Genomic DNA, 281,880 nt, shown 5'->3' with positions numbered 1-281,880 from the left:
ATTTGCTCCATAAAATATTGGTAGCATAGGGAATGTTGTTTTCAGAACCAGGCTAAACTTATGATGATCACTGTTCACTGTTGGGATAAGAGGACCACAAGATTTGTATCCAAGGCTAAATCACTAATACAAGAACAGAGAACTGATATCCATCAATTTGGAGAAATATTTCAATTGGTTTTGTGCTCTGAGTAATAACCAGACCAAGATAACAACCTTATAAATTAAGAATAAAGGATCTAATTCCTAATTGACTCTCTCAGTATAAATTCCAACACAAGCACCTACTATTAATAGGGCACATAACCTAACCTTACCAGAAACAGAGAAAGAAGTATAGAGGAGTTTTGAACTCAGCCCAAAACGACCAATTCTCTTAATATAAGTCTGAAAATAAATGGAAAAAAATAGATGTTCAATAAACAAGAGACATTCTAAATACTTAAAAAAAAAAAAATCAAGATCAAGACAATGTTGTGCTAAATAAAACATCCCTGAAAATAAAACAAGAAGACAGAAACAAAGCCAAAGTAATAAAGAAATCATGATGGAGAAACAACCCTGCATTAAAACTCATCACAACATAATTATAATAAATTCACTGTTTTTTTTTCAACTAGTCAAAAATAATCAATTATAGATTTTTATTTACAAAGTATATGGAAAGATGGTTTTCAACATTCAACATTGCAAATGTCATGTTCCAAGTTTTTCTTCCTCCCTTCTCCTGACCCCTCTCCCCTAGATAAGTAATCTAATATTGGTTAAACATGTGCAATTCTTCTAAGCATATTTCCACAATTATTCTTCTGCACAAGAAAAATAAAAGATCAAAAAGGAGAAAAATAATGAAGAAAAAAAAGCAAGAATACAACAGTAAAAAAAAAAAAAAAAAAAAAAAAAAAAAGTGAAAATAGTATGTTGTGATCCACATTCAGTACCAGTGCTTTTTCTGGATCACCTCATTGTTGAAAAGAACCAAGTCCATCACAGTTGGCCATCACATAATCTTGTTGCTATGAACAATGTTCTCTTAGTTCTACTCACTCCACTTAGCATCAGTTTATACAAGTCTCTCCAGGTCTTTCTGAAATCAGTCTGCTAATTATTTGTTATAAAAAAGTAATATTCCTAACAATCATGTATCCTAACTTATTCAATCATTTTCCAACTAATGGACACCCACTCAGTTTCTAGTTCCTTGCTACTACAAAAAAGGCTGCTACAAACATTTTTGCACATGTAGGTCCTTTTTCCTTTTATATGATCTCTTTAGAATACAGGCCCAATAAAAATACTGCTGAATCAAAGAGTATGCACAGTTTGATAGAACCTTTTGTTCTAATTTTTCCCCTCCTTCCCCCCACCCTACAGATGGCAGGTTGACCAATATATGTTAAAGTCTAAATTGAATACAAACAGTCGTTTTGCTATACAAAAAGAATCGGACTTTGAGATAGTATACAATTAGCCTGTGAAGGAAATCCAAAATGCAGGTGGACAAAAATAGAGGGATTGGGAATTCTATGTAGTGGTTCATAGTCTCCCAGAGTTCTTTTGCTGGTATAGCTGGTTCAGTTCATTACTGCTCTATTGGAACTGATTTGGTTTATCTCATTATTGGAGAGGGCCACGTCCATCAGAATTGACCATCTATAGTATTGTTGTTAAAGTATATAATGATCTCCTGGTTCTGCTCATTTCACTCAGCATCAGTTCATGTAAGTCTCTCCAGGCCTTTCTGAAATCATCCTGTTTGTCATTTCTTACAGAACAATAATATTCCATAAAATTCATATATCACAATTTATTCAGCCAATCTCCAGTTAATGGGCATCCACGTAGTTTCCATTTTCTGGCCACTACAAAGAGGGCTGCCACAAACACTTTTGCACATGTGGGTCCCTTTCCCTTCTTTAAAATCTCTTTGGGATATAAGCCCAGTAGTAGCACTGATGAGTCAAAGGGTATGCACAGTTTGATAATTCTTTGGGCATAGTTCCAAACTGCTCTCCAGAATGGCTGGATCCATTCACAGTTCCACCAAGACTGTATTAGTGTCCCAGTTCTCCCGCATTCATTGTTATCTTTCCCTGTCATCTTAGCCAATCTGACAGGTGTGTAGTGACATCTCAGAGTTGTCTTACTTTGCACTTCTCTGATCAATAGTGATTTGGAACACTCTTTCATATGAGTGGAAATAGTTTCATTTTCTTCATCTGAAAATTGTCTAATCATATCTTTTGACCATTTATCAATTGAAGAATGGCTTGAATTCTTTTAAATTTGAGTCATTCTCTATGTTTTAGAAATAAGGCCTTTATCAGAAATGTAAATGTAAAAATGTTTTCCCAGTTTATTGCTTCCCTTCTAATCTTGTCTATATTAGTTTTGTTTGTACAAAACCTTTTTAACTTAATATAATCAAAATGATCTATTTTGTGTTTAATAACAATCTCTTGTTCTTCTTAGGTCACAAATTCCTTCCTCCTCCACAGATCTGAGAGGTAAACTATCCTATGTTCTTCTAATTTGTTTATATTATTATTCTTTATGTCTAGATCATGATCCCATTTTGATCTCATTTTGGCATGCAGTGTTAAGTATGGATCAATGCCTAATTTCTGCCATACTAGTTTTCAATTTTCCCAGCACTTTTTGTCTAATAGTGAATTCTTATCCCAAAAGCTGGGGTCTTTGGGTTTGTCAAGCACTAGATTACTATAGTCATTGACTATTTTGTCCTATGAACCTAACCTATTCCACTGATCAACTACTCTGTTCCTTAGTCTGTACCAAGTGGTTTTGGTGACTGCTGCTTTATAATATAGTTTAGATCTGGTACATCTAGGCCACCTTCATCTGCTTTTTTCCCCATTAATTTCATTGAAATTCTTGACCTTTTTTTTCTTCCAGATGAATTTGGTTATTTTTTCTAGGTCAGTAAAATAGTTTTTAAGGGTTAGAAGAGGAAGTTCGTGCAGTGCAATCAGGAAGTACAAAGACCATGAAGCCTGAGATCCCCGGATGTGGCTTTCTGTAAATAGTGCAGACCGCCTCCTGAGCAGAAGCTCTGGTTGCATTGAGATTGCATCATTAATGCCATATATGTGACTTCATAGACTCTATATAAGCAGTGGGAACCAGGAAGTAGGTGGAGTTCATTAGGAGTCAGCAGAAGGTCAGTAATAAGGCAGGATGTGAACATGTGGAATAAAGACCTTAAGCTTGCATGTAGCTGCCCTCAGGTGCTCTGTTGAACATGAGAACCACCACTGGGTGAGGCAGTGGCCAGAGATCTCTGAAGAACTCTGACTGAGGTAAGATTGGTAAAGAACCACTGTGAAAGACAGGGGCCAGAGATTTTTTGAAGGCCTGGGAATTAGGTGTGACTGGTAATCATAGCATCTGAGTGGGAGGAACTTCAAGTGGCGCCCAACAAGCGCCATAAGTTACCAGGCCCCATAATCGGGAAGGTTTAGCAGAAAGGCCTTATGGGTTTAGGTATAAGTCTACCTATGAACAAGTCCGAGACACAGCTGTGCATGCAGCTCAAATAAATAAGTTAAAGAGCCAGACAGATGATTCTCTAACAGAGAGCACTCCTGATAAGGGCCAGGGTGCTTGCCCCCAAACTCTGAGGTGTTTACTCCCATACCCAGTAAGTACAGTTCAGCAAGAAAAAAATCAAGAAATGATCAAGGTGATTGAGAGTATAGAGCAAAAAATACAAGAGTTACAGGTGAGTTAGAGAAAAAATGAAAAATCACATTACAGAAACTAGAACAAGAAATGCAAACATTACAGGTTGAGTTAGAGAAAAGACAAAAAAAGTTAAGTTACAGCAGCTAGAACAGAAAGAACAAGAGTTCACCCTACTGGCTGAGGCAGAGAAGGAAAAAGAAGCAACTATACAGCAGTTAATAATGGATGAACCAAGTGAATACAGTGGGTTAAAGAATCCCACAAATTTTAAAACAAGGGAAGATTTTATCTTGACAATTTAAAACAATTTCCAAACAAGGAAATATTAGGAAAAAAGCAAGCAGAAAGTTGGTGACTGCAACCCCAGAGAACATAGCTTGTGGAACATGGCTAAAGAAATCACTTTTAGCATTTTACTAATTTATCTCATCGGCTACAGCTTTAGGAGATCTACAGAGCGTAGTCATTTAACAGAGAAAAGAGCTAACTATCTTGCTAAAGGGAAGGGGTTTGGTCCTTTTCACATTCAAAACTCGGCTTTGTTTCCAATTTTGCCTACCACCAAGCAAACACCTTTGAAGAATTTCCCATTTCCTGACTCTCTGCCTTCATGGGCAGGAAGGGGAGGAGGAATGGGAAGGGCAATGATATCATCAGTACTCCTCATTAACCAGGTCAGCCAACCCCCCCAAGTCACCATTACAAAAGGCAGGACTAGACTTCATGGCCTGAGGCAAAATATACTTGTTGGCTTAATGACTTGTTATTAAACTCAGAGAGTCTTTGAAAATGCAGTACTCCAACCTGATCAGTCAGTCTTTAAACAAGCCTGTGGGGGAAGAGGATTGCAGTTAGAGAGAGTAGAACTTTATGCTGATAGGACTACAGAGAGGTCCCCTGGAGAGCTGAAACTTGTTTTTGTTCAGTTTATAGGTCTTTTGTTTCCAAAAACAATTAGCTTGATCTTGTCACCTCTGGAGAGTACTTATAAGACAATGTCTATCTATATACTGATTTGGGAAACTGAGGAATGTGTAACTATTATTCCAGTCACTAATATATGCAGACAATGTATGATCTATGCCAGGAGGAGGAGTAATATCAGATTTATTGATTCACACTCTTGAAATGCAATTTGGTTATATTTACTCAAACTTTGACTTCCAGAATTCAGGAATATTATGGACTGTAGCTGTTATAGATGAACGTCCTTTGCTCATTATCCATATGAATGGCATACCATTGAAAAGGTTGGTAGACACAGGTGTAGACTGTACAGCTATTAGAGGTACCAGTTGGCCTTGCCATTGGCTAAAGATTATAACAAACACTTAAGTGTCTGGCATAAAAGGATCAATAGTAGCTAGAATTAGAGCTACCCCTTTCAGATCTGAAGATAAGACAGAAGTTTTTATTTCTTTTATAGTTGAAAGGATCCCTATCAATCTGTGAGGAAGAGACATCTCACAAAGTGAAAAAAATTCAAGCCTTATTAAATATAAGACAGGAGCAACTTGACCAAGGACATTTACAAGTGTCTCTAACTCTTTGGAATTCCCCTGTATTTGCTATTAAAAAAAAAAATTTGGAAAATGGAAGATGTTTACTGATTTTAGACATGTAAATTAACAGGTGGAGAAAATGCAAGCTCTTCAGCTTGAGCTTCCATCTCCTCAGTTGTCTAGGGAATGGTCTTTTGGGATCAAGGATTATTTCTATTCTATCCCTCTAGATAAGGAGGATATGAAAGAATTTGTCTTTTCAGTGCCCAATTTAATTTAGCTGAGCCTTATAAAAGATTTAAATGGACAGTTTTGCCACAGGGAATGAAAAACAGCCCTACTATGTGTTAAATGCATGTGGCAGCTGATCTTACTCCTGTAAGAAAACCATCTCCAAAAGTTATGTTGTTACCACCATTATATGACATTTTAAGAGAAGACAGTGCTTTAGACTCACCACGCCAACTTACAAAAGAAGATCAAGAGGTTCCAAAGGAGATTGAATTGACTTTATCCAATATGGTTGAAAGAGTTACTCAAAAAGTATTGGAAATATCAGTTTTTGCTACAAAAGAGGCACCCTCAGCAGTCTTTCATCAAGGAGATGGGTGGGTGAATTTCCTAGCACAACCAGATCAAAGTCTTGTTCCTTACCCACGGCTTGTGGCTAGAATTACATTAAAGGACATTAAGAGAGTAGTACAATTACCTGGGATAAGACCTGACAAAATATACACTTTTTGTACCAATGCACAAATTGTGTGCTGTGAAACCATCCCAGAGTGGAAAAATTTATTAGCCACAGCTTCAAGCCTTGCATGTGGGTCTCCATTAAAAATAACCTGGCTATTACATGATTAGCAATGGATTTTTGATGTAAATATAATATTTTATTTGGCTTATTCAGTAATATATATATATATATATATATGTACATATATATATATATATATATATATATATATATATATATATATATATATATAATCAGCTCCTTAAAGACTTGAATACCTCCTCACTTGCTCTCGAAGTTAAGTATTATATTTTGCAAGTCCATTTTCATAGTGAACTTTCAAATCCTACTTTTTATCATCAGGCTGCTGAAGCTTTACATTTGCAATTTGGGATAACTAAAGAGGAAGCTAGGAGCATAGTAAAATGCTATACAGCTTGCCTTCCTTTCCACACTCCTACATTCCCTCCAGGAAAAAACCTTGGTGGTTTGAGATCTAATGCTTTATAGCAAATGGATATCACCTGCGTTAAGAGGCAGAGCATCCATATACATTCTCAAATCATTATGGCTTCATTCCAATCTGAAGAAGCAGTTAGGCATGTGATTAGTCATCTTTACCATTGTTTTTTTTTTTTTTTTTTTTTCTATTATAGGAGTCTCACATGCACTTAAGACAGGTAATGGGCCAGCTTATACATATTTTGCCTTTAGGTCCTTTTGCATTGAATTTGGCATTACCCATTTCATTGGCATCCCATATAATCCTACTGGCCAAGTCATTATTGGACAGACTATTCATACCCCCAAGATGCTCCTGTTTAAACAAGAGAAAGGAATGTTGGGATTTGCACAAGATGTGGCAATACATACATGTAATTGTCTGCAATTTTTATATTCTTTAAATTTCACCCCAGCAATGCGCTTTTAGCACATGCAGAAAGCACAGCTAACAGACTGGCTGACAAGGACAAGATACCTCTTTCCACAATGATGTGGAAGAGCTTTGATGGCATCTGGAAGGACCCAGGTTGGGTCAAGGTTTGGGATCCTGGGTATGCTCTTGTCATTCCAGATGCAGACCCATTCCAGAAGCAGCAAAGGAGTGGATCCCAACCAGAAACATCTGTGACCTGGGGAATCAAAAAAGAGAAGGACCAAACGATGAAGGCATTGCTGACAATGGCCCAGAAAGAGGGTTAGCAGTCATTAAGATGCTGATGGCAGTCATGTCCCTTCTGACCGTGACACCAAAGACAGCAGACACAGCAACAGTGTAGCAGTTGAATTGGATTGTCCTGGGTGATGTGCAACACCTAGAGATTGACAGAACTGGACAATGGGACTGTGTGCTTCTCCCATGGCTACCTGATTCATATGATGGCCTAGGAAGAGGCTTTACCCTGTTTCCCACTTACAGACAATGCCTTTAAGTTAATGGTGAAAAATCAACACATCCACCTGCCAAAGTCAGAGAGACAGTGCTATGGGATATGTCTTTTCTCGTATACACCCTTTCTTTTTCTGTGCCTTTCTTTACTAGAAACTAAAGGGTATATACAATTGAAACCACAGGCTTATGTTATCCTACCTCCTTAAATATAACTTTCTTGAGTGGGTTGAATATCATATTAGCCTTGCTTGGTTCTGGCCCCTGTTGGGCCTAGACAGTTTTACTTTTGTTTGCATTTGTTCTGTTATATACACTCTGCAATCTCATTGATCAAGTGAGCTATTGTTGATGTTAAAGTTAGCTTGATATGATGAGCAATACCGCTTTATAGGGGAAGGGAATTGTAAGGATCAGGGAAGGAACCATGCATGGCACAATCAGGAAGTATAAAGCCCTTGAAGACTGAGATCCATAGATGTGGTTTTCTGTGAACAGTGTGGACCGTTTAGTTAGTGGAAGCTCTGGTCCCATTGAGATCACATTGTCAATGGGTGGTATCTTCTTCTCTAATTGGCTGTGTGTGACCTCATGCACCCTAAATAAGCAGTGGGGACCAGGAAATAGGTGGAATTCATTAGGAGTTTAAGGGAGTTCACTAGGAACGAGCAGGAGGTCAGCTAGGGCAGGATGTGAACACATGGAATAGACCTTGAGCTTGCATGCAGCTGCTCTCTGGTGTTCTGCTGAATGTGAGAATGGCTTGGTGAGGCAGTGGCCAGAGATCTCTGAAAAAAGTCTGATTGAGGCAAGATTGGTAAAGAACCACTGTGAGAGACAGTGGCCAAAGATTTGTCTGAAGGCCTGGGAATTAGCCATAACTGGTAACCAAAGCATCTGAGTGGGATGAGCTACAAGTTTCTTGGGAATTTGATTTGTATAGCACCATATAAATAGATTAGTTTAGGTAGTATTGTCAGCTTTATTATATTCACTCAACCTATCCAAGAGCACTTGATATTTTTCCAATTGATTAGATCTTTTATTTGTACGGAAAGTATTTTGTAATTTTGCTCATATAGTTCCTGATTTTCCCTTGGCAGATAGATTCCCAAATATTTTATACTATCGGTAGTTACTTTAAATAGAACTTTTTGTATCTCTTGTTATTGGATTTTGTTAGTGATGTATAAAAATGTTGATGATTTGTATGGATTTATTTTGTATCCTGCAACTTTGCTAAAGTTGTGGATTATTTCTAATAACTTTTTAGTAGAATCTGGGTTTTCTAAGTATACCATCATGTCATCTGCAAAGAGTGATAGTTTGGTTTCCTCATTACCTACTCTTTAATATCTTTACCTACTTTATATAATTACCTACTTTAATATCTTTTTCATCTCTTATTGCCAGTTTTTACTCATTACACATGATGATGATTTTTTTTTATTTATTTATTTATTTTTTTTTAATTTTATTTTATAATTATAACATTTTTTGACAGTACATATGCATGGGTAATTTTTTACAACATTATCCCTTGCACTTACTTCTATTCAGATTTTTTCCCTTCCTCCCCCAACCCCCTCCCCCAGATGGCAAGCAGTCTTATATATGTTAAATATATTACAGTATAATTTAGATACAATATATGTGTGTAGAACCGAATTTTTTGTTGCACAGGAAGAATTGGATTCAGAAGGTAGAAATAACAGTTTACATTCATTTCCCAGTGTTCCTTTTCTGGATGTAGCTGGTTCTGTCCATCATTAATCAATTGGAATTGGATTAGCTCTTCTCTATGTTGAAGAAATCCACTTCCATCAGCATACATCCTTGTACAGTATCATTGTTGAAGTGTATAATGATCTTCTGGTTCTGCTCGTTTCACTCAGCATCAGTTGATTTAAGTCTCTCCAAGCCTCTCTGTATTTCTCCTGTTGGTCATTTCTTATAGAACAGTAATATTCCATAACATTCATATACCATAGTTTACGCAACCATTCTCCAATTGATGGACATCCATTCATCTTCCAGCTTCTAGCCACTATGAAAAGGGCTGCCACAAACATTTTGGCACATACAGGACCCTTTCCCTTCTCTAGTAGTTCCTTGGGGTATAAGCCCAGTAGTAGTATGGCTGGGTCAAAGGGTATGCACATTTTGATAACTTTTTGGGCATAATTCCAGATTGCTCTCCAGAATGGTTGGATTCTTTCACAACTCCACCAACAATGCATCAATGTCCCAGTTTTCCCACAGCCCCTCCAACATTCATCGTTATTTGTTCCTGTCATTTTAGCCAATCTGACAGGTGTGTAATGATACCTCAGAGTTGTCTTAATTTGCATTTCTCTGATCAATAGTGATTTGGAACACTCTTTCATATGAGTGGAAATAGTTTTAATTTCATCACACATGATGATGATTTTAAATAGATGCTACTGACTATTTTAAGGAAAAGTCCATTTATTCCTATACTCTCTAGTGTTTTTAATAGGAATGAATGTTGGACTTAATCATATGGTTTTTGTTAACTTGGTTATTGATATATTCAATTATGCTAATAGTTTTCCTACTATTGAATGAGCGTTGCACTGCTAGAATAAATTCTAGCTAGTCATGGTATATTATCGTGAGGATGACTTTCTCTAATCTCTTTGCTAATATTTTGTTTAAGATTTTTGCATCAATATTCCTTAAAGAAATTGGTCTATAATCTTTTTTTGTTTTCGTACCTACCTGGTACATGACTATGTAATAAAAGGAATTTGGGAAGACTCCTTCTTTCCCTATTTTTTCTTTTTTTTTTAATTAATTTTATAATTATAACATTTTTTTGGACAGTACATATGCATAGGTAATTTTGTTTTTTACAACATTATCCCTTGTACTCCCTTCTGTTCTGAATTTTTTCCCCTCCTTTCCTCCACCCCTTCCCCTAGATGGCAGGCATTCCCATACATATTAAATATCTTATAGTATATCCTAGGTACAATATATATGTGCAGAACCGAATTTTGTTGTTGTTGCAAAGGAAGAATTGTATTCGGAAGGTAAAAATAATCTGGGGAGAAAAACAAAAAAATGCTAACAGTTTATACTCATTTGCCAGTGTTCCTTCTCTGGGTGTAGCTGATTCTGACCATCATTGATCAATTGGAACTGGATTAGATCTTCTCTATGTTGAAGATATCCACTTCCATCAGAATATATCCTCATACGCTATCATTGTTGAAGTGTATAATGATCTCCCAGTTCTGCTCGTTTCACTCAGATCAGTTGATGTAAGTCTCTCCAAGCCTCTCTGTATTCATCCTGTTGGTCATTTCTTGCAGAACAATACTATTCCATAACATCCATATACCATAATTTACCCAACCATTCTCCAATTGATGGGCATCCGTTCATTTTCCATTTTCTAGCCACTACAAAAAGGGCTACCACAAACATTTTGGCACATACAGGTCCCTTTCTCTTCTTTAGTATTTCCTTGGGATATATAAGCCCAGTAGTAGCACTGCTGAATCAAAGGATATACACAGTTTGATAACTTTTTGGGCATAATTCCAGATGGCTCTCCAGAATGGTTGGATTCTTTCACAACTCCACCAACAATGCATCAGTGTCCAAGTTTTTCCACATCCCCTCCAACATTCATCATTATTTGTTCCTGTCATCTTAGCCAATCTGACAGGTGGGTAGTGGTATCCAAGAGTTGTATTAATTTGCATTTCTCTGATCAATAGTAATTTGGAACACTCTTTCATATGAGTGGAAATAGTTTCAATTTCATCATCTGAAAATTGTCTGTTCATATCCTTTGACCATTTTTCAATTGGAGAATGGCTTGATTTCTTATAAATTAAAGTCAATTCTCTGTATATTTTGGAGATGAGGCCTTTATCAGAACCTTTAACTGTAAAAATGTTTTCCCAATTTGTTACTTCCCTTCTAATCTTGTTTGCATTAGTTTTGTTTGTGTAAAAGCTTTTTAATTTGATTTAATTTTCTATTTTGTGATCAATAATGATATCTAGTTCTCCTTTGGTCACAAATTCCTTCCTCCTCCAAAAGTCTGAGAGGTAAACTATCCTATGTTCCTCTAATTTATTTTTGATCTCATTCTTTATGCCTAAATCTTGGACCCATTTTGATCTAATCTTAGTATGTGGTGTTAAATGTGGGTCCATGCCTAGTTTCTGCCATACTAATTTCCAGTTTTCCCAGCAGTTTCTCTCAAATAATGAATTCTTATCCCAAAATTTGGGATCTTGGGTTTGTCAAACACTAGATTGCTATTTTTATTCACTATCTTGCCCTGTGAACCTAACCTATTACACTGATCAACTAGTCTATTTCTTAGCCAATACCAAATGGTTTTGGTGACTGCTGCTTTATAATATAGTTCTAGATCAGGTACAGCTAGACCACCTTCATTTGATTTTTTTCTCATTACTTCCCTTGAAATTCTCGACCTTTTGTTCTTCCATATGAATTTTGTTGTTATTTTTTCTAGGTCATTAAAATAGTTTGTTGGGAGTCTGATTGGTATAGCACTAAACAAATAGATTAGTTTAGGGAGTATTGTCATCTTGATTATATTCGCTCAGCCTATCCAAGAGCATTTAATGTCTTTCCAATTATTTAAATCTGACTTTATTTTTGTGGCAAGTGTTTTGTAATTTTGCTCATATAATTCCTGACTTTCCTTTGGTAGATATATTCCCAAATATTTTATACTATCGACCATTATTTTGAATGGAATTTCTCTTTATATCTCTTGCTGTTGGATTGTGTTGGTAATGTATAAAAATGCTGAGGATTTATGTGGATTTATTTGTATCCTGCAACTTTGCTAAAGTTCTGAATTATTTCTAATAGCTTTTTAGCAGAGTCTTTGGGGTTCTCCAAGTATACCATCACGTCATCTGCAAAGAGTGATAGTTTGATTTCCTCATTACCTACTCTAATTCCTTGAATCTCTTTCTCGGCTCTTCTTGCCAAGGTTAGCATCTCTAGTACAATATTGAATAGTAATGGTGATAGTGGGCAACCTTGTTTCACTCCTGATCTTACTGGTAAAGGTTCCAGTTTATCGTCATTGCATATGATGTTTACTGATGGTTTTAAATATATGCTCCTTATTATTTTAAGGAATAGTCCATTTATTCCTATACTCTCAAGTGTTTTTTGTAGGAATGGATGTTGGATTTCATCAAATGCTTTTTATGCATCTATTGAGATGATCATATGTTTTTTGTTAATTTGGTTATTGATATGGTTGATTATGCTAATAATTTTCCTAATATTGAACCAGCCCTGCATTCTTGGTATAAATCCCACTTGGTCATATGTATTATCCTGGGGATGATTTGCTAACATTTTATTTTAAGATTTTAGCATCAATATTCATTAGGGAGATTGGTCTATAATTTTCTTTCTCTGTTTTCAGCCTACCTGGTTTAGGTATCAGTACCATGTCTGTGTCATAAAAGGAATTTGGTAGGACTCCTTCAATCCCTATTTTTTCAAATAGTTTATATAGCATTGGAGTTAGTTGTTCTTTAAATGTTTGGTAGAATTCACATGTAAATCCATCTGGTCTTGGGGATTTTTTCATAGGAAGTTGATTAATAGCATGTTCTATTTCTTTTTCTAAAATGGAACTGTTTAAGTAATTTATTTCCTCTTCTGATAATCTGTGTAATCTATACTTTTATAGGTATTCCTCCAATTCACTTAGATTATCAAATTTATTGGCATAAAGTTGGGCAAAATAACTCCTAATTATTGCTTTAATTTCCTCTTAGTGGAAAGTTCTCCCTTTTAATTCCCCCCCCCCCCCAGGCAACTGGGGTTAAGTGACTTGCCCAGGGTCACACATCTGGAAAGTGTTAAATGTCTGAGACCAGATTTGAACTCAGGTCCTCCTGACTTCAGGGCTAGTGTTCTATCCACTGTGCCACCTATCTGCCCCCATCCCTTTTCATTTTTGAGACTAAATTTGATTTTCTTCTTTCCTTTTTCTAATCAAATTGACTAAAGGTTTATCTATTTTGTTTTTTTTTTTTTCATAAAACCAATTCTTAGTTTTATTTATTAATTCAATAGGTTTTTTTCTTTTAATTTTATTAATCTCACCATTTATTTTTAGAATTTCAAGTTTGGCATTTGATTGGAGGTTTTAAATTTGTTCTTTTTCTAGCTTTTTTAGTTGCAAACCCAATTCATTGATCTTCTCTTTATCTATTTTATGCAAGTAAGTATCTAGAAATATGAAATTCCCTCATTACCATTTTGGCTGCATCCCACAAATTTTGGTATATTGTCATTATTGCCATTCTCTTGGATTAAATTATTAATTGTGCCTATGATTTGCTATATCACCCATTCATTTCTTAGGATGAGATTATTTAGTTTCCAATTACTTTTTGGTCTATTTTCTCTTGACCTTTTATTCAATGTAACTTTTTATTGCACTGTGGTCTGAAAAAAATGCATTTACTATTTCTGCCTTTCTGCATTTGATTTTGAGGTCCTTATGTCCTAATAGATGGTCAGTTTTTGTATAAGTTCCATGAACTGCTGATAAGAAACTGCCTTTCTATCTCCATTCAATTTTCTCCAAAGATCTATCATACCTAACATTTCTAGTATTCTATTTACCTCCTTGATTTACTTATTTTGTGGATTGATTTATCTAGTTCTGAGAGAGCAAGGTTGAAATCTCCCACTATTATACTTTTGCTTCATTTCTTCTTGCAATGCTCTTAACTTCTCCTTTAGGAATTTCCATGTTATACCACTTGGTGCATATATATTTAGTGCATATATTTTGATATTGCTTCATTATCTATGATTCTCTTTAGTAAGATATAGTTTCCTTCTTTCTCTCTTTTAATTAGATCAATTTTTGCTTTGGCTTGATCTGCAATTAGGATGGCTACCTCTGCTGTTTTTACTTCACCTGAAGCATAAGATTCTGCTTCAGCCTTTCACCTTTACTCTGTATGCATCCCTCTGCTTTAATTGTTTGTTATAAACAACGTATTGTAGGATTATATCTCCCTCCCTTTTTCCCCCTCAAATATAATAGGTTTCCTTTGTTTCTTTGTGAGATGTAATTTACCTCATTTTACTTCCACTTTCCCCTTTTTCTGGTACAATCTCCTTTCCACCTCTAGTTTCTATTTAATAACAGTAAAAATCAAATTATATATGCACTCTGTATGCATATCCATAACAGAAAAATAGTTCTCAAGAGTTCCTTATACTTTTTTATGCTTTTCTTGAGTTCTATATTTGGAGTGAATTTTTTTTGTTTAGCTCTTTGTCTTTTCATCAGAAAAAATGGAATTCATATATTATAATGAATGTTCATCTTCATCTTTCCTGGAAGAAAATGCTCACTTTAGGGGGATAGTTTATTCTTGGTTGCATTCCAAGTTCCTTTGCCTTTCAGAATATCAGATTCCAGGCTCTTCAATCCTGTAAGGTGAAAGCTGCTAGGTCCTGGGTAATCATTATTGTAGCTCTTCAGTATTTGAATTGTTTTTTTCTGGCTACTCGTAATATTTTTTCCTTGATCTGATAGTTCTGAAATTCAGCCACAATATTCTTGGAATTTTAACTTTGGGGTCTCTTTCAGGAGGTGTTTGGTGAATTCTTTCAATGACTATTTTACCTTCTGATTCTATAATATTTGGGGCAGTTCTCTGATGACTTCCTGAAAAATAGTATTTAGGCTCCTTTTTTTTCCTCATGGATTCCATGGAGTCCAATAATCCTTAGATTGTCTCAACTAGATCTATTTTCCAGGTCACTTTTTTTCCCAATTAGGTATTTTACATTTTCTTCTATTATTTTTGTTTGTTTGTTTTGCTTGACTGATTCTTGATATCTCCTTGAGTCATTCATTTCCATTTGTTCAGTTTTGATTTTTAATGAACTAATTTTTTTCATTTACTTTTTTTTATTTCTTTTTGTGTTTGTCCATTTGAATTTTTAAATGAGTTTTGTTCTATGGATTTTTTTTTTTTCCATTTCACAAATTCTGTTTTTCAGAGAGTTGTTTTCTTTTTCCATTTTGTCAGATCTACTTTTTAATGAGTTATATGCTTTTTCCATTTCACTAAGTCTATTTTGTAGTGCATTTTCTTCAGATAATTTGTATTGCCTTTTCCAAACCCTCTTGCAAAAATTTTCTTTTTCTTTTCCCATTTTTCTTCTAGATCTCCTTTAAGATCTTTTTAAATTTCTTCTAGGAGAACCTTATGTGATGGGGATTAATTTATGTCACTCTTTAGGGCTTCAGCTGGAGACGATCTGCTTTTAGTCTTCTCTTTCACCATAAAAACTATGTGTTGTCAGGGTTCTTTTGCTTTTTTACTTATATATTTTTTTAACCTTGAGATCTGCTTTTAGGGCAAGGGACATTGTCAAGCTTCCTATACAAGTGGCAGTGGCTATGCTGGGTCAGTCCAGTATTGGGTGGGTGTAAAGGGCAGCAACTCTGTATGATTGATTTAATCCTACAACAAGATGTTAATTCAGTGGAACTGATAAGACAATGGCTATCTAGTTTAGCAGGTGAGTTCTCTAGTTCAGTATGATTGATTTAATCCTAAAACAAGATATTAACTCAGCAGAATTAAGATAATGATTCTCTAGTACTTAGTATAGTTTTACAAGTTGGCAGCTATTCAACAAGATTGACACCTATGATGATGTACTTAAGAGTATATAAGAGCTAAGGGTTCTGGAAGGGGAGACAGGCTTCAAGATATAGAGACCATCCTGGTGGCTTTTCCTGTCTCCTGTACTTCTCCACTGAAACCAAGACCCATTCCAGAGGGCCCCAGCGAAGCAGACAGACTATGAAAGAGATAATAAAGACTTTGGACTTTATTCCCGACCATTCTCGTGGTTATTATTCTGCTGAGACCAACGCTAGTTCTGAGACCTCCAGAAAGCTAAACCAGAACATTACAGGTGGGTGTGGCCAGGTCCTGTGAAATTCTGGCATTGGAATTCATTCTATCTTTTGTGTTTGTGTTCAATGCTTTATAACTTCTCTGCTGATCTACTGGCTTGCAACCAGGACAGAGTAAGCAACATTATTGTAGATTCCTCCCCATGGATTCTCCATCATGTGGAGCTCCCATCACCCCAAGTCTGTGCTGCTTGCACCTGTGTCTGCTTGCTCTTGGTTTGCCTCCCTCTGTGTCTGATTGAAACAGACTTTTTCTGGAGGGCTATGAAATTATCTTCTGCTGGTAATTTGTTACATTCCCAAAATTTGTGGGTTCTGTCAGTCCAGAACTAATTCAGAGGCTGTATTTGCTAATTAATAATTTGAGGAACATTGGACAAGATCAGAAAGAAACGTGTGTCCTCTCCACAATCTTGGCTCCACCCCATTTTGTTTTTGTTTTTCATGAAACTAAAAGACAGAAATGAAGGGATTAAAAAAGAAAAATGGGAATATATTCATCTTAAAGCAAAAATAACTCTTCCAGGCAGAAAAGAAGAGAAATAGATTTTTTAAATGGCTAGAAAAGGACAGAAAGAAAGAGGATAATATATTTTCAGTAGTGTCATAGGGCATCACTGTTGGAGGGTCCTGTAAGAGAAGAAAACTATTCTCTGAAACAAGATAAGAGATTTCATAACTGGTAAGATCTGCAGGGGCTTTATGCTGAGGTAAACCACTCAACCTCACTTAGGAAAAGGGTAATCAAGGCCCCTCAGGGCAACTCATATACACAGAACTGAGACAAGATGCTTCTAGGCAAAATAATTGGGAGCAGTGAGGAAAGGGAGAGCCCAGGAAAATGATCAAAGAGAGAGCAAAGACTATGATAAACTGCAGAATTAGAGAAACGGGAAAAATTCTACTTGGAACAATATCTTATTATCATTTGGAGAAAATGTCATTTCTACAAATAAGAAATAATTATAGAAGGTTTGGTAAAGAGATGAGAAGACATAAAGGGTGGATAATTGCTCCATAACAGAGAGTACACATGCAAGGAACCCAAAGCATCTATGTAACAATAAACAGCTCACTTTCATATGACACTTTTTGTTCACAAACCACTTTCACAAAATTTCTCTCATTCATTTGGTTCTAGCATTCCTTTGGCTGAGGAAATGAAAAGATTGTTGTGTTTATTTTACAGAGAAGGAAGCTGAGACCAAAGGATTGATATAATAATTTAGACAGGATTATTTTTTTTTTTCCTAGGCAATCCCATGTACCTCTCAAAGGGTCATACTTAAACAAATATTGTCCTTTGTCCTTCCTTTTCAAAGAAAACCAATAATACCATGGGATGATGTCTTCATTTGCACATGTTTGTATTTAAGTAAGGCAGAATCTCACTCTCTGTTCTAGCGTCATCCAAGTCCAGGGGCAAGGCAAAATTTAAAATGAATAGCAGTAGCCCAGGATACCAGAGGACCGTGTCATCTTCAGTGTCTAAACAAGCTCTAAACACTACACAGCACCAGTTTCCACCATCTTCATGGCCTTTACAACATGTTGTTCTCATCTACCAGAAGTCTTCATGTGTTGAGACAGACATTTATCTACTTTATCCACCATGTGAAGCCTAGATTTTGAATTCAAAGCACAGAATGAAATTCTTGGCTCTGAAATTCTCAACTTCCTTATCCCTAAAATTAGAGGGTTGGACCAGATGGTCTCCAAGATATTTCATACTTTTAATTATCTATGTCCTAAAGCCTTTAGAGCTTTATGTGAAGACATTCCACAGGTAGATACTTCTTTCGCAGATATTATGAAGCATCAAGTTTCTACCTTATAGAATTGGTAGAGACTCATTACTTACTCATATTGTGCTGCAGTTAGTAGGAACAGTTGTCAGAACGAACTCATCTACATGGCAAAATAGTGAGATAATTTTACAATACAGGTGAAAAGCCTATCAAACTTAATGATAACTGGTTGGACAACAGCTTTCAAAAAAATCATTAAGCAAAACTACCCTGACATCCTAGAAACAGAGGGTAAAATAGTAATTGAAAGAATCCACTGATCACTTCCTTAAAAAGAAATTTCTGAAAAAGACTCTAAAATGAAAACTCCAAAGAATATTGTAGTTAAGTCCTAGAATTATCCGATCAAAGAGAAAATTCTAGTATTCCGAAATAAATAATTCAAATATCAAGGAGTCACAATCAGGACTACCCATGCCCTATAAACTTCCATATTAAATGATCAGAGAGCCTAGAATACAATATTCTGAAAGGCAAAGAAGATTGGACTACAACTAAGAATCAATTACTCAGCAAAATTATATATTATCTTTCAGGGGAAAAGATGATCATTCAACAAAGTGGAGGATTTTTTAATCATTTCTAATGAAAACACCACACCTAAACTGAAAGTATGATCTCCAAAAACACAAGAGTCAAGGAAAGCAAAAAAGGTAAACAGAAAAGAAAAATAAATTGTTTTGGTTGTAGTTGTGATGATGGTTATTCTTGATTGTTCTTGGTTGTTGTTGTTATTTGTTGTTATTTGAACTCAAATCCTCCTAATTCCAGGGATAGTGCCATCTAGCTATCCCTAAAACTATGTTTTTTTAAAGGTTAAAATATTTACATCTCTACGTGGAAAGATGATATGTGTAACTCCTGAGAACTGTATGTTTGTCAGAGAAGTTAGAAAAGTTATAATTAGAGGGTGTAGATATAAGTTGATTTTATTACTGTGATTACATAAGAAAGAAATTAGAGGTGGAAAATATATTGTACTGGAAGAAGAGGAAAGAGGAGGCAAAAGGAGGTAAATTGTGCTACATGAAGAGATACAAAAGACCTAACTTTTGAGGAGAAGAACAAACTGAGATGGGCATTTTTGGAACCTTAATCTTGTTAGATTTGGCTTAAAGAGGGAATATCATACTCATTTAGTTTGATATGGAAATTTGTCTCACCCTCTTCCCTATAAGGAAGTAGGAGAAAAAAGGGGAAAGAACAGAGAGAGGCTAATAGAAGGGAGAAGAGACGTAGAAGGAGAAAGGGATAAGAAAGGGGAGGATGAAAAAAAGGAAGACAGATTGAGGGAGATGGTGGTCAGAATCAAAACAATGGTGACAAGGGAAAGGATAAAAAATAGAGAAAAATATAGGTGAGAAAAATAGGATGGCAGGAAATATAAAGTTAATAATCTTACCTATGAATGTGAATAGACAAACATTCCCATAAAATGGAAGCATATAACAGACTGGATTAAAAGTCAGAATCCTAGAATACGTTGTTTACAAGAAACATATTTGAACTAAAGAGATACATACAAAGTAAAGATAAAAGGAGCAGAATCTATTATTCTTCAGCTGAAGTAAAATAAAAACTCAGGGATAATGATCCTTATCTCACATCAAGCAAAAACAAAAATAGATTTAATTCAAAGAGATAAGGAAAGAAACTACATTTTGCTAAAGAGTACCATAGGTAATGAAGTAATTTTTAAACTAAACACATATGCACCAAATGGTATAGCATCCAAATTCTTACAGAAGTTAAGTGAGTTCTAAGAAGAAATAGACAGAAAACTATACCAGTGGGAGATCTCAAACTCCTGCTATCAGAACTAAATAAATCTAAGGACAAAATAAACAAGAAAGAAGATAAAGTGAATAAATTTTAGACAAGTTAGGATGGTATACCTTTGGAGAAATGGAGAAGGAAAGGGAATATACCTTTTTTCTAGCAGTATATAGCACCTACACAAAAATTGCCCATTTATTGGAAAATCTCACAATCAAATGCAAAAGGAGAGAAATAGTAAATACATCATAGCTCTTTATTTTATAGCATTTTTGTTGTTGTTACATGCCTAATTCATTGATCTTCTCTCTCTTTTTTTTTTTATTCAAGTAAGTATCTAGAAATATAAAATTTCCCCTAAGAATAGCTCAATTACTTCTATAATTCACTTGTTTAGGATTAGATTTTTTAGGTTCCAATTAATTTCCCCCTCCCCCCCCCCCGAGGCTGGGGTTAAGTGACTTGCCTAGGGTCACACAGCTAGGAAGTGTTAAGTGTCTGAGACCAGATTTGAACTCAGGTCCTCCTGAATTCAGGGCTGGTGCTCTATCCACTGTGCCACCTAGCTGTCCCCCAATTAATTTTTGGTCTAATTTCCCATGATCTTTTATTATATGTACTTTTTATTGCACCATGCTCTGAAAATGATGTATTTACTATTTCTCTCCTTTTGCATTTGATTGTGAGATTTTCCAATAAATGGGCAATTTTTGTGTAGGTGCTATGTACTGCTAACAAACACTGATGCAAAAATCTTAAATAAAATATTAGCAAAGAGATTATAGCAATTTATCACCAAGGTAATACACTTCAACTAAGTGGGATTTATACCAGGAATGCAGGGCTGGTTTAATATTAGGAAAACTATTAGTATAATTGACTATATCAATAAGCAAACTAACAGAAATCATGACTATCTCAATAAATGCAGATAATACACCTGACAAAATGCAATACCATTCCTACTAAAAACACTAGAGGGCCTAGGAATAAATGAAGTTTTCCTTAAAATGATAAGTGGCATCTATCTAAAACCACCAGCAAGCATTAGATAGGATAAACTAGAAATATTCCCAGCAAGATAAAGGGTGAAACAAGATTTTTCAGTATCATTACTATTTTTCAGTATTGAAATAGAAATGTTAGCTTTGGCAAAAAGAGAAGAAAAACCTGAAATAATTAGAGTAGATAATAAGGAAACAAAACTATCACTCTTTGCAGATGATTTGATGATATTTATAGAATCCTAGAAAATCAACAACAAAAATCTACTAGAAGCAATTAACTGAGATATAAAATAAACCCTCATTGCTCATTAGTGTTTCTGTGTATTACCAACAAAACCTAGCAATAAAATATAGAAAGAGAAATCCCAGTTAAATTAAATGTAGAAACATAAAATATTAGGTAGTCTACCTGAAAAGACAAATCCAGAAATTGTATGAACACAATTACAAAACACTTTTCACACAAATAAAATTAGATCTACACAAATGAAAGAATATCAAGTGCTCATGGGTAGGCCAAGCTAATATCATAAAATGAAAATTCTACCTAAATTAATTTATTCAGTGTTATACCATTCAAACTTCCAAGAAATTAATTTATATAGCTAGAAAAATATAATAACAAAATTTATCTGGAATAACAAAAGGTCAAGAATTTCAAAGGGAATTAATGAAAAAAATTATGCAAAGGAAGATGGCCTTCTTGTATCACATCTGAAGCAATATTATAAAGTGGCAGTCATCAAAACCATTTGGTTATTGGATAAGAAATTGAGTAATTGATCAGTGGAATAGGTTAGGTTCACAAGACACAACAGTTAATGACTGCAGTAATCTAGTATTTGATATACCCAAAGACCCCAGCTTCTAAGATAAAAACTCATTATTTGACAGAAATTGTTGGAGAAATTGAAAAATAGTGTGGCAAAAACTAGGCATTGACTAACACTAATAACCTATACCAGGATAAAATTGAAATGAGGTCATGATTTTGACATAAAGGGTGATAAAATAACCAAATCAGGACAATAAAGGATAATCTACCTCTCAGATCTATGGAGGAGGGAATTTATGACCAAAGAAGAACTAGAGTATGTTATGAAATGCAAAATGGATAATTTTTATTATATTAAATTAATTTTAAAAAACAAACAAAACCAATGCAAACAAGATTAGAACAGAAACAGAAAACTAGAAAAAAAAAAATTATACCCAAGGGCTCTGATAAAAGCATCATTTCTAAAATATATAGACAATTGACTCAAATTTAAAAGAATATAAGTCATTCTTCAGTTGATATGTGGTCAAAATATATGAACAATTTTCAGATGAAGAGATTAAAACCATTTCTAGTCATATGAAAAAAATGCAACTCTGAGGTACCATTATACAACTCTCAGACTGGCTAAAATGACAGAAAAAGATAATGATGAATGTTGGTGGGGATGTGGATAAACTGGGACACTAATACTTTGCTGGTGGAGTTGCAAAATAATCTAACCATTCTAGAGAGTTATTTGGAATTATGCCCAAAGGGCTATCAAACTGTGCATATCTTGAGATCCAGCAGTGTCTCTCTGGGCTTCTATCCCAGAGATCATAAAAAATGCAAAAGGACCCACATGTGCAAAAATGTTTGTAGCAGCCCTTTTTATACTGACAATGAACTAGAAACTGAGTGGATGCCCATCAATTGGGAAATGACTGAATAAGTTATGGTGCAAGAATGCTATGGAATATTATTGTTCTATAAGAAATAATGAACAAAATGTAATTTCTATAAGAAATAATGAACAAAATTATTTCAGAAAGGCTTGAAGATACCTCCATGAATTGTTGCTAAGTGAAGTGAGTAGAAACAAGAGAACATTGTTCAGAGCAACAAGAAGATTATGCCATGATCAATTCTGAAGGATGTAACTTTTCAACAATAAGGTGAGTCAGGCTAATTCTAATGGACTTGTGATGAATAAAGTCATCTGCATCCAAAGGGAAGACTGTGGGGACTGAGTATGGATCATAGCATTGTATTTTCTTTTTTTTTTTTCTTGTTTGCTTGCTTTTTGTTTTCTTTCTCATTTTTCCCCCTTTTTCATCTAATTTTTCTTGTGCAGCATGATGGAGGTGGAAATATGTATAGAAGAATTGCATAAGTTCAATATATTGGATTACTTGCCATCTCTGGGAGAGGGAAAAAGGAAAGGAAAAAAAATTGGAACAAAAAGTCTTACAAAGGTTATTTACATTTTAAAAATAAGTTTTAATTTAAAAATAAAATAAGATAAAATAATGTGAAATGTTGCATTAGGAAAGAATACTGGAGCTGAGGACAGAAGATCTGAGTCTGAATCTTAGCTCTTATAGCCACTACCAGCATGGCTTTGAAGAAATCATTTAAAATCTTTGGTTCCCACTTGGACTACATTATCTTTGAAGTCCCATCTAGTTCCATCTTAGATTCTTTGTGTACTTATATTTCCCAAACAGTCTAACTTTTCTTTTTCCACCAGTTCCATAAAAGCCAGCACCTCTTTTTATACATTCCCTTGCAACATCTTTCCCCTTTACTACAAACTATTTTACTGTACTATTTCATTAAAAGCATTTGCCTTTTGTACTAATCGTGTCTCTTGCTACGTGTAAAAATTAACATATCAAATGTGTAATTACTAAAATTATGGCATATAGGTAAAATAGATGATGTTCTGGATCACTTCCGAGTCTGGACAGTCTGGTGATTCAAAAACACCCATTGACATCCAGGATTGTATGAATGGGCCTCATTTCCTTCTCTAAAATGTCCAAAGGTGAGCTAGATAGTTTCTGAGGTGCCTTCTACAGTCAGATTTATTATTCCTATGATGAGTGTGTGATTATTGTCATTAGACATTTGAAGGGCTGTCAAAAGTTCTGATTTAAATGAAATACTTATAGACATTCTAACATTTAGAAAATAAAGTTTACTAAAATGTAACATGGAAAAGATATTCAGCAAGGAAATAGCACTGGTTCTGACAAACAAAACCCAATTGTTTCCATATAGAAACACATTTTATCAAAAGATTGTGTTAAACAGTGGGACCATTGTTCAAGTGTTACAGGATGCCAGCTTCTTATTTGTTGTTTTAAGTTTTAGACAACCTTGAAGCTGGGTCAATAGTTCAAGCCTTAATTGCCTGGATCAATTAGATATCAAGACCAATATATATTTATTTTATTTTATTATTATTATTATTTTACTGAAGCAATTGGGGTTAAGTGACTTGCCCAAGATCACACAGCTAGCAAATGTTAAGTGTCTGAGGCCAGATTTGAACTCAGATCCTCCTGACTTCAGGGTTGGTGCTCTATCTACTGTGCCACCTAGCTGCCCATAGGTCAGCATTTTTAAGGGGTTTATCTGAATTAGTTTATTCCTACCACAGACAAATTGGGTAGAGAAAACAATATGATTGGTTAAAGGACTGACATGATAGAGGCCAGGATAATATAATGGGTTGAAAGTCTGAAATGTGGGCTGGTAACAACTCATTCTATCTTGACAATGTTGATTAGTATTGTTCACCTGGATCTTGCAGGAATAATTAATAATAAATAACAAATGTTATCTAATTGGATGAAAACAACTAGAGACAATATATTTCCTAAAATGGCACCATGCTGGCTGACGTAAGAGCAAATGTCCTAGAAATGAGCCAGGATAATTAATGGTATAAAAGATAACAAGTTCCCATCTTAATTCTTAGTTCTTAACTCCAAATCCAAGCAGAAAAAGTTTGATTTCTTATCAATATAGCTACATTTCAAATAGATGAAGATAGCTATCACATACTTTCCCAAGGTAACATACATAATTCCTTCAACTAATCTTCATAATGTTCTCCAGACCTTTCATTTCTAGTTCCCATTTTCTAGGCATGCTCCAGACAAAGTGTATTTTCCTAGTCTTATTCTCCATGCAATATCTTGTGACTTCTGACTCCCCAGGTTCATTCAGACACTGGCTTACCCAAAAGTACAGTCAGGGACTCAAAAAGTACTGTCAAAGATGTTGTTGTTTACATTGTGATAAAGCTGTCATTACTGAGTCTTTGATGTAATATATACTCAAGGCCTCAAGCAGCTTATACAATGGCCTCTTGCACAATATTTTTCCCACTACACAGTAGAACATAAATATTTCCTCAAGAGATAATTAATTTCCTTGGCAATCAGTCTGCACTTATGTCTGATCTAACACTTTTAATTTCTTCCAGCACAGAAAATTTTTACCAACGTTTTCCCTGTTTTTATTTTCAATCAATCACAAAATAGGATCATTTGTTACTTCAAAGTAATTAGCAGCAGTTTCTTCCTTTCTTTACATGACTAAGATGTTTTACTTCACTATTTGTTAAATTTCCCCATGTCAAAGAAAAAAACTTTCAATAAAACCAATAAACTAAAAACTACATGAAAAATAATCTTTGAGGGAATTGAAATTTGACACATTAACTTAAAAAAAAAAAAGATTCATGTGATATTTTCATACAAGAGCAAGGAAAAGGATTTATGTTTCCTAAAGGTCCATCTATCATGTGCCACTAATAATTTCATATATTCTAGCTTCTGCATGTTCTGCTATATGAATGTGCAAGTAGAACAAAAAATATTCTGATTGATTCAGGGCATACATTTGGCTGATGGTGGTTTCTGTTATAAAGAAAAATATAATCTGGATGTTTTATTTGTGTAACAGAAATAAATCAGATTGAAAAGTTTTCCTAACTTGAAAACATAATAGCTGTGGGTCACTTTAAAAGTCTTTCATTCAGTTTGAAAAGATGATTGGATACTGGCCTTTGGATGAAGGAAACTGATGAGATACAAGCAATTCTAATAATTAGCCAAAAGGATCAGTCAAGTCTTCTTGTGGGCCTGAGTAAAAAGCAATCATGACACCATCAAGAGATGATGTCTCTTAGCCTCATCCAGAGTTTGAGAGCAGAGAGAATAATAGAATTTCTTTTCTTGCCCCCTCACAACTAAAAATAGTAATGGCAATTTGTAGCAGAAGCCACTAATCATGAGAACTATGTGTTTGCAAATGTCTTTAAAAGAATTAAATGATGTTTTCTGAACCCTAAACTTATTCATAGAGGAACTGGGATTCTAAATTCCCTAAACAGCACAATCTAAGAACATGGTTTTCTAGAAGAGCATGGAGACAGCAACAACTTCAAAAAGTACTCAACAGATATTAACAATGTAAAGAGTTCCTAAAGGAGTCTAAGAGTTCTACATACTGGACCTTCTAAAGGGCTCCTTGGAGAAGTATAAAGTCCACTTGCGTCCTATACAGAATCCTCCTCTTCCTCCTCCTCCTCCTCCTCCTCTTCCTCTTCCTCCTCCTCAAAACCACTAAAGATTTTATTTGCATTGTAACTTGAAAGCAGTGGATACAATATTTGGAATCAACCAATATATCAATAATTGTCAGACACTAGAATCATAGTTCCACATTTTGGTTCCTGCTTGTAACTTCTATGTGTATCTTCTGTCTGCTAATGCAGAGTATCTTTGTGAAAGCATATACATAGGTTTATTTGGGAGATTTTTTTTTACTACTTTACTTACTACACTATTGCAATAAATACTTTTGCTTTTATATCACTGAAGCAAACAATAAATGCAATAACAATTATTAGCATTATATAACATTTATCAACAACTGTTAAAATCTATCCAGAAACTATTACTAAAATATATCTATTGCTATATTGAGGCACCCATATGAATAGACATATATGAATATTTAACAAATCTGAAAGAAATTAAGTAGTTTCCTATGACCTCTAGGATAAAATTAAAAATATATTATTAAGAACTATTCTCATTACAAGGTCTTTTCTATGGTTTTTCACTAGCACACCAGCAAAAATTTTAAGGCTACTACTACAATTACAGATATCACAAAAAGCTTTAAGCATATTCCTTTACCAATGAAATTTGAAAGCTAATCACATATATTCTAGCTATTGAATGGAAGCAATCTAATTTTGCTGCTTTCCCCAAAGTGAAATATATGTATATGTGTGTGTGTGTGTATAATATATATATATATATATATAAAATGTGTGTGTATAATATATATATATATAATTGTGTGGAATAGAGAGATAAGGTGAAGAACTTACAGGAATGTGTGAATTCTTTTTCTGTATTTTATTTTCATTATTTCTGTGTTTCCTCTATGACTAGTATAATATATGCAGGCCCATATTTACTAGAGCCTTGGCCAGCTATAAACATATTTACTTAACCTGAGCTGATGACATTTATCAGTATTTGACATTTGTCCATATTTAGTCTATTAGCTTGATCACTATCTGCCTAATTATCTGAAGCCTGAAGGCCTGATTTTCTGTTTCCTAGAAATCAGGTGATTTTGGAGAAACAGAAACTTTCCATTCCAATTTCTCCAAATAGCAACAACCAATTAGGTACCTCCCCCTCCCTTTCTCAATGTTCTCTTACTTGTGATGTAATCATTCTCTCTCTCTTTTTTTTTTTTTTTTTTTTTGAGGCTAGGGTTAAGTGACTTGCCCAGGATCACACAGCTAGGAAGTGTTAAGTATCTGTGACCAGATTTGAACTGGGGTCCTCCTGGTACTCTATCCACTGCGCCACCTAGCCGTCCCAGTGATGTAATCTCTTGTATAAAAGCTGTGTATCTTTACTACTTCTTTAGCCCTCCTACTACTAGCTTTCTCTTTCCCTTATCTTGTGATGGGATGCTCATCCTCTGGAAGTTTAATAAACAACCTTTCTGCTTTCTACTTTGAGTGATCTCATCCCACACAAAATGTATGTATTTGTGTATATATGTACATACATTTATTTGCAAATATAAATTCAGATATATCTACAAATATGCCTTTGGGTTGTATATATTAAATTCATCCAAAAAATGCTGTAGAGCCCTAATCATATACATGAATATATAACTATTAAACTTATGAGCTAAGAGATAGCAAGTCAAAGAACTGATTTTTCCTAAATCATACAGATTAGGATGTTGAGAAAAGTAATAATTACAAATTCAGAACAGCAAAATGAAAGCAATGGGGTCTCTAATAATATACTCCTTTGCAGAAAAATTAAGAAACACTTATTGTGACAAAAGATCCATTATAAAATGAGAGAAAATTTCTATGAAAGAACGGATATAACTGCAACAAAATCATGACTGTTTCTTTACACTAAGCATAATAAACAGACTTACTGATCTATCATAGATAAACTACAAGAAAAACCTCCCAAGATTCTGTTTTATTTCTGGTGAAAATCATAGACACATTTTGAAACAGCTAATCAGAAAACAGAATTTCACATTATTCACAGAGTATCATATTCAGGCTTAGAATTAGCCAGATAGAAGATAATCTTTTTTTTTTTTTTTTGTCCCTGAGGCAACTGGGGTTAAGTGACTTGCCCAGGATCACAAAGGTAGGAAGTATTAAGGTCAGATTTGAACTCAAGTCCTCCTGACTTCAGGCTGGTGCTCTATCCACTGCACCACTTAGCTGCCTCAAAAATAGTATTGTTGAGGGGAAAAAAAAATAGCACATAGGGAAGCAGAATCAAGAAGCTCTTACTATTACCTGTATAAGGCTATCTTCTCAACTTTTCCAGATATTAACATTCATGGCAATTCTTTCATTCATTGTACAATTTCCAGAAAGCATCTTTTCTGAGCAGTTTTTAACTTTCTCTCGAATGGTGGAAAATGAATGGGGGAAAAAAGTTTTAATGAAATATAAAACTCAGAACAAATAGTCATATTTGTAAATCACATAGCAAGTTCCACTGATTACAATTTAGAGAAAGCTACAATTATTTTTTGAGTTGCAATAATAGTTGGTTAACAGTAAATAACAATTAATTTTTAACATTCATAAACTGGTACTTACAGAGCAAATACAAGGCTTCTATAAAAACAGTGAATCAATATTTTATACCCATCCTGATTTTGACACATTCTGATTTAAAAATCAAATAAGAAGAAATGAGAATTGAATACATAATAAATAACTTATATAATTTGGAAAAATACTGATCAGTAGTTATCCTAGATATATTAAGGTATTTATATAAAAATAAGTTGACTCAATGACTATGTCAAGAAGGACTTATAATACTCTTGGTGGGTTTTCTGGAAAGTCTAAATCCTTTATTATCTCCTTCAGAATCTAGTTTCCTTGCCTGAAGCCCAGCCTAGCTTTCTTAGAGGCCTTCCTGAGTCTTGATTCCAGTGGAGAAGAGAAGGAGGAAAGGCTTGCCATCATGGTGGTGCGAGATGGAGTGAATGAATCTAGTTCTCCTTGGCTTCGAAAGCTTGAGCTCCCACCTCCAATCCTCTTGTCTTCTCTGGCTCTGACTCTGGCTGAGTTTGTCTAAGCTTATATGCTTTCTCTTAAAATAACATTATCATAGGTGTGAATCTTGTGGAACTATATTAAGTGCTAAGATTCATGTACTGAATAAGAGAACTATTAATCACCATGCTAAACTAGAAAACCATTGTCTTTATCAATTCCACTGTCTTAACACCTTGTAAGAATCCTTGTTCCAGAGTTCTGGACCATAACACTTACTGACATATATCTAGTGGTATATCTATAATAAGTCAGATAATGACTCAAATTTTAAGTCATACCCAAATTTCTTGGGTAAATTTTACAAAAGCCTTTATTTCTATGAGATTTACACTGAAGTGATACAGTAAAATTTTAGTAAGCATGGTAAAGCTTATCACACACAATGAGATTCTCAATAAATCAGAAAATCCTAACTACTATAACCCATTTTTAATCAAAAGTACAGTCACTAAAATAAATTTGTGAAAATCAACAGTTCTTTCCAATTAACCCTGAGTAAACACCCATTACACATTTTAAATAATGGCTTTTTATTTTCAAAATATATGCAAAGATAATTTTCAACATTTATCCTTACAAAACCTTGTGTTCCAAATTTTTCTCCCTCCCTTACCCATCTCTTCCCCTAGACAGCAAGTAATCCAATATATGTTAAACATGTGCAATTCTGCTATACATATTTCCACATTTCTCATGGGGCAAAAGAAAAAATCAGATCAAAAAAGGAAAAAAAGAAAGAAAACAAAAAGCAAGCAAACAACAACAAAAAAGTGAATATACTATGTTGTGATCACAAGTCTATAGGAATTGGTCTGAATCACCTCATTGCTGAAAAATGCCACATTCATCAGAATTGATCATCACATAATCTTCTTATTGCTATGTACAATGTTTTCCTGGTTCTACTCATTTAGCATCAGTTTACATAAGTCTCTCCAAGCCTTTCTGAAATCATTCTGTTAATTTTTTCTTACAGAATAATAATATTCCTTAACATTCATATACTTATTCAGCCATTCCCCAACTGATAGGTATCTACTCAGTTCCAGTTCTTTGCCACTACAAATAGAGCTGCTATGAACATTTTGCACATGTAAGTAATGACTGTATTCTTATAAATTCAAGTCAATTCTCTATACATCTTAGGAATGAGGCCTTTATCAGGACCCTTAGACATAAAAATTGTTCGTCAATTTTCTGCTTCCCTTTTAATCTTGGCTGTATTGTTTTTGTACAATCTTTTTGATTTAATATAATCAAAATTATCAATTTTGCATTTCATAATGCTCTGTAGTTCTTCTTTGGCTATAAATTTCTTTCTTGTCCACAGGTCTGAGAGGTAGACATAAAGGATCACCCTTTATGTCTAAATCATGAACCTATTTTGACCTTATCTTGGTATATACCCTTTAAACATTAATGTTTAATTATTATTATAAATAATTACAACTAAATCTTTTTAATTACAATAATAATATATAATGATAATAATTGTTTTAATTATAGTTATAAATTAATTATTCAATTAATATTAACTATGAGAGTAAAATCATATTCAGATCAAATAAATGATCTCCAATAAAAATGTACTACACCCTATGTGTCATTATATTAATTTAAGAGAATTCCCTATGAGGGTATACTAAAAATACAAAAAATAAATTAAACATAATAATATATCACCAATTTAAAGCATAAATCTTAAACAAAACTTATTGCTAGACAAATGACATTAATCCAGATGAATGTAATTTTGAATTCTCTTACAGAAAAAAACAATTAACTAGTCCATTGTTAAGTATACTATATCAGATAGATTTAAAGACCAGCATATAGTAATTAAAATCCAGTTGCAATTATAATTATAAAAGTGGCATTTATGCTTATAGTACATAAACATTTTACCTCAAAGCCAAATTTCAAATTTATATCCAAACACAATTTATTTTACTTAAAAATAAAATTAGGGCAGCTAGGTGGCGCAGTGGATAGAGCACCAGCCCTGAATTCAGGAAGACCCCCAGTTCAAATCTGGTCTTAGACACTTAACACTTCCTAGCTGTGTGACCCTGGGCAAGTCACTTAACCCCAGCCTCAGAAAAAAAAAAATAATAATAAATAAATAACTTAAAAATAAAATTGAGAGACATATAGCAAATCATTTTAAGGGGGGAGGGGAATCTTATTTTAAATGATACTGCCTTACAATAATGTTGCCAAAGTTCTTGCTAGAAGCCTACACAATATACAAAGAGATAAATTCATTTATTTACTCAATGTAACATACCCCATTAGTAAGTGATGGAAATGTAGGTAAATTTCCCAGTTAAAACACTATAATTTCTCTTCTGGAACTGCCTTGGTTTCTTACAAAGCAGGTATTCACATTAGGTCAAAGAGGACAAATTGGCCAAAGAGTAAACTTTTTAAAAGTTTAAAGTTTTACAAAGAAAAAAAAAAAGGTGTTGCTTAATGTTGGAATACACAGGAGCTATTGGCATATGGCTTCTGGAGATCCAACCCAGACTTGCAGAATGGATTTCCTCTTTCAAGAGGATGATACAAGGACACTGAGAGGCAGTTGCTGCTCTCTGACTGAGAGACTGTTGCATTGTCTGACCTCTCCCCTCTTCCCTCTGCCTCCAATTTATCTTGTTCCCAGTCCACAACACCTGTGTCAGCAAAGGCTGCCGTGCAGCTCCTTCAGATGATATGATCTACAGCTGTGGAAGCTCTTGGAGAATTGATCTGCCCCTTAACAGTTAATCTAGACCAGAGGAAATAATACCTTCTTCATCTATCAGACTATTTTTAGTCAGCCAACAAAACCAAATTTGTCTACCAACAAGACAAATTTAATCAAATCAAATCTGGATTTACAGTAATGAGTAGTACTATCCAAAACTTCATTGCACCCAAAGATCATTTGTTGCTAGCACCGTTTTTTCTTAGTTTTGGTTACATTTTTATCTATTGTGAAATAGGGAATCACAAACATAACCTCTGTAACACAATAATGAAATTGACAATGTCTATTTCCTTATCTCACTACCTTCATTATAAGAACCTAGAAATACACAAATTAAAATTCATTTATAAATTCAAAAGAGAGTTACTGGAGTAATTCAGTGAAATAAAGACAGTGTGGTCATTTGTACTACAGGAAAAAAAACAAACAATGGAATTGAAAATAATGGGTCTGAGTTCAAATTTTAGTTTTGTTAATCACTATTTAGACTTTACTCAAGTCACTTCACCCTTAAATAGTGAGCATTGATTTCCTATTAACATTACTATATTAATTGCCCATTATGTGTTATATACAAAGGGTATTAAAAGAAAGAATAGAAAAATCACTATTCATAAGTTTATTTATTCTCCAAGGAGGGAAGGGGACACCAAATGAAATCTAAGGCTCCTCCCAGGCATAGATTCTATGGAAATTTCACAGAATTGAGGGAGGAAGGGGAGTATTTGATTGCCATATTTCAAAATAGATTATTATATACAAAGGTTAGTCAAGAAAATATATGTATAAACCCTAGGAAAGTGAGAAAAGTTTTAGAGGGAACATGAGGTCAAATATTTGAAGGGCTGTCAGGTGAAAGAGGGATTGAGCTTGAATTTTTCTTCTTGGGAGCAAAAGTAGAAGCAATGGTGACCACAGCTGAGAGGCAACATAAAGAAAACCTTTTAAGCAATTTAAACTTCTCCCAAGTCCAATGACTTGCTTTATATGAGAGAATGAATTTAGAAACCCAAGGATTTAGAAGGAAAATAACCTTGGTGATCATGTAGACCAATTCTCTCATTTTATAGATGGGGAAATCGAGACCCAGGGTAGAGAAAGCACTTGTCTGAGTTAGAAATGGGCACATCTGAGATCCCTCCTTATTCTGAAATTTCAAGTGTGCTGAGCCTTCCATAAAGAACCTTGTGGCAGTTCTGATAAAGGTCTCATTTCTATAAATATATAGAGAATTGATTCAGATTTGTAAGAATACAAGCCATTCTCCAATTGATAAATGGTCAAAAGACATGAACAGATGATTTTCAGGTGAAGAAATTAAAATCATTTCTAGTAATGAAAAAATGCTCTAAATCACTATTGATCAGAGAAATGCAAATTAAGACACCTCTGAGATAGCACTACACACCTGTCAGATTGGCTAGAATGACAGGGAAAGATAATGACAAATGTTGGAGGGGATGTGGGAAAACTGGGACACAGATACATTGTTGGTGGAATTGTGAACTGATTCAGCTGTTCTGGAGAGTGATTTGGAACTATGCCCAAAGGGCTGTCAAAGTGTGTATACTCTCTGATCCACAGTATCTGTCAGGTCTGTATCCCAAAGAGATCATAAAAAAGGGAAAGGGACTCACATCTTCAAGAATGTTCCTGGCAGCCCTTTTCGTAGTGACCAGAAACTGGAACCTGAGTGGGTGCCCATCAGTTGGAGAATGGCTGAATAAATTGTGACATATGTCATGGAATATTATTGTTCTATAAGAAATGACCAAGAGGATGATTTGAGAGAAGTTTGGAGAGACTTACGTGAACTGATGCTGAGTGAAATGAGCAGAACCAGGAGATTATCATACACGGCAACAAGATTATGTGATGATCAGCTCTGATGGATGTGGCTCTTTTCAAAAATGAGCTGATTCAGGTCAGTTCCAATAAACTTGTGATGGAGAGAGGACTGTGGGGACCGAGTGTGGATCACAACATAGCATTTTCACCTTTTTTTGTGGTTTGTTTGCTTGCATTTTGTTTTCTTCCTTATGTTTTTCCTTTTGGATCTAATTTTTCTGGTGCAGCATAAGAGTTGTGGGAATTATGTGCAGAAGAATTGCACATGTTTAACATATATTGGATTACTTGCTGGGGGCAGCTAGGTGGCGCAGTGGATAGAGCACCAGCCTTGAATTCAGGAGGACCAGAGTTCAAATCTGGTCTCAGACACTTAACACCTCCTAGCTGTGACCCTGGGCAAGTCATTTAACCCCAGCCTCAGGGGAAAAAAATTTACTTACTGCCTAAGGGAGAGGGTGGGGGAAAAGGAGATAAACACAAGGTTTTGCAAGGGTGAATGTTGACAATATCTTTGCGTGTATATAAATATGCAGCAATATATACCATATATGTTCATTAAAAAGAATCTTGTGGCATTAACAAAATCCTGCACTTCCCTCAATACCTGGCACATAGTAGGAGCTTAATAAATGTTGATTGATTGATTGACTGAAGAAACCATGGGACACAGCAGGATGGGTCCTCATAGTCCCGGAAGTCCAACCCTCTCGTTTTCAAAAGGAGAAAAAAGAAATGATGGGACGCTCGAGCCCTCACACCTCCAGAGTTCTTGTCAAGGTTCTACACTAACGTTCCATATTTTACAATTCCGGAAGTAGTCCTGGTCGGGAGCGGAAAAGGAAGTGGCGTGGCACGGGAGTCGGAAGTGTTTGCCGGGGTTCTCTCTCCCTCCGCTTTATCGAGTCACAATGACAGGCCGGTGATGCACGGGCAAAGTCTGGGGAGACTCCAGGTCCAGGTGCAGAGGAGCGGCCGCACTGCTGAGCCGTCTCCTCTTGTGTCTCCCTTAGAGACGCAGCTGCAGTCTCAGAGTCAGATCGTGGTCCTGCAGCAGGCCTTCCACCCCCGCAGCGCAGGCCCCGGGCGCCTGGCAAAGGGGGAGGGAGAGCCCTGCTGTCACTCCGGGAGGAGGTGGAGGTGGAGAGGGGATGCGCCGGGAGAACCTGGCCCTCGGGGCAGCGGTGCGGGGACTGGAGACCCATGTCCTGGGTACCCAGGTGGGGGCGGGGCAAAGCAGGTTGGAGGTCAGGCTGGGGAGGAGGCAGCGGACCCCTGAGGGCGAGGAGAGAGGATGGGGAGCTGTGAAAAGTACCAATTGGGGTAGGACGCAGATTTGGGGTGGAAGGGCTCTGTGTCTGGGATAGATAGGGAGGGGAATGAATGAAACCCAGACAGTTAAAGTGTGATCCTCATGAATCAACGTGTGGAGGAAACCTTGGAGCAAAATTATAATATATATATATATATATAATCTTAAAAATTAAAAAAATATAAAAATGTTATTATAAGTGAGATTTTTTTAAAATAACGTCATTTCATCATTATGAAAAATATCACAAACTTTGAAATTTTGCCAAGAACTCTCCCTCACCTTGCATGAAATAGTTTGGGAAATGGGTTTCTGTGTTACCCTGACAGTTCCATTAGTTGAAATGTTAACCTCCCTTCAAGGTTCAGACACCACCTTCTGGTAGTTTTTCATGAGTTTCATTATGAGACAGAAGCTTATATCTCCTTATCCTTTGTATGCCTTAGGTAATTTGGGTGTATCCCTCGCTCTAATCATCACTATATTTTGTATATTTTTTCTGTCTTTACCTCATCCATTAAAATGTGAGGGACTACTTTATGGTTTTCTTTATTTTCCAAAAGGTGTTTTATAAGATATTAATCGTTATCACTTTTATATAACACTTGACTATTTACAGCTCTAAGCTATGAGCTCTTAAATTGCAGTTACAATTCCAAATGATCTCAGTTATCCTTTTCCATTTAAAAAAAATTACAGACTGTCCTTGTTCCTTTAAATTGTAAAATTTAGGTTTGGCAGTTGTCAGTGTTGTAAAATTACCCATGCACATATCTGGTAAATAAAAACTATTTTTAAAAATTGTAAAATTTAGAGGGGTATGAGAGGGGTGCAGAATGAATCCAGCAGCCAATTTTTGGCTGATTGACATTGTAATAAATTGGATGATAAACAAGATTTTTAACTAGGTCTTTTTCAGAGAATTTATTAAAGAGATCAGGAAAATAAATGGGGAATCTTAGGATCATAAATTACTTTCAAAAACTGAACAAACCCCTTGACAAAGGACAAATTTTTATAAACCTCCAGGGGTGATTAATCCAGTCTTTTTTTTTTTAATAGCTTTTATTTACCATATATATGCATGGATAATTTTACAACATTGACAATTGCCAAACCATTTGTAACAATTTTTTCCCTTCTTCCCCCACCCCAGATGGCAGGTCGACCAATACATGTTAAATATGTTAGAGTATAAGTTAAATACAATATATGTATACATGTCCAAACAGTTGTTTTGCTGTACAAAAAGAATCGGACTTTGAAATAGTGTACAATTAACCTGTGAAGGAAATCAAACATGGAGACAGACAAAAATAGAGGGATTGGGAATTCTGTATAGTAAACCCAGTCTTTTCTAAGACAGGTCAGTCTACTTTAACATTCTAATTGTTAGGAGACACATATTGACCTCTAGTCTATCTTCATGTAATCTTTACTCATTAGTTGGAATTCTGTCCTTTATGGCCCTAAAATATTTTTCTAATCCCTTTTTCAGTTGAAGAACACCAGAAGAATATAGGAACCTCATCAGTCAGCTGATACTGGAAAAAGACAAAAAAATAGGCATTAGACAATCCAAAAGTTGCAAGTTCACTAGTTTTAGGAAATGTTTGGTTGGTTCTAAATTTAGAAATATTTGTCCTAAGAAAAGGCAATCAAACCTAGGACATAGTTGTGATTTGAGGGGGGAAGTAATGAATTAAAAGATTGGAAATGGAAAAAGTTAAGAAGGTTTGCCTATTACTGAACTGGGAGTATTGTAGATATCTCAAGATGACTAAAAAGTTAAAAAGGAAGGAGGAAGCAGTTGGTACCAGAAAAGTTGAGAGTGGAACTGATGGAGTGGAAAAAGAAATACATTTTAAATCACAGGAGCTGGGCTTGAATCCTTACCTCTAATAAGATACATTAAGTCGCCTATCTTCTCCATGCTTCATACTCCAAAAGTTAATCTTTTAGTTATAAGTGCTATTACATTATGAGCTGTTCCCAGAATGAAGAAAAAAGAAAAATTAGGAGAAATGCCAGAAAGAACCGCTGTTGGGGGAAGTGTTTTTGTAAGCAGTCAGGAGCTATGTGAATGTGACCACTTACCATTATCAATTGTAAAACTAGGATGTGCGAGTCCATCCCAGACACTGTCCAAGTTGTTAATTATTCAACAATAAGGTTTATGCAGACTTTAAAAGAATAGAATTTTTTAAAAAACTTTTAACTAGCAAGGGAAAAAAGTGGATTTTTTGGGTTTTTTCCTCAAGTGCAAGAGAATGGGAAGATAACTTTAACATTCAAAGAGAGTAAGAAGAAAAATTGTGTTTGAAAAGAGTCTTATTTCAGGGATAATGAGGAGCAAGGCAGGTTCCCATGAGAAGAATTTTTAAATGAAGTTATTCCATTATCACAGAAGTAATATTTCTACAGCCAAATCATTTTATCTTTGGTTGCCTCAGTTTCCTCCCTTGTAAAATGGAATTAATAATAGCACCTACCTCCCTAGGAGTTTGTGAGGATCAAATGATATAAAAATTTTAAAGGACTTAGCATAGTATTTGACAAATTTTAAGTACTCTATAAATTTTAGGCATAATTATCCAATTATATCTGATAAAGTAGTTATCTAGCCTCTGATTCTCCTATTTCTCAATCCTGTTTTGTAATGCCTAGACTTATTTTGGATTACCAAAGGAATAAGTGAACAGAAAAGTATGTTCTGCACATAGTAGCCAATTAATAAATATTTGTGCAATTCAGATGCTCATTTGAGGGGACTTTATAAATTGAAGATAAAAATATAGTTAAGATTTACATATGCATTTTTTTCTAATTTTAATCTTTTTTAAGAAATCCTGGCTCATTTTCTTAAACTGCCTATTTTGACAGGTATAGTCTTATTATAGATTATTTAACTGTGTGAATTTGCTGTAATATGAATTCCCATATTTTCCATGATAAAGCTCCCTCTGTGATATGTCTGTGACAGTCATTTTAGATTTACAGACTCAACTTGTATTCCAATTGCCCTGTAGAATAACATTGGACTAATTTATGTAGTGAAAGAGCACTGAATGTGGTGTCAGGAAACCTAATTGTTACCTCAGAAATGTCTCTAGTTCTAAAATTCTTTGATACTTGAGTTTTTCCATTTATTTGATGATTTATAAACAACTTCACCTCTTTTAACAAGTGATAAAGTTTATATAAGCTGAATTGATCTACCATATGATCCACTACTCCCAGTTTTAGGTATTTTTGATCATCTGTTAATCACTCCTGTAGATAATACTTATCAAAAATCCATAGTGCTACTTAGTTAGATGTTGTTTCCTTCCTTTTTGTTCTTCATGTTCTTCCATTATGATTCTTATATTCCAAAAGATATGAAATATTCTTGTTAAATGATCTTTTCATGTAGATATTCTCTTTTTCTTGTCATCAACATCCTGAGTGTTGTCTTTTTTTTTTTTTCTGATTGTTGTCTTTAATGCTGTTTCTAATGATAGACTATCAAAATTAAAGTGATTTGCCTCTTGCAGCTTCTGATCATTGGAGAAAGATTTTGTACTTATACTATTAAAAGCCAAATTAAAATTAAGATAGTCTAAAAATTTGATTCCTATGACATTCTGCCCTCTTTTCAATAATTCTGTATTACTGCCAAAACAAAAGGAAGATAAATAGGTCTGAGAATTAGGCTTTTTTTTTGTTGTTTTTTTTTTTTTTTTTTCATAATTTCACAGGTTGCCAAGTGTGATTAACCTCTCCATACTTGGGTACAATGGTGCTTAGAAAGATACTTATTTGTGTTACTAGGACACATTTTTTTTTTTTTTTTATCCTCACTTTACAAATTAGGAAACTGAGATGTAAGATTTTAAGTAACTTTTTGAGGGGTCCCAGGACTTGTCACTGTCAGAATTATGTCTCCTGCTTCACAAGGGTAGTACTTTTCCTATTTTGTATCTTCATTTGTAATTTTACTTCTTGTGAAAGGGTCATTAGGCCTGAAAATTCTCAGATCTCTCCCAAAGTACTGAATAATTATGACTTCAAAAGACTAGTGATGCAGGTTAATTGTACACTATTTCAAAGTCCGATTCTTTTTGTACAGCAAAATAACTGTTTGGACATGTATACATATATTGTATTTAACTTATACTTTAACATATTTAACATGTATTGGTCTACCTGTCATCTGGGGGAGGGGTTGGGGGAAGGAGGGAAAAAATTGGAACAAAAGGTTTTGCAACTGTCAATCCTGAAAAATTATCCATGCATATATCTTATAAATAAAAAGCTATTTAAAAAAAAAAAAAAAAAAAGACCAGTGATGAAATAGTCCTTCTTTCTCCTGGTAAAGAGATAATATTCTAGAGATAAAGAATTGAACCTACATTCTCAGACAGGGCTACTGTGATCATTAGTCTTATGTGCCAACATAGGTTTGTTATATAGATTGCCATTTACTAGAAGTCCAATGAACTCAATATTAAAAATTACCATCTACTAGAATTTTAAAATCATACTCTAAAGAGAATGGAGTAGAGATAGCAATTCACAAGAGTACACAAATATAGTAGTCTGTTATAAAAGTTGTTATACATATATTATTTTATACATATTTATGTCTTTTTAAAAAAAATAACCTCATATTACAGAAATTTTCCTGTTATTTGACAATCATCTTCACTCTTTTTCATCTCAAAATGCTTATAATTGTTGGTTTAAAAAAGTAAGATTGTAAATGTCCAATATTTTTTAATTTCTATATTGTCTCAAGTTCTGTAGAGAAAATATGGGATATTATAAGGATTCTTTTCAGAAGTTGTTTCCCTTAATTGTCTTTATTTAAAAAAAAATGCTTTTCACCCAATATTTTACTGCCTAAATATTAAAGATTGAAGTAATAATCTTTTTTTTTTTTTTAATAAGCTTGGATTTGAGGGTTTCATAATTAGCATTACAACTAGGAATTCTTTGATCTGGAGCAAAAATGGCTTTAGAGATGGATCCAGGGAAGAGAGCACCAGTATAAAAGATAGTTTGCCATAGGCTATTAAATATCATCAGAACAGAAGACATTCTGATAATGGGTACAATTGCTATTGGAATTGGTGTCTTGTGACTTGGCAGAGGAATCATAAGGTTTCAGTTTAATGGCTCTATTCATCAAAGAAAGAAAAGCAAATATCCCAGATATCAGCAATCTGAGGTGAATCCTTATGATGACATGTTTGAGATTCTGCTCATGACGAATAAGCCAAGCTCATAAGGTAAAGAATAAGGAAGGGATCAGAAGACATTGTCAAGGCTGTTAAGCTTGTGACAAATATTCATCACCACTCAAAAGTTTTTCAAGTTCTCAATGCCTAAAAATTCCAACAGCTCACAAACCAACCCTATGAAATTTTCTTGAGAGTGACAGAACATGACACATAGGCTTACATATATAGGGAAAGCTATCTACATAACCAGAGCCACATAGCTCTGTCACAATGAAATCCTTTTTCCCCCATTTTTAAAATATTTTTTTTCTCAATTACAAAGACAATTTTTAACAATTTTTTTAAAAAAAGTGTTGAGTTGCAAATAGTTCTTTCCTTTTTTCCCCCCTCCCCTCCCTAACACAATAAGCAATTTATGTTATTTATGTGCCTTTCAGCACTAATACTTATTCTATTTATGATTTTATGAACTAGTTGATAAATTTAGACAAGTCACTCAGACATTGGCATTGGATTTCATCTGTAAAAACAAATGTAATTTTTGAGCTCCAACATGCTGTACCTTCTCCTTGTTCAGGTATTCTCTACTATAAAACCACCAGAATCACAGGTTCCTCTTATTCATCCTTTTTGTCCATTCAAAATGAACGTGTGTGTGTACATACACACACACATGACACATGTACACACACACACAAAAGTTCCATTTATATTTCATTTTAAGCCAGTAACTTTGTTTTTAAATTCTAGTATGACTTCATACTTACACTAATATGCTCCTCTAATGCCTCATTATGACAGGAAGGTGGCCCTGGATTTTCAGTTTATGTTCCAACTAGAACTAGTTAGTTAAGTAAAAACTTACCAGTGTAGAAAATTTTCAAGTATGATCCAGTGACAGACTGTCTTCTGGAGACTTGACTGCTAAAGTTGAGAAAGACTTATTACCAGAAGGTTGGCTATTTGGTGATGAATTTTTTTTGAACACAGCAATTCACTACTTGGAAAAGTTATGTGACCTGCTTCAGTGCAGGGAGTTCCTATATTTACAAAACTACAGATTTTTGAAAAAATAATTCTTGTAACTCCTGATAAAAACAAGAGTGTAGAAGAGCAAACAAATTCCATTGACTAAACTGATAAATTCCCATTAATCACTTTATAAAAGGACTAAGATTTTCTGCAGAGGACTTATGATGATGTATGTGAAGGACGCTGTGAAGGATGCTATATCAATCCACAATTAAAAGGAACTGGCATCCAACAAAAGTAGAACAATTTTTGTAAAGTTATTCGGACCAAGGACTGAGATTGGTGTTAAGTGAATTCCACAATTTAGAAGGGGTCTGAAACACCTTTGAGGTTTAAATCCTGTTGCATCTACCATAAAATAGGAGTAGGAAAATGAGCAAAATCTGAAATTGCCAAAGATCTTAAAGAGAAGTAAATTAAGCTCAAAACACAAATACAAAACAATTTTAAAAAAAATATTTTAAATGGATATAATGTCTAGCTTTCTGGAGGGCCTCATAATCTGTAAGAGTCAGGATTAATCTAAGTTTTTGATCTTTAGAGGGAGAAGTGAAGGAGGCAGGCAAGCTTCCACTAGGCTTGCCAAAGATGTATCCTGGATTCTGGAGTCCGGATTCTCCAATCTTTCTCCTCATTCTGCAGCCAAGTGAGACTGACCTCTCTCCTTCAGCCCTCCAATCCTTATCTACAATTTCTTCACTACCACCCATTCAGCAGGCGCCATTCATAAGGAGAGCCATAACATTACCATAGCTAAGTATATGCTTATAGAGCCATTATCTCACATTCAATAGATAATTATCCTTAAGTGCTCTGCTGTCTGATTCAAGCACACTTTTTCAGAGTTTCAGCTCTCTACAAATGAAAGTGAAAATGGTCACAAATATCCAAACAAGTGCAAACAACTTTAAATGTTGTAAGACAAAGGAAATTGAACCAACATTCATTAGAACTTTTTGCATTCCCAAGAAAACATGGAAATATAACAAGATGTTCCAATGTAAGTCAAAAGAAAAATAATCTTAAGAGAATATGAAAAAAATTGCTTATACAAAAGTAATTAGAATTTAAATCTGGTTCCAGAAGACTCAGGATGAAACCTATCATAGAAAACTGACTCAAGTGCAGTTGGATATTTATGTGTTTTTCTTTTTTGGGCATGGCCAATGCAGAAATTTGTTTGATTTAGATTTATTTTTTCTTTTTTTTCTCATAGAGGCTAGTTGTGGAAAGAAATAAGAGGGAAAGAATTAGAACCTGAAAGTAAAATGAAATTAAACTTTTAAAATAAAAATGGATTTTTTAAAATCATGTAATAAAATTGTATTCCCTTGTGAAAAGTTAGGTTTCCATAAATATTGTCAAGGGGGGGAGGGGTTGAAATATCTTAATAAATCTCCAACCAATCACCTTGTGAATCAGGAAACTGGCTAAATAACAAAGTTCCTGATAAAGGATCCAGGTCTAAACTGCCCAAAAACAGTCAATAACAGGACATAAGCTTTTTGAAAGAATCCATGATTAATGAACCTCACCCCTTGGGGGAAGGAGACAGCCAAATTTGTAAATTGTAAATTTACAGATTTCCAATTGTAAATTCTATCAGTTGTAAACTCGGATTGTAAATTCAACCAATCTGAAGCTTGAAAGGAGAGGTAAGGAATTGAATTAACAATATAAAGCTTGCTCTCATTTTGGTATATGTCCCACTTGGGAGCACACCTACTTCTCATGAATTTTCTCACTCTAAAAACATTTCTTGTAACTATTCCTGGACTAGCTTGCAACTAAGGAAGCAATGGACAATGGCAGTTCCAGGCTTACTCCCCAAACTTGTTGGGTTCCACAGCATCTTTTCTTGGGGGCTTATCCAGGATCCTCTGACATCCCCAGGTGGCTGCCTGAGGCATGAGTAGAGGAGGATGCACTCAACAACCTTTTGGCAGTCCTCAGCTCTCTTCTCTGACTCCCTTGGGACCCAAGATATTAGTATTGGCCAAGTTGAGTGAATAAATCTGGGGACTATGCAAGTCAATATATTGAACAAAGTAGGAAAATTTGTGGCTCAAGTACTGCCTTGTTTGTTCAAGTTCCTAACTTAGACTAGACCAGCCCAGTTAAGGGCCCTCAAAGGAAGAATATTAGGATGGGAGAGAAAACTGAAGACAGAGACACCGGGGAAGATAAGGATCCCCTCCCTGAAATTCCCCAAAATAGTCCACTAAGGAGGATGTTAGCTAACCGGGGTAGTAGAGCTACTCAGAGAAAGGATTTATAAAAAAAAAAAATTAAATATTGCTATTATGAATAGCCAAAGGTACCTATTGTGAATGCGTGCTTTGGCCAGACTTTAAGGCAAATGACTAGATTTACCTATTCCTAAATCTATATTTAAATAAGATTCCAGTAACTAGGGAAGAAGTAGGCTGTGCAGCTTATTGAGTAGAAGGTCCAGTGGTAGTGGTAAATAATTCTATGTGTAGAACAGTATTGACCACAAAAACAGAAAGGGATTTATCTCACAAAAAAAGGACATCTCCCATCTGACTAGTTTGTCAGTAAAGGAGTGTAAAGCAAAAACTGCAAAATACAAGATTAAATAGCCTAAAAGCAGAAGCACCTTCCCCTCCCACCCCACCCCACACACACACAGCGCCTGATCTTTTCTCCCGTTGTTTGGGGAAGTCTAGGCTTACATTCTAATAGAGGAAATCTAACCCAGAAACAAAAGAATAAATTGCCTTTTAAAAAAAAAAAAATACTTAATACCTCTTAAATTAACAAGTGGTGGGAAACAGGAGGGAATAAACACCTGCAACTTTTTTATTTTTTTAAGCTATAGTTCTACAATACAATCACAAGGTACATTTTAAGTTATATTCCCATAAGAGTGCCTTCACAAGTAGGTGAAGTAGGTAGCCTCCCAAATAAAAATGTCTATCAGCAGCAACAAAATACTAAAAGAGACATATATGCCTCTAACAACAGATAGTTAACTAGGCCAAATACTTAATGGACACATATTTTCAGATAGAAAACTGCAAGATCTTAAATCTACTGAGCACTTGCCCTGATTACAGAAATTTGCTATAAGAGGAAAAAGAAGGGGCATGACTATAATTAAAAACTGGTCATTTAGACCTCAGGCTCAGAGCACATTCCACCTTCTAACCAGACTCAGGAATAATCAGGCAGTTTCTTACATCAATAGGAAACTGAATCAGAAGAATCACACCTTAATCAGCGATCAAAATTGTCCTCCCAACTTGTGCCCAGCATACTGACCTCCACCTGTAACGATTCAGGATCACATTCCTTTGAGTAACAGGTGGCATATTCCTTTCTGAATTCAAAACTCCAAATATCAGTTACAATCCCAAGATTTTATCTCAAATAGCAAGTCTCATTAATCAAAGCTTCAGGTGAATTTAGCTCTCAAAGATCATATATCCTAATTAAGTACTAACTATACCTTCTTACATTGATAATAGTAATAGATTCATGCTAGAAAGTTCACAGCTTTTCATATCTAAGTAGATGGGTTTTAAATTCAACATTAGACAAATCCTTTTACTTTAAGGTACTCAGTAACCAATCTATATCAAAACATGTTCAGGTATTAACCATGTTCAAAGGTACAAAAACAGAACACTGTTCTCTGAATCTCCCAACAATAGGAACAGATTTAAAATGACCCAATACAACCACAACTTCCTAACTTCACATTAAAGAACCTTATCAAAATCAATAATTATTTCTTTATCCTAAAAATGTTACACAACATTAATATTGTTCTAAGCACAAACATTCCCACCTCCCATCAAAACGTTCCTAATTGCTAAGTCAATTTTAGAGGTTATAAATTGTCCTTAACAGTCCCTTGTTGAAGTTCATCCACAGGTCCTTTAAATCTGGTGTTCTCAGCCTCCAGATTGCACTCATTCATCTGTAACATCTGACAAAGTACTTCCTACTCTGCTTCTTCCAGGATTCCTGGAATTGCAAGCTCCAAAGGTGGTGTCTGGGCTAGCAATCCTTCCTAAGAGCTAAAAGTGATGAGGACACTGCCAATATAGAATTCCTTAAAAACTTATCCTTTCCCACCTGGGTAAGGGATTCCATACAACATTTCAAAGGGTGATAATCCTATTTGTAGCCTAGGAACTGTTCTGACTGAGAAGTGCTAAACACCCACACCTCCAAAATATAAGATGGCAGAAAACTGTCTTTTCAAGAGCCTCCACAGGGCTTTAAGAAATTGGTGGACTTTAGGATCCTGGGGGAAGAGAAAGAAATTTGGCGTCTAGCTATGGATCTGTAGTCCAATGATTACCCCACCCTCTATGTCAGAAATACCAGGATAAGGTGTGGACCCATGTCAAAGATATTGAGTCACCAATGCAAATCCCAGAATTCAAGCCACCCTAGCCAAAATAAACTCCACAAACCTGAGAAGCTTGGAAAAATACCAGAGGAGGAAGGGTTTTCCCCCTCTCCCCTCCCTTGACAGTTTTGGCCCATAAGGCTTTTAATCACGTGAATTAAGGCTACTTAAAAATACAACAGATCAGGGCAGCTAGGTGGAGCAGTGGATAGGGCACTAGTCCTGAAGTCAGGAGGGCTTGAGTTCAAATATGACTAAGGATATTTAAAACTTCCTAACTGTGTGACCCTGGGGGCAAATCACTTAATCCCAATTGCCTTGGCAAAAAAAAAAAAAAAATAGATCAGCTTAATTTAGCTGATAGTGCCAAGCAACTTAAAATTTAAATCTCAAAAACCCCAGAATCTACTAAAATGTTTTAACAATTCTGCAACTTTTAACTTTCTACAGACCCAAATTGGCCAGTCCTAGTTCCACAGAAACGTCAGGTGGTTTTGTTTTTTTCCTTTTTGGTGTGGCAATTAAAAACTTTTATCTATTTCAGAACTAGTTCTTCCTCTCTCTAGCTAAAAGCTATTTGCATAATTCCAATTGTGTACAAAACAAGCACTTTTAAAATTCCAAATAGCCAGATTTTTTTCTTTGTTAATTTGGCTGATTTACAGAAATATAGAAAACAAACAGACACACTACACAAACACAAACTTTGTTTCTAAATCAGTCAAGCTCCCATTCTGATGAGGTCTAGATTTAAGGTGGTCAGAGAACCAAATGACGAAATTAGATTCAGGGAACTAAAATGAGATTAGGGTTTCTGGTGGTCAGGGAGTTAAATGTTGAGGTTAGTGGTAGGTTCGGGCTTCAGGGAACCAAATGAAGAGGTTTGGCTCCTCTAAACCCCCTTAGAGATTCAGCACATGGGTAGGGAGTTTTGGGAACCCCCTTCTGGTGGCACAGAGATCCTTCATAAAGGAATTTACTAACCTGAAAACCTAGATTGATAAAAGATGTTTATTATTGGCACTGATAAGTCAGTTCTAGGATACAAGAATACAAATCAATAATAAACTCATAATGTAATTTCCCTAGAGAATTCCTATACAAGCAGATATCCTCCAAAGAGAGAATCCAAAGCCATCATTACCTTTAAAAGAAGTACTTACATACTAATTAAGAATTGGCTGGAAATAGGATGGGAATGTTCAAGACCTGCAGTTTTTCAGCTATAACTCTACTTGTTATTATAAAGTCTGGAATCAGAATTAGATCATATTCCCATGAGAAGCTCTTCACTCAGTTAATCCCACACAAGTGGGATCCTCTGTCAAGTTTACTCCCCTTTTATCAACTTCTCCCTCCCACTGTTCCTCAACACCTTCCTGCACTCCCACTATCCTGGGTGTAACAGCAGCACCCAGAATACAGGGCACCTGAGGAGGAGAAGGGAACCCACTTTAGCTTAAGAAAAGAATTGGGGGGCCAGCTAGGTGGCACATTGGATAGAGCTCCTAAAGTCAGGAGGACCTGAGTTCAAATCTGGTCTCAGACACTTAACACTTCTTAGCTGTGTGACCCTGGGCAAGTCACTTAACCCCAATTGCCTCAGCAAAAATAAATAAATAAATAAATGCATTAATTAATTTTAAAAATAAAGAAAGAAAGAAAGAAAAAAAAAAAGAATTGGTTCAATGTTAAAAAGACTTAGAAAATCTTTTCTTACACCACTCATGCCCTCATGAACCCTCCTCATGAGGTTCCCATGGTGTTGAGGTTGGAAAGAGACGCCAAAAGGTTGGGAGTCACAGACCAGTGTTGGGAAGTGTCTCAAAAGAATTTGCAGACTTGAATCTGTATCCAAGTCAAGGGGCAATTGTAATGCCACTTGAAGCAGTCTAAATTCCAAGAGAATTTAGCAAACAAACAAGTAAGGAGATACATTTATCTAGTTCTTCTTGTTATAGATATGCTAATTTTATGACCTGGGGTAGGACCACGGAGTGGTTTCAAGAATTGATTATCACTGACCAACAGACAGTAATGTTTGTTGACAGATTGTTAGAATAATAGGTTTAGGGTGGGGGACTTCTGGGTCACAGATTCCAAAGCCAGACACAGATTGGTTGGAATAGAATCCCCCTAAGGTCAGGGGACATTAAAATTATCGCTGACTCCTCTAGACACTATATTACATCAATGGGAGTGGCTAGAGGAGGACTTGGATGAGGTACAGATGTTTAAGAAGTAAATGAAACCCCATAGAGGAGGGTTATCAGAACAATTAGGGCAATTTTAGTGCTGAATTATTTATTCCTGTAAATTAGTTTATTCTAAATGTTCTCTTCACCAGGGAACAGCAGGTTATGATCAGGAGGGCAGCTATGGAAGAGAAGAAAAGGAGACATCCTGCTGTAATGCTGGAGAAACTGAGGCAAGATTGAGATTAGAGAGTTTTAATATTTTATTTATTGGAGGGCTTAACTGACTGACTGGACAGGACTCTTGTCTTAAAGTATCCAATGGTGAATGTAAGACTCTCAGGTATTTTTATAGGACTCTAGTAAGAAGAGAAACAAAGGCAGGAAGCAAAGAGCGGGAAGTTTCAGGACCATAAATTTGGTTCTAGCAGGATGGGAGGGAGAAACGATAAATTCTTACTAGGAAGCCAGAGTCAGAATGTCTGAACAAACAGAAGTAAAGATGTCAATTAGGTATCTGAGATAGTCTTATCTTTTGGAATGTTTAGCCTGGGTAGTACAGCCCTAATGGACAGGAAAAAGGTGGGGGTTGCATAGTAACTCAGGACAATGGAGATATAATTCAGGGAAACGAATGCAGGGCAACTGAGGTATAACAGTTCAAGGAGACTGGCATAACACTGCCGAGGGCATTCTGTCTGGTGAAGGTAATATAGATATTGAATAGGATAACAATGTGGCCCATAGAACCCACATGCAAGATTTTAAGAGAATAAATTATAGCTAGATGTAAGGAGGCAGTACCAAAATCTGAATAGGGCCTTTCATACCAGAAAAAGGATGGAAACTTCCTCTGAATCCTTAGAATGAGGGAAAATATGAACAAGTATTCTGGACCAGATTCCCAAGATCCAATAGCTGAAGGAATACTTAGGGTTAATTTTGTAGCAAAATTTTGGCCAGACATTAACAAGAACCTCTAGATAGCAGATTAGAAACCCGGACATTAGAGGAACTGTTGGGGCAAGCACAGAAAATGTATATAAGGCTAGAGGAGCAGAAGCAGAAGGTTAGATTTAAGGTACGGGGATTTAAGGTAAGGGAAGTTGTGAAGAAGGAACCCCCTAGAATAGGGGGGAAAGAAAAGGCAAGTTGAGTTATTGGAAATCTGGAAACAGATGGAAAAGTTAGTGAAACAGGACACAAAGTGAGGTGAGAGAGGAAGAAGTGTTTTCATTGTGGAAAGTCGGGATGTTTCAAGAGAGAATGCCCCAACTCAAAAAGGAGGAGCAGATAGCGCTTCTCATCTTTTTACAAGGACGAAGAATAGGATGTTCTGGGATCCTAAAGTCTGACCAATATCCCCTGGTAAATTTAAGTTGGGGACTCCAGGGAAGAAGTTGTTTTCCTTGTTGACACAGGAGCTGAAAGGTCATCCATCCATGGCTCTCTTGCCAAAAGGAATGAAATTAAGTGAAGACACTGGAGTTAGGGGAGAAAATTTGGGTACCATTGTTTGAAGAAGTAGAAATATAATGGGAAGGTAAAAGAGACAAGGCCATATTTTTGCATATACCTGAAGCAGGTATCAAATTATTAGGGAGGGATTTGATAATTAGGCTTAATTTGAAAATGAATTAAATAACACAGTTGAGAGTTCAATTGTGAATTTTGACAACTAAAGAAAAGAAAATTAATCCTGGAGTTTGGGCTGGGAATGGTATTCAAAGAGAAATAAAAATAAAGCCTTTAAAAATCACTCAGATGGTGGCATGTGCCAAATGATACCTCATCCTTTTGGAGGGAAAGAAATAACCACAGTCTGTAACTACACATATACTTACTGCTCATATGTGTGCATTGTATGCCCTAAATCATGTACTCACAGACTTGAAAAAGGAGGTTGAGACTATTTATACAGACTCTAAATATGCTTGTGGTGTGGTGCATACTTTTGGGGAAATTTGGGAAGAGAGGGGATTGATTAACAGCAAGGGAAGGAACTAGCCCATTGAAACCTGATTAAGCAAGTGTTAGGAGATCTATTACTTCCCTTTGAAACTGCAGCAGTGCATATATTAGAAGGGAGGCTCCCCTTAAATAACTGGGAATAGATTGGCAGATGAAGAGGCCCAGAAAACCTTCCAAGTTTTTTTCCAAGGCTGAAACTAAAATGTTGATCCTTATCCCTAACATTCCCTGTATTGCCACTAATGGGGAGGCTAAAGTACTTACTAGTGATAATTCACTTGACAGGGTGGATTTAAGCTTATCCCTTAAATTCTTCAGAGCTGAGCAAGGTAATTTTAGAATAAATAATTCCTAGATTTGGATTGGTAGAAAAAAATGACATAATGAGACTCTTTACATCCTGAGGTCTTCAGGCTGGACATTCATTGGGAATTTCATACCTCATAGCACCCTCTATCCTCTGGAAACATAGAAAGAATGAATCAGACCTTAAAAAGGCAATCATCAAATCTAGGTTTGGAAACTCCATTGTCTTGGACCAAATGTCTGGCTGTGGTATGTTCTATAATCCCCTGTATTAGAGAATTAATACAAAGATTAATAAAGGCATCCCTAACAAAGGTAACATTAGTAGGTCCATCCACTAATATGCAAAAGATGGAATCAGGTCATATAAGGATAATGGTCAAAAGAATACATGGCCAATCTCCCAGTGATGAGCAATGTGAACTGATGCTAAAAAGGTTTGAAGAAGAGGTGACAGAAAAGATGAGGAAATCAAATCCTTTTTAAAAGAGAAATGGGCAAATTATGAGTTAGGTTTTCACAGATAATGTTAAAATAGGAAAAACACCCTGTGGGCCATGTTAAAAAAAAAAAAAAAAAAAAAAAAAAAAAAAAAAAGAATTCCTTTAGAACCCAAGAGACTAAAGAATAAATGGAGAGCAATGACCTTTCCACCTAAACCACTTGAGAGGAAATAGTGTCTTGATTTCTGTGTATTTTTAGTAGTTTGCACACAATAAGATTTTAATACATGTTTTATCATTCCCTTTCATTAATTCAAAATGAAACAAGCAGAACCAAGGAAACACTACACAGTATAACAATGTAAATGGAAAGAACAAAAATAATAAAATAACATTAAAATAATAATAATAATCAAGTTTGGCCAAAGAGAAGAGTTGAGGAAAAAGTACTTTCCTCCTTTGCCTGCAGAAATGGGAAACTACAATTATGGGATTTGAATGTATTGTCAACAGTAACAATTCAAGTGTTAATAATAATAACAGACAAGTGAGTTTTTTATTTGTTTTTTTTTCTGAACCATTTTTCTCTTTCTTTAAATTTATGCTACAAGAAATGACTTGATGGTGTGGATTGGAAAGAAGAGAATATATTTAGAAAAGATACATTGTTAAAACAAAAGGCATCTATTAAAAATGATTAAGCCCTAGCCTTGTAAGAACATGGCTCAATCAATTTATCAGTCATAAACTCTAGACTAAGAATGAAATTTTCCAAGTTGATAAAATTGTGTTTCTTTTAATAAGTAGTAAATATACATTTATAACAATAATTGTTTTTGGTATTGTTTTGTTTAGTTTTAGTTCTTGTTTGTTATGTTGGCTTTATTCTTACCTTTTAATACTTTTCAGCTATTTGACAATTTATGTTGGTTGTTAGAAATTAAAACTTTAAAAAAAAAATAAAATGCAGTTGTCCTGAGCAGTACTTAAGATATCTTCTAGCTTTATAATTTGTGATTCCTAGAATAAAACTTTGCTTTCCAAATCATTTTTTCTTGTGCCTTTTAATATGAGCCTCACTTGCCATCTCCCAAGCCCAGAAAACATTTCATCTATCCTTATCCCCCCCCAGAATCCTTCTCTTTAAAAGGACTAGACCAAGTATCACCTTATATATGATTTCTTTCTTGATCTCCTTAACTACTAATACCCTTCCTAACATTTGTATAATTACCTTAAAATTATTTTGTATTCTGCATATATTTATTCTTTATACATATATGTTTTGGTGCATGCTCAGATAATCTTAGAAGAAGTAGATCATGTGGGAGACCCCAGGAACCTAACTATACAAGAAGCTCAGTGCTTTGACCTATTACAGTAGACAGAAACAGCATCTTTCCATTAGTTGTGTAGGCAGAACTACTTGCATCTTTAAAACTACCAGATGGAACAGGCTTTCTCATTTTGGTAGCAATCACCCACATCATGGATACTTTGTGGTAAGCCAAGTGAGAAAGCCAAGAGAGAGTGCTTTTTGACCTTGAAAAGTTGGCTTTAGTATTACTTGTTGATCCTTATCAGTTTCAGATGGAAGAGATGGAGTCCCCAAAGGACTCCAAAAGCTTTAGACATGGAGACTGTGGCTAAGATCTGATTACGATGTATTGGCTGTAATTGGGTCGTGATGTTTTTATACTTAGTAAACAAGACCTTCAGTCCAATGTTCCTAGAAAGAGAAAGAGACATTCTCAGTCTGGTAGTTTTACTTTGCAAGTGGAGGAGCAGCTAGATAGTCTCCTTTACGATGAGCTTCACGAGTCATCTCCCTTGCCCAGAATATACTACATCTTTCCTTACCTTTCAAACACAGAATCCTTGTCTTTAAAAGGACTAGACTTCAAGCACCACCTTATAGATGATTCCTTTCCTTATTTCCTTAACTAATGCCCTTCCTAACTTTTGTATAATTACCTTAACATTATTCTGTTTCTACATATATTTATTTCATAGTTTTATCTATCTATATATTTAGAGCATCAGATCTTTAGTCAGGAGGACCTGAGTTCAAATTCGGCCTCAGAAACTTAATACTTCCTAGTGTGTGATCCTGGGCAAGTCACTTAACCCCAATTTTCTTGCTAAATGAATAAATAATAAGCAAGTGGTTCTGATTATGCAACCAATGGAAAGAGGCTACTCCCTCCCATGTGGTAGAACAGTGCAAGATATCTTCACTCAAAAGTGGGCCCCTTATGTGTTCTATTTATATACCTCAATCTTAAGTTTTCTGGGCAGACATCAAAGTCTTATTAGCACTTATATATGTAGATGTCTCCCCCAACAGAATAAGTACCTAGCTAAGTATCTTGAAAGCAGAAATTGTTCATTTTGTCTTTTATCCAGTGCTTATTGTATATTTATGTATTATGTATACATATTATATAAGTATTATTACATAAATTGAAATGTAGTATACCTTTTATAAACGCTGACTGTAATTGAACCTCTCAACAGCCTTGCAAGGAAGGCTGGCTAGGAATTATTAGTTCCCTTTTACATAAGAGGAAACTAAGACCCTGTGAAATAAAGTGATTTACCCAGAACTCAAAGGAAATCCACTGGTTCAGCATTGGAGGACAAAGATAGTGAAAATTACTCAAGTAAAACAGACTGACTGTGCTGGATTTCAAATAATCAGTGACGTAAATTCTTAGCTCTGAAAGGGCTTCAGATTACCCTACCAACCTTCTTGATACCTGCCCTTTCAGGCTCCTCAGCATTTCCACCTCAGAACTGAGCTGCACAAGGTTTGCCCTATCCTAGATTCATAGAATGAAAGTGTTTAGAGGACTTTGAAGCTCAAGTCCAGTATCTTTTTTTAAGGCAGAAACTGAAGCCCAAGGAGAAAAAAGGATTTGCCCAGAGTCACACAGACAATAATAAAGTTCACAATCAAGCTTGACACAAGTGTTTATCCCAGTACAAAGAGAGGTCGTTGGTCCTCTCAGATCACTGGGGATAGGGAGGAGCGAGAGGGGGAGGTTGCTCCATGCATGGCCTTGGACATCACAGATGGAGATCCTTGAATGTGAGCTCATCTTCTACAGATGAAGAAATTTGTTCAAATATAATCCAGTCTGCATGGGAATATTTCTAGTCAGCTGGAAGCACAGTGAATTCCATTTTTGTTCAGGTCTGATCATTTGATACTTCTTCCTTATGTTGAGCCAGAACCTTCTGTCCTCTAGTTTAAGACTCAATGTCCCTCAAAGATCATCTAATCAATTTTACAGATAAGGAAGCTGAAGCTCAGAAAGATGAATTACCTTTGCCAGAGTCACATAGCTACTTAAATTGCTCTCTACTCCAAAATTCTTACTGTTACCCTCTGGTACCACACAGAATAATCTCTGTTTTATGATAAATTTTTAAGTGTCTAAAGATAGCAATCACAACGTGTGTCTCCTCGAGGCACATCATCACCAGTTTCCTCACTTTATAGAATATTAAGTCAAAAGCTAGAAGGGACTTCAAAAGCTCTCTAACTCTCATCCCATTGTACAGAGGTTAATGATCTTCACATCCCAGGGGTTTTAACTCTCATATTATCCTAGATTCTATCCACTGAATGCATGAAAATTCATCAGTTTCTTTTCTAAAATGTGGCTTCCAGAAAAAATATTTTATACCTATATGTCAATTTCCAATTTGTGTAAATTTCCTGGTGGCAGATCTTGAAGGTAAATAATGCAAATATTTTACAAGTGAAGATAAGGAATTTCAGGTGAGATGATTTGTACACAGCCATACAAGCTGATAAATGTCAGCGCCTTTATCAAAAACTCTTCATTACAAGCGAGGGGTCTTTTATTGAACTATTTTACCTCCATATGTGGCCTGATCAAGGCACAGAGCAGTGGTACCATCATGTTCCATGCAATGAACATACAGTTCATACATCCTAAAGTCATATAGCTTTTTTCAGGACATTATTACACTGTTAATATTGTTCTTGTGAGCAGTGAAAACCTTCAGAAACTTTTTTGTTTGAATTGATATTATACCTAAGCCTCTCATATATCCTATTCCTATGATTTTGAACTCAAAGAGTATTTTTTAAAAATTTCACCTCCCCATAAAGCAAAGTGAAAAGAAAATATGCTGAAATAGGAGAGACTACTGGGGTGGGAGACAGAAGACCTAGGCTTGAATTTTGGCTCTTATGCCAACTACTAGCATGGCTTTAGGCAAGTTATTTAAAGTGTCTGATCCTCAGTTTCCATATCTATATAATGAGGGAGTTGTTTTTTTGTGTGTTTTTTTTTAATCCTATCTTGAAAGTTCCTTTATTAGATTTTTGGGTACTCATGTTTCCCAAGTACTCTGGTTCTCCATTCCCCCAAATTCCATGAAAATCACTCCCTCTTTGTACTTTCCTTACAATCTGCTTCTCCATAACTACAACCTATTTGCTATTTCATTGAAGGACTTTTAACTTGTACTAATTCTGTCTTCTGATAACAGAAATGAATATATTAACTGAATAAACGCCAAATAAGTTGGTAATGCATGGATGAAGTCCTGGACCTGGCACATTCCACTTTTGACTAGTTACTTTGGCTGGGAGGATTTTTTCATATATCCAATTTTTAAAAATGCATTCCCATAATTTCTGACCAGCTATGTTGGTTGGGAAGATTTTTCATGCATTAAACTAAAAATATGCATTCCCATAACTAGTATCAATTACTTCTAGTTTTGCCCAAACAGAACAAATATAATCTCCCTTCCACAGGACAGCTACTTATCTTCCCTCTAAGCCTCTCGAGGTCATTTTTAATACTAATGTAACACTCTTGATATCTTCTTCTGAGTGCATTTCAGTTTCTCAAATATTTATAGAAATATTTACCCAAAACAATGTAGAAGATTACAGAGAATCTGAACAGGGCAAGCTATTTTGGTACTAGTATGTTCCTCTTCTTCTTTAATGGATCTAGGAGCAATCATGTTCTTTAAGCCCAGCTTCTTAAATTGTGATTCGTGATCCTTTATGGAGTCTCATAATGGAAAGTGGGGCTCATCTAATTACAATTTATTATCAGTAAATGTTTGATTTGTATACCTACATACCTGGAATAGTGTAAAAATTTCTTGGAAAAAAAAGGGTCATAAGTGGAAAAAGCTTAAGAAATTCTGCTCTATAACAGATTCCATCTTCCTTAGCCTGGATTGTTTTTTTGTTTGTTTGTTTGTTTTTTCATGAATTCTCTTATTTTGTGTTTTCCAGGGCAGCATTCAATCAATCCATCTTTATCTCTTTACATGATTAGCTCCCTCTTGCCATACCTGCCCTTGATGTCATTTATAGCACTTATTAATGGCAATCCCATAGTAATGTCACCTCCTTACACATACGATTGGTCTTTCAGAGAGAAGCCACGGGGTCAGGGTGCTTAGAAGCCTATGCTGGGGGTCTGGTCCTGGGCTGGAGTTTCCTTCTGTCACTATTGTTCAGTCATTCAAATGTGACTTGATGGGTTCTCTTGGCAAAGAAACTGAAGGTTTGCCACTTCCTTCTTCAACCGGATTAAGGCAAACAGGTGTGAGTTGCCCAGGATCACATAGCTAGTAGTCTGAGGCCAAATTTGAATTCAAGCCTTTCTGACTCCAGGTCTAGCAACTCCATTACTTAGTAGTTGTATAATCATGAGCAAGTCACTTCTCTGAGCCTGTCTCTATCTACAAAATGAGAATTTCTGGAGTATCTATCTCACAGCTGTTATGAGACTTACATATAATGTATTTCAGCATTCTATAAACATCAGTTGTTTCCATTGCTCTATAATTTAGATTTTCCTCAGATCATGGGTACCATGATCTATTGGAGGGAAATTTTTTCCTAAGCTGAGTCTGTGATTTTAATGCTTTGGGGAACTCTTAGTGAGAAATTTCTATCTGTATACATTGGCCCCTACTCTACAATTTAGTTTTAAAGTTTTCCTGGGGAAACAAGAAGTTGTAACTCTTCCAATAATGTGTCAGAGAGAGAATTTGAATTCAGCTTTTCCCGACTCCAAGGCTAGTTCTACTCATTGTCCTAATTTTCCAGAAGAAACATTAAAATAAGAAGCATTTGTAGTAAGAGCGAGTTAGATTCAATATAAGTGCTAGACAGTTCCAATCCAATCTGCCTGTCCACTTCCTATTCCATTCAGTCCTCCATTGTATCTTTTAATATATTTGTATTATTAGATTAACAACAGGTTGTCTGGCACATGTGTCTTATAATCTGGGCAATATATATTCTTCAAAGGCTTGACTTTTTTTTTTCCTTGTGTGTGATTAAGATGATTTTTTTCAGTAATTATTTTATTGCTCTCTGGTGTTGCAGAATTTAATTCAATTAGCACAGTGTCATCTGCAGACAGAATCATTTGCAAACCTCACTATCCCTAAAGAATCCCACTTCAATTTAGACTTTGTATAGAATATTGCCTATGATACTATGACCACCTTTGTCAAATGTACCTGGTTGTCTCGGTTTTACTTTTACTTGATCAAAGACTGTCGAAGTGATGTGTTTGGTTACCTTTATCAGAGAACTGTGTGTAATCAATATATCATATTCTTTGCTTTGCTTGGTTATGAGGGAAATTATTTTTTAAAACATGAAGTTCCACGAAATGGGAATTATTCGTTATTTCCCTATGCTGAATAAAGCATTGCTTCAAGAAGAGCATGTGCTTAGTAAATGTTTTTCATTGGTAGCTGAATCAAGCCCTCTACCGAAATGGTCAAAAGATTTCATTTTTCATTAAAACAACCAGAAAGGATTTTATGATCAGCAGGTGGTGCCATTTCATTGTTTTGGTTGAACAAAGATACAGCTAAGTGACATGAATTCAATATGCTGCTTGAAGCATAGTGCTTTAAGATCACATAGCACTTTCTTCACAACAAACCAGTAAGATATACTCATTTTACAGATGAAAAAAAAAACTGAGGTTCAGAAAGGAGATATGAAATTGTCTGGGACATCCAACTAGGAACTGTAAACAAGGTCTTCTGACTCAAGGTGGTTTTGAAAAAATAATTTGGAATAAGATATCCTAACTTTGAATCATAATTGTACTGTATGATATTGGGCAACTAGTTTCCCTTTTAGGTCCAAGTTTTTTTCTCTCATTGCCTAGATAATCTGAAAAAGTCCTTCTAGCTGTGAATTCCATGATTTTAGAATCCAAGTCTAATACTTTCTAGTGAATCATGTTATCAAGATTCTCATCCTTAAGTCAGAATTTAGGGAGAACCTACAGGAGTACAACTCATCATGCAGTTAAGTTGAAAAGAAAGAATATGATGATTTTTTTTTCTCTGCCCCTGAAGAGTTCTTTTTTCATTATATATTATTTATCTTTTTTTTCCTGAGGCAATTGGGATTAAGTGACTTACCCAAGGTAAGTTTAAGGTAAGATTAAGGGATTTACTCAGGTCCTCCTGACTTCAGGACTGGTACTCTGTCCACTGTGCCACCTAGCTGCCCCTTATATATTATTTAGCAAGAGTGACTATGTGAATGTTTTTTGTTTCACACCAGATTTTTCAGTAAACACATAGCAATTGTTTTGTTCAACAACATGATCAGCTACGTTTGAATAAATACCTACTGTGTGCAAGGCTTCATGCTGATTACTAAAAAGAATAGAAAATGTAGCTAAAATATAGTCCTATCCCTCATAGATAATAATACATTTGACTCTAGTGAAAACATAGATGCATAATCCTACTAAGGACCTAGCAAGGACCATCTGATATTCTGTCAAACAAGTACTTAGTCCTGTACTAATTTATTTCCACCTACAATATTATATAAAATACCAATAAACACATGAAAATGCACCCCATGTAGATATTTTCTTGCTCATGAAGCTTCTCCATACTGGGAACTCAAGTGCTATGTCTTACTACCAAGGTTATTCCACTCTTGGCCTGAAGTCACTTGGCATATCCTTTGAGTTAAGGATACTCTAGCTGATCTCTGTCTCTCTCAAGGGCAATACTGTTTGAACTAGCAAGGACAACCTGAAGCAGGCTTAATCAGGCTTAATTAAATGCCTCACGTCATATAGGTAGCAAGTAACAGAGACAAGATTTGGATCCATATGTTCTGATTCCATGACAAGCGTTCTTTATACTGCATCATATTGCTACTTAATAGAAAATAGTCCCAAGGAATTTTGCTTATTCTCTCTGCCATTAAAAGTTTAGTTGTTGTTAGGCTCTTTCCTTTCTGTCTACAACTCATTGTCCTGTAACTTAAAATCATTGCTCCATAGAGTTTAGAATTAGAAGGATCTTTGGCCATCACCTGAACTAGTCACTTAATTATACAGGTAAAGAAACAACAAACAGAAAGAAAATAAGCCTGTGCCAAAATTTCATAGGTAATCTATTATTCTGGATTCTAAAATTACTACTTTTGCCCTCTGTTATCACACAGATTGCATCTGATTGCTTTGTGACAGCATTTTAAATATTCTAAACTCAGAAATCATACAGCCTCTAAATCTCAGCACAACTTCCCCAGTTTCTTCAATTCATATGACAAAATGTTTAATCTTTATACCATTCTGATCTCCATCCATTTGATTCATGAAAGTTCATCAATAGCCTTTCTAAGAACTAGCCAGAAAGAGAAATTATTTACACTTCACTAACACTATAGTTTATGTGGCTTGAAGCAGCTCTGGAAAGTAAATAATGCAAATATTTTAAACTCCATTTTATAAATAAACTAAAACTGAGAGAGGTGAACTAATTTGTCAAAGTTCACAAATGTGTCAGAGGCTGCATCAAAATCAAGGTCTCTTTAATTAATTATACATCAAGGATTTTATTTTGTTGTTTTATTTTTTGTTGTTTTTATGTGATCTAATCTAACAAAGAAGAGTGATATCATATTTACTTATCTGAATACTAGGGCACAAATCAAGCAGTCTAAGGTCATAGTATTTTTTTTTTTTCAGGGCATCATGACACTAACATTTCTTGTTGTTGTGATCTATCAAGGCGCCCAGGATCTTTTCACTTGAACTGCTAATTACACAAGATTCCCAGATTTCCTATTTGTGTACTTGATTTTGAACTCAAGAGTAAAATATTTCTTTTAAATTTCTACTCCCAAACAATGCAAATTTAAAATCTTTGATATTCAGTTTTCAAACATATTATGAAAGACTATATTGTCTTTTAAGTGCCATCTAGGCTTCCAAATGGTCTTGCTTTCTTTTACCCCCAAATCCATTAAAAACACCATCCTTTTCCATTATTATAACTGATTTATAGTAGTTTTTCATTAAAAGCCTTTGACTTGTACTAATTTCATTTTCCAGCTCACTAATAAATATTACCACATTAGGAAACTAAACAAATCATGGTAATGGATGCTATTCTGAAGCAGCCCCAATTGGCCAGTCTGGTTGTTCTGCTGAAGATTAGAATCAGTTGAAAAACTCAGACTGTAACATTTAGTAAGAAGAAAGTTTACTTAACTATTGCATGAAAAGGATATTGAGTAAGGAAATAGCAGTGGTTCGAAAGACAGTTCCTTTGTTTCCATATAGAAATACATTTAATCAAAAGGTTTTAAACATAGCATAGTAATATGGCTTCCTTCAAGTCTAAGGGATAGGAACTCAAGGGGTTAGGCTTTTTAATGTCTTAGGCATCTAGCAAGCTGCATAAATGGTTCAAATTTATTGGCCTGGATCATATAATTATCAAGTTTTTCTTGCTTTTTACAAATAAATTAGCCTAACCTTCCTCAGATTGAATTTTATTCCACTACAGATGAGTGTATTATCATACTGAAAGAAAACATAGAGAAACATAGTAAGACATTTGCAAATCAATTAAAGAAAAGTTTTGTTAATATTTTGTTTTTGAAAAAGACCAACGACATCACAGGGTGATGTCTTGCACTTCAATTGGATTAAGTGAGAGTTGTACAAAGTTTTTAGACTCACTCTCCCAGAGTTAGGTGGATAAGAACAATTTGTTCCAACTGCCTTCATGAAGATAGCCATTACAGATGCTGTGGAACATAAAGTAAAGTAAACGGAGCAGGGAAAACTATAATTACAAAAAATATAAATGGACAATTAAACAAACTCAGAACTGAGATCAGTGGAAATAACAAGCTTCATCCCAAAGAATCATAGATCATAGTTTTAGAAAGGAAAAGGAACATGGAAATCAACAAGTCCAATCCCTTTATTTTGTAGATAAGGAGACTAAGACTAGGACTACTGGTCAAATACCCAGTAAACATCTGTGGTAGTGTTTAAATTCAGGTTTTCCCGAGTCCCAAGTCCAGTACACTATGTACTGTTTAAATGATGGGGGTTGAGGTTCCTTTAAGACATCCGGGCTTTCCCCAGCCCCCACCGGATCTGAGCTGGCTTGGGTTTTCCCAGACACCCACTATCTGCTCAGGTTTGCCCAACCCCCACAAAGAGTTTCTTCCTTATCTAAAAACCCACTAGGAGCCTGGGACTCCATCCACCTTCAAGATCACCAAGAGCCCCCATTATAAAAGGGGCTACTTTGGAGTCCACACTTTGCAGAAGTCCTAAGCATGGCATCCTTATGTCAGTCATGTCAAGGGTTTCTGCCCACCGGACCTATTCCAGTGCCCTTTTATCTCTGCCCTCAACTTTACTAACTAAGCTTTACTTCCAAATCCCTACTACAATAAACCTTTTTATCAATGTAGATTTTCGGACCTGGAAATTCCTTTACAGGGGACTCTGCGCCATCATGGGACTATTCTTGCGCCGACCCAAAAAGGGTTTCCCCTTTCCTAACTCTCATCACTACCTATTTAGGAAGTTATCTTTTTCTACTCCCCCACTCCACCCCCACCCTAACATCCTCAACTACTATCTCAATGCATAAAATGTCGGACTTTTTGGATGTTTGGGCTCCTATTCCTTGGATTTTACCTCCTTTCATTCTATTATTCACAATAATTCTCTAGGAGGGAGAGAAGGGTTACGGTAAAATGGGAAATATAGATAATATAAAAGCAAAAGGTAACAATTTAAAAAAAATAAACATCTGAAGCACAAAAATTAGCACCTTATTTATAAAGTCTTTAAGTCATTTGTTGACCTTCTATTTTCTGGCATGTCATTATCAATTCAAGCACAAAGTCATGTTTTTTGGGGAAAAAAGAGTGGTGGGATCTTATTTTTGTTTCCCCAAATACCCCCAATATTTCCCCAAATGTTGGCTCTTAATTGTATTGTGTTCTCAATTGCTACTTATCCCAGTTACTACTAGAGATCAGTAGTCTGGGCCTGTATGAAATTATAAGAAAAGGCATTTCTATAGAGCCTAAATCTTACATAAATGTTATCCAGACCATTAAGTGCTATCATTTACCTTGAGACTTATAGACCACTAGGCTTTGTCATTGAACCACAATTAATGGAAATATAGCTAAATATAGGATATATGATATATCTCCTAATTAGAATGTAAATTCCTTGAAGGCAAGGAGTCATGCTTTTATATTTGTATATCAGACAATAGTGTGCTTGGCACATAGTAAGTAATAAATACTTTTTCCTTTAAAAAATAAAAATAAATAAATAAATAAATAAATAAACATCAATGAGGGCCTACAATCTGGTTTTGAGTAAATGAGGAACCACAAGAGTACCTTGGACCTGGTACAGTTTTTCTGTAAGATGGATTAAGAGGGAGTATCTCTGGTGCTATACATAGATATGGAAACTGAGGCTAAAAGAGGTTAATTGACTCATTCAGGGCCAAAAAATTTGACTCCAGATTAAATGTTCTGATAAATCAAGTTTTCAGCTCTTCTATGCAAATAAACAAGTTGTTTCCTCCTTTGATGAATTTGGGGTTTTTCCACAGAGCAGCAAAAAAAAAAAAAAGGTAAGGCCTTCTATTATACACCACATGGTACTGGCCTCTTTCTCAACTTATTCAAGGGAACAGTTTTTCTCTTTTTAGAATTACCCAACACTTCTTCAACAGATGGACAAGTTCTGTAATGGACCATGACAAGATGTAAAAAATCCTGTTGTTTCTTAGTTTTTAAATTGACTTTTTTGATTCTTGCTATTATAGCTGCAAAGAATTCTAGTTTATTATTCTTTTTGGGATTTTTTTTACATCATTATATTTATTATCTGTATTATTTACTTGGCTTTGCTTATTTTATTTTCAATCAATTCATAGGAGTACTTAGGGGCCTCATCATACCTCTGCTTTATAGTTAGATGTATCAATGGATATATATACACAAATAGGGCTACACTATGAATTCCCTGAGGACAGGAAGACTAGCTTATTTACTGGTGTAAAATTGGGTCTGGGATTTTAAGACCACCATGAGAGTCTCCCTTTTAAGAAGGCTATAGTTTATATAATCTCCACATGGAAATCATTGCCATAAAATTAGGCCTGATAGGCTTATAGAACATACTCATAGGAAAAAAAATAGACAATTATATTTTTCCAAGGTTCATATAGCTATGTGCCCCAAATAATATTTTGCCTATCATCAGCTTATTTTTCTCCTCGATAACAAACACACCAAATAATATTCAGCCCTGACCATTGATATGCAAATTGCTCAGCTCTAGAGAAGCCATTTCCAAATCAGAATAACCCCAAACTGTGAAGGGCACTTTGGAGCACACGACTTCTCCAGCAGAAGCACACCTTTTCTCTGGTATTTCTGCTAAATGGACTTGTGTCAATGTGCTCCCCAATGCAGCATCACTCTAAAGGGAATTATACTTTTATGTTGCATTCACCTTTTTTCAGGTGGGTGGGATCTTGGCCACGATGAGATAGCTTCATAATGGGTGACTCTCTCGCTGATTGGCTGTGTGTGTGACCTCACAGCTCCTTTATAAGCCCACTGCAGGCAGCAGTCGCTCTCTTTAACCTGGTGCTCTTCACCCTGGCTCCCTAGCCTGGGTGGCCAAGCCAAGATGGGTAGCCAAAAGAGGTAAGGATTTTGGTAGTGAACACGTGGGTCTTCTGTCCAGGTGTTCACTCAGGAACCAATAAGTCAGGGCATCAGTCAGGACATTATGTGAGTAGGTATAATAAAGGCTTTAAGATTACACGTGGCTGTTCTTGAGTGCGCTACCGGTTATTAAGCTATAGATTCAAGAGATCGTGGCCAGAAACCTTTGAAGGCCTCAGAGGAGGCGAGCCGGGTAGAGTTCACACTGCAAAGGTCAGTGGTCAAAAGTGCTCTGTTGGGCCTACAGCAGACTAGTAATTGTAACTGCCAGGAGGGCACATTACACAGGAGAAATAATTTAACAATTTTTGGATTATGTGAAAGCCATGATAAAAAAATGTATATATCATCTTTTCAGAAATTATCAAGTAAAATTGCTCTGATTTTCTAGAATCAAAGAGTAAAATAGAAATTGAAAGAACATTCCAATCACTTCCTGCAAGAGATCCCAAAAGGAAAATTTCCAGGAATATTGTAGTCAAATTTCAGAGTGCCCAGGTCAAGCAGAAAATATAGCAAGCAGCCAAAAAGAAACAATTCAAATATCATTGTGTCACAGTCATCCTAAGATTTAGTAATTTTTATTTTAAAGGATCAGAGATCTTGGAATACGACATTCTGGAGGGCAGAGAACTAAGATTATAACCAAAAATTACCTACCCAGGAAAATTGAGTATAACCTTTCATGCAATAAAATTGAGGATTTTTCAGTATTTCTTATGAAAAGAACAGGGCTGAATAGATATTTTAACTTTAAAATACAAGACTCAAAAGAAGAATAAAAAGGTAAACAATAAAGAGAAATCATAAAGGATTCAATAAGTTTAAACTGCTTACATTTCTATATGGGAGAATATGTGTTAACTCCAAAAAGCCTCATTATTAGAGCAATTATAAGGAGTATATCTAGACAGAAAACAGTGGTGTGAGTGAATATTATGAAATAATTATCTTTTAAAAATAAAATTAAGGGATGAGAAGGAAGAATACACTGGGAGAAGGGGAAAGGGAGAACTAAAATGGAGTAAATAATGATTAAAAAAAAAAAAAGCCTAAAAGAGCTTTTTCAGTAGAAAGGAAATAGGGGAAGGTGGAAATAAAGCATAGTAACTTTATTTTCATCAAAATTGGCTGACAAAGGGAATAACACTCAGTTTGGTGTAGAAGTCTATCTTACTATACAGGAAGGTAGGAGGGGAAGGGGATAAAAGAAGAGGGTGGGCTGATAGAGGAAAGGGCAGATTGGGAGAAGGTAAAAGTCAGAAGCAAAACATTTTAAAGAAAAGATAGGGTAAAAGGAGAGAGAGAATAGAATAAATGAGAGAAATAGGATGAAGGAAAATATATAATAAACAATACTGTGAGAAAAAAATTACAACACATTTCCCTGATAAAGACCTCATTTTTCAAATATATAAAAAACTTGAGGCAAATTTATAGAAATAAGAGTCATTCCTCAATTAATATAAGATGAAAGGATATGAATAGGTAATTTTTAGACAAAGTAATCAAATCTAACCATAGTCATATAAAAAAAAAAAAAAAAGCTCTAGATCACTATTGATTGGAGAAATACAAATTAAAACAATTCTGAGATACTACCACATACCAATCAGATTAACTAATATGACATAAAAGGAAAATAGTAAATGTGGGAAAGGGTGTGGGAAAATTAACACATTAATGCACTGTGGTAAAGTTGTATGCTAATTCCAGTATTCTGGAGAGCAATTTGGAACTGTGCTCAAAGACCTAGAAAATCATATTCACCCTTTGATCCAACAAACGTCACAAATGTAGAAAAAAATTAATGAACCTTTAACAAAATAACTTGATCCCAAAGAATTAATGAGTCAAAGAACTAATCACAGAAACAAGAGTTTCATTAAAAATAACGACAACAATGAAATGACATACAAAAATTTAAGGAATATAGCCAAACCAGTACTTAAAGGAAGATTTTGTCTCTAAATGCTTATAACAATAAGAGAGAGAAAGAACAAATCCTCAAATTTGTTATGCAATTTTTAAAAATCCTAAAAGAAATTTCAAAATTTTCAACTGGACAACAAAATAGAAATAATGTAAATCAAAGGAGAGATGAATAAAATTGAAAGTTTGAAAAAATATTGAGCTGGTTTATTGAAAATCCAGCAAAATAAGTATTAGCTAAGTAGATTTTCTAAAATGAATAAAGAAAAACAAATTATCAGTGCAAAAAAATGAAAAAGGTGAATTAACAAATAAGGAATAAAAGCAATATTAAGAGCTACTTTATCCAATTATATACTACTAAAAATCTAAGTGATATTTACAAAAATATAAATTGCTCACATTAACAGAAGAGAAAATCCCAGGATCAGATGGACTTGCAATTGAATTCTATAAAGCATTTTTAAAAATTAAATTCCAATTCTACATAAACTGTTTGAAAAAAAAAAATTAGGAAAAACTACTTGCCAAATTCCATGATACAACTATTGTCTTATATCTAAACCAAGCAGAGTGAAAACAGAGAAAGAAAACTATAGACCAATTTCCTTAATGAATATTGATGCAGAGATTTTTAAAAATTTTTAAATAGTTTTTTATTTTCAAAATACATGCAAAAATAATTTTCAACATTCACTCTTGAAAAGTCTTGTGTTCCAAAATTTTCTTCCTTCCTTCTTCCCAATGCCTTCCCCTAGACAGCAAGCAATCCAATATAGGTTAAACATGCGCAATTCTTCTATAATGCACATTTACTATGCTACACAAGAAAAATCAAATCAAAAAGAAAGAAAATAAGAAAGAAAAACAGGCAAACAACAACAAAAAAAGGTGAAAATGCTATTTTGTGATCCACATTCAGTTCCCACAGTCCTCTTTCTGGGTGCAGATGGCTCTCCCCATCACAAGTCTATTGGAATTGGCCCCAATCACCTCATTGTTGAAAAGAGATAAGTCCATCAGAGTTAAATATCACAATCTTGTTATTGCTATGTACAATGTTTTCTTGGTTCTACTCACTCAGCATCAGTTCATATAAGTCTCTCCAGGCCTGTCTAAAATCATCCTCCTGATCATTTCTTGTAGAATAATAATATTCTATAACATTCATATACCGTACACCATTTATATACCAGCCATTCTCCAACTGATGGGCATCCACTCAGTTTCTAGTTTCTTGTCATCACAAAAAGGGCCGCTACAGCACTTTTACACATGTGGGTTCCTTTCCTTTCTTTAAGATCTCTTTGGGATATGGGCCCAATAGAGATACTGCTGGATCAAAGGTATGCACAGCTGATGCAGAAATTTTAAATATTATAATGGCAAGAAGATTACAACAATATATCACAAGATTACATATTTGGATCCGGCTGGATTTTATATATATATATATGCTGGACTGATTCAAAATTAGAAAAATTACAAATATTATTGTCTGAATAGTAAAAATAACAAAATTCATGTGATTATGTCAATAGACATAAAAAATCTTTTGACAAAGACAAAACACATTTTTGTTAAACCCATATGATAAAGCACAGAATAAATGCAGCTTTCTTAAAATGATAAGTAGTATCTAAAACCAAAAGTAAGCAGTATCAATATTAGAGAAAAACTGGAAAACTTTTCAGCAAAATCAAAGGCAAAGCAAGGATGAACTTTGTTATTATTTTTTCTAGATTTGTAAAATAATTTCTTGGGAATTTGATTGGTATGGCACTGAATAGGTAGTATTGCCATTTTTATCATATTAGCTTGGCCTGTCCATGAGCACTTGATATTTTTTCAGTTGATTAGATCTGATTTCATTTTGTGGAAAATGATTTGTAGTTGTGTTCATATAGTTCTTGACTTTGCCTTGGCAGATAGACTCCCAAACATTGAAATGACAGGCAACAATTATTTTAAATGGAATTTCTCTTTATATTTCTTGTTGTTGGTCTTTGTTGGTAAAAAGCTGATGATTTATGTGTATTTATTTTGTATCTTGCAACTAAAGTTGTGAATTGTTCCTAGCAATTTTTTAGTTTATTCTCTAGGGTTCTAAGAAAACAATTTATAGCATAACAGCAATCTTATGAAAATAATCAGCCTTGAAGTACTTAGTAATTGTGATTAAAACAATGGCCAACCATAATTTCAAAAAACTCATGATGAAATAAATTCCAGATAGAGATGATAGATCCATAATCCAGACTGAAGGATACTTTTTTCTCGTTCTCTTTCTTACTATTTTTGAAATAGGGGCAGCTAGGTGGCGCAGTTGTATAGAGCACCAGCCCTAAATTCAGGGGGACCAGAGTTCAAATTTGGTCTCAGATACTTAACACTTCCTAGCTGGGTGACCCTGGGCAAGTCACTTAACCCCAGCCTCAGGAAAAAAAAAAAAAAAAGAAATAGCTAATATGGAAATTTATTTTACATGACTATATATTAGTAAGGAATTATCTTTTTCTTGCCTTCTCAATGGGTGGCAATATAGGGTGAAGAGAATTCAAAATTAAAAATAAAATAGAATTAAGTTATTGAGGAGAAAATTAAATGATATATAAAGAGGCAAAGAATGCATTGATTAAAATGGTTATCCCTTTCACTCAGAGATTGAATTAATAATCATATAACAAGGAGGTTACTCAATAAGAGAAAATCCCCTCATATGTCAAAATATTTATAGAAGCATATCTTGTTGCTGAGAAACAAAGTAGATGCCCATTGATTAAGGAATGGCTAAAGAAACTATAATAGATGAATACAATGAAATATCAATGTATTATTAAAAAAAAAAAAAAGACAAACTTGATGAATATAAAGTATGAACTTACATGACTTTACATGAGCTGTTTTAGTGGGAAGCATAAAATGCATAAAAGTTAGATCATAACCCTAGAAATATTTACCATAAAGCAATCCAAAGTAAATATTGTAAAATGACAAAGAAAAAAAAATGCAATTCCAGTAAAGTTTGAAGAAGATAACTCCTCCCACAATTTTACAAAGATGGGAATTCCACAGGTATGGAACATCACATAATATTCAGATTCTTTCCATCAATCAGTTTTGTTGAGGTTTTTTTTTTCCCCTCTTTATTCCTTAAAAATTTTTTTTTTTATATGAAATGATTCTCTGGGAATGGAAAAGGGGAAATGCAAATTAATGTTTAGTAAGAGGAGGAAGATCAATATGAACTGATTCATCAAAAAAATAAGCAGAACCAGAATAATTTGCATAATGACCAAAAGCCAAAGGGAAAAAACCCAACATGGAAAGATTTCATGATTTAAAGCACAGATGCAAGTATGTCATACTCTTACTCAGTAAACTTCAATAGCTCCCTATGTCTTCCAGGATCAAATATAAAATATTTGTTCAAGATTCTTCAGGATTTAGCCCCCTCCTAACTTTCCAGGTTTCTTATATCTTATTCCCTGACATGTATTCTTTGATTCAATGACACTGGCTTCCTTACTGTTCTACTAACAAAACACTTTACTTTTAGGCTCTAGGCAATTTCTCTGGCTGTCCTTCATGCATGGAATGTTCTCCTTTCTCATCTATACCTTTTGTCTTCCCTGGCTTTCTTTAAGTCTCAGCTAAAATCATCTTCTACAGTAAGCCTTTCTGACCCTCTATGAATTCCAGTGCTTTCTCTCTCAATTAATTCCTAATTATCCTGTATGTAGATTATATATATATATATATATATATATATATATATATATATATATATATATATGTATATATATAGATTATATGCATATATAATCTATATATATACATAATAATATATAATATATATTATAATATAATATATTATGTAATATATACATAATTATATAATATATATAATATATATATTATATGATATATATAATATATATACATATATAGAGAGAGATTTTATATATATATATATATATATGTATATATATATTTATGTTTGCTTATTCTTCTCCTTGAGGATAAGGATTGTGTTTTGTTTCTTTTTGTATCTTCAGCTCTTAGTACAGTGGTTGGCACATAGTAGGCACTTAATGTTTAAAAGCTGATTGCTTTTGATCAATGCAATAGCCAATGACAACTTCAGTAAAATGATTATAAAACAAGGCAGAAATACTTTAAAGGGAGAAAAAATGAAAAATAGGTACAGAGGGGGATAGTGCTGCAAAAACAAATTAAAATTTACAAAGACAAGATGAATTAGTTAAGTTGATTTAATAAATATTTGTTAAATACATACTGGGATAAAAACAGTGTTCAAAAACGTAACCTGACTGGGGAAGTGAGGATTTTGGTATAATGATGATGACACATATTTTAGAAGCACTGAAATAATTGAGATTAGAACCTAGTTAGCAAGAAAAATTAGTTAAATTAGAAAACTATCAAATGATCTACCAGCAGGTACATACCAGGTAAAATCTTCAGTAATATGCCTACTCTTCCAGAGAACTTAAAAGCTTGTTAGCATAAAATGTACTGAGGACAAATTGCCCCAGGTGCAAAAATTGCTAATTACCTACAGAACTAAGTTTGACAAGAGTCAAGCACTGAAGGAAACTAAAAGCAGGAAAGATTACTTCGATTTCACAATGTTAAATTGTCATTCCCGACTAGTTTAAATTAGAAATATAAACCAGCAGTATTTGTGCAGTGTTGTTGATTGAAACAGCTTTCATGAAGATAAGACTTGAACTTGTGAATTATTGAATTGTAAATTTTCTTTTAAATCTAATATAATTTCTCTGTTTTGAGTAGAACAAGTCCTTCTAAAAATAAGATATGTGTGACTGAGTTCCTAATGACTTTTTTTTTTTTATCATCCCATGGAACTGGTCATTCTGAAAATGACTTCATAATAAGGGAAGGAAATGTTCTATCCACCAGTTTCATCAACATGAACTGAATCTTCATGTGTCTGCATACAAATCAGTCACTAAGGACCTTTCAGGTGGATAAAATCACTTTTTGTCTCAGGAAAATGAAAATTCTGTTGCTGTTCTTCATCTTGGCATATTATGATTTCTCAGGTAATTTTATTAAACTTAAATTCTAACAACTTAACAATACTAGAACAGAGTAACTAAGACGTAATTATTTCTTGGATTGAATGTTGAGACATTGGGCTCTCCCACAGATTACAAGGTTCCTTCCCAGGATTAAAACTTTGTGTTTACTTGGTATATATTTTCTACTGTCTCTTCACAACAAGGACTATTTCATTTTTGTCTTTGTATCTTTAGCAACTAGCTTAACACATGCTAGGTGATGTGATATAGACACCAGATGATTAAAGGCACCAAAAGTTGGGATTTTATCATGTGAAGAATTCAGAAAGGCCATTCTCTTTGGCAAAAGGTAGATTTATTTAGGGAAGAGGTTACAGACAAAATGAAGGGATACAATAGAAACCAGGAATGGTAAATATGAAAGAGTGGGAGAGCATGTGAAAGACAAGTTCTTCAGTGGAACTCACAACTACCCAGGAGAAAGGAAACATCCCATGAGGTTGGAGCATGCCCTTAGCTGGCAGGCTAAATCCTGAAAGAGACTTAGCACCCTAAAATAGTTAGTTAACTATATGGAAGCATATGCAGTTAGGAGATATCATGTGGCATGGGTGAGGGGAAGAGACACTACGAGTCAGTGCCATAGAGGACTGACCCAAAAGAAGGCAGCAGCCATGGGATGGCCCATAAGATTTTACAGGGAAAATGTAATCTCAGGGACAGAACTTGATTTCTGACAGAACTTGGCAAAATGAGGCTGCTGGAGACCCTTTAAAGGGTGGGTCTCAGGGGTTTGACATAACTCAAATTTCTGACTGGACAACTTCACCAGACAGTAGGACCATGGAGCTTAACTGATCTCTCTCAGTGCCTTCTCCCTGCTTGCCTCAGGGATCAATGCTTTAGTTTCTCTTGGTCCAGTATATCATTCTGGACCTCATTACTACATGCTAATAAATGCTGATTTATTCCAGGATTTCCTGAAATCATCCGGCTTGTTTTTCTTTTTTTGTTGTTGTTGTTGTTTTGTTTTCTTTAATAAACAATAATATTTCATTATAATCATATAACATAGCTTGTTTGGCCATTCCTCAATTGATGGGCATCTTTTTGATTTTCAATTCTTAATCATCACAGAAAGAATGTCTATGGATATTTTCGGACAAAGACTCTTTTTCCTTTTTTTTTTTTTTTTTTTTTTTTTTTTTTTGGATATTTTTGAGATATAGCCCTGGTAATAGTATTACTGGATCAAAAGATATGTACAGTTCTATGGTTCTTTGGATATAATTACTATTTGTTCTCCAGAATGGTTGGAACAGTTCATAACTCTACCAGCAGTACATTATGTCCTAATTTTCCCCAAAACCCTTCAACATTCCATATTTTCCTTTTTTTGTTACTTTAAGCCAATGTTAAGTATGAAGCAGTACCTCTGAATTGTTTTAATTTGCATTTGTGATTTAAAGCATACTTTTTCATATAGATAGCTTTGACTTTATCTGAAAACTGCTTGTTCATATGAATTTATGAATTGGGGAATTACGTATTTTTATATTTTGAATGTTCTCTATATATTTGAGAAATGAAGACTTTATTATAGATACTTGATGCAAAAAATTTCCCCCACTTTTCTGCTTTCCTTATAGTTTTGGTTACCTTGGTTTTCTTTGCTCAAAAACATTTTAATTTTGTAAAATTAAAATTATCTATATTTTGTTATGCTCTGTTTCCTTTGGTTCTATATTTTTCTCTTATCCATAAATCTGACATAAATTAATTTCATGCTCTCTTAATTTTCTTATGGTATCACTCTTTAGGAATAAATTGTATTCATTTTGACCTTATCTTGGTATACAGTGTGAGATGTTGCTCTATACCATTTTCCAGTTTTCTAGAAATTTTTATCAGTTCCCTCTTTTTTTCTGTTGTCTATATCCCTTTTCACATTCTTATAGAATAAGATAGATTTTTGTATCCAATTGGATGTTTGTTATTTCTTCTTTGAGCCTATTTTGATGAGAGTGAAGTTTAAGTTTTGCCTTCTGCCCCCTCCATTATAATAGCTCTTTCAAACCTCTTTCATGTAGGATAATTTTTCTTATTCAATCTTCCTTCTCCTTCTGACAGTGCAATTTTCTGTCTCCCCTTTTTATTTTTTTTTGGGGGGGGGGTATCATTCCATCAAACTCACCATATATCCACATTCTCTGTCTATACATTATTATTCTCCTATACTCTTATAGTAATAATAAAGTGCTACAAATATTGTCTTGCCATATAAAAAACAGTTTAACCTTATTGATTTTTTTTATATTTTCCATTTCTTGTTTCTTTTTTATGTTACCTTTGAGTCTTGTATTTGGAGATCAGAATTTTTATTCACTTCTGTTCTTTTAATTAGGAACGCTTAAAAGTCCTCCTTATTGTTAGATATTCATCCAACAATCCTCCTCCCCCTGAAAGATTATATTCATTTTTCTTGAGTAGGTGATTTTGGGTTGGAATCTTAAATTCTTTGCCTTCTGGCATATCATATTCCAAGTTCTCTGGTTCATCGGTGGAAGCTGCTACATTCTGTGCAATCCCGACTATAGCTCAATGATATTTGAATTGTCTCTTTTTGGCTGCTTGCAATACTTTCTCCCTGACCTGTGGCTGTATAATTTGATTATGATATTCCTGGAAGTTTTCATTCTGAGATCTCTTTCAGGTGGTGATTGGGAGATCCTTTCAATTTCCATTTTGCCCTCTGATTTTTAGAATATAACATCAGTTTTCTTTGATAATTTCTTGAAAACAATATTTTCAGGCTTTTTTTTTTTTAATCATGGCTTTTAGGTAGTTCAATAATTCTTAAATTAATTCTCCTGAATCTATTATCTAGGTCAGTTGTTTTTCATTAAAATTTTTCACATTTTCTTCTCCACTTTCTTCTCTCCCTACCCATCCCTGTCCCCCCTTTTTTTTTTCCCCCTTTTAATCATATGGGGAAACTAACTGTTCAGAAAGGAACTAGTATGATGAACATGAACAGAGTCAAAATCAAAAGGAACCCATCTTAGACAATGCCAGTGTCATCCACTCAACTTTTCCCAGGATTGGAATCTATATATAGGATTTCTCAAACTGAAACACATGTCATTTTTAATCATTGGCTTCAATTCAATTCAGATGACCACCCCTGTAATTAAAATTCAAAATAATAGTAAATTATAGTTACAAGAGTTTTTAAACTCAAACTTTCACTAACCACATCTTAGAATATATTTATACACATATATGTATATGTGTATGTGTACATATATTTGTAGGTTTCCAAATGTATCAAATATGGACATTCAGGCTTTGAATTTCTTTTCGTAATGAGTTTCCAAAATTGGATTGATGATTTTATGTATAAAATTATATTGATAACTGGAAAGAAAATGAAATTATTTTTTTCATTTTAAAGTATTTCTCTGGTAATTTTAAAAGAAAAAAGAGCTTTTTTCTTTTTACAAGTTAGACCTTATATTAATTTTACAAGTTAGACCCTATATTAATGTATTAAGTAACATCTTTAAACTGTCATATACATTTTCAGAATTTTTATAAATGATGACTAAAGAATTTTAAATCAAAACTCATTCTTTTACAATAAACTTATTATCTGTTTTAAGATAAAATATGCCACATTAAATACTTAACAGTTTTCAAATATCTATTTTTATCACATCTTAGTCTTTTGAAAAGTTGTTGGAGTAGAGATTTTGTATATAAAATTGTATTAATAAATGAAAAGAAAGTGAAATTATTTTTCTATTATAAAGTATTTGTCTTAAAAGAAAAAGGAGCTCATTTTACAAGTTAGTCCCTATCTTTTATTTATGAATTAAAACTAACTTTATCCTAGGATCTCAAACACATAGCAACTACCTGATAATTGATTCATATTAATGTATTAAGTTACAGTTTTCAAATATCTATTTTTATCTCATCCCATTCTTTTAAAAAGTTTTTTTCTAACAGCATTTCTGATGCATAGATTCCCCAATTTCAGTATAAGAAAAATTTAGAAATACAAAAATAATGTCTATAATATCATATATTTAAAATATGAAAGAAACTGCTCTCTTTTAGTCTACATTCTGAATTTTATCCAAGAAAAATCTTTGTTTTCCTGAAACTGTAACTGCTAGCCTTTGGCCCTAAAATTGTACCGGATTCCTTATTCTTCTGCATCCACAAGTGCTTGGTAAGACTTTCTGCCTTAGAACTGCAACCAGGGTACTTGCTCCCTTGTGACCCAACCACATGTATTTTTCTCTACCTTAGAATTGATACCCAGAGCTGCATGTGCAACAGAGTTGCAATATAGGCAAAAAATATATAGATATGCCTGGTACCAGCCAAGAACCATTTTAAATCTTTTTCTCACTAGTTATCAAACCGCTTCAGAACTCCCAAAGTTGCTGCTGCTGCTGCTGCTACCCACCAAATGGATACACTTCCAACAGGTTTCCACTCCAGTATCACAGGCCTCTCCTGCTAACCTCCCAAGTTATCTTACATTGGAAAAATACTCCACCCCTATGTTTTAATGGTTGTGTCATGCCAAAATTTGATTTGAAGTATTATTTAAAGTTGTTTGAAGAGAAATGTTGGGCTATTTCAGCAGGTTGCTGCCTATACTCTGCCATTTGGCCTCACTCCTCTCATTTCCTTTCTCAAATTTTCCTTTAATGTTTTTATTTGACTTTCAAAATCTTTTTTTTCCAGTTTCTTGCAACAATTCCTGTCTTTACAGGCTAAATGTATACTACTTCAAAGTCTGATTCTTTTTGTTCAGCAAAACAACTGTTTGGACATGTATACATATATTGTATTTAATTTATACTCTAATATATTTAACATGTATTGGTCGACCTGCCATCTTGGGGGAGGGGAGAAGGAGGGGAAAAATTGGAACAAATGGTTTGGCAATTGTCAATGTTGTAAAATTATCCATGCAAATATCTGGTAAATAAAAACTATTAATAAAAAAAAATTCCTGTCTTTAGCTCCTCTAGGAATTATTGTAGGACATGAGTCCAATCTGCATTTTTCTTTAAGGCTTTGGCTGTTGACGTTTTATTATTGTCTTCAAGTTTGTCTTGAGCTTCAGTTCAGATTCTCTTTTTGTTGTTTTTTGCTCCTTTCCCCAATCCATTTCTTGATTTTGAATTTTATGCTAAAGTTGGTTCTGCTCATCTCTAGTGGGGTAGGGCTAGCTATCCCAAGCTTCAAGCTTTTTTTAATTCCTTCTGATTTTACCACTACCTCTTGGAGTCTATACATTTTTACTGTGGTCAAGATAGTGTAATCCAAGAAAAGGCATCATTACTGCTTCTGATCTGCATTTTTGTCCTTATCCAGGAGGGGCCTCTATTCCCCTTTTGACTACAAGCATCAGTACTCCTCTCTCCAACTTGGAATTTCAATCAGGAACTATAGTTCTTTGCTCACTTTCTGTTCTGGAATTGTAATCAGTACTTCTGTTTCCTTGTGGTCACAAGAATTTTTTGCCTGTTTTGGAACTGGGGCTTAGAACTATATAATGAACATTGGAGTTGCTAAGCAGCACCTGGTCCTGCACCCTATGCTCCTTCAGGGGTCCCCTTTAATGCCTATCTGAGCAGATGTCCAATCCAGTCTCCATCTCTGATGGTAAAAGCTCACAGAACTGTCATTGCTTCTATTTTTGCATCTAGTCCCATTGCTAGCATTTGTCACACTATGTTTCCCCATCTCAGTGTCACAGACCTTTCATTCTGACTTTGTTTTCTTGGGCTCAAAATGCCCACCTTTTATGTGCTGTTCCAGAATTCAATTTGACACATTATTTTTACAATTGTTTGGTGGAGAATGTTGGGAGAATTCAGCCGGAATGTTCCCTCTAGTATGCTATCTTCACATCCAAGTCTTATGACTATGGTAGAGATAATATAAACGTTGTGTCATTAAGTCTGGGCCTCGATGTGATCTGGGATGTACATCTGGAATAGGATGTGGGGCTGGCTTTCTATTTTCCCTCACAGGTGCCCCTTCACTGACACCCTCTGCTAGCAGTCTTTTCTCCCTACTATTACTCCCTAGCAGAGTCCATGGAAAATGGGGCAGCCTTGACATTGTAGGAAGGACAGAAGCCAAAAACTTTCAGCAGAGTTTTAATTCTGGGTAAAAAAATCAGATATTTGTCATGCCATGGAGAGGAGCCAGTGACTTGCTAGAGAATTTCTAGATGACAGCTGACCAATGATATGACATTGTTATTGGTTACAGAAGAACCACTTCCAGTGTAATGGTTTTGTCTACCATGTATAATTCTTCACAGCAACATGTGTGTACAAATGCGTAATGACTAGCTATTATTAGGTTCAGAATAGAGACTAGTGACCCCTCAGAGTTGTACTTCTATGTATCATAGTTCAAATGCCTGGCTTCCCTAATTGTGGTTTCACAAGGCCTCATTTGGTAGAACTATACATAGTCTCCACTCTCAGAAAATAGAGGTTAGATCAATCCCCCCCCCCAAAAAAAAATATACATTCCATGGGATTGGTTTATAGTCTTAGCAAATGTGCTATTTCTAGGTAGAGGTATAAGTGGTAACCTATCTCTAAAGGTGGCTTCAGCCGGGCCATGGGCCTATTTTACACTTTAATACAACTGTATCCTAGAAACCCAAATGTTTCTTTGCTACAGATGTTTATTAAGTTATATGTCAATTAACTTAGATTAATAAACAGGTGTTTATTAAGTGTTTACTAAATACAAATCACTTTGCTACCTACCAGAGATACAGACTTAAAAAAGAAAAGAATTCCTGCTCTTAAGTTGCTGAGCTTTAAAACAACCATAAGTTATAAAAGACCTAATATTGATTGTGTTTATTAGTAATATGAAAAATACTAGAAATTAGGATATACAAATATCAAAATCACTTGAATTTTGTTTTACCTAATCTATAATCTAAATATTCTATGTGTGAAGATTGTTTTTACCAGATTGTGATTCATACGAAATATGAGGTACTATATATATTCCACTAAATACCTGGTATAGAAGGTGACACAGGTTACTCCAAAAGGGACTTATTTTCCATTCATTAAACAGTTTCTACCCTCCCAGTCTCCTTGTTCATGGTAGCCACAGTTTTTTACTTATAAACTCTTCTAGCAATGCCCCAGATTTCCTTCATCTGCCAATTCTTATCTCTTCTGCACATAAAATTTCAACCTTCACCCCATCCCTCAACTTATTGTTGCAGGAAGTTACTGAATTGACTCTTGGAAATTTGAGAAGGAGTTTACAATAATTTTTAGGAATCCTTTAAAAAATTTTCAATGAACTAAATACAAAACAAGAAAGAACAGAATAGAAAAAAGAAAAACAGAAGAGGAAAATAAAACAAAACATTATCATGTTCCCAGCAGAACATCAGGGAGGATTCAAAATATATAACAGTAAATTTCCATATTACTGTTCTGTAAGAAATGACCAACAGGATGATTTCAGAACAGCCTGGAGAGACTTACATGAACTGATGCTGAGTGAAATGAGCAGAACCAGGAGGTCGTTGTATACTTTAACAAACAATACTATACAATGATTAATTCTGATGGACGTGGCCATTTTCAACAATGAGATGAAACAAATCAGCTCCAATAGAGCAGTGATGAACTGAACCAGCTACACCCAGCAAAAGAACTCTGGGAGATGACTATGAACCACCACATAGAATTCCCAGTCCCTCTATTTTTGTCCACCTGCATTTTTTATTTCCTTTATAGGTTAATTGTACACTATTTCAAAGTCTGATTCTTTTTGTGCAGCAAAATAATTATATGGACATGTATACATATATTGTATTTAATTTATACTTTAACATATTTAACATGTATTGTTTTACCTGCCATCTGGAGGGGGGAGTGGAGGGAAGGAGGGGAAAAATTGGAACAAAAGGTTTTGCAACTGTCAATGCTGAAAAATTACCCATGCAGATATCTTGTAAATAAAAAGCTATTAAAAAAATTCCATTTCAAGAAAACCTATATAATAATAGAAAAGATTATATTCATGAATACCCATCTTTTCTTTGCTTCTCTCTATTGTTCTCTGCTATGTACTTTCTACTTTATTTTTTTCATTTCCACCCCCCCCACCTCTTCCAAATCCTTCTATACCCTACCTTATCCTATTGTGTCCCCCATATTTCCCCTTTTATTTCTTTATAGAGATTTTGGAGGATGCTAATCCCCCTCATAGTATATATATCATGATGTCTTTTTAACTCATTCCCAATGTGAGTAGGTTTTCAGAAATATAAATCCTCCCTTTTTTTTTTTTTTTTTTTTTTTTTTTTTTTTGAGGCTGGGGTTAAGTGACTTGCCCAGGGTCACACAGCTAGGAGGTGTTATGTGTCTGAGACCAGATTTGAACTCAGGTCCTCCTGAATTCAAGGCTGGTGCTCTATCCACTGCACCACCTAGCTGCCCCCTTATAAATCCTTTTAAAAATGGAATCATATGCCCTAATTCACTAAGACAATTTATTCTTTTTTTTCCCCCAAATTTGAATTTATTTTTGTTTGTTACAGATATATTCTGTCATGGGCTGAGTCAAACTCCAACAATGGCACTGATGGCTACAGACTATAAGCAAGGAAAAACATCTGATTTTTATGAATTTCATATTGACAAGGAGGTCAGTCTTAATTAGCAATAGAGGCATCACTGTGCAAGGATCCTGAAAAGGAATAGACCAAAATAATCAGAATTGTGGTCCAAAAGACACTTGGTTTCATTGGTAGGTTGGAACAGAATCTTCAGCAGTTTGCAATGATCATGGAACTGTTTATTTACACATCATCTTTCCACAACTCATATACTTTTGTATATCTACCCATCTACCCATGTAAGACCATGTTGTTTAATGAGACAAAGTACAAGAGAACAGATATAATTCACCTGCATCCTCAGAGGATATCTTAAACCTGAAAGATATGATAGTAAAAAATATGCAATAGTTTTGGTATATGGAAAATCCGGAGTAGAGGGTCCAGTTATCAGATCCACTAGCCTCCCAGTCTACTAAGTACTATAGGTGCCCACACTATTGGCAATATTTAAGAAAATTCCAGACACATACATTCTTTCAAACCATCATTTCAGTACTGGAGGTGGCTAAGGAGTAGTTCACGATGAAGAAAGTCCTTATGTGCTTTTCACAGAACAAGGTAGAACAGTGTTAAAATAAATCTTGGTTTGGAACTCATCCTGGTCAGTAAGGCAAACTCAGGAAAAGAAAGTTAAAAGAACTTTATATATCAGAACAAGGCAACAAGGCTTTATTCACTTTTATTATCAATTTTGATTGATACAAATAATTATGAGGAAATGGAATTAGTGCCACCTTAGTTCTTTCTTCATTCCAATATAATTGGGAGATAGGATCCCTTCTCTCCTTCAGTCTAGTTGCTTTTATGCTCAAAATCTAGAGGTTTAAAGTAGATTCACTCAGACCGAACTCAGCACAAATAGATGACTTTACTACATCATGGTTTTGCACCACTATTGAATCTATATTAATCTTCTATCCTCAACTGCATCATCCTAATCTCTGCTGTCTGCAATTTGAAAATTGGCTTGGAAACCGGTTCTTTCTGCCAATGAAAGCATTGTAAACACTAACAATACACAGTCACTATGAGCACAATGAGAAAACCAGTAAACAGACTCTTTAGCCATGAGAGATTTGGGGGCCAAAAGGTTGGCCGTTCCCATGGGGACCAGGGTCCTTTTCCATCCTCCTGGAACTTGTTTCAACCTGAAGTCCATATGAGTATGAATGTCATTGAAATTGCCAAGAATCCAGATGCATCTCTCCTGATCTCTGGGGATGCATAACTATCCCTTTCCTGTTAGGGGGAAATCTGGAACCAGCCTATTTTGTAATATCACATTCCCAAATGTATGGACTTTAATATTAAAGATCCTTCATTGCATCTATGTTTTTATTAATATATACTTGTAAAAACGTGTTCATTTTATTCAATAGTGCTAAACTGCATCCCCTCCCATATATGGGCAATATGATGAAAAAAGAGGCTCTCCCACTATTGAGGGAAGGATTGTAGAAATCTGGATATCTACATGCTTGCTTTGTAAATAGTTCTAGGAGGCAAGGATAGATGTGAGCTGTTGGCCAAAAAGCACTGGCTCTAACCCTTACCTACCTTTCTAGTTTGAGGGGAATCAGTGATACTTTTTTTTGTTACATAGGAAACAAAATCTGAGAGGCTAAGAAATCTGCTTCCAATTTTAAGATTTTATTTTACATTCTTGCAAGAATGGGTGCCTAGGTGAGTAGACACACCTTTGAAACTCCAAAGGCAGCATTTTATTTTTTATCCTGAAGCACAATTCCCTCCCCTGATTCCTCATTAATTGGATGTTTCCGAAGTTACAGGATAGGAATCTCCACCCCTCATTAGATAGCCAGTCCCTGCCCCAAAGGAGCTTCCATTCTAGAAGGGGGAAAGGTAACGGAGGAGAGCTAAGGGCAAAGGACAAAAGATACTTTTCAAATCTCAGGCCACCACCCCTGATTACCAAAGTAAGTCCCTGTCCTCAAAGAGCTTACATTCTTTTGGGGGAAGATAACCTCCACCTTTGATTATTCCTTGATGTCCCCTTGGGTTTCAGTTTTCTAATTTGTTTCATTCTTCAATTTAATTTTTTAAAAATTTTCTTAACTATAGAAACCAAAATGTCCATCCATTTCTCACAATATCAAAAAGAAAAAAATGAGAAAGAAAACAAAAAGCAAGTAAACATTTAAAAAAAAAAAAAAAAAAGATGAACATACTATGTTGTGATCTATATTAAGTCTCCATGGTTTCTTCTCTCAATTCAGATGGCTCTCTCCATCACAAGTCTATTGGAATTGGTCTAAATCACCTCACTGCTGAAAAGAGCCAAGTCTATCAGAGGGCAAATTAATGTTGTACACGACTACTACTTTCTATTGCTCCCCTTTCTTTTGCCTGACACCATTCTTTTGCTTCATGCACAAACGATAATCAATTTTGCATTTGGAATCTATTTTTCCTTAGCCTTCATGAGTTTGGAGATTTTCATTTTGTGATCTTTTCATAACTGACTGACTGCTGGGGAAGTCCACTCTTCATCATGATTGGACAAAGTTCAAAGTACCAGCTCACCTACTAATAGTTACATAAACATCTACATACTTATGGTGTGCTCATGATTTCTACTGACCTCTTGCTCTGATTATAGAAATCTGCTAATAAGATGAAAAAGCAAGGACATGATTACAATAGTTCAAAAGAAATCCTTCAGACTTCAGCCTGAGACCACATACATAGGAGATTTTGTTAAAATTCATCTCAGGATGAGGACCAATCATTAAATAAGCTTATAGATTCTTAGTAAACACATTGCTTGTTTAGGAACTATATATCCTAAACATGCTCATTTCTCAGGGCTGATGATCTTGCTTACTCTGGTGGTTTCAAGAAAACTATCAAACTTATAAATTCAGGGGAGTTGACAGAGACCTCAGGGAAGGGGTTTGTTGTTGCCCACCCCAACCATTCTTAATTTTTCCATGGGCTGTGCTGTTTGATACCTCCCCCCAGTCTGTGAAGGAGAAAAAGATGCTGCATATCCTCACTTGAAGGTGAGCTGATAAGGCTTTCATCTCATCCCTCTTGTTTCACATGAAGTAATTACCAATTTTAGGTTTAACAAGATGACAATGACTCCAAATAACTTAGTTAACAATTTCAGAATTTTCCTAATAGGCAAATAGTATCAGCTGTAATTTCCTTTTAATTTTCTAACAAAGGTGAAAATACTTAATTTCCTAAATTATATTTACAAAATATTGTAAAATGGAATTATCAAGGCAAAATAAACTTTCCACCTTCTTTTAGTTCAGTTTATTCTGACCTCAAGCTGTTGCAACTTTGGAAGTTTTCAGGGTGGAGTTCTATTCTTGTAAATAAGTTTTCCTTTTGTTTTAGGGAGAAAACAAAACCATCTCAATTAAATATAATTAAAAATTGAGATGGAACAGATTTAAAAATTGACTTAACTTTAGTTCACAAGATTCCCTAAATTGTAATTAAATGTTCCAGACAAACTGAATTGCCATTTGGTTATTTTCCAATTTACACAAATCATTTCTCTTTTGTGAACCAGGAAAGGGTTAAGGTGCCAGTTTTTACTGACAGGGCCTCAGAAGTCTGACTCTAGGTAACCCAAAAGCAATTGTTGCCACAGTTTTTAAAGTAGCAATGAACTGCTTTTCTATTTTCCTAAAGTTTCCAAACTCTTAAATATTCTATTAACTCTTTCAGTAAAAATAGATTACCATTTACATAATCCTTTAGTGGACTTTGATTAGAGTTTCTTTAAAACTTCAATTACTGTCATATCTCAAATAACAAATTTCACTGAACTAAATATATTTTTTCTCTCTCCCTCTCACCACTTCATTTATATATTCCTGCTGCAGTCAGGGAAGGAGGGAAAAGAGAAGAGGAAGATGCCTTTCCTTTATGCACTATCCTCATAGTCATAAGGAGGACTTAATTTAGTTGAATTTTCTTCCAAATGACTTTCATACACCCACAGAAGTCACTTATTTCAACAGTAATATAGTACATTGGTCACATCTAAAAACCCATGTAAAGTTATCAAATATGAAGTAATGATAAACAATACAGCAGTTAACATTCATATAGTATTTGTTTTATGCTAAGCATTTTTGCTGTCGTGTGATCTTCACAACGATCCTTATTATTTCTCTTTACAAATCAGAAAATTGGTCAGGGATAAAATAATTTGCCACAAATTACATAGCTAATATATATTTCCAATTCAAACATAAAATAGTGGGCTTACCAAATGCAGAATGTGACCGTTTTTCACCTCACACTGCCAAGCTTGGTGCTGCCAGGGGCACCCCGATTCTTCCCAAGCAATTGCTGGACCAAACCTGCAAAAGGCTAGGGTGACTTTCCAGGATTTCCCTTTAATGGTAGTTTCAGGTGCCAGGGCTTGGAGCATGAATCTTACTCCCCCACACTAGATTGGGGGAAGTGTTTGGGCAAGGTTGTGTAGGATCCTCACAGCTGTTGTTGCTTTCCCCATTTCTACAGGAGAGGAATTTGAGTTTCTCTACAATTTTTTATTTATTTATTTATTTTTTTAGCATTTTCTTTTCTTAATCTGATTTGAGATGAGAGGGGTTAGCAAAGAGAGGGACTTGGGCTATATAAATCTTGTTAGCAATCCCTACCACTAAGACACACTCAGAACTCCAGAGACTGGAGCATGCTAAGTGATCAGGGTTGTGGAGAGGATCCCTTATAACCTTCTGGGGTGCTTTCTCAAACTCCTTAATCATTGCTCTCAAAACTTTTAAGAACATACTAAGATGTTATTTTAGCAGTTCTGTGAATTTTAATTAGCCAGCTTTATTGTGAACAGAACAGAGGTCCATAGAAAAAAGTCAGGCTTTTTCCCATTTTAAGATGGGAGTCAAAGATGTTAAATCTTCCCCAGTGTTCTAACTATAGCATAGAAATTTTTTCTTGCTGGCTGCATTTTAAATCTTTTTCAGATAACAATCTAGCTCACAGAACAAATATGACATACACATTCTGCACAGAGACACACAAAAATGACATGGAAGAGGACTATCCCATCTTTTCCAAAAGCCATAAAATTTCTCTTCCTACATGAAAAATATAGCAAAGGTTAGTTCTTTGCAAAAAGTTATCTTATAACACATTGCCTCCTCTGGTGTCCCAGAAAGAAGAAAAAAAGTGGCAAAGATTAGTTTGCCAAGCATTGCAAGAATTTCCAAGTCTGGGCTTCCCTAGGCAAGGAAAATCTGCTGATATTGTAACTCAAGACCATCCAGACAAGCTTTCTCCCAGTTGCTTGGAGTGTCCTCTAGCTGTAGGATTAAGGGAAAAAAAGAATGGGGTGGGGCTTACCTTGACAACAAGGGGATGAATTAAGTACATAGAATTATAATAGAAAAAGGAAAGTTAATTAAAATAAAGATGAAATTATTTTCTTCATCTGAATTTACTGAAATCTGTCTTCAGATCACCAAAAGGTTTGTGAATCTCCAATGAAACTAAGTTCCCCTGCATGTAAGATTCAAGATCCCTCCTGAGACTGCCTGGAATCAGAAGTCTGGCCTGAATTTAGCATTTCTAGACTCTTGACATTCTATGCACTAACACTGATATTTTTAATTTCCTTCATTCCTAACTTTCCAGCTTCCCAGTGTCTTCCCCTATGTTTCCATGAGGATCTGGTAGCATTAGGAAGAGAAGGAAGGTTGACTAGTGACCTGGTTGTCCTATACTGAGGCCCTGTAACAACTCTCTTACAGAAGCCCTTGTAGAGCTTCCTGGTGGTCCTGCTGCTTAAGGACACCCAGGTGCTACTGGAATCAGGTTTCCCTTCTCAGGAGAATGCAAAGCAGCTGCTGGGGAAACAAAGGTAATTATATATTTATGCACCTTTGACTCCTCTCATCACTTTGCTTTCTATGGTTCAGCCCCATTCTTTGTGGTCCTGTGACTTTGGCTGAAATAGGCAAGAAAAGTAGAAAAGAATTTTTTTTTTTTCAGGAGAAATAAAACTATTTGCCAAAAACAAGATAAATTAACAAGATTCCATTTTCTTTTTTACAGAGATTTTAAGATTTAAAATTATCTTAAGTCTTTAAACTCCCCCAGAAAACATATAGCAGCATGTGGAATGAAAGACAACAGATTCCAGTTGGGGAAAAAATTATTTTTAAAGAATCAAGTAGAAAAAATTATTCTTTATTTTAGGAGAAGAAAGGTTTTAACAGAAAGCAATCCTTTGAAAATTTTGTGCTTTTAAGTTTCATTATTATTTTAAAATTATGTTTACTTAAATTTTGGCTTCTTTGGTAAACAAAAATGCCTTATGGTTAAGCATTCAAAAAATGCTCAACTTTAAAAAAAGGCAATTTCTTGACTACATACCCTAATAAAACTTGTTTGTGAACAGATGTGTAGGCATTGGGGAAGATAGAAAAAAATATTCCACTTAGAGCTTGACCCAATAGGCAAAAGAAAACAATTTGAAGTATTTTGAGTAGAGGTAACCTGGTCAAACATTTTAGATTAGTTTAATAGCTATGTGAAAACTACACTGAAATGGGAAGATAGACCCTACTCTTAGGATATTATTGTAATAATCCAGGCACAAAATGATGAAGTCAAGGGAATGTATATCCAAAATTGTAGTGAGAAATCTGCTAGCACTTGAAAAATAATTCTATGTGGTATGTGAGGAAAAAGGCATTGGGGTAGTCACCATGCTTAATAGGATCCCAAAACTGTGCCTGTAAACTTGAAATAGTGTGGTTTAAACAATAATAGGGAAAACATTGCCATAGAATTAAAGTCACAGAATCACAATCCAGCCTAAACCTAACTGATAAATCCTTTCATCCCCAACAACCTATCACTCATCCTCGGCCAGAAGACCTCAAATGAGAGAGAATCTATTACCTTCTAAAGCAACCCATCATATTTATGGTTGATAAAATAAAGACACATCAAATGCTACTATGTGTTAGACACTGTGATAAGTGTTAGATTATTGAGAAAGGTAGAAACTATGCCTTTCCCCACCTTCCAAGAGCTCATAATCTATTAGGGGAAGATAACCTACAAGTAACAGTGTACCAAGAAAGATATAGAATAACTTAGAAGTAATCTTGGCAGAAAGACATACACAAAAGTCAAAGGGAAAAGCTACATGCTTGAGGTGGTAGTTTTTTGTTTGGGGGCTCTTTTTTTTAAACATTGGGATCTTAGCTGAGACTTGGAACAAGTCAGGGAAAGAGTAGGTTGTTTCCAAGTTTCTCCTCACAACAAGAAAAATGAAGCTGTCACTCTAAAGTTCTAAACTTCATTCTTAGCTCTTAACTCTAAAACCAAGCAGAAAAAGTCTGATTATTTTTAATTTATTAGCTGCATTTTAAATAAATGAAGACAGATAGCAGATACTTCCCCAAAATATCTAGTATCTTTAACAGATCCTCATAAATCATGTTCTCTATACCTTTTGCCTTCTAGCACCCATTTTCTGAACATGATGCAGGCAAAGAAATGATCTCCCAGATTTCTCCAGGAGAACCTGGAAGAGTTCAAAAGGTGTTATCAGTTGTTATTACTATTTACCTTGTGATAAAGCCATATTGTTGAGCTCTTTGATGAGTTTGTGATATAATTTATGGGCAAGATGTCACCTTACAGATAACAGGACATCTGTTTTGCATAACTTTTCCCAGAACACAATAGAACACAAATGTACTAACCTGGCAACAAATCTCCCCTATTGTCAGGAAGAAGTCTGACCTGACTCTCTTGATTCTTTCCAACACAAAAAGCTCTATCATGACAATAAAATGAGCCATTTTAAATGTAAACTTCTCCCTATTTTTATCTGCAGTCAACCACAAAATGGAAGCATCTGTTGCCTTATCAGAGTAATTAGAAACATTTTTTGCCTTTCTCTAGCCAAAGCTAAGCTGTCCTACTTTTCTGTTAAGTCTGTTAAACTTCTTCAAGCAAAGGATGAAAATGCCTAATGATTATACACTTCAACAATGATACTGTATGAGGATGTATTCTGATGGAAGTGGATATCTTCAACATAGAGAAGAGCTAATCCAATTCCAATTGATCAATGATGGATAGAATCAGCTACACCCAGAGAAGAAACACTGGGAAATGAGTGTAAACTGTTTGTATTTTTTGTTTTTCTCCCCAGGTTATTTTTTCCTTCCGAATCCAATTCTTCCTTTGCAACAACAACAACCAAATTCAGTTCTGTGCATATATGTTATACTTAGGATATACTATAACATATTTAATATGTATGGGAATGCCTGCCATCTAGGGGAAGGGGTGGAGGGAAGGAGGGGAAGAATTCAGAACAGAAGGGAGTACAAGGGATAATGTTGTAAAAAATTACCTATACATTTGTACTGTAAAAAAAAAATGTTATAATTATAAAATTAATAAAAAAAAAGAAAATGCCTAATGATTGAGATGAATTTTTTTTAAATAATAAAAACTTTTATGAGAGTTGAAATTTGACATTTTTATTTTTCTTAAAGGAATATACATGTGATATTTTCCAGTCAAGACGAAAGAAAAGATTTCGGTTTTGCTCCTTAAAGATCCATCTACTTTGTGCCACTAATAATGTCACTTATCCTAGCCTCTGTGTGTTCTGCTATGTGAATATGTAAGTAAAACAAAACAAACAAAGCAATTCTGATTCATGGTATTCATTTGGCTGATAGTAGTTTCTGTTATAGGAGAGAATGTTTTCTCTTTAGTTATCTGGAAACAGTCCTTGATCAGACTGAAAACTTTTCCTAAATAAACTGAAAAAACATAGGTTGTGGGCTATTGTTTTTTTTTTTTCTTTTATTAAAGCTTTTTATTTACAAAGCATATGCATGAGTAATTTTTCCAACATTGACTCTTGCATAACCTTTTGTTCCAAATTTTCCCTTCCTTCCCCCCCACCTCCTCCCCTAGCTGGCAGATACTCCAATACATGTTAAATATGTTGAAATACATATTAGATCCTCTCTCTCTCTCTCTATATATATATATATATATAGATATAGATATAGATATAGATATAGATATAGATAGATATATATGTATACACACACATCTTTATACAGTTATCTTGTTGCACAAGAAAAAGCAGATCAAGAAGGAAGAAAAAGAAAAACTGAGAAAGAAAACAAAATGCAAGCAAACAACAGAGAGAGTGAGAATGCTGTGTTGTGGAACACAATTCTGTTCCTATGGTTCTCTCTCTGGGTATAGATGGCTCTCTTCCTCACTGCACAAATGGAACTAGTTTGAATCATCTCATTATTGAAGAGCCATGTCCATCAGAATTGATTATTGTATAATCTTGTTGTTACTGTGTACAATGATCTCCTGGTCCTGCTCATTTCACTCAGCATCAGTTCATGTAAGTCTCTCCAGGACTTTCTGAAACCATCCTGCTTGTCATTTCTTACAGAACAATAATATTCCATAATATTCATATACCACAATTTATTCAGCCATTCTCCAATTGATGGGCATCCACTCAGTTTCCAGTTTCTGGCCACTCCAAAGAGGGCTGCTGGTTGTGGGCTATTGTTAATCACTGACCAAATGGAAGAAGTTTCTTAGTCAATTTGAGGAATTATAGAACATTGACATTTGAATAAAAAAAAACAAACAGGACATATGGAACTTTTAATAATTGGTTAAGAAGACCCGGTGGCTTAAGCAAAAAACAATCTGGCCCTGTTATGATCTTCAGCACTATCTTTCCCCTTGAGATTCTTCTTGAGTTTTATGGATGAGGAAGAATATGAGAATTTCATCCCTTCTAATTTCCCCCACCCCTATCCCCACCCCTAATCTCTCTACCCCATTCTCATCTCCCCCAGTAACCAGAAGCAGTAATGGCAATTTGTAGAAGAAGCCTGTAGAAGAAGGGAAACATGTTGTTTGCACATGGTATGAGAGGAATTCAGGGATGTTACTTTCTGAATCCCAAATTTCTGTGTAGAGAAGCTGAGATTCAGCAATGATCTCAGAATCTGATATTCTAAGAGAGCATGGAGATCGCTAAAGTAGCAACAACTTTGAAGTGCCTAATAGGTAGCTAGTCTCAAGTTGGAGTTTCTAAGGGAGTTTCTAGGTAATCTTGAAAAGGAAGATTTCCTTGTGTTTTCTGATGCTTGGAAAAGGATAAGGAAAGTCCATATGCATCCTAAGCAGAGTTCTGCTTTGAACTCAAAGTTACCAAAGATTTCAATCATATAACATGAAAAGAGTAGAAACAACAGCTAAGCAACATCCAGAATCAACCAATAGATAAGCAATTGCAGAAAACTAGAAACAAAAATCATCCATCTGGAGCAGTTAAATAGCCTGCAACATCAGAGACATTCCTCTGGTATTCCTCTCAAAGTTCCTGGTACCAGAAGGTCCCCATTCTCTACATGTGATCACGATGTCTGTTCCATTTCCCTGATGATGTTCACTATATTTCTGGGAGAATGATCCCTAACTTTATTTGGGAGGTATTTTGTTGCTATTTTTCTTATTACATAATTTCAGTAAATGCTTTTGATTCAAGCCAATTGTGTCAACTTGCTGATCATTAAATTGCATACACATTGGGGGAGCTATTGAGCTACATACAGTTTTAGAAGAAGAGCTCCAAAAAGAATTGGAAATTGAGGGGTTGCCTATAAATTAGGGAATGGTTAAATAAAGTGTGGTGTATGATTTTCATGGAGCATTGTTGTTTTATGGGAAGTGATGAGCAAAATGCTCATGGAAAAAACCTGGAAGTCCTCCCTGAACTCAAGCAAGTGAAATGTACTGTATACAAAGTAGAAAATAGTAGCAGTGTTCTAGGATGACCAGCTGTGAACGACTTTGCTATTTGCAGCAATACAATGATCCATAATTACTATGAAGGACTATGATAAAAAAATTCTATCCATACCCAGAGAAGAAATTGATTTTGTCTGAATACAGATTGAATCATACTCTCTCTTTTTTTCTCTATTTTTCTTGAGGTTTTTTTTTTTTTTTAATTAGGTGAGAGATCTACATTTTTTCACAACATGACTTTTATGAAAATATTTTTGCATAACTTTCCATGTGGTTTCTTAATGGAGGCTGGGGGTGGGGAAAAGATAGAGAATCTGGAACTCAATATGTCCCAGAGAGACAATGAACTCATCAAGAAACTGGCCTGATGCTGCCAGGAATAGCCTAGGCCTCAGATACTCACTTGGCCTGTGACCTCATGCAAGTCATTTAACTTCTATCTGCCTCAGTTTTTTCACCTGTAAAATGCTGAAAATAATAGCACCTACCTGCCTGGCTGGATTGTTGTGAAAATCAAATATGATAATAATTGCAAACACAATGCTTGGCACATAGCACTATAAATGTTAGTTACTACTGCAACAACTATTATAATCATTATCATAATGATTATTGTTATTGTTATCCTGGCTATAGAGGAAAAATAAGGCCATTGGATGATTGATTGTGTATTATAACTTTTAGTAGATATTAGAGTCACAAAGAACTTTGAACTTGGACAGCATTGTGTGAGCAGCAGATGCCCAGGATACTATTGTCTATTAATAAGACTTTTTCTATTTTACATGTTAAGATACTTTTATATTGGGAATTTCCAAACACAAGTTTAGGATAATAAGGATAGACTCTTAGAACAACAGAGGTATTAAAAATGCATCCTGGATTGCACCTGAATAGTTTTATTAACACATACTCAAGCCTTATCAGAAAACTGATCTTTTATCCACCAGGGACAATACAAAATGTCTTCCATGGCATAGAAGATATCCAGGGAAAAGGAACCTAGCACAGTATTCTTTCAGTTTCCTCTTGGCCTGTTAATACAAAGGAAAAGAGAAAAAATGGCAGTGGGTGCCATTTTCACTTCTCAGGATGCTGTACCCTTCTTTGATGGTACAGTGGAAATAGTACTGGAAGATAGCAATGTCTGGGGCATCCAGCTGTACCCTTTACTACCTGTATCTCCTTAGGCAAATACATTAATTTCAGTCTCTTCATATATAAAATGAGAGGAATGAACCTAAGATCACTAAATTCTATAATTCTAAAATTCTCCCTCAAACAATTCAATCTGCTTAGAAGCAACAAGGTTCTCGTCAAGCTGAAGCTATCCCCAAGTGATCACGTAATGTTGCCTCTAAATCTGCCATATTAGCAAAGCAGTTGCCCACCCTGTATTCCACCAGGTTTCAATTACAGCACTAACAATCCTTTCTGGGGAATGATAATCCATATTCTGATATTCCTTCCCGGTCTGCATTCTACTGCATGACTTTCTGCTATAGTGGAAAGATTTGAAGATGGAAAAGTTGACGTTACATTGCAGTTTTGTCACTTACTTATGTAATATAGATGTGTAGTTGCCTCCATCTAATAAGCCAATAGCTTGTCCACTTGTGGTATGAATGGATAGATATCTAATCTGAGATTTGGGCTACCCCATTTCCCAAAAAGAGTATAGTCTTTGCAGTGAGTAGGAATAAGTCACCACCAGCAGTCTAATGAGAGGGGCAGGCAGGTCCAGAGTCACCATATCTGAACAGCCTTTACTCTTTCATCTCTTAAGAGGAGTATTGAGTGATAATTATATCTACCACATATTATATTTAATTTAGGGTTGCAATAAGGGGAGTTCAGGATCATGGCCTTCTGATCTCTGACACCAATTCCCTGTCCACCACTGCATATTGCCTGTCAATTGTATTTAAATCTATAAAAAGGTAAATATTAGTATATTTATGTATGGGGCTTTAGATTCTATAAAGTGTCTCCTATTATCAAAGATGGAATAGAAGCTAAATGATCATTGATCATTGTAGATGAGTATCTGACACCATTTGGAATAGAGAAGTTTTAACTTTTTGCATATGGATTTCCTGCTTCTAATATCTGTCTCAATTTCCCTTAGTGAATCCCAAGGCAGCATTCAACTGAAAACTATTGGAAAATGCTGAAATATTTTTACTTTAATTCTCTACTGTTCACCTGCTTTAAGGATTCATCTCTGTCAACTTATACATGAGAATTTACTACGTCATCCCATTTTAACATTCTTGTTCAATAAACTATTTTTTCATGAGAATCCTTACTTTTTATTCAGAAATTGATACTTCTAGATATTTGTAAAATATTTAGATAATGGACCGAAAATGATGCTTGTATAACATAATAAAGAACAGAATACAGCTGTTATCATATATAATTGAAAATTCTTTACAACTTTGTCACAAAATTCATGTAAATTTATGAATTTAGAGCAAGAGGCTCAGAATGCATCAAACTTTAATTCCCTTATTTTATGGCTGGTTAGAAAGGAAAATTCAATGACTTATCTAAAATCATACGGTAGTAAATAATCAGGGAAAAAGTCAGTTACTCTGACTCAAAACTTAGTTTCTAGTTATCATCAACTTCACAACTATGAACTGATTATTATAAGGCTCAGAGTGGTTCTAGTTGAAAAAGGAACAGAAAAGAAATATAAATTGTCAATCAAGCTTCTTGCTCTGAAGAGAGGGAGACCTTGAAGAAAAGATTCAGAAGACACTATCAAAAACTCAACTTCCTAACTCTTTACAAATGAGTTCTCTTAATGATTTGTCATGTGTTTAATAATTTGTAAATAGAAAATTGTTTCAGGAAAACCCAGGAAAAAATTAAAGGCAGGAGTAAAACTTTAGGGGAGAAGTTAGAGTTCAACACTAAGTTCTCATCTTAAACAAATAAGGAAGAGAAGTTAAGTTTTAAATATACTTAAAATTTTAAGAGTATAAAAAATAAGAATATTAAATAGTATTAATTCAGTAGTTACTTCTCTGATACTGTTTATTTGTAAAATAAAAATACTTATACTAGCTGTCTCAAAGGTTATGTGAGAAAAGTATCCCATAAACATGATATTATTATTTGTTGGAACTCTGTCTTCCCAGAAATCAGCTGGAGTCAGGATCACTAAATGTCTTTATTCTAGATCTTTTGAGGTCAAGGTCAGGGGATTAGGTCTATCAATCTCACACACAGCTTCCTCCCTCAAACGCCAGGAGAGACTGAGTCAGCTTCTTCGTCTCACTTCCTCTTCCTCCTCCTACTCCTCCCACACACGTCACTTCCCCCTCTTTGTCCCACCAATCAAGTCAGCACAGAACAGCTGGGGAGGGTCAACCTTCAAACAAGTTAATAGGGAAGTGTCCAATTGGCAATTCGTCTCACATGCTTCATTATCCAAGTGCATTGCTCAGTTCTAGCCCTTTACAATTACTATTAAAGAAATAACATCAAAGTTTGTATTTACTTCTAGTAAAATTAGAATAACAAAGAATTGTAAATAAATCAAACCTAACAACTCTAATATTACATGTAAATAAATTACATTTCCTCAAATAAGAAAAAAGGGTTATAAAATCTGTTCATAATTTTATAGTTATAAATCTCTTAAAATGGAATCAAAACTTTTTTTTCAAAAAACGTGTAAAGTATACATTTAAATGAAAAATCTATATAAAAATTTATCATACTGAAGTGTATGAGTTAGAATTCATATTTAGTTTGAAAGAATTCAAAGAGATTTTCTTATAGTCATGAAAGAATTTATTAATGTCATAGCTGGCACAAAAGTCTCTAAAAGAAAGTAGCAATTAGAAGTTTTGGGAGAGTTTTATATACTGAAAATTGAGGTTTAAGTTTGCAGGCTAACAGCCTACGAGGGTATAAATTGAGAAAAAAGATAAAGATAATTTAGGGAAGGAGATGAGTAAGAGCTTTAGAGAAAGGCAAATAAGAAGTTAGGAAGACAAATAAGGAATAACAGATAAGACATTTTATTGCTCCCCATTCCTTAGCTAGATAAGCAGTTTTGAGTAGAGCCTGGACTCTGACACATCAGAGGAAGCTCAAGGAAATCTGGAATTTCCTTGAAGTTACCTAAAAAAGATTAACTTAAAAAGAATACAAAAAGAGAAATATTATACTTAAGGCTTGGTAGATAATAAAATAGCATCCATTTCCAAACATGTCCATCAAAGCACTTTAAAGATAGGTAGATGACACAGTAAACAGAGTGCTGAACCTAATACTAAGTGAAAAGACATACATGATTTCATAGTTCATATCTTTTGATCAATTGGGAAATGGTTCTTTATATAAATTTGAGAATTTATGAGAAAAAATATATTTGAGAAGCAAGGCTTTCAACAGAGAAACTTGCAAATAAGCCAGGAACACTTATTTTTCTAAATTCAAAACTGATCTCAGATATTTGCTATCTCTGAGCAAATCACTTAATCCTGTCTCCCTCAATTTCTTTATCTATGAAATGAACTGGAGAAGGAAATGGTACATCATTCCGTTATTTTTGCTAAGAAAAAAACCAAATGGGACCAACAAAGAGTTGGACACAACTAAAATGACAAAACAATATTTTAAATATGTATAATTTCATCACTGTTGCTACTTCCTCATTGGGAATTCAATTCAATAAATATTAATTAAGCACCTACTAATATGAAGTACTGTACTAGACATTAGGTATACAAAGACAAAAATAAAACAGCCTCTTCCTCAATGAGCTTACAGTCTCCAGGAGTATACAACATCCATACAAGTAATTACAAACTATCCAGGAAACAATTTTAAGAGAGTAAATTTAACAAAGGGTAGAAGTAAAATCCGAAAAGGCCTCATGCAGGCCACTTACACCACATTTTAATAAAAATTGAGATTTTTTTTTCATATTATTTAATATTTTTATTTTCTCCAGTTACATGTAAAACAATTTTTTGCATTTTTAAAAAATTTCGAGTTCCAAATTCTCTTCCTTCCTCCCCATTTCCCCCCACCTTCATTAAGAAGGAACATGTAGGGGCAGTTAGGTGGTGCAGTGGTTAGAGCACTAGCCTTGAAGTCAGGAGGACCTGAGTTCAAATCTGATCTCAGACATTTAACACTTCCTAGCTGTGTGACCCTGGGAAACTCATTTAACCCCAATTGCTTCAGAAAAAAAAGGGGTGACAAGATATACTGTAGAAAAAAAAAAACTCTCCCTCTTCCAAAAAAAATCTTTAAAGAAAAATAAAGTTAAAAAAAAAGTATGCTGCAATCTATATGCAGACACAATTAGTTTTTTCTCTGGTTAAGTAGAGCATTTTTCATCATAAGTCCTTAAGAGTTGTCATGAATCATTGAGTTGATGAGAAGGGCAAAGTCATTCCCATAATGTTGCTATTACTATTATTTTGTATACAGTATATTTCACTTTGCATCACCTAATGAAGGACTTTCCAAATTTTTTTTTTTCTGAGAGCATTCCACTCATCATTTCCCACAGAACAGTAACATCTTATCACAATCACATACCACAATTGATTCAGTTATTCTCCAGTTGATGAACATCCCTTTACTTTCCAAATCTTTCCCTGAAAAGAGACCTGCTATAAATATTTTTGTACATGTCCTTTCCCCTTTTTTTCTTTTGGGATTTAAGCCTAATAGTAGTATGATTAGGATAAAGGAGATGCATGATTTTATAACCCTTTGGGTATAGTTTATCTCTTTTGATTGTTTATCATTTGGGGAATGACTCTTTTTATATAAATTTGAGTCAATTTCCTATACATTTGAGAAATGAGATCTTCATCAGAGAACTTGCTTGCAAATTCTTTTCCAAATTACTATTGCTAACTGTTATTTCCCCCATTTATCCTATTCTCTCTCTCCTTTCACCCTAACCCACCTCAAAAGTGTTTGGCTACTATTTCCTCATTATGTCCTCTCTTCTCCCACCGTCTCCTGTTCCCATATTCCCTTCCTCTACTAATTTTCTGCAGAATAAGATAGATTTTTATACAAGAAATGGATTTTTAAAAGTGGGAGGTAGTAGGTAATCAGATGGCTTCTTATGATAAGGAAACTCCGAGAGCCATCCTGGAATGGCATCAAGTGGTTGGGGGCATTTTAAGAGGTGCAAGCCACAATCTATTAAAAGTAGATAATGAAGTGCATATAAATATATGCTATCTAAGAATAAAGCTCTCTTTCACTTCACCCATACCTCCTGGTGGTCTGTCTCTATGGGATCCGGGTTGGTGCCTGAAGATGGGTAAGTGTGGCCTAGCCGTGCCGTCGACGAACGGGCATCAAGAGTAGCTCTAAGGGGAGCTACCAGGTTAGAGTAGTCCATAGGGGTGTAACAAGTGGTGCCCGAACAGGGACATTTTTGGCTAGGACCTCACCTTGTAGCAGGCCTACAGGGGGAAGAGAGACAGAACTCTGCTCTAAAGTAAGTAGAAAGTTAGGAAAATTGGACAGGTTATTGTAAGGGTCCCAGACCAGAAGGTACCAAGGAAAGAAGCTTCTAGAATAGCAAAGCAAGTAGAATTAGAAATGGATTTTTAAAAGTGGGAGGTAGATGGCTTCCTATGATAAGGAAACTCTGGGAGTCATCCTGGAATGGTATCAAATGATTAGAGGTCCTTTAAGAGGTGCAAGCCACAATCTATTAAAAGTAGATAATGAAGTGCAAAGGGAGAGTCATAAAACAAATGAGGGTTGTAAACCGGCACTCACTGGGACCAGCCGTGCCCATAAAATGGAGCCGGTGGAAGTTAGCTGTGGAAAAGAATCAGGAAATAAACAGGAAGACGAAGGAAGTGGATGTGACGTGAAAGAAGGAAGAGGTAGTAAGGAAGAAGCAGGAAGTGGATATGATGGAACAGGACGAGGCAGGGATAAGGTGAGTAATGAGAAAATAAACAGAGAGACATATGACCTTGAAGTAAAGGAGGGCGATAAGACGAGGGAGGAGAAAGCAAACAGAGGGAAGGTCCCTTCCGTCTCTGAGCAGTGAAAAAGATCTGTCTGCCCTCCTTAAGGAGACTATGAGCCTTCTTGCTCCACACGGACTGGTGGTAGCCCCAGAAAAGATCCCACGTAAGTATCCCATCATTTACTTGGGACTCCCCATTGGGACTTCTGCAGTTATTAATCAGATACCTAACTTACAATTAGACCAAGGTGAATACTCTGAACCTATTTCGAAACTGGTTGGACAAATTCAGTGGTTAAGGGCTCATGTCCTTATTCCTATTTCTTTTATATGACATCTTGAATGGATGTAAGAGAAACCCAGTGCCCAATAACATCATATCAGACAGCTTATGTGCTGTCCAAGTGCTCAGAGGCATTGAAGATACAGTCCTACAGCCTCAAAATCCTTCAATTGCTGACCTTCTTGATGAATTGCAGCTGATTTTACAGATTAGGAAACATCCCATTTACATCCTGCATGTATATTCTCACCAATGCTGTGCAGGAGACATATTTGTTGGCAATGAGGTGGTGGACCATGCTTTACAATACTCCCTTCTCATGGTCACCACACCTCCTAAATGTGCCCATGATTTTCTCCACTTAATAGCTTTCTCTATTAGCCTTTATGGCCTCACCTGGGAACAAGCCCAACAGATAGGGAAGCAGCGTGCTCAGTTTCTCCCTCCTCCACCTAATAGAGGAGTTAATCCCAGGAGTTTATTCCCCAATGATGTGTGGCAAATGGATGTGACACATGTGGACCATGTGACCATCCACATAAGTATTGACACTTATTCTAGATTCCCTTGGGCCACAGAGGCCTCCCATGAGAACACTCCTTCAGTCATTAAACATTTATATAGTTGCTTCTCCTCTCACGGAGTTCCTAAACCACAAAGACTAACAATGGGCCAGCTTATACCTCTAGGCAGATGGCCATCTTCTTTGCCACATTCGCCATTAAGCATTTTACAGGGATTCCCTATAATCCACAGGGTCAGGCCCTGGTGGAACAGGCCCATCATACTCTGAAGGCCACCCTTGTTAAACAGAAAGGGGTAGTAAATAGACAGAATATACGATGGCCCACACAGGTGGATGTGGATAAGACTTTATATACTTACAATTTTTTGTGCCTGGATAGGGATATCAGCCTCTCTCCAGGAATGATACATTTGACACAATCTTATAGACAGGACAGAAAACTAAGCTCCATAAAAAATGTGCTTCAAGTGCTAGAGAACATTCAAAACGTCCTTTGGAAGGATGAGGAAGGATGTTGGCAAGGTCCACCCTTAGTACTTTGGAGAGGGCCAGGATATTTATGTCTTGCAGGTCCTGATGGGGAAGGCTGCTGGATTCCAGAAAGAAGGACAAGGAGAGTTGCCCCTATTGAAACAGGAGCTGAAGAAGAAGAGAAGGAGATGACCCAGGAAATGCCCAAAACAGCACCATAGCAGAGAGATGACTACTCTTGCCGGACCAACTTAGTGATTGGATCCAACATACTTCCCTTCCTAACCCCTTCTATTGTATCCCATGGATTCTATGTAGCCATTTTTGAATTGTTGCTTCTTTTGCTTTTGCCTACTTTGCTAGAATGCTTTATACATATTCTTTAAAAAATTCTTTAGAAGTGCTTATGGAAGAGCTTCTCATTTGTCAACATGAGAATACACTGTCTTATTAATAAAAGAGGGGGAGATGTAAGGGTTAAAAGCCTCTAGAAGCAAGGAATGCAGTTCAAGGCATGTGGGAGGACCTGAGGGATGAGAGGCTCTGAGGTGCAGGCGAGTCCTACATGGAGGTGGGGCACAGAGCCAAGAGGCAGTGTCTGATTCCAAGTACCATGCCTTCCTCCTTAGTGCTCTCAAAGCCTAGTATGCCTCCCTCCTTCTTCTTGGGCCAATCCCATTATGCCAGGTTCCTAGAGGACCTACCCCTTCCCCCAGATCCTCAGGGAGGTATAAATATATGCTATCTAAGAATAAAGTTTTCTTTTGCTTCACCCCTACCTCTTGGTGGTCTGTCTCTGTGGGATCCAGGTTGGTGCCCGAAGATGGGTAAGTGTAGCCTAGCTGTGCCATCGACAGACGGGCATTAAGAGTATCTCTTAGGGGAGCTACCAGGTTAGAGTAGTCCATAGGGGTGTAACAATACCCATATTAAGTATGTATGTTATTTCCTCTTTGAACCAATTCTGATTATACTAAGATTCATTCACTCCCCTTCTCTTCTCCCTCTTCCCCTCCACTATAAAAGCTTCTTCTTCTTCTTTTATGGCAGATAATTTGTCATTCCACCTCTCCCTTTCCCATTTTCCCACTACATTCTTCTCTCATATCTTAATTTTAATTTTTAGATATTATCCCTTCATATTCAACTCATACCAGTGTACTCTATGTAACTACTAAATAATGACGAAGTTCTTATGAGTTAAAAGTATCATCCTACATCCTACATTCATGTGGGGATGTAAACAGATAAACCTTATTAAGTCCCTTATAATATCACTTTACTGATTACCTCCTTATGCTTCTTTTTAGTCCTGTATTTGAAAATCAAATTCTCTTTAGTTCTAATCTTTTCATATTGAGTGGGTTTGATTCTATTTCATTGAATGTCTACCTTCTCCCCTGAAGGATTACATTGTTTTGCTGGAAAGATGATTTTTGGTTATAATCCTAGCCCCATTATTCTCTAGAATATCATTTTCCAAGACCTCTAATCCCTTCATATAAAAGCTGCTAAATCTTGTGTGAACCTGACTGTGACTCCATTATACTTAAATTGGCCTGTGCCAGGACTGTATCCTGGATTGTCGCCCTGGTGCCATGTTGACCTTCTAAGGTGAAATTTGAAATTTTTTTCACTCGATTTTTTGGTGTGTTCTAATGCTCTGGAATTTGTTTAGTCATTATTTAAAGGAATATGGAACAAATTTAAATTTTTTCTTTCTGGATGCTTGTAATATCTTTTTCATTGAGCTGGGAGTTCTAGAATTTGGCTATAATATTTCTGGGAATTTTCATTTTGGGATTTCTTTCAGGAGTGATTGGTAGATTCTTTCCATTTCTCTTTTACCTTCTGGTTCTAGAATATCAAAACAGTTTTCTTGGAGAATTTCTTGAAAGATGATGACTAGGCTCTTTTTTAAATCATAGTATTCAGATAGACCACTAATTTTTAAATTATTTCTCCTGAATCTATTTTTCCAAGTCAGTTGTTTTTCCAATGAGATACTTCACATTGTTTTCTATTTTTTTCATTCTTTTGGTTTTGTTTTATTGTTTCTCAATTTCTCCTAAAATCATTACCTTCCATTTGGTCAATTCTAATTTTCAAGAAATTATTTTCCTCAGTGAACTTTTGTATCTCTTTTCCCATTTGGACAAATTTGCTTTTTAAGGCATTCTTCTTTTTAGGTTTTTTTTTTTGTTTGTTTTTTTTGTATTTCCTTTTGTATCACCCTTAATATTCTTCCCAATTTTTCTTTATCTCTTAATTGATTTTTGGAATCCCTTTTGAGCTCTTCCATGGCCTGAGAACAAATCTTATTTATCTTGGAGTCTTTGAGCTTTGACTTTATCTTCTTCTTTTGATTGTGTATTTTGATCTTCCTTGTTCCATAGTAACTTTCTATGGTCAGAATTTTTTTCTGTTGTTTGCTTATTTTCCAAGTCTATTACTTGGCTTTTAACTTTTTGCTAAAATAGGGGTCCATTTCTTTTTTTATTATTATTTTTCTTTTTATTATTTTTTTTTATTCATTTTTCCAAATTATCCCCTCCCTCTCTCCACTCCCTCCCCCCGATGACAGGTAATCCCATAAATTTTACATGTGTTACAATATAACCTAGATACAATATATGTGGGTAAATACCATTTTCTTGTTGCACATTAAGTATTAGCTTCCGAAGGTATAAGTAACCTGGGTAGATAGACAGTAGTGCTAACAATTTACATTCACTTCCCAGTGTTCCTTCTCTGGGTGTAGTTATTTCTGTCCATCATTGATCAACTGGGAGTGAGTTGGATCTTCTTTATGTTGAAGATATCCACTTCCATCAGAATACCTCTTCATACAGCATTGAAGTGTACAGCGATCTTCTGGTTCTGTTCTTTTCACTCAGCATCAGTTGATGTAAGTCTCTCCAAGGCTCTCTGTATTCCTCCTGCTGGTTATTTCTTACAGAGCAATAATATTCCATAACCTCCATATACCATAATTTACCCAACCATTCTCCAATTGATGGACATCCATTCAACTTCCAGTTTCTAGCTACAACAAAAAGAGCTGCCACAAACATTTTGGCACATACAGGTCCCTTTCCACTCTTTAGTATTTCTTTGGGATATAATCCCAATAACAGCAATGATGGGTCAAAGGGTATGCACAGTTTGATAACTTTTTGGGCATAGTTCCAAATTGCTCTCCAGAATGGCTAGATTCTTTCACAACTCCACCAACAATGTATCAGTGTCCCAGTTTTCCCACATCCCCTCCAACATTCATCATTATTTGTTCCTGTCATCTTAGCCAATCTGACAGGTGTGTAGTGGTATCTCAGAGTTGTCTTAATTTGCATTTCTCTGATCAGTAGTGATTTGGAACACTCTTTCATATGAGTGGAAATAGTTTCAATTTCATCATCTGAGAATTGTCTGTTCATATCCCTTGACCATTTATCAATTGGAGAATGGTTTGGTTTCCTATAAATTAGGGTCAGTTCTCTATATATTTTGGAAATGAGACCTTTGTCAGAACCTTTACTTTTAAAAATATTTTCCCAATTTGTTACTTCCCTTCTAATCTTGTTTGCATTAGTTTTGTTTGTACAGAAACTTTTTAGTTTGATGTAATCAAAATCTTCTATTTTGTGATCAATAATGATCTCTAGTTCTCTTCTGGTCATAAATTCCTTCCTCCTCCACAGGTCTGAGAGGTAGACTATTCTCTGTTCCTCTAATCTATTTATTATCTCATTCTTTATGCCTAAATCATGGACCCATTTTGATCTTATCTTGGTATATGGTGTTAAGTGTGGATCCATATCTAATTTCTGCCATACTAATTTCCAGTTTTCCCAACAGTTTTTTCCGAATAATGAATTTTTGTCAATAGGGGTCCATTTCTAGGATGGAGGATGCATTGTCCCAAGCTTCAATGGTTTTGTGCAGCTGTTTTCAAAGATCCTTCTAGGTACATGACTTAAGAACTCTTTTCTACCCCAGAACCATGAGGAGTTGTCCCCATTCCACTGTGGCCGAAAGTTCTAGTGTGCTAAAGCCACAGAGTCCTTCTTTAGCGCTAATAAAGAGATCTCCTGTAAGGACTCCAGAACCTGCAAGCTTCCATTGCTGCCCATACCCACTTCTGGTTTGCTGGTTTTCCAAGGCCTTCTCACTCTCCTGACAAACCTTTCTTGCTAACCTTCTAAAGTTGTCTTTGGTATCTCTGGGGTGAGAGGTTTGGAAACTGCCAGAACTGCCATTGATTCAGAAGCCCCAAGGCCTGTTCCTGTTTTGCTGGTGCCTGGGCATGGCTGGGGCTTGCTGGCACAGCCTGCATCAGGACTGTATACTGGTGCCATGGTGCCAGGCTGACCTTCTAAGATGAAATTTGAAAATTGTTCCACTCCATTTTTTGTGTGTGTTCTGATGCTCTGGAATGTGTTTAGTCATTATTTAAAGGAATATAGAACAATTTGGGGGAGCGTTCCCTGATTTTACTCCTTCTTTTTGGCTTTGCCTCCAAAGCTAGCTATTTTAGATGGCTGGAGTCAGTTAGATAGTGGACATCTGAAATGTCAAATAGAGTTTTGCATTTTATCCTAGGAAACCATTGCAGGTTTTTTAATAGTGGAGTGACACAGTCAAATTTGTTTCTCTAATAATGAATTTGACTTCTTTGGCAGAGAATAAATTGGAGAAGGGAGTATCTTCTCAGGATTAATCTAAATTAATATTTTTAAAATAATATCAAGGTCAATCCAACTGGCCTTTCTACAGTTCTTCACAGGTGGCATTCCATCTCCCATTCTTATGCCTTTGCACTCTTCCTGAAATACTTCCATATCTCCACTTCTTAAAATCCCTATCTTTCTTCAAACCCAGATCAGATTTCATTTCCTACATGGGACCTTTCTTGATCCCTCTATCTTCAGGAGCCTTCTTGAAAAGATTTTGTATGTACTTTGTACTGTTGAGTTTCTTTTTTTTTTTTTAATACTTTTAAGTTTATTATAGGAATTGACTTATTAATTAAAAGGCTGGTGTCAAATTGTTATATTGTGCAAGTTATGAGGTTTTTTTAACATGTTATAGAGAAAAGGGAGATTTTTTTCTATTTATCATAGAGTTGATTTAAGCTTCAGTGAACTATAAGTATTTAAAATTCATTAATTTCCAGCTGATCATGTTTAGACAGTCCAATCTTTTCTTGAAAAGAAACTGGCATGTTCTCTTAATCCTGTATCTGGATTAGTTCTGAATTGCTTAGTTATTGTACCATTATGAACAATTTTTTGCCTTAAATTCCTTCACTATTTATTTTTTTATTATAGCTTTTTATTCCTAGGACATATACATAGGTAATTTTTCAACATTGTCCCTTGCATTCATTTCTTTTCTATGTTTTCCTTTCCCTCCCTCTACCCCCACCTCTAGATGGCAGGCGGTCTCATACATGCTAAACATGTTAAAGTATATCTTAGATATAATATATGTATATATATTTGTACAGTCTCTTGTTGCACAAGAAAAATTGGATTCAGAAAGTAAAAATAGCCTGGGAAGAAAAACAAAAATGCAAGTAGTACACATTCATTTCCCAGTGTTCCTTCTTTGGGTGTAGCTGGTTCTGTTCATCATTGATCAATTGGAACTGAATTAGATCCTCTCTTTGTCAAAGATATCCACTTCCATCAGAATACATCCTCATTCAGTATTGTTGTTGAAGTGTATAATGATTCCTGGTTCTGCTCATTTCACTCAGCATCAGTTCATATAAGTCTCTCCAGGCCTCTCTGAAATCATCCTGCTGGTCATTTCTTACAGAACAATAATAACATTCATATACCACAATTTATTCAGCCATTCTCCAATTGATGGGCATCCATTTTATTTCCAAAAAGGATTGCCACAAACATTTTGGCACATACAGTCCCTTTCCCTTCTTTAAGATCTCTTTGGGATATAAGCCCAGTAATAACACTGCTGGATCAAAGGGTATACAGAGTTTGATAAGTTTTGGGGCATAGTTCCAGATTGCTCTCCAGAATGGTTGGATTCGTTCATAACTCCACCAACAATGCATCAATGTCTCAGTTTTCCCACATCCCCTCCAACATTCATCATTATTTGTTCCTGTCATCTTAGTCAATCCTACAGGGGTGTAGTGGTATCTCAGAGTTGTCTTAATTTGCGTTTCTCTGATCAATAGTGATTTGGAATATTCTTTCATATGAGTAGAAATAGTTTTAATTTCATCATCTAAAAATTGTCTGTTCATATCCTTTGACCATTTATCAATTAGAGAATGGCTTAATTTCTTATAAATTAGAGTCAATTCTCTATATATTTTGGAAATGAGGTCTTTATCAGGACCTTTAACTAATAAAAACATTTTCCTAGTTCATTGCTTCCCTTCTAGTCTTGTTTGCATTAGTTTTGTTTGTATAACAGCTTTTTAACTTGATATAACCAAAATTTTCTATTTTATGATCAATAATGATCTCTAGTTCTACTTTGGACACAAATTCCTTCTTCCTCCACAAGTCTGAGAGGTAAACTATGCTATGTTTTTCTAATTTATTTGTAATCTTGTCCTTTATACCTAAATCATGAATCCATTTTGATCTTATCTTGGTGTACAGTGTTAAGTGTGGATCTATGCCTAATTTCTGCCATACTAATTTCCAGTTTTCCCAGCAGTTTTTGTCAAATTCTTATCCCAAAAGTTGGGATCTTTGGGTTTGTCAAATACTAGACTGCTATAGTTATTGACTATTTTGTCCTGTGAACCTAACCTATTCCACTGATCAACTAGACTATTTCTTAGCCAACACCAAACTGGTAACCACTGCTTTATAATATAGTTTTAGATCAGGTACAGCTAGGCCACCTTCATTTGATTTTTTTTTTCATTAGTTCCCTTGATTCTTCACCTTTTTTTCTTCCATATGAATTTTGTCATTTTTTCTAGGTCATTAAAATAGTTTCTTGGGAGTCTCATTGGTAGAGCACTAAACAAATAGATTAGTTTAAGTAGTATTGCCATCTTTATTATAGTCCCTCGCCTATCCAAGAACACTTAATATTTTTTCAATTGTTTAGATCTGATTTTATTTGTGTGGAAATTGTTTTGTAATTTTGCTCATATAGTTTCTGACTTTCCCTTGGCAGATAGATTCCCAAATGTTTTATACTATTGACAGTTATTTTAAATGGAATTTCTTTTTGTAGCTCTTGCTGTTGGATTTTGTTGGTGATGTATAAAAATGCTGAGGATTTATGTGGATTTATTTTGTATCCTATAACTTTGCTAAAGTTGTGGATTATTTCTAATAGCTTTTTAGTAGAATCTCTGGGGTTCTCTAAGTATACCATCATATCATCTGCAAAAAGTGATAATTTGGTTTCCTCATTACTTACTCTAATTCCTTTAATCTCTTTCTCAACTCTTATTGCTGAAGCTAGCATTTCTAATACAATATTGAATAGTAATGGTGATAGTGGACAACCTTGTTTAACTCCTGATCTTATTGGAAATGATTCCAGATTATGATGCTTACTGAATGTTTTAAATAGATGTTCCTGACTATTTTAAGGAAAAGTCCATTTATTCATATACTCTGAAGTTTTTAATAGGAATGAATGTTGAATTTTATCAAATACTTTTTCTGCATCTATTGAGATGATCATATGGTTTTTGCTAATTTGGTTATTGATATAGTCAATTATGCTAATAGTTTTCCTAATATTGAGCAAGCCCTGCATTCCTAGTATAAATCCTACTTGGTCATGGTGTATTATTCTTGGGATGGTTTTCTGTAATCTTTTTGCTAATATTTTATTTAAGATTTTTGCATCAATATTCATTAGGGAGATTGGTCTATAATTTTCTTTCTCTGTTTTCATCCTACCTGGTTTAGGTATAAGTACCATGTCTATGTCATAAAAAGGAATTTGAATACCTTCAGTATTTAAAAAAAACAAAACTAATCATATTGATTAGTATTGAATAGTAAAGAGGGTGTTCCTCCTATTCATCTGCTGAAGTTTGATATTGCTATAATCTTAAGTCCCAGCAGGAAAGAGGTGGTTATCATCTTTAACATGAATCAGCAAAGGAGTCAAACAAATGGAGGTTCTGGATAATGAGTATGGTTACAATTTCTTTTAACTTGTAGTGGTGGAGTTTGTTGAGAAGACAAGAGCATTGAGAAGTGAAAGGGATCAAGGGGAAGACTGCTGAGTGGCAGCATCTCAGTTATTTCACCAGATGGAGAATTTCTTCAATGGGTCCTTGACAATGCAAAGGTTACTATAAAACAAATTTCCCAGAATAGAAGCATCTACAAATATAGAATATAGAGAGGACAATTTCAAATTAGCTTGCACTCTGTGAAATATACATTTAAAATACAGAAAGTTCTCTCTTTGAAAATGGACCATTCTGTAGACCTTTACATAAAGCAATTTTTATTTAATGTGAATTTACCTGTGGGGATAGAGAAGGAGGGATAAGTAGAAATGGTGGGCCCAGGACAGGCATGCAGTACTTGAGCTGCTGTTATTACTGTGTACCCTTCATTCTAGTTTTTTTTTTTTTTAGTTTGCCTTCAGAAAAAAATCTGGGAGGTGAAGTGTTTATGAATTTACATCCACAGAGTAGAAGCTCACACCTGTTTCATGACTGGGTTGACACTTTTCATTTTTTGAGCTACCTTGCTTGATCCAAAGAAAGTCTAAGTTTCCATAAAAGAATACGAGGATATAGCTAAGTTCTCTCAGATTCTCCTGTTGAAAGGGAACAGGGAACATGACATACAAATACTATATACATATAAATTACATTGCAGATAATCTCAGAGGGAAAACACTAACATTGAATAGGATAAGGAAAGGTTTCTCACAGATGTTGGGATTGAAAGAGGCTAGAATGCTGAGATGAGGAAGGAGAGAGTTCCACAGGTAAAGAACAATCAGTGAAAATGTATGGAGTCCAGAAATAGTGTGTGACAAACATCAAAGAATTCAGTGTCACTGGAACCTAGGTATATGGAGAGAAATAAAGTATAAGAAGACTGGAAATGCAGCAAGGGATCAGAATGTTAAAGACTTTAAAACTAAACAAAGGATTTTATATTTTATCCTGGAGGTAATATTGTGGAGGACAGGAGGACCACATCATTACTTTAGGAAGATCACTTTGGTAGCTGAGTATGGATTAAAGGGGGAGAAATTTGATTCAAGGAAACCAACCAAAAGATGTTACATTATAAAAATATCATTAATGACTCCATTTTGCCTTTATCCATCATTTTGTGAAGTGAAGTTTCAGCTACTTGTAAATGACCTAATTTTTGGAGTAGTCATATTGGTTTAAAGAATGTCACAAAACTGACCTTCTCCCTCTCACCTGATTGTTTCTTAATCCCCTCCATTAACCAGAAGCCTCACCAGGTATTTCAATCCCTATAATGCTGTATTTCCTGTTTTTCACTCTCTCCAAATTGTATATTAACTATGTAGAAATCAATAGTCAGTGTCCTTGTCTATTGAAAGCCTTAAACTCAGTTTGTTTCTGCAACCACATGAATTGCTAAATAAATTATTGTCTGAATGTTACTAGTCAAGTTTCTTTATTACACCATAATAAAGTCTATTATAATACTCAAGGCATGAAGTGATAAGAGCTTTAAGATATGTTGTAAACAGATTGGATATGGAATGGGGTAAGAGAAAATGAAGCATTGATGACATCATCTAGCTTCAAGCCTAAGAGAATGGAAAGATAGTGTTGCCTAGGACAGCAATAGAAACATTTCAGAGAGAGTAGGATTTAAGGTGAGAAAATAGGGAGTTCAGTTTTAGATATGTTGAATGTCCATAGGACACCCAGTTTAAGATGTAGAATAGGCAGTTTGAAATGTGAGACTGGAGGTCAAGATAAGGCTATATAAAGATATCTTAGGGGCAGCTAGATGGTACAGTGGATACCCTTTGTCAGCCCTGGAGTCAGGAGAATCTTGAGTTCAAAATGGGTCTTAGTAGCTTGTGTGCCTCTGGCCAAGTCATTTAATCCTTAAAATAAATAAAAACTAAATTAATGAATAAATACAGCTAAGAATCATTTTCACTAAGATGATAATTAAATTTGAGGACATGTTATTATTGTTCAATAACAAGCAATAACCTTAAAAACCAAGAATTTCCAAGCCCAATGAATCTGTTCTGGGTTTTTGAGAATCAGTCTCAAGTTCTACATATTGATAGGGCAACGAATCCTTTAATTAGCTACCTTAGCTATGTTGTGATCCACATTCAGTCCCCTCTCTCTGGATACAGAAGGCTCTCTCCATCATAAGACTATTAGAATTGCCCTGAATCACCTCATTGTTGAAAAGACTGATGTCCAATCAGAATTGATCATCACATAATCCTGTTGTTGAGGTGTATAATGAATGTTCTTTTGGGTCTACTCACTTCATTTAGCATTGTGTCTGTAATGTAAGTTTCTCCGGGCATTTCTGAAATCAGCCTGCTCATCATTTCTTGCAGAACAATAATATTCCATAACATTCATATACCATAACTTATTCTGTAGCCATTCTCCAAATGATGGGCATCCACTCAGTTTCCAGTTCCTTGCCACTACAAAGAGGGCCGCCACAAACACTTTTGCACATGTGGGTCCTTTTCCCTTTTTTAAGATCTTTTTGGGATAAAGATCTAGTAGAGACATTGATGGAGAAAGGACACTAATGGACAAAGGATCACAGTTCTAAATTGCTCTCCAGAATAGTTGGATCAGTTTAATCCAGCTAATAGCTAAGGATTTTGTTTAATCAGTTTTCATAAAAGCCAATAAAGTCTGTAAAAGTAAATATAGATCCTGCCTTCTCTTTTTCCTTACAAAACCAGAAAAAAACAAGAAAGAGAAACATAGTCATGCTGGAGAGATTGCCCTTCTCTCAGGCTTGTTGTGGATGAATTCAATGAACATGAATGGAGGTTCCTGCTCTGAGCACAATCAGTGATTAACAGAGATGTGTATAACTATTAACAAAGTGGGTCAGACTGGCCACCTCAGAAAGGCCAGCAACCCCCATGAACAGGGAAATCCCTTTTTAATAAAAAGGAATAGGGGAAGGGAGGTCCTAGGTAGTTTGGGATCAATTGGCTATACTAGATGCCAGTTGGTTGGCATTCTAAGGAGAGATTTATCATGCCCTTCTCTAACAATAGAAGGAATGTGTCTGTTTTCTAGGACTTATCTGCCTTTTGTAATCCTAGCTAGGAGACCAGAACCAACAAGTTTTTGAACCCTTGAGGAAGATCAAACCTCTCCTAATTGCACAAGGATGAACATAAATAGGCAAATAGTCATTTCGGTGGATGGCACTGAGTTAAGATGGTTGGAGCTTACAGACAACAGATGTCCCAGGGACAAACTTTTAAAAGTCACTTTTAATCTAACTTAGAGGGGAAACTGCATTTTTGCACAAGATAACAAGGAAGATATCAAGTCTAATATAAAAATCAATACAACATAAAATCAATTACATTGCAAAATCAATAGAAATCAGAGGTAATAGTAATAAAGGAATAAATTCTGTTAGCTCTCACAAGAATTGGGGAATGACTGAATAAGTTGTGGTATATGAATATAATGGATACTATTTTGCAGTAAGAAATGATGAGCAGGCAGATTTCAGAAAAACCTGGAAAGACTTATAAGAACTGATGCTGAATAAAGTGAGCAGAACCAGGAGAACGTTATACATACTAATAGCAACATTGTGCAATGATCAACTATGATAGACTTAGCTCTTCTCAGTAATATAATGATATAAGACAAATCCAAAAGATTCATGATAGATAATGATATCTACATCCAAAGAAAGAACTTATGGACTCTGAATGTGGATTGAATCATATTATTTTCATGTTATTTTTTCCTATTTCTCCACCTTTTTTATGTTTCTTTTACAACATAGATAATGTGGAAATATGTTTCTCATGATTGTACATATGCAACCTATATATTACCACTTCACAAAGATTCTTTGTGGAAAAAACATAGAAATATTATGGCCAAATTTCAAAAATCACAGATCAAGGAGAAAATTTTGCAAGAAACAAACAGCAATCAAAAGAATTAGGTCTGTGGGCAAACATATCATATCCAGCAAAATTATCCATAACATTGAACCAAAAAAAAAAAAAAAAAGGACATTCAATGAACTTGCAGCTTTTTGGGACTTTGTCTCAACCAAACCTTAACTTAACAGAAAATTTAACATAAAAGAGACAAAAGATTAATTTCAAGGAACTCAACATGGGCAAATTGTTTATGTGTTGTGCATGGAAATGTATATACCTAAGATTGACATTAATAAATGAGTAACTTAAAAGAAAGATTGGGACAAAGCTTACTATGATCTGATTTTAAAAAGTAATACTGTCTAGAATAAGGTAAAAATAGTAATTATGTAATACAAATGAAGTGCAGAGAAAGAAACAATACAAAAGCATTAGAGGGAGAGGAAAACTTAGTTCTGAAAAGCTACTCATATTGGGAATAGGTTTAATATTACATGTATATACCACGAAGGGTATAACACCCTCCAAAATCTATAAAGAAATAAGGAGGGAGGGAAAAGGATATGGTGGGGTATAGAAGGGTGTGTGGAATAATGATAGTGGGACAAGGTGCGCTGGAAATGAAATAAAGAGGGAAACAAAGAATGGGAGAAGAAAAGGAAGGGATCTATGAATGGTGGGAGGTTAAATAATAGCGAGGCAAGTTAAAGAGTAGAATTAAAGTAGAAGAGCTAGCAGGGATGGGAAATAAAAAAATATACAGAAACACTACAACAAGGATCAGGAGGAGAATTTATTAGAAAAAAAAGTAAGGCTAGTAATTATTGATCTTAGACAAAGTCAAACTTAAAGCTTTAATCAAGAAAAAAAGCTACATTATATGACAGGCATATTATTATTGTTTTAGATGCATGTTTACATATAGGTAAATGCATATCCATATATATGGAAGTTTATGTGTGTGAGTATAAGTAAATGATATGTATCCGTGTAAATCTATGTATGTGTCTATATAGATATATGTATATGTGTGTGGGTCGTGAGTGAGTATGAATATATATACATATATATATGTGAAATTTTATTTTTATATATATTTTGAATCCTCCTTGATGTTCTGCTAGACACATAAAAATGTTATGGGGTTTTTAAATTTTCCTTTTATTATTTTTTCTCATTTTGTATTTAGTTCAATAAAAAATTCTTCAATGAGAGTTCTGAATTTTGACCTAATTCTATTTCTAACAATTTCTTTTAAAATTTTAACTTCTTCAGAGACACTGACTAAAAGTTTACCTAAGCTCTGCCCCACTCTCAAGTAGTGCAAGAGAGAACCTAGATTCTCTAAGTCTAAATCTTTTCTCTCTGGCACAATGCTCCTTGTTTCAAGAAGAATATTGGTGTAATTAAAAGAATGAAAAATGTATATAGAAAAATAGTCAAGAATATTAATGAGATCTCAGAGAAAAAAATATCTAAAGCAAAAAAGTACTAAATTTACACAGTAGTAGATAAAAAAGTAGAAAACACAAAACAGAGTAGAGAATCAAAAAATAGAACAAATGTTTTCAGTTTTAAAATTTAGTTTTATGTTATATTTATGGATAAAGGGAGAATTGAGGACCAAACAAGAAAGAGAGAACATTATAAAATATAAGATGATAATTTTGATTATATAAAATTAAAATGATTTTTCACAAACAAAACCAAAACAATCAAAATTAGAAGGAAAACAGAAAACTTGGAAAAAATCTACAGCAAGTTTCTCTGATAAAGACCTCATTTCTGAAATATGTAGAAAACTGAGTTAAATTTATGAGACTACCATTTATTCCCCAGTTAAAATAGTCAAGCAGTTTTCAAACAACAAAACTAAATTGACTAAAGAAACATGAAATATATAAAAATGCTCTCAGTAACTATATATTCATGAAATGCAAGTTTAAACAAGTATAAGGTATCATCTCACACTTATCAGATTGGCTAATATGGCAGAAAAGGAAAATGATCAGTGTTGAATGTGGGAAAACAGGACACTAATAAATGCATAGTTGGTGGTCCAACCACTCTGGAAAGTAATTTGTATATATGCCCAGAGGATTATAAAACTGTGTATACCATTTGACCCAGCAATACCACTACTAGGTCTGTATCCCAAAGATATTATTTTAAAATGCTTTTCTATGTCTCTGCAATCCTCTCCTATGTCTATCTACTAGTATGTCTTTCACTCTTGAGCTTGATGCTCTTCAGCTACCTGCAGGACAATATTCAGTTGGCAGACTGTCCTGTGCAGATCTTTTATAATTATATCATGGTGCAGTTGGGCTTCTGCTTTTCTCCAGGGCCTACCCAAAGATGCACACAATGCCCTTCTGGTAAATCAGTCCAGTGGCCATGCAAAGGAACTGCTAGGGCAGGATCTATTATTCAGGAACCAATAGGACCAAACCAGGAGCAGAAGATAGAATTTTATAACACTAGGAGCCCTTCCTGAGCACATCAACCTAAGGCTATTTGAATATGTCTCTTTAGTATCTGCCATGCTTCTAGAGATCTTCTACATATATACTATATGACAGTAATGTTCAGAGACACATGATCAGCAAACAGTTCTACCACCATCTGCAAGTGGGTGAGCGGCAACCTTTGCTCAGTCCCCTGAATCAAAGAGGGAACATTTAGCAGCAGCTTCTAATGCCATGAGTATGTATACCTACAAGACTCATCACAGCTTTATTATCAAGGAAAAAACAAATGGAAAAGTCTGGGATTTGTTCTCGAAGGCCAACAAATTTGAGACCATGCTAGATAGAAAGATCCAGGAATTAGTATGTACCTGTCTGTTCACCTATATAGTGTCTATGACTTTATTAACGAGTAGATATTTCCTAGTATGTTCCAGTTGGATCTGTCCATTTTTCACTCCATAATCAGCAAAATGATTATTTTTTGGAATTTATGGCCTTTCACAATCAGTTATCAAAGACAGTGTTAATGTACCAAAACTTGGCCCTTCACAAGGAAGTGGAAATTGAGTGGATGCCATGAGTTGAGGAATGGCTGAATAAGTTATGGCATATGAATATAATAGATGATTGTTGTTATTTTAAAATGATGAATAGGCTGGAAAGACTTACATGAATTGATGTTGAATGAAGTGAGCAGAACCAATAGAATATTGTACATAGTAACAAGATTATGTAATTTAGATCAACTATGATGGATTAGGCTCTTTTCAATAATTCTAATAGATTTGTGATGGAAAATGTCATCCACATGTAGAGAGAGAATTATGGAGAATGAATGTGTGTTGAAGCCTAATATTTTCACCTTTTTTGTTGCTGCTGTTGTTTGTTTTTTCTTTCTCTTTTGATCTGATTTTTCTTACATAACATAACAAATGTGAAAATATGTTTATAAGAATTGCACATATTTAACCTATAACAGATTGCTTTCTGTCTTGGGAAGAGGGGACATAAGGAAGGTACAAAGAAAATTTGGAATATGAAATTTTGCAAAAATGATTATTGAAAACTATCTTTCATATACTTGGAAAAGTAAAATACTATTGAAATAAAAACTTGGCCCTGCAATTGGAAAAAAAAAATTGAGGGTACCTATAGAAATTATTTTAAAGACCAGAGAGATGTGCTAAGTGAAATGAGCAGAACTAGGAGATCATTATACACTTCAACAATAATACTGTAGGAGGATGTATTTCTGATGGAAGTGGATATCTTCAACTTAGAGAAGAGCTAATCCAATTCAAACTGATCAATGATGGACAGAATCAGCTACACCCAGAAAAGAAACCCTGGGAAATGAATGTAAACTGTTAGCATTTTTTGTTTTTCTCCCCAAGTTATTTTTACCCTCCGAATCCAATTCTTCCTTTGCAACAACAGCAATAACAATAACAACAAAATTCAGTTCTGCACATATATATTGTATCTAGGATATACTATTTAATATGTATGGGAATGCCTGCCATCTAGGGGTGGGAGTGGAGGGAATGAGGGGAGAAAATTCAGAACAGAAGGGAGTACAAGGGATAATGTTGTAAAAAACAAAACTACCTATGCATATGTACTGTCAAAAAATGTTATAATTATAAAATTAAAAAAAAAAAAAAAAGACCAGAGAGATGGCTATTGAAAAACTGAGGGAGGCTAAATAAGTCAGACAGGCTATCACCACAGCACTCACAGACTTCCTGCTCAGCTTCTCAGGACATGCATATTTGTGGATAAAAGAATATTAGATTTTCCCAGAGTGATTAAATCTATGTTGTGTTAAGAAAAAAAAATATGTGTTATATGGGATAGCTCTTAGGGAGAGTGATATTAGAAGAAATTTTGGTGACTAGCAAAACAAAAGGCAACAATAAATGTATATTTTAAAGAAGTACAAAAGGGAATGGAATGAATTTCAGAGGGAAACACAAACAAGGAAGTTATTTTTTAAAAAATCAGTCATAGAAAGAATGGATGAATAGTTTACCAAGATCATGCAGAATGCAGATCGTCTTTCTCAAGATTATATGAAGCATCTCAAGACCAGACTTGTGCTCATTCAATTATTAAATGCATTCAACACAAGCTGCCAAAAAAAAGAATGTCTGAGAATATCTGTCTTATCTGAAGAGAAAGAACATTTTGCCATCTCATTTTTCTCATTGTCTTCATCCGCAGACTTGTAAGAGTTCTGTTTATAGTTAGTTGGTGTTGTTTGGTGATCTAGGCTTCATGATCCCAATTCTATTTATGTATTTTCTGCCACATAGTGCTCAGAACTTTTGCAAGATTCATAGATCATTGAGATAGTCCTGCAGATCAACCACTATGCAGCTGTAGAATTGGGGCATACCCTCTTTGCCCAAAACATTTCTCAAAACATTTAATGACATCTCAAATTTTCATGGCATTACAAATGGTTTGGAAGAAAGGTCAGCTCCTCAAATCATTCATTTCTATAATTATTAATAGTCTACAATTCTTTTGAGTACTGTTTGTTCATATCCTTTGACTACTTATTTATTGGGCAATAGCTTTTTGATTTTACATATATGGAAATCAAACCCATATTGGAGAAATTTGATACAAAGGTTTGGGTTTTTTTTTCCATTTTATCATTTTTATCATTTTATCCTTCTTGTCCTAGGTGCATTAATTTTGTTTTTACATAGAAGTAAGTGCAAGGGATAATGTTGTAAAAAATTACCCATGCATATGTACTGTCAAAAAAAATGTTATAATTATAAAATAAAATAAAAATTAAAAAAAAAAAAAAAGGAAATGATCAGCAGGATGATTTCAGAAAAGTCTGGAGAGACTTAAATGAACTAATGCTAAACAAAATGAGTAGAACCAAGAAAACATTATACACAGTAGCAACAAGATTATACAATGATCAATTCTGACAGAGTTGGCTCTTTTCAACAATGAAGTAATTCAGGCCAATTCCAATAGAGCCATCTGCATCCAGAGAAAGGACTTTGGGGATTGAATGTGGATCACATCATAGTATTTTCCTCTTTTTTTGTTGTTTGTTTGTTTGCTTTTTTCCTCCTCAATTTTTCCTTTTTAATCTGATTTTTCTTGTGCAGCATGATAAATGTGGAAATACAGATAGAAGAATTGCACATGTTTAACATATATTGGATTACTTTTTGTCTAGGGCAGGAAGAGGGGGGAAGGGAGATAGAAAAATTTGGAATATAAGGCTTTTCAAGGGTGAATATTGAAAACTGTCTTTGCATATATTTTGAAAATAAAAAGCCATTATTTAAAATTAAAAAAAAATTTTGTTTTTACAGAAGTTATTTAGTTTCATGTAATCAGAGTTATCTATTTTATCATTTGTGATTGCCTTCATCTCTTGTTTGGCTAAGAATATGTCTTTTGCTTACAGCTCTGACAAGTGTATAGATTGCTTATTTTCTATTTTTTATAGTGTGATTTTTAATATTAAGACCACATATCTACTTAGAATGTATTATATACATATACATATAAGGGATACATGGTATTGGCCTAATATAAGCTATTGGCGTAAATCTAATTTTTGCCAGACTAATTTCCAATTGAGTAGGCTAAATTGGGAAATTCTGTTGGCAAAGAGAAGGTTTTTGAGTGTCAAGAGAGTAGAATGGTTAGGCCTGTATAAAGATTTTTTATTATTATTATTATTATTATTATTTTTTTTGGCAGTGCTATGCTTAATAGATCTGAGATGAAAAACAGCCTGGAGGCAGAGCCTGCATTGTTGTTCACTGAAAAGAATTCTAAAATCAAAATATATGTTTTCAACTCCTAGCCCAGTTACTTAACTGTGAGTTCTTGGACAAGTTATTTTAAGTCTATTCAGTTTCCTTGGATTATGATGATTATTTTGAGTATATATATTATGAGGATAATTTTCTAACTTCCATGTTAGTTGTGAGAATAATATTTTTTAATTATAAAAGTGATACAGAAATTGAAGTTACTATTACTATTATTATTATATGTGAAAGATCTAGCAAAGAGAGGCATAAATCTGCATATGTTAGCTAAAAGAATTGAGATTTTCCATTGTAAAGTAAATCAGATAGTTAAGAAGAATTTATTAAGCACTGATTATCTGTTAGGTACTGTGCTAAGTGCTAGTGATGTAAACTGTGTCCCCCAGATCTTTGCTGGGGTTGGGGGATGGGGGTGGACCTGGATTAGAGAAACCCTAAAATCTCAACCCCTCCTGACCTTTGGGAGAGGCCCCATCCCCCACTTCCTAGGGGAAACTCCCATGGAGATCTCCACCTACAATTCAATTGGAGTTCTTGGCCTGGGGCATAATCACCATCCTTTATTGAATTGAAAATTAGTCCTTAATCTCCCTAGCCTCAAATCTTAGAAGGCTAATAAAAGACGACTCAGCACTCCAAACCTTTGCTAAAAATTCTTTCAGGCCCACTGGAAACTTATTTCTTAGTGTTGTTTCTCAGTGTAATAAACTCTTTTTTTTTTTTTTGCCAAAAACCTTGCCTGCAGTTTGGGACTGCGAATTCTTTTGCAAAAAAGCCTGCAACATTGGCCTGGGTAATCTCTCATACCTCAACATTTGGTGGCCCACCACCATGATCCCCGAAATTTTGGCCAAGGTAAGCCTTGTCTTGTTAGTCTGTTCTATAGCTGGTACACCCAAATACCCGGAAAGATTTGGTCTGTCAGGAGCTTTACACTCAGCAAACTTGGGGTCACCCAGAATTGGAATTCTGTGTCTTTTATCAGAAATATCCTTAATCAGGGAACTTCTATCACTTGTCTCCCACCTGAAAGGATGGAGCCCTATGGAATCCAGAAAATCTAAGACTTGTGTTTAAAAAAAAAAAAAAAGGGCCATCCACCTGTGCCTCTATTCCTAAGGATTCTCCCTTAAGCTGTTTCTTAAACAGAGACAAATTTGGTTTAAAAGATCTCAAAACAAAAACTTTAATTAAAACAGCACTGCAGGATACCACAAAAATTTCCTGGGGGAAAATCAAAACTAGATATTAACCTTTTAAATAACTCCCTCCTTCCTACTCCTCTAGGGACAGAGGAATACTCTGAATCCCTTTCAAAACCACCTCCTTACCAAAGACAGGCCCTTATGTCTGACAATATTTCTTTAACTCTGTCCCTTTCACCTCCTCAATCAGATCCTGAGACTTCTCAGCCCCCACTTCTCATTCCCTCTGATATAAGGAGTGGGACCCCTTTTTCTCCCCCTCAGGATACTGATTCAGCCACCCCTCCTAACCTCTGCTGCCTGGGAGAAGCAGCAAACACTCAGGATAGAAGTACCTTTTTCATGTTAAATCTCTTTGAGATTAAGGAAAAACCTGGCCATAACTCTGAGATTCCACCCACTTTTTGAGGGGTCCAAGGCCAATGCCCTTCTTGATCTTTCCTGGGGAGATGTTAATATTACGCAATCTGCCCACATATATGGAGGAAGCTGCAGAAACCAGCTTTGGTTCCTCAAACTTCTCCAACTCAGCTCAGAAAGAGCTTTTGGAGTCTTCAATAATAGGGGACCAAACTGCTGCAGAGAGGAAGACCGCAGAGTCAGGGCAAGAACAAAGAACAGGCCCATATTTTAGCTGCTGCCATATCTGGGAAAACATAGGGGTTCATGCTTCAGTTGTCATGGACAGGGCCATTGAGCCCGAAACTGTCCTCGAAGGAAACTCCCCCGTCCTTGCCCTGAATACAACCAGGAAGGGCAATGGAGGAGAAACTGCTCACAGGGGACAAGCTGCCCCCCCATGCGCGCTGCCCTCCTGCAGGAGTTTGGGGCTTGGTCAAGTTTCCTCTCGCTCCACCATGACAGTGGAACCCCAGGTATCCTAGGATGTGGCACCCTCCAATGTGACTGGTAAGACCACTGAATTTCTTTTTGATACAAGGACTTTTCTTTCCATCTTGCTCTGGCACTCTGGTTTTACCCCTCCCCCCATAGGATAAAGGAAAACTTAAGAATTCTTTTGAAATTTTCCCTCTGCCTTGACAGTTTGGTGACCTGTGATTTAAACACTCATTTCTTATTATTCCCTCCTATCCTGTTCCCTTATTGGGGCGTTATTTAATGGTGAAATTGGGGACCCAATTTTCTCAGACCTCCAGGTGATGTTTTTGTGTTGCTTTGAAAACCCTTCCCAATTCCCTCTGAAATCTGGGAGAAAACAGATGTCTCTGTCTGGGACCAAAGAATCCCTAGGAGAGCTAAAGATTTAAGAGATTTGGAGCTGCTTAACAGCAGTCACATCTTCATCTGCAGCCTCACATGAGGGGCTTCCTTAGACACAGCCATAAAAATGTAAATTTTCTGGCCTCTCGGAGCTAAAGGCTCTCCTTATTTAAAGCCTACATTGCCTGCCAGTCTGTCAAAATTTTGTGCCATAATCTAACCCCCATTCAAGGCTCTGATCAGGTCAACACTTTTAAGACCCTAAAAGCCAAACTGATTTCTGCTCCTGCCCTGGCTCTACCCAATTTAGAAAAGCCTTTCATTCTATATGTAGATGAAAGATGGGACCAGGCCCTGGGAGTCTTAACTCAGGCTCTTGGATCCGATCCCAGCTTGGTTGCCTACTTCTCAAAGAAACTGGACTGGCCCTCTTGCTTTAGAGCAGTAGTTGATAAAGTTGATAAAGCCCTTCTAATTGAAGAAGCCTCAAAACTTACCCTCTGAGTGAGTCACACCCTTAACCCTGCCACCCTGCTCCCTGATAACATCATTCACAATTGTGAGGAAGCTTTAGATTCTGTCTACTCCAGCTGGTCTGACTTGAGGGACATTTCTCTTGACAACCCAGACAATGAATGGTTTAAAGATAGGTCTAGCTTTCTTGAAAAAGGGGAAAGAAAAACAGGTTATTCTCTGGTGACTCTCAGTGGTATCCTAGAAGCTAAACCACTGCCTCCTGGGATTCTGCCCAAAAAGCTGAACTCATTGTCCTAATCAGAATTTTGGAATTGGGGAAGGGGATGAGAGTGAACATCTATACTGACTCCAAATATGCTTTTCATATTTTTTATGCTCATGGGGCTATATGGAAAGAAAGGGGATACACCCTTTTTCCTTCTGGCTGATTTCAAACACCCTCAAGCCAAGTTTTAATCCCAGAGGCAAGTCAGTGGATCCAAAATAATATCTGGTCAGTTTGCTACACAGCATGGTGCAGTCCAGAAAGCCTTTTCTGAATATGCAAATGAGCATCTCCCTAAACCTATAGATACGCATATAAAATGGAAAGGACCATATAAGGTCATTCTGACTACTTCAACATCAGTCAAATTGAAAGAGTTCCCCAGCTAGATTCATATTTCTAGGATTAAAAATTAGTTCTCCCTCAAATATTTCAGAATATTCCTATGTACCCTTAGAGGAGCTAAAGCTACTCTTCTACAGGACCCCTAAAAACACTTTTCTTTCTCTCACTCTAGTCTTCTTTTTTGCCATTCTTCAAGGATGAGAACTTTGCTCCTAGCATTTTCTCTCCTACTTTTCTTGATGTCATTCTGTGGCCCCTACTGGTAGTTAACTCCTTTTTAATCTTTCAGCTAGAGAGTTCTGTGGGCAGTGGGGATGTTCAGAATTGTTGGATGGGCCATCAGCATCTTCAGGGCAGCCCACAGATGGGACCTGATGCTTTATTTGCAAAGGTCCCATTCCCAAATGTCATCATCTCCACCCTGGATGTCACCCCCACTTTTAACTTGCTTGATTTGTTTCCTCCAGGCTCCAAGCTATGAACTTCCAGCTACTTGTTCAGTCTAAAGATCATGGGTCAACTGACTTGGACACTTAGCATCCCCTGGATGTTGCTGCTACCACCTTCAGATCTCTTCCCTCCTAGCCTGAACCCCCATTGAACATAGGGATAGCTCTACTTCCTTTGTCAGCTTGAAGCAGCTCCAGAAGATGAGACCTTTTGCCCCAAATGAATTTGGGGTGACTGCTTGAGGGGGGAATGATATAAACTGTGCCCCCCTGATCTTTGGGGGGTGGACTTGGGTTAGAGAAACTTTAAAATCTCAACCCCTCCTGACATATGGGAAGGGCCCTACCCTCCTGTTCCTAGGCTAAACTCCCATGGAGATCTCCACCTACAATTTAATTAGAGATCTTGGCCTGGGGCATAATCATCACTCTATATTGAATTGAAAATTAGCCCTTGATGTCCCTAGCCTCAAACTTAGAAGGCTAATAAAAGACTGGGCATCCCAAATCTTTGCTTAAAATCCTTTCAGGATTTGGCCCAAAGGGAAGTTGTTTCTCAGTGTAAAGAACCCATTTTTTTGCCAAAACCTTGCATGCAGTTTGGGACTGCAAATTCTTTTGCTAAAAAGCCTGCCACACTGGCCTGGGTAATCTCTCACCCCTCATTTCTCACACCTCAACACTAAGGAATACAAATAAAAAGAAAAAGTTTGTGTCTTTAAGAAGTTTACATTCTAATGGGAAAAGTTAACATATAATATGAAGTTGAAAGAAAATAAGTGAAGGTAGAATGGAGGCATTGTGGAAAGGTTCAGGAGAATATAGCAGGGTGGAGAAAAAAGGAATAGCAGTCAGACACTGTTCTTAAATAGAGGCTCTGGGAGGAGTTCTTCTAATCACAGGGAAATACAACAGAAAGAATACTGGATTTGGACTTAAAGGATGGAAATTCAAAACTTGGTTCTGCTATTTAATAACTGAAATCTTGGGCAAATCATATCATTTTTATGGGCTGCAATTTATCTGCAAAGTTAATGGGTTTGTTTAAATGGTATTCTAGTTCTTACCCTTTTCACTGCTATGCTATAATGATCACATTTAGCCTATTTTTACTAGAAATGGGGAGAGAAATATTTGTCAAAAAACAAATGTTGACATTATCTTTTACCATTTTCTACTGGCTAAGAAACAGAGTAGTAAATCAGTGGAATAGCTTGGTTCAGAAGAAATGATAGTCAATGACTATAGTAATCTAGTATTTGATAAACCCAAAGACTCCAGTTTCTAGGATAAGAACTTAGTGTTTGACAAAAATTTCTGGGACATTATCTTGGTCATATCGTAGTCATAATCCACCACCTGGTGTCTAGTGTGAATACTGCATGTCCTGAAATTGAATCACTACATAATTTAAGACATTTTATGGGGTCAAATATACTTAACAATAAATTTATCAATTCACTCAACAAATATTTATTAAATATCTACTGTATACAGAAAATTAGGCTAAGTGGAGCAGACAAACTTATATAATACAAAATCCTTGTCCTAATCTAGTACAGGAATAAGAAATAAACAGAAATAGTACATAAAAAAAAATAAAAAAATAAAAGTTTTTAGGTGACTAACAGCACTGGGGGTGTGTGTAGTAAAGCACTAACCCCAAGAATTAAGAGACAAATTTTAAAATTAATTTTCTATAAGAGTCAACATGGGCCTGAACTAAAGTGGTAAATGTGGCAGAAGAGACGATGGGTACAATGAGAGAGAAGCCATGGAGGCAGTAATTGCAGAATCTGGCAAATAATTAGATGTGTTAGGTAAAAGAGAGTGAGAAGTTGAAAATAATGCTAAAATACAATCTTGAAAATCAGGAACAATGGTGGTACTTTCAATAGAAACGCAAGTAAGTAGAATGGGTTTTGGAGGAAAAATAGTTATTCTGAATATATTGAATTCAAGATGTCACACAGGTTGAAATTTTCAATTTCTAGGCAGCTTATGTTGTAGCACTGGTTTGAATGAGAATGACAGGCAGAATATATAAATCCATGAATTATCTGCATAGAGATATAATTAAGTCCATGAAAACTGATGAAGCATGTGTGCATGTATGTGTATGTCTATATGTGTATGTGAGATAGCAGAGACAAAGACAAAGATAGAGACATAAGGAAAGACAGAAAAAGATAGAGAAAAAAAGAGAAAAGATGGTACAAAATAGACCTATTGGATACATTAAGAATTAGGAGGTATCATAGATATGATAATTTATGAAAAGGTACTGAAGAGGACCTTCAAGACAAGTTAAATAAGAACCAGGAAACAATAGTACCACACAAATCCAGAGAAGAAGGAATATAGGAAGAAAAAGTGGTCAATAGTATCAAGTGCTACAGAGATGCCAAGAACAACAAGAATTGAAGGGAGAAATCAAATTGGACAATTAAGAACTCAATGATATTTTCAAGAGCCTTTTCAAATTAGTAATGAGCTCATAAGTCTAAATGTCAAGGAACTAGTGAGAGGTGAATAAGACAACTTTTTTTAGGAGTTTGGTTGAGAAAGGAAGAGAGATAAATGATGTTATCAGAGGATATAGTAAAGTCTAGTGAAAGTTTTTTCAAGGATGAGATGATTTTGAAGGCAATGGGGAAAGAATTAGTAGAGAGGGAGAAATTGAAGTTAAGATGATGGTAGTCGTGATAGTAGTGAGGAATCATGAGACCAGGAGTTCATGTAGAGGAGTTAACTTAGGAAAGAAAGAGTCTTCTCATTACTCTAGTAAATGGAAGAAAGGATATTAGAATGTAGGATGATGAATGAGGTTTTGAGATGAAGAAAAAGAGAAAGGAGTTAACAGTAAATAGCCTTAATTCTCTCAGTTAAAAAAAAAAAAAAACCAAAAAAACAAGGATTGCCTTGGTGAGATGAAGGCCTAGTTGACATTCAAAAACATAGATTTGTAGTGTAATCAATTAGCTATTTTGCATATTTTTTTTTTCAAGCAGTGTTCAACCATAAATATATAGGAGGTTATTTGTTCTTGAAAAGGACCATGACATCAGGGGAGTGAGGTCATGACATGCAAATGGATTGCATTTAAGGGAGGGCTGTGCAAGGTCACTACCTCACTTTGTTCTCAGGAGCCATCTGGGTCCAGTACCAAGAGATAGATCAGGACGACTGGAGATGACCTTGGATTCATATGGTAGATGGTGAAAGTAATCCAAAAACTTGGAATTTGGTCAGGGATAAGAAGAAATAGGACAAGGGATGAAACAATTCAAGATAAAAGGTCAGTGTAGAATTGAACTGGTAAATTACAAGGTGAAGGTAAATTATAAGTAAAGTTAGTGTAATCTTGAGAAAATACAAGGATGTATAAAGCTTGAAGGTTTCCAACTAATTCTCTATCTTGCCTTCCACAGAAGCTATTCTGAATCTTCAAATTGGAGACCTTTAGTCCCAAATATCCTCCAGTCCATTCTGTACACTATTGCCATAACAATTTTTTTTAGCTGCAGAGGGAACTATTTGATTCCTCCATTCAACCACTTCCAGGGGCTTCCTCTTTCCTCTAGAATAAAATATGAACTACTTTAGTTTTAGTCTATTTAGTCAGCATAACCTGGTCCCAACCTACTTTTCCAACCTCATTAGACATTACTTTCCCATCTGGAGTAGAGATTTGGCCTTCTCTCTGTTCCTCACTCATGATATTGAATCTCTTATCCTTTTGGTCATCTCCCATGCCTAAAATGCACTTCCTCCTCACATCTATCTCAGAGTCTCTCACTTTCTTTAAGATGCAGCTCAGACACCTGCATAAAGCCTTCCCTGATCTGCCAATCAGTGACTTCTCTCTGATCCCACCTTTAACTGTATCTCATATTTAAACTATATATAGAGAGTTTATATATATTTGACAAATATATTCAGGTGTGGAATATCTTGAAAATAGAGAATGAACAAGTGGTCAGTAATCAAGAGTCTTAATCTGGGTAGCATAAAATATTTTAATATAATGAGCCTTAAATGAGAAGTTGTTGAATAAGGATGGCAAAGGGATATTCTGTAAGAGGCTCATAAATCTTCATTTAGAATTTAGGGCGACAATTTAAGGGAAAAATTAACCAGTAGGGTCTGGATTTTTTACCCAGATGGCTAGAGGCAGCTGAGTCTCATGATTAAATCACATTCTTTGTAGGAGAGGCTGAAGACTTTTTGCTCATCTTCTCATTAATATGTCTATCCCCTTGGGGTAGCTGGGTGGTGCAGTGGATAGAGCACCAGCCCTGAATTCAGGAGGACCTGAGTCCAAATCTAGAATCAGACACAACTCTTCCCTACCTGAGTCTAAATCTGGAATTAGACTTAACACTTCCTTGTTGTATGATCACTTAATCCTAATTGCCTCAGCAAAAAAAAAAAAAAAAAAAAAAAAAAAAAAAAAAGTTATCTCCTCCATTGTTAACCAATCAGAACTGATTTCCTTAGGTACACACCCTTTTCCAAAGGGTTTTTAAGCATTCAGAGGCCCCAGAGATTCTTCTTTGGTTGATGAAAGCCAAATGACCTTTTTATTATTCTCTAGTCAAAATTAAATTTATTAATTATGCAGAAATTCTTAAACATTTCATTAGTCACAAAAGTAAACATATGGATATATACTATTGACTTCAATGGATTTCTTTGCTATTTTTTTATGTTCATTGTAAAACGTATTTGGTGGGAAGATGATTCACCCTTGAATTTTGTAAAGCTTGGGGCTTCCTATCCTCCTTAAGAAATAGCAATCATGTGTGTAACTTGAATCTAAAACTTATATACCCTAGAAAATCATATTTAAAGGATCAGATGTAATTTTACTCCAGTACTCCCTTTCTCTGAGGAGAACAGAGTGCTTCTCCTGCCAAATTAGTCTCCCTTGGAGAAGGGGTAAGATTAGAAATGCTAGAGATGTCTATCTATTCTTGCCTCCTTGTGAGGTACAAGTACACACTTTCCTTCATCACATGTATATCTGTCTATATGCCTAACATAAGGCTTTTGAGAGAGGATTAGATGACATAATGGTGCATGAAGTTCTTTGGAATAATTATGGCACAATACAAATGTGAGCTATTATTTGGTGGGTATCTTGGGTGAATGAAAAAGCATATTTTTGGTTGGGAAGCACTAGGCAAGTCTTGGTAAATAATGAACCATAGATGTTAATTCTCAATTGTATTTACCTTCAGTGCTATGCATTACCTTGGAAAGCACTGGTATGGTACTTCTTGAAGTCTAAGCCCTCTATTCTTTTTTCAAAAAAAATTTTTTTTTATTAAAATTTACCAATTACTTTTAAAAAAATTAACAATCATTTTTATAAAACTTTGAATATCAAATTCTCCCTCTTCTGCTCCTACCCCATCCAATTTGATGGCAATCAATTCGATTTCCATTGTACATATGAGATCATGCAAAACATATTTTCATATTAGCTTTGTTCCAAAACAAAATACAAATTAAAATAAATGTTTTTAAAAAGAGTATGCCTCAATCTGTATTCAGAATTCATCAGTTCTCTTTCTGGAGGTAGATAGCACTTTTCATCACGGGTCCTTGCCTTGATCAGAGTAGTTAAGCTTTTCACAGCTGATTATCTTTATATTTATATTATCTTATAGATGTTCATTGTTCTGCTTACTTTACCTTGCTTCAGTTCATATAAGTCTTTTCAGGTTTTTCTGAAAACCATCTTGCTTATCATTTCTTATAGCACAACAATATTGCATCACAATCATACATTACAATTTATTCAATCATTCCCCAATTGATGGGATTGATGTAATATGATTTTGTGGTCCCCTGAGTTTAGGGAGGTTTCTGTTGCAATAATAAATCAGTAATGCTAAATCTGGCTTTGGAGTCTGCCTCAGGGACTTCCCACACTCCCACTTTAAGAATAACAAACTGTCTGATTCTGAGTAGACCACTCCTCAATTCATTGCTGACTTCAGAAAACTTCTGGTCTTAGGATAGTCCCAAGGACCAAACTCCTGAGACAACAGTGATAATCTTGTCAGTGATAACAAAATTCCAGAGACCATTCCTGAGCCATAGAGTTAACATGTCAACTGTTTGGACATGTATATATAAATATATATATATATATATATATATATATATATATATATATATATATATATATATAGTATTTAATTTATACATTAACATATTTAACATGTATTGGTGATCCTGCCATAGTTGAGGGGGAGGAGAGGGGGAGAGAGAAGAGAGGGAGGGAAAGAAGGGGGAAAATTGGGGCAAAAGGTTTGGCAATTGTCAATGTTGTAAAATTACCCATGCAAATATCTGGTAAATAAAAATTATTTAAAAAAAAAAAAAAGAATTAACATGTCGGTGATACAAAGCTGGATAAATGTGTTTCTTTGCTTCTGTTTCTGTGCTGAATTCTCTTAGAATGCAATCCGCTTGTAAGAGCTTTACAATTACAATAAACTTTGCTCCTTGGCTAAGGAGATGAATTCAAGCCTGCAAATTCTTTCATTCTTTCATTTCTATTCTATTCTGACACCTTGTGACATGGGTCTATGACCCTATACTTTTGGGGTCCCCTTCCCAACCTCAACAGGATCCCCTTGATTTTTAATTCTTTTCCATCATAAAAAGAGTTACTGCAAATATTTTTGTACAAATGGGTTCTTTCCCTTTTGTTTGATCTTTTTGGGATATAAACCTAATAATGATATTACTAAGTCAAAAGGTTTATATAATTTTATAACCCTTTGGATATAATTCCAAATTGTTCTCCATAATGATAGAACTAATTTACAACTCCACCATCAGCACATTAATGTCCTAATTTTTTCCATATGCCCTCCAGCATTTGTCTTTTTTCTTTTCTGTCAAGTTGGCCAATCTGATGGATGTGAGGTAGAATCTTAAGAGTTGTTTTAATTTACATTTCCCTAATCCAAAGTGATTTTAAAGCATTTTAAAATTTGAATATTACTAGCATTGATTTATTTTTCTGAAAACTGCCTGTTCATATCATCTTTGACCATTTATCAACTGGGGAAATGGATTTTATTTTTATAAACTTGGCTCACTTCCCTACATATTTCAGAAATGAAGACTTCATCAAGCAAACATGATGCAAAAAATTCCCTCAGTTTCCTGTTTTCCTTCAAGCCTTCTATTCTCAAGGTCATTCATTCACAAAAGGAGGATGGAGATTTTCTACATAAAAACCTCCAGCACAGAAATTCAAAGAAAGGATATATATCTCAAACTATGGCCAAATGCCACCCTTTGGGGTTATGGCAAATGGGCTGAGGGCGGAGACAGTGTGAGCTTTTGTTTTTACAATAGTCCCGTCCTCCCACAGTCTGAGGGACAGTGAACTGGCCCACTGCGCATAGTCTAATAGACTAATGCAGAGAAAAATGTCTGTGGTCAATCAATCAAGGAACATTTATACTGCCAGAAAAAGAAATGGAATTGAAATCAGTGGATCTGAGTTCAAATCCCAATACCGCCCTTTACTAGCCTGACATTAGGACAGACAAGTGACCCTTTAATAAATCAACCAATGAGTATTCATTAATTGCTTATTATACACCAGACACATGGGATATAAAAACAAAGTATGAAAGCAATCCTTACTCGTAGGTTTCTCCTAGGAGGGGGTGGAGTAAATGAAATCTTAAGCCTCCTTCTAAAGTATAGATGCTATGAAAAGTTAGATTTAGTACATAAATGTATTAAAGGATTTAAAGAGGGAAAGGGTTTATAAAGCAGTAGGAGTAGGACCATTTAGTCCAATTATCCCATTTGATAGATGGGGAAATCGAGGCCCAGGGAAGAGAACGAGCTCATCCAAGCTAGTGTAGAGACATCTGAGGCCCCGGCTTAATCTGAGGTTTTATGTCTAAGAGGCTGTTTCCACAGAGAATCCTGCGACACTGACAAAATCCCGCGCTTCCTTCCCTGCCCGGCACACAGTAGGCGCTTAATAAATGTTGTTGGTTGACTGAAGAAACCACAGGACAATCCAACAAGGAGAAGAATGAAATGACGGGATAAGCATTCAGATCTCCCCACTCCTTGGTCTTGACTTTTCATCACCTCCAGCTGATTCCACCGAAGCCAAATCCTTCTCCATTTTACAGATGCGAAAAATTGAGACCCAGAGAAAACGGGTGACCTTCCCAGGGTTTCACAGCGCGCTAGTCGGTCGCAGGGTCTGACTCGCACTTCCTTCCTTCCCCAGACAATTTAACGACCACATCCACCACACTCAAGATGGTGCCTTCGCCTAGTTCTCGAGACGCCACTCCTAATATGGCAGCCCCGACTACCCCGCCCCGGAAGTAGCTCTGGTCAGAGGCGGAAAAGGAAGCGGCGCGGCAGGGGAGTCGGAAGTGTTTGCCGGGGTTCTCTCTCCCTCCCCCTTCCCGAGCCACAATAACAGACAGGAGGCCGCTGGGCAGGTGAGGCACCGGCAAAGCCTCCGGAGGCTCCGGGTTCGGGTGTGGCGGGGCGGCTGCACCCCTGTTGAGCCCGTGTCTCCTCTTGTGTCTCCTTCACAGACGCAGCCGCAGCCTCGGAGCTGGAACATGGTTCTGCCGCGGGCCCATCCCCGCGCAGGCTTCGCCGCAGCCTCGGCCTCCGGGCGCCCGGTAATGGGGGAGGGAGATCCCCGCTGTCACGTCCTGGAGGTGTCGGGGAGTGGGGGAGGGCATGCGCCGAGGCCTCCCTCGGGCTGAGAGAGCCTGAGACACGCCGGGGCGGCGGTGGGGGGAGTGGGGGACCTGGGTCAGCCTGGGATAGCCGGGAGGGAGAGGGCACAGGCAGGGCGGAGGAACAGGCGGGGGCAGGGACAGGGACTGTGGCCCCCGGACCCTTGGGGGGGGGCGAAGAAGGGAATGGGAAGTTGTGGAAAACACAAGCGGGAGAAGAATTCAAAGTGGGGCGGGGGGCACACGTAGGGGGACACTCTGACTGGGATAGATAGGGAAGGAAGCGCTGAGACAAGTACAGGAAAAGTATGATCCCCGTGAACCAACGAGAATCCGAAGGGAAACCTTGGAGCAAAATTACGAAAATGTGTTGTAAGTGAGAATTTTTTGGAAAAAAAAATACGTCATTTCATCATTATGAAAACTATCCTAAGCCTTGAAACTTTTGTCAAGAACTCTCCCTTGCCTTGCATGGAACAGAGTTTAGGAAATGGTGGACCAGATGGTCTTAAAGGTCGCTTCTAGAACTGATGTTTTATGGGCTTCTGTGACAATTTCATTAGTTGAAATTTTAACCTTCCTTCAAGGTCCAGTTCAAATGGCACCTCCTGGTAGTACTTTGTGAGTTTTCCTTATGAGACAGAAGCCTCATCTTTACTCTTTTTAAATTTGGAAGTAACATTCTTTCGTATTTACATTATTTTCTGAGTATTTCTGTCTTTCACTAAACTGAGAGCTCCAGAAAGCAGAGATTATCTTTATCTCCCTAAAGATCTTTTGTTAACGTTCGTAAATGCTGCTGTTTGTATAACGTTGACTTTATAACTCTTTGACTCCAAAATAACTTCAAGGGACCTTAGTTATCTCTTTATATTAAAAAAGAAAAAAAAAAACGAGGTAAGCTGCCCTCATTTCATTCAAATTGTAAAATGTGTGTGTGTGTGTGTGGGGGGGGCAGAATGATTGTAGCCTGGCTGACTTTGGACTAACTGACAATGTAATAAATTGGGCAAAGAAACAAAAGTTAAGTAACCAATAGACAGGACAATTCACTTTTTTTAAAAAGAGTATTTGCTGAAAAGATCAGGGAATAGAGAATCATAGGTCCAACCATTTATTAATCCTAACAATAATCTTCCTAATAAATATCTCTCCTCCACTTCAAAACTTCAGAAGTTATGAGTGCCTACCTCTCCAAAATATTACTAGAATAATACAAAATAGGAAGTTCTTATATTGAACTCTCACCTACCTTTATATAATTTCTACTAATTGGTTCCAATTCTACTCTTTGTACACAGGTAATATTTTTGTAATCCCTTTTTCAGTTGAAGCACATTGAAAGTATATAGTAATAGGCTATTGGTACTAATTGGTACTGGAAAAAAACAAAGAAATAGATAATAAGCATCTGGAACTTCTTAGTTTTCTAGTTGAACTATATGTTTGTTGGCTTTAAATTTTGAAACATTTGTGGCAGTCAACCCTGAGGAGTTGTTATTATGTGAATGAGGGAGCATTAAATTGAGAAAGTTGAAAATGGATGATATTAAGGTAAGAGTTTACCTATATCTGATTTGTGGATATTGTAGACATCCCGAGATGTAGAAAACATGCAAAAGGAGATGGTCTTACCACAGTAGTTGAGGATTGAACTGGTGTAGTGGAGAGAGGAATACATTTTAAATCAAAAGACCTAGGCATGAATTCCTAGTTCTGATATAATAAGCCCAAGTAAGTGACTTATGTTCTCTGGGCCTCATAGTCTTCTTTTATAAAGTAGTGAGGTTATACTACTTACTCATCTGCCTCTAAATCCTATTACCTTCTGAACTGTTTCCAGAATGAAAGAAAATTAGGAGAAATGCCAAGCAGAACAACCTGACATAGTTATGAAAAATAGTGCTTTAGAAGCTATAATGATCTATATGAATGTGAACACTTATTATCATTATTAATAATTTTATAAGATAGAGGGATGTGAGTTTTTGGTAGAGGAGACAATAATCTGGATTGACAATCATTAAGCACTATGATTATGGGCCTTGAAAGAAAAATATAAAAAAATCAGCAATTTGAAATAGAGTGGGAAAGATAATTTTTTTTCCAAGCTCACTAGAATAGGATAACTGTTTTAAAAAAAAAATAGGAAGATAAATTATGTTTTGGAAGTCTTGTTTTATAATTAAGTGGAGAAACCTAAAATGTGGTCATTTCATTATCACAGAAGTAATAGTTCTAAGCCCTTTTTTTTTTTTTTTTTTTTTTTTTTGCTGAGGCAATTGGGGTTAAGTGACTTTCCCAGGGTCACACAGTTAGGAGGTGTTAAGTGTCTAAGGCCAGATTTGAACTGAGGTCTTCCTGACATCAAGACTGGTGCTTTATCCACTGCTTTACCTAGCTGCTCCAATCCATTTTTTTTTTTTAAACAGATCTTCCCCTTTTTGAAACTAGAGACACTACTTTCCATCTCCAGTCCTTGGGACACAACCTCATTCAGTCATGATTTCTTTCAGTACTCAAAACTAGAACTTAATTAGGCCTTGATGTCTTGAACATGTTGAGGAAAACTAAATGCTAACTTAAGATCTCATTTAGGATTTGACTTCCTTTCTTAAGAGCATGAAAAGACTGGAAGGAAAATTTAGAGGTCATGCTAAAGGTGAAAAGATCAGGAGTAGGTAACTTTAAAGAATGGGAAAGTCTGATTACAGAGTAGATTCACGAGTTCAGGGAGAAGTTGTATGAATGAATACCAATAGTCAGGATATTCAAAGCATTGTATGAATGTTGATATCTGCAAGAGTGATAGAGATCTTCAGGAAGAGACTGTCATGGAGGTCATAGTATTTATTTTACAAGTTCATTTATCTAATATGCCTTCTCTTTCAATTCTAATTTTGTAATGGTAGAATTTGTGGTAGAGTTTTAAGAGCATAATTTGAATCCTTAAAGAAGTTTAAAGGATATCTTTTGAGGGTTTGCAGTGACAAGTATCTGAACAAGTTATAATTCTGGTTTTATTCTCAAAATGATCTTATTTGAATATGGGTCATGTCCCTGAAATGATGGGCCTTCAAGGGGAGAAAAATGCACACATGCGCTCACACATATCCACACCCCAAAAACATAGAGGTAGGTTTGAAAGGAGTCAAATTTGGAGAGAAAGTATGGGCTAGATTTGTACTGATAGGATTTATGCTTCTAATAGTAGCTTGAAGGGAAGAATATGTGGGCATACATACAAAGCGGATTGTTTTGTATTGATGATTTTCTTTTGGTGAAGCCTCTTTCCATTTTGGTTTATAGGAGTCTAAACATACCATGTAGAAGCTGGAAGGAATAATAAGGCAGTTGACTTTCCTCGCATCATGCTGGTAAAGTCACAGGTTTGGAAGTTGAATCCAGGTCTTATTTCCCCTGTGCTCTGATTACACAGTGAGTTAAATCTTGAATATAAAAAGGCAATGGATGGTCTTTATACTCAGCAGTAGTTGGAGGGCAGATGGCTTCTTTTATAGTAAGATGGTAGTAGGGTAAAAAGAGGACATGGCTCAGTCAACACAAATGATATTAATTAGGGTTAGTGACCACATTGAGAGACCTGAGTGACCAGATGACTTGTGGATAGAGAATACAAACATTGTAAAGTAATACTATTTTAGCATATTTCTCATCTGTAGCGTGCTCTCCTGGCAGTTACAATTACTAGTCTGTCCTAGACCCACCAGAGTACCTTTGACCACTGTCCTCTGCAGTGTGAGCTCTACCCGGCTCGCCTCCTCTGAGGCCTTCTAAGGTCTCTGGCCACAATCTCTTGAATCTATAGCTTAGTAACCGGTAGCGCACTCAAGAACAACCACATGTAATCTTAAAAGCCTTTATTATACCTACTCACATAATGCCCTAGCTGATGCCCTGACTTGTTGGTTCCCTAGTGAACACCTGGTCAGAAGACCCATGTGTTCACTACCAAAACCCTTACCTCTTTCGGCTATCCATCTTGGCTTGGCCACCCAGGCTAGGAGCCAGGGTGAACAGCAGGAGATTAAAGAGGGCGGTTGCTGCCTGCAGTGGGCTTACATAGGGCCTGTGAGGTCACACACACAGCCAATCAGCGAGAGAGTCACCCATTACTACTTCCGGGCCTCAATCTCCCGATGCACTGTGTCCGCCCATTTAAAGGGCCCTTACACTCATCAGCTCAGTTATCTGCTTTTATAAGGTATTGATTAGTGCAATAGAGGTTGCTGGCAGACTATTAACAAATAGGTGCACACACTCAGTACACAACCGAGTGGAGCTGTTTATTTAGGACAAAGATACCTAAAAAGCTTCTGAGGGAGATTTTTATTGTGTTATAACAGACATTATAGATTCTCTGGAAGGGATATCTTTACTTGAGTCCCTTTTACAGTATCCCTGAGAGGTAGCCAAACAGAACAAATCTTTTATTTATTTGTTTGTTTGTTTATCTTATAATTATAACTTTTTTTTGACAGTACATATGCATAGGTAATTTTTACAACATTATCCCTTGTACTCCCTTCTGTTCCGAATTTTTCCCCTCCTTCCCTCCACCCCCTCCCCTAGATGGCAGGCATTCCCATACACATTAAATATGTTATAGTATATCTAGGTACAATATATATGTGCAGAACCGAATTTTGTTGTTGTTGTTGCAAAGGAAGAATTGGATTCGGAAGGTAAAAATAATCTGGGGAGAAAAACAAAAAACGCTTAACAGTTTACACTCATTTCCCAGTGTTCCTTTTCTGGGTGTAGCTGATTCTGTCCATCATTGATCAATTGGAATTGGATTAGCTCTTCTTAATGTTGAAGATATCCACTTCCATCAGAATACATACAGTATCATTGTTGAAGTGTATAATCTCCTAGTTCTGCTAGTTTCACTCAGCATCAGTTGATGTAAGTCTCTCCAAGCCTCTCTGTATTCATCCTGTTGGTCATTTCTTACAGAGCAATAATATTCCATAACATTCATATACCATAATTTACCCAACCATTCTCCAATTGATGGACATCCATTCATTTTCCAGTTTCTAGCCACTACAAAAAGGGCTGCCACAAATATTTTGGCACATACAGGTCCCTTTCCCTTCGTTGGTATTCCCTTCTTTAACCTTCTTTCCCTTCTTCTTAGTCCTTCTAGCCTCTTTCCTTGGGATATAAGCCCAGTAGTAGCACTGCTGGATCAAAGGGTATGCACAGTTTGATAACTTTTTGGGCATAATTCCAGATTGCTCTCCAACTCCATCAATAATGCATCAGTGTCCCAGTTTTTCCACATCTCCTCCAACATTCATCATTATTTGTTCCTGTCATCTTAGACTTATCTGACAGGTGTGTAATGATACCTCAGAGTTGTCTTAATTTGCATTTCTCTGATCAATAGTGATTTGGAACACTCTTTCATATGAGTGGCAATAGTTTCAATTTCATCATCTGAAAATTGCCTCAAACAGAACAAATCTAAACTTCATTTATTTGCTTCTCCTCCAATGCTTCTTAGTTTGTCCAGTTGATCTCATATAGCATGGTTTCCGGTTCCTATAATATCTTTGGTGCCTTCCTCTCGATGCATGTTAGTTTCTTAATGTTAATTCTTAAAATGTGTTGCTCAGAACTGTGCAGATGACTACAGAAAGCGTCTAAGCAGGGCCATCTGTGTTGGGACTAACATCTCCACCTTTCTGGATCTTTCTTTAATGGATCAATAATCACATTAGTTAAGGTTTTCCCTATACCACAGCAGATCCCATCTTTCTTAGCCTGAGTTATTCTACATTTTTTCATGAAGACTCTTCTATTTTAGTATTTATTATCTGTAAGTCCGTGTACATACCTTTTCTTTGGTCTTTCAGAGAAGCAGCAGAAGGCTACACAGAGTCTGGACCTAGACTTGTATCTCCTATCACTTTGTACTTGTATAATCCTTTTCTGATTCTCCATCTGCATAATAGGGATAATATCTATAGCTTCCACCTCATGATTATTGTGAGGCTTTCTTATGATAATACACTTTAAGCACTTTTAAGCATCATTTTCTATTGCCTTTCAAATCACCTATAATTTAGATTCTTCTCAAAGCATGGGGATCATTGAAAATACTATATAGTTTTTCCAATTCTAATCTAGCCTGTCCTCTTCCTATGCCATTTAATCCATCTCTTAATGCTTTTCAAGATATATGTACTGATGAATTAACTTAGGAATATCTAGCTCTCTGGGTGTCATAATTTGGGCAATATGCATTCTTCATATGCTTAATTGCATATTAACTTTTTTTTTTTTTTTTTGATTGTCCTATTGAAACTTCTAAATGATCTTGATGCTTTTTTTTTTTTTTTTTGCAGTCTATAGAATGTCATCTGCAGATAGAAACCTAGAGACTTTGCAAGGGCATCCTCTATAATATTGCCATCTCCTTTTATAATTTTTATTTAGTGTTAATCAGAAATTATATCTTTCTGGACAACTTCATTGAATAATCTTGTTAATCTTAATACAGTGAATTCTGCTATAACACAATATGCATTCCTAAATGTCATTATACTATTTTAAATTATGCAATAAAAATCATGCTTAAGGGAAAATGGGGTTGGGAAGCAATACTTGAAAACTTCATGGTGACATAATAAGAAAAAGATGAGAAAGTAAAAATGATAGCACAGTTTTATGGCTGTGTGTTGGGTAAGAAATACATATTCCAGGACCAGCTAGGTGGTGCCATGGATAGAACATGGACCATGAAGTTTAGAGGACCTGTATTCAAATCTTGCCTCAGACACTTAACACTTCCTAGCTGTGTGACCCTGGGCAAGTCACTTAACCTCAATTGCCTCAGCAAAAAAAAAAAAAAAAAAAGATACTCCAGTGATGGTCTCATCATTTGAGAGGGCTATGCAATTTCTCTTCCACCCACAGCTTCTTTTGTACCAAAAGATACATTGTAAATATAGTACTTTATTGTGAAAAATAACTGACATTTGCTTTTGGAAGTGAACTTTGGCAGTGTTCCAATTTCTGACTTATGAACTGATACATTTTTTGTATGTATTCTTACTGTTCTTCTAAGATGAAATATTATATAAGTAAACTAAAAATTCAAGGTCTCACATTTTTTCCTAATATATCAATTAGATTGAAACATTTGTGTTTCCAAAACAGGCATTATAGCAGAACAACTCTCAAGGGAGAAAGTTTGTTAGAAAAGAAACTTTAAGGTTGCATTTTGTTAATATCTGTATGTATATGTGTACAGTCATTATCATTGAACTGTTTTCTATAGACAGCTATGTAACTAAAGATATGGTCTTTTGTAGAAAGTTATTTATGAAATCTTATTGTACCAATTTCATATTTTTACCTAATATATCATTGATATGAGTATTGATAAAGTGAGCAAATGGATTAGAACTTTCATTTACCTTCTCAGAAATTTTAAAAATGGTCAAAAAAATCCAGTCTTGTTTTTTCTTTTGGAAACTTTTCATAGATATCTCAAAAATTAATCCATCTTTCAAATCATATAATAGCATAGGTTTCTTCTCTCTGTCACTCTTTCTCTTTGTCTTTTGAGGTTTAGCTGTTGTCATGTAAAAAGATTTAGTATTAACATGGTAGAATCCAAATTTGATGTTGGCATTGTCACTGATGATAAGAACAGATCGCTGTAGAAATGCTGGCAAATGTCTACTTGTCCTTCTAGTTTCATTTATAAATTCTGTAAAGTTCTAGTTGATTTAAGTATCCCTAGATTTTTTTTTTGTTGTTGCTGTTGTTTTCTCTATTATTTGTTACTGATTTTTTTTTTTTTTGAGATAAATCTGCTTACGGCCTTCAAGGTTTTACAGTATGCATATATCAGCTTTGCTTAACATCAGGTTAAATTTTTGGCTTTCAGATCTAAAACATACAGATCTTATTTATATAAATTGTTGCCTTACTATAACACCCACATAAGCTCACTGTAATATCTTGTTAAACCTTCACTATTGGATAACTCACCAAAATAACCTTGCTTTGTGATTGAGTTCATCTGTTTAACTTATGAAAGACTTTTCCATAATCCTGTTAAATCTTAATAGAATTATCCATTAAATCATCCCCCCCCCCCCAATAAAATCACCAACAAAAGACTTAAATAATACTCTTCTTGTTTATAATATGGAGAACTGTGAACTAGCTAGTAGTATAGTTTAGGTGGATTTGAAACTGGTTGATTCTTTGGATCCTAAGAGCAATCCTTAATGACTGCAAGCCATCTTGAAAGAATGCCTCTAATACAGTGAGTAAAAAGGCATAAATGACAAACACATCAAGTTTTCTAATAGCACTATTGCAAATACATTGGATGGGAAAATTTAGATTCACACACAACCATGTTGTTTGTTCTTGACATCAGGGATGTCCCCAATTGACACCTTTTTTCTTAGATTGATTCATTGTTTGTCCTTCAGTCAAGAAGTATACCATGACATTAGGAAGGGGGTGTCATGACATGAAAGTGAATTGGATTTAAATAAGGGAGAGCTGTACAAGGTCACCTGCTTCACTTTCTTCTCTAGAGTCACCTGGGTTTGGTAGACAGATATGGATCAAAAGGAGTGAAGATGGCCCTGATGCAGTGGAAGACCTTGACCTTTTTTAAGCTAAGATCTTTAATTTGTCTCAGTTTAACTGAGGCCATACTCATTCAGTGATTAAGATTAGGTAGCAATTTAGGCAAAGGATGGCCTCTTTTACCTATTCCTCCCCCCCAAAAAAAAAAAAAAAAAATCAAACAAATCAATACATTTAGAAGGAGAAGACCCTTTGGGTTTCCTGGACCAAAATAATAACCAGTGGCGGCTTGGCCTGGAAATATTATTAGCCAGTCTTTATGAGTCTCAGAGGTTTCGGTTTAAGGCAGTTCCTTTAGAAAGAAATCTAGCCAGTAAACCCTCCAAAATATCTTGTGAGGGTTCTGCAATCCAAAAAACCCAAACCAAAACAAACTGTTAACCACAACAGATTAGATAGCTGAATCACATTTAATAAAATGAAATTCAGTCAAAATGTAATTTCTAATACTAGGAATTAAAAAAAAATCAGTTTTATAATCATAAGTTCTCATATATAGCAGGTTGTTTGAATGACATATGAGTAGGATATATTAATGGATTATAGGCTTAATGTTTTGATACAGTTTTTAGAAAATATGCCCAGTATTACAGAGTTGACAGCCCTAATAGCAGTTTGTCCTAGTTAAACTACTTCTGTTTAGTTTTGATTTCCATATTTTAAAGATAGACATTGAAAGATTGGAAAATTCAGAGGAAGATAGTTAAAATGGTACATGATCTCTCATCATAGATTTAGAGCTGCTAGAAGCCTTGGAAGTCACTTAATTCAACTTTCTTATTTTGTAGTTGAAGAAACTGAGGCACTGAGTTTTTGACTAATCCTGAGTCAGACAAGTAGTAATTGGAATGACTGGAATTCAAGCCCAAATCCCAGATTACAGGGCCAACAGTTCTTAATACTATATTGATATATATACTATACTATATACTATATTGCTACTATATGTACAGTTCTTAATACTATATTGATATATACTGTGAACTGTTTGATACAGCATTAAAATAGATCAGAACAGTAGAAAAATACAAAACTTATTTGTCATTACTTTATATGCTTAGGCATTAGGATCACTTAATCCAAAGGAATGTATTTTGCAATGCTATCATCATAACTTTAATATCAAGCTGTAAAAATTGCAATATCACAAATTGTCATACTTAGGAAATATGCAATTTAAACATGAATCTCAATTTTTTTTTTTTTTTTTTTTTTTTTTTTTTCTGAAGTGGAGAGACCAGATCTCCTGTGATAGTTTGGGTGAAGTGGTAATGGGAATTGTAAGGTGGAATAAATTATAAGACTGGACTCAAACTCAAATTTGGGATTTGAAATTTAGAGTCAAACAGACCAATGAACCTAAGAATTTCTACAGAAACATATTGACTTAAAGAACCACATATTGACATTATCATAGTTTTATTGTGCTTTTCTTTTTTTTGTGTGAAATCACATTTTAATCTTATGCCCATTACCCTTGGGAGTATTTCAGTTTGTATGTTTGACATATCTGGTGTAAGATGTATTGGATCAATATGAGGAGCTAATGGAAGGAGGAATTAAAAGTTTTATTTTAGTTATGTTGAGATGGAAGTACTGATAGGATATCTATTTGGATTTATCATACAGCGTTCAGTTGCAAATGGGAATTTGGCACTCAAGAAGGAAATTAGGCTTGAGAGTATAGAGTTAAGGAGCCATAGTGATGGAGAAAATATATAAAAGTATGGAAGTAGCCTTAAAGTCTAAGAATTTTAATCAGATGGGTCTTGAGATCATTTAACTCTGCATGAATTTTTAGTCTGTTTGTCAGATGGCCTGATAAGTAGCCATCTGGCTTACACTTCTTTACATTGGTCACTTCTGTATTTTGTATTGCCTAAGCTTATTTTGGACTCCTTCTATGAAGGTTTGGTCACCAAAGATATTAGACAACAGAAAAGTATGCTTTACATACTGTAAATAACTGATAAATATTTGCCAAATTCACTTGCTTGTTTGAGGACATATGCATTGAGGATAAAAATATTCACTTGTTGTATGTTATCTTTTTATTCATTTTAGGAAATCCTGGTTCATTTCATTAAAATGCCTATTTTGATGGGGCTTTTTTATGGATTATTTTAGTTTTGTGAATTTACTATAACATGAATTCCCATGTTTTTCATGATATGCAAAGTGTCAAAATGTTAAGCCTATTGCAATAGTTTTAGCTATACAGATTCAAATATTGTTCCAGATGCCCCTTAAAATAGAATTGGGGGCATTTGACTAGTTGAAAGAGTACTGAATTCAGTTTTAGGAAACATTTTGGCATTCTTATAAGTGCCTCTAGTTCTAAAATTCTGTAATTTTCAAGTATTTTCATTCATTTGGTAACTTATAGCCAACTTAATTCTTAATAGCAAGTAGTGAGCTTTAGATAAACTATTCACATATGATCCACTAATCCTCATTTTAGCCATAAGTTTTGATCATCCATTTCCTCAAACCTTCTGTAGAAGGTGTTAATAAGTAATATTTAAATCCAAAATAATACTTACTTACATACTTAGATTGTATTTTTCCCCCCAAGTTCTTCCTTATTGTTTTTACCTCAAGAGATATGGAATAATCTTAAGTGATCTACTCATCTAGAGGATCTCTTTTTCTAGTCATAATATCCTTGGTGTTGTCTTTTTCTGCTATTTCTTGATCAGGTGACATCTTGATATTATGTTTTAGTATCCTTATAACCACCATGAGTTGTTAAAATATCCACTGGGTCACTTAACAGTTTTGATTTCTCTGGGATGTGATATTCCATAGTGATGAAACATTAAGATTTGGAGCTGAAGAAGATTTTAAAAGCATCTAATTCTATCTTGTCATTTTACAAATGAGAAACTTGAGGTCTAAATGCAGTTAGTTTGTATCTCTGAGGATATATTACTTTTAAAGATAAAGGCTTTTGTAGCAGCATTCATCTTGAAAGTAATGAAAGCACCAGTCATTTATCCAAGTAATAAATTCATACTACATACTTAAACATGTAACGTTTATTTATTTATTTGCTTGCCCACTCATTTATGTGTTACTATATATTTATTTAATTTATTTAACATATATACTTCTGGTTTTTTTTTTTTTTAACTTCCTCACTTTGGTTATCTTAATCCTGCTCACTTACACAACATATATCTATCTCCATTGCTTTTTATGTGATATTTATTTTCAATATTTTAGAGAGCATTGTGTTTGATATATCATAGCTATATCTATAGCTACATTAGTAGAATATTGATATAAGGACGAGGTGAACCTTAACTTCTGAGAGAAGTTTAAAGTTATTAAAGGATCTTTGTGATTTGCTGCAGGCAATTCACTTTATTCTCTTCTTCTCTCAGTTCAACTTACCTATTTTACAATGTCTCAGATATATGTTCAAGTAGATAATAGTAGTAGATTGACCATCTGCTTGCATGCCATAGTTCAAACCATAGATGAACTTCACCTACTTGGCCTGAAGTGATACAAGTTTACTTTCATAGTGTCACTGAAAAGCAGAATTTTAGTAGCTCAAAAGAAACATGAGTTGTACAAATTTAGAGATTTCTCCACTGCAGATACTCATACAGATTACTTGTGCCTGATTTGGAGTAGAACCTTCTGATCCTCATATTAATCTGATCAGCCACATAGTGATACCATTTTGGTTCTCTGAGGAGCACAAAGGACAACAACCAACTGTGATATAGTTATGTCGACTTTCTTGAGTGCTTACAGATGATTTCCAGGAGATGGTTGTGTTTTAGGGTTTACAAATAACACAGTGTTAGTTGTAAAGAGTAGCATAAATAGAGCCTAATTATTAATGAATCCCTTTTCCACATAGATTTTACTTACATCACAGAGATGTATATTATTTGGTACTTAGGTTTTATGTCTTACCTGATATTTGTGGTCTGAGACTTGTTGGACCTGATTATCTTTGTTATATCTTTTGAAGAATCATGAACAATTTTGATGTAAGAAAAGGAGACATTGTTGGAAGTGAGCTTTTAAGGCAATGTTTTTCTCTACTGAATGAATTGCTTTTTCATAACACATAAACAGTACAATGGGATCTTGAATTTTCTACATCTTTTAGGAGATTGTATGATAGTAATAATTTTTGTTCACTATATAGTATCACTTTCTGCCTTCCTATTAGTAGAAAACTAGGGGAAAATTTTTTACATCCAAGGTCTCATATAAAAGCCTCATTTGTAAAACATAAAATAAAAAAGAATTGACCCAAATTTACAAAAATACAAGCTGTTTCCCAAATGATAAAGAGTCAAAAGATATGAATAGATAATTTTCAGATGAAGAAATTAAAGTCATTTCTAGTCATATGAAAATATGCTCTAAATTACTATTGATTAAAGAAATGCAAATGAAAGAAAACAACTGATGTGCCACCTCACACCTATGAGATTAATTAAGATGACAGCTTAATGTTAGAGATGTGATAAAACTAAAACACTAATGTGTTGGTAGAGTTGTGAACTGATACAGCCATTCTGAAGAGCAATTTGGAACTATATCCAAAGAGCTATCAAACTATACCCGTTGATCCAGCAGTGTTTCTGCTAAGTCTGTATCCCAAAGAGATTATAGAAAAAAAGAAAAGGTCCCACATGTGCAAAAATGTTTGTAGCACCCCTTTCTGTAGTGGCAAGGAACTGGGAATTGAGCCCATCAGTTAGGGAATAGCTGCATAAGTTATGATAGTATTATGATTGTAATGGACCGATATTATTCTAATAAGCACGGTCAGTGGATTGATTTCAGAAAGGCTTGGAGAGAATTTACATAAGTGAACCAAGAGAATAGCAACAAGAAGATTATATGATGATCAACTGTGATGGACTTGGCTCTTTTCAACAATGAGGTGATGCAGGGCAATTAAAATAGATTTGTGATGGAGAAAGCCATCTGCATCCAGAGAAAGGACTGTGGGGATTGAATGTGAGTCACAACATAAGTTTCACCTTTGTTGTTGTTTGCTTGCTTTTTTTTTTTCTTATTCTATTCCTTTTGATCTGATTTTTTTGGTGCAGCATTATAAATGTGGAAATATGTTTAGAAAAATATGTTTAACCTATATTGGATTACTTGATCTAGAGGGCAGAGGAAGGGAAAAAGGGGGAAAAATTGAAACACAAGGTTTTGCAAGAGTGAATATTGAAAACTATCTTTGTATATTTTGAAAAGAAGATATTATTATATTTTTCTTAAAAAAACCTTCTTAGGAGGCAGCTAGATGGTGCAGTGGATAGAGCACCAGCCCTGAAGTCAAGAGAACCTGAGTTCAAATCTGGCCTCAGACACTTAATACTTCCTAATTGTGTAACCCTGGGCAAGTCACTTAGTCCCAATTGCCTCAGGAAAAAAACAAAAAACCCAAAAAAATTTCCTGTTACTAATATCACAATTATGTTAAAAAAAATTGTTTTTGTATGGATAAAAAAAGTGTCCAGATCAGTGCTTGTTGATAATCTCTTTAATAGCCCTTTTTCTGTTTTTTATAAAGTTGAGATTTTTCTCATGGCTCTAATATCTGCTCTTCCATCCAATATTTTTTTTAAGTCAGTTCCTCAAAACCCTTATAGTAATATTGCCTCTAGTTTGGCTCTACTCTTGTTATACTTGATCCATTATGAATGTTGTTCCCATCTTTACTTTCTTTAGTACTATTTCATCTATAAGCACATCTGGGATTGTGATTTTATAAATTCCATATATAGTGATTCTACTCTCTTTGAAGACTTATAAAAATCTTTGCTAGTCTCTTCCACTTTTTGTCTTTTTGTTATCCTTCTATTTTTATTTATATATGCTTTTGAGATCACCCTGCTTGGGACTTTTGCCAACTTTGAGTTAAACTGGTTTTGTTCTCTGTAGCTTCTGTTTTATGAGTAAGTATTGCTCATAATCTTTTATCATCCTTTTCTATAAGATTTTATATGAACTTATATTTTAAACTATTGTTGTTTTTGAATGTTATTGCTTCTTGGCAAGCAAGTCAAACATTTGTTGACTGATGTACTTTTTAGATTTGTTTAGCCTCTTTGTTGAAGAAATTGAATTGTACTAATTAAAATTCTTTGTAAAATGATTATAATTATTGTTGATGATATTTCTACTGTGAATAACCTATTTTTTGTTATGAATAAGTTGCTTAAGTCAATTAAAAGTGAATTTTCACTTACATGTAATATCTCATTCTTTCAACTAGCTTTTTACCAATTATGATATTTGTTATGCCAGTCTTCTGTCTGTATTTTAATAGATGATTAAAGAATGATACATCAGTAATGAGACTTTTTCTAATATAATCAATTTCATTTTCTCTTTTTTTTGAAAAATTAATAGTATAATGTTTCTGTTAGTCATCAAATCTTTTACCCCTCTAATTTCTTATTGTTAACCTGTGCTTTTCTACTATATTTTTCACCATCCTCCTCTAATTTCAAAAAGTATATGTTAACTTAATTTAGAGGAATATATGTAGTTCTTCATAAAATTTCCTCTATATTGGATGGTGGTATATAAACCACAGTTTTTTCATGAAAGTTTTTTTTACAAATACATCTCATGAGTAATTCAATATGAGATGACCAGAAATCCCATGAAGTACTTGATTTTTGTTACTTTGAAAAACTTAAAATAAACTAACTCTACCTGTTTCTTAGCTTCTCCAAGGATAAACTGTGAGTCATTCTTCTGTTTAGTTGCCATCTTCCTTTTCTTTTTCAGGTGTCATTTATAGTTAGAATATCAAAACTAAAATGGTTTGTTTCATTTTTTACCCCTTTGAATTTTTCATAATTTCACAGGGTGCTTAGTGATCAGCTTACTGATGAAGAGCCTCTCCATCCTTAGGTAGGCTATTCCTCAGAAGTGTCACTTTGTCCCTGGGACTATAATTTTACTTCATAAATGAGGAGATACAGAAGATTTGAAGTAATTTGTTTAGGGTCACCTGACTTGTCATTGTCAGAATTGTTTGTTCTGCCTTCCAAGGGTGTTGTTTTTTCTACTTTTTACCATCATTTGTAATTTGATGCTTATGAAATGATCAGTAGGTGAATGGTACATATCAAGAGGAGAGGAGGGCAAGGATAAATCATCAATTCCATAATAATAATATGCTGATTTTTAAGTTGAGAGAAGTATCCATTACAGCAACTAGCTGCCCCCAAAATGATCATAGAAGCATATAATTTAAAAGCTGGAAGGACTTTTTGGACCATTTGGTTCAACCGCCATCATTTTGCAGATAAGAAGATATGATACCTAAAGAAAGTAAATGACTCGTATTAGTGGAAATCTTGGGATTCCTTATTCCTGACCCATTATGTTTTACCATAAATCCTGCTATGCTTTCTTCCCTACTTGTGAGAATTTGGCCATCAGAGTGGCTTTTTCCTAGTAATGCATTAGCCTCAGGGACAGCATTATGTCTTTGATGGATGTGTGATTGGAAATAAAGCCAGGTATTAACAAATGCTGCAACATTTGTCAGTTCATTGTTTCCCTGTTTATAACATAGGTTTAATTTGTAACTTTCGGCAGAAAGTATAAAGAGAACAGTATCTTTTGTCTAGTCTTCTCATTTATTTGCTCTTGAAGAATAATAGATAATATGAAAAATCTAGAAAACATTGTGTAGTTGTCAGTTTGTTGATTTGGAAATATGTTTCTATTCTTGAATCTGGTTATAATTTTTCTGATGTTGGGGTATTTCACAATATTTTGAAGAAATTAATGACACCATAATGTTGAGACCAGATTCTGAGGCTTGAATGCTATCTTTCTTATCTTTTTTATCCTTCACTTCACTTATTAATCAATCAGGCTGGGAATAGATAGTATCAAAGTAAGGGACATCATTCTCTAGTCTTTTTTTAATAGCCAAGAGGAAGCTATATCTTAGTTTCTTTCAAAGGGTATTCCTTTTAGGAAAACATTGATAGAATAGGAATTAAACAAATATTTATTAGTAGTAGCTTGCTTTATGCAGAATTCTGCTAAGACTAAAAGAAAAACAAAGGTTAGATAAGACATATTGCCCACGTGGAACTAATAGTCTTTTAAGGGAATGACTTTCCAAGAAATAACTTGGATTTCTCAAAACTTTTTTTATTATCATGTGCCAGTTACTTCATGGCCTCTGAGAACACAAAGACAAAAATAAAACTTTCCACTTTGGAAAGAGCTTATATCCTATTGCAGAATACAATACATACAGATAAAAAAAGAAAGATAATCTACAAATTAATTTCATAATTGTTTTAATATCACAGAAGACCAAGAGAGGTTTCATTTAGTACAATCTTGGAAGGAAGTTATGGATTCTGAAAAGCACGATGCCAAAGAAGAACATCTGTTCTGAGCCATGAAATGACATGTACAGGCCACAGCTAGCAAGCCAGTTTGATGAATGGAAATTGCATGAAGGAGAGAAATATGAAGTAAGCTTGGGAGTATAGTATGGATCAGATGCTGGAAGCCTTTAGACGCTAAACTGAGAATTTTACATTTTTAATCTTAGCGGCAATATGGGACAGTTGAAAAATTTTTGTTAAAAAAGGTCAGACCTGGAGAGACTTATGTGAAATGAGCAGGACCAGGAGATCACTATACTCGGGCAACAGCAAGATTATACGATGATCAATTCTGATGAACATGGCTCTTGTCAACAATGAGATGATTCAACCCAGTTCCAATGGTCTTGTGATCGAAAGAGCCATTTGCACCCAGAAAGAGGACTGTGGGGATTGTGTCATCACAAGGCAGTACTTTCACTTTTTGTTTGTTTGCTTGCATTTTGTTTTCTTTTTCATTTTTGTCCTTTTTGATCTGATTTTTCTTGTGCAGCATGATACTTGTGGAAATATGTATAGAAGAATTACATGCGTTTAACATATATTGGATCACTTGTCTAGGGGAAGAGATTAGAACACAAGGTTTTGTAAGAATAAATGTTAAAAATTATCCATTTATGTATTTTGAAAATAAAAAGATTTAATTAAAAAAAAGGTTATAATAACCCATTAATCAGGGGCAAAATGATATATCTGTATCTTTCCTTTATGAGTATCCATTTAATTGCTTTATGAGGAATAGTTTAGAGAGGGGAGAGATTAAAAGCAGGCACACTTATTTGGAAGCTTTAAAATAGTCCAGGTGAGAGATGATAATTCAGAATAGGCTTTTAGTTATTATTACTGACTAGGGGATTAAGGAAAACTTTGTGGAAGAGATGGCATTTCAACTGGTTTTTAAAGCAGCATTTTCCAGTGCCAACTCTTCTTCAATAAGAAGAAATATTGATTTGTTTGCCTTCAATTTTATTAAGTGCCCTTTTTGGAATACATTTTGCAACTATTTTTCTGTCTTTTGTTTCTTTATATGTGAGCTTTTTAAATAGAAGAACAGTGTAACTATTTAGCTTATAGTTGACTTAATTAACTACCTACTGAGAAATAACCATTTAAGATATTTGGAATGTTGGTCTGTTGGTTCCCAAACTACTACAGGAGTCTCTCTACTAGTTTTTGCAGTTTGTAGTAGACTAACAATAGGTCATATTTAATAGGAAAAACTGAGGCAAACTATAATATTTTATATTACCTAAATTTTTCATTGTAAGACTACTTAAAACATTTCTTAAATCTGCAAGTATCTTGAAAAAAGTGTGATTTCAGTATGTCAGACAAAAATCAGATTGTTCCAATTGTTCTTGGCCTTAATATGTATTAAAATACTTTTAAAAAATGCCAGTCACTGAGTAAGTACTGAGGATACAAGGAAAGGCAAAAGACAATTTCTGCTCTAGTCTAATGGAAGAGACATTATGCAAACAACTTTATATAAACAAGCTACATAGATATGGAAATAAAAACAGAGGGAAGACTAAAATTAGTGGAGATCAGAAATAAAACTTTCTGTAAAAAGTAGGATTTTAGTTGGGACTTAAAGGAAATCAGGAGTAGATGATGCATGAGGAACAAACATTGCAAATGTCTGGAGTTAGAAGATAGAGTGTGTTCTTTGAGGAACAGCAAAGAGGTCAGTGATATTGAATTACAGAGTACTTGGATTAGGAAAGAAATATAAGATGTAAGAAGATTATAAGAGGTGGAGCTGGTTATGAAGAACTCTGAATGTCAAACAGGCTGGACTCCCCACTATTGCCTATAGTTTTCTGAATCTTGAGATTAGAGACTTGAGTTGAGAATCAAGAGATGGAAGATGGGGCAAAGGAGGGAGCATAAATATGGGTGGGAATCAGGCTTTATAGAAAGAACATGAAAGTTAAGAGTCAGAGGTCCTTTATTTGATTTTCAGCCTTTTCTTCTAACTACTTATACATGCTTTAACTTCCCTGGGTCTTGGCTTCCTCATATGCATAAAATGAAAATTTGACTAGTTCTCTAAAACTTGATCATATGAGCAAATTTTAAAATTGTTTCAGTTAGGAAATAAGGACTTTGGAGGTTAAAAGTTTTGTAGATTGCTATAAATCTGCCAAAGAATGGTTGTAGAAAACCTTGATTTAAAAGATGGATATGATTTCAATAGGGAAAGTATAGACATTGTAGGAATAGGAAATAGGGTGAGAAAAGTATTGAGGCAGGAAAGGAGAAAACAATTTGTTTTGGAATATAGGTAGAAGTGTTGTGAAATAGAGCTGGAAAGATCTAGTGATGGGAGCTGATTAGAGAACTTTCAATCCTAAACTGAAAAGTTTGTACTTTATTTGTAATGAAAAGAACCCATGATAAAGAGATAGAAGACTTGGTTTTTAAGTGATTTTATATGATCTTGAGCTAGTTATCATCCACTTCACTTCAATGAACGTGCAAAATGGGAGATAATTCTCATATCTAATACTGTTGTGAAGTGTTTTGTAAACAATAAGGCATTGGAGATGTTAGCTGTTAGTCAATGTGCTAACATTTGATAAGAACTTGGAAGAAAATTTTGCATTTTCAGGAAGCATGTTTTTCATTGATTAACAACTATCACACTTGTCACAAGTCTGACTCCTATGTGACTTTGATGGAAAAGAAATGACTAGTTTGTTTACATTATTAAATGTATGTCTATGGACATGCATTACAGCATCCCTTTGTGGTCACGAATTTTATTGCCATATATACTTGTTAGTGTTGGTTCTTTATTACAACCAACAAAACTAACAAGATGGTTTTATGAGAAGAACAGCATATTATAGAAGTGAGTCTCTATTTGTCAGGAAGCTGTAGCTTCTAGTTCAGTCTTTATATTGCTTGATACTTGTTTTGGCTATTATAAATTCAAAAAAGGACCCTAGCGACGCATATTTATTGGTAGACTAATTAATGAGAATATTATAATTTCTAGCTGCTTTAATTTATATTGGATTCTTTTAAACTATTTGATTTTACTTTAGTATTTTTCCTTCCCCCATCCCCAAATAAAATATAAACTCTCAGAAAACCATGTCCTTCTAGGCTGAAACAATTTTTGGTATAGGCTTAGCAATGAACTTTGTCTATATCCTCCTAGCAAGATACAGAAAGGCTTATTGCCAGGCTGATAGATGTTGGTGGATCTTTTTTTTTGGGGGGGGGGGAATGGGGAAGTTGGATAAAGCTAATATTTCATAAATCCACCAAGTTCAGGTAGTCATTGTCCCAGTGATTAGAAGGAATATCCACACTCATGGAATAGCTCATAGAGTCATATACTTTAGCTCTGGAAGGTGTATTGGAGATGATTTCATTCCATCCCTTAAATTTATATGTCATAAAACAAGAGTTCCAGAAAAGAGATGTGATTTATTATGAGGCATATACAAAGTAGTAAATGTCTAAAGCAGGTTTTTATATATATTTGAAATGTGCATGCTGTGAATGATTGGAGGAGATAAAAAGATAAATGAGCCATTTTCCTTGTTATTGACTGATTTAATTATTGTTTGAATCTTCTTTCCAAATTTACTAGTGATCTCTTAGTTTCTCTATCTGATTAATGTCTTTCCTTAGTCTTCAAATTTTAACACTTGATCACACTCTTTCCTTTTGTATTTGCTATTTATTCATATATCTATCTATTTTTATGACACTACTTTCTCTTGGCTCTCATACCTGTCTGACCTATTTTTGCATCTTCATCCAGTTCACAAAACTATCTATCTTGTTGCTGAAGGGTTTGTTTTCTGCCTTCTCTCCCTTTCCCTCTCCCATCTCATCTTATTGGCTCCCATGGATTCCATTTTTTTTCTCTATATAAAATATTCTCAGATATATTTATCCAGTTCTAGACTCTCTTCTTCAGCTCTTATATCACCAAATAATACCTGTTCGAAATCTTAAATTGAATGTCCTGTAGATGACTTAAATTGATTCAAAACAAAACTCATTTTTTTAAAAATCTTTTTATTTTCAGAACATATGCGTAATTTTCAACATTTATCCTTATAAAACCTTGTGTTCCAAGGTTTTTTCCTTCCTTTCCTCCAGCCCCGTCTTCTAGACAACAAGTAATCTAGTATATGTTAAAACATGTGTAGTTCTTCTAATATACATTTACACAATTATCATGCTGCATAAGAAAAATAAGATCAAAAAGGACAAAAATGAGAAAGAAAACAAAATGCAAGCAAACAACAATGAGAAAGTGAAAGTACTGTCTTGTGATCCATACTCAATCCCCACAGTCCTCTTTCTGGGTGCATATGACTCTTTCCATCACAAGACCATTGGAACTGGCCTGAATTATCTTGCTGTTGAAGAGCCATGTCCATCAGGATTGGTAATCATATAATCTTGTTACTATGTACAATGTTCTCTTGGTTCTGCTCACTTCATGAGCATTAGTTCATGTTAGTCTCTCCAGGCCTCTCTAAAATTATCCTGCTGAGGATGAATACAGAGAGGCTTGGAGAGACTTAGATCAACTGATGCTGAGTGAAACGAGCAGAACTAGGGGATCATTATACACTTTAACAACAATACTGTATGAGGATGTATTCTGATGGAAGTGGATATCTTCAACATAGAGAAGATCTAATCTAGTTCCAATTGATCAATGATGGACAGAATCAGCTACACCCAGAGAAGGAACACTAGGAAATGAGTGTAAACTGTTTGCATTTTTTATTTTTCTTCCCAGGTTATTTTTACCTTCGGAATCCAATTCTTCCTTTGCAACAACAACAACAACAAAAAAAAACAAAATTCGGTTCTGCACACATATATTGTATCTAGGATATACTATAACATATTTAATATGTATGGGAATGCCTGCCATCTAGGGGAGAGGGTTGGAGGGAAGGAGGGAAAAATTCGGAACAGAAGGGAGTACAAGGGATAATGTAAAAAACTACCTATGCATATGTACTGTCAAAAAATGTTATAATTATAAAATTAATTAAAAAAAAAAAAAGGAAAAAAAAGAAAAATAAAATATTCCATAGCATTCATGTATTGTAACTTATTCAACCATTCTCCAGCTGGTGGGCATCCACTCAGTTTCTAGTTTCTTGACACTACAAAGAGGGCTACCACGAACATTTTTGCACATATGGGTTCCTTTTCCTCTTTTAAGAGTTCTTTAGAATATAAACCTAGTAGAAACACTGCTGGATGAAAGGGTATGCACAGTTTGATAGTCCTTTGGGCATAGTTCCAAACTGCTCTCCAGAATGGTTGGATCTGTTCACAGTTCCACCAACAATGTATCAATGTCTCAGTTTTCCCACATCCCCTTTAACATTTATTTTAGCTTTTCCTGTCATCTTAGCCAATCTGAGAGATGTGTAGTGATATCTCAGAGTTGTCTTAATTTTCATTTCTCTGATTAGTAGTGATTTAGAGCATGGCTCTAAATGAAATGGCTTCAATTTCTTCATCTGAAAATTGACTGTTCATAGCCTTTCACTATTTATCAATTGGAGAATAGCTTGTATTCTTATAAATTTGAGGCAGTTCTTTATATTTAGAAATGAGACCTTTATAAGAGTACTTGGATATAAAAATTTTCCCCAGTTTACTGCTGCAAAAAAATTTCATCTGCATTGGTTTTTAAAATTATCTTTTCCCCAAATCCCACCCTTTTCTGAACTTCCATATTTCATTGAAGGTACTACCATCTTCCTAGTTACCCAAGCTCACAAGCTTGGTCTCATCTTTGACTTCTCACTTGCATTCATAAAACATATTTAATCTTTAATTGAATCCTGTAATTTCTGCCATCACATTTCTGAGATGGGTCCCCTTATCTCCACTTAACACAGTCACCATACTGATAAAGGCTCTTGCCATATCATACTTGTACTATTAGAAGAGTCTGCTTCAAAATTCTCCCCACTCCAGTTCATCTTCCACTTAATTACTAAAATAATCTTTCAGAAATGTAGTACTGAGAGTATTACTTCCTTGTTTGATAAACTCCAGTGGCTTCATATTGTTGTTACCTTCATAATCAAATATAAAATCCTCTCTGGTTTGGAAAGTCCATCTCAATTTGGCCCCTTCCTACTTTTCCAGTCTTTTTTGCTTATTGCTTCTCCTAATATTTAGTGATCAAACAACCCTGTGAAACTTGCTGTGTCACACTCCGTCTGTGACTTTTAATTGACTGTCTCACAGACCTGGAATATTCTTCACCTGTCTTTTGGCTTTCTTTAAGGCTCAGTTCAAGTTCTATATATCTTGTATGTAAATAATTATTTATATATTTTCTTTATTGAAATATGGGGGCATAGATTGTTTTTGTGTGTTTTTTTTTTTTAATCACTAACATTTAGTATAGTACCTCCTAACTGCTTAAATGCCAGTTGAAGGAGGGAATAAGCATTCATATGTTATCTACCATGTGCCAGGTATTATGCCAAGTGATTTGAAAAAATCTCTTTTCATGCTTAGAACAGCCCTGCAAATAGGTATTAACATTATCCCCATTTTACAGTTATGGAAAATGAAATTGGAAAAAGTTAAATGTAAGAGTTAAAGTGAAGAAAAGATTACTTCTTGGTGGATGAGATTCAAAAAATCTCAAAGTCTTAGAGATATGAAATTTAAATAGAGCTTTGGAAAATGAGGATTGTGTCAATAGGTAGAAATGGGGTTAGAGAGCATGAAAGTTCATGAAGAACTGTGATTTGATTAGAGGGAAAGGTCACATCCTCAGGGCAAGGGGGATTATTCATAAGAAGGTAAAATTTGAGCTGGGCTTAGTTGGACTATAGCTGAAAGAGATATGTGAAGAAGGGGGTTGGGAATGAATCTTAATAGTGAAAAGCTGGGGATTCTAAGCTAATGTGTTAGGTGTTACATAATAGATAATAAGGAGGTTGGGAAATTTTGGGGATAAGGGAAATGTCATGATAAGATCACTTTATTAGGGAGATCAATCCAACAGTGCTTTGTCAATTGGATGTGAGAAGGGAAATTAGAAATAATTGAGGTGAAAAACGGTGAAGATTTAGTAACTCATCAATATATTGACTAACCACAATGCCAGAGAATCTGGTAATGCCTGTTCCCCATCACCTGATAGAGAGGAAATTGACTCTGGATATATGTCTGTTTTTGGACGTAACTAATGTTGTTTTTCAGGACTTTTCATTTTTTACTGGTGGACAGAAGAAAGAGAAAATAAAATTTTGTTAATTGAAGAAAATGTTTTTAAGGCATTCTAAAGAGGGAATGAATAAAAGAAATGTTTGGACATCTTCCCTCAATCTCAAGAGGTGTCTCTCCCTTCTCTGAATTCTTTAAGTACTTACTGTCTTTGTCTAGGCATCTTACCTAATGTGAATTAAAAAAAAAAAAATCTGTTGTGGTTTTTTTGAACTGCTAATTAACTTTTTAGCATGTTTTTATCTTTCCTCTAATCTTTGATTTTTAATGTCCTTGATCCATCCTTAATTAAGGAGTTAGCAAATAATAGTAATTACACTTATTTCTGTGGTATATTACTCACAAATTTGTGAGTTATATGTAGTCCTGTATCATCTTCCTTATTTTATAGATAACTGGTGAGGTTCTGGTGGCCTTGAGTAGTTTGTCCCAAGTCACCAAAATATTAAGTTGTAAAAATCAGAATTTATTCTCAAGTCTTTTCCTTTCAAGTCCATTCTGCTTCTTTCGTAGCACACATTCTACATGAGAATAACTAAAATCATTGATTATATAAATGTAAGCATTTCCTCTCTGATAGCTACTCTACTTAATTTCTCTGAGCATTTGTTTACTTTTCTCCTAAATTGATGTTAGGCTAGATGTTCTCTAAGGACCTTTGTGTTTTAATATTAGAGATTCAGTGACAATTGACTTAAGGACACTAATAAAGACATTGTACATATGAAATACCCTGGAAAGGCATTTCCATCTGACTTTGTATATCTTTATTATAGTATTGTTTTTCCTCTTTTCATGAGACAGAGAAGTTGCTATTTTGGTTTTGTAACCTTGAACTAGAAAGATTCAAGCCATCAAAGAGCAGATCTGTATGGAATTTCTTGAGAACTCCCCTCATTTTATTAATGAGAAAATGGAGTGATAGAGGTCTTATGACTTATCCAAGGCTGCATGGCTTGTAGTAGAAGACTGAATAAGAATCAAGGCCTTTTTGACTCCCAATCTAGTTTTTGACATAAATCCTGCCCCTTTTTATGCTAAATAAAGCTAGTTTTAGAAGTCATTCATCGATTTTTTTCCTTCTCAAAATGCCAAGATAGTTTACTAGCCAACTTCTCCTCACTTTATTTGAATGTTCTCATTAAAAACAAAACAAAACAAAAAAAACCCCAACAATTCTTTTACAGGGTTAGATTTCAGGTCCTAACTCTTCAATTCTCTTATTTCTGCTTGTTTTTAGCAACTTTGAACTCAATTAAACTGCAACTGGTCATTTTCTCCTGGAGTCATCATAAGGATGGGCCCACGAAGGAAAACTGTGAAACCATGTCTCCCAAGTAAGGAAAGCCCTGAAGTGACAAAATCAGATGAAACAAAAGATTACATGAACCAGCTCTCACATGAAGTACTCTGCCACATCTTTAGGTAAGAGATTGTTTTTTTTGTTGGTTTGTTTTTGTTTTTTTTTTGCTTTTCCTTGCATATATGTATGTGAGAGCAGATTACAAAGAGATTTTCCAGGACCTTTGTTATAAAAAAATCACATAGTTGATGTATGGCTTAGTTATATCAATAAAAACTTTTATAAAAAATTCTTACAGACTCATCAGAATAGTTATTGCTTCTCAAGTAGTATTTGTTGACATCAGTCAGTTAATAAACATTTATTAAGCACTTACTATATTCTAGACAATGTGGTAAGTCCTGGAGTTAGAAAGAAAAGTAAAAGATAAGTCCTGCCTTCAAAGAACTCAAAATATAATGGTGGAGACATGTAAATTACTATGTATAACTCTGTGTGTGTGTGTGATAATTAGAAAAAAATTTTAACTGAATGAAGATACTAGACATAAGTGGGATTGGGAAACACTTCCTGCAAAAACAGGATTTTAGCTTGGACTTGAAGGAAGCCAGGAGGTGGAGATAGGAATTGATAGAATTCAAGGCATGAGGGACAGCTAGAGAAAATTACCAGAATTAAGAGATAGTCTTATTTGAAAAATTGGAAGCCAGCCAGTATTAATGAATCAAAGAGTGTATTGTCAGGAGGAATGTTAAAGTTAAAGAAGAATGGGAAGGTTTGAGGTGGAGTTATCTCTCTCAAATTTGAGAGATGGTATTGAGGTACAATCTACAGACCTGCAAATGAGGAGAGGATGATGATGCCTTTAATAGCAATAAGGAAATATGGAGAGAAGAGAGTTTGGAAGGATTGTGAATTCAATTGTGAACATATGGAGTTTATGGTTAATCAGCTAATAACAGGCATTTATTAAGCACTTTCTATGTAATAGGCACTGTGCTAAGCTCTAGGGATACATAAAGAGGCAAAAGATAGTCCCTTCTCTCAAGGATTTTATAATATAATGAAAAAGACAACAGACACACAAGTTATATTCAGAATAAGTATGAAGTATCTGAGGGGTTGAAGAAAGACAACTTGATCAGAGTCGTGTGGAACACTCATGATTAATGGGTATGATCTGGATGAAGATAAAGCAAAGGCTATGAGAGAACATGAACCAAACGAGAACAGGGTTTTGAAAACCAAGAGACAAGAGATTTTCAAGGAAAAAGGAGCAAGTGTCAGAAGCTACAAAACAGTTAGAAAAGATAAGAATTAAGAAATGACCTTTGGATTTGACCAAAGATCAATGGAAACCGCTAGAAGCATTTTAGATTGAATGATGAGGTGGGAAGCCTGATTATAGAGCATTGAGAGAGTGAGAAAAGAGGAAGTTTACTTATTATAAAAGCCTTTTCATGGAGTTCAGTCACAAAGGGAAAACAAACATGAGGTGATAGTTAATGGGAATGGAAGGATTAAGTGAGGGTTTTTTGAGAATGGGATGGGCGTTAGAACTGTAGACAAACTGGGAAAGATTGATGATACATGAGTCTGACAACAAAAGAATGGACAGTCTGCTGTAGAATTTAGAATGGAATGGTTTCACTTACTCTTGTAGAGAGTTTTGCCTCACAAGGATAAGAGTCCCTCAACAGGGCTGAAAGAGGAGGTAGTGGCAGAAGACATTTGCTTGATGTGAGTGAGATAGGAGGAGGGAAGAAAATGGAGCTTTCAAGGATAATAACTTTATTTTTTCTATAAAATATGAAGCACAGTTCTTAGCTGAGGGAGTAAGGAGAGAAGGAGGCATGAAAGAGTTTGGAAGAGTTTTGGTGATGAGTGGGATAAGTGAGTTAATTTGGAAAGTGTAAAAGGATTCCCTAGCAGCAGTGAAAGCCCAATTGAAGTTATATAACATAAATTTGTCATGGATTCAGTCAGAATAGTTATGTGACTTTGCCTACCTTTTGTTCAGTATATTTGTGGAAGAAAAGTTGTTGAATAGTAGTAATGATCCAAAGCTGAGGTGAATAAGGGCATAGTTGGCATTTTAAAAGAGTGTAAGTCTCTTAAGTTCAATGTAGAATTGAACTGGATTAGTAAGAAGTTGTAGTTGTTTGTTCTTCATTCTCAAAGATGACTTGACATCAGGGAAGTGATGCCATGATGTACAAGTGAATTGAATTTGGAAGAGGGAGGACTGTGCAAGGTCACCAGCTAAACTTTATCTTCTAGAACCAGAACCATCAGATACAGATCAAGATAACTGGAGGTGGCATCCAGGTTTGAATGATAATTTAAAATTACTGGGATGGAGAGGCTATGGCAAATCATTAAAGGAAAATTTTAGGAAAAAAAATAGATCACTGACAGTACTATTAGAGTTATTTCAGAGTTTTAGGCAGTTCAGACTCTAGAACAAGAACATGGAGAAGGAATAGTATCATTGTTCTTATCCCAAGGCAGGAGATCAGGCTAGTAACTTGATGAATTGGTGCCCTCTCCCCTCATACAGTTCCCATCATTATGTCCCCTTCAATTATGACAGTAAATTCATTAATAATTTTATTGACTTTGTTTTCTGAATCATAAGTCTAAAACCTCTGAAGGGAAAAGGGAAAGGTCTTAGTAGCAGCTTAAAACAAGTAGAATAAAATTGAGTCTATAGACATTCATCTTGTTTTGGCTTCCTCTGGTGTGTTTACAACTGTACCCTGCTTGTTTTTGCCTACGCAGATAGAAAAAGGGGTTCTGCTGTGACCACTAATTGAGTTGTTTACACATGGAGAGTATAATCCTTGAACTTAATGGTGAACTAGTAAAAAAAATACACAAAAGAAATACACAGTCCAGTATCTCTCATTCCTCTTGTTTTCTCATAAATGTAGTGTTTTTCATCCTGCTGAGGAGCAGAATTGTTTTCCACTCTAGATAGCAACAAAAGATTCCTGTTTGTAGAACCACACAAATTGCCCTTAAATTCCCTAGGGTTCCATCACACTATTGGATTAGCATTTAACATTTCCTAGAATCTACACATGTGTACTTATCACAACCTTAACTCTAAGGTGCCAGAGTACCTATTCTTTTTTTTTTTTTTTTCCTATTTTTTTTAAATTTAATTTTTATTTTATTTTATAAGCATAACTTTTTTTTTTTTTTTTGACAGTACATATGCATGGGTAGTTTTTTACAACATTATCTCTTGCACGCACTTCTGTTCAGATTTTTTCCCTTCCTTCCCCAACCCCCTCCCCCAGATGGCAGGCAGTCTTATACATGTTAAATATATTACAGTATATTCTAGATACAATATATGTGTGTAGAACCGAATTTCTTGTTGCACAGGAAGAATTGGATTCAGAAGGTAAAAAAAAACAGTTTACACTCATTTCCCAGTGTTCCTTTTCTGGATGTAGCTGATTCTGTCCATAATTAATCAATTGGAATTGGATTAGCTCTTCTCTATGTTGAAGATATCCACTTCCATCAGCATACATCCTCGTATAGTATCATTGTTGAAGTGTATAATGATCTTCTGGTTCTGCTCGTTTCACTTAGCATCAGTTGATGTAAGTCTCTCCAAGCCTCTCTGTATTTCTCCTGTTGGTCTTTTCTTACAGAACAATACTATTCCATAACATTCATATACCATAATTTACCCAACCATAATCCAATTGATGGACATCCATTCATTTTCCAGCTTCTAGCCACTATGAAAAGGGCTGCCACAAACATTTTGGCACATACAGGTCCCTTTCCCTTCTTTAGTATTTCCTTGGGATATAAGCCTAGTAGTAGCACTGCTGGGTCAAAGGGTATGCACATTTTGATAACTTTTTGGGCATAATTCCAGATTGCTCTCCAGAATGGTTAGATTCTTTCACAACTCCACCAACAATGCATCAGTGTCCCAGTTTTCCCACAGCCCCTCCAACATTCATCGTTATTTGTTCCTGTCATCTTAGCCAATCTGACAGGTGTGTAATGATATGTCAGAGTTGTCTTAATTTGCATTTCTCTGATCAATAGTGATTTGGAACACTCATATGAGCAGAAATAGTTTTAATTTCATCATCTGAAAATTGTCTGTTCATATCCTTTGACCATTTATCAATTGGAGAATGGCTTGATTTCTTATAAATTAAAGTCAATTCTCTGTATATTTTGGAGATGAGGCCTTTATCAGAATCTTTAACTGTAAAAATGTTTTCCCAATTTGTTACTTCCCTTCTAATCTTGTTTGCATTAGTTTTGTTTGTGCAGAAACTTTTTAATTTGGTGTAATCAAAATTTTCTATTTTGTGATCAATAATGGTCTCTAGTTCTCCCTTGGACACAAACTCCTTCCCTCCTCCACAAGTCTGAGAGGTAAACCATCCCATGTTCCTCCAATTTATTTATGATTTCGTTCTTTATGCCTAAATCTTGGACCCATTTTGATCTAATCTTAGTATGTGGTGTTAAATGTGGGTCCATGCCTAGTTTCTGCCATACTAATTTCCAGTTTTCCCAGCAGTTTTTGTCAAATAATGAATTCTTATCCCAAAATTTGGGATCTTTGGGTTTGTCAAACACTAGATTGCTATTTTTATTCACTATCTTGCCCTGTGAACCTAACACATGCCATTGATCAACTAGTCTATTTCTTAGCCAATACCAAATGGTTTTGGTGACTGTTGCTTTATAATATAGTTCTAGATCAGGTACAGCTAGACCACCTTCATTTAATTTTTTTTTCATTACTTCCCTTGAAATTCTCGACCTTTTGTTGTTCCATATGAATTCTGTTGTTATTTTTTCTAGATTATTTAAATAGTTTCTTGGAAGTCTGATTGGTATAGCACTAAATAAATAGATTAGTTTAGGGAGTATTGTCATCTTAATTATATTCGCTCGCCCTATCCAAGAGCACTGAATGTCTTTCCAATTATTTAAATCTGACTTTATTTTTGTGGCAAGTGTTTTGTAATTTTGCTCATATAATTCCTGACTCTCCTTTGGTAGATATATTCCCAAATATTTTATACTATCGACCGTTATTTTGAATGGAATTTCTCTTTGTATCTCTTGCTGTTAATGTATAAAAATGCTGAGGATTTATGTGGATTTATTTTGTATCCTGCAACTTTGCTAAAATTCTGAATTATTTCTAATAGCTTTTTATAGCAGTCTTTGGGGTTCTCTAAGTATACCATCATGTCATCTGCGAAAAGTGACAATTTGATTTCTTCATTTCCTACTCTAATTCCTTGAATCTCTTTCTCAGCTCTTATTGCCGAGGCTAGAGTTTCTAGTACTATATTGAATAGTAATGGTGATAGTGGGCAACCTTGTTTCACTCCTGATCTTATAGGGAAAGGTTCTAGTTTATCGCCATTACATATGATGTTTACTGAAGGTTTTAAATATATGCTCATTATTTTAAGGAATAGTCCATTTATTCCTATACTCTCAAGCGTTTTTAGTAGGAATGGATGTTGGATTTTATCAAATGCTTTTTCTGCACAGAGTACCTATTCTTAAAAAAGGAAAAATAGTTGGAAAGTGTTCATATTTGTATAATTCCTATATAAAGGACATGAATGGAACTATTTCCTTTGAGAAGAGTAGTCCAACAAAGTCAAATAAGGGAAGTCAAATATATAGTTTAAAGTAGTAGAGGAGATTACAGCAGAAGGCAATATGAGAATGATGAAGATTGATTCCATGTAAGAGCAAGAATCTTGAATTAGGAGGATCCTACCATTTGCTAGTAAAGAAAAACTGAAAGGAGGTATAAGAGAGTAAGATTAAGATGGAGATAGATGAAGCTTCAAGCAGGTCACAGTTGGCCTGTGACCACACCAGAGGAAGCCAAAGATGAATGACTACAGACTCAATTATATTCTACATTTCAAGCTGCTACTGAGACCTTTCCCCTTTCCCTACTTCAAAGGTTTTAGACTCATGAGGCAGGAGGATATAAAATATAACATGTTCCAAAGTGGTAGGAGAAATCTGAAGGTAAGAGACCTCACTTGTCAGAGGGTGTGTGTGTGTGTGTGTGTGTGTGTGTGTATGTGTATGTGTGTGTGTGTGTGTGTGTGTGTGTGTGTGTGTGTGTGTGTGTGTAGATGCTTGCACATTCATGCAAGAAAATTCCAAGGTATGTGAATACATACCATGTCCTTGGAGAAAGAGAGGACAACAAAGTCATTGTGGAATAATTAGGCCTTAACGAAACTGGGAGGAACATGAACAAGGAGAATCTGAATGGGAAAGTGTCATTTCCCATGTCCCTTCCATTTGTGGAGTATGGTATAAATAAAAGAGATCGAAGAAAGTAGGGTACAAAGGATAATTAGGGAGCATTCGGTTTTGACTAAAACAGATGAATTTGGAGCCACATTATGGAACAGAAAATTATATATTATGTGGACATTGGACAACCACTGAATATTTTTTAGTGGAGTACTCTCATGATCAGGATAATACATTAAGAAGATTGCTGAGGTTCTATTGTGAAAGATACATAGGAGAGTCCTAGAAGAATAGGAGACTAAGGAAGGAAAAGTTTGGGGAGGAAATGAGGGAAATCAGATGCAGAAGTTGCCTTAAAAAAGTTTGTTTAAATGCCTACTTTGTGCTTAGATACAAAGGCAGAATGAAATGCATCCTAATCTCAAATGGCTTAAATTCTATTGGTTGGAAACAATACCTAACTAGATAAATAAATACTGAGTAAATGCAAAGTAATTGGGGCTTAAGTACTAAGTGGAATTGAGGAGACAATGGTTAAATCTAGTTTAGCATTGATTTAATCCTACAACAAATAATAGTTTCCTAATGATATAATGATTGGTGTATACTCAGTGTGAAACATATAAGGAAGAAGCTCTCAGGGGGCAAAAAAGGGACAAGCACACTAAAAGCTCTTGGAGTCTGAGACAGATTCATTCCATTGTCCATCTTTCTGGTGGCTGCAGGCACAAACCTTTGGAGTCGAGGAGATTCAGAAGCCAGAGAAAGCAGGTGGGAGCTCAAGGGAGTTCAACCTCTCAGAACCAAGGAGAGAGATAGGCCTCCAGAAAACTAGTCAAGCTCCAAGTGAAGGAGATAAGACTTTTGAAAGAGATAATAAAAGATTTGAACTTTAACACCAGGCTGCACTTGTGGTGATTACTGAACTGAAAGGAAGGCTGCTCACAGAGACCCCAAGGAAACCAAAACAGAGAACATTTCATTTTAGAGAGAATGTTACACAAAGTGGGGAAGGTGTGGCTAGACAACATTTTGTATAAAGCCTTGAAGGTTTAGGAAACTACTAAGTTCAGTGTGAGTTACCAATATATAACCTAAAAGAGCTAGAATCATTGATTGCCATTAATAGACGTCATGGAGATTATAAGACTTGTCTTCTCATCAGAACACATTTGGCACTCGGTCAACAAGCCTTTAGAAATAACACTGTGCCTGACATTGTGCTAAGTGAGGGAAATTAAAAAAAAAAAAAAAAAAAAAAGGCAGAAACACTCCTCACATTCAAATGGGCATGACAACATGTAAATAACTAGGTAAATTCCAAATACAGAAAAGTGGGAGATTAACTCAAAAGGGAAGGCAGTCACAGTGGGAGAGACTGAAAACACCTTCCTACAGACAGTGAGATTTGTTCTGAGCCTTAAAGAAAGTCAGTGGTTTAGGCAGAATTGAGCACAGAAGCATTCCACACCTAATATTCAAAGGCTCAGGGATAAGAGATGGAGTGTCATATGTAAGAAATGTTGGAAAGTAAATCAGTGTAGCTTGATCGTAGAGCATGTGGAGAGGAGTAAGGTATAAATAAACTGAAAAGAAGGAAGGCTTTTAGTGCCAAAACAGGAGTTTATTATCTTGTAGGTGATAGGGAATTACTGGAGTTTATTGAGGATTGGCAGGAGAAAGGAAGGAGGAAGCATTGAAATGGTTACGTCAGTTCAATAGAGCTGATAATTTAATACATGGAAACTGATGAGATCACCATATAAAATAATATATCATGAAAACAGATGAGGGCCCATAACAGGAAGTTAGTGAATGCCTATAGTTAGTTGATAATGACATATATGAAGAACTACCAAGTGAGACCAAAGAGTTGTGAAACAGATAAAAAGAGAACTAGGAGAGAGCAGTGTCAGCATAGTCCAGAAAGGACAGTTTCCAGGAGAGACAAGCATTATCAAATGCTGCAGAAAGGTCAAGAAAAGAATGAGGTTTGGTCATTTGATAATTAGTTGATCAATGATAACTTTAAAAACAACATTTTTAGTTTGTGTTCATATTATAGAAAGGGAGACGATTTGATAGAAGTAAGAAGACTTATGAACTAGACAGCATTTTAAACCCAACATGCCAGCTGCTTAGGTCCAATTTTATTTTATGTTCTCAAAGTTTGAATATGTCATTATATGGGAGCTGTTGGCCTTCTTTCATTAAACTGTCAAAACCCTTGCTTTGTCTTGAAGAAACCAAGTCATATTGGATCATTTGAGCTAATTGCATTTAATGTTTTTATCCTTTTGTTTTTTAAAAATTAAACTCCCTTGCTTTAGTGCTATAACCTATCCTATCTTTAAACCTTTTCTCTTGCTTTCATCTTCCCAAAGTGCTTCCTTCCCTCTCTCTCTGTCCACTCTTTCTTTATTCTACTTCCATCTGTCAGAATCCTTCCTTTTTCCCTTACTAAAATCTCTCTAAAGCCCTTTTCTTTATAGAATTTTCTTGTATAATCATATTCGACTAGGTAAAAGTTATCTCTTCACACATCTCAAAGTACTTTGCTTTGACTTTTTAGTTTTAAGGTTTTTGTATGTCTTTCCCACTAAATATTGTGAACTTTTTAAGAGTAGGGCTTGTGCCATGTGTATCTTTGTATTCCCATCAAACAGCACAGTACCTTGGATGTAGGAGATATTTAATAAGTATTTGAATTGAGTTAAGAAATTATAATTTCAGTTTTTGTTATTAAAGTGGTTTTTTTTAAAATAAAACTGCTACTGCCATCATCAGAAAAAAATATGTAAAATAGTTAAAATTTAAAGTGTGAAAGTTCCATGTATCATTGGATACATTAGAGAGAAACAGTAACTAAGAATACAATCAAGAAGAAGATTAGTATCTAATTAGAATTATAAGTCTTTATTTAAAGCTTTAATTTAAATTCTCATGTAACCAAAGATGATTTCATTGTTATTTTAATAAAGTTTGTTTTGGTAGGAAATATATAAGGTATGTGCTGTAATCCAAGACAGCATTTTATGAAAGAGCTGACCTTTTTGACTACAGAGTTATAATTTAGGTATCCTCAGTCACTTGGTGCCAGCCCCTCAAATTGGATATATAGTACTTAGGAGGTAATAGAAAAGTCCATGTATTATACAAATAAATCCAAATCGATAATGTCACAACAAGCATGAAACATATATGTGTTTGATGCAGGTACTGTACTTTTTTGATTTAATTAAAGAAGGAAGAAAAGAAAAAGGTAAAACTATAACCCATTAATGAATGGGAAATACTTATTCACTTGATAAATGTGAGTTTCTTTCTCTCACAAAGGTACCTCCCTCTGCAGGATATCATGTGTATGGAATGCCTCTCTCGGAAGCTGAAGGAAGCAGTGACCCTGTACCTGAGGGTAGTGAAGATTGTAGATCTTTGTGCAGGCCGCTGGTGGGAATATATGCCAACTGGTGAGTGATGACTTTATTAGCTAACATGTGGTTGAATCTCTTTATATGATAATATTATGGGAAAGATAATGATTTCTTTGTTAGAAAAATTTCTCAGTTTATGGGCAAGCATAATGGAGAAATGATTTGAATTGCTATATGATTGTCACAGTAGTGTAATGGGATGTTTGAAATAAATTGAGGCTACAGTTTAATGTAATGCTTTAATAATTTAATTCTTTCCAAGTAAGCAGCTCCATCTGATTGTGCCATAAGTACATAGCCTTATTGGCAAACAACTTAAGAATTTGCAGCAGGGAATAGAAATTGCAGAGTCAGAAGTAGACTTGATGAGGCTGTCCTCAGAATAGAATGTTTGCAAGTACACCCTCATTTGAAGTATTTAGACAGAAGCTGAATGACCACTTGTCAGGGATTTGTAAATAGTAAAATAGGGATCATAATAATCTATATAGTGATTATAAAAATAAAATACTTAGCAAGATACAAAATATTATATAAGATGAATTATTATTGTTCTATTTGTTAATCTCTAAAACTTCCTATTTTTGTTTGTCTTTGATCCTGACTTTTCCTATTTTAGTGTTCTCAATGTATTTGATATTTTAAAAAAATCTTTACATCCATTTTCTACCAGATCTTTTAAGTTTAGCTAAAATATTGCTTTCTGAATAAAGCCTTTTCTACTTCCTGTCAGTAGTAATATTTGTCTCATTGGATCTTTTAGCACCTTGTACTTTACTGACAGTTTCTAGTTATGTGATCCTAGGCAAGTCACTTAACTTTGTTTGCTCAGTTTCCTTTTCTGTAAAATGAGCTGGAGAAGGAATTGATAGAGCAGTAGTCCTCAAACTTTTTAAATAGGGGGCCAATTCACTGTCTCTCAGATTTGTTGGAGGGCTGAACTATAGTAAAAACAAAAACTCACACTCTGTCTCCACCCCTCAGTCCATTTGCCATAACCCGTTGGGCTGAATAAACGTCATCAGCGGGCCACATCTGGTCTGCTGGGCCGTAGTTTGAGAACCCCTGTGATAGAGCATTGCAGTATCTCTTATCAGATTTTGAGAGGAGACAGGAACCTTGCCTGATTTACTTTGTGTCCTCTAAGTGCCCAAGATAACACATGGTACATATAAGACATTCTGCAAATATTTTGGGATGAATAAATTATTGAGCAAATTTATACATCCTGATATTTTGCCATCCTAAAACTATAATGACTTATTCCTCTCATTGCCAGATCCTTTAAGAGGTTATTTACAAAGCCTTTTTCTACTTTGAAGTCAGAAGTTTAAGTATTATTGATAACATTTTGCAGAAGAGGAATCTAAGGTCAAGAGAAAGGAAGTGACTTGCCCAAGAAAAGAAATTTTATTAGAGATAAATGTACTTGCAGCATAACTATATCCTGTGTGACTTAACAATAATTTTTGGAAAATCTGAATATTTTAGTGGACTCAGTGTTAGTCAATAATGTGATATAGCAACCAATGAAACTTAATGGACTTTTAAGCCTTTTAAGCTACAGAAAGAAAGGCATATTATTTTGGCGTAGGGTGGTGGTAGTTCTGCTAGGCTCTGTCCTGTTAAATTATATCTGCAATATTATGTTCAATATTATGTGGGTGCCATAATTAAGGAAGACAGTAAGTAGATAATCCAGAAACCATCTAGAGGAGATTGTGCATGATAAATGGAGGTGGAACAATCTAGAGAGAAAAAAAAAATATGGAGTAAAGAGAAATAATAATTGTCATGTGGAGGGAATTTTTTATATCTATATCTATATAGTCATAGAAGCAGGTACTAGATTTTGAACCAATATATTTGATTACAGATCCTAGCTTTCCTTCTTAATATTTGTATTATTCTGTCACCTAATCTCTCTGGATCTCAGATTTCTCATCTGTAAAGTAAGGGATATGGACAATGTAGTCTGTAAGATCCAAGTTGTGTTGGAACAAAGGAAGAACACCTAGAAACTCTGAAGAAATAGTAATTTAAAATAAATTAGCATTTTCCCAATATGAGAGCTTATTCATTAAAACCATATTAAACGAAATATATCAATGAGGCAATGTACTCACTAATGTTAACATAATGAAGTGTCCTTCCAGATGAGGAAAGTGAGATTTAGAGAAAAGGCTGATTCAAGTTTGTTGATAGTAGTTCTGGCAAGGCCCAGATTTGATTTTAGGGCCTTTTGCTTCAAATCCAACACTAAAGTACTTTCCCATTATACCACAGTACCCAAATTAGTGTTAAAACTAGGATTGGAATCCAGGTCTTTGGCTCACAAGTCCAGCCTTTCTTTTACTATATTGCCAGGCTTATCTAAACTATAAGGTTATTTGGTCTCAAAGTTTTGCTTTACCTTGACACAGGTCCTGGTAAAATAAGATTTAGTTATCTGTTGCCTCATTTAAAATTCATGAAAACAAATTTTTCACTTGGTGTTTAAGCAGATACCATTCAACTAGTCTTTATCATAAACACTGCTGTGACTGATAAAGTCTTAGGATCTCCTTATTTTCTGGTCAGCTTTTGCTGTAGGACTATCCTGGCTCTGTCATTTCCTTTCTTGTGTTTTTTGGGGAACCTAGGAACAGCTACATAGGACAAATCTCATGAATACTTGGCTCTGTCAGTTAAGAAGTCTCTGTTTGGACCCTCTCTAATTTGGATTAAGTAGCATCTTCCTACCCTTTTAGGGTTTTGAGAAAATTAGTACTGCGCATAAAGTCAGTACAAATTGGTTTTCAATTCCTGGTCCTGTCAGTAGCCATATGGCCCTCTACATATCCATTTCTTTATTTGCCAAATAAGAATAGTAATATTTGGATTTTTTACCATTACAGCATTGTCATGAAGAAAGCATATGAACTTTCAAAGGCAGCATAAATTGAGTTGTCTCTTCTTACCATCAAAAGAATGATTTATTTGAAACACTGGGAGATAGGACTATGAAATGAGTTGAAAAGTATAAAATGACTTAGGGTAGATATGGGAGAATGCCTAAGAAGAAAGATTACTGTTAAGAGAAATTTTATTCCTGTGTGGTCTTTTTTGTTATCCTCATCATATCCTTCACTTCCTTTAAACTTTGACTTTAGAACTTAATACTTCAAAAGTTGCATAATCTTAAGAATAGCAAAATCATCTTCATTCGTTCTTTTTTTATTTTATAATTGTAACATTTTTTTTTGACAGTACATATGCATAGGTAATTTTTTTTTTTTTTTTACAACATTATCCCTTGTACTCCTTTCTGTTCCAAATTTTTCCCCTCCTTCCCTCCACCCCCTCCCCTAGATGGCAGGCATTCCCTTACATATTAAATATCTTATAGTATAAGCTAGGTACAATATATATGTGCAGAACCGAATTTTTTTGTTGTTGTTGCAAAGGAAGAATTGTATTTGGAAGGTAAAAATAATCTGGGAAGAAAAACAAAAAAAATGCTCACAGTTTACACTCATTTCCCAGTGTTCCCTTTCTGGATGTAGCTGATTCTGTCCATTATTGATCAGTTGGAATTGGATTAGCTCTTCTCTATGTTGAAGATATCCACTTCCATCAGAATACATCCTCATACAGTATCATTGTTGAAGTGTATAATGATCTCCTAGTTCTGCTTGTTTCACTCAGCTTCAGTTGATGTAAGTCTCTCCAAGCCTCTCTGTATTCCTCCTGTTGGTCTTTTCTTACAGAACAATACTATTCCATAACATTCATATACCATAATTTACCCAACCATTTTCCAATTGATGGACATCCATTCATTTTCCAGTTTCTAGCCACTACAAAAAGGGCTGCCACAAACATTTTTGCACATACAGGTCCCTTCCCTTCTTTAGTATTTCCTTGGGATATAAGCCTAGTAGTAGCACTGCTGGGTCAAAGGGTATGCACATTTTGATAACTTTTTGGGCATAATTCCAGATTGCTCTCCAGAATGGTTGGATTGTTTCACAACTCCACCAACAATGCATCAGTGTCCCAGTTTTCCCACATCCTCTCCAACATTCATCATTATTTGTTCCTGTCATCTTAGCCAATCTGACAGGTGTGTAGTGGTATCTCAGAGTTGTCTTAATTTGCATTTCTCTGATCAATAGTGACTCTTTCATATGAGTGGAAATAGCTTTAATTTCATCATCTGAAAATTGTCTGTTCATATCCTTTGACCATTTATCAATTGGAGAATGGCTTGATTTCTTATAAATTAATGTCAATTCTCTGTATATTTTGGAGATGAGGCCTTTATCTCCATTTGTTCTGATCTCTGTTTTGCCATTGGACCCAGATTAAATCAATTCACTTAAGAGGTCATGTCACCCCTTTCCTGTCAAGGTCCATTTTTAGAATGAAGTATGAACAATGAATGAATGAGTCTAAGAAGAAAGGAGGCATGACTTAAAGAGGCAGAAAGTCCTACCATGCCATTAATTAACCAGATAACATTGGGTAAATTATTTCACTTCTTTACAGCTCACTTGCTTCATTGGCATAATAGGGATAATAATCCCTGCCCTGTCAACAACACAAGTTGCTATGAATACCAAATAAGAAAATTAATATGGACTTGATTTGAAATTTATTAAATAAAATAATGTCATGTTGATAGGTTCCAGTATACTTTTCTCATAAAAACTTGGTATAGTGATAATGATGTTAATAATCATGTTATACCACCATACAGGATGCTACTATAGAAATAAATAAAGCTTATTGTTGTGATATGGGAGCCATCTGCCAGTGGCTGCTGAAGGTCTAACTCAAACCTGTAGAATGGATCTCTTCATGTGAGAAGATGATGATGATGATGATGATATAAGGAGACTAAGAGGCAATTGCTATTCTCTGACCTCTAAAACAAAAGAAAGCAGGTGATATAAAGGGCCGCAGATAGTGGGGGAACTCTGGATAAGATATAAGACCCTTCAGTCCAGAGTTCCCCCACTATCTGTGGCCCTCTACATCTATCTCTAACACATCTTCCAATATGTGTTGGGGAAGGGTGTAAGTGTATTCCTTCAGTTTATAAGTTTGATTTCTTTCCCTTTTTCTTTTTACACTTAATACTATTTTATTTTTCCAATTACATGTGAAGATAGTTTTCAGCACTTGTCTTTAAGATTTTGAGTGGCAAACTTTTTTTGCCCTCTTTCTTTCATCTCTTCCTCCTCAAGACAGCTTGCAATCTGATAAGCTTTATATAATCATTTTAAACATATTTCCATATTACTTATATTGGGAAAGAAAAATCAGAATAAAAGGGAAAAACCACAAGAAAGAAAAAAACAAGATGAAAATAGTATGCTTCAATCCACATTCAGTCTTCATAGGTCTCTCTTTGGATGCACATGACATTGTTCATCCCATGTCTGTTGGAATTATCTTGGATCACTGTAATACTGAGAAAAGCTAAGTCTGTCACAATTGATCATCACATAATCTTACTGTTGCTGTGTACAATGTTCTCCTGGTTCTGCTCACTTTACTCAGCATCAGATTGTAAATAAATCTCTCCAAGCTTTTCTGAAACCAGCCTACTCATCATTTCTTACAGAACAATAATATTCCATTACATTCATATACCATAACTTACTCAGCTATTCCCTAATTTGTGGGCATTCACTCAATTTCCAATCCTTGCCACCACAAAAAAGAACTGCTACAACCATTTTTGCACATGGGTTCTTTTCCCGTTTTTGTCACCTCATTGGTTTATAGACCCAGCAATAACAATGCTAGATCGCAGAGAATGCAGTTTTATAGCCTTTTGGACATGGTTCCAAATAGCTCTTCAGAATGGCTGGATCAATTCACAACTCCAGCAGCAATGCACTAATGATTTAGTTTTCTCACATCTCTTCCAGCATTTATCATTATCTTTTCCTGTCATTTTAGCCAATTTCTTTTTTTTTTTTTTTAATAATTTTTATTATATATTTTTTTATAATATTATCCCTTGTATTCATTTTTCCAAATTATCTCCCCCCCCCTACTCCCTCCCCCCATGACAGGTAATCCCATACATTTTACATGTGTTACAATATAACCTAGATACAATACATGTGTGTAAATACCATTTTCTTGTTGCACAATAAGCATTAGATTCCGAAGGTACATGTAACCTGGGCAGACAGATATTAGTGCTAACAATTTACATTCACTTCCCAGTGTTTCTTCTCTGGGTGTAGCTACCTCTGTCCATCATTGATCATCTGGAAGTAAGTTGGCTCTTTTTTATGTTGAAGATATCCACTTCCATCAGCATACATCCTCGTACAGGATCATTGTTGAAGTGTATAATGATCTTCTGGTTCTGCTCGTTTCACTTAGCATCAGTTGATGTAAGTCTCTCCAAGCCTCTCTGTATTTCTCCTGTTGGTCATTTCTTACAGAACAATACTATTCCATAACGTTCATATACCATAATTTACCCAACCATTCTCCAATTGATGGACATCCATTCATTTTCCAGCTTTTAGCCACTATGAAAAGGGCTGCCACAAACATTTTGGCACATACAGGTCCCTTTCCCTTCTTTAGTATTTCCTTGGGATATAAGCCTAGTAGTAGCACTGCTGGGTCAAAGGGTATGCACATTTTGATAACTTTTTGGGCATAATTCCAGATTGCTCTCCAGAATGGTTGGATTCTTTCACAACTCCACCAACAATGCATCAGTGTCCCAGTTTTCCCACATCCCCTCCAACATTCCTCATTATTTGTTCCTGTCATCTTAGCCAATCTGACAGGTGTGTAGTGGTATCTCAGAGTTGTCTTAATTTGCATTTCTCTGATCAGTAGTGATTTGGAACACTCTTTCATGTGAGTGGATATAGTTTCAATTTCTTCATCTGAGAATTGTCTGTTCATATCCTTTGACCATTTATCAATTGGAGAATGGTTCGGTTTCTTATAAATTAGGGTCAGTTCTCTATATATTTTGGAAATGAGACCTTTGTCAGAACCTTTGCTTTTAAAAATATTTTCCCAATTTGTTACTTCCCTTCTAATCTTGTTTGCATTAGTATTGTTTGTACAGAAACTTTTTAGTTTGATTTAATCAAAATCTTCTATTTTGTGATCAATAATGATCTCTAGTTCTCCTCTGGTCATAAATTCTTTCCTCCTCCACAGGTCTGAGAGGTAAACTATCCTCTGTTCCTCTAATCTATTTATTATCTCACTCTTTATGCCTAAATCATGGACCCATTTTGATCTTATCTTGGTATATGGTGTTAAGTGTGGATCCATATCTAATTTCTGCCATATTAATTTCCAGTTTTCCCAACAGTTTTTTCCAAATAATGAATTTTTATCCCTAATGTTGGTATCTTTGGGTTTGTCAAAGATTAGATTGCTATAGATGTACCCTTTTTTGTCCTTTGTATCTAATCTGTTCCACTGATCTACCGGTCTATTTCTTAGCCAATACCAACTGGTTTTGGTGACTGCTCCTATATAATATAGCTTTAGATCAGTTACACTTAGACCACCTTCATTTAATTTTTTTTTTTCATTAGTTCCCTTGCAATTCTCGACCTTTTATTCTTCCATATGAATTTTGTTGTTATTTTTTCTAGGTCATTGAAATAGTTTCTTGGGAGTCTGATTGGTATAGCACTAAATAAATAGATTAGTTTGGGGAGTATTGTCATCTTTATTATATTCACTCGGCCTATCCAAGAGCACTGAATGTCTTTCCAGTTATTTAAATCTGACTTTATTTTTGTGGCAAGTGTTTTGTAATTTTGCTCATATAATTCCTGACTATTCTTTGGTAGATGGATTCCCAAATACTTTATACTCTCAACATTTGTTTGGAATGGAATTTCTCTTTGTATCTCTTGCTGTTGCATTTTGTTAGTGATATATAAAAATGCTGAGGATTTATGTGGATTTATTTTGTATCCTGCCACTTTGCTGAAATTTTGAATTATTTCTAGTAGCTTTTTAGCAGTCTTTGGGATTCTCTAAGTATACCATTATGTCATCTGCAAAAAGTGATAGTTTGATTTCCTCATTTCCTACTCTAATTTCTTGAATCTCTTTCTCGGCTCTTATTGCCGAGGCTAGCGTTTCTAGTACTATATTGAATAGTAATGGTGATAGTGGGCAACCTTGTTTCACTCCTGATCTTACTGGGAAAGGTTGCAGTTTATTTCTATTGCATATTATGCTTACTGAGGGTCTTAAATATATGCTCCTGATTATTCTAAGGAATAATCCATTTATTCCTATACTCTCAAGAGTTTTTTCTGCATCTATTGAGATGATCATATGGTTCTTATTAATTTGATTATTAATATGGTCAATTATATTAATAGTTTTCCTAATATTAAACCAGCCCTGCATTCCTGGAATAAATCCTACTTGATCATAGGGTATTATCCTGGAGATGATTTTCTGAAATCTTTTTGCTAATATCTTATTTAAGATTTTAGCATCAATATTCATTAAGGAAATTGGTCTATAATTTTCTTTCTCAGTTTTCGATCTACCTGGTTTAGGTATCAGTACCATGTCTGTGTCATAAAAGGAGTTTGGTAGGACTCCTTCATCCCCTATTTTTTCAAATAATTTATATAACATTGGGGCTAATTGTTCTTTAAATGTTTGGTAGAATTCACATGTGAATCCATCTGGTCCTGGGGATTTTTTCCTGGGGAGTTGATTAATAGCTTGTTCTATTTCTTTTTCTGAAATGGGACTATTTAAGCAATTTATCTCCTCCTCTGTTAATCTAGGGAGCCTATATTTTTGGAGGAAGTCATCCATTTCACTTAAGTTATCAAATTTATTGGCATAAAGTTGGGCAAAGTAACTCCTTATTATTTCTCTAATTTCCTCTTCATTGGTGGAAAGATCCCCCTTTTCATTTGTAAGACTTACAGTTTGATTTTCCTCTTTTTTCTGATCAAATTTACCAAAGGTTTATCTATTTTATTGGCTTTTTCATAAAACCAACTCTTGGTTTTATTTATTAATTCAATAGTTTTTTTACTTTCAATATTATTGATTTCTCCTTTTAATTTTTGTATTTCAAGTTTAATTTTTGGTTGGGGGTATTTTAGCCAATTTCATAAGTATTTAAGGTATTTCAGAGTAGTTTTCATCAGCATTTCTTTAATTAATCGTGATTTAGAGCATTTTTTCATATAGAGATGGCTTTAATTTCTTCATCTGAAAATTCTCTTAATATCCTTTGACCATTTTATCAGTCATGGGAATGACTTGTGTTCTTATAAATTTGACCCAGTTCTCTATACATTATAGAAATGAGCCCTTTATTAAAAACACATGCTGTAAAAATTGTTTCCTAGCTTTCTGCTTCCCTTTTAATCTTGGCTGCATTGGTTTTGTTTGTTCAAAACCTTTTTAAGTTTAATGTAATTTCATAATATTTTCTATTTATTGTTTGGTCATATATTCCCCCTTACTTCAAAGATCTGACAGGTAAACTGTTCCTTTGCTCTCCTAATTTGCTTATAGTCTCACCTTTTATGTCTAGTTCCTTCTTTTTCTTGGCAGACAGACTCATAACTATTTTTTGTCTACAGTTATTTTAAAGTTAAATTAAAATCAAAATTAAAATTAAATGGAATTTTTCTTTTTATCTCTTGCTGTTGGGCTTTGTTGGTGGTATATAGAATTGCCAGTTATTTATGTGGGTTCATTTTATATTCTGCAATTTTTATAAACTTAAATGTTTCAAGTATTTTTTTTTTGATTCATTAGGATTCTTTAAATATAAAATCATCTGCTAAGAGTGATAGTTTTATTTCCTCATTGCATATCCTAATTCCTTCAATATAGCTAAAGCTAGTATTTCTAGAGCAATATGACTGATAGTGGTGATAATGGCCATTGTTTCAACCCTGATCTTATTAGGAATGCTTCTAATTTACCTCCATTACATATAATGCTTGCTGGTGGTTTTAAATAAATATTTACTTACCATTTTAAGGAAAACTTCCATTTATTCTTATGTTATGTTTTTAAGATTTTTGCATCAATATTCATTAGGAAAATTGGTCTATAATCTTTCTCTGTTTTGGCCCTTCCTGGTTTAGGTGTCAGCAACCATATCTATGTCATAAAAGAAATTTGGTATGACTCCTTCACCTATTTTTTCAAATAGTTTATATATAGTATTTGAATTAATTATTCTTTAAATGTTTGGTAGAATTCACTAGTAAATCCATTTGGCACTGGAGATTTGTTCTTAGGGAATTCATTGATTTCTTGTTCAATTTATTTTTCTAAAACAAGCTATTTAAATATTTTATTTTCTCTTCTATTAATCTGAGCAATTTATATTTTTGTAAATATTCATCCCTTTCACTTAGATTGTCAGATTTATTGGCATATAATTTGGCATGATGGCTCCTAATTGTGCTTTAATTTCCTCTTCATTGGTGTGTTAAATTCACTCTTTTCTTTTTTGATAATAGTAATTTGATTTTCTTCTTTTCTTTTTCTAATCAAATTAACCAGTCAATTCTCTTTTTTTAGGAGTTGCTTTCTTCAGTTTTTTGTGCTTGTTTCTCAAAAAAAAAAAAAAAAAGAAAGAAAAAAAAAGAAAAGAAAAGAAAAGCTGTTGGCTTTCCCCCTATAATTCTCCTGAATAGCTTTCATTTCTTTTCTATAATTTTTCTTCTACCTCTCTTATTTGATTCATAAAATTCTATTTGAACTCTTCCAGGAGAATCTTTTTAGCCTGAGATCAGTTCATATTCCTCTTTGAGGTTCCACATGTTTCATATATACATGCATTTTTGCCATAGCTGTTTTCTTCTGAGTTTGTGTTCTGATTTTTTTTGTTAGGTAGCTTTCTTTGGTCAGGTCTCTTTCCTTTTTTGGGCTCATTTTTAAAGGGTGAGCTGTGCTCCCACAGCTCAAGGAGGACAATTTTGGCTTTCTACACTGAGGCCAGAAGAACTGCCACTTTTTCTACTATACTGGGCTGTGGCCTGGCGTAGGCCTATCATGCTTAGATGTAGAGGTTTGCAATTTATTTTCTGCACTGGTGCTAGACATTTTATAACTGGCATGCTGTGTGGCCTTAGATGCTGATCTGTTGTGGCTAACAACCTCCTGCTAGATTCCTTGCATTGTGCCTGTGGTAGGCCATGCTTTTCTACCCAAGCGACAGAATCTTTTCAGAATTCTTCTAAGTTATCTTAAGGTAGAATATTGTTTCACTCCATATTTTTTGTGGGTTCTGTTGCTCCAGAATCCATTTAAAGGCCTGATTTTAGTATTGTTTCTCTGGGAAATTGGGGAGGACTCAGGCAACTTCCTGGTTTCTCTTTCATCTTGGTCTCTTGACTCCACCTTTATAAACTGATTACACTAAAGTCTGTGCCTTAGGCAGTTTCATGAATTATTGTTGGTTTTTGGGAAAAAATCACCTGATAGCCATCCTTATGGTGACTGGAGGTAGAAATGTTTATACATTCTTTTATGATGTTATTTACCATATATACACTCATGTTCATTAATTCAGCAAATACTTAGTGCAGGTTCTGTGCAGATAAGGTTAAGGTTTCTAATGTTTGTTTCTAATTGCACAGTAAATTTTATTTAATAATTTTATTCTAACAAAAAAAGCAGAATGATGGGATATAAAACAAAATAGTCAAAGGATCTGGGTTCAAATTTGACTCTACTTCTTACCATGTATTATGTGACTTTGAGTGAGTGTTTTATTATCATTTGGTTTCTCTTTCTTTATCTGTACGATTTGAACTTCGTGGCTTTTTATATTGTACTCCAGCCCTAAAACTCTTCTCTTATGAAGATTCTCCATTTTGTTAAGTTCTCTTATTCAAATAGGATGAGATCCAAGAGACCATTTAATTCAAATACCTTATTTTACAAGATAAGAAATATAAGTCCAAGTTGGGAAAGGGACCTACCCAGAGTCAAAGAGTAGGCTGATCTTGGTGATAATTTCCAGTAATTTTAGAATATATCTCAATGAGGAAAAGACAGAAAATGACTATGTAGGGGGAATATTATATATTTCAGAAAGGGGAATCTATTTTAGTGTAAAGGATATAAGTATAAAATGATCTGAGTACATTAGAGACCTACATAGGAGGTAGATGGATATATCCATTTTTTTTTCCATTATATTTCATATCCCTAGGAAATCTTACTTCTTGTCTTCCACAGGTAGTCAAGAAATAATATTAGAAGATAACAGCATTGATGACTTATTTCTAACTTCTCATAAACTTCTCAGGCTTTACTGATTCCAGTTTTCTAACACTGCTCAAGAAGATGCCAGACATTGAGCAGCTCTATGGCCTTCACCCTAGATATCTTGAGAGGAGACGGGTTCGTGGCCATGAGGCCTTTAGCATTCCTGGTGTGCTAGAAGCCTTGCAGGCTTGCCCAAACTTATTGGTGAGTATATTATCCTCAAGAGCTCTCTGGGTATCTTTGAGTAAAACAGTATTAACAGATTTCATTATTTCAGTGGAACTAAGATCAATACTGCTTACTGCTCTACCATGTTGTTAGGAGAGTTTCATAAGTTATTTTTTTTTAACTTTATATTTATAAATGTTTTATAAAGTGAAATGTAACTGCATTTTACTTTATAAAAATATTAATATGAAATTAGATTTTGTTGTTCAGTTGTTTGGTCATGCTCACTTCTTCATGACCCCATGGACCATAGTATGCTAGAACTTTCTATTATCCACTATCTCCTGACATCTGTCCAAGTTCATTAAGTTAAATACAAAGATTTTTATTATCTGAGAATTACTGGCATCAGAAAAGGGCCACTTAAAATAATAAGCATAACTTCTTAAAATAGGAAACAGCATTTTATAATAAATGATTGAAAAGTGATTTGATTATTATCTTGAAATTATGAAGATATTTTTTCTTTTTTTTGCAAATTGACAGAGGTAGCTAGTTGGTGTAGTGGATGGAGCACTAGCCCTGAAGTCAGGAGGACCTGAGTTCAAATGTGACCTCAGACATTTAACACTTCCTGGTTGTGTTATCCTGGGCAAGTCACTTAGCCCAAATTGCCTCAGCAAAAAACAAACCAAAAAAACCCTTAAGTACAAAAATGAGAAAACATAAAAAAGGACTTTGTTGCCATATTCTGCATATACACAGCAGAACATGAGAGAATTCAATCTGAAGTAATACATTTCCATCTCAACAAAATCTATATAATAAATACTTACACATTGTTTTCAAAACTTCCCAGCTTTTCTTTGCTTCCTTGAAGGTTTTCTTTTATTCTCTCCTGTGTACTTTTTACTTTTTTCCTCTTCCTCTTCCTCCCCAAGAAGATACAGTTAAACACAGATATAAATCTATACACATTAAAACAAATATACACCCACATGTGTAAAACCACACTCTGTGTATTTGCACTTGCCATCTCTCTTTTTTTGAAGATGTGTATAGTATCTTCCTTTTTAAGTCTGTCTTTACATATTTTTCTAAGTTATCCAGCTCATCATTTCCTATACTATAGCAGTATTCCAAACCAATCACATCCTGTTTGACAGATTGTCTGAAAAATTTCCCCCAGTTTTCTGTATTCCTTCTATTCTTGGCTTTATCTTGGGCTATTTTAATTTAAAATAATAGAAATTAACCATTTTACACTTCAACAGGGCTGTCACATTATAACATAAAATTTGATAATACTGAATCTGCTTCCTTTACATCTGTTTTCTCTGATTTCTTTGAAATTCCCAGTCTTTTTTCCTTCCAAATGAATTTTGTTCTTATTTTTTTCTGACTTGGGAAGATAAATTTTTTAATAACTTATTTGACATTGGATAAATAGATTAGTTAGGTAGAATGATCATCTTTAAAAATTATATTGGCTTTACTATCCATAAATGATAAATATTACTTCAGTTATTTATATCTGACTTTATTTGTATTAGGTCTTTTACGTTTATATTTATAGAGTTCCTATGTCTGTTTTGGCCGATATATTCTCAGGTAATTTATTGATTATTTATTTATTTTAAATGGTCTAAAATAATATTACTGGCATATTGTATAGTTTCTTTTCTCTTTTAATTAAGTCTGTTTTAGCTAATTACTGCCCCTGCTTTTTTTTTTTTTTTTACATAATAAATCCTACACTTGTCCTTTATTTTACCTTTGTTTGTATCTCTCATTTTTATAGTGTTTCCTGAAAGTAATATATTATTGAATTCAGAATTTTAATCTGCTATCTATTTCTGTTTTATGGGTAAATTAATCCCATTCACATTCTGAGCTGTAATTTCTTGTATATTTTCCTCCTTATTTTTTCTTATAATATAGTACATCAATTGTACTATTATACACAATACACACACACACACACACACACACACACACACACACACAATTATACTATCAATTGTAAAAAAAAAAAAAAAAAATATTCAATTGCCCTGAAATTCTAGGAGAAAACAAAATAGAAATAAAAGAAATCCATTGGTCTCTACCTGAAAGAGATCCCAAAGGGAAAATTTAAAGGAATATCATAGTGGTTTCAAAGCTCTCAGGTTAAGGAGAAAATATTGCAAAAAAGAAAAAAAAGCAATTTAAATATCATGAAGCTCCAATAAGGATTACATGAAACCTCACAGCTACTAAAATGAAGGACTAAAGATCTTGGAATACTCATTTTGTACAGCAAAAGAAGTGGCATTACGGCCAAGGGTAACTTACCCAGAAAAATTCAGGTCATTTAATGAACTTCAAGCGTTTCTGTTATTTCTGTCAGAAACACCAGAATTTAATGGAAAATTCAATATATATATATATACCCTTGGCCGTAACTTATAATATAGTTTTTCTGATGAGATGTTTCACATTTTCTTTTCTTTTTTTCTATTCTTTTGATTTTGATTTATTATCTATCTCTTGGTTTCTTAGAATGTCATTAGCTTCCCCTTACCCAAATTTAATTTTCAAATAATTATTTTCCTCACGTTTTAATTCTGTATTTCAACTTGTTTGATTCTTTTTTTCATTTTTTTTTTTGTTTTTCTTAAGATTGTTCTTATTTTTAAAATTTTCCCTTGATCTCTTATTTAATTTTTAAAGTCCTTTTTAAGTTCTTTCAATAACTCTTTTTGTGCTAGAGGTCATTTGACATTTCTCATTGAAAAAGAAGAGAATTTTAAGCTCCATTATCTTCCTCTTAATATGAACCCAAATCTTCTCTATCCCCATAGTAACAATCTCTGGTTGAGTTCTTTCTCCTTAATTCACTCATCCTTATTTATTTGCTTGTTTTCTTGCTTGTTTTTCTGTTCATTGATTCATTGATTCGTTTACTTATTCATATATGTATACATCCATCCATTTATTTATTTTGTTGATGCATTCATTTATTTACTTTTAATAGCTATTAGTATAATCAAGATCTAATCCCCAATGTGGAATAATTATTGACCCAAGCCTTAGGTCCTTTTTACTTATTTTTAAGATCAGTCTAGGGCCCACTCCTGGGCTCCTCTCTCCACTTCTAAGTCACGGCTACTGCTGATAGTCATGGTGTTCTATAAGTGATCTTGTTCCTGTTCTTTCTTTGGTGGCTGCAAACTACAACTGTCCTCTCCGCCCTGGATCTGAAACCAGGGATTCTGTTCTCCTGCAAGTGCCCATAACCAGCAGAGCCCCAACCGCTCTGTTTTTGTACTCATCTGGCTTGTGCGGTCTCCTTTTCCCCATTGCTGTAGTACAGGATTCATCTGTGAGATGCCCACATTCTACATGAGATGAAAGTTTTTAAGACTGAGGCTACTTCTCAGTTCCCCTGCTCCTAGAGTTTATTGTTGATTCCATCCAGGCACCTGAAGATATTTGCACTTTACTTAGGCTAAACCTATTCCTTATAGGTCTTTTCTTTCCTGGGGTCTTCTCAAGTTGTTTTAGGAAAACAATTAATTGCTTTACCCAATTTTTGTTTATTTCTGTTGTTCTTTGTTTCCTCTGATGTTCTAAGTTGGGTGGATTTTTTAGGAGGAAATTTGGAGAGCTAGAAGTTTCTGACCTATTTTTAGAATCCTCCTGATATTTTTTCTTGTATTTATTTTTATTTTTAAAATTTATTTATTTATTTATTTATTTTGCTGAGGCAATTGGGCTTAAGTGACTTGCCCAGGGTCACATATTGACATAGTGTTAAGTGTCTGAGGCCATATTTGAACTCAGGTCCTCCTGACTTCAGAGCTGATGCTCTGTCCACTACACCACATAGCTGCCCCAATATTTTTTCATATTAACAAAATTTAGGTTCATAATTTAACTATACACTAATTATTAAAACCAACAAAAAAAATAAATGATGAACTTGTGGTTAAGTTTTTATGAAAAAAGTATATGGCAATTTCAGTAGACTTGTGATGGAGGAAGAGGACTATGGGGATTGAATGTGGATCACAACATAGTATTATCACCTTTTTTGTTGTTCGCATGTGTTTTTTTTTTTTCCTTTTTGATCTGATTTTTCTTGTGCAACATGATAAATGTGGATATACATTTAGAAGAATTGCACATGTATAACTTATTGGATTACTTGCTGTCTAGGGATGGAGGCTAGAGGGAAGAGAGGGAGAAAAATTTGGAACACACGGTTTTACAAGGATGAATGAACATTGAAAACTATCTTTGCATGTATTTTGAAAATAAAAAGCTATTATTTAAAAATTGGGCAAATGGAAGCTAATAACTCCATGAGACATCAAAAAAAGTAAAACACAATTAAAATAATGAAAAAAAAATTTTAATGTTTATGGCACAGTATGACATCCTTCACTTCATATTTGTTTTATAATGTGACCATTAAGAGGGTTATTTTTGTAAAAGTATTTGAGGGATGTGTCCATTTTCCCAAGGATTTTTCTTAATCTTTTGCTATTTTACAAAACTCTTCAGTAGAGATGTTAATATGATGGTCATGAATACACAGTGTAGAGTGGGAAGGTATATTTGAGTGTTAACTAATTTTGTAAGTGGCCAGTTCATTAATATTTTTTGTTATAACTTTTTGCTGCTCTTTATATTATAGAAAGACATCATGGCATAGTGAATAAAAAAGCTAAACTCAGATTCTGGAAGATAGAGATTCAGGTTCCCTTTTCATACATATTGCCAAACCATCTTACTTCTCACAGTCATACTTCTCACAGTCATACTCAATCAAGTCTTTTAAGTTGCAAAATAACTGCTTATCTGCTTTGGTAGAAGGAATTTTGTAACTAATACTTCTCAAAGCTAGTCCCAGGCTAAACCAGAGTGCTTGCTGGGACCTGTATAATGAATATTCAGATATAAAATAGCCCCTGTACTTTATAATTTGCATCCATGAGCTAATCAGTAATGATACACTCTCCTTTTATTCAGACTCTTGTCCCTCCTGCATGTGCTTCTTTTTTTATATCCTCTGTTTTACTATCCTCCTAGTACTAGAATATACTAGAGACATTCCACTAGTTCTTAGATATATTAATCAGATACTTATTAGCATGTATTAATTTTTCTCTATAAGCTTAATGTTCTCTATTTTGTTCTGATATTTTCCCTACCACTCAATGTTTTGGACACTTTGTTTTTTAACCATTTGGTCTCTTGGGTCCATGACAGTCTGCCATATTTCAAAATGGGAAATGTGCTATGACTTAACTCAGATTAAGGATCATCAAGCCCAATATTTTAGTGGAGTCCTAGACTTGGAAGATCTGATTCTTAAAGTTATTATATGAGTATGTTGCCTTTCCTTTAGAAATATGGGCATTATTATTTAAGAAAACTGAGATCAGAGAGGTTGTTTGTTATTTCATTTATCTACTTAGTAGTACAATCTCAACTTGGAACTTGAAAGTAGTATAAAAACCAGAGTTATGCTTTGTTTTATTTCAGCAGCAAATTTCAGGAAAGGAGGGAAAAAAATGCTTTTGTGTTCATTTGATTTAGTGTTTTACTAGGAAAAGAGAGTATGTGCCTTTAGATGGTAACTAGAAGTTTCTTTCCTACTTATCTGTACTTATACAGGGCGTGGAAACCTCACATTTGGAGTTGGTGGAAGCCATCTGGACATATATGCCTCAAGTTCATATATTGGGGAAGTTTCGTAATCGTAATGGAGCTTTTCCCATCCCACCTGAAAACAAACTGAAAATTCCTATAGGAGCCAAAATCCAAATCTTGCATCTAGTGGGTGAGTGTACACTTCTATTGTTACTTGGAATCCTCCTTTTTCGAGTGCCATAAAATTTGCATTTCATATGAAGAAAATACCTGCCAGCTCCTATGAATTTCAGAAAGTTCTTGAGAGTTGAGCAGAAATTTAGTTTTTTTATCATCAAGTTTGCAAAATGCAGTCTTTCTTTGCCTACCTTTTCAAACTCAGACAGTAATACTTTTCATTCTTACATTACGGTAAGTCTTTACATTACAGTTCGTCTTTGTTTTGTGTCCATTTGTGCTTTATTTTGGCAGCTGAATATTCAGTGCCAGTCTCCACTTTCTTGAGACCCTAAAGACAGCTGTAATTGAGATTAATAAAATGGTCTCTTTGGGGCATATAATTTTGTAGGAAGTATCCATGAGTTACTTTGAAGCTATTGTTTTCTTCCAGACTTTATTCTAAATTCTACAGTTTCACTTTCAAGTAAGAGTGAGACTAGAAACTTTGGAATTGGTTTTGGAACATTCAAATAAATACCCATCCTTCATTAAAAGCTTGCTTTCTCCTTCTCTTTCCTGGTGGCCAGTATACATGTAGCTTGTGGGTGACATTCATGTAAGTATGAGGAAAATGCTTTGTAAAATTTAAATGTCATATAAATGTAAACTAGTAGTTTTCTGTTCCTCTAAAGTCCTCTTCCATTGTCTCACAATGAAAAGCTTACTCCAGTTTCTCAAAGGCTGTGCTAGCTGAGGGCAAGCTCTGACAGATTCTATCAAATTAGAAAGGTTTTAATTATAGTCTGGGAATTAGACTTGATCATCTAAAGTTTAGACTTGAGGTAATGAATTTTTTTTCCATAACAATTCCTGAATACCATATAATAAAGTGTGAAGGAAGAGTTGTGACTGTGTTGGACCCCCTGATTACTTGAATTTTAAGTGATTACTTGAAGCTTAAGTAGAGTACAACTATAACTGGTAACTCTATTCTGGAAATGGTCATATTCAAGAGATTAAAGCTTATGAAATTCAGATGTTTTTAAGTGTTTTAATGTAAGAAAATCCAACTGGCTTTCTGACTGGGTCTCATATGCTGATAAGATCTTAGTGGGAGCCACAGGTCTCTGAAATCTTGACCTCTGAAGGCTCAGAAATTTGCTTTTATTTAGTTTACCCTGAAGTTCTCACTCTCTTAGGATTCACACTATAGAAACTTTAACTTAAAAGATATCCTTTGTAGGGGCAGCTAGGTGGCACAGTAGATAGCATACCAGCCCTGAAGTTGGAGGACCTGAGTTGGGACCTGAGTTCAAATGTGGCCTCAGATACTTAATACTTCCTAGCTGTGTGATCCTGGGCAAGTCACTTACCCCCAATTGCCTCAGGGGAGGAGGGGGGAAGATATCCTTTTTATAAACCAGAGTGCCAAATTATTCACTGACAGTGTGAATTTTATTTTGCAAGAAAGATGGTATAAGTGGGTCCCTTCAGAGGTTACTCCTCTGATGGAAGACTAAAAATTACTAAGTCAGAGTATTGCCTAATGAACATGTAATAATTCATTTCCTATGGTTTACAGAGCATTTGTCTCATGACCTTGTAAGATGGTATATAACATCTGATATTTGTGTAGCACTTCCTGGTTTCATAAATCTTTTAATTTGGTTCTCATAGCAGGTCTTGCATAGTACAGATAATACTGTTTCATAGGTAAGGAAACTGAGAGTTAAAAAATTAAAATTACTTGGGACTAGGACCATTCTTACTTTTATGACTAATGTTTTTTTCTACTATTTCATTATAGAGCATAAAGAGTAAGTTCTCCTGGAATATTTTTGTCAAGCAAGGGTAGCTTCAATCATAAGAGAAATCTGTATTGTATCTCAACCATATTAATAATGTTTAGATGCATGTCTATGTATGTAGAAATACATATGTATATATAAGGATTTTCTATGTGTGTATGCATATGTACATATAAATACATTTGTGCTTAATTGTAGCCTACTTGTGGGAAATGGGGGGAATGAAAGGGGAAAAAAAATAAAGTGTACACAGCAGAGAACAAAAGAATAATAATCTACAAGAAAGCAAAAAAAGGGGCAGTCATAAATATAAAGTCTTCTGTTATAATATGGGGCTTTCTTGAAATGGAATTTTATTGTTACTTATTTTGAATATTTCTGATGTTCTACTAGGCACATAACAATGTTTTTATTTTGTTTTCTTTTTCCTGTCTCTATTTGGCTTTTTCTTATTTTGTATTTAGTTTTAAATATGTGATTTTAAAAAATGACTAAGCAAGGTAAAAGGAAAATGCAATGAAAAATAACCAACGGCTCACAGCTCTTTGTGGCACAAGGCAAGGGACATATAACAATATAGATACAAGTAAATATGAAACAGGGTAGAATGTGACCGAAAGAATTATATGATATCTGAGGAGGAAAAATTATTGCATCAGCTGAAAGGTAGCAATATTTAAGGAAGACTCTTCTGTATCCCCAGAAGAAGGCTTCATCTATATCCCATATCCCCCCTCCTCTTTTCTTTTCTTTATGAAAGATAAAGAAAAGCAAATCATAGTGCTTGGGGACAGGAGAAGTAAAAGACTGTTATGATAGTAACAGGGTGAAGAGTGGGAGGCAGTATGAAAAGGATGATAAGAGGCAACTTGCAATGAACAGATCTGAACAAGAACTGACTCAAATCTAAATGTTTCTTTGGCTAGTCTACAGTTAGCAAATTGGGGAAAATGTCATTAAAAATGCTGCCCTTTGAAAATGACACTAATAATAACTCCTTAGTTATTTTATATTTTATTATATATTATTATATATTTATTTTATTTTAACATTTTTTAATATGATACACCTACAGTTATGACTGAAAGGTACTATGTAAATGTCAGTGTGTTTCTAGCACTACCTGATATAAGGCAAAATAATTTTTGCCTGATTGAATCCTCCCTCATTGATTAATCATTTTTAAAAAATTGATGTGCATATTAGTTTCAGAAAAAAACTGAGAAAAATGATTAGATTAATGGAGGTCTATTTTAAAGTGTGTCCATGTGGTTGAGCATTGCTTTAAATAGACCATATTTAATATGTATCAGTAAGATGAATTGCAGATGTTGAAGTATCCCAGAATGGTAAATGAGGTTCAGTTAGAAAATACATTCTTGAATTTGCTTGTGGAATAAAGGATTATATTTTAATTAATTTTTGACTGTTTTTTTTTTTTTTTCTTTAGGGGTGAATGTTCCTGAAATTCCTTGTATTCCAATGTTAAGGCACCTTTATTTGAAGTGGGTGAGACTCACCAAGCCCCAGCCTTTTAAAGATTTCCTTTGCATCAGCTTACGCACTTTTGTCATGAGGAACTGTGCAGGTAATATGACCAATTGACAGAATCATAATAAGTCGCATAAACTGAAAAGAATTCTAAAGTGAAGTTTAGTATTATTTACACACACACACACACACACACACACACACATTACATTGAGCTTAATAAAGCATTTTTATGCCCTATTAAGTATTATCTCCTCAAGATAAATAAGTTCATGGCTTCCAGAGATAGAAGGAATGTTAGAGATCATCTAATATAATACCTTCTTTTGTCTTTTTTTTAGGCAGATAAAGGAAACTGAGGCACAGAGATTTGGAAAAAATTTGTCCAAAGTCACATATAATAAATAATGGAATTGTGCTTTGAGCCAGGTGCTTTTTATTTCATTCCATTCATTCCATTTCATTCAAAAAAAACAAAAAAATTTTTTTTGTATTCTAGCATTCTCCTTTGTGTTATTTTTTTAATTTCAAAAAAGTGTTGGGAGAAATCATGACAAGGATATTTAACTTTTATTTTTCCAATTACATGCAAAAACAATTTTTAAAAAATTTGAGGTCCACATTCTCTCTCTGTACTTCCTTCTCTCCAAAGATAAGGCAAACAGTTTGATACAAGTTACAAAATAAATGTACATTAATGCAAAACTTTTTCATATTAAGTCATGTGGTGAAAGAATACACGTATATTAATAAAAGGCATCCCCCAAAATAAAAGAAAAAGTGCCATGCTTCTATCTGCATTGAGTTTCCATTAGTTCTCTCTCTAGATACCACTTTTCACCATAAGTCCTTTGGGATCATTGTATCTTTCAGAATAACTAAGATGTTTAGTTGATTATCATATAATATTGCTGTTCCTGTTTACATTGTACTGGTTCTGCTTATTTCACTTTGGTAATATTCCTTTTTTGGTAATATTCTTTATCTGAAAAGTCATTTCTTATAACACAATAATATTCCATTATAATCATATACTACATCTTTTTTAAGCCACTCCCAAATTGATGGGCACTCCTCATTTTCCAATTGCCTTGACAAAAAATATAGTTTTTTATGTCCTTTTTCTTTTCATTTTAAATTCTTTTTAAGATGTAGAGTTAGTAATGGTGTTCCTGAGTCAAAGGGTGTGCACAGTTTTATAGTGTAATGCTGGAGAAACTGAGCAAGATAAGAGATTAGAGAGTATTCAATATAAAATTTATTAAATGGAGAGATTTACTGGGACCAAACAGATCCATGGTTTGGTCCCAGGGCTGAACGAGACTATCATCTCAAAGAATCCAGCCCAGAATGTCCTATAACAAGATTTTTTTATAGGGTAACAAGAACAATGACATAATGGGGGGAGGTACCTGGATGGGGATTACCTAATGGGGGGGGAGGCACTTAGGATGACCTAATGGAGGGAGGCACCTAGGATGACATAATGGGAGGTACTGGAGAGGCTCCTGATATTCTAATGATATCTAAAATGGATAAAGACCTTTATTCTATCAAACCTTAAGAGGGAGTGGTTATAGTCTGAGGCAGAGTAACTGAATAGGACAATTAGGGAAACTGAGTCTGGACCTTAAAAGAGAACTGTGGCACAACAATAGCCCTTGGGCATGGATCCAAATTGTTTTCCTATATGGTTAGCTAAGTTCACAACTCCACCAACAATGCGTTAATGTCCTAATTTCACCATATCTTCTCCAACTTTATAATTTTTTTTCTGTCATATTAGTCAGTCTGATAGATATAAGGTGACACCTCAGTTTTAATTTTTGTTTCTCTAATCAATAGTGATTTAGAGTTTTCATATGAAAATAAGATTTTTTTCATCTAAAAATTTTCTTTTCATAAACTTTGGCTATTTATCAGTTGGGGAATGACTCATAAATTTGACTCAGTTGAGAAAAAAGATCTGTATTACAGAAACTTGCTGTAAATTTTTTTTTTTTTTTTTTTTTTTTACGGTTTTCTGCTTTCCTTTTAATCTTGATTGTATTGGTTTTATTTGTGTAAGTTGGAAAAATAAAATTATTTAGACAGTGGAAAAAATAAAATTAAATATATTTGTTAATGATTCCCTCCCCCAAAATTTCTTTGAAATTAAAAAAAAAAGGGAAGAATTATGAAATACAAAGAACATTGTTGGAATGAAATAAAAGAGCACTACTTATAATATGTGACTTTGGAGAAATTATTTCATATCTCATGTGATGTTGATCTATATCTTGTTTCTGCCAAACTGATTTACAAATTTCTCAGTTTTTGTCAGATAATGAGTTGTCTCAAAAGCTGGCATCTTTGGGTTTATCAAATACTGGATTACTGTGGTCATTACCCACTTTGTGTTGTTTTCATTCTTTTCCACCTTACTTATTTCTTAGCCAGTTCCAGATTTCTTTGGTGATTACCACTTTGTAATATAGTTTGAAATTGGGTATGGCTCGCTATCTTCCTTCACAATTTCCCCCCTAACTCCCTTGATATTCTTGATTGTTTTTTGTTCTTCCAGATAAATTTTGTTGGTAGTTTTTTTGAGATTATAAAATAATTTTTGGTAGTTTTATTGGTATGACACTGAATAAGTAAATAGATAAAATTGTCATCTTTATCATATTGATTCAACCTTTATATGAGCAGTTAATATTTTTCCAGTTGTTTAGAGCTGACTTATTTGTGTAAAAAGTTTTTGTAATTGTATTCATATGGTTCTTGGGTTTTTCTTTGCAAACAGACTCCCATTATATTTTATAATGTCTACACTTATTTTATTTTTTTAAATTGATTTTATAATTATAATTTTTTTGACAGTACATATGCATGGGTAATTTTTTATATTATCCTTTGTATTCATTTCTACAATTATTTTAAATGGAATTTCTCTATCTTTTTCTTACTGCTATATTTTGTTATAGAAATGCTGATTTATTTTATATTCAGCAACTTGGCTAAAGCTAATTTATTTCAGCTTATTTTTACTTTGATCCTTTAAGATTCTTCGAGTATTCCATCATATCATTTACAGAGTGATGGTTGTTTTTCTTCATTGCCCATTCTGATTCCATCAACTTCTTTTTCTTGTTTTATTGCTGTAACCAGCATTTCTAGTAAAGTTTGGAACATATTTTTAAACTTTTAAAAGAAATCTGTCAAACCATGTCTCATGTGTCTCCCTTAATTCCATTCCAGTTTGCTACACTCTGATCTGAGCTTTTATCATTTCATCCTGAAATAACTTCCTGTTTAGGCTCTATATTCTGTTCTGCTTTATCTAGTGCATTTTCCAGTATACATTTTCCAAACTAGTTTGTTTTAAGCAGTATTTTTATCATGTCAGTCCTCTGTTTAGAAATCTTTAGTGACTCTCTTAGCTCTGGCATTAGAGTGAAACACTTCTGCCTTTCCTGAGTCCTATTCTTCTATAGTTATTTTCTCCTACTTAACATTCACCTTTTTCCCCTACTTTCTTTATTAAATTTTATTTTTTACAATTCCAAATTTTCTCTCTCTATCTGTTGAGAAGGCAAAAATTACAACATCCATTATAAAAGCAAGTGATGTAAGACAAGTTTCCTCAATAGCTATGTTCTGGACACCCTCTGTGTCTTTTGTTTTTCTTTCATTCCTTTGTATCTGATCTTGTGACCCTGAGAATCATAGCATGCCAGTGTTGTCCGTGGGGATTTTTGGACAAAAATATTTGAATAGTTTGCTATTTTTCTCCAGTGTATTAAGTCAAACTGAGATTGAGTGACTTACCCAGGGTCACTTGATAGTGTCTAAGGCTGACTTTGAACTTAGGTCTCTCTGACTCCCACCTAGCTGCCTCTATCTACCTTTTGCTTTACTCTCACCTCTTCATTAATCCGCTGCATGGCCCTATTGGTTCTGACGTTATGTGCTTAGGATTATGCTGTTCTGTTTTTACTTGCCATTAACTCACAATGTAGCCTTTGGACACTTAATCATTCTTGGCCTTAATTTTCTTAACTGTATAATACACATGTTAGTATAGGTAAGTCAGTTCACATTTATCTTGAACAGTCATATTGCCTCTTCTATGAAGTTTTCTGTTATTCTGCCTTTTCTTTTGTAATGCCAGAGAAACTGAGGCAAGACAAAGATTAATTTTTTAATATTTTAATTGTAGCTAGTTTGGGCTAGCCAGTTGAATGGGACTCATGTCCAAAAGACATCCCACCCCTAGCAACTGAGCCAGAGACCTTTTATATGTTTTTTTAGCTATTCAGGATAGATGGTAGATAGAAGGTGGAGGAGGGCAGGAATAGTGGGTGGAGGACAAGCCATGATTCCAGGAAAGGATCATAACTTAGTCCTGACTGTATAGGGTCAAGATAAGAAGGTCCAAAGGCAAGAGGGGCAGTACTCAAAGGAGGGGGAATTATCCCAGCAGCCATTTGAAATAAGGCACCTGGAATTTTATTACTCCTGGCATTTCAGGGCCTCTTTTCCAATTTCCATTCCATCTCCCCATTCCTAAGGAACAAAGGAATAGGGCTATAATAATTTTATTCAGGGAATAATGATTCAGGGGAAACTGAGACATAACATTTTCCTATAATAATTCAAGGGAAACTGAAACATACATTTTGAACTCTAATAGTACTTTAGAGATAGACAATCGTGGCATATTATAGTTGGAAAGGATCACATAGGTCATCTAATTAAAAATTACTGCATTTTATATTTTGACAGTGGGTTATTTATATCATGTTGTTCATTGATTTTGATAATTGTTTTAGAGTATTAACATATTCCAAAATTTCTTATCCTGCTAGCATCTAATTGTTCAAAAATGCTTTAGTTGTTCACTTTCTTGGTATGTAAAATGGTGTATAGAATCACAATCTCAATTGTGCTGAAGGACTATTGAGGGAATACCATAGATAGTCTTCAAATTTCACTCAAAGTTGTTTTTTTCATATTTAAAATAGGGTCATTAGCAAGTAGGCTAGTTAGAAACCTGAGATTTTAGAGCAGAAAGGAATAGTAGAGATCATTTAATTCTGATTTTATCATAGTGGGGAGGAAATTGGAGCCTCAAGAGAAGTAAGTACCTGGTTCAAGGTCATTTGTGAGTAAATGGCAGAGCCAGGATTAATATCCGAAGACTTCTGACTCCTAGTCTAGTGTCTTTCATTTATTTACTGCAAGGAAAAATATCATTCTGGAGACCCAGCCATTTTGAGAAAATTATTTGAAAAGAGGCCTATATTTAGGGCAGCAAACTGAGGCTGGAAATGTGACAGGTCAGATCACTTCATCTTTTGGGTCAGCAGTTCCTGGATTTACAAAAAAAAATTTGCAGGCATAAATTTGAAAATCCTAAAAAGGAAATTTTTAGTGTTCATCTTAAAGTTGTATAGAAGCAGGTAAGTGGCTGTACTTAACCTTGAAAAACCTGAGTTCTGTTCTCAGATACTTACTTAGCTATATGAACCTGGGCATGTGACTTAACCTTTGTCTGCCTCAGTTTCTTCCCCAACTGAAGAAATAATAATAGTACCTACTTCCCAGAGTTGTTGTGAGGATAAAATAACTTAAAGTACTATATAAATGCTAGCTATCACCACCATCATGATATAATTATGTTGTGGTTTTTTTTGTGTTTTTTGTGTTTTTTTTTTTTTTTTTCCTTTTCTTTAGGGCCTACAAATTCTTTGAAGTATGTCCCGTTGGTAACAGGATTAGCTTCTGCCCGAAACCTAGAACAATTAGAATTGGTTCGAGTTCCTTTTCTTGGAGGTCTCATCCAACATGTAGTTGAAGACAGTTGGCGATCAGGTATAGTTCTTTCATTTTCCCTTTACTATTGCACAGTCCAAAGACTAGTCCAAAAAACTAATTCCTCTTGCAGCTTTATTATTTTAAAAGGTCATTCATTTTGAAAACTATAAAAATCAGTTGTTAGTATTCACACCTTTCTTGTGCCATTATATATCTAGTTGAGAAGCAGTATAGGTCAGTAACTAGATAGAGAGCTAGCTTTCAAGTCAGGAAGACTTGTGTTTAAGACTCATCATTTAGTCCTGCTGACTATATGATTCTTGAGGAAGGCACTTAATCTGTCAATTTTCTAGACAGACTTCTCATACTGTATGTTGCAGAAAAATTGCTAGTCTGCATAGGAAAAACAGTTTTCTTACCAGAATCTTTCATCACGGGAAGATATCATAGGTTCTGAACCATCCTCAATCCCTATCTCCTTACCACCCAAATGTGCTTGGTTATAGGAAGTAAGGCAAAGGAAGTAGGCTAGGATATTTAGGTATTAGTAGCTATTCAAACCCAATATCGTAAAATTGATAATAAAAGTTCAAATGTTTTGTTGTTTTAAGTTTTACAAATTTTCCTCACAACTCTCTTCTGAAGGTGATGTAAGTGCTATTTTTCCCATCTTGAAAATGAATCTAAGATTAAGTGACTTGACCATGGTCCCATGTGAGTTGTGATTCAAGCTTAAGTCTACTGACTCCAAGCCTACTATTCTTTTTGCAATGTTGTAATTTAAATAGATTGATTACTAAATAGTAAGCTCAGAGAGCTGAGATTCCACATGCCTTTGATTAATACCTTTAAATAATTAAAGGTCTGTTCAAATCCTCTAAAAGGGATTTTACATTCTGAAATGCTATAGCAGTTGTGTAAACACTAGATGGCTACTATCAAGGGAAAAGAGCTTCATGAATGAACCTAGGTATAGATATTGTGACTATGATTTAAGGTTTTGCTTAGCTAAATACAAAAGTATTCATCACCAGAATATTGTCCTGTAAGATGTTGTGCTAAAAACTTTGGAGCTAAAAAAATCTCTTTTTTTGGCCACAGAAATCCATGGAGATCGGTTATTAAAAGTATAAGAGAAAGTTGCAATCTATGTCAATAATATTGAAGTTAAAGTATGCCAAAAAAGGGAGGTTCTAGATTTGTAAAATTTCCTTGAGGGCTAGAACTTGTTTATTTCTTCTTGCTCTGAACATAAGGCTTAAATATGCTCTTTTGAATGAGTGAGATCCGTATCAGGTAGGGGGATAGAAAGTTAATAATAATTATTATTGATCTTGTTGCAACAGTGGTAAAGCTTTGATTCAGAAGTGACCATTTCCAACTCCTCATTTTTTTACCCTCCCATATCCAATCTGTTACCAAGTCCTGTTGATCTTACCTTCGTAATATTCCTTTTGCCCTGGCATGGCTACCAGTAGCAGGACCTGGTACAGAGACCCTCATCACTTCATGCCTGGACTATTGCATAACTTGCTAGTAGTCTTCGTGCCTCAAATCTCTTATTCCAGTGTATCTTCCATTCATCTGTCAGATTGATCTTCCTAAAGCAAAGTTCTGACCATATCATCCTTTATCTTCATTCAGTAAATTCCAGTGATTTTCTGTTACCTCCAGAATTATGTGATAAATTCTTTTGTTTGGCATTAAAAGCCCTTCATAATATAGTTCCTGTTTATCTTCCCAGTCTTTTTATACCTTTCTCCCCTCTGTGTATTCTGAAAGCCAATCTTAGTAACCTCTTTTCTTCTGTTCCTTATATGTAACACTCCATCTTCTGACTCCAAGTAGTTCCATTGGCCATTTTAATACTCCTTATCTGTTTTCTCCTGGTTTCCCTGATTTACTAATCCCACTAATTTCACTTATCCTGCCTTTTCCAAGAAGCTTTTTCCTGAACTCTAACCTTAGTCTCTTTACCCTCAGAGTATCTCTAATTTATCCTGAATTCATCTTATTTGTAAATAATTTTGCCCCTCCTTCCTCTCCCCCTCAGTTTTTAGCATAGTTCCTGGCACATAATTAGTGCTTGTTGACTTATGAGTCACACATTATTACCTAGAAGTCTGCAGATTCCTCAAATTCCATTTTTGACATTTTTTTTAAAGTATTCTTTAAGTAATCAGCTTAAACAGGAATATTAGTTTGATTTCCACTGACTATAAAATTTTTCTATATATACCAGTATTTTGGGTCAAATGAAAAGTTTGAAAAAACAGCTAATTGTTAAAGCATATTTTTAATTCTCTCTTTTCTCTCCTGCCTTGTCCAGGTGGTTTTAGAAATTTGCACACTATTGTTTTGGGAGCTTGCAAGAATGCTCTTGAAGTAGATCTTGGCTACCTCATCATCACTGCTGCTCGAAGGTATATCTTCTTTTCTCATCTTGTTTCCCTTATAGAAATTATTTACCTTTTTTTTCTTTTGGACTGCTAATAGAAGAGTTTTTCAAATAGGACATAACCACAGGTTCTGAAAAGTACTGCTTAAATGATTAATGAAAAAAATATATTAGTTCACAGTGACTTAGCTGCTTTATAAGAGTTATGAAGAGTGACTAGCTGAGACTGTTCTTACTAAAGTAGCACCTTCTTATGTTGGAAGGGGAAAGCCAAATATAACTATTTTCTTCATGGTTTCCCAGTGTTCTCTTGGACAACTTCTCATAGGAGACCCAGACCAACCGAAATTGTGATGACATTCTTATCATGAATTGTGAGAAGTCTAATAATCATTCTGAGGATTTATCTTTTGTATTTATGGCATCTAGTTCAGTATTTTGTTTGGCTTCTGTGATATAATGATCCTTAGAATTATTTTCATAATTGATGTACAAAAGCAGTCTATGATTTGAATAAATCCTTTCTTGACCTTCTTTGATGTTGTCTTTGTATCCTTTTATTTTTAGGTTACATGAAGTTAGAATCCAGCCTTCTCTAACCAAAGATGGCGTTTTTTCTGCACTCAAGATGGCAGAATTGGAGTTCCCACAATTTGAAACCCTCCACCTGGGATATGTAGATGAGTTTTTATTGCAGTGTAAGACTATTCTACTTTTGTTTTATCCCTAAGATTGCTTCTCTTTAACCTTACCAGTTGAAACCTAAAGTTTTGATATACCGTATTGTCCCATATATAAGGTGATCTCAAACCTAATAGAATTTTACTTTTCAAAGAAGTTTCCTTATCTGTAAAATGAAGGAGTTGGACTGAATGATCTTTAAGGTCTCTTCTAGCTCTAAGTCTTATTTTAGGAAAACATTGTAAAATTAGAGCATTTGGTGGGTTTCTATATTAGCTGTGGAACCATTATATGAAACATCAAAATGTAATCAGTACAGCTTCACCAACAAACAACAGATAAGCAGAAGAGAGTTGTTTGCAAATGTTGCTTGCACAATTTTCTTATTTTCTCTCATTGCATAAACCCTTTTGCCCTGCAGCTTCCTTTCCCCACAGTTTGTCTTTCATTTGCATTTATTATGCTGCATTTCTTGAAGTCTTTAATAGTATTCTCAAATAAGCATCCATTCCATGCCTGCAGTAGCCATTCACACAGTAAGCCCACTGAGGGTTTCTTCACTTTTCCAGATGGTGTTAGAGTATGATCTTCAGTGAGCAACCAGTCCATATGCTCTTTCTGCAGGTTGTCTTTGAAAGGCTTGTTCACAGCAACAACCTAGAACCTGCAATTGGGAAGTCATCCCTTCAGGTATACTCATCAAAGTCATTATACATTGCACGAACTTATTTTCTTACCACATTGGTTAAATGCTTAGAAAAAACATTTTCTTTTATTTTGCAAGAGCTCTGTACCTTCTCACCCATATTTTTAATCAATTTAAAAAAAAAAAAAAGACCAAGAGTTATATCACTGTTTTTCTTGAAATTCAAACCTAGCATTCTTTTTGGTTACTATCTTGCCACTTTAAAGTGAGGCAATTCAATTCATATTTTAAAAAGGTCTGAAATGGGTCCTGTGGTCATTGATCATTATTGGGAAAGGGATTCATGATTGTTTTCAGTGTAGCAGCCTATATAGATTCCCTTTAAAAAAGTTAGTGATGTTAACCTTGAGAATTTAAGCTCCTTGAGCATTGTTTTTGTTCTTGTAATCCCTGTTTTGTGCACTTCATAAGTACTTAATACATTTGTTGAATTGAATTGAGAAGGAAAGCCTGGGAGAAAGTAGGAGTCAGAAATTACAGTGCAAGGAGCTGAACTAGAATAGTAACTGCCAAGGACAGATTTAGTTTTGATGTAAGGGAAAACTTTGTAGTGATTTAAGCTGGCAAAAAAATTAAGATGGCCCACTTTGGGAGGCAAAGTCAATGGGTCCTTTCTAAGAAGTCTCTTTAAGTGGAGGCTTTGTGTGAGATGTAGAATTTTTTTGTTTTTGATAATAGATTGGATAAAGGTGGATTTTGAAGTACCTTCCTATTCCCAAATTCTATAATTCCACTGATTTATTACAAGCCTACTATATACAAAGTACCACTTGGGTACCAGAGACAACAAATTTGAGTTCAGACACCTTCCTTGCCCTCATGATGTTTTCAGTATAATTAAGGGAGTAGGTTGAAAAAATAACATATCTCATGTTGCATGATTATAGAAAAGAGGTGCAAGCAAAATTCTGAGTAAGTTCTAAGTTGTAAAAAGTTCATAAGTGATTAAAAGAGATAAGGCATAGATAGTTTTAAAGAATGGTGAGAATTCCATAGATAGAATGGAGGACAGCCTAGGCATAGGGAAAAGCATGAACCGAAACTGAAAAAGGGTACAATAAGACAGGAAAGACATAGTAATACTAACTTATCTAGGACTTTGAATGTCAAACTAAGGAAGTTGAATTTTACTTGATAGGAAGTTAGGAGAGATTTTAAGTTTCTGAGCAGATGAAGTAATAGGATAAGACTTATGCTAGTGGTACAAAAGAGGGAGTTTAGTTCCCTAGATTTAAAGTGAACATCATTGTTGTGTTTCCTCCTTACTTTCTGGTAGATTTTTATAAATTATTTATTATCTTATTCTTTTTGTTATTTCTAGTTATAAAGTGATGTTAGCAAAAACTATAACATCTGGTCAGGATTCAGAATATAATTGTCTTTTTTATAAAATGAGAATGTAACATTTGATGGAAAAACAGATTTCTTTCTAAATATTCTTGAAGATATTGCTTAAAGCTAATCTTCCAAAGATCAAATCCCCTTTAACCCTTCATCCTTTTACACCATCCTGGACTGGTTTTGAATTGGGATTTGGACTCTGCATCTGTTAACAATCTCCTTCAGAGCATTGTGTCTTTTTATAACCCCAAAAGAATTTTAAAAGTGACTTCAGTTATTTGCTTCTTTGGCACTTGGATCTTAAAATTGGCATTGTGATTTCTTTGATATTTTGACTTTGTTAAAATTTCATTCTTTTCTGCATAATCCCTGCAGACAGATTTGTCCAGTTTTGGAAACTGGATTTCCAAACTTCAAACTCTCATCTCTCAGTTCTCCACATTTTTTTTCCTTCTCCATCCCTAAAGTCATCCTAAGGGTCTCCCTCCTGAGATAGGTTCTAAAAAAGCCTTTGAGTCCATATGACCAGAAGAGGGCATCTGATCTCATTCCTCCAGAATATAATAATATAGCGGACTTGCAGCTCTGTCACTTATTATACTCAAGGATAACCCTTATGGGCAAGAATGTCCTGGGACCTTTGTTTAATTCTCTACAAAAGGGGACACCTGTACAAGGTGATCTGTAAGGTCCTTTCTGGCCCAAAATCTTATAGAGGGGATCTAATGTTTACACAATGCCTTTTTAATTAATAGCCTTATAAAAATATTAATAATTTTTTAAATGAGGAAATTGAAGCCCAGAGAGATGAATTGAAAATACTTCACCCAAGTTTATGCAACCAATTTAAATCAAAACTGGAGTTTGAATCCTTGTCTTTTGATGTCAAGTCCAGTGTTCTTTCTGTTAGATCATTTTTCTCCCATCTAGTCCTCCTTTCTAAATATCCTACTTTAACCCCCATTCCCTCAGCCCCACTTTCAGGAAGAAAAGATTAATTTAAAAGCCCTGGAAAAGAGGGTAACAAATTATACTCTTCCCTCACATCCTCACCCCTACCTCTTAAGGGGGGAAAAGTTACAAAGTAGCCTATGCAGGCTGATTATAGTGTATAGCATATTGTCAGTGGTACAAATAAGTTAATGCTTAAAAATGTCATCTTTCTTACTTCCATGCCTTTCACAAGGTCTGTCCCTTTTCCCAGGAGTGTTACTTTCTCATCTGTGTCCTTTAGAATCTTTTAATTGCTCACTTCCCACAGGAAGACTTTCCTAATTGCCCATGATATCATTGTTTTCTCCCTCATAAAATTATCTTGTATTTACTTACCTGTATACCTCTTGTGTCTCTTGGTAGAATGTGTGCTCTTTAAGGTCAGGGACTACTTTTGATTTTGTTTTCATATTATGCATATAATTGATGTACAATTAGTGCTTTTTTTATTTGAATTAAAAAAGAAAGACCCAAAGAAGAAGACTAGGCGTTATCCTTCTTTGAAGTGAAATGATTTTTGGAATTTTAGAGGGTCCATGAATTGAATAAAGGAAAAGATCATAATTTCTAGACAAATTACCTTATATTAAGGTAAAGGATAGGATATATTATTATATATTTTATATATATATATATATATATATATATATATATATAAAGGATATATTAAGATAAAGGAACTGAAGTTTTGGATGTAGAGTGACTTGTACACGATCACATAGAGAGGAAGTAGCAGAGCTAGAATTATAACACCTAGAGTTCTGTGTCATGTGGTTTCTCACATTATTAGCCTTGGAAAGGAGCTTAGTATTCATTTTACCCAATTCCCTCATTTAGCATGTGAGGAAGCTGAATCCCAGAAAGAAAACACTGCTAGTCCAAGATCCTATTGGAAGTTAGTAGGATAATCAAATCTTGATCTTCTAACTTCGCATTTATTATTCTATCTATTCTGTCGCACCTGCTTATTAGAATAGAATCATATGCTACATACTCAAGGAAAACATTGAATATTGTAGCTCAAGGAGTTACTTGGGTACAGGATGATTGAAATTAATTGTGGAGAGAAGAAAATCAAGTTGTGTTCAGAATTAGGACAGACTTATAGGTAATGGGACAAGTGAAGATTGAAGGAGCTGACAAGGCTTAGTTTCTTCCTGAAAGCAAAGAACAAGTCAGTTACTCACTCTAAGCCTTAGTTTCCTAACTTTAAAATGAAGGCACTAAAGGACATGGAAAGGTTATTTCTAGTTCTCATATTATCTTATTTAGATTATATAGTTAACTTCAATTAGTTGCATGGTAAACACTCTCAGAAGCCTGTGGTGACCCTGTCTTCCACAGATGTTTTACTTTCACTCCACTGGATCCTGGTGGAAGAAAGCTACCTAAAGCAAGTGAGGCAACAATCTTTTGAGGGCTGTCCTGGGCACCTCTTTTATTACAGAGGGAATAATTGCAGCTGCATTTTCATCCATAATGGGGACTTTAGAAGTGTTCTCAGTCTCCTATTTTGAAATACAATTGTTAGATTCCCAAGAGCATAATTCTTGAATGTGAGCACAGTTATATTAGAATGTTATCTTTTATTTTTTTAAGCCAGAACTAAAAACCTCACCTTATATTTTGGCCAATACGGTATATATATATATGTAAATATATATATATATATATTTTTTAAAATCTATTCTTTGGGGCCTCTCAGATGAGATGTCACATTCATTTTCTGTCTTCAATTTTATTGTTTTTATGATTGGAAATTAAAATTTTCTTACTCATATCTCTCAATATTAGAAATTTTTGTCCCATTTCTCATTATAGTGTTAAGATGTGCCTCATGTGTTAGGATTAGCTTAGCTAAATGTGGAAAGGCTTGTCACTAGGCATTAACTACTAAATGATAAATTTATTTGTCCATAGCAACTCAAAAATTGGCATAGAGGGATGTTGGAGGACTTTTTATAATATATATGAAATATTGGTACAGAGTTTAGCCACAAAGTTGAAATTAGGGCTCCTTGAAATATTGAGGTATTATTAAAATTAGGTTTTTATGTTATAAATAAAACCTTCTGCCCTAAGATAGGCTGAAGGTAGGAAGTAGTTTTTTTTTTTTTTTTTTAACCTCCTAGAGTTTGACTTTCTAACATTAGTTTCTCATTCCAGGCAAAATGACCAATGCTGATTTGGTGAAGTATGGCTTGGCGGATGTTGTAGAAAATCCTGGCATCATCACAGATATTGGGATGAAGGCTGTCAATGAGGTTTTTTCCTGTATCAAATATCTACTCATTTATAATTGTCCTCATCTGCATAACCCAAATAATTGGATCACAGGTACTATAAACTTAAAGATGTAACTGTTACTGTGTAGACAAAACAAAATTATATCATCTTGAATCTAGAGCTTCTAGAAGCCATTTCCTACTGGTTCAACAACATGGTTTGTATTCATCTTGCTTTATCCAGGAGCTACAGGTTCTTTAATATTACCCTGTCAGAGACTAAAGGCACTTTTCATTTCTGTCATGCTTTCTTTACACTAGTCCTGAAGTGTAGTGCAAATATTTCTATCAAAATATCACATTTCTATCAAATCAACTCAATAAAACATTTATTTTCCTTGCAGTAATCTCATGAGGTAAGTAACAATAGCTGACATTTATACAGTTCTTTAAAGCCAACAGATCTTATAACCTGTGACATATGTGACTAAGGAACAATTCAACTATTACTATCTGATTACTTAGAGCAAATTACTTAATAGGATTTATAGCAAGAAGAAACTTGAGAGATGAATTTTCCTAACTCTGTTTTACAGATGAAGAAACTGAGTGTCAATGAGGTTAAGTGATGTGTCCAAAGACACATGATATTCAGATTCATATTTTCTGACATAAAATGCAGTGCTTTTTCTACCATAGCATAATCCTATCTAACCATGACCTATTTTAGATTAATTCATATACCACAGTTATGCTTATTTTAAGTCAATACAGGTTTGGGGGACTTTTCCCACATGTTTTCACAACAGATCTCTAACCAATAAGTATGTTCCCTCTCTGTGGGGGTCAGGGCCTTTTGTTTTGGGGCACTGTTTAAAATTTACAAAGACTTATCATCCAGACATTTATGTACCAGAAATTAGATCCTAACAGACACATATCCCTAGAGAATTATAAAGAGACATTTGGAACATCTTGACATTTGGTTGCTCTAGTAATGGAGCATATTAAAATTGATGTTGCTATAAAGATATTAAAAGGACTAGCTTTTGCCAATCTTCTTTTTTTTTTTTTTTTTTTTTTTTTTATGGTGGTAATTTAAAGAAGTATCATAGATAAGAGCTGCAGAAGTAGTTTGTAGTATAGTAATATTGCATTTAGAGTGAGAGACCTTAGGTCTCATCTCTTTTTTATAGATGGAAATAGGGTGGTGAGGCAAGGCAAAGGAAAGGGAAATAATAGGAATGTGGGATCCTATTTTAGTGTAAAGAGCATCAGATTTAGAGTCAAAAGACATAAGTATGAATCCTACCTCTGCTAATTACAGTTGTATCCTGCCAATTACAATTATATAATTTGCATATTAAAACCATCTGACTTTAGACAAATTAATATCTCTTGCCCACAATTTCTTCATCTATTAAGAGGTTGGAATGGATGATCTTCGTGATTCTTAAACTTCTAAAATTTGTCTGATTTATGACCTTTTCTTACTATGCTATGCTATTATGATAATAGAACCTTTTAGCAGTCTGAATGGGAAACAAGACTAAGGAAGTTTAAAACTTGAAATTATTCATTTTTCCTTCTGTAGACCATTCAAGATGGACACGGCTGGTTGACCTTACCTTGGTGAGATGTCATGCAGTTAAACTTGAATCTTTCAGTCAATTCATTGAGTTGTTGCCAAGCCTAGAGTTCATCTCTCTGGACCAGATGTTTCGAGAACCACCTAAGGTAGATCATACCGGGATTATATTTTTGGCTTGTTTTGAAGCTCAGGAATGAGACAAAACAATGTAATATAAAACAAGTATTTTGAAAATAAGTTCTTTTCTTTCTTTCTTTTTTTTTTTTTTTTTTTTTTTAGTGAAAATTGTAATCAAAGAATAGTTTTCCTTGAATGGAAAACTCTGAAAATCACACAGATCATAGTTTAGGCAACATAATGTTAGTGGGAAAAATTATAAACTGGAAGTCAATAAACTGAGATTTTACTGTTGATACTCCAAAGTAGCATGCTGTATGACTAAGCCAGTTTCCCCTTTTTGTTTTCTATTTCCTCATCGGTAAAATACAGGGATTAGATTAAATTATGTCTCACTTCTAAGCAGGTGTAATTATATGTAGCTTGTAGGAATTATCAAAGAGAAGAACAGAAGAAAGAAGAACACTTGGAGAAGTTAGAAAGAGATTAAGACTCTGGACTCTTGTTCATTTTGATGGCAGAAAACTTAAGGTCCATTTCCATTCAAGTTAAGGTGAAAGCCCTCATCTGCCTGTCTGCCATGATCCATCCTGAAAACCCTGTTCTGAGAGACAAAAGAGTTGAGGGCTAAGATGCCCAGTTGTGCTGAAACTTGCCAACTTATAGGGAAATTTATTTGATTAGCCCTTTCTTTTCTTTAAGCAAAGAGTTTGGCAAATAGTCTCCAGTATTCTTCCAGCTCCAAAATTCTACAACTTAGGAAATCCAACTTTTAAAGATTTTTTTTTTTTTTTTTTTTTAACCCCTGAGAAAACTGAACCTGCTGTTTAAATATGTAGACACCAGCTAGTGATGCTTTGGTCATGTGGTCTGAACTATTCCTATTCCTATGAGCATTCTGACCATACCAAGCTATAATATGAGTTTAAAGATCATGTATTTGGAAGTAGATTACCTTGTTCATATAATTCTGAGCCTTCTTCCCTGAGTTTTCTTTCCTATAAAATGAGCAGGTTAGACTAGAAATAGGTTTCTTTACCTAGGTTAACATTGCAGGAAGTCTATTAATTTGGGCTGGAAGTAGTAGGGATGGAATATAGATTATTTTAGCTAACTTCCAATTGAAATTTAATATTTCCTTCAAATGTGATTTTTTTTTTTTTTTTTAATTGTTCTAAGACGGGGGATATAGCCTCACTAGACAGGAGCCTGTGACAGAAAAAAGGTTAAGAATTCCTGGCTTAGATGATCTCAAAGATCCTTTCAGCTTTGAAATTATATGATTCTATGTAGCCTGAATGATACTGCTTTGGAGTATGACTTGCTGGATAAAGGGCAAATATTTGGAATAAAACCAGAATTGTTGTGAGAAGTCAATGTGGAATTGGATTTGATATTAACATCCTAGAATAAGAAGTAGGGCCTTTGTTGTTGTGGGAATTTCTTTGTTGTTGCCACAATTATCATAACAATAATGATAGTATATTTCTGTCATGCTTTTAATATTCACAGAGTACTTCTTCCATGACATAGTTTATACAAATATTCTTTCCATGTTACATATGAAAAAAACAAAATTCAGAAACTGATTGCCTGACTCATGATCATATAGCTAAGTCATTTTTGGATCCAGGCCTTGAATACAGATTTTCTGCTCAAAATTCATTGGTTTTTTTGTTTGTTTGGTTGGGGTTTTTTTCATTATACTAATTGCCATATCCTTTGTCCTAGAAAATCAGAGGCAATCCAGTCATATAAATATATAAAAGAACACTAAGCTGAATCATATACAATTTTTTTTTTACCCCCCTGAGGCTGGGGTTAAGTGACTTGCCCAGGGTCACACAGTTAGGAAGAGACCAGATTTGAACTTGGGTCCTCCTGAATTCAAGGCTGGTGCTCTATCCATTGCGCCACTCAGCTGCCCCTACAATTTCAATATAAAGAAACCTGCAGCTCAAAAATCACCTTCTTTCATATTAACCATTAAATAATAACAATTTCATATACACCATTAAATTCTTTTGTTGGGGATATGTAACATTTAGAGTGGCTCAGTCTCAGGAAAAAGGTAGGAGATAAAAATAATTTGAATTTTCACTTTATTAGGTATTTGGAGTAATCATCCCCTTGTCATTGATATCTGGCTATCTGTTTCCTTAGGGTTGTGCACGTGTTGGTCTGAGTGCAGGTACAGGGATTGGTGTTTCATCAGCCCTTGTGAGCAACCAGAATTCCAACAATGAAAATGACAATCATCAAAACAACAACCCCAATGTACCCAACAATAATCCCCAACAGGCCAATGATCAGAATGAGGAGAATGAGATGCGCCAGGATGGACAGGCTGAAGAACAGCAGATTGCAGCTGAGGGTAACCCTGACCTTTTGTGAGCTCCAAACAGAAATGGTTTTTATTTTGCAATCTCTCTTCCTTAGGTCCCACCTTTTTTTTTCCTTTCTCACTCCTGGAATCATCACCTTTTACTTGTAGATTGGCAGGTGGAGCAGATGGGGGAATAAATATTCCTTGTTTTGTTTGCCTTTGCAAAACCACAGACTTGACAGGACTTCATTTAAAAAGGGCCATTCATCTGAAAAGGATCATCCTGTTCTGATTGACTACAGGCTCTCAAGTACCATACATAGAACACAGTAGCTAGAGAAAAATCTAATGTCATTTGTGGGAGTTTGACTTTGGGAAGTCACTTAACTTTCTCCTTGGTTCAGTTTCCCCATCTGTAAAATGAAAAGAATCAATTTGGCAAACTCTGAAGTGCTTGCCAGCTCAAGATCTTTGATTTAGAAACAGATATCTTGACAAAAAGAGGAAGTAATACTGCTGTATTTAACCATGCTACTGACAATATAGAGTGCATCTAAGAAAAGAATAGACAGAAAATGAGATTCTATGAGAATTAGTGAGAGAAACTAGAGATGTTCAATTTGGACTAAGGCAATAAGGGAAGAATTGAGAGCATGCTTTTGTAACTTTTGAATGTATGAAGAGTTGTCATATGAAAGAGGAGTGGGATTTGTTCCACTTGGTCCCCTTAGTCCAAGAGACTAGAACTAAGACATTGCAGGGAGATTACAGAGAGTTATATTTATCTTAATATAATGGAAAACTTTATGACAGTTGTTCTGGAATGGAATTGCTGAACTTAGAAATTATAATTCCTTCTCTCTTTTGATTTTCTAGAAAAGGCTGGGTAATTTTACATTTGGGAGGATTGTAGAGAGAATTCCACATTTGGATGGGAGGGTAGATGTTCTCTTTCAGACCTTAGATTGAGCGACTCCAGCTATTCTCACAGTATTTAGTAAATATGTAGATGCAGGGATATAAGAAGGAGATGAAGTAAAGGAATTCACAAATGAAATTGACTATTATTGAGAAGGGAAGAAGTTGAAAGTTCTTACAGAGATAGGGGTTGAAATGTGTAGGCAAAGGTGATAATATAGAAAGTTGGCAAGAATTTGGTCTAGTATAATTTAGCTCTACATTATAAAAATTAGACATGATGTTATCTTTGACTTCCTCCTCACAGTGGGGAAGAACAGCATTGTCTTCTGAACATCAGGTAAATCTTGCCATACATTTGGTGGTTGCAAAGAAGGGTCTTCATTGAGGACTTAGGAATTGGACACATGAAAACTTGAGTGCATCTGCTCTTCCTTTTGTCTCTCTATCTTCCTATAAATAAGTTTATTATCTTAACCTTCCCCCTCCTCCCTCCCTCCCCCCAAAATTTGACCATTTAAGCCGTGAAGAAAGACTCATTTCTCCTGGATATTTTTTGTTGTGTACCTACAGGAACTTACTTCACCTCAAAGTCTTTAATGGGAACAGACCACCATACTTTTATGTAGATTGACTTCATAATATTATTCTTTTATTGTCTTGTGCCTAATAGTCTTATCTCTTGACTAAGCCAAAAGATAAATTTACTTAGTCTTGTAATTAAACATTTGCAGGCTATTTGTAATCATTTAAATAAGGCAGTAAAATATAGACTAGTTTGCCTGCTTTTAGAATAGACTAACATGCCTACTTATACAGTAAATTATAAAAGATATTTGAGTTTTTAACTTCATTAATTGTCAAGTCTATGTTCTGTTCTAAAGCATGTCTCTTTTTTTGTTTCAAATACATATTTGAATAGTAATTTTGTGCATTTAAATTTTTAAAATAATTTTAAATTAATGTTTTTTCCAATTAACAATTATTTGCTGTCTTCCTGCTTCCCCGGAAACATACGCACACACCTGCAGTAAATATACATTATTAAGCAAAACACATTCCAACATCAGTCATTTGCAAAAGTTGTATATCTCATTCAACAAACTTAGTCCATTACTAGTCAGTGGACCTAAACCATTGGTCATCTGGAATTACAACATAGCAAAACACACTCAAATATTTCATTTGATTTGATTTCTATGCCCCTTGTTGAAGTAGTTCTTAGGTGATGCGTATATCATTTTTACTCTTTACTCCCATTTCAAACATAGCTTTCAAAAATATATTTACTCTTTGTTTTTGTTTTTGTTTGTTTGTTTTGTTTTGTTTTTCTCATCATGATATTTTAAACTTCCAATGTGACTTTGGTCTTTTCATCAGTAATGCTTGAGAAAGTCTTTTGTTTCACTAAAAAACTAATTTTTTGAACTTGATTGTAAGCCAAGTTCAAGGTCTTTTAGAATATGGTAAGCCATGCTCTTTGCTTTTTTTATGGTGGTAACTTCTGAATCTTAAGTGATTCTGACTCCGATTCCTCTCTTTTTTAAAACACATTCTTGCTGTCAGCTTGCAGAAATTTTTTTCTTTAACATGTAAGCACTTGATTTTAATTGTGGCATTAATAGGAGTTTTCATTTTGGGAATTCTGAGAACATGACATTGAATTCTTTATATTTTTATTTTGCCTCCTGAGAAATCAAGGCAATTATCTTTCATGATCTCTTGGTCTTTTTTTTTTGATCGTGGCTTATTTAAATAGTGCCATGATTCCTACATTATCACCTCATTATCTGTTTTCCAGGTATTTTATTTTTAATATGTGACATCTTATATTTTTTAAATCCTCATTTTAATATTTCTTTTTTCAAGGAGTCACTGATCTTCATTTAATCAATTCTAACTTTCAAGAAGTCTATTAACTTAGATGTTTTTGCCTTTCTTGTTCCAAACTATTAATTCTCTTTCCAAGTTTCTTCTCCTTAATTTGCATTTTTTAATTCTTTCCCCTTTTACTGTCATTTAATTTGCAATGTTACTTAAAAATATCTTTAAACCCTTGTTATTTTTTTTTCAAAGAATTCCAATTGATCTTGTAGGCAAATTGTGCTTTTATAATTATTCCTTTTTTTCTGAGTTTGTGCCTTGAATATGTCTTAATCTTATAGTGCTCTTTATCTTGTGTTTTTTTTTTTTTTTTTTTTTTAATAGGGGAGGTGTTGTTTGATTTTTAATCTTTATTTACCTTTTTAGCAGTATGCTCTGAATAATCTAACATTTTCTGGTCTAGCTGGGAGGGGGTGAGGTTGGGGTTGTGTTGTCTCCTTCCTTGGCAGAACAATATGCTGCTGCCTTGGAAAAGGGATTTCATCCACAATCTGTTCTGGGTAACTTGATGCAAGAGATTCCAAGCATTGAATCAAGGCTTCTGAATCTTACAGGTGACCTTGCTGTTTGCATCAGCTCTATAGCTTGAATCCTTGATAAACTCTGGATATTTCTGTACTTCTGCTCTCTGAGTGCTGAGTCTTCATCCTCAAACAGAGAGGGTTATACTCAGTCTCTTAAAATTTCTTCCATCTCAAGCCATCTATAAATCCAAAAGAAAGGGACATGAAACAGTATGAGCCAGAAAGTACTTAATATACGTTCTCAAATTCTACTGTGAAGTCTTTTTTTAGCCACTAGAATTCTTCAATAAATTCTATCTCTTGTGAATGCCTGCTGCACTCATTTTGTTAATAAACAGAAGATTCTTTCCCTATATAAATGTCTTATATTCTCAAATAAAGATAATCCTTCTTCTACTTATTTGCATCTTTCATACAGATATTTATTTGCAGGTACTCAAATATTTGGTTAAGTATATGTAGGTAATTTAAGGGATATATGATTAGATTCTTCTGTCTGCTTCCTCCTCTGAAACAGATCTCATTTGGATTCTTATATTATTCAGTTCTTAATCTATTATTTTTTTTTTTATAAGTCTTCCATAGAGGGTCCATCCAAAGCATTGTGAGCTTTGTTCTGATCATCTTGAAATCTCATTAGATCAACACCTTGCCTGCAGGTGAATGTGTGTGTGTGTGTGTGTGTGTGTGTGTGTGTGTGTGTGTGTGTGTGTGTGTGTGTGGAAATAGAGGGTGGGAAAGGGGAACAAGAAGAAAATGTTTGTTTGCTAGGATCAGTTCAAGGACTAGCAGTGAGAGGAAGGTGACAGTTATGGTTTCAAAGAAGAAGGAGTAGGTGAATATGAGGAGCAGAAAGATTGGAAAGAAGTAGAAAAGGTAGGAGGCCTTACATTGGTGATGGCACAGGGTTCTACTGATGAATGCTTCTATGACATAGTTTATTATCAAGGAAGATGGCAATTTTAAAAGTCTGTTTATCCTCCATTGGCAAAGAGAAGGGATTTGGAACTCCTGGGGCTAGCTAAGATCTGGGAAGTGGGTGAACATGAACTCAGGGAGGAGATTTTGAGACAAATTTTTAAAAAAAGAAACTATAAGAGGACATAGGACAGTAGACCTCATGACCAGGGATGTGGTGGGAGAGAGACCCAAGCATGGGATAATGTCTACTTTGATATCTACAAAAGCATTTGGGGGGAGTGAGGCAAAGGGAAATAGAAGAATCTATGAGGCAAGCTCTCAAAAGCAACAGCATAAAATATATAGAGAAGAGAGCCTAGAATGGATATCTTAGAAGATTTGATTGCATGAATATTGCGAAAAGAAAGAGACCAGATAATTAGAAGGGTCACAAATCAGTATAAAGGTGTAGTGTAAAGTTTCTTAAAGTTGTGAGTTGTGACCCCATTTGGGGTCATGTAACTGAATGTAGGGGTTGTACAATTATGATTATAATCTGTAAATGTTTGATTTATATACTTGGGTTATTGTAAAGCTTTCTCAGGCAAAAGAGGATCATAATTTAAAAGTTTAAGAAGCTCTGGGCTACAGTATTCAGAAAGAATAGATAATGAAGAGATGAGAGAAATCTTTCTTTTTGAAAAGGGGAGTGGAATAGGAAGTTTTAAAAGAGATTGAATAGGACTAATTGATAGGAAGGAGAATAAGGAAGAATTTACTTGAAGAATAGAGATAAAAAGAACAGAAGAAGGGTAAGAATTGTATAACCAGATAAAAAAGCAGGAGAGAAAAAGGAACTAGTAAGTAAAACTTCACAGTAAAAATTTTCAATAGAAAGGTTACTGTAGGTAATGAAAGAATTGACATGAGAAGAAAGTTAGTAGAAACAGGAAATTTCACGTTTCTCTCAATTTTGGATGTTAAAGAGAAAGATAAAAAGAGGCAAAATATGCAATTAAAATTTCCCAAGCTACAATTCAAAAATTTAAACTGCCCTTTAAATGGCACAGCATAAGAATATACATAATTCTTAGAATCACATAGAACTTTTATAAAAGTGAACTATATATTAAAAGTATAGAGTTATTTCAAATAAGTGTAAAAAGGCAGAAATAGTTACTATATCCTTTACAGATCATGATGCAATAAGCATAAAAATTGATTCTGTGGCCACACAAAAAATTTACAGACCCAAATGGAGACTTCAGTGAAGTCTTAAATAATAAGGAGGTTAAACTAATTATAACTATGTTTAAAAAATGATATTGATGGAACAAACATAGCAAAATTTCTGGGATTTAAAAGAAACAGGCTTTAAGAGGAAAATTGTATATACATTTGTAAAAATGAAAAAACAAATTAATGAACTAAACATGAATTTTTAGAAATCAGTCAACAAAGAACTAAGCATAAAAAAGGATTATGTTAAAAATTAGAGAAAAAATAAATAAATTGAAGACAACCTTAGAAATAAACTAAAAGCTGGTTCTTTGAAAATGATAATAAAAGATAAACTTTTTGCTAATTTGATTAAAAAGAAGAAAGAGTATCAGATTGATAAAATAGCAAATGAGAAAAAGTAGAAGAAATGAAAAGTAATCAAAAATATTGTGTACATCTTTATGCTAACAAAACTGAGAATATGAAAGAATATAAAATACTCAGACCATCAGAAGATAAGATAGAGATCTTAAATAACTCAGTCTGGGGTGTGAGAAAAATAGATTTTTATGTAAGGAGCTACCAAATAGGAGGGGAGTGGGGGAATCTTGATCCTGATGGATTCCCAAAAGAATTTTGTCAGACTTTTAGAGAACAATTACACAATTTACTCTCAAAAATAGAAAAGGAAAAAAATCTTCCCTGCCAGTATCCTTTATGAGACAAATATAGATTTAATGCCTAAAAGAGAGAAAGAAAACACTTAACGAACATTGATTCAAAACTTTGTAATTAAAACCTCAAAGACTTAAGCAATTTATCAAGGAAGTCATTTATTATGACCAATTGATAATTTATGCCAGGGTTGCAAGCAAAGATGGTTCAATATTAGGTAAATAATCAAAGCAATCAGATTGAAAATCAAAACATCGAAAACCAATCCAGTCATCCAATTGATGTAGACTTTTGACAAAGTACAATTTTTTTAAAATGCTAAATACTCAACAAAGTATGGAGATAAGCATCTGTCTAAAGCCAAAAGTAAGCATCACATTAAACCTTTTTCCAGTAAAAATGAGAGTGAAACAAGGATTTCCACTTTCCCAACTATTATTTGATAGAGTTTTTGAAAAAGTAAGCAACAGCAATAAGACAAGAGAAGGAGATAAAACATCCTTGTTTGTTGCTGATCTGAAGGTTTACTTGAAAAATCTAGAGAATGAGTTAAAATAATTCATGAGACTATAGTTTTAACAAAATTACAGACTAAAAATAAGCCCTGAAAACCTAACATTTTATATAATAATAATATGCAAGAAATAATGGAAGGGAAATCACATTCCAAATAATTGCAAAATGCATAAAATATCTGGGAATCAATCTCCCAAAACCACACAGAAGACTTGTATAGGATTCGCTTATAAAACACTCCTTAAAGAGATAAAGAAAAACCTAAATAGTTAGAGTAATATCCTGTGTTTATGGCTAGACATTGGGGCAATATAATAAAAATAGCAATATGAACATAATTACTTTACATTTTTAAGGCTTAACAGATTACTAAGGAGATATTTTAGGAATATAACTAGATAAAATTAAAAGACCTACAATGTCAAGGGAAATGATAAAAAGAAAAGAAATGGAACAAAGAGGGAATATCATCACCAGACCTCAAACAGTATTATAGAGAGAGAATAGATCAATGGAAGATTAGACAAAATAAATTAAAAAACAAGAGAATTCAACATCCTAGTGTTTGATAAAATAGAAAACAATAATTATCTTGGGATTTGATAAAATTCTTGATTAAAAAAAAAAAACTTGGGAAAACTAGAATATAGTCTGTCAGAAATTAGGCTTTAAACTACCTTATACCATATTCCTTCACAAAATATACATGACTATGACCTTAAATAGCATACTATAGAAAAATTAGAAGAGAAATCAAATAACTGATTACATGGAACTGAAAAGCTTTTAACAAATAATATTAAATAACATTAGGAGAAGGCAGGTGGTTACATATGTGGGCAGGAGTGCAGATGTGGGATGGGGAAGAGAGGTAGATGAGGGAGGGAGTTTTTGTATCATATTTCTTAATTGGGGTTAAGTGACTTGCCCAGGATCACACAACCAGGAAGTGTTAAGTGTCTGATACCAGATTTGAACTCAGGGCCTCCTGACTTCAGGGCTGGTGCTCTATCCACTGTGCTACCTACCTCCCCCCCTCCCCCCCCACATTGTTTAAAATAAGGTATTGGTATCCAAAATGCAGGGACAGCTAGAAGCCTCATGAGTTGAACACCAGGTCTAGAGTCAGGAAGACCTGAATTCAGATTGGCTTCGGATACTTATTAACAAGTCACGTAACTCTATTTGCTTCAGTTTTCTCATTTCCAAAATGAACTGGAGAAACCACTCCAGTATCTTTGTCAAGAAAACCTCTAATACAATAGCAACTTCTTCTAAAAATGAGAGAACTTATATCACAATATTCCAAAAAGCAAAAGAAATAGCCTCAAGAACAATTTACTGTGCAAAGATGAGTATCCTGAAGGAGAAAGGAATGGGTGCTTAATGAAATAGATAATTTTCAAGCTTTCTGATGAAAACAGCTGAATTGAGAAAGAACTTTGAAATATAAAGAGGCCAGAAAAACTTACAAGGTAAATTTATTATGATAAGGGAGAAGAGGTGCATCTTTTTAGAACTTTAATATCTTTGTAGGATATTGAGTGAAATTTAAAAAAAAAAGAATGATTTGTGGTTGGTTAAATTGTTTCTCTTCTGAGAACTGGCACTTTCTCATTAATGGGATACATAAAAGTATGCAAAAAGAGGTGAGAGTTATCTTCAGATGAACCTCACTTACCTGAGACTTGAATATACACATGCTCAGTTGGCATAGAAATATATTAAATTCAAGTAAAAAAGAAGGGCTTTGTAGGACAAGGACATTAAGGAATGATGAGGGTAATATCATAAAGGGAATAGTTGAAAGTAAAACAAGCTTTCCTGAAGGTAAAATTAACATTGAAAGGGTTGAGGGAGAGAGAAGAAAAACAAGGATCTAGAATCTAATGGAGTTAGCTTAGATTATCTCCTAGTAGAATATATAGGGTTTGCAGATTATGGTATGTTAATGAACAGAATGTTATTGTACTATAAGAAAGTTGGAAATTATATCATAGTGTTAGGATTACTAAGTGAGAACTGAGGTTGTCTGGACAGTGACAAGGTGAGAATTCAGGTTTTCTGGACAATTACAAGGTGAGAACTCAGGTTGACTTGATAGAGGGGGCAAGCTCATTGGCTGGGGTGGTTCTTCCCAGAAGCCCTTGCATTATCCCACGCCCATTCTCTGGGAGGATAAAAAGAGACAGCACTGGGCGCAGAGAGCAGATCGGCCTGAAGAAGGATAAGAGTTGGAGGAGATTCAGAGCCAGGATTCAAGAGAAAGACTCTGCATTGCATCAGGCTTGACGGGGCTCTCTGCAGGAAGGGAAGTCACTTCTAAGGACAAGAGTTAACAGCAACTGCCTGGAGACAACGGTTCGTTACAGGAAGAAGAATCTGTCGGAGAGATTTGAGTAGACACAGCATATCTCTTCCCAGAGAGCGATCCAGCAGCTTCTGGAGACGACAGCTCGCTACAATTGGCGTCCACACGTGGGGCAAGGACTTTTGCTTATCCTGACAAGAGGAGCTAGACCAGACCTTTGCAATTTGGCGCCCGAACAGGGACAGACACAGTCCTGATTCCAGTGGAAAAGCCTCCCATCCAGATCTCAGTCTCTCTGACCCAGAACCGTGAGTAACGAGGAAACTTTGTTAAAGATTAAGTGAGCGTGCTAATAGATAAATAAGGAACTTAACTTGTTAAGGGCTAAACCAGGAATCTCTTATAGCTGAAATGGGGCAGATGTTAGCTATATTCAATCCCTGGACCTCAGCCGACTCATCCCCAGCCCCAGAAGCAACCTCAGCTCCACCCCCATTCAGGAGTGGTACTATAGAGAGTATAATCAACATAATTGAGGAGCAGAGTTTACTTGTAACCTGGGTACAGATTGCTAAACTCTTGGCTGCATTAAGACGCACATCCCCTTGGTTCTTAGAGGAAGAAAAGATAGATGTAGATAAATGGAAGCTAGTGGGATATGAAATGAAAGAATTTCAAGCAAAAAATGGGCCTCGTTCAATTTCTGCAGAAGTATTTTATATCTACAACATAGTTCAATTAGCCTTAAACTATCAAGCAAGTTGTAGGAGAAGGAAAAGTTCTAAAAATGAACAGAGGAGGAAGTGTGAGGAAAAAAGGAAAGATCAAGATCTTTCCCTAGAGCAAGAGGATTTAAATGAGGAATTATGGTATGATTCTCTTGAAGAAGCTTCAACCCTGCCTAGAGAACAGATTATTGATAGGCCCACATCAACCCCACCTTCAGAGATGGAGGAAGAAAGAGGGGAAGAGGCAGAAACACAAACAGAATTGCCTGTGAAGAAGCCTAAGCCTATGACAAGATTAGAAAAAGCATTGGTTAAAGCTAAGAGAGAAGGACAGGATATAAGTGATTTTATACATGCATATCCTGTGATTGAAAATACTGACTCTGTAGGTAAAAAAAGGAGAAGATATGCACCTTTAGATTTGAATACAATTAAGGATTTGAAAAAAGGTTGTACCCTTTATGGGGCTACATCAGCTTATGTCAAAATGTTACTAGATGGTTTGTCTTATGAAGTCCTAACCCCGAATGATTGGAAATCCATAGCAAGGACATGTCTGGAACCTGGAGAAAATTTATTATGGCTTGCGGAATTTCATGAATTATGTAAAATTCAAGTCAGATGCAATTTGGAAATAGGAGTTAACACACAATTCACTTTTGAGCACTTAGCTGGTGAAGGTCAGTATGGAGAGAATTCGGAACAGATTAATTATACCATGACAATATATGAACAAATTGCTAAGGCTGCAATAAAAGCTTGGGGTGTCCTTCCTGGACAGAAAGATCGTGGAGAGGCTTTCACTAAAATACAGCAAGGTCCCAATGAACCTTTTGCAGATTTTGTGGGACGTTTGCAAACTGCTGTTAAAAGAACTATTGGAGAAAATTCAGCTACAGAAATAATGACCAGACATCTGGCTAAGGAAAATGCCAATGAGATTTGCAAAAGAATTATATGGGGATTAGACAAAGATGCTCCTTTAGAGGAGATCATAAGACGCTGTGCTACAGTGGGAACAAATGCTTTTTATACCCGGACAATGATGAATGTGGAAAGACAGGGTCCCTCCTGGCAAGGGCCTTCTAGAGAAACTCGGCGATGTTTTCAATGTGGAAAAATTGGACATCTAAAAGCTCAGTGTAGGTATGGAGATACAGTGAGAAGACAGGGTGAAAGAAGACCTAAAACCCCATGTCCAAAATGCAACAGAGGACTCCATTGGGCATCAGAGTGTAGAATAATTCAGGGAAATGGGATGAGGGGCCCAGGTCCAGGGCCCCAGGCAAAAAAGACTTGGGGCATGATGGCAGCTGATGTTACACCCAAAGAACCTTTAGAAGGCCAGGACTCTGATTTAATCAACCAGCAGAAAAGCAATCACATGGAAGAAAGGGATTACCTGATAAGTCAGTCAAAAGGCAATCAGATTGCAAAAATGGATTACACTTGGGGAGAATACAGGCCTTTTAAACCAACAGGGCTGTGCCCAGTGCAAACAACTCCAATGTAATTGTCAGATGATGAGAAGAGATTTAGAAAGTGGTAAATAGAATATAACCAGATAGGTTAACTGCCTGGGGGAGAGGGTTTGCTTGTATTTCTTCAGCAAGAGAAGGAATCAGATGGGTGCCAACGAGTCATATTCGCCTTGTCCATCAGAGAGAGACAGAAAAAGAGAAAGACCTCAAAATAAAGGAGAAGATCTAAGAAACATCTGACACTGAAAGAGCATGGCTAATAAAAAGACTGTTAAAGAACTTTAAAACCAGCAGGAATCATTGGACTTCCTCACACAAGATGAGACTAATGGACAATGGACTTATGGACATTTATACATTTTCAATTTATGATTATTTGATTATGTTATATACTTCTAGCATGTGTTATGTTACTATGTTACTATGTGCTTATGTAATTTATGTAATTATCTGTAATACTTCCCATATTGATGGATTTATGTTTCAAGGTCATGACTGTCCTATGTTCTAAATCAAAAGAAAGGGGGAGATGTTAGGATTACTAAGTGAGAACTGAGGTTGTCTGGACAGTGACAAGGTGAGAATTCAGGTTTTCTGGACAATTACAAGGTGAGAACTCAGGTTGACTTGATAGAGGGGGCAAGCTCATTGGCTGGGGTGGTTCTTCCCAGAAGCCCTTGCATTATCCCACGCCCATTCTCTGGGAGGATAAAAAGAGACAGCACTGGGCGCAGAGAGCAGATCGGCCTGAAGAAGGATAAGAGTTGGAGGAGATTCAGAGCCAGGATTCAAGAGAAAGACTCTGCATTGCATCAGGCTTGACGGGGCTCTCTGCAGGAAGGGAAGTCACTTCTAAGGACAAGAGTTAACAGCAACTGCCTGGAGACAACGGTTCGTTACAGGAAGAAGAATCTGTCGGAGAGATTTGAGTAGACACAGCATATCTCTTCCCAGAGAGCGATCCAGCAGCTTCTGGAGACGACAGCTCGCTACATCATAGAATCATAGGTAATACGATCTGATGCAGAATAAATTGAGATATAAAAACAGCGAAGAAAAACAAATTTGAAAGACTCAAAACTTCTGTCAACGAAGTGAGCAACAGTTTCCAGAAGACTTTAGAAGTTTTTATTCACTTTCTGACAGAGATAATGGACACAGGGAGAAGAAAAAGAAAAGGCTCCTGTGAGGATTGTTTTTGCTTGCCTATGTATATTTATTTGAAGGGCTTTTTTTCTTATGTTTTAATGAGTTACAGCAGTTTTAATGCTTCCCTTGTTCTTCCCCCTCCAAAATAAAAAGAACCACTGTAGTATTTTTAGAAGAAAACAGAAAAGAAGTTCAGACAAAAACATCATAAGCAGGACAGTTTTGAAAATAACATCCAAAATTTATTTTTTATATAATTTTTTTTTAATTAAGCAGTATGAGGTAAGAAATGTATGCTTTACTGTAGAATCCTTTTGTGTTCTGCATTTTTGAAAATGCTCTTTTTTGGTATTTAAACTCAGAATTTTTTAAAAGTTAATTGGATCCTATTAAAGATAGGAATGAATAAAAATTAATAGGAGTCATTGATGGGTATGGGACTGACTTGAGAATCTATGTTTGAGAATATAGAGAGGGGCAGCTAGGTGGTGCAGTAGGTAGATCGCTAGCCCTGAAGTCAGGAGGACCTGAGTTCAAATTTGGTCTCGGAGACTTAACACTACTTCCTAGCTGTGTGATCCTGGGTAAGTCACTTAACCCCAATTGCCTCAGGGGGAAAAAAGAATAGAAAGTTGAATAGATGAAAGTGGAGCTAAATAATAACTAGGTTGAAGAATTTAAACTGAGTCTAATCTAATTAGAGACTAATCTAATTAGTCATTTTATTTATCATTACTTCAGGAAAGATTTTTATTTGAAATTTTAGCCAAGACCCTAAACTTTGATTAACAATATGTGAAATTCCTGACAACTTAGCTTTTCCAGAAACGTAAAATATTTCTTGACAGGCATTAATTATTTATAATGGAAATTAAATTCAAATAAATTATTTGAATTTATATTAGAAATGTAAGCAGGATTCACATTAATTTTTTGTTTTTGTGAAGAACCACATCCAGGATGCCCCTAAAACGGCTCCAAGATTTTTAAAACATCCTGTATTATGCTGTTTTTGATTTCCAACTCTAGATGGCAGTAATGATAAAGTGGCTCTATTCATTATATACTCTTCTTCTGGTTGATCCTGTATTTACACTCTCATCCCCCACTTGTTCTCCAAATACTTCCAAACACTACTAGAGCCATGACATTCTTTTAAGAGACATTCTGGAATAAAGACTTGATTCCTAGATTTCCAGTCATAAATCCTCTGTTCAAGTCCAAGCTTAGTTATTAACTATTCACATGGCCTTAGGTGTACTTCTCTAGTGCAAAGGGCTGAAACTTTTGAATAGATGCACTTGGACAGCTGAGCACTTAAGGCTAATTACTTATTGGACAACACTGTATTAGAACATGCTTGGGAAAATGTCCCTTCCCACTATTCTGTGGGGGCTCAATCCTTTGGTTTATACAGAGATTTGTAGGAGGGACTAGGGGGTGGAGTAAGACAAACCAGAGGAACTTTGACAGTAGAAAAAGAGAGGAGAAGTCTTGCAGATCCTGTGTCCGTCCAATTTCACTTCCACCCCTAAGACCAAGAATAAAGATAAAGGACTTTTGCTTATCCTGACTCTGGCTGATTCTAAGGAAGTCCCTCTTACCTTCTAAATCTTATTCTATAATAAGGATCATTCTACCATGCTATTCATAGATGATTTGGTAAGTGATAAAGGGGAGAAGATAGGATTTGGGGGTCAAGTTTGGAAGGGAATGTAAATTGTGAACCTGGTACCTAAAAATGTTTGTTTCTATTCCCAAACTAGTCAACCTTTTTAAAACACCTGTCTGTGACTTTGCTACCAAGTACTCTTTCACCTTTCTTTCTTTGCTTGATCAGTCTGGATAGTAGTGAAGTCTTCCATGTTCTAAACTCCCACTTACAGGAAACATTATATTTGTGTCAGTTGGCCATGTCACATTTGACACAAGTTATATTCCCTACAGAATCTGAATTGAAGTCACTCAGTCTAGCTCCTGAATAGGAATCTATTTATCCTATTTCAAGCACCAATATTCCCAACAAGTCATCATCTACTCTCTGCTTGCAGGCCTACATGGATAAAATATCTCACTTTATACAGGATATCTCATCATATCTTAAAGTCATTCCATTCCACTTTTAATTAATTAGGTTAATTATTAGGAATTTTTTTTTTTTTTAAATAACAAGCCAGAAATCTGTTCTTCTGCACCTTTTTCTCCTTTGTTCTTCATTTTGCTCTCTGAATGATAAATCAAACTAAACTAATCCCTCTTCCTATAATGAACAGTGTGGAACTAATTGCAGAGCTTTTTTTTTTAGGATTAGTAGTGTGATTTGATATAGTACTTAAATATTTGCCCCTCATGTGTTCATATTCCCTTGATTCCACTTTGATATTGTGTCTCTTTTCAGCATTGAATGAGATGGAAGAAATGCCTCAGGAAGATAGAGAGAGTAGAAATGAAGGTCCAACTCATAACCAGGCTGTTTTTCCCATGGAGGTTGATGAAGAACAAGCAGGTAATTTCAAATGTCCATTCTCTCCCTCCTCCCTTATTGCTAGTCTCTGACAAACAGATTCTAGTTACTACTATCAACAACAAAATGTTGCTATGATGATCACTTATTCTGTAGACTTATAGCCTCTAAATGTATGATTACAATTATCTCTTCAATCTGAAACCTATTGCTGCCTTCTTTTGGGTTTTTTCCCCAGTTTATATATCTGCATTAGAATGAATTGGCCTCCATTTCTTTTCTCTTTCCATGTTGTTTTTTATCATAATAAAATGGGTTTTCAAATATATTGCTAAATTTGAGTAAATGTTTAAAATTTCCTGTTGAAATGTTTTTGATAATTGTGGTATACTGGAAAGAACATTGGATTTGTAATTGGGAGATTTGGGTTTAAATTGCTTTGTCACCTACTAGGCATGACACTTTGGACAAGTATCTTAACCTTTTCATTTATACAATGAGAACATAAGCTTGCCTTACCTACTTTGTAGAACTGTTGTGAGGAAAGATATTAGTTGAAGACTAAAACCATATAATGTGCTAATTTTTTGCCAAATTAAGTACATTTTAACATTTAATTTCTTTAAATTTATATTTATTTATTTATTTTGGAAGCATGTTGCTTTATGAATCATTTAGAAGAGAAAAATCAGAACAAAAGGAAAAACCATGAGAGAAAAAAAATAGAGAAAATAAATGAACATAGAATGTGTTGATTTCCATAGTTGTTTTTCTAGATGCATAAGGCATTTCCTATCTAAAGTCTATTGGGATTGCCTTGGATATATGTGCTATTGTTAATAACAATAATAATAATTTTTTTTGTTGTTGTTGTTGTTCTGGACTCCAACATGCCTACCAAATATAGGTGCCTGTATAAGTTTAGCAGTCTTTCTATTATACCATGCTGCCTATTAAACCTTTTGGCTAAAAGACTTATAAACAGATACCAAGCAGTTCCCTCATTTCATGACAACTCATAACTGGAAAATGGCCTTTTTTAAACTATCTCCTTGCACCATAGTAAACTATTTGGCCCTGACTTTTTGTTTTAGGACCCAGTGGTCTTCAGCCTGCTGCAAAATCACCACCAATTACTGTTCACGATTCAGACAGTGAAGATGAGGAAGAGAGTATGGGAGCCCCTGGAAGCTGCATTACTAAGAACAGTTCTCAGAATTACAGTGACAAAGAAGATAAAATCAGAGAGCCAGTAGAATCCAGGCAACTCCCAGGTGAATGGCCAGCTGACATATTTGTGGTGTTGTCCGTATCAGGAAACTTGACCCGAATTAATCCCTAGTTAATATTTGTAGTCTTCCACTAAAATTTTAAACCTGATGCTTTATAGTTAAAGCTATTCCAGCAGACTGTAAACTCTTAACAGGTCCTATTGAGCTAAGACCATGATTTATAAAATTTAGGTAACTAGAATACACTCTTCCAGCCAATTAACAAAACAGATTAAAACCCAGCTTGACACCCTTCCACCTTCTCACACAGTAACCATTCTCTATCCATGTTAGACCCAAATGCTTCTTAAGCCTTAATCATTCAGCAAATAAAACATTAATTCCTGCTTTCATAGATTTTACAGTCTAATAAGAGGATCAGACATAATTGTAGATAACAAAGTTGTATGTCAATTTGGAAGACTACTAAGCTTATTTCTGAGTAGATAAATCAAAAGAATTACCAGACGAATTTGGTATTGTTTGTTGTTTTTTGTTTTTTTAGTTGGCCCCTTAAAGATAGACTAGGCCTTCAGTAGATGGTAGCAGTAAGAGTATATATTCTAGGAATGAGAATGAGAATGGAAATGTGAGCGAAGGCTCGGAGACAAAATGGTGTCTGGTGCATTTAGGCAACAAGGTGTCAAGTGTGAGTATGGGAAAAAAACTAAAACTTGACCTTTAGAGAAGAGTGGAAAGAAAGATAACATAAATTGTGAAGAGCCATATCAGTGCCAGAAAGAAGAATCTGTAGCTTACTCAGTGATGATAAAGGTCTGAAAATTTTTAGTTGAGAAATATTAGTAGATGCCTGCATGGAAAGACAATTTTTTATATAAAGGATGGATTGGGGAGTTAGGGCTACATGATTTAGGGGTAGAAAAGGTAAAAAGACCTATTAAGCAACAGCTGCACTATCAATGAAGGGAAGGGAAAGTAAATAAGCATTTATTTTTATTTATTTATTTGTAATTATTATTTATAATAATTTGTATATGTGTGTATATAATAATTATAAATTTTTATTTATTTGTTATAAATAAGCTCTAAGATAGCATTTTAGCATTTATCTATAGCCCAGTATTTGCCAGGCAATTAGCTAAACATTTTATAACTATTATCTCATTTAAACCTCATAACAGTGTTGCAAGATAGGTGTTTTTATTAGCCCCAATTTTTCACATGAGAAAATTGAGGCAAATAGGTTAAATTTGTGAGATGCTACTTGAACTTGGGTGTTCCTTTCTCAGACCTAGCACTCTATGCATTATGGTGCCACCTAGCCATCTCTTAATAAATGACTGAATTAGGATCATGTCAGTATGATTAGAGAGGAGGGAGTCAAAGTAAACAGAATATACATTAATGAGGAGTCCCCTTTTTGATATGAGAGGTGTTCTCAATTCTAACTGAATATTTCTTCTTTTTCTGTGATTAGTGAGTGGAAAAGGTAAGACGCCACTTCGAAAGAGATGCAGCTCCTCTCATCAAATGGGCCAGTTGAAGTCGTCCTCCATTGAGGAAAATAGCTGTGAGAAGGGCTGCCAGGTCACAAGTGAACAGATCAAAGCAGATATGAAAGCAGCCAGCGACATGCCTGAGAAGAAGAAGAACAAAGATGTTTATCCCAGTTGTGGCAATAGCCCAGGCTCTGTGGGTAATTCCCCCTCATGCAATGCTGCTCCTCAAAGTCCTGACTTTGTAAGAACTGTAACTGGCAACTCTGGTGAGCCCAGCACCCCAGCCCCAGATCCATCACAGCCGTGCGTCTGCTCTCCTTGTAAGACTGAGGGTTCAGGGGCAGTTGATAGAGAAAACTCAGTTTCCTCCAGGTGCTCCTGCAGTAGGTCTCAGGGACCACAGAGCAGAACTAGCAGATGTTCTGATGAGGAACGACCTTCCACCAGCAGAGCCTGTGTTGTAAATGGTCCCAATGGCATAGGATCAGAATTCTCCTTTAGGACTCTCCCACATGGTGGGTCTCGAAGCCCAGCCAATGACGAGAGGACTAATGGGAATGTCTATGGGGATGACAGGAGAGGAAGCTCCCAATCTGAGAATTTTGAAATGGAATATGATGAAGACTATCCTCGAAGACCTCTAACAAGAGCCAGGAGCAAACTTTCCCATGTACCACTGGTATCTGAGTCAGGTATGGTTCTATTCCCAGCCTCTGCTACAGCCTTGGTAAAGGTTATCATTTCATTCACCAGTTCTATAAGTTTTCTGGCATCTGGCACAAGCTGTTTTAGCAAATTAAACTTAATTCTCTCATATTTTGAAGTATAAGGGATCTGGGATTGTATGAGGATCATGGCATAGTCAGAGAGCCTGGGGAAGATCTCAGCCCTGTCACTACTTCTGGGATCTTTTGACACATCACTTTTCTTCTTTGGTTCTTAGTTTTCTTCTCTTTAAAATGAATTACTTGGGGAAGATTATTTCTGATCATCCCTCCTAATTCAGAATGCCTTACATTTCATGATAAAATAGGTTATGGTTCTCTGAAAGTATCTGCAGCTTTGTTGAACTTAAATAATTAAAAATTAAACTTTTTTGAAGAAATATCTCACTGATGCTCATCATATGGGCACAAGTAGTTGGGCATTAGCCTAGGGAAAAACCTGTTTCAACAGATATTTATCAAATCTATACAGGTTCTAAAGCCCTGAGACAGAGCACAGGGCTGCATCTTCTAGTGCTTAAAAAAAAAAAAAAATTAAGCACCTGCTGCCCTGAATGTCCATGGAGAGACAAAATTGAACTGCTGTGTTGTCCCTGACTTCATGGAGCTCATAGTCTATTAAGGAGACTATAACCAATCTGTAGATGACAATATATTTAGTCAATAATAAATGTATCAGAGAAACTAAGGTACTGCATGAAATTCAGGGATCATGATGAGGGTTGGAAGATGAGAAGAGATAGCAGAGCTAGGAAAGGAGAAGGGAGGAAAAAAGTTGGAAAAGAAATAATTTTGAACATGAATGCCTTCATGATCAGGTGTCTTTAAGGGCTTAATAATAATTTAGGAAGAGAGGAAAGGAAATATATTCAAGACATTAGTAAATGGCATAAACAAGGTTATGGTAAAAGCAAAGGAATGTAGTCTTGTTAAGCAAGAACATGGAGTTTATGGATTAAGATAATATAGTATGAAGGAGGAATAGGGTCAGGCTTTGAATACCGATTAAGGAGATGAAACATTATATAGTTCAAACCAGGGAGGCGCTGAAGGATTGTAAGTAGAGTTTGGACAAGATCACATATATTCATTAAATAAATTATTTGTTGCAGTGGTATTTCAGGATCTTTTGAAAAACAGAGAAATTATATGTGACCCTTCATTCACTCCCACTAATACTTATGTTATCTTTCCCTGTCTCCGTAGCCCACATTCTCTTTTTGAGGACCTAAAAAAGATGAGGGCATCCTCACATTAATACTTTTTCTTCATGTATATTATATGTTTGCTGATGTTATAATAACTTTTTATTTGTTAAGTTGCAGGTGTCATGGCAAGTGATAAAACTACCTGGATTAGTTTTTAAATTTTTATTTTTTACAATAACAATGATTCACATTTGCATAACTCCTTACAATTATAAAGTGTATTTTATCTCACTTAGTTCTTATTAAAAATAAAAGCCTGAGGCAAACAGGTCAAGAATTTTTATCTCTACTTTGCAAGGGGAAGAAACGTGGGCTTTAGAGTAGTTTAAATATATTAAAGCTAGAAGTGTAATTCTGGAGCTTTTTGTACTGTACTTTTTTTTTTTTTTTTTAATGGTAACAATGTCAGCCATAAAGGAGACTTTAACTTATAACTTAGAGATAATTCAGGGCTTTGTTTATACTTCTGTTGAGCCATGACCTTGAGATTCACTAATGCCTGTCACTAAATGAAAACACATTGAATTTGAATTGAAGTATGCTGAAATGTTAGTTTGAAGTACCTTGTCAATTTTTATTTATGGTTCTAACCAAGTCAACCCATATATCATGATCCATTGTGGTAGGATTATAAACAGATTCCTAATTGAATTATGAGTATGCTAATTATTCTTGACTGTAGTATACATTTTTAAAATATGCTTGTTAAAATATATTGCTTTTCATCTAGATTCCTTGAAATTCCTCACAAATATCAATTTGCCATGTCCCATTGCTTTGAGAATAAAAATGTTATTAGTAATGTTATTGATAATTTTTCACATTTGTAAAGTACTTTAAGGTTTGTAAAATACTTTTGTTGTTGAAGACCTATAATATAGTTGCTAAAATATTATATATATTTTACAAGTGAGGAAATTGAGGTATAGAGAGGTTAGATGGTTTGCCTGCAGTCACACAGCTAGCAAATGATGATAGATCTCAAGCCCAGATTTTCTGGCTATAATGTCTTCATATGTCTCATTGACAAATTGTGTATTCAAGTTTGTTTCTGATGTATATTAATGTTAATAAAACTTCCTCTTCTCTCCTTCCTTATGGTTGCCTGAATTTTCAAGTAAATACTTAATGGAAAAAGACAGCCATGCTTCTGTGGTGTGACCTGCCCCTGTCTCCTCTTTTGCTAAGATTAAGTTATTTTCTGGGGTCAGATATCACAGTAATTTATTTGCTTAGCACTTTTAAAGTTTTTAGAGCAATTTATAGGTATTGGCTCTTATTTTAAGGAGGAACTCCTAAAACATTTTTAATGTTTTAAAATGTTGTAGAAATAACCATATGCACTCATGACTCTGCAAAGCTCTAAATTTACAAATAATAAGGGAAAGAGCATTGGATTTGGTGAGAAGATATGGATTAGAATCCCATTTAGAAATTTTATAATCTTAGCTAAGCTATTTAAAATTCTTAATATTTAAATTGGTGATAACTTATTTTTATTATTTGGTAGAAGAAGCAGCATGATATAGGGGAAAGAATTCTCTGCATTGAAATCAGAAGACTTGAATTGGAATACCATATTGCTATTTACTAGCTTTATGACTTTGACCTTTTTGTCTTTCTGCCAAACCAAGAGGGTTGGACTTAAATGTTTTGTAATCTGTCTTCTCCCTCTAACACAATATGATTCTATAATGTTAGCTATGTAACCTTTAAAGCAAATTAGGGTCTTATATGCTGATCAGTTTTGCAAGGCTTTTAAGAAAAGATGCCTTAATTAACAAGGAATGAACTTTCTCGTGTTACAGTTTGGGCTTCTGTGTTCTTGTTGCACTTGATAGTCCAATGAAAAGCAGAAATTTTGTAGTTCTTTTAGACCTTCTAAAATGTTTATTCTAATCTTGTGGTGGTTTTGCTTTGTGAAAAATTAAAGTGTTCTTACTCATAACAGGGCTATTGGTCCCACTGTGTTACATTTTTTAAAAAGCCAGTTCTCCTTGAAATAGGAAGATTAGCAAAAATATGTTAATAGTTAAGAATCTTCTTATTTTAGGATTTCACAGCGTAGTGGGAGATCACATAAGGTTTAGAGACACCTAGGGTTCGACTTGGAGCCAAGAGTACTTGAGTTCGAATTCAGCCTCAGATTACTTAGAAGTATATGCTCTTGGGCCAGTCTCTTAGTCTTCTAACTACTGTTTACTTCCCAATCTGTAAAATAATATCTACCTCACGAGTTTGTTTTAAGATTCACTAAGATTTTAAAACTCTTTAAATGCAAGCTATCATCATCATTAAATGCCACATGAAACTACCAAAAATTACCCCCAAAGAAGATGGAATAAAGGAGGGGAAAAAAAAGAGTTAATTATTTTGTTTTACTTTTGTCTTTTATCTTGAGAAATACCCGTTGTTTCAGGTCAATCAGTTTGGACTAATGAATGTAACTTTTTTTTTTTTTTCCAAAGTGTTGCTTGCCTATGGAGCACCATCTACAAAATCATCTGACAGTGCTCATCAGTGACTTAGCTACATTGTCAAAGTCAAGAACATCCCAGATTCCCATTTTTTTATATAATAAAAGCATCTGTTTTCTATGGTTGGGAGGTGAGAAGAATCCTATCTCTATATAATATAAGCCCTGCTTCATTTTTATCCACCTTACCATTTATTTATGATTCTTCAGAACACATACAGATATATTTCTTAAGGAAAGCTTCAATTGCAGGAGAAATCCTAAAGCTAGTACAGTGGCTACCATAATCACTGAGGAGGTAGTTACTTATAAGGATTTTGTCTTTGGCTTCCAAAATCCCAAACTTAGTGATTTTGTTGTCTCTTTGTCATATTGCTAACACTTGAGAATTTAGAATTTGAAAGTTTTTGTGCCAACTTTGGGTAATTTCTAAGTAGTTGCTATAATAGTAGCTGGAATAGAGACCTTTAAGGTCCCTTCCAATAATAAGATTCTAAACATATCATGTTTTTCCTTTGAAGCAGAAATGGGGAACAATATTTCAAATGAAGGTCATATACATATATATTTGTGTGTGTATGTATATGTATACACACATATATACATATACAGAGCAAGCAATTTGTAATATTTAGCAAAATATAAAATGCCAACATGAAACTTTAAAAATTAAGAACAGAAAATACAAATAATACATTTTTAACAAATATTTTAAATACTTCACTTCTACATTAGAGCCTAGTTTTTGGCGCCCATGAATGTAATGTTCGAGCTAGCTTTCTGGAGGTCCTCCAGATGGTCCTTGGTCTCAGCAGGATAGACACCACGAGAATGGTCAGGAATAGAGTTTAGAGTCTTTATTGTGGCTCTTCTCTTTGTGGAGGAGTGCAAGAGGCAGGAGAGCCACCAGAAGGATGGTCAAGAATTTCATTTCCAGTTTTTCTCAGCCCTTAAATACCTTGGTTATGATTACATTACAGCACATTATATATGTGTGAACTAGAGAACCATTACATGAGTATATGTATGCTAAAGAACCATCATCTCATTAATTCCACTAACTTAACACCTTGTTGTAAGTATCTTTGTTTCAAGTATACTTCTCCAAAGTTCTGGCCCTCTACATCAGTCGACTATAATATAGAATTAAAATACTCTTTTTTTTTAGGGTTAAGGAGAGAAGGAAGACAGTGTAATGATCTTGTGACATCTAGATACCAAGTCATAGGAAGAATAACTGAAGAAGCTAGAGATAATTGGACTGAAGACATGAATTCTAAAAGGACACAAGCCCTGGCTTCTAAGACAAAAAAAAAAAAAAAAAAAAAAAAAGGGTTTTAATAGCCAAAGCTTTCTTGAGAAAATTTTTGTTTCCCTGTCAGCTAAAAATTGAGTAACTGTAGTTTTTGTCTTGATGAGGTTTCTGAAACTCAGAGAAATGAGTGACTCACACCAAGGTCATATAACCAGGATGTGACAGAGCAAGGATTTGGACTCAGTTCTTCTGATAGAGAGTTCAGGCCTTTTATTCCCTGTACCCAGGAGTTCTTAATCTAAAGAACATACATTTATTTTTTATTTTCACTGGTTTAGTATCTTTATTTCTGATTAATTTGCTTCCTTTAAAAATGTTATTCTAAGAAGGAATTCAGAGAGGTTCATGACAAAAAAAAAGGCTAAAAGTCTTGAGTTCTTCTACCACGTGCTTCTTGGAGGAACATGGTAGTCACAATTCCTTAATTGGGTAGGATGTTGAAGCACTTAACCTTTAAGGCCCCTTCTAACTTTGAGTATAAGATGACTTGTTCTTCCATTCTCTTTAATCCTCCTTGACCCGAAAACACATTTATGCTAGTGATCTTCGGGAAATCCAAATAAGGACCTTGTAGTTCATGGTCAGAACTACAGAATCAGTATTCTAAGTAGCCACAAAATGAAAACTTCACCAAACACAGACCCATTTGATTTGAAATATGTGCTAGAATCCATTTTCTAAGATGAAAGATTTTTAAACAAGAAAAATAGAATAGTTAAAAATTATTGTACATTTTTAAAAACATTTTTCACTTACAGAAATTAGTGAAATGAATGAACCTCAATTTATATAGAAATTCTCATGATATATACTCATTAGGAACACCCTTCTTCCTCTTTTTTTTTTTTTTAAATTTCAGCAGGCCTATGATTTCATCATTGAATAAATTCCTCTATTATGACAATTTGATACCTTCTCTGCAACTTAGAATCTTTTACAAAGATGCTTGGGCCATTGAGAATTTTACTGAATTGTTCAAGATTACTGAACCTCTGGATAGCCCAGGTTTTCTTGACTCAGAAATCAGTTCTCTGTCCACCCCACTTCTGCTCATCTTGAGCACTATATGTGATTTTTTTCTTGTTCTTCCCTCCCAAAACAAAAAATAGTATTAGGGAATAACTTCGAGAATTTTATAATTAGAATCTCAGGGGTATGTAGACCTTAGGTTTGGAGTATGGCTTATGCATATCATTAGTCCAAGCTGATCATTTTCATCTCAATCTGGAATCCCTTTCATTGCTTCCTAAGAAGGCTTTCAATCATAGATTTCTAAGTATCATCACAGAAGTCAGCCAAATCTTTATTTGGTTCCTTGAATGTCAAAGTCAAACTCTACCACTTCCTTCCCAAAACAATAAAAAAGAATAGCTCTCATTGCTCATAAATTAGAGAATGTTATTTCTAGATGTGGGGAAGAATTGTTCACCTAAGGCTTTCAGAAGAAAGTAATGTTTCCTACTGGAGCATTCTACTTACAGTGCAAGATAGCATCATATTGTAGGTTTGCAGTCCTACCTCTAATTCAAGTCCTACCTCTAATTTAGAAGCTATATGGCCATAGACAAATTACTTAACCTGTCTGAATCTGTTTCCTCATATGTTAAAGGGGTAAAATACATGTAGAATTTATTTCACAGGTTTGTTACAAGATCAAAGAAGTAGCTCTGAGAGAGAGATTAAGAAGCCATCTAATTCAATCTTTTCATTTTAAAGATGACGAAATTAAGGCACAAAGAGGTTGTGACCCTCAGGGACTAGTGTCAGGCAGAATGTTGAACCCTGCCATTCTATATCTCTTGCACACTGTTATCTATTATACCAAGATGTCTCTATGAAATAATGTTGAAAAGTTTCTTGAAATCTTTAAAGTAACATGTAATTGGGATCTATAATTATTATTGTTGCTATTGAGGATACAAAGAGATATAAATAGGTCTTATTCTCAAAGAATTTATAATGGGGAGAAAAATGTAGAATATGTAACATACAAAGAAAGACAAATAAAAAGACTAGACAGAGAACAAGAACAAATGAAAGGAGAGAAAAGTAACTTAACATGGTGTGAATTCTGGGATAGCTCTCTGAAGGGCTCAGAATCAGCTAGAGTCAGGATAAGCAAAAGTCCTTGCCCCACGTTGGGTGCAAGGGGAGTTTCTGGAGGCAGCCTTGGCTTTAGTTCCTGTACCAGTAATCCCCAAAATGCAGCCAGGAGTTAAAAGTCCAGATCCTATATTACGGTCCTCAAAGTCTTGAATCTTTTCCTGTCAGAATGTCTCCAGCCAGCTTCAGTCTTTAGCTCCCTCTGAATCCAAAGCCTCCAGCCAGCAAGAAGGTAGACGTAGGAATGAAATCTTGACTCTGAATCTCCTAGAGTGTGGGAATTGTGGGTTTCCCAGAATTTAATCCTAGATGTGAATCTCCCGGAAGTCCATGAGCAGGCTTTTCCTTTAGACTTGTAAATCTCCTGGACTTGGGAATCCACTGAATCCTAGCTCTGAATCTCCTCAAGCTTCCCCGAAATTCTCCCCATGACTCACTGCCTGACCCCACTCAATGTTGGCTTCTTATATCCTCACAGAAAGTGGGCTTGTGGGAACTCCTTACAGAACCAATGAATGAGCTCCTTTAAAGGTGTATTCTCCCTCAAAGGTTTGGATTCCTTTAAAGGTGTAAACTCTGAGCTAGAGAATTGTTAAGTACCGACTTAGCACCTTGTAATAATCCTAACAACATGGGAAGCAAGAAGGAAGAAGACACTTCTGAGCTGGGTCCTAAAGAAAGGGATCAACTTCATATGAAAACAAGAAGTATATTTTAGGATTGAAGGATGAATGAGCTAAGAGGGAGACTAGAGAGAGTAGGACAAGAATAGGAAGTCTGATAAATAAGGAGATTAACTTAAAATAAAACCAGACCTGGTGAGTATAAGAAAGTATTTGGAGGAACTGCAGTGCTTGTTTAAGAAAAAAATTAGGATTCTCCCTCCTTCTACAGGAAGTTTATGCCTTGATAAGAAGAAAACTGAAGTGTGGGGATCTTCTCATTCACTAAGATATACTTTTTTATATCAAATCTTAGTCACTGGTGAATATGGACTACTATCTTTTTTTTTCCCCCCTCAATGTCTTAAGGAACCTGATGTTAAAGTTCTACTTGAAGGTTACTACATGTAGGCCAACTTGAAAAACTCTTTAATTACAGCAATAATATAATATTACTCCTCTTGATCATTCTTATGGGCCTGTTGTCATCTTAGTGAGTCAAGGAATGATATTTTGTTGATTTCTCAGGTACCTTTCAATCCTAGACCATGTACAGAACAACAATCTTGTGTGTAAAGGCAGTAGGACTAGATGACTCAAAGAACTCTTAATTCAACTCTCAAATTCCATGAACTCTTAACTACATGTGATCTCATCATATGGCTCATTTGCATCAAACTAAATGGTACTTTAAAACTTAAGTTCCGTGTTTTTCTTAGGTTCCTTATGAATTGGGATATATTCCTTTTCTCCAAATTAATCAGGCCATAGGTTTTTGAAGAGAAGTAGTCTATATTAAAGTCTGGAAATGTAGATTGGGACTATATTAGGAAGCACTTGAAATGTCTAACAGAGGTTGAAAATTGATCCTAAAAGTAATAGAGAGTCACTGGAGTGACTAGTCAGATCTCTGCTTTAGGAAAATCATTGATAGTTATATATGGGATAGTTTGGGAAGGGGAGAGGGAGAGTTGTGACAAGAACAAAGAATGCACTGGTCTAGGTGAGAGTAGGTGAAATGTTGTGAGATGTAGAGGAGGTAAAAATGGAAAGATTTGGAAATTGGATACTGACTCAGCTATTACCAACTTAGGTAACTAGACCAATGCTGGTATCCTTGATAGAAAAAAGAGAAATTTAGAAAAGCTATAAACTTTAGGGAAGGACTAGTGAATTCTGTTTTAGACATGTTAAGTTTAAGATATCATTGAAATTTCCAGGTGGAAATGTCTAAATATTGATGGTATTGGAGCTCAAAAGAGCTAGTTTGAGAGACCAATGAAACATCCAAGTGGAAATGTCTGTGGAGAGACTTGTTTGCGTAATAGAGTTCATTAGACCTCTAGGAGCTGATGAGGTCATTAATCAAAAAGCACCTCTTACTAGGAATTTAAGAAAGTCAAAACAGTTCCTATCAATGCACACATGTTCTTATGTGAGATTTATGCTACTCAGAGCTTACCCCCTTCTCTTGGGGCAAGGCATAGATGCTTATGTGAGAAATATCTTGCACAGAGCTTATCCTCACTATTAGGTGGCAAGACATGGATGATAATTCAGCAAAATAAATGAAGAAGCTGTTGGACAGGTAGGAAGAAAACAAGAAAGAGCTGTATTACAAAAACCCATAGAGAAGAGAGTGGTCAGTAGCGTCAGATTCTGCAGAAAGGTCAAGATGGATGAAGATTGAGAAAAGAATACCAGATTTGACAGTTAAGAGATCATTGGTAACTTGGGAAAGAGAAATTTCAGGTGAGTGAAATTGGAAACAGCAAATTTAAGAGTAAAGTTATTTTGATTTGTATCATATCAATAGATACTTATTAAATACTATTATGCCCGGCACCAAGGTCAATACAAAATTCCCTTAGAGAACTTAAATTCTTGTAAGGGAGATGACCCGTAGATAACTAAAATATGAAGTCATATGTTTTCTCAATACATAAATGAGATGCAACTAAATTATTCTAATGGGTTCTGATGAGGAAAGAGTCATAATTAATTGAGAGAGTCAGGAAAAGTTCAGTGAAGAAAATGGCATTCACAATTAGCTCTTAAAAGATAAGTAGAAGAGATGGGGAATCAAGGCAGTGTTTAAGCCAGCAAGAATTTTTAATGTTATTATGTGCCGGGCACTTTGCTATGCACTGAAGATATTAAAAAAGGGGGGGAAAATAATAGTCTCTGCTCTCAAGAAGCTCATAGACTTAATGGGTATGGCATGAACAAAAGCATGGAAATAGGTAAAAATAGAGTGGATATGGGAGCTGCCAGCAGATCAATTAGGCAAGATTATATAATACAGAGAAGAGAATAATGCGAAACAAGCCTACAATGGAAGAATGACATCAATTTGTGCAAAACCTTGAATATCAGGTTAAGAAATTTGAATTTTACCAGGTTAGCAACAGGGAATCACTGGAAGACTTCTAATCATTTTAGTCAACAATGGGAAGCTAACAAAGCATGCAGGACTAAAACATGGAAATTTTATTAAATAACTTTGCTGGGGAAATGACTTATGTTAGAAAGAATAAGAGACTGAATAAGTAAAAGACTGCATCAAAGAATGAGATCCCTGGTATTTAACTGACGCTTAAGACTTCAGGTATGTCACATTTCTGATTTTAGATTTCTAAAATTCCAGTTTTACTACACAAAGAGTGTTGATAATTACTTGATTTTACCTTTTAATTGAATAAAATCCTTAGGATTGGGACGGGGCTTTCATAAGAATGTATGATTTAGAACTAGAATGAACCTTAGGGATCAACCAATCCATCCTTTTCACTTTACAGGTAAGGAAAACAGGCCAAAAGATGTCATGAGGCTTGCCAAGGTCATACAGGTACAAAGTAGTAAAGGGAGAGTTAAAATACAGATTCTGTGTTTTTAAATCCAATTTTCTTTTTATTGTACCATACTACCTCTGTAATTATGCAAAATTTAGATCCACTTATTTGTTTCTCTACACACAGGGTTCTCTTAAGAAATTAAGCTCAATGATAAGATCTCTATACTATTTAGTTTTTTGTTTTGTTTTGTTTTGTTTTTTAAAGAAAAATTAAGAAAAAGACTCTACCACAGTGCTATTCAGAATAAAAGGAATAGTCTCTGAAATGAGAAATGGCCTTTTCCTCATCCTTTCTTTTTATTTATTTCATTTATTTATTTACTTACTTTTTTTTGCTGAGGCAATTGGGTTTAAATGACTTGCCCAGGGTCACACAGCTAAGAAGTGTCAAGTGTCTGAAACCAAATTTGAACTCAGGTCTTCCTGACTTTATGGCTGGTGCTCTATCCACTGTCCCACCTAGCTGCTCCTCATTCTTTATTTTTAAAAAGTGCCAAAGTACTCTCGGGATGTAAAATTAGGGCCTAAAATCAGAGTATAATGCAATATTGGGAGTCAGAAAACTTGGGGTAAAGTCCCAGAGTCATGTAATGAACAAAGTAACATGGGTAAGTCGCTTCACCTCTATCTACTTACCTACCTTTGCTGGATGTGTTGTAAAGAGAGAACTTGATAGTCTAAAGACCCCATAGCAGTTAAAATTGCTGTTACACAGTTCTGTCTGATAGTCTTACGTAGGTATAGTTTCAAAAACTCAAGATACCTGGAAGAAATTAAAATCTCTTACTCCAGTCACTTAATTTTGTAAATAAGGAAATTGAGGCATAAAAGAATAAGGAACTGCAAGAGCTGAGGCATTGAAATAGTAAAGTACAAAATATATTCAAGTAGAAAATATCACCATTGCATCATAAATTTAGAGTTGAAAGGAGGTCATATATCCCTTCATTTTTCAGATGAGGAAGCAGACCCAGAGAAATTAAGTGATTTTTAAAAGACCACACAGGTTGTGACAGAGGCAGGACTTGAAATCAGGCTCTCTTAACTCCAAATTCAGTCTAGCTGTGAGGCATAATATATGGAGAGAGAATGTGAAAGTTGTGAGAAATTTAAGAGTTGGTATTAAATCTAATCTGGGCAGCAGTGCTTAAGGGTAAGAAACTAGCAAAAGACTAGTTCTGCTGATGCTTACTGTAGTAAGTTGGGATGATGTGATTATGAATGATATACTAGAAGAGAATGAATTAAAAAAATTTTGTTAAACATTTAACTATTAGTCAAGAACTGATTTCTGAACCAGGGACACACAATTTTTGCAATACAAAAAACTAGTAGGCAGTCCCTATTTTAAAACTCATACTTCATGTAGAAGAGACAACTTTATAGAAGATCTGCAGGGTGAATAGAAAAGGCCTGCAGTTTTAGGACTACAAGAAATGGTAAGGTCCGGTGACCTGAGTCATTGGGACAAGTAGCAATGTTCCAGGTTTTTAAGGTGTACCAGCAAGTTGGATGAAAATGCCTAATAGTTGACCTAGCAGTTCTAAAGGTAGAGCAGAAAGAAATGCTTGGAGGTTCTTATAATTCAGTGGCAGGACAAATAGTTAGGTTTAACAGTCACTATAAGGATTGTAGTTGGTAATTTGAAGCTAACTCAAGCAGAATGTAAATTTGCAAAATAAGAATCCATAAAAATTTGACTCATGTCACTTTCATCCAAAATAAGAGGTGGGTTTGAAAGAAGGTTAAAGATAAAAATTAGAGTAAGAAAGTAGATTTAAGTAAATAAAATAAGAAAATAGATACCATTTACCATGCTATCTTTTGTCCTGTTTCACAATCTCTGATTAAAAGAGTAACATCTTTTTTTTTAAATTTATTTAAAATTAAATAAAAAATAAGAAAATACACAATAAAAAAGAAAGACAGAAAAAAGGAAAAGTTTTAAAAATCATTGTCATGTGTTCAGCAGAACATCAGGGAGGATTCAAAATAAGTAACAAATTTCCATTTCAAGAAAGCATATATAATATAAGACATTATGTTCATGCCTGTCCATCCTTAGGAGTTATTCTTTTGTTCTCTGCTGTGCAGTTTTTATTTTATTCTTTTCCCTCTTTTCTTTCCCTCTACCTATTCCAAATAGGCTACAGCTAAGCATGGATACATTTTTACACACACACACATACACACGCATTTATACATGCATCTGAAACAATATAAATATAACTGACATAATGTAGATTTCTCTCTTGATTGAATCTTTATGTTTGACTTTGAGATTAATGATTACTAGCCCTACTTTTTTTTCCCCCTAATAAATTAGATTTTGGATCTTTGTTACTTTATGTATATCTCTTATTTTCTATCTCTGCTAACTTTTCTACTTTAAACTAAAGTAAAACCTCCCCCAACTCATAGATCCCTCCTTTACCTTCTACACCCATCCTTTTCCCTCCCTTTTTATCCCTTCCCCATTAATCTAATACTACTTATACCACTTTTGTAAATCTATACATTCTTCTATACCCTACCTTATCCTCCTTATTTCTTTATAGATTTTGGAGGTACTATGCCCTTCATGGTGTGTGTGTCTGTGTATATATAAAATGTATATATGGTTGTATATATTGTTCCCTATTTAACCATTTCATTGCTGATGTGAGTAGGTTTTCAGGACTACTAGCCCTACTACCCCATCTAATGCCTCTGTGTCAGTTCTTCTCTGCAACTCATTCATATAGCATAATTAATTTTTTTTACCTTTTCCTAGACAATTTGCTTTTTAGAGTCAGATCATACTCACCTCTGCCCCAATCTTTTTTTTTTTTATATACCCAGTTATCGATGTCAATTTTAGATGTATGGTTTATATTTCCATATATATAACATAAAGTTTGTCCTTGTTGAATCCCTTGAAATATTTTTGATGTTAACTCTTATGTTAAATTTTCTATTGAGTTCAGGTTTGGTTGAGACAAAATCTTGAAAATCTTTGAGTTCACTGATTGTTGGTATATAATATCGTAGGACCTACAGTTTAGTAGCTGCTAACAAATCCTGTACTGTTTCAATTATAGCCCCGGAATATTTGAATTGTTTTTGTTTGTTTCTTTTAAAATTTTCTTTTTGATCTAGGGATTTTGAAATTTAGCAATAATGCTCCTATGTGTTTTCCTTTTAGGATCTTTTTGAGGTAGTGATCTGTGAATTTGTTTTTTTCCCTTCTATTTCTACTTTGTTCTGTCAGGGTTCTTTTTTTTTTGGTCACAGCTTTCAGGTAGTCAGATTATTCTTCGGTTTTCTCTTCTTGATCTGTAGTCCAGATATGTTATTTTTTTATACAATATTTTACATTCTTCTACTTTTTTTCATTTTTTTTTTTTTTTATATTTTGTTTCATTATTTCTTGGTCTCTTAAAGCTTTATTGGCCTCCCTTGCCTATTTCTGATTTTCAAAGAATTATTTTCTTGTTTAATATTCTGTATCTCCTTTTCTAGGCTGACCTTTTCAGATCACATAATCATCTTGTTTTTCCTGGATGGGCCTTTTTTTTTTTTTTTTTTTTTAAAGTTTTTCCCCAATCTCTCTCATTTGATTTTTAATCTTTTTTGAGTTCTTTTGGAAATTCTTTCTGGGAAGTAGCCATTATTATTTGGGGTAGGGAGAGGCCTTTTTTCTTCAATGTCCTCCTTTGAAAATGAACCCTTAGTTTTTGCTATTGCCATAATAAGTTTCTGTGGTTGGGTTTTTTCTCTCTTGCCTGCTTTTTTTTTTTTTTTTTTTAATAGGAACTTATTAGGATAAGCACCCCTAATCCTGAGATGGGGAGAATAGTGCCTTTGATTTTCACTTCCTCTCTTCCTTCTGGCCTGGAACCTCAAGGAATTCTACTCTCTTGCATGTGCCCATAGCTAACAGCTTCCCTACCTCACTACTTCTGTGCTTACCTGGTATGTTGGTTCCCTCTTCCCCTGGGCTGTGTCCCTGTAGCAAAACTGGGCCTAAGCATTCCTTATCAAGAGAAGTTCCCTCAAGTTTCTAGGAGTCAGATCCCAGACTCCTTAGGCTGGTGGTGAAAGTTCCTGTGGTTGGGGCTGAGTACTTTTAGATCTGGAGAGCCCCAGGGCTGTTAGGTGGCTGTTTCTGCATAGGTGTTTACACTTCATATTGGTTAAAGCTCTGTCCTGGGTTCTCTATTTGGGTTTTCACTAGTTGTCCCTAGAAGTTGTCCCCTAGTTGTCTTGTTCTGCCTTGAGTCTTATTTGTTTTTTACAGGTCTGTGTTTTGCCTCGAGGCACAATTTTGTTTTGTTTTGGGAGATGATCTGGAGAATTTGGAATTTTCTGACCTACTCCATCATCTTCTCAGAATTTTCCTCAAAGAGTTCATCTTGCCAGGAGTGGCCCTTCTATTCATGTTCTTGATTCTGTCCCCTTCAGTCTCCTCTGGGAGTTTCTCCACTATCTCCTCACCTCTCCATTATTTACTGATTCCTTCTCTGCTATATTTCAGATATGTCCAGGTCTCCCCCACCCTTAAAAGAACCTTCACTAGACTTGTCACTCTATAGCTTTTCTCTTGTTCACAGATAATCTGCTTAAAAGAATACCTTAAATTCATTCATTCCATTGTAGATGGATTTCCAATCCTTCTCCAGTGAAACTATTCTCTTTAAGATTATAAATCACCTTTTAGTTCTTAAATCTCTTTGACTTATTTATCAGTCTTCATCCTTGAATCTTTAAGTAGCTTTTAATACTGTTGACCTCTCCCTTCTTAAAACTTTTCACTTAGCTTCCATAAACAGTACTTTTTCCTGGTTCTTTTGTCTATTTAAATCCTACTTCTTTGTAGTACATTATTTAGCAGCTTCTACTTTTCTTTCTCATTTTATAGCTCGCATTTCTAAGGATTTACCGAATGTATTCTTTCTATCAGATGAATGTTTGGATCTTTAAAATCCCTTTCAGCTCTAAGGTTCTTTGAAAGTATGAAAGATTGGGGTAAAGGAGGATTGCAGTGGTCCCAAAGTTTTGAATATAAAGAACTAGAAGAATGGTAGTATTAATCCAGAGGAGAAAATAGATTGGTGAGGAGGAAGACAATGAGTTTAGTTTTTAAAATGTTGAATTTAAGATGTCACTAGTTTTTGTAGGTAAAATTGCAAGTATGGACTTACCTAGTGAGAATATTCTTCTTGGATGTGATCATTGAAGACATAGGAGTGGATGAGGTCAGCAAGGGAGAAAATGTAAAAGAGGAGACACTGAAATATATTTTTATTTTCTTCCCTTTCCAGAAGTTGCCAAACCAAAGCCACGTCATGCAATGAAGAGGAAAAGGACAGCTGATAAGTCTACCAGTACCAGTGATCCTGTTATTGAGGATGATCATGTGCAGGTGACATCTTTTTTTTTTTTTTTTTTGTTCTAAGCAATAAGTTTCATTTTCCTTGTGCCATATAGTGAAGATTTAGTTGCATTGCACACTAATGAGAAGGTATCTATCATTTATTTTGCAGAGAAAATATAAATGTAATATAGTAGAAAGAAAACTAAATTTGTAATCAGAGGATCTTAGATTGTAGAGAATCCTAAGTGCTCTATAAATTTAATTATCCTCTAAGTAATTATTTTTCCAGTGTATCTTCTTTTGGCTTGAAAGTGATTCAGTTCTCAGAGGCTTCTGTTACAGAAAGCAAAATCTAGCAGCTCCTATCAAGCAGGAAGATACTGGAAATATAGACACAGTGATAGATTGTTTATCTGTTGCCTTAAAACTAACTTAGCTTAGTTCAAAGAGACTCATTACTAGAAGGATTACCATTGGGTAGTGTTTTTTTTTTTTTTTTAAAGACTATTGCAAAGCATGTAGGGAGTTACATATGTCAATGAAGGTAATAAAGACACTTTTGAAATAATGAGGTTTTGTAGTATTTGTTAAACTCTCACATATAGTGTGGACTCTACTGGAGGGTTAATGCACTCCAGGGACAAAAATATGATTAATAATAAAATAACAGTTTAGGTAAGGGCTTGTAGTAGAGATAGCACATAAAGAATAAAAAGAAGAATGTTAGTAGCTGAAGGTAGATGTTAAGAGCTCTATTCTAGGTATGGAAAGTATCATGAACAGAAAACTAGAGAGGGCAAAATAAGAATGGGGGATGGAGAACATTCTATTTGGATTGAAAATTTATACAGAAAAGGAGACTAATATGAGAAAGCACTAAAAAAAAAGGTTTGGAGTGAAAGACTGAATACCAACATCAGTTCTTTATTTATTAGGCATTAGTATGCTACTGTAGGTTTTCATACAGAGAAGTAATAGTGATCAAGGAATGCATTAGAAATGATTACTGTCAAAGTTTTCTGAAAAAATGTGATCAGCGATAGGAGAGTCTGGTTATAGGAAGACCATTTAGACGGTTTTTAGAACAGTCCAGTTAAGAAATAAAGCTCTGGACTAGAGTTGTGCCAATGATTTTGTAAAAGAGAACACAGAGTACTTATTTTGGTGATGGAATCAACAAAACTCTTTGGGTATGGTAGGAAAAGGAAAAGATAAAAATGATTTTAGGGTTATAAGGAAACAGCATTTTTAAAAAATATTACTACAAATAAATTTAAATTTAAATTTGTTTTGCATCACTTTTGTCTTTCATTATCAACAGGTTCTTGTCTTAAAATCCAAAAATCTTGTTGGAATCACATTGACCAACTGTGGAATCACAGACCTAGTATTAAAAGATTGTCCTAAGATGATGTTCATTCATGGTAGGTTTTTATATCCAAGGTCTGGAGTACTTACTCTGTTAAACTAAATATTAAATCATTGTGTTACGAACATGAGCATCTTTAAAAAGTGAGTTCTCATATGCATGATTGATAATTAAGTAGTCAACAATAATATTTCAACTAAGAGAAAGAGAGAATGGACAGTTTTAGTGATTGCTAACTTTAGATTCTGGATTTTGTCATAAGGAAAAAGAGTTTCTGGTACTTCCTTTTAGATGTAGGTAGTTTCATACCCTGAGGAATGTCTTTTCAAACTTTATCAAAAGAGTAATCATGGCTTCTATCATTCCTAATCATATCTTTGTACCTGAAATGATTGTTCTTTAGTGATTATGTTGAAGTTCATGTACAGAAATTTTCTTGTCTTGCCTATAGAGAATCATAAGGTCTTCTTATAATTACCTCAAATAGCGGCATCCTATGAAATTACTATTCCCAAATTAAGTTATTTATATTTGTGATTAGCATAATAGACAAAACAGCACATCTCACTAGAAGGTAATCATGATGATAAAGGCTTACTTTGAAATCATCTACAATTTTCTTGATCATGTGGCTTAAAGAAAAATGATCCTCAGTTCTCAAAGATGTATCAGCTGAACACCAGCTTCATTAGGGCTTACAAATGGAAACTCATCTTGTAGAGGCCTAGCAAAAGACTGTATAATGGACCAGGTGATCTTTAAGATTTCTTGCAGCTTTCTAATCCTGTGATCTCAAGTATGATGGGTTTTAACCTGTGACCCAAGTATTTCTGGACTAATGGAAACAGAATAGCCACATGGACAATTCTTATTTCCTGTTATCATCTTTATTTGTGAATAAGGTCAGAGAAGAGATCATATTATTATAAAAATGGATAAGTATTATTAGAGGTAATCTAGTCCAACTTTCTCAGCCATGTTCTGGAATCCCCTCAATAGCACCTTTGACCAGATAACACTTTTGAACATTTCACTGATTAGGCAGACATGACCTCTAGAGGCAATCCATTCCTGATTTATACAGTTCTGATTTATAGATAATTATCCCTTACATTATCTTCCCCATTTCCCTGTAATATCCAGCCATGGTCTTAATTATGTCTCAGAGCTATAAAAAGTATCTCTCTTAGAGCTACTTCACCCATGAGGTAAAGACATATATAAATCAGAGGACTGACTAGGAAATGGAACTTCTACATGAGGGCTCAGCAACATTTATTTAAATACTTACCATTTTCATAGATATCATATGCAGTGCAAGGCAAAGAGGACTATCTTTGGAGTCAGAAAGATTAAGTTGAAATGATCAAGGATTTTGTAGCCATAAAATATTTCACAAATGAGTGTGATAATCATAGATCATAGAAATAGAGATGGAAGTAAACTTAAAGGCCATCTAATCTAAATAGTCATTTTACAGATGAGGCAGTTGTGACCCATTGATTAATTTGCCCCAGGTCATATAGGACATGTAAGCCCAAAAGGTCATGTAAGTAAGAAAACCAGAATTTGAGCTCAGTTTCTCCAGCACCTTTTCTGCTTTACTTATTGCCTCTGAGTTTGACTTCATCTTAGTCTAGAAAGATTGTGACTAGTCTTTGAAATGAGTCAGAACAAGCCATGTTTCTATGTTACTTTAGTTATATTACTGGAACTTTAGAACTTTATGTTTTCTTTTGTAGCTACAAGATGTCGAGTCTTGAAGCACTTGAAAGTTGAAAATGCACCAATTGTGAACCGATTTGACTATGCTCAGTGCAAGAAACTGAATATGGATCAGGTACTAGATCAAATCCTAAGGATGCCTGCAGAAAGAAATCGGATTATATACCTTCGCCCAATGCAGCAGGTAGAGTCAACTCCACTTTTGATTAATAGGGTTATTTTTTATTACCTTACTCTTATGCATTCACTTTTTAGATCTTTGCATTTATACTGCCCCCCACATATTTTTCTTAAGAATGAACCCCATAAACCATCATTAAGGCTGCCATAGTAGAGATTCTCTAAGCAGTTAAGTTTAGCCAGGCAAAGGAAGATTGGCATTGTTGCCAATCCCTGTTGCTTCACTCCATTGTTGCCTCTTTCCCTGTCGCTTAGATTGTTGTAGTGATCTGACTTATCTCATTTTCTTCATTCTCTTTTGTCTAATTTATCTTATACTTGTTGCCAGTTGGATCTTGGTGGTATACAATTGAAAGAGAGAAAAAGAGAGAATGAGAGTGTATATGTAATGTGTATATCACTTCATCGTTCAAAGGCTTTCTAAGGATCTTTTATGGTTTCTAAACAAAGATGAAGTCATAGATTTAGAACTAGGACGAGTCTCAGGGGCCACCTAGCCCAACCCCTTCATTTTTTAGATGAGGACACAAGGCTCCAAAAAGATTAAGTGACTTTTCCAAGGCTACACAAACTAGTCAGTGGTAGAGGTAAGATTGTAACACAGGGACTAACATCCAGGGTCATTCAGGATCTGTCTTTAAATTACCTTTCCAGCTTTGTCTCTTGCTCCTCCTCCTCACCTATTCTACATTCTAGCCAAACTGAACTATTTGCCATCCTTATAATGATTCCATAATTTCCCTTTTCCATATCTTTATTCATACTCTGCCCTGTATCTCTAATGCCTTCTTCATCTGTACCCAGTGGAGTGGGTAGTTAGCTTGGTTTTTGATTAATGGTGTTATATTTTGATTCCACCAGCCTCATACATTCACCTCTTAGATCTTAGCCCATAAATTTGTACCCATCCTTCAAGGCCCAGCTCCAATGGTACCTTTGTCTCTTCATTTGAAAGTGATTTCTTCATCTCATAGCACTTTTTACTTCTCTTGTTCTTTTTTCATACTTCAATGAAGCTCTGATTTCATTGATGCAGGTATTGCCTCCCATGGTGCAAATTACAATCCATCCATGCCTTTTCATCCTATCCAACTCTTACCCATGCCATCCCACTGCAAATTTCCTACCCACAAAATGTTGGGAACCTCTCCCTAAATTTCTTGACATTTCATGGATTCTTAAGGTGCATATGGGCTGTTGCTGTTATCTCTCACTCACCATATGTCTATTCATCCTTCTTTTCTAATTCTTTGTCTCTCTGATGATGATGCCCTTTATATTGCCTCTGCCCAACTCTTTTGGTAATAAGATATAGCTATCGTGCTTGTCTTGTATCTTAGCATATTTGAGAATAAAAGTTACATATGTACCCTAATATATTTTGTAGCTTCTTAAAGACCTGCACTGTCTTTGTTTTTTTATGTCCCCTATTTCTTAACCCAATTCATTTGCACATAGTAGGTTCAAAATTAAGAGCTATTTATTTTTAGTAAATGAGTAATAGGCATTTACTGTTGGTAAACATGTGCCAAATACTATGCTTGATACTAAGGGGAAAGTAAATCAAAGACATGAACTCTGCCTTTAACAACTTATAATGTAAAGGTAAGAGTATACATGTCAAAAGAATTTAGGGCTGGAAGAGATCTTAAAGATAGTTTAGTTCAGTCCTTTAATTTTATAGATTAGCATATTGAGGCTGAAGGAGATGTCCTTTGCATCAGGTCACAAGTTAGCTAAATAGCAGAGGCGAGATTCTAACCAGCCTCTTCTTATAGTCCAGGGCTTTTTCCACTATACTATGTTGCCTCCTCACAAGAGCCTGAATTTCTCTAGCTAAACAAAATGCCTTTCTCACAGCAACCCTATGAAGTACAGATGGTAAGTGATATTATTCCCACTTTGCAGCTGAGTAAACTCTAAGGCTCAGAGAGCAGGAGGTATTTCCACACCTATATAGCTAGCTAAGTGACAGTGCCCAGACTAGAACCCAAGGGCTGTCTTGTATTCATAGCCCATCTCTGAGAGGTAGTTCTGCTGTTCCTCTGGCTCTCCCTTTCTGACCCATCTTGGCTCTGAGCCCTCCGTCTGTATCCTTCCCCTTAGGTCGACACACTGACTTTGGAGCAGAAGATATTCAGCGGCCCTTATCCCTATCACATCTGTATCATTCACGAATTCAGTAACCCTCCCAATGTGCGGAACAAAGTTCGCATTCGCAGTTGGATGGACACAATAGCAAACATCAATCAGTAAGTATCCATCTGCACAGAGGCCTAGAGAGGCCCGAAGATTTTCCTACCTTTGAGAACTAGTGCCCACAAGTGACTCAAGGTCATAGGCCAATGAGATAGTCCCATGACAAGAACAAGACCCTCAGTGGTCACTTAGTCCAACCCCTCTTTTTGTAAATGAAACTGAGGCCCAGAGAGGCTGCCCAAAGCCACACATATAGATAATGTCAGAGTCAGAGTCAGGATTCAAACTTAGACCTTTTGACTCCAAAGTCAGTTTTCTTTTCCCTGAACCACTCTGTCTCTGTTTCTGTAGGACACTCACCTAAATCCTCTTTAGATAAGTGACAGATAATGATTTTTTTCAACTTAGATTGAAAAGTAATGACACCTACAAGCAGCCATCTTATTTTTTAGTTGTACTTGAGCCAGTCATGAACAGTATTCAATCTGTATTTTAGGAATTCTATCCTGCTTTCCTTCTTTCTTGAATTAATAACTCATATTTCTAGACTTTTTAAAGATTCATAAAATACTTTCCTTACAACTCTGTGGGGTAGGTTTTTCAGGTGTTATTATTCCCATCACTCATAGCTAATAAGTGTCAGGGCCAGGACTTGGATCAGGTCTTTTGACTAGAAAATCATTTCTTTTTCCATGTTACCACATTTGCCTCTTGAATTCTATCTATTTCTAACCATTGCTTGATAGCTAAAGCCACACTCTTAGGATCATAGGGTATTAGGATTGAAAGCGACCTTATAGATCATTTAGTTCATGAAACTAAGGCCTAGAAAGGTTGAGTGACTTGCCTGAAGGAAGCCTCAGCCTTGTCATGTGACCACAAATCTTCACTGCTGTTTCACCCTGTACTTTAGGTACTCAGTCTTTTATATTCCACCAAGCCATATTGAGATTTTTGATAGAGGTGTTTATTTACAGAGGGAAAAAAATAATAATTTATAAGTGAAAAGTGTATGAAAATAAGAGCATTCCAATTACTTGACCAATAGTAACTGAATAATGCTAAACTTCTTAATTTAAATTAATTTCTTCCCCTATCTGGAATTCAGAAGTGACCCTTTATACGCTCATGATTTCCATCACGTTTAAAGGGTATACTGAAGCCAGTTTTAACAAACTGATCATTAAATTTTCAGCATGAGAGTTTTTCACTGTGAAAATCAGTAAGCACTATGCTAAATCATGGCTTAACCTATTCTTTTGTTAATTATCTAGATTTGAAAAAGAATTAGTAATGCAGATTAAATTTAAAAGGGTATACATAACAATTTTTTTTTCTGACTAGTAAAACATTTACCACTAAAACTCTGTATTGCACTTTAAACATTGCTTGAGCTCAGCAGAAGGTTAAAGGAATGAAGTCATCATCAGGCTAATGACTTGATAATTCTAAGGTTTAAGAATAATAGGAGTAATAATAGTAACTGGTACTTATAAAGTACTTTAAGGTTTGCAGAATGATTTGCATATATTATTTTATTTTAACCCTACAATATCCCTGACCATAAATCAAATGCTCCCTCACTCTATTCCTAAACTTGGAATGGAGTCTCTCTCCCAGCATTCCTATCCCTACCCAGTCTCTAATTTGTCTGACAGTTCATTGGCTACAGTAAATAAATTCAGTAGGAAGTACTGGTACATGTATAATCCTGGTGATACCATATCCTCCTGTGTTCAATACCTCTCTAGCTAAAGAAGAACCTGACACCATGACCACTGCATATAATTTTTTTCAAAATAGCTCTCACTCTTTAGGAGAATCCTTTTCTTCAAAAACATAAGACAGCTTCTCTGAGTACTTATTGTTATTTGTCTTTTGTAATGTATAGAGAAGAGAGCTCATTTAGTTTAGAAATCTCAAACATTGTAATGTTTTTTGAAAAAATCTTGGATATAGAGAAAGCTTTTTTTTTTTTTTTTGCTAATTTCTCTTCTTAACCCTTAATTACAGCTCCTATTTCTAACATGCTTTAAGGCCTCTAAGTACTTACCTTATAAGTATATCAGTGCCTTCTTTGACTTTTAAAAAGGAAGTAACTTGGCCAAGATCATATCAGTATGTGGAAGATCCAGGATTTGAACCCAACCTTCCCAAGTTAAAAGTCTAGCCATCTTTCCAGTTTACAAGACTCAGAATGTGCTTGATATATGTGCATATAAATAGGTACAATAGAATCAACCCTTCAGTCAGTCATAAGCAGTATTTTGAACATTCTCCTAAAATATTCTCATTTCTGTAATTTACCTTGTGTTTTCCTCTTTGCCTGCAGAGAACTCATTAAGTATGAGTTTTTTCCTGAAGCCACACGAAGTGAAGGAGACCTGAAGAAGTACACCAAATACCCTTGGGGGAGAGAAATTTATACTTTAGAAGGTAACTTTGGGAGACATACATACAAACACATACCCACATGACATTTGTTTTCTTAAGCAAGACTTGATGCTTATATGAGATTCGTAGGGATTACGTCAGCAGTTTCAAGAACAGTGAATCAGCACTGATTAAAAAACTTCACAAAATCCAGGATTTAAATTGATGCTATATCCCTGCTAATAATAGGACATGAAGAAGGATGACTGTTGGATTGCTTGTATACATTTTTATGAAAGGCCTTCACAATAGTAGTACTTAGGTATAATTTAAAAGTTTGAAAATTGAACAAAAGAGAATGTTAGAATAAGAAAAAGAATATAGAATTTTGCATATTAAGACTTAGGAAAAATCTTGGAGTACAGTCAAATGCATTCATTTTATAAAAGAAATTGAGGTCCAGAGGAGAAAGGGATTCCCTAAATCATACCTTTAGCCTATAACAGGAGCAGGTCCATATTTCCTGATTATTAAATTCAGTGATCCTTTCTTTCAGCCATAATATTTCTTAGATGACAGGTCAATAGGGAGAACACACCTCAAATTCTCTTTTAATTGATATTCTTGTCATTGGCTCTGGGAAAATTGACCTCCTGTATGCATTCTTGTTTTAGGTGTTGTGGACGGAGCTCCATATTCCATGATTACAGACTTCCCATGGTTGAGATCACTACGAACAGCAGAGCCTAATAGCTATGCAAGATATGACTTTGAAGATGATGAAAGAAGTAATTACTGTTTGCTGCATTTGCTTGTTTTGTTATACTTGATTGCTTAGAGACCTCTGATATTTTAGTTGAATACTCTTCAAGAAATGTAAACTTTGAAATGTTCTAAAATATTGAAGGTTTTCTCCCCCATTTTCAAAAAATGGCCCTGATTTATATTTAAAAGAGGAAACCATCAACATAAAGCATTTAATAGTTGCTGAGATTTCATCTGCAAGAGGGAATAGATTTATTCTACTTAGACCAGAAAACAGAACTTAGAGGTATAGGACAAAACTCCAGGAAGACAGATTTTGGCTCACATAGGGAATCTAGAAATAAGAATAGATGACCTCACAAGACAGTAAAACCTGAAGAGTCCTTGTGGATGCTGTTTTAGAAAAGATTACTGTTCAAGTGGGGCTTGGGTTTTGAACCCTCTGTCATTTTAGTTAGTCTGACGTGCTGTAATTTTGATTTCCTCCACTAAGTTTTTATATTAACTATGCTACTAAAGGTAAAACAAATATAATTTATAAATGACATGTTTGATTATTTAAAATTTTTCCTCAATATTTGTTCTTAAAATTAAAGAAGAATTAGTTTCATTGAAAGTCATTCAGGTTATTAGAAGTTTCTATATTGTTGGACTTGTGTTGAATCAGATATCTCTTGATTGGGTAGACTGTTCTTTTGTATTTCTTTCTTGATATGAACTTACATATCCAATCAAACTATAATAAATATTCCTTAAAGGATCATAGAATTGTAGAATCAGGTCTAGAAAGGACTTAAGAGGTCAGTCATCTTAATTACCAGACCCCTCATTTTTAAGCCCCAAATTTTCCAATTCAAAACATTTATAAGTACAGATAAAAAATAGCAAATTCAAGTAGTATTCGACTCTTCTAATTCTAAATACATTTCTCTTTTCTTATCATTCTCTTACTGCTTACCATTATAGTGTTTAACATTGTATTTTGATATAACTAGTCTTGAAACATTGGTCTTTTTGTTTTTTTTGCTTTTGTGAAACGCTTTGCTATATAATAAAGCTGCCTCTAAGAGGACATGCAGAAACTGGTTTTTGAAATTAATAATCATGTCATTCTTCCCCCTTCTTTTTCTTCCCAGCCACCATTTATGCTCCTCGGAGGAAAGGGCAGCTCTCTGCTGATATCTGTATGGAAACAATAGGGGAGGAAATCTCAGAGCTGCGTCAGATGAAGAAGGGAGTTTTTCAGAGAGTGGTTGCCATTTTCATCCATTATTGTGATGTCAATGGAGAGCCAGTAGAAGATGACTACATATGATTGGGTTGCGTGTGCCCCACCAGCCACTGGTTACTCCCACTTTCCAGCTATTCCTCTGGTAGAAAACAAGAGGATGTGTTGGACTGCCTTAGTGCACTGCAATGTCTCAGGGCCAGGTCCTCAAAGGGGGTGGGGGATCCTGGCTTGATTTGGTGTAGAGTATGTAGTAAATGTATAAGGAACATTAACAGTGTGTACAAAGATTTGTACATAGCGGAAATATTGGGGTTGGGGGGGAAAGCTTCTTGGAGCTCAGACTTTATATCATATGTTTATAGCAATTTAATTTAAAAATCCATTTAAATGAAGGCAGGTAATACAGAAGAGTTGACACAGTTGTTTGTTTTTCTTGGCTTTTTCAGTTCCTAAGTGTCTCTTCATTTGCCAAGCCAAGACCTCAGTTGCTTCATTCAGAAAAATCATTGGCGTCTCCTTAAATCTGTGCCTTTTTCTTCCTGAGTGAGTCTGTTTGAGTAAATCTGTTGAGCAGTTTGTGTGTCTCGAGTGCATTTAAAAAAAAAAAAAAACAATCTGAGTGCTGTAGCATAGGAGAACACGATTGGAGAGGGTGGAATAAGATTTTCTGTACGAGACTGTACTTTCTATTTTTTTTAAAAACATTACAGTTTCCACATTTCTTAAAATCAAGTAAATAAAAAAAGGCTTATGGACTGAAATTCCCTGAGTTTGAAAACCTGAATTCCAAAGCATTTTCTAGTTATTTATTTCCACATTCGATTGTGTATTTGTTTTATCTTGGAATATGAAAATAAAACTTTATTACAAACTGGGTTACTTTATTATTTATTTTTTGTGGGTTTTGTTTGCCTTGAAACCAGAGCCTTATTTTCAGCAGGCAGCAGGTGATACTACATGAAGACATAATGATTGCATGAATACTGAGATGATTTCTGGACTTTTATTTAGTTGAATTTTTTAACTCTCTGCAAAACTAGGAGAAAATGGAAAAAATGTTTTGCTAATCAGGTTTGTGGCATGCCACAGCAAATCAATTGAAGGAACTATATATGGGTAGCCTGGAAAAGAGAAGACTTAATCTGGGACATGCTGGTCAATTTCACATACTTGAATGATCTTCTGGGGAAATGGGGATTTGGATTTGCAATTGCCTGACTTCAGAGGTCAGAATTATAACAATGAGTAGAAAATTCAGAGAGATACACAGATTTTGGCCCATTCTAAGGAAAAACTTTCTAACAATTAGAGCCTTCAAAGTGCAAGTGGCTACCTCAGGAGACATGGGGCTTCCTGGTCACTATAAGTTGTCAAATAGAAGCAAGAGGATCACTCGAAGAGGAAGCTGTAGAAGGGTGGCTACTGAGGTGTGGCAATGTAGGATTTATTCTAATAAATATACCTTGATTTTCCATGTCAAGTGTTAGAAAACACTTTCTCCAGAGCAGCCTTGAAGGAGACTGAATAGTCTTATTTCCATCTTACAGATGGGGGAATACATGTTCAAAAAAGTCAAATAACTTGCCTGAGGCCACTCACATCAGTAGCAGATAGGACTGAAAAGAAGGTGTTCTGACACCAGAGCCAGTGCTTCCTATCACATCAAAAACTCCCTCCCTCTGTGGTTGACTTAGGAACGTGGGATATTAAACTGAAAAGGATTCAGAGGTCATCCTAATCCAATTTCATCTTAAGGTGAGGAAAACTGAAGCCTAGAGTGGTGGTCATTTGCCATATGTAAAATGGGGATACAACTTGCACTACTTGTCCCTGGAAAAGTTTCTGTAAGGGTTGCAAAATTCTGAACCATCCATTGTTCATGCATGTGGCGGGTGAGGGCTAGAAATTATGCCTGTGGAAGAGGGATATGATTCTAATAAAGGTCTTAAAGAAGGGTGACAAATTGGGAGAAGTGGCGAGGAGGACATATTTTGGCTTAGTACCTTTCCAAGAAGAGAGGAATTGTGCTATGGAAGGAATAGTGCTGAGCCTGAAGTTGGCTAGGCTTGAGTCTTGGTTCAAGTGTTTAGTGGCATAATTAAGTAAAATGAAGATGCTGATATTACTCACCTCATAGGGTTATTTAGTAAAGTGTTTCATATTTCTCTGTTTCCTGAAGATCTGCCAAGTTTTCTCCTAACAGCTCCATGTACCTAAATAGCATAGGAATGACCCAACTCCTTTGGAGATAAAATAATTTGCCCATAGTGACAAAACTGTAAGTGTTGGAAGTGGGGCTTAAAATTCAGGTCTTCAGCTTCAGAACAGCGACTTTTGTGTTATATTACACTGCTTTTTGCAGGAAAACGTTTGTATCGTGTTGATTCATCAAGCACCAGACCAATGTGTCTATGTACAGGCAGAAGTAAATTTTCTGAGAAAAACTGAGCCATACTTTTCTCAGTCACTGGAGGGCACTGCTCTCTGATTTTTAATGGCATTTAAAAGCCTGAGCATCTTGCATATTCCACTTTTCCAGCAGCCTATCTATATAAAAATTACATGATGGCCAAGCCAAAACCTTAGAACATAGAACAGTTCAAGACAGAAAGGGATTTCAGTGAGAGCCTAGGGTTACAGATCAGATCAAAAGGAAGCCCTCAGTTCAAATCCTGCTTGCATCTTGGTATGATACAGCAAAATCTCTAAGCCTTGTTTTCTATTAAAAAAGAAAGAAAAAGAGGAAAAGAAAAAAAAAAAATCTGCCTTACAGGGCTGTGAAGATAAATGAAAATATGTGCTTCAGGAACTCTAAGCCCCAAATGAGTATGAGCAGCTATGCTAATTATTATTGCCTTTGCTATACCCCAACCCTGCCCCCATGCTTCATTTAAAGAGGAGAAAACCCAGAGATGGAAAGTCATTGCTAAAGATCACATAGCACATCCGCAGGAAATCTTGGAGCTATAACAGAAATATCCCTTCTAGTCCAGGTATCTTTTCCTGCCTGACAATTTTATGAATCACAAATGCAAAGGAGTGATAGTTGCCCTGGTAAGTTCATTGCTATTATTTATGGTAGTGTGGGGGAGATGGCAGAAGGGAGGGGCACAATTCAGGAAATCAGTTTACACAGAATTTCCATATGATCTTTAACTTCAAATTATAGACCGTTGTTCTTGATGTGACATTAGGGAAAAGAGCAATGATTTTCTTTGCATTAGAGAAGGTAAGCTCCAGTTCTCCCTAAATCTCTGTTAACTCTATGATCTTGGGCAAATCCCCTTGCAAAATGGAAGTTAGGATAATGCTCTATGCATCCCACAAGCCTTGTGAGGAAAGCACATTTTTTAAAATTATAAAACACTAGAGAAATGGGAGTGATAACAGGCTTATCTCTGTTATTTTCTGAGAGTAGGGTTCTCACACACTAGCTGAATTTGAATTCAGATCCTCGATTCCAGGGCTGGTACTCTATTCACTGTGCCATCTAGTTGCCCCAGGCTCATATCTTTATGGGTATATCATCTCAGTGAAAACATTTTTTATCCTGAGTCACAAATGGAGGAATAAGAAATAAACAGGAAACTCAGCATTGCAGTCTTTAGAGCCATATCTGGAAAAGAGAACCACAGGTTCTGTCCCAGACGCAACCTTTATTTCACACTGTCCAGTGTCCAACAGTACATTGACTCCAGTTTTATATCAACAGAAAGAATACAACTTCCTCTTTCCCCTTCCTTCCCTCCCCTTTCTTTCCCTAATTGCCAAAGCCTTAAAGCAATTTGATGGCACAGAATGGATATGTGAATATCACAACATGTGGAAGACAGGATGGGAGGGGAAGTGGGAGCATTTTAATGCAAGAAGCTTTGACTTGGACTAGTACATGGGCTAAATGTGGAGATACATGGGACTGATTTGTCATGTCTCCCCAATCTGTATTGCACACTGCTTCCCTACGGCTAGGAAGCCACGTAAAAACCCAGCTGGTCCAAGTCAGAGAGCTTTAGACTAAGTTCTGATTGTGGTTTTTGTTAACTGCCTTCCAACTTTAGTATTGTGTGGAGACTGTTGAAACTAGGGGCTCATTGCATTCAGCTCAGATCCCCAGGGAACACTTCTACACATCATGGTGATATGTATTGGATAGTGGTGAGACATAGAGGCCCTTTTTGAGTTACTGTACTATGTCTTCCAAACTTGATTTGTCCCTTCCCTCCACTATCTCACCAATAAGTGTACATCAGTTTGATCCTGGATATAGCTGCCTTACTCTTATTAATCCACTCTTAAATATTCTAGTGAAATTATTACCATTATTTTGAATTAGCTATTTCTCTTTAATGGCAGCTCCTTGCATGATTTTCTCTGAACAACTATATCCTCTTCAGCATTCATCTTTCCAATGCTTCACTCCTTTTGATACTAATATGGCATCAGTCACAAAGAATCAGAAGGGGGAGGGACCTTATAGTATAGATAAGGAAAATAGAGATGGAAAGCCATTAGCTCAAGATCACACAGCTTTTAGTGTGACAGCTAGGACAAAACCAGGTAGTGTTACAGAGGACTAGCCCAGATGCAAAACTAATTTTCTGGTCAGCCAATGGATACCATCTACTCCAGTTATCTTCTCTGGCAGGTTCATTCAGCAACACTGAGAAAGAGGATATGGGGTGGGAGAAGGAAAGGATGGATGTGGCATACCAAGAGGAGGGGAGGGAACAGTGCTGATTACAGGTCCAGATCCAGAACGTTGAGTTTAATCTGGAAAGCTGTTGCTCCTCAGACCCTTCCCTCATCCAGCCTGTTGAACCTTCTATAGTTTTCTGTTTTCCTTACTGGTCTGTGGCAAAAGCAACTAACTATTCAGAGGGAAGCAATGTCTACACCCAGCCTCTGACTGTCTTCCTCTGCCATTTCACTTAATTACTGGCATTACTACTGGTCTGGATCGCCATGACCTTTCAAAATGACAAGGACTTGGGTTGGCCTTCATAAACATTTGTCATGAGCAATAATGGGGGTTTGGCTCTTTCCCACCCACATTGGAATCTTTGCATCACTGTACAATCCAAGATTTTCTTTTTAAATAAGGGAGATCTGCCACGTAGCTATGCAAAATGGATTCATTTTGCAGAAGTACAAATGTCTACTTAAATATAATCCATTGTGAAAGGGGGAAAAAAGGCAAACCTTAACTTTTTTTTTTTTAAAGAATAGATAATGACCTTTTGAAAATGCATAGAAGATACAACAGTCAACCTATGCTTCCTGGATCCCAGGACCCAACTATTTTCTCTGGGAAGTGTCTTTTTTAAGTAGCTCTAGTCTTTGGAGAGGAACTCAAGGTAACATCTACTGATGATATCATTTTAGTGAGATACTAACTCTCTCCAGTTCTATGTGTTTATGTACACACACATAGTTGCTTTATATACATACATATATATATATATATACACATATATGTGCCATATTAAAAATTAAAACAGCATTATTATGAGAATAGTTTTAACCGTTTGAGATCCTGAAAAGGTCTCAGAGAGATGTGGTCCCCTAGACCACTCTTAGAGAACTGCTGTCTTAGAGCATGTGGCAGATGAGGAAATTGAGGTATGGAGAAAGTAGGTGACTAATCAAAGGTAAGACATTCTTTGAGGATTGGGACTGTTTTGTTTTTGGCCTTTGTGGTTCCCAGTGTCCAGTATAGAGCCTGGCATATAGCATGCACTTAATAAAGACTGACCAGGTAAATGACATAGCTATTTCTCCTATTCAGAGTTTCCTGTTTCCCGTTTAAGAAATCTTTATATCATGGTGTGTGTGTGTGTGTTTTTTTTTTTTCCTAAAAGACATCTAAACCACTATCTATTACATATAAGTTTAACTATGAAGCCACTAATCTGGCATTCAGAACTCACTTTCCTTTCCAGTCTGATCTCTTATTATTCTTTTTTTTTTTTTTTTTTTTTTTACTTCTACATTCCAGAAAAACTGTTTAGCTGTTTCCTGATCTTGTTCTACTGTCTCTAATCTTCATGCATTCACACATGCCACTCACCATATCTGGACTCTCCTTCCTCTTCATCTCAATCTATCAGAAGGCTTCAACTCAAGTGCCACCTTCTTTATAAACTTTCCCCAGATTTCTTCCCCTCCCCATATGAAGCTGTCCTTTTTTTCAAATTTTGCAAGGTCTCATCACATTCTTCCTTGTGTCATAGCTGATATTTTTATGTCACCCATATGCACTTAACTAGACCCTATAGAATTAGGATATTAGAGCTAAAAAGGACTTTGAGGCTATATGGTTTAATTCTATCATTTTACAAAGGAGGAAACTGAGATCCAGGGAGGTAGTGATCAAAATTCAAATTATAAGTTCCCTGTTGTTTTAAGAAACCTTATTATTGTCCATATTTATAACACTAATAACCAGTGTGTGACTTTGCACAAAGAAAGCATTTAATAAATGTCTTAAATTGAGAGGGGTATGCTACATGGCCCCTGGCACAAAGCAGAAACTGCTTCCTTCAACCGCATTCCATTCTATCAGAGTAAGAGAGATCACCAAAGAATGCCCTAGAAAAAAATCCATTTTGGTTTCCATAGTAATATGAAAAGAGTGAATTTCCAGGAAAGAATCCTCCAAATTCTTACCTAAAACGTGAGCTTATGCTTCAAAAACATATCCATGTATTAGCTCAAAACCAAACCAAGCAACTTCTCCCTCCATGTCCCTGGATCCCATCAGAAATCTAATATGTATTCCAGCAGCCCAGTCCCAAATTCATTTTGAGATTCAATATCTTCAACTTTGAATGGAAAAATAAAATAAAGTATGGCTAAAAGCTTCCTTGGTAGACAGATCAAGATGTCAGGTGCAGAAAAACATTCTAGCAATCAGTCAAACTTTTCTGACTGCTTAAAATGGACTGCGGTAGAAGGCAATGAGTTCCCCATCTCTGAGAATGAATAACTACTCATCAGAGATATTGTAGTGGGAATTCCTGCTAAGAAAGCTCGAAGGTCCTTTCAAACTCTGAGATTTTAGGATTCTATACTACCTTTTTTACCTCCTTTGCCTGTAGTTAGTTAAGGAAACTGGTCTTAGCCCTGACATTTGTTAAGGTTCATTTATAGAATTTTCCTGAGTTGACAAACTAGAGAATGTGTAGAGAAGAATGATTAGGATACTAAGATAATTCAAAACTATATCCCCTAAAGATAAGTTGGACTGAGGATTATAGTAACCTAAATAAAATTGCTCACTAACTGGTGAGTTAAACATTTTCTTTTTCTCATTTTCTTAAGGATCTATGGAAGAGAAATCATAGAAGATAGAAGATTGACAGGAAATCCTTGCTATCTTCTACTGTCTGGAGGACTGTAATAGGGAAGAAGGATTCAACTTGTTAGTCTTCTCCAAAGGGCATTAACAGAAAGAAGTCAAAAGGAGGCATATTTGAATCAATATTGAAATTTCCAAACAATCAGAAGCAGGCAACAATAGATATATACTGTCTTGTTAGGTAGTAAGTCCTCTTTACTGCAGCTTTTCAAGCAAAGACTGAAGGGTCCTTTATTGAGAATAGCATGGAAGGCGGGGATGCTTGCACTAAGCACTGAGTGACTTCACAGTAGCCTTGGTTCTGAACACACAACAACTTTGTACTGCAGATGTAAGAATGCTACTAGAAACATCTTGACTCATATTTAAGATGAGGTTGTGTAAAAATTTTTCAGGTGAAAAGGGAATATGAGTGGAAAAAGTTAAAGAAGGTTCTCTTATTCCATGTTTTGCCTTCCATGGGCAGCAACTTTTTTGTGGTTCTATTTCCCAACTGCCTCATCTTCTTATAGCCTCTGTCCTCTTGTAGACTTCTGTCTGGATGGAGAACTAGAGTAATGTGGAAGATGTCCCTTCTGTGAAAATGACAGCATGATTGGAAATCCTGCAACAGAGTGCTTTCCAATGTCTTTCATTTATGTCTCTTTTTAGAAATAGGACTCCTGGGGTTTGGGTTTTTTTGTAAGGGGAGTTTCTCAAGTTCCTTATGATACCCATTGTGCAAAACCTGGCAAAGGAGGAAAAAAGTAAGGGAAAAAATCAAGCAGCTATCATAGAATTACAGAATCTCAGCACTAGAAAACACTGAAGTTAGAACAGGATTCAAATCCCAGTATTTCCCTAGCTATATGATTTTCACTCTTCTAAGTGCTCTGTTACCTCATATGTAAAATAGAGATAGTATTTAACATTCCATACTCTACCTCAGAGAGTTGTGAGGAAAGTTCTCTCTAAACATTAATGTTAATAGAGAAATGTAAGCTGTTATTATCCTTCTTGGAGATATTGATTGAGACCACATCTGTGATTTCATTTATGTAGGGAACTCCCACATGAGGAAATTCTTCCTACATGTAAGTTTGCCTCTCCTTTGCAACTCCTTGAGAGTTGCCTAGAGCAGGGCTTCTTTAATTTTTTTCCATTCATGACAACTTTTCACCTGAGAAATTTGTACACAACTTCATCTTGAATCTGAGCCAAGATGTTTTTAATAGCATTCCTTCATGTGCTATACAAAGTGTACATGTTGGGTGTTCAGAACCAAGACGACAGTGAAATTACCCAATGTAACATGAGCAAGTGCTGCCAGAAACACCTCAGATTTACTACATATTTGATTTTGAATTAATTTTGGGTCATTGCATTCAGAAACTTTTTACCCCTAACTGTGGGGAGGGGACCCACAGTTTAAGGTTTGGCCTAGAATACATTCGACTTGCCCATAATCATACAGCTGATATATATTTAGAGGTAGGATTTGAACCTAGGTTTTCCTGGTTCTGAGTTTAGTTCTCAACTAAGCCATGGGGGAGGGGCACTCCTTGTGATGATGTTGAAGAAAGACAAGAAGGAAAAAGAAGGAAGAAAAGAAGAGAAATATAAAAGAAGAAGAGGAGAAAGAAGAAAGAAGGAAGAAGAGGAAGGAAGAAAAAAAAGGAGGAAGAAGACAATAAAAGCAGCAGAGGGTGATAAAGGAAGAGGAGAGGAGGAAAGAGAAAGGGAAAGTAAAGAAGAAAGAGAGAAAGAAAGAGAGAAAGAAAGAGAGAAAGAAAGAAAGAAAGAAAGAAAGAAAGAAAGAAAGAAAGAAGAAGAAAGAAAGAAAGAAAGAAAGAAAGAAAGAAAGGAAGGAAGGAAGGAAGGAAGGAAGGAAGGAAGGAAGAAAGAAAAGAAGGAAGAAAGGAAGGAAGGAAGGAAGGAAGGAAGAAAAGAAGGAAGAAAGAAAGAAAGAGAAAGGAAAGAAGATAGAAAGAAAGAGAAAGGAAAGAAGAAGAAAGAAAAAAAAGAAAGAAAAGAAGAAAGAAAGAAAGAGAGAAAGAAAGAAGGAAAGAAAGGAAGGAAGGAAGAAAGAAAAGAAAGAAGAAAGAAAGAAAGAGAAAGGAAAGAAGATAGAAAGAAAGAGAAAGGAAAGAACAAGAAAGAAAAAAAGAAAGAAGAAAAGAAGAAAGAAAGAGAAAGAAAGAAGGAAAGAAAGAAAGAAGGAAAGAAAGAAAGAAAGAAAGAAAGAAAGAAGGAAAGAAAGAAAGAAAGAAAGAAAAGAAAGAAAGAAAGAAAGAAAGAAAGAAAGAAAGAAAGAAAGAAAGAAAGAAAGAAAGAAAGGGAGGGAGGGAGGGAGGAAGGAAGGAAGGAAGGGAGAAAGGGAGAAAGGGAGAGAGAGAGAGAAAGAGAGAAAGAAAAAAAGAAAGAAAGAAAGGAAAGAAAGAAAGGAAGGAAGGAAGGAAGGAAAGAAAAAAGAAAGGAAGGAAGGAAGGAAGGAAAGAAAAAAGAAGGGAAGGAAGGAAAGAAAAAAGAAAGGAAGGAAGGAAGGAAGGGAGAGAAGGAAGTAAGGGAGAGAGGGAGAAAAAGAGGGAAGGAAAGAAGAAGAAAAGAGGGAGGGAAGGAGGAAGAAAAGGAGAGAGGGAGGGAATGTGAAAGGGAGGGAAGGAGGGAAGAAGAAAGGAAGGGAGGGAAAAACAGAGAAAGGGAGGGAAGGAAGGATAGCAAGAAACCAGTGCAATAAGAAGCGGTGTAGCATGATAGCAAATGTATTGGACCACTAATGGAGTCAGAAAAACCTTGGTTCAAGACTTACCTTCACTTTGCTGAGTCTTGGGCAATATTCTAAAATTTATCTACTAAATTACAGATAGGTTTCAATCTGTGTCAATGAAGGGAGTACTCACACTATTGAAATTTCAGATTCTCAGAGCATTGACTAATATTACTACTGTCTACCTCATGGGACTCATGAAAATAAAATGACATTACATATATATTTGCATATATTCTATTCACTGTGTATTCATCTACTATCTATCTACCTCTACGTAAACAGGAATACCTCTAGCTGTTGGGAATTCACTACTTCCTAAGGTAGCCAGTGCTTCTTTAGGGTGACTCTAATTATTTTTTTCCCTCTAGAATCAGGAGTGTAAATTTATTTATTTTTTAAAAATAGCTTTTTATTTTCAAGACATATGCACAGATAATTTTTCAACACTGACCCTTACATAGCCTTATATTTCAGATTTTCCCCTCCTTCGGGATCTGTATGTGCCAAAATGTTTGTGGCAGCTCTTTTTGTTGTAGCTAGAAACTGGAAGATGAATGGATGTCCATCAATTGGAGAATGGTTGGGTAAATTATGGTATATGAAGGTTATGGAATATTATTGCTTTGTAAGAAATGACCAGCAGGAGGAATACAGAGAGGCTTGGAAAGACTTACATCAACTGATGCTAAGTGAAATGAGCAAAACCAGGAGATCATTCTACACTTCAACAATAATATTGCAAGAGGATATATTCTGATGGAAGTGGATTTCTTCAACAAAAAGATCCAACTCACTTCCAGTTGATCAATAATGGACAGAAACAACTACACCCAGAGAAAGAACACTGGGAAGTGAATGTAAATTGTTAGCACTATTGTCTATCTAGTCAGGTTACTTATACCTTTGGAATCTAATACTTAACGTGCAACAAGAAAATGGGATTTACACTAGGTTATACTGTAATACATGTAAAATGTATGGGATTGCCTGTCATCTAGGGGAGGGAGTAGAGGGAAGGAGGGGATAATTTGGAAAAATGAATACAAGGGATAATGTTATAAAAAAAATTACTCATGCATATATACTGTCAAAAATTTATAATTATAAAATAAAAAAATAAAAAAAAAGATTTTCCCTTCCTTTCCTCCCACCTTCTCCCCTAGATGGCAAGCAATCCAATTCATGTTATTCATGTTAAAATGTATGTTAAATCCAATATCTGTAAACATATTTATATCATTCTCTTGTTGCACGAGAAAAATCAGATCAAAAAGAAAAGAAAATGAGTAAGAAAATAAAATGCAAGTGAACAACATCAAAAAGAGTGAAAAGGTTATGTTGTGATTCACATTCAATTCCTACAGTCCTCTCCCTGGGTGTAGATGTCTCTCTTCCTCACAAGAACATTGAAATTGGCCTTAATCATCTGATTGTTGGAAAGAGTCATGTTCATCAGAATTGATCATCGTATAATATTAATGTTGTCATGTATGATTTCCTGGTTCTGTTCATTTCACTTAGCATCAGTTCCTGTAAGTCTCTCCAGACTTCTCTGAAATCATCCTCCTGATCATTTCTTATAGAACAATAACATTCACATTCTATAACTTATTCAACCATTCTCCAATTGATGGGCATCCATTCAGTTTCCAATTTCTTGCCACTATGAAAAGGGCTGCTGCAAACATTTTTGCACATGTGGGTTCCTTTCCCTTCTTTAAGATTTCTTTGGGATATAAATAGTAACACTGCTGGATCAAAGGATATGCACAGTTTTATAACTTTTTGAACATAGTTCCAAATTGCTATCCAGAATGGTTGGATCCGTTCACAATTCCACCAACAAATGTATTAGTGTTCCAATTTTCCCACATCCCCTGTAGCATTTATCATTATCTTTTCTTGTCATCTAAGCCAATCTTAAAAGGTATGTAATGGTGTCTCAGAGTTGTCTTAATTTGCATTTTTCTGTTCAATAGTGATTTAGAGTATCTTTTCATATGATTAGAAATGGTTTTTAATTTCTTTATCTGAAAATTGTCTGTTTATATCCTTTGACCATTTATCAATTAGAGAATGGCTTGAATTCTTATAAATTTGAATCAATTCTCCATGTTTTAGAAATGAGGTTTTTATCAGAACTCTTAAATGTAAAAATGTTTTCCCAATTTATTGCTTCCCTTCTGATCTTGTCTGCATTAGTTTTATTTGTACAAAAACTTTTTAACGTAATATAATCAAAATTATTTGGAATTCAATTATGAGTTCCAGTTCTTTGAACAAAAATTTCTTCCTTCTTCACAGATATGAGAAGTAAACTATCCTATGTTCTTCTAATTTGCTTATAATATCACTCTATGTCTAAATCATGAACTCATTTAGACCTTTTCTTGGTATGTGGTGTTAGGTGTAGGTCAATGCCTAGTTTCTTCCATACTTGTTTCCAATTTTCCCAACAGTTTTTGTCAAATAGTGAATTCTTTTCCCAAAATCTGGGGTCTTTGGGTTTGTCAAACAATAAATTGCTATAGTTATTGACTATTTGTCCTGTGATCCTAACTTATTCCACTGGTTGACTACTCTGTTTCTTAGCCAGTACCAAATGGTTTTGATGACCGCTGCTTTATAATATAATTTTAGGTCTAGCACAGCTAGGCCACCTTTATTGGTATTTTTTCATTAATTCCCTTGAAATTCTTGACCTTTTGTTCTTCCAGATGAATTTTGTTATTATTTTTTCTAGGTCAATAAAATAATTTATTGGGAGTTTGATTGGCATGGCACTAAATAAGTAGATTAATTTAGGTAGTACTGTCATTTTTATTATACTCACTCGGCCTATCCATGACCACTTGATATTTTTCCAACTGATTATATTTGACTTTATTTGTGTGGAAAACATTTTGTAGTTCTGTTCATATAGTTCCTGACTTTCCCTTGGCGGATAGATTCTCAAATATTTTATACTATCGATAGTTATTTTGAATGGAATTTCTTTTTGTATCTCTTGCTACTGGACTTTGTTGGTAATATATAAAAATGCTGATGATTTCTGTGGATTTATTTTGTAAACTGCAACTTTGCTAAAGTTGTGAATTATTTCTAGTAGTTTTTTAGTTGATTCTCTAGGATTCTCTAAGTATACCATCATATCTGCAAAGAGTGATAATTTGGTTTTTTCATTATCTGCTCTAATTCCATTAATCTTTTTTCTTTTCTTAGCCAAAGCTAACCTTTCTAATTCAATATTGAATAGTAATGGTGATAGTGGGCAACATTATTTCACTCCTGATCTTATTGGGAATGGTTCTAGTTTGTCCCCATTACATATGATGCTTGCTATTGGTTTTAAATAAATGCTACTGATCATTTTAAGGAAAAGTCCATTTATTCCTATACTCTCTAGTGTTTTTAATAAGAATGGGTGTTGGATTTTATCAAATGCTTTTTCTTCATCTATTGAGATAATTATATGATTTTTGTTAGTTTGGTTATTTATATACTTGATTATGCTAATAGTTTTCCTAATATTCAGCCAGTCCTGCATTCCTGGTATAAATCCTATTTGGTCCTAGTGTATTATCCTTGGGATGACTTTCTATAATCTCATTGCTAATATTTTATTTAAGATTTTTATATTAATATTTATTAGGGAAATTGGTCTATAATTTTCTTTCTCTGTTTTCACCCTGCCTGGTTTAGCTAAAAGCACTATCTATATCTGTGTCATAAAAGGAATTTGGTAGGACTCCTTTCCCTTTTTTCTCAAATAGTTTATATAGTATTGAAATTAATTGTTCTTTAAATGTTTGTATTTAATTTCCAATTAATTTTTCATCTATTTTCTCCTGGCCTTTTATTGTATGTGATTTTTATTGCATCATGATCTGAAAAAAAATGCATTTACTATTTCTGCCTTTCTGCATTTGATTTTGAGGGGTTTATGCCCTAATACATGGTCAATTTTTGTATAGAGTCCACGAACTTGTGGCTCTAATTATTAGGAAGTTTTTCCTATCAAGCCAAAATTTGTCTTCTTTCAATACTATTGCTCCTAGTTTTGCCCAGAAGAGCCAAAATAATAAATCTTCCTATAATTGAAAAACTCAGTCATATGCACTCAAAGTTTTTTTTTTGTCTATAAGAATCCCAATTCCAACAATCAGTTTTGGTGTGATCAAGGGCCCAACTCTGTAGATATCCTAGGCACTTTCCTCTGGGCCAATATAAGCTGTCAATTGTCCCTAAAATGCGGCACCCACATGGTCATTTGTAAATAGCTATCATGTCCCACCCCCCCAGATCTCTTCTGCATGGTAAACTTAGACCCTTGAACTAATCCTTTTTTTTTTTTCCTACACCCAATAAATTGCCATTTCCTACTGATTCTATTTCTGCTACATGATTCTAAACCATTTTTTACCTTCCTATTGAGAATCAGTATAATATAGTGTAAAGAATTCTGTGGTAAGGAAGATCTATATTCAAATCATGCCTTTAAGTCTTATAGGTTACCTGATCCCATGTAAATAGCTTAATTTCTCTGAACCTTAATTTCCTCATTTGCAAAATGAGGACAATATATTCAGCAATTACCACATAAGATAATTCTGAGGATCAAGTTAGAGAATATTTGCTAAACACTTAGCAATTCTTAAAACATATAAATGCCAGTTGTAATCATAATTATGATTCTCTTTGCCTCAACACTAATCTGAACAGTCATTTCATAGGGGGGGTGTATGACAAAAATAGTCTAATTGGTCTGTCTTCAGCTTTTCCTCATTTTTAATTAATTCCATAGAAGTTACTAGATGAATCTTTATGAAAAGATCTAATCTTGTCAGCCCTTTGCTTAAAAATGTTTAATGATTTCCTATTGCTTTTTAAAGATGTGCCATCTTCCTAGATATGTTTGCAATGTTCTTCAGCCTTTCACTCATCTACACTCTAGCCAAACTTTACTATGCATAGACTCACAGACTCTTTGAGCTGGATGAAACTCAGCTGGCTCTAATCCAGCCTGTTTCGGAACTACAATTCGTTCATTCTATCTTATTCTTGACAAACTATCCAGTCTTTTTCTTGAAGATCTTGGATGAAGAGGAATTCACTATCTTCTGATAAAGTCTACTCTATTCTTGGATAGCTCTGGGTTGGAAAATGTATCTTATTTAAGGCCTAAATCATCCTCTCTATAATTTCCACCATTGCTCCTAAGACCAAATAAAGCAAGTCTAAGTCATCTTCCATGTATGTCCTCCAAATTATTTTTTTTTATAATTTTTATTTTATTTTATAATTATAACATTTTTTTGACAGTACATATGCATGGGTAATTTTTTACAACATTATCCCTTGCACTTACTTCTATTCAGATTTTTTTCCCTTTCTCCCCCAACCCCCTCCCCCAGATGGCAAGCAGTCTTATATATGTTAAATATATTACAGTATAGTCTAGATACAATATATGTGTGTAGAACCGAATTTCTTGTTGCACAGGAAGAATTGGATTCAGAAGGTAAAAATAACAGTTTACATTCATTTCCCAGTGTTCCTTTTCTGGATGTAGCTGGTTCTGTCCATCATTAATCAATTGGAATTGAATCAGCTCTTCTCTATGTTGAAGAAATCCACTTCCATCAGCATACATCCTCGTACAGGATCATTGTTGAAGTGTATAATGATCTTCTGGTTCTGCTCGTTTCACTCAGCGTCAGTTGATGTAAGTCTCTCCAAGCCTCTCTGTATTTCTCCTGTTGGTCATTTCTTATAGAACAATAATATTCCATAACATTCATATACCATAGTTTACCCAACCATTCTCCAATTGATGGACATCCATTCATCTTCCAGCTTCTAGCCACTATGAAAAGGGCTGCCACAAACATTTTGGCACATACAGGTCCCTTTCCCTTCTTTAGTAGTTCCTTGGGGTATAAGCCCAGTAGTAGTATGGCTGGGTCAAAGGGTATGCACATTTTGATAACTTTTTGGGCATAATTCCAGATTGCTCTCCAGAATGGTTGGATTCTTTCACAACTCCACCAACAATGCATCAGTGTCCCAGTTTTCCCACAGCCCCTCCAACATTCATCGTTATTTGTTCCTGTCATCTTAGCCAATCTGACAGGTGTGTAATGATACATCAGAGTTGTCTTAATTTGCATTTCTCTGATCAATAGTGATTTGGAACACTCTTTCATATGAGTGGAAATAGTTTTAATTTCATCATCTGAAAATTGCCTGTTCATATCCTTTGACCATTTATCAATTGGAGAATGGCTTGATTTCTTATAAATTAAAGTCAATTCTCTGTATATTTTGGAGATGAGGCCTTTATCAGAACCTTTAACTGTAAAAATGTTTTCCCAATTTGTTACTTCCCTTCTAATCTTGTTTGCATTAGTTTTGTTTGTGCAGAAACTTTTTAATTTGGTGTAATCAAAATGTTCTATTTTGTGATCAATAATGGTCTCTAGTTCTCCCTTGGACACAAACTCCTTCCTCCTCCACAAGTCTGAGAGGTAAACCATCCCATGTTCCTCCAATTTATTTATGATTTCGTTCTTTATGCCTAAATCTTGGACCCATTTTGATCTAATCTTAGTATGTGGTGTTAAATGTGGGTCCATGCCTAGTTTCTGCCATACTAATTTCCATTTTTCCCAGCAGTTTTTGTCAAATAATGAATTCTTATCCCAAAATTTGGGATCTTTGGGTTTGTCAAAGATTAGATTGCTATTTTTATTCACTATCTTGCCCTGTGAACCTAACCTATGCCACTGATCAACTAGTCTATTTCTTAGCCAATACCAAATGGTTTTGGTGACTGCTGCTTTATAATATAGTTCTAGATCAGGTACAGCTAGACCACCTTCATTTGATTTTTTTCTCATTACTTCCCTTGAAATTCTCGACCTTTTATTCTTCCATATGAATTTTGTTGTTATTTTTTCTAGCTCATTAAAATAGTTTCTTGGGAGTCTGATTGGTATAGCACTAAATAAATAGATTAGTTTGGGGAGTATTGTCATCTTTATTATATTCGCTCGGCCTATCCAAGAACACTGAATGTCTTTCCAATTATTTAAATCTGACTTTATTTTTGTGGCAAGTGTTTTGTAATTTTGCTCATATAATTCCTGACTCTCCTTTGGTAGATATATTCCTAAATATTTTATACTATCGACTGTTATTTTGAATGGAATTTCTCTTTGTATCTCTTGCTGTTGGATTGTGTTGGTAATGTATAAAAATCCTGAGGATTTATGTGGATTTATTTTGTATCCTGCGACTTTGCTAAAATTCTGAATTATTTCTAATAGCTTTTTAGCAGAGTCTTTGGGGTTCTCTAAGTATACCATCATGTCATCTGCGAAAAGTGACAATTTGATTTCTTCATTTCCTACTCTAATTCCTTGAATCTCTTTCTCAGCTCTTATTGCCGAGGCTAGAGTTTCTAGTACTATATTGAATAGTAATGGTGATAGTGGGCAACCTTGTTTCATTCCTGATCTTACAGGGAAAGGTTCTAGTTTATCACCATTACATATGATGTTTACTGAAGGTTTTAAATATATGCTCCTTATTATTTTAAGGAATAGTCCATTTATTCCTATACTCTCAAGCGTTTTTAGTAGGAATGGATGTTGGATTTTATCAAATGCTTTTTCTGCATCTATTGAGATGATCATATGGTTTTTATTAATTTGATTATTAATATGGTCAGTTATACTAATAGTTTTCCTAATATTAAACCAGCCCTGCATTCCTGGTATAAATCCCACTTGGTCATAGTGTATTATCCTGGGGATGATTTTCTGAAGTCTATTTGCTAATATCTTATTTAAGATTTTAGCATCAATATTCATTAAGGAAATTGGTCTATAGTTTTCTTTCTCAGTTTTCGATCTACCTGGTTTAGGTATCAGTACCATGTCTGTGTCATAGAAGGAATTTGGTAGGACTCCTTCAATCCCTATTTTTTCAAATAGTTTACATAGCATTGGAGTTAGTTGTTCTTTAAATGTTTGGTAGAATTCACCTGTAAATCCATCTGGTCCTGGGGACTTTTTCTTAGGAAGTTGGTTAATAGCTTGGTCTATTTCTTTTTCTGAGATGGGACTATTTAGACTACTTACTTCTTCCTCTGTTAATCTGGGCAAGCTATATTTTTGAAGGTATTCTTCCATTTCATTTAAGTTATCGAATTTATCGGCATAAAGTTGAGCAAAGTAGCTCCTAACTATTGTTCTAATTTCCTCTTCATTAGTGGTGAGTTCACCCTTTTCATTTTCAAGACTATCAATTTGCTTTTTCTCTTTCCTTTTTTTAATCAGGTTTACTAAGAGTTTGTCTATTTTGTTGTTTTTTTCATAAAACCAACTCTTAGTTTTATTAATTAATTCAACAGTTTTTTTACTTTCAATTTTATTAATCTCACCTTTTATTTTTTGAATTTCAAGTTTTGTGTTTGTCTGGGGTTTTTTAATTTGTTCTTTTTCTAGCAATTTTAGTTGTAAGCCCAAATTCGTTGTCCCTCTCTTTCTCTATTTTATGCAAGTAGGCCTGTAGAGATATAAAACTTCCCCTTATTACTGCTTTGGCTGTATACCACATTTTGGTATGATGTCTCATTATTGTCATTTTCTTGGGTGAAGTTATTAATTATGTCTATGATTTGCTGTTTTACCCAATCATTCTTTAGTATAAGATTATTTAGTTTCCAATTATTTTTTGGTCTATTTTCCCCTGGCTTTTTGTTAAATGTAATTTTGATTGCATTGTGGTCTGAAAAGGATGCATTTACTATTTCTGCCTTACTGCATTTGATTTTAAGGTTTTTATGCTCTAGTATATGATCAATTTTTGTATAGGTTCCATGAACTGCTGAGAAGAAAGTGTACTCCTTTCTGTCTTCATTTAGCTTTCGCCAAAGATCTATCATATCAAACTTTTCTAGTATTCTATTTACCTCTTTGACTTCTTTCTTATTTATTTTGTGGTTTGATTTATCTAATTCTGAGAGTGCAAGGTTGAGATCTCCCATTATTATAGTTTTGCTGTCTATTTCTTCTTGCAGCTCTCTTAATTTCTCTTTTAAGAATTTAGATGCTGCACCACTTGGTGCATATATGTTTAATATTGATACTGCTTCATTATTGATGCTACCCTTTAGCAGGTTATAATGCCCTTCCTTATCTCTTTTAATTAGATAAATTTTTGTTTTTGCTTGATCTTAGATGAGGATGGCTACCCCTGCTTTTTTGGCTTTTCCTGAAGCATAGTAGATTCTGCTCCACCCTTTTACTTTTAGTTTGAATGTATTACCCTGTTTCAGGTGTGTTTTCTGTAAACAATATATAGTAGGATTCTGACTTTTAATCCAGTCTGCTAACTGCTTCCTCTTTATGAGGCAGTTTGCCCCATTCACATTTATGGTTAGAAGGACTAATTCTATATTGCTTGCCATCCTATTAACCCCTGATTATGCTTTTCCCCTTTCCTTCCCTTTTACCCTCCTATCCAGTATTAAACTGGTGAACACCACTTGCTTTTCACAGCCCTCCCTTTTTAGGATCCCTCCCCCACCTTAAAGATTCTCCCCTTATTTTACCCCTTTTCCTCGAAATTACTGTATTCCCTTCCCCTTAGCTTACTCCTTCCCTTTCACTTTTCAATGAAGTGGAAGAAGTTTCACCATAAATCGAATATGTCTATTGATACACGCTATGTTCATCTCCCTCCTTTCTTTCTCTCAGATATAATAGGTTACCTTTGCCTCTTCATGAGATGTAGTACCACCACTTTACACTTTTTTATGATATAATCTCCTTTCCACCTCTAGTTTCTAAGACAAATTGTACATATGTTCTTTACATATTTTTTTTGACAGAAGTATAGTTCTCAAGATTTCTTTTTACCTTTTTAGAAATCTCTTGAGTTCTGTATTTGAAGATCAAACCTTTTTTGTAGGTCTGGTTTTTTCATCAAAAAATAGATGGAATTCATTTATTTCGTTAAATGTCCATCTTCTTCCCTGGAAAACGATGCTCATTCTTGCTGGGTAAGTTATTCTTGGCTGCATACCAAGTTCCTTAGCCTTTTGGAATATCATGTTCCAGGCCCTGCGTTCTTTTAATGTGGACGCTGCTAGATCCTGGGTTATCCTTATTGTGGATCCTCCATATCTGAATTGCTTTTTTCTAGCAGCTTCCAATATCTTTTCCTTTGTCTGATGGTTCTTGAACTTGGCCACTATATTTCTTGGCGTTTTGATTTTAGGGTCCCTTTCAGTAGGTGATCGATGAATTTTTTCAATGTGTATTTTACCCTCTGTTTCCAGAATGTCTGGGCAGTTCTCTTTGATAATTTCCTCGAAAATGGTGTCCAAGCTCTTTTTTTCCTCCCATTTTTCAGGGAGTCTGATTATTCTCAAATTGTCTCTCCTGGATCTGTTTTCCAGGTCTGTTGTCTTTCTGGTAAGGTACTTGACATTCTTTTCAATTGTTTCATTTCTCTGGTTTTGCTTGACTCCCTCTTGGTTTCTCCTTGAGTCATTCATTTCTACTTGTTCCAGTCTAATTTTCAATGATGTATTTTCTTCACTCACTTTTTTTATATCTCTTTGTAATTGTCCAATTGAGTTTTTATCTTCTATGGAATTTTTTTCCATTTTATCCATTTTATTTTTTAGAGAGCTGATTTCTTTTTCCAGCTCACTAATCCTGTTTTCCTTGGAGTTGTTTACCTTTTTCAGCTCACTAATCTTGTTTCTCAATGATTTGATTTCTTTATCCACTCTGTCTTTGAATGCATGGGATGACTTCTCCAGGCTCTCTTGCCAAGCTTCCCTTTCCTTTTCCCATTTCTCTTCCAGCTCTCTTGTGAGAGCCTTTTTGATTTCCTCTATGAGGTTCTTTTGTATTGAGGAGCAGCTTATATCCCTCCCAGGGGATACATCTGGGGACAGTCTGTTCCTAGTCTCCTCAGCATTTGAAGTCTGCTCCCTCTCCACACAGAAGCTGTCAATGGTTAGAGCCCTTTTGAATTTTTTGTTCATTTTGTCAGAGTAGGAATCAAAGAAAACAAACTGACAAGAGAACAATTGGTCTGTTTTGCGGGGGATAGGGCTGGATGTTATTAATGGGCTTCCTCTACAGACTGGGGGTAGGGCAGCAGAGAGCCACTAACAGAACAGCAATGACTGTACTGAGTCTGCGCTCTGAGGCTCCGAGAACGCACCGAGTCAGTCCAGGTGGGGGTTGGGGGTGGCCGGGCTCTGAGAGACGCTGGCGTTTTAATCTTCTCCTCCGGTGTTTACACCCTCTCCGCCGCTCCTGGCTTGCTGCCAAGACGGAGCATCCACACTGGGGCAAAAGCCCTTTCACAGAAATGGCAGAGATCACACCCCTCCCCCTCTGGTCTGAGCTGTGTGAGCTGCCTGTCTTGCTCTGGCTGCCTGCCCTCAGTCTGCGCCCAGTCTGATTGACCCTCCCCCGAGCAAACAGACCTTTTCTGGCGACTTTCAAGGATGTCTTCTCTTGGTGATTATTTGTGGATTTCTTTCTGGGTCAAGCATTAAGTCAGAGACTTGTCATGAAGTAAGTTCTGAGAGAAAACGAGGAGCTCAAGCAGCTGTCTGCCTCCACGCCGCCATCTTGGCGGGAAGTCTCCCTCCAAATTCTTGAAGACAGTGATCATGTTTTCCCTAAATATCATTTTTCTTGGAATAAATATCCCTGATTCACTCAAACAACTTTCATGTGGTATAGCTACTATGTCTCTGGATGCCCTGCTAATGCAACCTAAGAATGAATTAAGTTTTTTGGCTGTCATGTTACATTGTTGATTCACTGATTCATTACTATCCAGTTAAGCCTCCAGTCTTTTATGTATGAACTATTTGTTATCCAACCATGACTTTTCCTATCTTATATTTGTGAAATTAGTTTTTGAATACCAGTGTAAGATTTTATATTTGCCCTTATGACGTTTCAGCTTATTAGTCAGCTCATCATTCCAGATCACTAAGACCTTTTAAAAATTCTGACCCTGTCAATCATTATGTTAACTATTTTTCCTAGTGATGTTATCTACAAATGTGATAGCAGCCTGGTCTTGGATTTGAATAGTTTTTCCAGCTTAGTTTTGAGCTGATATGTGTTTTTGAATATGGGAATGTTTTTGAAGTATGAATTCACTTCCTAGATAAGAACTGAATTTAGAATATACTCTGCTGAGCTGTGGAATTGTAACGATGAAAAACAACAGGGTTCTTGTCATCAGAAAAATTCCAGTATGAGTTCTGACTATTCCTTCATCTAAAATATTGATAAATATATTAAATAGCATAAGATCAAGGATCCTTGGGTGCTATACTAGATAAATCTTAGTTGCCATTAATCCATTAACTGTTTTTTGCTTCTGGCTATTTAACTATTTCTGAGTCCATATTATTTTACAATGACTAATTCATGTCTTTTCATGTTTTCCATAAAGACAGCATGAGAGCCTTTGTCAAATACTTGATAAATTAAGGATCAAATGGGTAACATATGTGCAGTCTTTCAAACCAGTTTGAAGGTTCTATTCTATTCCCTCTGAAAATTAGATCAACACTGGTCCTCCAGAACTGCACACATCTCTTTTCTTCATGATCTTTCAAAAATCACTAAAAGTAGCTCAGCAATCACATTTGCCAGGTTTTTGTTTATTTGCTTTTTAGGATTCTGGGATATAATTTATCTAATCTATGTGAACTCAACAAAGACAGACTGCTTTCTTTACTTTTTCTCTAAATATATGTTTCACCTCATTATTAGCTGTTTTTTATTCTGTCCTTTCCAAATTAAAAATGATTGTCTTTGGCAAAAACACAAAAACAAAATAAGAATTGAGTAGTCTTGCCTTCTTTCTATCTTTTACCATAGTCATAAATAATTATGGATAGCTAAGTGGAGAGAATCTGGAGTCACAAAAGCCTTAGAGTTCAAAATGTAGCCACAGATAATTACTAACTATATTATTCTGAGCAAGTCACTCAACCTCTAGTTGCCTCAGTTTTCTGATCTACAAAAATAGGGATAATTATAGCCCCTACCTTGCAGAGTGGTTTTGAGATAATATTTGTAAAGTACTTAGCACACTACCTGGCACATTGTCAATGCTATACAAATCTTAGCTATTATCATTAATCATCCTGTTCATTCAAAGTGGTGACCTTAACCCTTCTTTATGCTGTTCTCCGTTATAGTTTTAAAGAACAAAATTAAATGGAACAAACAACAAATTTTTCATTGAATTTTAGAATTGGAAAGAAATTTCAGAAAGAAAGAAAATCCAGAGACATAGTAGCTATACCACATGAGGATTGTTTGAGTGGATCAGGGATATTTATTCAAAGAAAAATGATATTTAGGGAAAACATGATCACGGTCTTCAAGAATTTGGAGGACATACATGAAAGACGACTTAGATTTGCTTTATTTCATTCAACCATATCTAACTAGGAATTCACTTTCCAACATTCCCTGACAAGTAGTCATACAAACACAAAAAGATGACAGAGAGCTCAGTCCCTCCTGAGACAGCTCATCATACTTCTGATGAACTCTAATTGTTAGGAAAATTTTCTTTTTATGGGGCTCAAATTAGCTACTATATAAATCCCTTCACTGTTACTAGTTCTGCTCAATGGGCCAAAGTAAAATTAATAACTCATCATGTATTTGAAGAGACCTTGAGGCTGTTAGGATCAAGAATTGAAAGGATAGAAATTATCTAAAGCAATAGTTTTGCAAGCATTATAAATTGTGTATCCTTTACATCAAAACCTTTTTTGAAGATATATACTCCCAATATGTGCACATTTATGGGTTAAAAATTATATACATGTATTAAGATACCAGTAAAAGTTATGAATATTATAAAACATAAAATAGACATTTCAAAAGACCAAGATAGAAATGAAATCATATTTGATCCTAGGGCTAATAGGGAATCCCTGGGGTGTGTGTGTGGCGGGGAGATAGGGGGAGTCACAGTCAGACCTACAGTTTAGGAAATTGTTTGGATAACTGCTGGGAGGATAAATTGGAGAGGGCATGACTAAGGGCAGAGAGACCAATTAGGGCTTTATTGTTACAGCACAGGTGAGAGGGATCATGAGCCCTGAATTAGAGTGGTGACTGTGAGTGGAGAGAAGGGGACAGATGAAAAAGATATGGATATTACAAGAGCAAGATTTGGTAACTAATGTGGATATATAGAGTAAAGGCAAGTAAGAGATCCTGGCTGTAAAAACCTGGATGACTAGAAGAATGATATTTTGAAGATAGTTACATTTTGGAGGAAGGGTCCAATTCAGATAAGAATCTTTTCATGTCTATTCTTTCTGTAACTCATTTGTTGTCACCCAAAATAAAATAGAGGCAAGGCAAGGTTCTTATCACTGCCCCAGTCTCAAAGTCCACTCTCACCTCAATCATAAGGCAAAGAATAGGGGTCAGAATTTTCTCAGTACAGTAATTAGGGGTGATAGTAAATTTAGATTAAAACTGCCCCCAGGGGCCAACATGAAGCTCAGAAGTAAGGAGTTTGGGAGATTATACAGTAGAATGGGCAGTGTGGGTGGCATCATGAGCGTCAGCAACCTGATTTCCCATTCCCCAATTACTTACAAGAAGGTCAAGTAATTCCTGGGATAATCTCTATAGCTTCCATTTCATTTTACAGAAGAGGAAACTATGGTGAGAGCCAAGTAACTAATTACAAACCTTTTCCATCTTCTCAGGGCAAAAAGTTTTACTTTCTTCAATGGACTAACTTTGGGAAATTTCAATTATCCCCTAAGTCTTTTTTTCTCTTCCTGCCTTTCCAAAGGAGTATGAGTGAAAACCATATGCCCTTGTCTCCAGAGAGGAGATGCTTTCTCTTGAACAGAGATTGCTCTAGAGACCCTAAAGAACAGCTGAAGCTATAACTGCTGATGCAATGACTCATGTCAAGACCAGCCAGAAATTCAGATCATTTTACCTAGACAAGGCCAACTAATCACAAGAGGCTTAGTTGAGTAGATAAAGAGCTGCCTCAGAGGTAGAACATCTGAGTTCAAACCTCTCTATATTCTAGGTAGCTTTCTAAGATTGTAAATATTGTAGTCAGTCAACAAGCATCTCTCATGGGCTTACCATGTCTCAGGTTCTATTAAGCCCTGGAAATACAAATACAAGAACAAATACAGTTGCTCAAAGAGATTACCTTCCAATGAGGAAGATATTCCATAAAAAGAAGCTGGAAAAGGAAGAGATGGTGAAAGTATCCTAAGGGAAGCACATGATAGAGAAATCCAGAGCAGTGCAGCCTGTAAAAAATGAAGAGATGATATCCTAGAAACTTTCTTTCAGAAAAAGTTCTAAGAAATCTTCCATCTCCAATCAGAGGGAGAGTTCCCAGGAGCCAAGGACTAACTGACGCACTGATTTTAGATAAACATTTTGGATTTGATTTGGTAGCCAATGAAAGTTTTTGAATTAAGGTAGTGATGTGATCAAAGCAATGGAATGCAAGGAATAAATTGGCAGCAATTTGTTGCTGAAAAGGAAAGGGAAGAAACTGAAATGAAATCACAAGTGTAATTCCTACCAGTATTTCCCAATCACACACAGAAACTATCCTTCTTTCCTCTTCTCTCCCCTTTCTAGTCCTGCTTTTGGATGAAAATAAAATAAAATGCAACTAGTACTCTTAATATGTTCTATAGCTTGTAACTGGTTAGATTGATATATCCAACTTGGAGACATGATTCCCAGGTCATGCCTCCAGGATAACATGGGACACAGTAGAGAGACTGGAAAGGTATGTTGTCTTTTAATTGTAAGGAACTGGCTGAGGAGTCCAGAGACCTTTGTTTCCATTCTTGCTCTGTTGCTTCCTCATGGAGTGCCCTTGAACAATCCACTTCCCTCTCTCTTTCCCGCCTCTTTATAATAAAAGCTAGACTTTGCAATCTCTCAGTTCTCTTCCAGCTCTGATACTTTATATTTTAGGTTCCTATGTCTCATGTGATCTTAGATTGTCTTAGGAATGGCATCCCAATCAAGAGACTGAATGATGGTATCACTCAGTCTTCTGCCTTGTTCAGAACACATCTGGAATTTTGTGCTTTATTCTGGACACCACATTTTAGAAAGGGCATTGATAAGCTGAAGAGTCTCTGGGAAGGATAACAGCCTTGAGATTTTGTCATTGTTGGAAGGAAGTTTGGTTTGGAGAGAAGGAAAACTTAGAATTATGTGACATCTATCTTCAAGTATCTGAAAGACTGAAAAGAAAAGGAATGAAGATTTGGTGGTTCTTAACTGAGGAAGACAAAATCAGGAATAATGGGTGAGAGTTAAAAAGAGATAAACTAAAATAAAACTTTTTAACAATTAAAGTTGTTCCAAAGTGGAATAAGCTATTGAAGTAGCTAATCTGATGTGCTCGTACTCATTTAATTCATTGGAGTGAGCTTTATTTTGAGGAGAGTCCCAGAGTAGTGTGGGGGAAAATTAGGAGCTGACATCTTGCAATATCTTGATAGATTGATTCCCCAGCCACCTGATGGCTTAGTATTAGAAAGTCCCCAGCCCCTATTGAAGGAGAAATAAAATATATTAAACTATATAAAGATGCAGTAAAATAGGTGGTCTCATAATTGACCTTGACCAATTCAGCCTATCAGCCTTCCTTATCTCTAAAATGGGAATAATAATAGTACCTATTACCACTTCATTGACTAAGATAACAGGAAAAAATAATGATAAATATTGGAGGAGATGTGGGAAAACTGGAATACTAATACACTGTTGATGGAGTTGTGAACTGATGTAATCATTCTGGAGAGCAATTTGGAGCTATACCCAAAACAACTTTGATCCAGCAGTGTCTCTACTGGGTCTGTATCCCAAAGAGATCATAAAAAAGGAAAAGGACCCACATGTACAAAAATGTTTGTAGCAGCTCTTTTTGTAGTGTCAGGAACTAAAAATTGAGTTTGGGATTGAGGAACCCATCAATTGGGGAGTGACTGAATAAGGTATACGAATACAATGGGATATTATTATTGTTCTATAAGAAACTCAGCAAGATAATTTTAGAAAGGCCTGCAGAGATTTATATGAACTGATGTTAAGTGAATGAGTAGAACTAAGAGGACTTTGAACACAGCAAAAAGATTATGTGCTGATCAATTCTGATGGACTTGGCTTGTTTCAACAATGAGGTGATTTAGGCAAATTCCAATAGTCTTGTCATGGAGAGAGCCATCTGCACCCAGAGAGAGGGCTAAAGGGATTGAATGTGGATCACAACATAGTATTTTCATCTTTTTGTTATTTTTGATGTTTGTTTGCTTGGTTGCTTCTCTTTTTCCATTTTTGATCAGATTTTTCTTGTGCATCATGATAAATGTAGAAATATGTTTAGAAGAATTGCTCATGTTTAACTTATACAAGAGCTGTCTAGGGGAGTAGGGAAGTGAGGAGGAAAGGAAAAAACTTGGGGACATAAAATTTTTCAAGGAAACTATCTTTGCATGCATGTATTCTGAAAAATAAAGTTATTATAAAATACAAATAATGGCACTTACTTTTATTGTGCAGATGAAATGAAGAATTTATAAAGTAATGTTTGTAAATAATAAAGTCCTATGTAAATGCTGGCTATAATTATTATCATCACTATTATAAATCCTGACAATTGCATTCCAAATACTTCTTTTTTCCTCCTTGATAGATTTCCCTCTTTCCCTACCCCTCCTCCTGTGAAAAACATTACTTACTTATTCTAAATTGCCACAGAATCCTATATTTTCTAAGCAGGCCTGAAAGATATCAAAAATCAAATCTGTACCCTAGGAAGATGAAAATGCTATCATCAAGAATAGTATTTTTTTTTAATCATGTTAAGAAATTTCTGTGCTTTCAGTTTTCTCCTCTTATCTTCCCCAAAGTCATCAGACCCCTGCTGACCCAACCAAGAGGTCCTATTCCTTTCAGTCAAGAGAATTCTTCAATATTAGCCCATCCCTTATTTCTTTGGACTGTACCTCCTCCACTCTTTACAATTCCTTTTTAATGCATTGTCTCCATCCAGTAGAATACAAATTCTTTGATGGGGTAAGTTTTTGTTTTTATTTGTATTCATATTTCCAAGACTTAGTAGAATCTAGCATCTAATAAACACTTTATCAAAGCTTCTTGAGTTTTTTGGGAAGTTGTATGATCTCTTGTCTCTGATGTTATAGAGGGAATTCTTGGTCAGGTATGGGTTAAAGTTGATTATCCATGTAGAACTATAAAGGACCTTAGAAGTCATCAAGTTCTAGACCTTTTCATAATACAGATGAGATGCATGAGGCCCAGAGAATTTGTGTCTTGCTCAGGGTCACAGAGCTAGAAATGTCTGGGCCAATTATGAACTCAAGTCCTGGCTCAAAATCCAACATTGGATCAAGTATCATATCATGTTGCCTTTCTAGCCCCTTTCTAGTTGCCATGTGGCCCTGGGCAACCCTGAAAGTCTGTGATTCTAATTATAACATTGTGAAGAAGAGGAGTAGAATGGTCTAAGACCTTTAGATTTTGTCATTGGTGGAAGGAAATTACAAAATTTAATCTGTAGAAGGAGAAATGTGAAGGAAACATGATAACTCTAAATATCTCTTCCATTTTTGACATAGCCAGTTCTGTGTTCTCTCCCATTCCTAGCATCAGTATATGCACAACCACAAATCACATAGAGAAATCCAACAACCATGGTGAATTTAAAACTCATAATGAAATTTCAACATAAACTTTTCAGATTTTGACAGCCACTGATTCTTTTCTCCTTCTAGCCCAGGTGCACTCAACATGTTAATTGCATTTAAATCAAGCTCACTTTCATGCATATTTTATTATCACTTATCATTTCTATGCCTGCATCTTACTCATCACTTTGATAAGCTTTCCTTAGAGAATTGGAAGTAAGCTCCCCCGCCCCTCCCTCCCTCTCCCTCTCTCCCTCTCTCTCTCTCTCTCTCTCTCTCTCTCTCTCTCTCTCTCTCTCTCTCTCTCTCTCTCTCTCTCTCTCTTTCTCTCTCTCTTTCTCTCTCTCTCTGTGTCTCTCTGTCTCTCTCTCTCTTTCTCTCTCTTTCTGTGTCTCTCTGTCTCTCTGTCTCTGTCTCTGTCTCTCTCTGTCTCTGTCTCTCTCTCTCTCTCACACACACACACACACACACACACACACACACACACACAGTGACTCTAATCATTGTCTTCATGGAACCAAAACTTGTAATGAATTCACTGAACATATCAATCAAACCTATTGTTTGGCCTTATGGAGAAAAACAATTGATTGGTTGAATTTATAAGTTTCTATTATTCTTTTGCATTGAATAGAGGTGGTCATTACTAAAGGAGCTAGGGTGATGGAAAGAGCCAGATTTGAGGCAGCAAAAAAAAAAAGGGTTTCTAATGGCTCTTGTGACTCAGGGAGCAAATGTTTGATGTTTTCCGATATTTGAAGAGCTATCACTGGAGTTAGATATTAGATTTGTTCTGCTTAGTCACAGGATAGAACTTAAAGCACTTGGTGAAAGTTAAATAGAATCAGATTCCTATTTAATATAAGGAGAAACTTCCCAGTATTTGAGCCTTTTGAAATCAGAATGAGTTATCCTATTAGATGGTGAGTTTCCAGTTCTTGATGCTGTCTAAACAGAGGTTGGCTCACCACCTGTCCAGGCTTTTATGATGATGAATCATATTTGGCTCAGAAGTTGATTAGATGGCCCTTCCAAGTCCCTTCCAACATTGAAGTTCATATCAACATAACATTGAAGAAGTATCTTCATATGTGAGGCCTTGTGCTTAAATTAAATTAGATTAAATAAAAAATATATGTTGCTTAGTACATAGTAACACATTTATCCATACTCTTTCCTCCTTTGTGCTAAATGACAATGGAGAAAATAAAAGCTCTTAAAAATCTTATAATTTGATGGGATGGTGATATACACAAATAACTATAACTCATAGAATCAAAAAAATATATTAGGAGAAATCTGAAAAAAAATGCTTTCCCTTGTTGAATAGGGGAAGGGAGGATGTCAGTGTATCATTAAAAGGTGGCATCTGAATTGGGTCTTGAAAATAGGGAAGAACCTCAGTAAATGGATATAATTTATATAAATTAGATTAGTTAGCCAAATATAATGATTAAGTTTACTAAGAATAGAAAACATTACTTTTTTTTTTTTTTTTTTAGCAGTTTAGGATTTTATTTTTTTTTTCCCATTTTATTTTATTTTATTTTATTTATTTTTTTTTATTCATTTTTCCAAATTATCCCCTCCCTCCCTCCATTCCTTCCCCCCGATTGGCAGGTAATCCCATACATTTTACATGTGTTACAATATAACCTAGATACAATATATGTGTATAAATACCATTTTCTTGTTGCACATTAATTATTAGCTTCCGAAGGTATAAGTAACCTGGGTAGATAGACAGTAGTGCTAACAATTTACATTCAATTCCCAGTGTTCCTTCTCTGGGTGTAGCTATTTCTGTCCATCATTGATCAACTGGAAGTGAGTTGGATCTTCTTTATGTTGAAGATTTCCACTTCCATCAGAATACATCCTCATACAGTATTGTTGTTGAAGTGTACAGTGATCTTCTAGTTCTGCTCATTTCACTCAGCAACAGTTGATTTAAATCTCTCCAGGCCTCTCTGTATTCCTCCTGCTGGTCATTTCTTACAGAATAATAATATTCCATAACCTTCATATACCACAATTTACCCAACCATTCTCCAATTGATGGACATCCATTCATCTTCCAGTTTCTAGCTACAACAAAAAGAGCTGCCACAAACATTTTGGCACATACAGGTCCCTTTCCGCTCTTTAGTATTTCTTTGGGATATAATCCCAATAGCAGCAATGCTGGGTCAAAGGGTATGCACAGTTTGACAACTTTTTGGGCATAGTTCCAAATTGCTCTCCAGAATGGCTGGATTCGAAAACATTATTTTTTGATACCAAGTAGGGGGTTTTCTTTCTATTCTTAAAGAAAACCCCTATTTAGTATCAAAAATAATTTTATGAGTTTACAGGGGGAAAACAGGAGTAGAGAAAAAGCTCTGAGATTTTACTGGATGACTACTTCCATATGGATGAACAGGCTGATTTTAGAAAAATCTGGAAAGAGGTACATAAATTGGTGCTGAGTAAAGCAAGCAGAATCAGGAAAACATTGTATACAATAATAGCAAGATTGTGTGATAGTCAACTATGATAAACTTTGCTTTTCTCAGCAATACAGTGATCCAAGACAATTCCAACAGACTTTGGATAAAAAAAATGTCATTTCTATCCAGAGAAAGAACTATGGAGACTGAACATGGATTGAAGCATCATAGTTTCACCTTTTAAAAAAATTTCTTGTGAGTTTTCTCTTTTTTTCTGATTTTTCTTTCCCAGCATGACTCATATACAAATATGTTTAAAATGATTGTACATATATAAACTATATCAAATTGTTTGCTGTCTTGGGAAGCAAAGAGGTAAGAGAGGAAGGGAGAAAAAAATTTGGCACTCAAAATCTTATAAAAATGGATATCAAAAACCATCTTTACATATAATATACTATTAAAATAAATTAAGGGACTTAATATTCAGAATGAGGGAGTGGAGAGTCCCATTGTACTCTGTCCTGGTCAAGTTACATCCAAAGATCTGTGTTCATTCTGGGCATCATGATTTTAGAAAAGCACTGGTGAGATAGTACCTACAAGGGAACAATCAGGATTTTGGAGTGCCTTGAAATCATGTCATTAGAGACTATTTGAAGTAACTGGCGATGCTTATCCTGAAAGAGGAAAAACTCAAGAATGACATAATTGTCTTCAAGTGTTTAAAGGGCTATCAAGAAGAAACATTAGGTTTTCTCTAACTGACCTGAAAGGCATAAGAAGGAACAATGGGTGTACATTTCAGAGAAGCAGATTCAGGCTCAATGAAAGGAAAATCTTCCTAGTAATTTTTAAGGTGTTCCAGACCTGTGATTCCATTAATATGAAAATATACCTCTATGGAAATTTCTTTTACTAATTCAGTCAGTAAGTCAACAAGCATTTATTAAGTGTTCATTTTTGTGTCAGGCACTAGGAATACAAAAAACAGCAAAAAACAAAGCTAACGCCTGCCTTCAAGGAGCATTCATTGTAATGGGGGAGAGAATCTGTAAATAAGTAGGTATATAGATGATATATGCAGAATAGGTGTTAGAAATCCAAAAGGGAGAGAGACATTAGCAACTGAGAAAATTGGAAGAAACCAAGTAAATTAGGGAAACTAAATGATGGATGTCACGGCTGCATTCTAGCCATATAGAACAGCTAGTACAAAAGAAAGAAGATGCCAGAGAAAGAATTCTGTTCAATGAACTCCAAATAGGTCTCTATTGCTGCATGTAGAGGGAGTGGAAAGGAGGGAACAAGGCATAAGAAGACTAGCAAGGTAGGAAGTAAGACATCTTATGATGAGCTTTAAATGCCAGACAGAGGAATTTCTATTTTATACTGAAAGTAAAGCTCGTTGAGTATACATGTGAGGGGTGACATGTACAGAGGGACCAGTTAGAAGGCTATTATAATAGTTCACACAAAAAGTGATTAAGGCCTAGCTATTTAAGTGGAAAGGAAATGTATGAGAGGGATGTTGTGAACATAGAAACAATAAGATTTGACAATCAATTGCAATGTCACAAATTAGCCATTTTATGAAAGGACTCAATTATGACATCAAAGTTGCAATCCTGATGTGCTAATAGGATAGTGGTGTTCTTTCATTGTTGTTGTTGTATTTGAGAGGCAATTGTGT

General features: G+C 35.1%; 2 protein-coding genes and 2 long non-coding RNA genes across 6 annotated transcripts in view; all 4 read left to right on the top strand.

The window, feature by feature from the left end:
* The first annotated feature begins 15,413 nt into the window (after positions 1-15,413).
* LOC141557054 (uncharacterized) lies at positions 15,414-23,146 on the top strand. Its single transcript, XR_012486699.1, has 4 exons — positions 15,414-16,324; positions 18,670-18,786; positions 22,725-22,851; positions 23,031-23,146. It is a non-coding gene; the product is annotated as an uncharacterized LOC141557054 (long non-coding RNA).
* A 40,657-nt stretch (positions 23,147-63,803) lies between these two features.
* On the top strand, positions 63,804-92,719 carry LOC141557053 (ovomucoid-like). The gene is made up of 4 exons (XM_074292148.1): positions 63,804-63,855; positions 79,498-79,604; positions 88,110-88,240; positions 92,546-92,719. Exons 2-4 carry the CDS (start codon positions 79,533-79,535, stop codon positions 92,589-92,591), a joined length of 249 nt encoding a protein of 82 aa, XP_074148249.1. The 5' UTR covers positions 63,804-63,855; positions 79,498-79,532; the 3' UTR covers positions 92,592-92,719.
* Positions 92,720-129,411: 36,692 nt separating this feature from the next.
* FBXO38 (F-box protein 38) lies at positions 129,412-249,731 on the top strand. 3 transcript variants are annotated; one of them, XM_074292145.1, is made up of 24 exons: positions 129,427-129,524; positions 129,624-129,713; positions 133,083-133,211; positions 155,322-155,506; positions 165,009-165,142; positions 177,411-177,574; positions 183,203-183,368; positions 186,596-186,733; positions 192,355-192,492; positions 194,765-194,858; positions 195,401-195,531; positions 200,721-200,891; positions 202,374-202,516; positions 204,651-204,861; positions 219,519-219,626; positions 220,679-220,858; positions 222,294-223,007; positions 238,962-239,062; positions 240,336-240,438; positions 242,126-242,292; positions 244,395-244,540; positions 246,820-246,923; positions 247,535-247,648; positions 248,762-249,731. In XM_074292145.1, exons 4-24 carry the CDS (start codon positions 155,379-155,381, stop codon positions 248,938-248,940), a joined length of 3,534 nt encoding a protein of 1,177 aa, XP_074148246.1. In that variant the 5' UTR covers positions 129,427-129,524; positions 129,624-129,713; positions 133,083-133,211; positions 155,322-155,378; the 3' UTR covers positions 248,941-249,731. The 3 variants fall into 3 exon arrangements, with proteins under 3 accessions (XP_074148245.1, XP_074148246.1, XP_074148248.1); XM_074292144.1 differs by lacking the exon at positions 133,083-133,211 and having other exon boundaries at positions 129,412-129,524; XM_074292147.1 differs by lacking the exon at positions 133,083-133,211 and having other exon boundaries at positions 165,025-165,142.
* A 30,560-nt stretch (positions 249,732-280,291) lies between these two features.
* The window catches only part of LOC141557051 (uncharacterized), a 14,293-nt gene continuing 12,704 nt past the window's right edge, over positions 280,292-281,880 (top strand). Inside the window, exon 1 of the long non-coding RNA XR_012486697.1 lies at positions 280,292-280,442. This is a non-coding gene — a long non-coding RNA (uncharacterized LOC141557051). The remainder of the gene's footprint in view (positions 280,443-281,880) is intronic.

This window comes from Sminthopsis crassicaudata, chromosome 2, assembly GCF_048593235.1.
Source record: "Sminthopsis crassicaudata isolate SCR6 chromosome 2, ASM4859323v1, whole genome shotgun sequence".
Lineage (NCBI taxonomy): Eukaryota > Metazoa > Chordata > Mammalia > Dasyuromorphia > Dasyuridae > Sminthopsis > Sminthopsis crassicaudata.
The sequence above is the reverse complement of the archived record's forward strand: the minus strand, read 5'-3'. Positions and strand labels throughout refer to the sequence as shown.

Excerpts from the sequence above, each read along its gene's own strand:
- LOC141557053 (XM_074292148.1), top strand. The coding sequence starts at position 79,533 with ATGGCACTGATGGCTACAGACTATAAGCAAGGAAAAACATCTGATTTT. Across the intron at positions 79,605-88,109 it reads AATTTCATATTGACAAGGAG|GAATATACATGTGATATTTT; the intron begins GTCAGTCTTAAT and ends TTTTTCTTAAAG. Across the intron at positions 88,241-92,545 it reads GTGTTCTGCTATGTGAATAT|TGAATCCCAAGGCAGCATTC; the intron begins GTAAGTAAAACA and ends AATTTCCCTTAG.
- FBXO38 (XM_074292144.1), top strand. The coding sequence starts at position 155,379 with ATGGGCCCACGAAGGAAAACTGTGAAACCATGTCTCCCAAGTAAGGAA. Across the intron at positions 183,369-186,595 it reads CCAAATCTTGCATCTAGTGG|GGGTGAATGTTCCTGAAATT; the intron begins GTGAGTGTACAC and ends TTTTTTCTTTAG. Across the intron at positions 195,532-200,720 it reads AGATGAGTTTTTATTGCAGT|GCAAAATGACCAATGCTGAT; the intron begins GTAAGACTATTC and ends TTCTCATTCCAG.